This window comes from Sus scrofa, chromosome 6, assembly GCF_000003025.6.
Source record: "Sus scrofa isolate TJ Tabasco breed Duroc chromosome 6, Sscrofa11.1, whole genome shotgun sequence".
Lineage (NCBI taxonomy): Eukaryota > Metazoa > Chordata > Mammalia > Artiodactyla > Suidae > Sus > Sus scrofa.
In genome coordinates this window covers 125,834,597-126,122,954 of record NC_010448.4, presented here as the reverse complement: position 1 = coordinate 126,122,954, position 288,358 = coordinate 125,834,597, and the positions used below count along the sequence as shown (strand labels likewise).

General features: G+C 37.0%; 1 protein-coding gene and 2 pseudogenes across 2 annotated transcripts; 1 reads left to right on the top strand and 2 right to left on the bottom strand.

Moving 5' to 3' along the window:
• Positions 39,257 to 39,576, top strand: LOC106507640 (annotated as a pseudogene).
• PIK3C3 (phosphatidylinositol 3-kinase catalytic subunit type 3) lies at positions 84,202 to 232,357 on the bottom strand. 2 transcript variants are annotated; one of them, NM_001012956.2, is given in 25 exon segments: positions 84,202 to 84,415; positions 91,195 to 91,320; positions 96,374 to 96,464; positions 104,700 to 104,868; positions 128,429 to 128,503; positions 129,643 to 129,727; positions 133,786 to 133,850; positions 135,457 to 135,526; positions 136,238 to 136,366; positions 139,182 to 139,313; positions 144,406 to 144,522; positions 146,469 to 146,574; positions 155,385 to 155,452; positions 161,018 to 161,108; positions 163,253 to 163,407; positions 170,781 to 170,966; positions 178,982 to 179,074; positions 180,158 to 180,262; positions 182,991 to 183,062; positions 185,949 to 186,044; positions 188,097 to 188,183; positions 215,309 to 215,438; positions 223,016 to 223,159; positions 228,378 to 228,566; positions 232,096 to 232,235. In NM_001012956.2, coding segments are annotated over 25 exon segments (2,664 nt in total). In that variant the 5' UTR covers positions 232,164 to 232,235; the 3' UTR covers positions 84,202 to 84,400.
• On the bottom strand, positions 237,310 to 238,013 carry LOC110261443 (annotated as a pseudogene).

Below are 288,358 nucleotides of genomic sequence, written 5' to 3'. Positions count from 1 at the left end.
CTACAGTTCCAATTTGACACCTAGCCTGGGAATCTCCTTATGCCATGGGTCTGGCCGTAAGAAGACAAAAAAATAAAAAATAGAATCAAAGATAAAGTATAGCTGATTTACAATATTGTACCAATTTCTGCTGTATAGAAAGAACAGAGATATATATACATCTTAGTTCATCCCTCTCCTTCTCTCTTGACAACCACAAGTCTATCTCTATGTCTGTTTCTATTTCATAGATAAGTTCATTTTTGCTGTATTTTGAATTTCACATTGATATCGTATGATATTTGTCTTTTTCTTTCTGACTTAATTCACTTAGTATGATAATCTCAAATCTATTTTTAGATCCACTATGGACTAGAAATATTTCTACTTCAGAGAGTCCTCCAAAAGATTCCACTTTTACTAGAGGTTCCATGAACAGGGGAGTAATGTGGACAAGTACAGATATGGGACAATGCCAAGGATATTAATGGACTGGAAAATACAACAGCTGGCAGAGACTTGTATGAGATATGTTAGAAAGTGGCACAGGATGACACTGGCAGGCATGTCTGAGTCCACATGCCAAAAAGATTCATTGCTGGCTAAGGAGATTGTTGCAAAACAAAACACCATCCCCTGTGAATTTCATTCAAGCCACATAGCAACCTCACAAAGCTGGTATTTCACTTCTCCACATTTACAGATGTGGAAATTGAGGCTCAGAGATACTAGGTACCTTGCTCAAAATGAAGAGATCAAGCCAATGACAGAGCTAGTATTTGAACTCCTTCTTCCACACCTCACTCAATCCACTAGGTTTCTGAACATCTGAGAAACTGAAAGAAATGATTTTGAAACATAAAAAAGATGATAGTTGCATAATGAAAACTATAAGCCCTGGGTGGCATGTAAAGAGTCATCTACTTATCTGCTGCTTTAGGGAAAGTTTAAATTTGACATTCCAACAAAAAGTATTAAATCCTAAAAGACTGAGAAAATATTTCATACTCTTGCGTAGTAATGCTTTCTTGTTTTCTGTTGTTCTTATTGTTAGAGTTGTCTGATCATCAGTCTTACCGAAGTCCCTCTAGGACTGAAAGAATTCCTCCTACTTAACTGAATGATAAAACAAACACCTTCACTGCCATTTTTATTTATGGTATAATCAGCTTAACTCCCCAGAACATGTTATAGACTCACTGTCTTTTTAAAATGTGGACCATCTAAGCTTATGCTCAATAACACTCTAAATGTGTTTTTCCAAGCACTCTTCTCCTAATTATTAAGTTTGGGTGAGTTTCAAGGGGCATTTAATCCATCTCTGAGTCATTTACTTTGAGCTCATTCATAACATTCAGAAATCGACTGCAAGAAATATTTGCTTTTTAGGTAGTATCAGAGCCAACACATATCTTAAAATTTGGTCCATTGGGCCAAGATAAAATGAAAATGTCAGTTTTCAAGTGAATTTTTTAACTTTGAGGTTGAAAGAACAGGTTATGAGCAGACAATTACTTCTTAACTTTATTTTCTATGCTAAAATGAGCAGTCACTCCAAAACGCTTAGGAGCATAGGAAGAGACAAAGGAATAAGTGAATTTTGCTGGCTGCTAAAATACTCATGGCACCATCTCTTCTGTCCTGTATCTGTGTCCCTGGGTCAGTATTCACATTTTTGCCCTGAGGACAAACTGCCCATTTTTCCATGCAGTACCTTTCCAATGAACCTCTTAGAGGAAGTCTGCATTTGATAAAGAAAAGCCACGTCAGAAATAAATCATAATATTAAGTTACAGAGGAGCAAGTCTGAATACTGAACAGCTGATTCACTATGATAACACAATTTAGGCAGCTGTAAGTAAAATCCAGGTCAGCATCAGGAAGCCATACAGGGTGTTCCTTGCTGAACAGAGAGCTACAATGTAAATCAGAAATCAAATGATGAGTACATGCAAGATATTTTATCCCACCTGAAGATCAATCAATCTTCCTGGATATTTTTCTCTGTGATGTTGGCAGTGAGAAGTAAAAATTGGTGATCTCCCAATTGGGGTATGTTTTTGAAATAGGTGAGAAAAATCTAAAAGCCCTCAATAGAATGATGCAACAGCCAGGGCTGGATCTCAGTATATTTTTGATGTGGGGCAATTTGTAGCCTGAATTCCTGTTTTGTTTTCTTTGGATTGATGGACAAACACAAACTTTCTAAAGGGTCAGGGTGATCTTTTCATCCCAGGTTAAATTTTTCTGTTGGCTGTACAGCAAATTATCCAGTCTCCCAGTTTGATCCATCAAGTCCCACATAGCCTGGCCTCTCTTTACATCTCAGCTCTCCTCTAGCCATTCACCTTCAAGTAAACCAAGTTTTCCAGAACAGACTGTAATCTTTTCAGATTCTGCGGCACATTCAACTGGGAAATCATTTTGTGTCCTTCATTCCCCATAACTTTTTAGTAATCTAATCAGACTAGCTGGATGGAGGCCATGATTTAGGTATCTTCATACTTTCAACTCCAAGTAAAAGGCCCGAAACCCACTAGAAATTGCTAGATATATATTTTTAGTATGAGGAATAACAAACTGCCTGATATGACCTAGTAATCAAGACTTTGCACAGTATTCTCAGTCTGAGAAATCTAATACTACTTTCAAAGCTTTGAAAAAGAACCTACTTCATGACTCGCTTTATTAATATTCCTGCTACTTGGCTAGGGATATGGCCAAAATTTAAGAAACATCACTGCGAGTCTGAAAGGGAAAAGATAACACAAGCCTATAGCGGGAGGCTGGATGATGGCTTCTCAGATGCTGGCTGTATTTGATGTGAAGGGGAAGCTAAGAGAAGTGCCAATGCCTAGATTCCATAGTTACACTTATTTAAGAAATAGATTATGCTAAAGATCAAGCTCTAACTACTTCCTGTAAATGGGAGGAGCTATATTGTAATGACTCCTGAGGAATTTTACCTTTTTATCTTGGCAACCTATCCACAAATTGGCAAATATTCCTTGGTACTTACTATGTGTCTGTGTATAGGGCCAAATACCAAACTTTTTCCTACATTGGTTATCCTCCAAATTGTGGAACTACAGTTTTTTGTTTTGTTTTGTTTTGTTTTGTTTTGTTTTGTTTTGTTTCCACATCTGCAGCATACGGAATTTCCTGAGCCAAGGATTGACTCTTAGCCACGACTCTGATGTATACCACAGCCACAGCAATGCTGGATCCTTAACCCACTGTGCCACAGCAGGAATTCTGGAACTACAATTTTTCTTTTTTAGTAGAAACAGGAAACAATTATTTTTCACAAAGTACAAATTAAAGTACATACCAAATGGGGAGACTTTATATTCTGATGACAGTATGGAGAGTATCCTATGCAATCTGAAGAAAGTTGAAGATTTTGTGTTACAAGGCACATCAATATTCTCATCATTGTCCTCTATTGAAAGAGGAAAAATTAATTTTCTTTCCCAGCATCTTGTCTTCCTAAATCCTGCTGAACTTATGCAGCAGCAGTCCTCTTTGCAGAGATTTTATCATGGTGGGAGGGGAGCAATACCAGTACAGTGGCATTAATAACTATTAAAGAAATATAAGCTAAGAGCTCAGAGGGAAATCTGTTCTAACAAGCATCTCCTGAGAGGAAGTATCATTTGCTTAGAGAATTAAAACCCTCCTTTACCACTATTGCCTCTCTAGGTAGCCTGGTTGTGAGAAAACTTCCACAAAGAAGGCCATATGAGATAATTAGGACTTTCTCCAAATTAATGGTGGAATCTCTAGGCTTTGTCTTTCTGATAAGCAAAGGATGTTGTAGCCCAGTTCTATCTTGCAATAGGAGAATAAAATTGGCTTTCTCAAAAGTGTGCATCCCCAGGGACTTTGTGATGAATCAGCTATCATAGATCCTTTCTTTGACCTTATTAAGGACAGACACAGCAGATAATTTTAATAATGCAGCCTTCAATAGATCAAGAGTATTGCCTCCAAAGGCTGCATAGCTGAAAACACTATTTAATGTCATTTCTTTGGGGAGGGAGCTAGGGAAGTAGAGAGAAGGTAAAGCAATTTTACCAGAGCTTGGATGATAAATGCCGGCCTTAATTTTCCTTTTTCTTATCTGGCTCCTCACACTATGAATCAAATGCAGCACATCTAGCCTGACTAGTGGAACTATAACCATCCCACAATCAATGGATTTCTAATGAGAACAGCCAGCCTAGCCACCACAATAATCACTTTTTGGACAATCATTACAGAAGGAAATGTGAAAAGAGTTCATATCAGGTATTTCTCTAATCATCCCTAACCACCCCTAATTAGAGGGGGGTGGTATGTGTTCCAGAGATCTTTGATAAGTAGACAATATTGGAATTTTTTCAAATAGTTACATAATTAAGATGAATAGACTTCATGGACTGGGATACATGAAATAGCAGGGGCTGAGAACAACATGCAGATCTGAAGGGAGGTGTCTCTATCTTTTCTTGGTGCTGGATATGAAATTCAAATGCCCAGTTTAATGAACCTAACCAGAAACAAAGATCTGAAGAAGAAAAAGTGTATTTGTTCAAAATATCAACCCATAACTACAACTAAAGCAACAACAGAAAAATTACCCTACTTCCTTCCTAACAGCCAGAGAAAGAGCCAGAAAGAAACTGAAGCTGAGGTCCTTTTCAGCCAAGCACCCAAATTTCACAAGACTGGCTACAAATCCCCCTCGAAGCCTGCAGGGCTGTTCCTAGATTCTTCCACTGTAGTTCAGTCCTTTTTGAAGTAAGAATTCTGGTTTCCACTCAGCACTGAGAGAAGTAAAAGTCAGAGTGGGCGAGTGCTCTGTCTGAACTCTGCATAGACCACACCATGAAACAGAGGTGGCATTTGCCAAGTCACCTCTCTGAGCCCCAATTTCCTCATCACCAAAATGTGGCTGTGATAAGTACACGAGCTCCTCTTAAATCTGAAATTCATCTACAATGATCTGAGGAGTCTTGTAGTTGCTTGTAGTTCAATTTTCACTCTAAAGTTAATTCCCTTCACTATTGGCTATAGTAGAACACTTGGCAGGTCTGGCCCTGCTATCACTCCAAAGGAAGCCTTAAGCCAGAGGAGTACCAGCTATGTATTCAGAGAAGAAAAATCAGATAAACAGTAATCAGAATATTTTGGCTATTTCCAAATCTGTCATCCATATGATGGATGCCACATAAACATTCAGATAATTCACTGAAGGTTTTTATTTTTTGTCCTAATGTTTTGATATTGTAAAAATCAAATCAGGAATTCCCATCATGGTGCAGTGGTTAACAAATCCAACTAGGAACCATGAGGTTGCCGGTATGATCCCTGGCGTTGCCATGAGTTGTGATGTAGATCGCAGGCATGACTCGGATCTGGCGTTGCTGTGGTTCTGGTATAGGCTGGCAGCTGTAGCTCTGATTGGACCCCCAGCCTGGAAACCTCCATGTGCCATGGGTGTGGCCCTCAAAAGACCAAAAAAAAAATTTTAAATCAATTATGTTTCTAAATAAAAGCAAAAAAAAAAGTGAAATTAAAAAAAAAATCAATACAAATTATCCTTCCAGCTCTTGTTTCACTGCCTATTGCTCTTATTCAGGAATGAAATTAAGCACTCTAGTTGCTGTAAAATGTCATAAACAAGTGAGAACCAAGAGCATCACTAAGGCACTTGGAAAATGCCACTTTGAAAATGTCACTTCTTCCAGGTGTTTTATTTCTGTCCTGCATCCAAGAAATGGAGCCAAGAAAATGGAGCCAGATCTTGTGCCTTAGAAGAACCAGAAAATGTTTGAATGAGATAAGCCTTTGATTCAAAGGTCTTTGTGGATCTCTGCTTATGGACCAGGTCTAGGAGCTGTAAGCTGAAGGGTAGCAGAATATGCCAGCCCAAAATAGTCTACTTTGGAATATTGATTATTTTGACCTCTAGGCACTTGAAATGCAGGGACATGCATTCTGTGAACTCCCCTTATCTGCCTAAATGCACATCCTCCAAAAGAGACTCAATTTCATATATCCCCTTCCCAGGAGTTTTATCAACCAGGGAAGATTGACTTTTTTCATGGGAGAGTAGGCTAGAAGTTGACACCACACCCAGACACACTTTGCCACAAGCCAGCACACCTTCCATCTGTCCAAGGGAAAATTCATTAATCTTTCATAAAAATAACCTACTCTCCCCTAAGAGGCCTATGCCTCCCCCTCTTTTCTCTTTAAGATGATATTTAGGAGTTCAGTGGTTAACGAACCTGACTAGTATCCATGAGGATGCAGGTCTGATCCCTGGCCTTGCTCAGTTGGTTAACGATCTGGCATTTCTGTGAGCTGTGGTATAGGTTGCAGACGTGGCTCGGATACCTAGTTGCTGTGGCTGTGGTGTAAGCCAGACACTAGAGCTCTGATTTGACTTCTAGCCTGGGAACCTCCATATGCCGCAGGTGCGGCCCTAAAAAGACAAGAGACTAAAAAAAAAAAGAAGAAGAAGAAGAAGGATGATATTAATCTTGAATTCTAGAGCCAGCCCTTTGAGTTTCATTTTTCCTGGGTTTTTCCCACATATACATGAGGTTCACATACTAATGAACTTCCATTTGTTTGTCTGCTAAATCAGGACAGTTTTGAGACTGAAAAGGGTCTTTACTAATAATTATACTAGGTCAACAGGACAAATGAGGACTGAGTCAGGCAAACAGAACTATGGTCATCCTACTCCTATCCCATAATCTACCTGAAGGTTCTGAGTTAACTAAAAATCACCTACCTCTCCAAAGCATTTGGAGAGCCCCAACCAAAAATTTGAGGACTACAGCTGTATTGCACTCTTTGTTCTCAGCCTTCTCTCCTTCTTTCTTCTCTCTCTTTCCCTCCCTGATTCTTTTCTTCTATTTTCTTTTCTTCTTTTACCTTTCCTTCCCTTTTCCTTTCTCCCTCCCTTTCTCCTTCCTTCCTTCCCTGCTTCCCCCTCCTACAGATAAGTACTTATCACTAGTAGGTGCTAGTTCATGTGCAGAAGCTGAGTATAAATCAGAAATAATCCCTACATTCATGGGGTAGGTGGTCTGAAGGAATACAGACGTTAATAAAGTAATCAGATGAATTATGAAAAGGCTACGAGAGGAGGTTGGGGTGCAGAATGCTTAGGATTATGTTTATATATCACACAGTATCCAATTAACAGCCAATAGCAGGAGGCTGCTGCAAATAGTGAGTCATGATCATTATCAATGAAGGCACCATCTCTCTGCTGTTTTAATGCCAAATAGATGACTGAATGCTCTCTAAGAAAACTTCACTTTCCAAACTCATTTTCATTAACTTGAGTATTGTTCTCAAAGTTCCATCATTTGATCTTCAGTTTAAAATGATGCCGTAATTTCAGTCACTTTTATCCCCAGTGTAGCTAGGTGACTTGGAGACAACCAAGGTTAGGTTCTACCCCAGAAGCAAGCAAAGCAATTGTTTACTTCATAATGCAGTTGGGGAAATAAAAAGGTTTGGCTTAATCTTAATATCTTTCCTCCCTGGAAAGGAAGTACTCTATAAATATATGTATGTGAATGTTATTATCTTAATGGGAACTCACGAGAGAGCTAAACAAACCCCATAAAAAAAGAGAACAGAGATCCTACAAAACACCCCATCAGAGGCTTTCTCTCATTGCCAGGCTTGGTTCCTTGCTGCTTGTCAGGTCAGCCCTAAACCAAGCCTTAAAGTCCACTAAGGCATCTGTAATTTAGATTGTGCTACTTAAAATCTGAACAATTCTGACTCAGGCTGAAGCCTCCTTTTAAGTTATCTGTGAGGAGAATTTTGCTAAGTAAATTAATATTGCAAAGTAAACTGCTGGTGGCTGGAGTGAGCAACATTTAATAATATTTTAAGTGATTTTCAAGCACTTTAGCAGCACACATTTATGGACAAACAACGACAAAAATTAGAAATCATTATTTTATGTCATTTAAAACAAATTTCCTGTGAAAACTTGAAGAACATTTTGTTTAAATTTCTCTTCTAACTTAGAGTAGTAAGCCTGAAGTTACAAAAAGCATTTACATTTCTGATTTAGTGCTAATAGCTCTGCCTTGAAGTAACTCACAAAACGTTGGATGTGAGTGATTAACACAGTGTCCTAATCTGCTGTTGCCATGGAGATGTTTAATGATCTCTGCAGGAAATGTCATGACACTCATGTTTCTGCACAATGAGGAAACTCTTTTTTCACCCAGGACTTCAAGAGGGAAATAAGTCTTTCTCCAAAATGGATACTTCCATACTACCCAACCCCAAAACACCACAATTCATAAAGAATCTACTTTACCAGGAGTTCCCATCATGGCTCAGAAGTAACGAACCTGACTAGTATCTGTGAAGATGCGGGTTCAATCCCTGGCTTTGCTCAGTGGTTGAAGGATCCGGCATTGCTGTGAGCTGTGGTGTAGACCACAGATGCAGCTCAGAACCTGCACTGCTGTGGCTGTGGCATAGGCCGATAGCTGAAGCCGATAGCTGAAGCTCAGATTCTGCCTTAGCCTGGGTGCTTCTGTATGCCGCAGGTGAGGCCTTAAAAAACAAAAACAAAAACAAAACAAAAGAATCTACTTTACCAAGAGGACCCAGGTCACAACAATTGCAGGATCACAGAGCTGAGGGCAGCAATACTCAGAGACCACTGGAGAAGGAAAAAATCCTTCACCAAACTCAATTAATAGAAGTTCAGTATTTTAAAGCCTCATTTTGAGTGAGAGTATAAGCATAGATTCTGCTTAGTAATAGTGCCTTTGAATCAAGAGCCAGATGCACTAGAATTTACACAGAATACTATGGTGTACCTAGGGGGAAAAAAAAGTCTGAACTCAAACTTGTCCCTTAACTACACCCTAACTACGTTAGGATTATAACGAGTGCCTTTGGCTTTAACCAGGTGGTATATATTGCACATAGTCATTTTCCTACCCCCAACCCCCGCCATAGAAACAAAAAATTGTGTTGTCTTTTTGTCTTAGTTTAACAAAATAAAAGATCCCATTGCTTTAGTTGAACTAAGCAATTCCATGTTAACATTAGAGGCAAGATCCAGGGATGTGGATACGAAGGTAAGAAGACCTTTGACAAAGTGTTTTAACTGGCCTAATTTCTACTAGGATGTCCAAATGCTTTCAATAGGTCATAGTGCACTGGCATTGTAATCAATAATTTTCACAAAACCATCCTAAGAGAGAAAATACTAGAATTTTTTATTTCTATAATTTCTTTGTTAGTTTTATCATGTTCATAGTACAAAAGCAAAGTATGTTTTGTTATGAATAAATAATTGGGATGCATGTCAAAAAGTGTTTAGTGCTGGGGTGCGAGATTTAAAAAGCTTGGGGTGGGGGGACCCATGCTCTGTGCTAGAAGATCTTAAAAACAAGACTATGTTTTATTCTGCCTAAGTTTATAGAAAATAGATGACCATCCACTGAGATGATGAAAGTGAGAGAAGAAAAAGAATAAAGGGAAGGGCTCTTGCATAGTATCTCCATATCTAAAAGATGGGTTTAGATTTATAACCATGGGTTTATATGTGCATTTTTGTAAAGTACCTGTGCTTATTGTAGATGAAGTCCATCCTTTATTTTTCAACATCTAATTTTTTTAAGTGTTCTGAGGCGAGAATGCATGATAAAACGTAGAGCTTGTGAATTAACCAATTTGTAAAGATTTTTAAAAAAAATAATTGATATAAAAGTACATCTTGGACATGGATTTGGTAAACCATCTCTGAGTCAGGACTTGTTCATTATGTTAGAAGCAGAGGCACAGAAGGATATATAAAGGGAGGGATATATGCAGACATGTTCATATTTACATTTTGATGACAACCAATGATGTGCATGCATCTATTCTGGATCTACCATAAGAATACATTGTCGAATAATTCAATGGAAGCATATTACCTTGCTAATATTTTAATAGAATAGAGCAGATAATGAATTCTCTTAGAAGCATTAAATAAGAAAAGAAAAATAAAATAGTAGATGGTCAATTAAATATATGTTGAGTAAATGAATGAATTAATGAAATAATAAGTGGACATGGTTATGAATTTTGTATAAGCCTATTTTCATCAATTTAGCAGAAAATTTGAGCACCTGTTATTAAGGAACAAATTCATAGAGGAAAATCCTGTACAGAAGACACCTCATCAACCTCTTACCTATCACCAGACCACTTTGGAAAAGGCCCTGATGCCTTCTAAGAAATGCTGATCTGTGGAGTTCCTGTTGTAGTTCAGTGGGTTAGGAACCCAACTAGTATCCACGAGTATGTGAGTTTGATCCCTGGCCTCACTCAGTGGGTTAAGGATCCAGGGTTGCTGTAAGTTGCAGCATAGGATTCGGTGTTGCTATGGCTGTGGTGTAGGTCGGCAGCTGCAGCTCCAATTCAACCCATGGCCCAGGAACTTCCATATACCAAAGGTAAGGCCCTAAAAAGAAAGAAAGAAAGAGAGAGAGAGAGAGAGAGAGAAAGAGAGAGAGAAGGAAAGAAGGAAGGAAGGAAGGAAAGAAAGAAAGAAAAAAGAAAGAAAGAAAGAAAGAAAGAAAGAAAGAAAGAAAGAAAGAAAGAAAGAAAGAAAGAGAGAGAGAGAGAGAGAGAGAGAAAGAGAGAAAGAGAGAAAGAAAGAAAGAAAAAGATAATACCGGTCCTTCTCATTTGCAGAAGCACTACAGCACAGGGAGCCTTAAATCTTGTTGTACTGAGAAAGGAGGATGACTCAGTTTCAGCCCACGGAGAAGAAAGGAATTTGCCCGGAAAACATTATCCAATCCAAAGCATACTCCTATTCCCCTCCTGGCATAAACCTGGACTTTCCCACTCTACCTCCTTTTGGTTTTGTTGTGACACACCCACAAGCAATGGGAGAGGCTTTTCTGCTCCCTTCCCTACCGGTGAGAGACTCTCAGGAAGGACTGCTCTGCAGAGAAATAAAAGAGTGAGAACAATACTCATAAACTGACATAGAAAGATCAGCAATAAATATTGCATAATAATAGAAAGCAGAACACAGAATATTGTATATGGTCTAATGGGAAAATACACATGAAAAAGAAACACTGAAATGATAAACTAGAAGCCATTAAATGATCACATGAAATTGGTGAGGGGAAAATGAAAGCATAACTTTTCTATGTATATAATACATTGTTTTGACTTTTTAATTATACGGATATATTAATTTTTCCAGAAAATTAAATTAGAAAAAAAGCCTCAAATGGAAACAAATGCACCTAACTATATACCAAATTGAGAACAGTAAAAATATTTCATTCAAAGGACTTGAAAATACAATATTTTGATTGTGAGTACTTATGATATTGTAATACAGTATGAGATATTCTAAGGAAAAAAGAACCATATCAAAAAAAAAAAACTACATTGTTATAAAACTAGCATTGGTATTTTCTAACTTTTTAAAATATATATCAAGACAAGTTATTGATATTTTCTGAATCAAAATTTTCAGTGTAAAACAAAGAATATAAATTGTATATTCTATTTAATTTTTTTATATTATATATATATTATGTATTTTATATGGGGAAAGTGAAAACACTCTTATGTTAACATTTTATTTTATTTTATTTTATTTATTTATTATTTATTTATTTGTGCTTTTTAGGGCTGCACCCACAGCATATGGAGGTTCTTGGGCTAGAGGTCCAATCAGAGCTATAGCTGCCAGCCTACGCCACAGCCACAGCCGCTACAACATCAGATCTGAGTCATGTCTGTGACCTACACCACAGCTCATGGCAACCCCAGATCCTTAACCCACTGAGGGAGGCCCAGGGATTGAACCCGCAACCAAATGGTTCCTAGTCAGATCCATTTCCACCACACCAAAACGGGAACTCCATCTTATGTGGACATTTTAATTTAAATTATGAATATGAGCTCATGACTTTTTTTTTTTTTGTCTTTTTAGGGCCACACCTGCAGCATATGGAGGTTCCCAGGCTAGGGGGTCCAATCAGAGCTGTAGCCACCAGCCTACACCACAGCCATAACAAGGTAGGATCCAATCTATGTCAGCAACCTACACCAAAGCTCATGGAAATGCCAGATCCTTAACCCACTGAGAGAGGCCAGGAATCAAACCTGTGTCCTCATGGATGCTGGTCAGGTTTGTTAACCACTGAGCCATGATGGGAACTCTGCTCATGACTTTTTAAAAAAATATTTAAACACTCTAAAATCTTCCGAAAGCAATGTAATCTCAACAGCAATGAATGTCCCTTGTGCCCCGACTGTGGGCTCTATTACTTTTCTCCATGAAGGGAAACTAAGGCTGATTGGAGAAATGGATGATTCCAGTCTAAGAGAGAATGGGAGCAAGTTGAATATGGATTCTCTTGTGCCAGAAAGCAAAGGTGCTCGCAAAGATTAATGGGGTTGTGCCAAACATCCAGGAGTCAATGTGGAGATGCTATCACTGGTCAAAATTGAGACAATTTAGACCTCAAAAAGAATAATGAGTTTTTACTGAAATAGATTGAATCAATGAAAAATCAATGAGTACATAATGATACAATAAAAAAGTGGTAGAAATCTCATTCGTCACCATTTGAAATAAGTATTAACTTTCTTTGAAAATTGGAAAATAAAGGAAAAAGAATTGACCATTTATCTTCACTTTCTGGTAGAATCTGATTCAGGGTAATAAAATAGCCCACTTGGTGAGAGAAATCTCTTCTTTACATAGGAATATCAGCTAACAAATGAGGAAGTTGTGGTGGAATTTTAAAAACATTTTAGAAACTCTAATTAAATTAACTGCTTCAGGCAAAGATTATCAGTTGGCATCGAAACCAGTAGATAAATTTCTTGTATGATAACATATTCAAATAGTACAAAGTAATACTACACTAATTACTTTCTAGTCAAAAAAGATAAACATAATTCTGAGAAGGGGCTGAATTGCCCTAACTAAATTTAATCCAACGGCTAATCATTAATGATGGGTCAACCAAATAATATGAATTTTCTGGAACACTACAATATTATATACTAAAATCAACTAAACACCAAATATGTTTAACTTGAATACATTAAGGCTTTTGAAATAACCTCCAGTATATGGGAAATATGTGGGATATATGACATCACAACCCAGACAAATGTAGAAGGTAGTACATTCTACAGGGAAACTGTCCTGTTCTTTTTAACAAGTCAGTGTCAGAAACTAAAACATGGTTCTTTGAAAAGGTCAACAAAATTGATTAACTTTTAGCCAGACTCATCAAAGAAACAGAAAAGGGAGAGGACTTAAAAAATTAGAAATGAAAAAGGAGAAATTAGAACTGACGCCATAGAAATACAAAGGAGCATAAGAGCCTACAAGAAACTATATGCCAATAAAATGGAAAAACCAGAAGAAATGGACAAATTCTTAGAAAGGTACAACCTTCTCAGACTGAACCAGAAGGAAGCAGAAAATCTGAATAGACCAATCACAAGTACTGAAATTGAAACTGTGATAAAAAAAAACTTCCAAAAAACAAAAGTCCAGAACCAGATGGCTTCATTCTATCAAACATTTAGAGAAGAGTTAAAAGTTATCTTTCCGAAAATCTTCAAAAAAATTACAGAAGAAACACTCCCAGGCTCATTCTATGAGGTCACCATCACCCTGTTACCAAAACCAGACAAAGAGACCACCAAAAAAAAGAAAATTATAAGCCAGTATCATTGATGAACACAGATGCAAAAATCTGCAACAAAATATTAGCAAACTGAATACAATAGTACATTAAAAGGATCATACACCATGATCAAGAGGGATTTATACCAAGGATCTAAGGATTCTTCAATATATGCAAATCAATCAATGTTTTATACCATATCAATAAATCAAAGAATAAAAACCATATGATCATATCAATAGATGCTGAAAAGATTTGACAAAATTCAACACCCATTTTTGATAAAACTCTTCAGAAAGTGGGCATAGAGGGAATCTTCCTCAATATAAAAAAGGCCATAATGACAAACCCACCATTAATATCATTCTCAATGGTGAAAAGCTAAAAGAATTCCCACTAAGATCAGGAAGAAGACAAGGATGTCCACTGTCATCACTTTTATTCAACATAGTTTTTGAAGTCCTAGCTAAAGCAATCAGAGAAGAAAAAGAAATAAATGAATCTAAATTGGAAAATAAGAAGTAAAACTGTCACTGTTTGCAGATGACATGATACTTACTATACATAGAAAATGCTAAAGATGTTATGAGAAAACTACTAGAGCTGATCAATGAATGTGATAAACTTGCAGGATACAAAATTAATACACCAAAATCTATAATAGTTCTATACATTAACAAAGAAAGATCAGAAAAAGAAATTAAGGAAAAAAATTACATTTACCATCACACCAAAGAGAATCTACCCAAAGAGGCGGAAGACCTGTACTCTGAAAACTATAAGACACTGATGAAGGAAATTGAAGATGACACAAACAGATGGAAAGATATGCCATGTTCTTGGATTGAAAGAATCAATACAATTAAAATGACAGTACTACCCAAGGCAATCTATAGATTCAGTGCAATCCTTATTAAATTTCCATTAGCATTTTGCACAGAACTAAAACAAAAAAATTTTAAGTGTGTATGGAAACACAAAGCATCATGAATAGCCAAAGCATCTTAAGAAAGGAAAATGGAATTGTGGGTACCAGGCTTCCTGACTTCAGACTATGCCACAATGCCACAGTCATCAAAACAGTATGGTACTGGCATGAAAACAGAAACATAGATGAATGAAACAGCATTAAAAAGTCCAGAAATAAATCCACATACATATGGTCAATTATCAATGACAAAGGAGAAAAGACAATTAATCTATGACAGTGGCGAAAAGACAGCCTCTTCAACTAATGGTGCTGGGAAAACTAGACAGTTACATGTGACAGAATAAAATTATAACACTCTCTAACACCACACACAAAAATAAACTCAAAATGGATTAAAGACCTAAATATAAGGCTGGATACTATAAAACTCTTAAAGTAAAACATAGGCAGAACACGCTTTAACATAAATTGCAGCAATTATCCTTTTGGAGCCACCTCTTAGAATAATGAAAATAAAAACAAAATATACAAATGGGACCTAATTAAACTTACAAGCTTTTCAATAGCAAAGGAAAACATAAATAAAATGAAAAGACAACCCACAGAATGGGAGAAAATTTTTTAAAGAAAGATACCAAAAGGGATTACTCTCCAAAATATGCAAACATCCCATACAGTTTTATTTCAAAAATAAATAAATAAATAGATAAACAATCCAATTAAAAAATGGTCAGATCTAAACAGACATTTCTCCAAAGAAGACAGACCGATGGCTAAAAAGTACATGAAAAGATGCTCAACATCACTAATTATTAGAGAAATGAAGCTCAAAATTTCAATGAGATACTAACTCACATCAGCAAGAATGACCGTTATCAAAAACTCTACAAACAATAAATTCCTGTTGTGGCTCACGGGATTGGGAACCTAACATAGCATCTGTGAGGATGCAGGTTCAATCCCTGGCCTCACTAAGTGGATTAAGGATCTGGCATTTTTGCAAAATGTGGCTCAGATCCAGCATTGCTGTGGCTGTGGCACAGGCCAGGAGCTTTAGTTCAGATTTGACCCCTAGCCCAGGAACTTCCATATGCCACAGGTGCTGTCATAGATAGAAAGCAAAAACAAAATTAAACAAAACAAAAACAATAAATGCTGGAGATGGTAAGCAGAAGAGGGACATCTCCTAAACAGTGGTGTGAATGTAATCTGGTGCAACCAATATGAAGAACAGTATGGAGCATCCTTAAAAAATTAAATATAGAACTACCCAGAAATCCCACTCTTGGGTGTATATCCAGATAAAATCGTAATTTGAAAAGACACTTGCATCCTAATGTTTAACTGCAGCACTATTTACAATAGCCATGACATGGAAGCAACCTAAATGTTCATCAACAGAGGATTGGATAAAGAAGTTGTGCATATATACAATGGAATATTACTCAGCCATAAAAATGAATGAAATAATTCCATTTGCAGCAACATGGGTGGGCCTCAAGATTATCCTATTATGTGAAGTTAAGTCAGAGAAAGATAAATATCATATGAGGTCACAAATATGTGGAATCTAATTTTTAAAATTGATCAAAATAAATTATAAAACAGAAACAGACTCAAAGATTTCAGAAACAAACTTATGGTTACCAAAAGGGAAATGGGGGGATAAATTAGAAGGTTGGGATTGACATATGCACACTACTATGTATAAAATAAATAGGTAACTAGGACAGGGTAATCTACTTAATACTGTGCAATAACCTCTATGGGTAAAGAATCTGCAAAGGAATGCGTGTATGTATATGTATAACTGATTTACTTTGCTGTACACCTTAACAGGTCTGTAAGTCATCTATGCTCCAATAAAAGAAAAAAAAGACAAGGGTGCTCTGCTAGATTAAAGATACTAGTGGCAAAGGTGAGCTGGTAATGTTTCATACCCTTCAGATGAGGGCCAGATTTACAGGATTTACTGATTCCACTTTGCAAATGGAATCAAGGCAATTTTAAGCTACCTGTGTGACATCAAATAGCTCACAAACTTCTTTGTGTACAGTCATAGCCACCTGTGGCATGCCACTGCTTAGCAGATATTGCCTGGGTCAATGTGGTTCTAGATTAATCCTGGAGAAACCAACTCTAAAAGTTACTTGAATGTCATTTGGGAAAATATTTTGTCAGTTTACCAGTTAATAAAATGAAAAGGTAGACATTCATTGCTGAGATAGAAGCAGGTTACAGAATAGCATAAATCATGATCTCATTTTGGTATAAAACGCCATATATAGACATAGATGGATACGCAACAAGGTGCTAACAATGGCAACTTCTGAGTGATGAGAATGTGCTGGTGTGGGGTTTTTCTTCTCTAAAATTCAGCAATACACCTCTACTGGTGTGCTAACATTTAGCTGTAATGACAGAAAAATATTTTTAAAAGAGAGGATAAATGAAGCAAAAAGAACATTTTGGAGCAGGGAGGTATCATGATGGCTAGTGTTGAAGGAGTGGATGTGTTTTCTTTCATCCTTTTAGGAGCCCTTTTTGGCCACGAGTCCTGATTCAGGCATCTGAAAAAGGCACTGCCTGCATTTATAGACGTTCACAGATAAAATAGGAATGCCAAACTCATAAGCGTTCCCTTTCTTTCAAGTTTGCTATGGCTACTGCAGCCCAGTCTACTATGAATTCTCCCTTAGCTCCAGGCTGAAAGCACTTTCCAATCTGTTCACTCAGTCACTCACTCCTTCACTCTGCCCACTGTTCTTAATCCCTGGCTCCTTGGCAGGCATTGAGCTTGGAAATATGGATGCATGTGCCTTGGTAATTCACTTGGGATCCACTTTATTCCCTTTATTATTCTCCATTATGAGAGTGTTTTGAGGACAAAGGCCATCTCTCGTCCCTTAGTTTCTGTTGCAAAGTTCAGCACAGGACTATTTACATACTAGGTAGTCATAAAACAATTATTGACTACTAGATGGACCAACAATGTAATTGTAACTTCCAAAGGCAATAAATATACCAACCAGTACAGGACATTGGCTGGTTTTTGACCATGTATTTCCCTCAGTACAAAAATGTAGATAGATAGATAGATAGATAGATAGATAGATAGATAGATAGATAGATAGATTATATGTAGATTATAAGGATTATAGGTAGTGTTACATGTAGATTTAGGTATATATTCGAGCATTGTCTCTCAACATACACATATTTCTTTAGCTATGAATTATATACAACTTACATATCACCATGCTGCACAATACATCTAAATTTTTCTTATTCTTACATGATAAATTAATTTTATTTCTATACCCTCTGGAAAACACTGGACTAAACCCAGCATTCCTTCTGCCCTGTTTTCTCCTTTTTGCCCCCGTTCTCCAATTCATATAGACAAGTATAAATTTCTCATAAAAAGGAAGATATGGGAATCATGGCCACCCTCAGTTAAAGGCAATTTCCCCAGCCTCTTCCCTCTCTCTCCCCTACAACCAGAGGAAATATCACCGAATGGGCTTGCTCAAGTACATCCTATTCGCACACACACCTCTACCTTTTCAATCTGGAATGTAAGCCGGGTAAATATAGCTTAGTTAGTTATCCACTGCATAAGTAATACCAGCCACCACGTTGCAGCTTCTAAATGACTCCAGATGTGCTCTCTCCACGTTTCCAGAGAGAAAATAACTTTGAGCTAGTGTCATTTTAGTAGAGAGCTAACTCGGTGATTTCATCTGGATGAAATAAGGAAGAACTATCAGGACCTGCCTATTACCCATGCAGGTAAGATAGAAATAGAAACATCCTCTCCTTCAAATTGGACAGCCTCATGCTTTACACTCCAAGACTCCGGTTTAACATCAAGATGTCTCAGGCTTTAAATGAAATGTCAAATATAATTTGGTTCTGGATTCCTGAGATAGATGATTGCCCTTGGAGAAAACTTGATAACTCAGTGTTCTGGTGTCAAACGTGCATTTACCTGACAGGGCACTCTATAAAGCTGTTTACCCTCACTCTCCTGCCACCACATAAAAGCCTCAGCCAGCCTGATGAGCCAGGCTCCATTCCTTGCTTTGTTAGGCATGAGACTCCACAAAGAAAAAAAATTTTTTTTTCATCTTTTCTAGGGCCGCGGGTGCAGCATATGGAGGTTCCCAGGCTAGGGGTCTAATCAGAGCTGTGGCCGCCGGCCTATGCCAGAGCCACAGCAACACAGGATCCAAGCTGCACCTGTGACCTACACCACAGCTCACAGCAACACCAGATCCTTAACCCACTGAGTGAGGCAGGGATCGAACCTGCAACCTCATGGTTCCTAGTCGAATTTGTTAACCACTGAGCCATGATGGGAACTCCAAGAAAACTTTTATGTCCATGAGGCAAGGGCCTCTGTTCAGAGCCCTCCTTGAGAATCTAATCTGCACAGAATATGAAAGCCCAGTATTGAAATGCAGAGACTTTGAAAATCTTTGGACACAATTGGCCACTCCCATCACAACATAGCCCACAGAGCCTTCTTTCTGAATCCCTCATTTTACTGCCCCAAGCTTGGCATTATGTTTCTTCATTTGTGAGAGAATCAGACTCAGTACCAAAATCCAACTTTAAAAAAAATTAAAGAAAAAAATATATAGCAGCTTGCTTTTTTAAAGCAAAAGAAACTCACAGCTTAAACTTGGAAAGACTACAGGGCTAGTATTTGCTAAGCAGCTGTTGGACAGTGGAGATAGAGTAGTGAATGTGATCAAAAGATTGACAATCTGGTCAAAAGAGATTTTTGAAATCTTACATAGTGGATAAAGAAATCTGAATTATGAATATACATAAACATTTTGATGTAATTTGTTTGTAGCCAAAGGACTTTCTCACTGACACACAGCAGTGTCAGAAGTTCCAAACTTCAGCCAGTGTACTGAATCTGAAGATTGCCATAAATTGTTTTGGTGGTAGGAACAGTGAACCATCTTGTTAACAAACATACCAACTGCCCCAACTGAACATTTAAAGTGAGCCTGGTAGAGTTCCTATTGCGGCTCAGTGGAAGCAAATCTGATTAGCATCCATGAGAATGCAGGTATGATCCCTGGCCTCCCTCAGTGGGTGAAGGATCCAGTGTTGCCGTGAGCTGTGTGTGGTGTAGCTTGCAGATGAGGCTCAGATTCTGCACTTCTGTGGCTGTGGTATAGGCCAGCAGCTACAGCTCTGATTTGACCCCTGGCCTGGGAATCTCCATATGCTCCAGGTGAGGCCCTAAAAAGATAAAAAATAAATAAAAATACACAAATAAATAAAATGACCCTGGTGGTTCTGATCAGTTACCTGTGCCCTCAGACCAACAAGAGAAGTTGCTACAGTTTGAATTATGTCCCTCAAAAAACTTGCATAGAAGTCCTATCCCCAGTACCTCAGAATGTGACCTTATTTGGAAATAGAGTCTTTACAGAGATAATTAAGTTAACATGAGTGTGGACAAATCCTAACCTAAAACAAGCAGTGTCCTTATAAAAAGGGAAAATCTGTACACAAAAACAGACATGCACAGAGGGAAGATGATGTGAAGACATGGGGGAAAATGCCATGTGACATGGAGGATTACAGTGATGCATCTGCAAGCCAAGGAATGCCCAAGGCCATGGACATAGTCCTGAGTGAGGAGGGCAGTAGACATTAAGTTGCCGTGACTATTTAGATGAGTCCATGTCACTGAAAAGTAGTAGACCCAATAGCTTACATGCTTCTGTCGCTGCCCAAGACCCTCCCAAAATATTTACATGAACTTTAGTGGATGTTTCAGCTGATCTGCAGGGAGCCCTAATAAGACTAAGATCCAATTTCCTGCTGGCCTGGCAGGATAAGGGTTCAGAGACTTATTCAATCTGAATTAAAGTACATAAAGTCTAAAGGAACATATCTGGCACACTCAAATGATCTACATACTTAATTAATGTTATAATTTAAAATTATCTAGGTCAGTACATTGGGTATGATTTTTTTTTTCCTTCTGAATATCACTAGATTTAAAATGCATGGCATTACTGAGTATTGCCTCTTATGGTGGTAACTAACGGCTTAGCATGAGTTAATCTACCTGCTAGGTGGCTGTCACCTTGGAAACTGAGAAGCTGAGCCCCAAGGGATGGGGCAAGCTGGATTTATAGACTTAAATAACAATTCCAGATAACAAGAGAAGAAATAACATAGTTTGTGATTGATTGCCAAATGAGTTGCAAACAATATCTCCTCAAAAATAAGAGCTCTCTGCATTTCCTCAGTTTAGAGTTTTTAACAGCATTTTCATATACGGGCTTCACTGTCTTACTGAGGTGGTCAAAAATGGACTGTGGCCACTTTTGCCACTAATTGACCACTCTCTGTCACCCCTTTATAGGGGAACATAGAAGAGGAAGAGATTCAAGAAAACAAGATAACTGGATAGCTAAGAAAGATGTAGGAGGATAAAATTTTGAAGGTAAATGGGATAACCAGAGGGGCCCGGACAAGGTTTTTTCCTCCACCCAGAGCCCTGAGTCTTACACAGCCAGTCCATTCCCAGGCTCTGTCTCAAGGTCTTTCTCTAGCCAGCCCTCCTCCGCAAGTCTTTCCTGCCCAATGTAGGCCTTTGTTATTACATTTCTAGGCCTGGCACAAGCCTCTTAACTGCTTGTTCTTCCTGCCCCCCTCCCTTGGCTCCTTTTGATTAGTGAATGATATCACACAAGCCCCTACCTACAGCTTTTCAGTGGCCCCATGTCTCTAAGCTCTGGCTCCAGGTGGCCTCTGTAGTTCTGACCCTCCCCTCCCACTCAGACCTGACTTACAAACTTGCTGTGCTTCAGGTTCACCAGACTCTATCATCAGGCTTGTCCTTGTGCCCCTGCCTAGAGCTTCCTCCTCACTGTCCTTCCAGAGCTCCTCCTGGATGCCTATGGCCCTCCTGCCTCTTCCTCTTCTTGAAATGGTTTAGTGCCTGGTTCCATTAACAGTTATCAACATGTTTCAGAATATCTTTTATTTAATGGGATGCATCCTATTGTTCTAGAATCTAAGCTAAAACCAGGGAAAAAAGAGAGTATTCACACATTCTAAAGAGAAACTGAGACCACCAAGGCATCAGGCTATAAAAGAACTAAAGAAATGTGAAAGGAGTTTCAGGAAATAGAAAGTTCTTGACTTTTCTAAACCAAGGGGCTGGAGAAAGGGCTTGAAGAGCATTATTGGTAGATCCTGGATGTGGTGGCAAGAATGGGAGGCTGGAACCCCCTCTCCAGCAGAGTGTTACCCTTGCCACAGAAACTCACGTCTTGCAGCAGCCTGGGATCCGAATGAAGCACTGGGTGTGCTTTCTTGGGAGAGACTGAGTTGGGAACATATGTGGCCAGAAAGACTGAAACCTGCTTCCCACCTGGAGGACTCAGAGCATAGGGATGCCTAGAGCAGCCCAGGATGGCAGTGAGAGGGCAGAAGGCAGCATCAGAAAAGTGTTGGGCTTGCTGAGTGTGTGATATTTCCCTATGGACCAAGTCAGTGACTCAGAGGATGGCTGAGCAAGAGGCATCTTGATGAGATCCTGCCCAGGAGGGCTGGGATGCCTGTAGTTTAACCTCAGAGGCAGCCAGGGCCATTCAAAGAATATGACCCTTGTGTTAGAAAACTGCACTGCAGAAATCCCCATGTTGGAGGTGGGGTGGCGGTACTGGACAGCATGTCCTATGAACTACCTATAACATGCCTTCTATGGCATTTGGACACCTGCTACAGCCAAGCCCATGGATGCCCGCTTTACAAACCATCATCAATGTGATTGTTATCACCCTTATCCTTGCAATTTCTCATGCCTAACCTTTCCTTTCCTAGTCCCCACCTCCAACCCTGGAGGACCATTAAGCAGAACCAGGGAAGGTGACAGAGAAAGAACAGTCCCCCCCTGCCCCGCCCCAGTGACCAAGACACAAGTCAAACCTTCTCTGAGTGATTCATTCTCTGAGTGAATAAGGGAACTTTTAAATTAGATGTGATCTTGGACAGAAATAGGTTTTTGGATACCCAAAAGGGACTTTACATTGTCAAAAAGAAGTAAAAGGGATTTTACAGCTATGTAATCTGCCCAAGATGTCATCAGGAGGCAAGAAGGGAAATGAGATAAAGCATGCTGAAGGAAATGGTAAGATAATAACAAAGCTGTTTCTGTTTATACTCTACAAAGTTCAACCCAAGTAATAAATCCATTTCATTTTTTACATAAATATATATAAAAATTGTACATATGTATAAATGTGTGTATATATATATATACACACACATATATATGTATACACTCATAATATTTTAGTCTGTAGTTTCTTCAGAAAAGAAGCATACTCATTCCTTTTTATAACTTCAGCCCCTTGCACACTGCTTATGATGAGATGAACTGGAGGGCCAACTGGGTGGTGTATACAAATGTGCACTGTCTGGTGCATCCACTAGTGTCAGGCTGTCAAACACAGCAGCCAGGGACACACTTTGCTTTCTCTTCCCACAACAGTCACTTGCAATCAGCACTATGAATCCAGGTGGAATCCTAAGAAGGCATGGAGTCATTTCATCCTCCCAACTCTCCTTGTCTTCCAAAGGCCCACAGAGATGCGGTGATAAATCCTATGCCTGGGGACATGCACTCATATGTCACTCACCCCCTTTGTCTGAGGATTTCTACCTGTCAGCTGTGTCCAAATGACAAATGCATTCAATATGAAAATGGAACCTCCCAAGTCATCTTTTACAAAAATGACTTCGCTGCACAACCAGGTTTATGTGAAGTCCTAGCGATAAATGATATTTTGACAGTAGAACTTGAAAGCAAAGTGGGCAGAGAGGAGAAGGAAGCTTTGGAGTTTTTCCCTGAGTTAGCTAATTAAAGGTGTTGTTCAGGTTATCTATGGCTATGCAGCTAACTACTCCAAAATGCAGTAGTTTGAAATGACTATTTTATTTGGATGGCGCTTTTGTGGGTCAAGAATTTAAAAGAGGCTGGACTGGAAAATTGAGCTCTGACTCATGTAGCATCTACTGGGGTAGCTGAGGAAGAAGGATTCACATCCAATATGGTATCTGCTTACTGCTCCAAGGCCTGGGCAGGATGCCTGACAGCTGATTCTGGCCAATGCCAGGGAGCCCAGCTGTGGCTGTCAGCCAGAGAGCTGACCCTTGGTCTCTCCATGTGGTTTGGCCCTCTTGCAATAGGTGGCCAAGTTCCAGAGAAAGCATCCCAAGAGAAAGTATACCAAAAGACCCAGCAGATGCTGTTAGATTTCTTGTAACTAATTTCAGAAGTCCCATCATTTCCACCACATTCTTTGGATCAACCAGTCAAGTCACTAGGGGAGCTAAATTAGACTCCATCTCTCAGTGACAAGAATAACAAAGAATCAGGGGCCAATTTAACCTATCACTGGGATATTGAGATGTATTTCACATGAAGGAGGAATCCCCTTCATCTACTCCTTCCTTCACCTCGTCTCTATATGAACATAGCACAGAACAGACATGATAATGACATAAAAGCCAGGCCTTCCTTCTGCCCAGAGTAAACTCACTGTTCACACCTTGAGCAAGTCAATTAACCTCTCCTGTGTCTCAGAAAATGTTGGGTTTCCCCAGATTTCAGTGAAATCAGAGGTCACATGCTTGAGAATCAGGCAAGCTAAACCCAGCCCACAGGCTTACTCAGTGTGAACATTGTCTTAATATACATATACATACATAAATACGTAGGTATAAGTGTACACATGTACACACATACACACATATTGAAGCATATATTTACTTAATTGCCATATTTAAAATTTGGATGATGCCTTATAGATCTCAGAACATCTAGCAACCCTGGACATTCATTCTAACATGGCAAAAACTGCCTGGAACTGAGGGTCAGCTGCTGTCTTCAGAGGGGGCTGTCACTCTCTGGTGTGCACATGTCACTCGTGCGTGCCTCAGGCCAGGACCAAATAGGCATCAGAGTTTGCTTCTCGACAATATGGTGTAATGATTAAGAGCACACAATGCTGGCTTTAATGGCATGTATTCAAATTCCAGCTCTGCCATTTATAAGCTATGTGCCCTTAGGGAAGTTAACTTAACTTCTTCCTGCTTTAGTTTCATTGTCTGTCTAATAAAGATTATAACAGTGACTTGCCTCACAAGGTTTCCTGAGGATTAAATGAATTTACATATATTATATTAATATAATATGATAATTAATATATTAATAATATATAGAAGAGTGCTTAGTATATATTATCATCTTTACAATACCGTAATCATAGTAGGAATCAAATGAAAGGATTAATGTAAAATTACTTCAAAAATGTGTAGTCATTATACGCAAGTATTAGATTATTTTACTTTTATTACTTTTTATTACATTACTGCACAGATGATTTTTGATAGGTGATTTTTCTAGGTTTCTCTAGAATACTTTCAGAGTAAGAAACTTATCTCCATTTGTGATAATCTTATGATAATTCATTTCATAGTTAATAGTTTTATTTTTAGAAACTATTCTTTCTTAAATTTTTGGAAACTATTCTTAAATTAAATTTTAATTAAATTAAATGCATTTATTAAATTAAATTTATTTTAACTTTAAATTTAATCTTTAAATTTATTAAATTCTATTTCTTAAATTAAATTTTTAGAAACTATTCATTCTTAAATTAAGCCTATACAAAAATTTCTATAACATACCTCCACGTAACTGAATTTTCTCACCTCTGTGAATTTACATAGGACTTATTTTCTGTATATGTCCTTTGGCATTGATTTCTTATTTTCTTACTAAACTAATTTATTCTTTCTTCAAACATACATCATGTGTCAGGCATAGTACAGGGACCAAAAATGTAATACAGACTAGCGACCAGCTTATACACAAAAGAAGATTATACATCAGTGTTCTTGCTGACATGTATGTGAAATGCTAGATGCATTAGTGGTTTTGTTCTTTCCTGCACAAAAATAAAGTGATATTTTATTTCTCCCATTTATTAAGTGCTTCCACAAAGCTTAAGAATTGACTTTCAGAAGAATTCTGTGAAATAAACTTTATAATTCCAATTTCACAGATGAAGAGTCTGAGGTCTGTGCAGTACTCGCTCCAGGCACCCCCTCAGACCCAGCTCTAGTTCTAGAGAGAGGGTTAGGCCCAGAGTACGCTTGAAAAAGGGGTCCAATAGATGAATAAACTAGATCTGAGCCAATAAAGAGTTTGAGAAGTTCTGGCCAACACTGTTCCCAAAGCTGAGTAGCTAGTTCAGTTCAAAGAAAATGGAGCCTATTAGAAAATAATGCATCTACATTGAAAGAGTAAGAACAGAGGGCTCCAGAAGGAGCATTTCCAGGAAAACAGGGAAATTATGATCTGTCTGACATATTTGACTCTATAAAAGCTTGAAATAAGAAGCCATGGGGTGGAATATTACTCAGCCATAAATAAGAATGAAATAATGCCATTTGCAGGAACATGGATGGACCTAGAAATTATTATACTAAGTAAAGTAAGTCAAACAGAGAAAGGTAAATATCACATGAGATCACTTATATGTGGGATCTAAAAAAAATCCAAATGAACTTGTTTACAAAAAAGAAACATATGCACAGATTTCAAAAACAAAGTTATGGTTGTCAAGGGTGAAACTTAGGAGGGGAGGGATAAATTAGGAATTGGGGATTAATATATACACAGTACTACATATAAAATAATTAACAAGAAACTACATGTAGTACAGGGAACTCTATTCAATATTCTGTAAAAACCTATATGAGAAAGAAATCTGAAAAAGAAAGGATACATGTCTATGTATAACTGAATCATTTTACTGCACACCTGAAACACAACAATATAAATCAACTATATTACAATATAAAACAACAATTAAATCTTTAATTTAAGATTTAATTTAAATTTTTAATTTAAGATTTTGAAGTACATGGGAAGAATTAGCAACAAATATATAGAAAATAGACCAAAATAGATATACAAATAGTTACCAACCAGTATGGCATGAGGCAATTATTAAATCTGAAAAAGAAAGAAAAGAAAGGTGACTTATCTACAATATTTACAATACATAGCTCAGAAGTAAATGACAATCATATTGAATTAACTAAACACATTTACAAAACTATATTGGGAGAATAGAAAGAACAGAGGAAGAGAGTGGTTGAAGAATGCTAAATCTTTGCTCTAGTTACAAAATAATAATGACTGAAACAAATAAATCAATAAATAACAGTGTTAACATGTTATTTAGGATTACGAATTCGAGGTCGGGAAGAACAACTGGAAGGCACAGAGATAAGGATGAGGACATTATAAGTTTTTTAGAAATGACTTGACTTTTCTAACCTCATGCATGTTTTACTTTTATTCACAGTAGCCAAGTGGAAGAAACAACCCAAGCACCCATCAGTGGATGAATGGATAAACAAAATGTGTTACATACATACAACAGAAAATTATTCAGCCTTAAAAAGAAAAGAGATTCTGGCACATGTTATGACATGAATAAATCTTGAGGACGTTATGCTAAGTGAAACAGGTTGTCACAAAAAGACAAACACTATATGATTCCACTTATATGAGCCACATAGTAGAATTCATAGCAAAATTCATAGGAGCAGAAAGTAGCAGGGTAATTGCCAAAGAGCTGGGAATGAGGAGGAGGAGGAGGAATGGGGAATTTTTGTTTAATGGGTATATAGTTTCTGCTTTGCAAGATGAGAAGTGTTCTAGAGATTGATTGCACAACAATGTGAAAGTACGTAATGCCACTATACTGCATACCTTAAAATGGTTAAGATGGCAATGTTATCTGTACTGTACCACAATGAAAATGTTTCTTAAAATTAAGAAACAAAAATAAACAGAGACAATGTAGCCTGGTGATGATGTCATAACCAGATGATATACAAATAGTTACCAACCAGTATGGCATGGGAATAGAATAATCAGAATGGACACAGTTAAAAAGCGAAAAATTCAGCAACTGGCTGATTTCCACAATATTCAAATCCAAGGCTTGACCTTGATCTAGTTCACTGTCTCATGCTAAGAGTAAACAGTATAATCCTGGCAACCGAGCCTATAGTAGAAGTCAGGAGACACAGCACATAATATAACAGAAAGAGCACTGAACCTAAAATCAGAAGGCTCTGAGTCCAAGCTTTAGTTGCACACTGCTTAGTTGAGTGACTAACACTCAGGGCAAGGACTCAAGAAATAGTTATTGAATAAACCAAGAAAAAAAGATTGCTAAAAGAGGTCATAAATATGAAAGCATAGTATAATTTCTTTTATACTCTTTAAACATAAGGACTTTCAGTAAAATTACACTTTTATATGACTAAGATAGTATCTAGGTATGATTTAAGAGTCTTCATTAGGGCTCCTGAAATCACCCCATTCCCAAAATGAAGGTTCCTCTTAATGAAATTTATGTTTTGCAGCAAACCAGGAATTATGTTTCAAAGGAGAAATCAAAAATATTTTACAAGTGGAGTTCCCATTGTGGCACAGTGGAAACAAATCTGATTAGTATCCACAAGGATTCAGGTTCAATCCTAGGCCTCATTCAGTGGGTCAGAGATCCAGAGTTGCCATGAGCTGTGATGTAGGTCACAGATGAGGCTTATTGCCGTGGCTGTGGCATAGGCCAGCTGCTGTAGCCGCAATTCAACCCCTTGCCTGGGAACCTCCATATGCCGCAGGTATGGCCCTAAAAATAAAAAAAAAATTAAAAACATTAAAATTTTATTAACAATAAAAAGTGCCGGCAAAAATCACCCTGAACACAAAGAGGGTCAAAGCTACCCTTGACCTTCTGACCATATCTGGTCACTTTTGTGTGGACAGTCTGCTTGACAAGTGTATTTTCAAAAACTTTATAAATATAATTATTCTTTAGGGTTATAGAATAAACCTCTAAAAGAATAATTTAAGATGTTACTTGAGCTAACTTACACACTCAAAAACTCACAACCTTGTAAAATAGAAATATGACCACCGATAAGCTCCTTGACCTTGGTCTTGGTTATCATTTTTTGGATTTGACACCAAAAGCAAAGACAAAAGCAAAAATAAAAAAGTGCAATGACATCAAACTAAAAGCTTCTACAGGGCAAAGGAAACCATCAACATGAAAGGCAACCAACAGAATGTGATATTTGCAAAATATTTGCAAACCATGTATTGATAGGAGTTAATATCCAAAATATGTAAATAACTCATATAACTCAATAGCAAAAAAAAACTGAATTAAAAACAATCAAAGGATCGGAATATATATTTTTTCCAAAAAAGACATAAAGATGACTAACAGGTACATGAAAAAATGTTCAACATCATTAACTATTGGAGCAATGCAAACCCAAAACCACAATGAGACATCACTTCACACCCATTAGAATGGCTATTATTGAAAAGACAAGGAATAATAAGTGTTGGCAAGGATGTGGACAAAAGGAAACTCTTGCATGCTATTGATGAGAATATAGCCACTATGGAAAACATTATGGAAGCTTCTAAAAAAATGAAAAATAGAACTACTATATGATCCAGGAATTCCACTTTTGAGTATTCATTTGAAGGAAGTAAAAACACTAACTCTAAAAGATATATACACCCTCATGTTCATTGCAGTGTTATTTACAATAGGCAAGATATAGAAGCAACTTAAGTGTTCATCAATAGTATAATATATATATACATAATATTTTTAAGCCATAAAAAATGAGGAAATCCTGTCATTTCTGACAATATGGAGAGCAATATGCCAAGTGAAATAAGTCAGACTGAGAAAGACATTTGTCCATTTGATCTCACTATGTATCCAAAAACAAACAAACAAACAAAACAAACAAACAAAACAAATTCATAGATATAGAGAACAGATTGGTAATTGTCAGAGGCAGAGAGTGGGCCTAATAAGTGAAGGAAGTCAAAAGGTAAAAACTTCCAGTTATAAAATAAATGTCACGGGGATGTGATGTACAAGATGGTGACTATAGCTAACAATACTGTCTTACATATTCGAAAGTCATTAAAAGATTTTAAAAGTTCTCATCACAAGAAAAAAATCTGCATATGGTAACAGATGTAGGCTAGATTCATTGTGATGATCGTTTTGCAATGTATACAAATGTCAAATCATTATGTTGCACACCTGAAACTAAAATAATGTTGTATGACAATTATACCTCAATTAAAAAATGCAATGACCCTTACCCCCCAAAAAAAGATCACTGAGATTTTTCCCAGCTTGCTCCAGGTTGTTCAGATGCCAGCCCCTTAATTTCTAAATTACTCCTGGGTGTCGTTAGCTGAATTCACCCTCTAATGAAATAACATGTAAAGAGTGTATGAACAACAAGAAGGTGAGCACTAAATATTGAGTTCCCTAAAGCATAAGTCAGAAAAATAATACTGCCTAGAATAGTTAGCTTCAGCAGGATATAGCACTGAAGGGCACTACATAGGCTGAATAAGTTTTAAAGAAGAGGTCTTCAAAATTGGGAGGTGAGGGCAACAGAGACAGACTTTGAAGTGCATTCTTTGAAAACTCCAAGTAGACTCGGCTTTCTCTTTCTGCAGCCTCCTTTCAGGATAATAAATTGGAAAGACCACTGCCCTGATAAGTCCAGAATCTTGGAGTTAGTGGTTCCTTCAGTAGCTACCTGAGTGGGCCCAATGCAACACTTTCATCTTTGCAAACCTCAGCACTTGCATCTGTAAAAGAAGAGTGGTTAAGAGTCTCTCTCAGGACTCTTTTAGCTCTTTGAAGCAATTAAGTCTACCCCTATAGGAATACCCCTATAGTGTCTAAGAGTTTCATTATTAGTTAAACTTGGTGACAACTTCTTAGACACTGCTAAGTAGAGGGAAGAACAGGAGTGGGAGGTAAGGCCAAATGGTTCAGAAAGGATGCTTTTGGTATTTTAGGACATAAGCAGGGGCTGTCATTGACAATCATGATTATTGGTTGGTGACTATACATGCACTTTTGGGATCAAGGTGACTGGCAGATTGACATCCAGTTAAAGGAAAAGAGGGAAAAATAATCTACCCACAGTAGATGAGGCCCTGAGAAGAAGGGAGGGATTGGAGAAGCTGACAGACTATAAGAGCTCATAAAGATGTAGAGTAGTCAAAAGAGCTAAATCATTCATTCCTTTCTTCATTTGTTCTTCCAACAGATATTTATTTAGTCCTTCTGTGTGAAAATAATTTTTAAAATGCTGAAAACATGTTTCTATTTGAATTTGATTTACAGTTTAAAATATGGTTTTATAAGTTTCATCTGATATCAACTCTATGGGATATATTTGGCAGGTTATTATTCCTGCTTAAGAAGAAAGCCAAGCTCAGAGAGGTTAAGTTTAATGAATATCACAGTTAATTCACTGAAAAGTCAAGACTGAAATTCAAATTTTCTCATTCCTCCTCTTATGTTCTTCTTATTAAATCATGGATACAACCACCCACTCCTGCAAGTTCCTGCTTTTACATGGTCAGGTGGATGGCCTTAGGCCCCGCAAGGCCAATGGCCCTGTTGGGGCTGAAAGTGGCCACCCCATAGGATGCTTCAATGGCATACTGATTCCTTTGAATTAAAGTTACCCAAGAAACAGCCAACAAAAGAGGAATACTCTTCCTCTCCATCTCCCTGAAAACAGAAAATAAATCTCTCATGTGAAAGTTACCCTGCATCTGCAGGTAAAAGGATACCCTTATCACCAGAAAAGGGAATTAGGGCTGAAAATTTATAAACAAATCATGTTACTTCTACCAAAACAAAAAACAAAAAAACAAGTGGAATTCCCATTGTGGCACAGTGGAATCTGACTAGGAACCATGAGGTTGGGGGTTCGATCCCTGGCCTCGCTCAGTGGGTTAGGGATCTGGCATTGCCGTGAGCTGTGGTGTAGGTCAAAAACACGGCTCGGATCTAGCAGTTGCGGTGGCTGTAGTGTAGGCCGGTGACTACAGCTCTGATTAGACCCCTAGCCTGGGAACCTCCATATGCCATGGGTGCGGCCCTAAAGAGACCAAAAAAAAAAAAAAAAAAAATCATGTGACTTCTTTAATTTACTACACAAAAGCCAAACTCTGCTTAGATCTTCACTAAATGAAAACCTAAAACCTCAGTATCTTTGTCCTATCAATTCCTCACAAATGTATTATTTCTTTGTCCAAAAAAGTGTAAATGCTGCCGACTTTGGCCACGTCTTACATCCAATTTCTATGAGGCCTCTGGATGCATGAATTAAAATTGTTTATTTTTCCTCCTGTTAATGTCTGGTGTCAATTTTATTATTATTCTAGCCACAAGAACTCAATAGAAGTAGGGGAAAATTTCCCCTCCCTGATACCCCTTTTCCTTCATTCGGCTACTTGAGAATGAGGAACAAAATACAAGTACTATCAGAGTTTAAACTTTGCCCAATAGGAAGTTGGGATGTACATTTTCTTCCCAACAGGAAACATATGGTATCCCTGAACTATAAAAATGCTGATAAAGAAGCTGAAGGTGGGCTCCTGGTTCTGACATTAGTTTTATATTAACTTCTCTAGACCTCAGGCCTACATGTGCAAACAGGTGACAATATCTTCCCAATACAATGTAGAGTTTATTTTCTAGTATCAAAGTAACTAGAATATGAAGAAACTCCTTGAAAAGAAAAAGTAAGCCTATAACTGTGTGGTGTGGCTATTACGGTTGTTAAATGTATGGTTGCTAGAATAGATAATAGCCAATGCTGACTTGACATCAGGCTTGGAGAGCCAGAAAATTCTGAGGAGAGGGACTGGATACAATTCTTAAACAAAAGAACAAAATCCATAAGCAGCTCAATGCTTGGAAAATAAGGAACAGTTGGTCTCACAGCTTGGCCAGGCAGGAGGGTTGGCATAGATCCTCAAATAATCCTGCTGGTGAACCAAGTGGGACACACCAGGGGCTGGACATTAGCCTTCTCTGGATGGCAAGAAGCAGGGGAGATTGTGACCACCTGTTTTGTTCAGGATGTCATTGTAACTCCTGCAGATTTTCCTGCAAAGGCAACAGAGTCCAAATCAGGTCCTTCGCACAATCAGAAAGCAAAAAGCCTTTGTTTCCCCCATTTCTTCTTCAATCTGATCATTTCCTCATCTCACCTTCCAGTAGCCTCCAACAACTTCCACCATGATTCTTGTGGCCCTTGAAGCCAGTCTGTGGAGACAATGCCCGGTGGCCCAGATTCACTGAAATTACATTGCCCTTTCTTGTCCTGCTCTCAGCAAGTTCTCAGTTGGAAATCAGAGCAAATAAGTAGCTCACACTGAAGAGCCTGTGAAAGGTGACCAAAGTTCAAAGTAACTCCTCTCAGGAATACTAGCATGTTAATAATAGGCTCTTAAATAATTTTCCAAAAAGAAAGAAATAAAGAATGCCAAATGGATTATCAACAAGAAAATCAATGGCATTACAAGACAGATATCTTAAGGCTAAATAGTGGAAGAATTCTCTCCACTCTCCAACAAAAACCCTGCATTTCTTAGTACTGATAAAGTTCCCCTTAAAAAGTGAAATCTGGAGTTCCTGTGGTGGCGCAGTGGTTAACGAATCCGACTAGGAACCATGAGGTTGCGGGTTCGGTCCCTGGCCTTGCTCAGTGGGTTAACGATCTGGCGTTGCCGTGAGCTGTGGTGTAGGTTGCAGACTCGGCTCGGATCCCGCGTTGCTGTGGCTCTGGTGTAGGCCGGTGGCTACAGCTCTGATTCGACCCCTAGCCTGGGAACCTCCATATGCCGCAGGAGCGGCCCAAAGAAATAGCAAAAAGACAAAAAAAAATAATAATAATAATAATAATAATAAATAAAAAGTGAAATACTTGCACAACAACAAAAAAAACAAATATGGAACATATATAACAAAACATTAGATTTGTCAATTCCAAATGATGAGTACATAGAGGTTGTAATTCTCTGTTGTTGGGGTTTTTTCCATTGAAAAATAAGCAAAACAGGCTCTGGAAACATCAAATATGTGGTGTCTGTATATCAACTCCAGAGACGAGCTCTGATTGGTCTTGCTTGGATCATCTGTCTTCCTCTTAGCGTGTTGGGTTATATGATTGAGAGTTTCACTGTATGGCAGTCATGGTAATGTCCTGCTCTGATATATAATGTTAGTAAAACAAGGGGCTCTATGGTTGATGTCTGAGAAGGCTCAGCGTAGCTCTTGTAACAACTCTGAATGAGCATCTAGATTATTTATGTTTAAAAAATTCAAAACCAAGACCTGGTGTCTTTATCTCAACTCTTAGGGGCTTCACTGACCCTAAGAAATATAGATCCTGTTCTAAAGATTCTTCTTTTTTTTTTTTTTTTTTTGTCTTTTGTCTTTTTCTTGTTGTTGTTGTTGTTGTTGCTACTTCTTGGGCCGCGGCTCCCGCTGCATATGGAGGTTCCCAGGCTAGGGGTTGAATCGGAGCTGTAGCCACCGGCCTACGCCAGAGCCACAGCAACACGGGATCCGAGCCGCGTCTGTGACCTACACCACAGCTCACAGCAACGCCGGATCGTTAACCCACTGAGCAAGGGCAGGGACCGAACCCGCAACCTCATGGTTCCTAGTCGGATTCGTTAACCACTGCGCCACGATGGGAACTCCTAAATTTTTTTTCTTTTGTCTTTTTTTGTTGTTGTTGTTGTTGTTGCTATTTCTTTGTTCTAAAGATTCTTGAGGGCTTGAAACATGCCTAGTTGCTCTGGACCTTGGCAGTTGTTCAGCATCCTCTCCACAGAGTGAATAATACTTGTAAGACACCCAAAGATTCAGCCTGTAGGGGGCATGCATTTTCTTCTGCATACCTTACATCTCTTCCTTGGGTGAATCATTTCATCTCCATTCCATCTGGTTCTAGTCTGAATCAGTTCAGATCCTCCCAGAAGTAGACATCACGTTGGGATTGGAAAGCAAGAAATTTACTGGAGGAAACACCATGCAAAAATGATGAAGGAGAGATTGAAGGAGAGAGTAGAAATAGGGAGAAACTTCATTCAGCCCATGGTGCTGGCTTGACATCTATAAAAGGAGGAATGGAAGTAAAAATTGGGTAGTGCAATTTTGAGAGTCTCAGCCAGGCCAATGTGGGGTGGAGGGAGTGGTCCCTGAACTCATTAAAGCCCATTAGAGAAATCCCTCATCAGACAGAAATGAGGTCTGGTTTGAGGATTCCCACTGTGCTTGGTCATTGGCTGGGAGCAACTCAATGAAAATGTGCCCTGCTGTGATCCAAAGGTGTGGCAACTAGAGGCAGTCAATAAACACTGCTCCACACAGAAAGTTCTAGACAGGAGACATCAGAGCAGGACATCACCATGACTGTCATACAGTGAGACTCTCAATCATATAACCCAACACGCTAAGAGGAAGACAGATGATTCAAGCAAGACCAATCAGAGCTCATCTCTGGAGTTGATATACAGACACCAGAAGCTCTTTTTTCCCCCTGGAGAATCTAAAGTAGGTGAATACAGATTTGCCAACTTTCCTTGGCACATATGGGAAGCCAAACTGCATCAATGAGAAAATTAAATCAAACTGCAGAAGGAAGCAAGGTTCAAACTTGGGAGCCCTGAAGCCTGGCCCCATTAAATGTCTTCCTTTCCTTTTCCCTTTTTTTCTTCCCCCTTTTTTGCCATCCTGTGGCATATGGAGTTCCCAGGCCAGGGTTCATCAGAGCCACACTAGTGACCTAAGCCACAGCAAAATTCACAACTAAAGGCTGAGCAATCTTCACTCAAATGGACCGGAAACCTTAAAAAAGACATCCTACTCCAGAAGACAAAGAGGAAGCCACATCAAGAGGTAGGAGGGGTGATTTCACGATACAAACAACCCCATACCTCCTGGGTGGGAAGCCCCACAGACTGAAAACTAACTGGTTCACAGAGACTCACCTACAGGAGTGAGAGTTCTGAGCCCCACATCAAACCCTCACGTGTGGGGATCTGGCACTGGGAGAAAGAGCCCCTGGAGCATCTGGCATTGAAGGCTACTGGGGCTCCTGCACAGGAGCTCCACAGGACTGAGGGAAACAGAGATCCCATTCTTAAAAGGTGCACACAGACTTTCACGTGCACTGGGTCCTAGGGCAAAGCAAAGTCTCCATAGGAATCTGGGTCAAACCTGACTGCAGTTCTTGGAACACATCCTGGGAAAACAGGGGTGAATGTGGCTGTTGTGAGGGAAGGACATTGGAAGCAAAGCTCTCTGGAATATTTAGCAGCTGCCTTTCTCTGGAGGTGGCCATTTTGGGAAAATCTGGCCCTACCGTCAGTGCTGAGAAGCCCCAGGGCAAACAACAATCCAGGTGGGATCACAGCCCCACCCCTCAGTAAATAGGCTACCTAAAGACCCCTCAGGCACAGAGCTGCCTCTAATCCCATCCAGAGACAAAGCCCCACCCATCAGAGGGATTAGAATCAGCTTCACCTACCAGTGTGCAGGCATCAGTCCCTCCCATCAGGAAGCCTACAGCAAGCCTCCCCATACCGACTTCAGCCACAAGGGGGGCAGACACCAGAAGTAAGAGAGGCTACAACTCTACTATCTGAAAAAAGTCACCACACCAAAAACCTATCAAAATGAAAAGACAGAGAACTATAACTCATATGAGGAAGGAAAGAAAAACCCCAGAAAAATCACCTAAGTGATGAGGAGATTCTCAGCATCCAGGAAAAAGACTTTAGACTGTTGATGCTGAAGATGAGGCAAGACATTGCAACTAAACTGGAGGCAAAGATGGATAACTTACAGGAAACACTGACCAAAGAGATACAAGATATAAAACCTAATCAAGAAAAGATTAAAAAATGCAATAACTGAAATAAAAAATTCACTAGAAGCAGCTAACATCAAAATACAGGAGGCAGAAGAACTAATAAGCGAGGTGGAGGACAGATTAGTAGAAATTATGGATGCAGAACAGAAAAGAGAAAAAAGATTGAAAACAAATGAAGAGAGTCTCAGAGAACTCTGGGACAATGTTAAATGCAACCAACATCCGTATACTAGGGGTGCCAGAAGGAGAAGAGAGAGAGAAGGGGACAGAAAGAATATTCCAAGAGATAATAGCCAAAAATTTCCCTAACATGGGAAAGGAACCACCCACCCAAATCCATGAAGCCTAACGAGTACCATATAAAATAAACCCAAGGAGGAACACCCTGAGGTGCATATTAATCAAACTAACCAAAATTAAACACAAAGAGAAAATCTTGAAAGCAGCTAGGGAAATGAAACAAGTAACACACAAGGGAACCCCAATAAGGTTATTGGCAGATTTTTCAGCAGAAACTCTGCAAGCCAGAAGGGAGTGGCATGATATACTTAACATGATGAAAGGAAAAAACCTACAACCAAAATTACTCTACCCAGCAAGGCTCTCATTTAGATTTGAAGGAGATATAAAAACCTTCACAGACAAGCAAAAGCTGAGAGAATTCAGCAACACTAAACCAGTCTTACAGCAAATACTAAAGGAACTTCTCTAGGAAGAAAGGAAAAGATAGCAACAGGAAACAAAAATGCCACAAATGACAAGGCTCACCAGTAAAGGTATATATAGAGTAAAGATACGAAATCATCCATGCACAATTATACCACTAAAATCAGAAGTCATCAGAAGAGGTGGGTACAAATGCAGGACACTGGAGATGAACTTGCAATTAAGAGAACAACAACTTAAAACAATCTCATATACATGTAGACTCATATCAAAATTTCAGAATAACTGCAAACCAAAAATCTACAATTGATACACAAAGAAAAATCAACTCAAATACAACCCTAAAGATAGTCATCAAACCACAAGAGGAGAGAACAAGAGAAGAAAGGAAGAAAAAAGACCAACAAAAACAAATCCAAAGCAATTAATAAAATGGCAATAAGAACATACATATCAATAATTAGCTTAAATGGTAATGGACTGAACACCCCAACCAAAAGACACAGGCTGGCTGAATGGATACAAAAACAAGACCCATATATATGCTGTCTTCAAGAGACCCACTTCATTTCTAGGGACACCTACAAATTGAAAGTGAGAGGATGGAAGAAAATATTTCATGCAAATGGGGATCAAAAGAAAGCTGGAGTAGCAATACTCATATCAGACAAAATAGACTTTAAAATGAACAGTATTTTAAGGGACAAAGAAGGTCATTACATAATGATCAAAGAATCAATCCAAGAAGAAGATATAACAATTTTAAATATCTACACACCCAACCTAGGCTCACCACAATGTATAAGGCAACTGCTAACAACCTTGAAAGGACAAATCAACAATAACACAATCATAGTGGGGGACTTTAACACCCCACTTATAGCAATGGACAGATCAACCAGACAGAAAATCAATAAGGAAACACAGGCCCTGAATGATGCATTAAACCAGATAGACTTAACAGATATTTATAGGACATTCCATCCAAAAGCAACAGAATACACATTCTTCTCAAGTGCACATGGAACATTCTCTCAGATTGATCACATCCTGGTCTACAAATCCAACCTCAGTAACTTTAAGTATAATATGTAGGAGTTTCTGTTGTGGCTCAATGGTTAATGAAGCTGACTAGTATCCACTAGGACTCAGGTTGAACCCTGACCCCGCTCAGTGGCTTAAGGATCTAGTGAGAGGTGTGGTATAGGTCACAGATGCGGCTTGGATCCCATGTTGCTGTGGCTGTGGTGTAAGCCAGCAGCTACAGCTCTGATTCAACCCCTAGCCTGAGAAACTCCATATGCAGCTAGTGCAGCCTTAAAATGACAAAAGACAAAACAAAAAGTATAATATGTCATCTTACTTGTGTACCAAACATTGGTTAAACCCCTAAAGAAAAAGTGTTTTTTAAGAAGCCTAAGTTAGGAGTTCCCGTCGTGGCGCAGTGGTTAACGAATCCGACTAGGAACCATGAGGTTGCGGGTTCGGTCCCTGGCCTTGCTCAGTGGGTTAACAATCCGGCGTTGCCCTGAGCTGTGGTGTAGGTTGCAGACTCGGCTCGTATCCTGCTTTGCTGTGGCTCTGGTGTAGGCCAGTGACTACAGCTCCGATTCGACCCCTAGCCTGGGAACCTCTATATGCCGCGGGAGCGGCCCAAAGAAATAGCAAAAAAAAAGACCAAAAAAAAAAAAGAAGCCTAAGTTACCTTGTCTCTCCTAATCCTGGTGTTATGTAATTATCAAAACAAGAACAAGTTACCACTCTCTGAAACAAGACCCAAGTACAAAAGAAATAGTGCATGACTCCATCAACACAAGTCACTACTCCATTATGTCATCTGATGGGAATCCATTCCTTCCCTTCACAGCTTAGCACTGGAGAGGGAGTGAGAGGGATTCCAGACTGAGCCATGCCATCATAGAGAGCAGCACCAATCAGGAATAAAGATTGCTAGTTTTTATTATAAGCTGCTCTGATACACAATGGCCATCGGTTTTCTATAACACGATATGAAAAATTCATTAAACACTTTATCATTCAAAATATTAGTAGAAGAAAGTGAAATGCACTCTTTGGTCTTGGAGGTGAAGGCAAGATGACGAAGGGAACATCATCGTTTGAAAAGCATCGGAATAAGACGCACACGTTGTACTGCAGCTGTGGCTCTAAGGCCTACCATCTCCAGAAGTTGACCTGTGGCAAATCTGGCTACCCTGCCAAGAGAAAGAGAAAGTATAACTGGAGTGCAAAAGCTAAAAGACTAAATACCACAGGGACTGGTCAAATGAGGCATCTAAAAATAGTATGTATCTAAGATTCAGCCATAGATTCTGTGAAGGAATACCACCGAAACCCAAGAAGGTGGCTGTTATAGCATCCAAGTTCATATTAAGGATTTCAGCAGTCACACGATAAAAGTTCTGGCTTTTAAAAATAAATAAAATAAATAATAATAAAAGAATGTTGAATGCAAAATTACAGTATCCTTTCAATTAAGTAAAATTAATAGAAAAAAATATGAGTTAAAGATGACCATGTCTAGGTTTGGGGGCATGGGGTTTAAGACAACATGGCATGGACCAAAATGAAGGGGACTGTGACCAAAAGTCTAAGCAAGATGAGTGATGAGATAATGGAAAATGGTCTGAGGACAGATACTAAGCTCAGGGCCAATTATTGCAAGACAAAGGGGACTAGATGTAACAGACAGACCAAGGAAGGACTGGGGAGACCAAGAGAAGGTCAAATTCCTAGAAGGAGGATTCATGTTATAAGGAAAAATAGTTCAAGCTTCCAATACAATAAAAATTCTATGAAGAATTTTTTTCTTTTGTAAGGATGGAATAGAAGGCATTGTAAAATATGACAGTACTAAGAACTCCTGATTCTTTTACTAACCAGTTTGTTGACTCTAGACAAGACATTTCACCTTTCTGGGCCACAGTAATATAATAACAGGAATGGTCTATACAAGTTAACATATGTGTATGAATACCTTTTTGGGTTCAGGTATTTCATTCAGTGGTGAAAATAAACAAAAATCTAGATTTAGGGTAGTGATTTTTAAACATGTGATGAGTACTATGCTATTTTAGTTTGGTTCATCCTAATTTTTTAAATGCCGTCATTAAATTGATTTCATGCCTAACTAAAGGGTTGTGATCAATGGTTTGAAAAACATAATTCTAGAAGATAACCTCCAAGATTCTTTCAGCCTTTTAATTAATGATTCCATCACTCTTAAGATATCTGTAATTTCTCAAGCTTCACCAAGAAAATGATCATCTACCATGTTTAACATTAGGTCCCTTGTAATCAAGTAAACTGTTAAACCAACCTTCCAAATCCAGAAAAAAATGCACAAATGGAGTAGTCTTGGCCATGACACATTACATTACTTCTAACACATCCTATCTACTAACTTCCATGAGATTCCTGATGTTGAGTAGCTTCAAAATGTCTTTGCCCTTCTTCTCAAGTTGTATGCTTTTTTTTTTTTTTTTGCTGTCAGACAAAATCCACTTTCCCTCAATACTTTGACTTTACAGAACAAATCATTGTCCATGACAGAAGGTACATTCAAGTACAACATATTGACCAGGTATTTCCAGGAGGGCTCCGAAAGGAATTTCCTCACTTGTTATTTTGCCCCTGGTAGGCTAGGTTTTATCTAAGAACAGAGTGTTTGCACCAAAAGCACTCTTCCTACAAAGGAAAGTTATTTTTGAAATAGAGCTTATCACTAAAATTAAAAAGAATTTTTTTTTTAATGGGGAGTTCCTCTTATAGCTCAGCAGGTTAAGAACCCAATTAGTATCCATGAGGATGCAGATTCGATCCCTGGCCTTGCTCAGTGGCTTAAGGATATAGCTACAGTGTAGGTCACACACAGATGTATTCAGATCTCATGTTGCTATGGCTGTTGGCTGTGGCCAGCAGTTGCAGCTCTGATTCAACCCCTAGCCCGGTAACTTCATATGTCACAGGGACAGCACCAAGTCAAAAAAAAAAAAAAAAGAAAAAGAAAAAAAAGAAAGAAAAAGAAAAGTACTTTCTAATAAAGTAATGCTTTTTCTGTTTTTATGAAGAGAAAATTGGGCCAAAGGTGATCCTTCATTTTTGTGTCTAGTTAGTTGCTTATCAGTTTTCCAAGAGAAGAAGGAAATATCTAAAAGTAGAGAATGCAAGGAATTTTTCAAATGTGTGTTATTAGGAATGTAATTCTTGCTCAGGACCAAGATTCCATAACTCCTTCCCTTCCTTAATTAGCCAGTGAGGTCTGGTGGAAATGCCATAGAATCAGAAACAGGATGTAAGAATTTCAGTCTGGCCTCTCTTATGCTCAGGCTGATACAAATAATGACCAAAAATCTACCCTTCCCTCCAAGGAATTTACAAAATATGCAACATGAACTAATAACAGATCATAATTAGGTAGAGCAAAGGGTTTATGTAAAATTTTCCTAATAAATATGAAACCTCTACCACCTAGGAACACCACAAATGTCAGGTCCCTCTTGCCACACCAGTCACACAGGTAGCCTGTCAACTAACAGAGAAGTAGATGATGGTGGAGGCCAGCGAGATGTGAAAGCATCATTTTGATGGCTTGAGTTGATCCCAGGTGGGTGGGTGTGGTTTCTAGAATCCATGAGGAGGGGACTCTGGTGATTATCTCATTATAGAAATGGTGAAAAAAAATTCCATTTACGTAAAATATAATGGTTTGACTCCCACATTGGCTTTCTAACTCTGATCTTGGCCAGGTTCCATTTTGTATGAATCTAAGTCCCCTTATGTATTAAAAAAAAAGGCCAAAATTTCCTGCCCTACATATATAATCTCCATGTTTTATAAGAAAATACAGCTAAGGTAGAAGAATTTTATGAAATTTATATTGTCTTAGAAACAAAAATTAGTAGTATTCATTCCACAAACATGTATTAAAAGGCTGGGCTAGGGTCTGGGATTCTGAGTAGCCTAACAGCTTCCTTCCAACTCCTTGCAATGAAGTTAAATGGTAGGAGAGAGCTAGGTGAGGGTTCACAAAAAAAGTGATATAGAAAGAGCATGTGTAAAATAAAAGTAGCTCACCAAACACAGAATACAGCAGGGTTGAGGGAGGCACAACTAGAAGAGAGATTCAAGGGAAAAGGAGAAATAACATCAGCAAAGATCTGTTGTTTGTTGAGTTTGATCAGGTGTGTATGACTTGAACTGAGGAACCACGATAAATGTGATTAGGTTCTACCCCTCTAGATAGATAAGGTCAATGCCATGTGGTACATCTCATGGTACATCATGAGGGGGTGCTAGTGAGGAGCCAATCAATGCATAAAAATTAGCCAGGTGACTTGGGAGGTACTGATCACACCTTAGACCAGGAAACCAGCTTGCATGAGTGCAGGAGGATATGTGAAGTCATGTAGCATGCACGAAGAAAAAATTGCCAGTTTGGGGAGAAACAAAGAGCCTAGCCTATCTATTTTATATTAGCGGTGATGGAAAATAAAAAATGGCCTGTGCATGGCTTTCAGTAGACAGGTAATGAGCTTATTCTTTATTCTATGTTTGGTGGAGCACAGAATACTCTCCTGAGCATAGAAATAATAGTCTGCTATTAAATAGGAAGAATAATTCTGGCAGCAATGAGCTAGATATACAAAGGTAGAAAAGAACCAGAGGCAGAGAAGACTGGTTAGTAGGCTGCAAAAATACACCAGGCCCAAAATGACAATGGCCCAGACTAGAAGAGCGGCAGGGTAAAATCAGACATATCTCGGAGTTCCCATCATGGTGCAGTGGTTAACGAATCTGACTAGGAATCATAGGTTGCCGATTCGGTCCCTGCCCTTGCTCAGTGGGTTAACGATCCTGTGTTGCCGTGAGCTGTGGTGTAGGTTGCAGATGTGGTTATGATCCCATGTTGCTGTGGCTGTGGCGTAGGCCGGTGGCTATAGCTCCAATTGGACCCCTAGCCTGGGAACCTCCATATGCTGCGAGAGTGGCCCTAGAAAAGGCAAAAAGACAAAAAATTTAAAAATTAAAAATAAATAAAAATCAGACATATCTCATCTTTCAGATGTAGGTGGAGTTACTTTCATAGTATCAATTTAAGGTACTAACCAAGATGAATTTATTTCATTTCAAAATTATGATACCAGGCAATTTTCTGCTGTTAATTCTTCAGCATACTTTAAAAAGATCAGCAACAGAACTGGGGGCCCAATCCTGAGCTGGACCAATGAAGAAACTGAGGCTATAAAATAGAGAGGACTGTCCTATATCAACCAGTTTTGGCAGATTAAGGAGAACAGCTTCATTCTTGTGACTCTAGTGCACCTCTTGTCACATCATCCATCATCACCCAGAGAGACCAAGATTCAGAGTAAAGGCGTGTTCCTGACAGAGATGGTGGAAGCTCTCAGTTCTTGGCTGGTTGCTCAAAGTGAAAGGCACAATCCTTCATCCTTCATGTTCGGTCCTCCCACCTCACACATTCACTGACAAATGTTCACTGAGCCCTGCTAAGAAACAGTCCTGCTGCTTGATGCTGGAAATGCAGAGACAATAAATCCCAGGACTGTGACAGGTCTAAAATGAGTTTTTTATCAAGGTGGGCAGCACTTTGCTAAGGTGGATAGCATGGACCCACTGGCTAGTGGAGTATGGGAATTACTTTTGCTCTCTTTAAGTCTGGAATGCCATCCATGGCACCAATGCCCACTTCATGTGTTCACTGAGGTGGAAATATTGATTTGAATCTCAGTTTCCCTTTATAGCCTACCTCATTAACTTCTCATCCTAGAAGCCATGCCACGTCCCTGAAATCTTTAGCCGCTGACTGGGATATTGTTTGAACCAGACAGCCCACTGTGGGTCTGACTTCCAGGATCCCTTCAGAGATGCTCACTGCTGTGTCTCACCCATATCAGAATCTTGGATTCTATTTGAATTAAATCTCAATTTGCCATACATTTATATCTAAGAATTTTCACTATAGGCCTTGTCCTAAGGGGGTCAGCTTGGTCAGATCTCTAAGCCCTAATATGGTCTGATCCAAGGTACTCATCTTCACATTCTCTGAGCTGCAATCCCAGAAATGCCTTATAGCAAAACCACCTAAGACAGGACTAAAACAGCAAGTACGGAAGACAGCATTTCCTAGGAAACACAGAATAAAATGTGGTTCCCCCACGCTATAGCAACACAGTGCTAGGAAACAGAAGAACATAAACGGCAGGAGCTATACAGAGTGTTCAGCCCTGAGAAAAGCCAAATCAAGATATGTAGTTTGGACACTGCTTCATTTTACCCAAAGCATATTTAATCTGGGCTCAGCTGTCCCAGTTAAACTGTTTGGGTTATTTATATGGAAGTATTGAGTTGTCGTGTGTATTTTCCACCTACAGCCACCAGATTTATTTGTGTTCCAACCTATGACTATGGTTCTTAGAGCCAGATGTAAAGTAAAAGAGAAATAAACCATCCAGAACCATCAAACAGGGCTCCTCCCTCCTCTAATGAGCCACCACAGCCAAATAAATGATGCTTTCTGATAATGCACGGCATATTGCCGTAGCCATGGAAACACACTTAGCAACAAAGAAACCTTGACCTTTCCCCATCTGTTTAGAATCTTCACAATGACACATTAATTTCAACATGTGAAAACAAAAAAGGGGCATAAATGTTACATTTTCTGTAATTTCCAGGCAGCAACCATCCCAGGATACAATTCATGATACAGTTAGCTTAAGCCCAACACCCTGAGGTGGAACCTGGGTGACATTTTACTGGCATTAAGCAAGATGACTCAAATATAGGCTGCAGTTTACCTAGAGACTCCAGGAAGAGCTCCAAAGTTGGACCAGAGATGGACAGCTATAAGAACAAACACTAGCCTGGGTAAATATTCCCAAGAAACAATAATGGAGATCTCCAGAAACTAATATTCTGTGAGAACTAAAGCTTTCTCTCCATACAGCTATTGTTAGCAGCCGAAGACTGAAGACAATTGAAACAGATTCAGTGCAATTCTATTCAATCCAATAAACATTTAAGGAAGCTGTCTCTGTTTTCACTGACAGATAAAAACTGAGTATAGAAGAAATATACAACACAGGTTCTATCTCTAAAATAGAACTTTTTTATTATAAAAACTCAGTGAACAGCACAATAGATGTTGTAGAAGTAATAAGGGAATGTCTAGGCATAAGGTGTCATTTGAGCTAAATTTGAAGATATGAGAACATTTTTCAACGAGCTCAGTATCATATGAGTACAGAGATGAGTCAAAAATATCTTTAACATTTTAATGACGAACCAGCAGGATGGCAAAGCTAATTTGAAGGAGAAGTTGAGAAATTGATACGTGTCAGAGGAAAAAAAGAATAAAATTGCAAACTTAGATTGAAAACTGGTTAATGTCCTACAGAACAATAAAACCATAGCCCTTGGAGGTATCTTTTCAATCCAATACAAATCATTTGCAACATATAAATCTTCCATAATTTAGTATCCAATTTTATAGAATGTGAGCCCTAATCAAATAATACCTAATAAGTCAAATAAGGTTACTTTTCTTCAGAGTGTGAGATGACCCTGGGGTGGATTTGTTATAAAATATTCCAGTCTAGTTTTGAAAGGGTATGCAGGATTCTTTCTGCCTCATTTCCAAATTTTGGATAATTCTCCTTAACAAAGTCAGAATATAAGTAGAGAGAAACAATGGAAACAAACATCATTAAAACAGAAAGAGTTGTGATTACAGGGTCATCCACTCAATTGCACTATTTGTAGAGAAACAACACTCTCAGCTATGGACTGAATAAGGGAAAACATTTTCAAGCTGAAAAATATAGGATTGAGCATATAATCTTTACAGGATTAGAAATATGTTGAGAAAACATTTTTTTCCATTTGTTAAAATCTTTGTGGGTAAGTTTCAAACTGACTAGTATGTGGTAGGAAATTACTTTTGAGAATTACTGATCACATAGAGAAAAATAATCAAGCGCTACATACAAAAAAAAAAAAAAAAGAGCTTGACTTATTTGGTCCTGCTTCCCTTAGAGAAATATTAATTGCCCAATATTTACTATCTTTAATTAAGAGCTAGCTAACATATTCAATAGAACCAATATGTGCTGAAAATATATATGATCCTTAAATGTCATGTTTATGCAAAGTGGAATGGAAGAAAGGGACAGAAAGCTCTGAAAAGGGGTGAGAAATGACAAAGAGAGTGGAAACAAAAAACTTGAGTAAATTACCAGACAGGAACCAAAGAAACAAAACCAAAGGCTAAGAAGAACAGGGAAGGGGAGAGTTGAGACAGAGGAAATCAGGAAAAGTCCCAAACAAGGAGGAGTGACTTGGAGAAGAGATTTGCAAAGAGATGGGGATAAAGGAGCAAAGTAGGATGGTGCAGGCAAAGAGAAGACCGTTGAGAATTAAATCAAGTTGAAATCACCATTTGATGATTCACTTGCTCTGTGGATTTCTTCACTGCAGTGGTAAGTTCCTGACCATCATTCAGAGTTCTTTGTTACTCTATTCCTTAACCCAAGAGGGGAGAAATTGTACTCTGCTGCATGAGGGAATACCACACTCACTGCCTGGATGAACTCCAAGTGGAGTCCAAGACAGATTCTCTGAGATAAGCAGTTTCTGCTCCCAGTGAAACTTAGCAGCTGAGAAGAGGTGGCCACATGGCAGACATGGCCATGCTTTCACCCAACAATGTGACCTAAGCAAAGCCCCAGGCCCCTGGCCATCTTCTTCTGCAGCAATAGTAATGTGCCCGTGTATTGCAAATGAGGAATAATGGTTGAGTAAAATCATAGAAAAGAACAAGTTGCCAGGGTTTGGCAGCAGCTGGTCCCCAGGGCCCTAGGCAGTGCAGCTGCTATGGGGGTAGAGCAGGTTAGGGCCGTGCCCTCCAGGAGGCAGGATCCTCTGATGACTCTCACTCCAAAGCCCCCTCTATTCTCCTGCCTCCCTGATTAAACTTCCCATCTTCCCCTGGGTTCTAAGCACAACCGAAGAGGTTAATGCAAGTTAGAGCGTGGCTACTTGAAGTTTTCTGCTTTTAATTTCTGTTTAATGACAGATTGGCCAGGGCACTATCACATTGTCTTACTTAACAGCCTTTCCCAGACAATAACTTTGCTTAGAACCAACCTTGGCCCACAAACCCTACAATTAAGCTATTGTTTGTCCTCGCAAGCTTGACAGAAACAGGAGTTTGAAGAGGGCCAAGAGGAGCCCAGATTTATTAAAGTAATAAATAACCTGGAAGTCCCCACCAAGCTGCTGCCTTCCCCTTCTTATTTACTTCCTTTTTGTGCCCTCTGAGATGGGGGACTTAATTGCTTGGAAAGAAAGTTGCCTAAGAACTACATAGCACTCTTATCCCAGAAACAATAAAATAAAGCTGGGAGGCTCTAGGGCTATAGCTTAATAACAGCTCTGCTGCTGGTTGGGCTGGGCTTCCTGGCAAGCGCTCACTCACTCCATGTTTCTAGAAGAGCGACATTCACTCCCGCAATAAATGTGCGCAGTGAGGCAGATAGCCATCTTCGCTGGTCAGAGGGAGGCCCTCTAAGGTGAGGTTCTTATTCAACTTGCCATTTGTCCCACTTCCATTTTATTTTAAATTATAAACGTTTTTTAAAAAAATCATTTGGCAATTATTAACTGTAAAAATCCCTGGATGTTATTCTGTACTTAACATTTTTAAATGTCATTTTTTCTCATATATTCTGTCTCATTTGATCATGAATTTTTAAATTATTATCACATAATATATTTACATGATTTAGTAAAATTTAGCCAGAATTCATCTTTCTGGAATATTCTTGTATCCAAAGTATTAAATTATATAAAGCACTAGGTAAGCAAAGTATTTTTGTAAAAAGTCAAAATATATGTCATATCTACATATACATGTCCATACTCACTTCATTTTACATGCAATTCTCACAAATGTCTTTATGTGCTTTCTCAGTTCCCGATCTAGAAAACAGAGCCTTCCTGTAACTGAGGAGGGCCCTATGGGGCATTCTTGTTCTTAGGAAATTGGCCTCATTCAGCTTCCATAGCCTTTCCTGAGTTCCTAGGGACAGGTTTAGACAGTTGCTGATCAGGGAAGGAAAGGGATGCAAAAACAAGGGAGAAACAGTCAAGAAACGTTAGTACAGCCTTAGGATCCTGGTTCCCTCTTAAGGGATACACACAATGATGTAGGCATCTAATACACCTAAGAGAAAAGTTATATTCCTTATGCTTCTTTTAGAAATGAATACTTCAAAACTGAACAGCTTAGAGTCCTTACTTGTCCTTCTCCCTGTCTTAATTGCACCCTAAACACAATTACCCTTTAAGTTTAAGATTAGGCATAATTGCCTATTAAAGATTATTAGCACATGATGTTTTTCAGGAAATTTCCTAGTTTGTTCTAATCTCTTATCAATATCCCCTTTTTGCAAGTACTGCTATTTTAGGCAACAACCCAGAACGCCACCATCATGATCATGCCAAGATCTCCAGATATCAGGTTTGATGACTAAGAGTCCCCCAAAGAAAGAAGAATGCAGGTCTGCCCCAATCCTATTCCTAGCTGAAAACCTGTTTTTCTCCTTTTTGCTATAAAACTCCCCACAATTCTTCCCAATGGATGGCACAGGCTTTAAAGCATCCTTTGCTTTAAAAAAAAAAAAAAGTATCTTTTTTCTCTTTCACCCAAAACTCTGTCTCCACATTTCTATTTGGCACCAGTGGACAAAGGCTGAGTTTAGGCCACATTCTTATAGGTTCATTTTTAGAAATAAGACACTCGTCATCTTACTTCTTTGTCCAAATTGATGTTTTGAATTTACATAACAAAATTCACCATTTTAAAGTGAACGGTTTAGGTGATGGGGGAGGGATGGACTGGGGGTTTTGGATTGGCATATGCACACTGTGGTATACAGAATGATTGGCCAATAGGGACCTGCTGTATAGCACAGGGAAATCTACCCAATATTCTGTGATTATCTATATGGGAAAAGAATCTGAAAAAGAATGGGTGTTTGTATATGTATAACTGAATCACTTTGTTGTACAGCAGAAATTATCACAAAATTGTAAATCAACTATACTTCAATAAAACTTTAAAAAATAAAAAAAATTAAATAAAGTGAACCTATTCATAATGCTGTACAACAACCACTTCTATCTAGTTCCAGAACATTTTCATCATCCAAAATAAAATGCCATACATTAAGAAATTACTCCTCAATACTCTCTACCCCCAGCCCCTGGCAACCACCAATCTACTCTATATCTGTTTCTATGGATTTACTGATGGATTTACCAATGGATTTACTATGGATTTACCAAGATGTCTCTATGGATTTACTGATTCTATATATGTCACATAATATGTGACCTTTTGTGTCTGGCTTGTTTTACTTAGATTAATATTTATGAGGTTAATCTGAATTGCTGTGTATATCAGTACTTCTTTCCCTTTTAAGGGCTGAATAATATTCCACTGTATAGATATACAAAATTTTGTTTATCCATTGATGGCCATAGAATGTTTTCAGTTTTTTGACTACTGTGAAATAGTGTTGTTATGAATATTTGTGTTTAAGTATTTGTTTGAGCACCTGTTTTGAATTCTTTGGATTAAATTGATAGATCATATGGTAATATTACATTTAACTTTTTGAGGAACCAACAAGCTGCTTTCCATAATAGCTGAATGATTTTGCTTTCCCATCAGTAATGTGTGAGGATTTTTTTTTTTTTTTTTTTTTTTTTTTTTTTTTTTTTTTTTGTCTTTTTGCTATTTCTTGGGCCTCTCCTGCGGCATAGGTTCCCAGGCTAGGGGTCTAATCAGAGCTGTAGCCACCGGCCTACGCCAGAGCCACAGCAACGCGGGATCCGAGCCACATCTGCAACCTACACCACAGCTCACCGCAACGCTGGATCATTAACTCACTGAGCAAGCGCAGGGACTGAACCCGCAACCTCATGGTTCCTAGTCGGATTCGTTAACCACTGCACCACGACGGGAACTCCCCTGTGTGAGGACTTTAATTTCTTTAATTTTATTTCACACATTATTCTCTACATATGTGCATGTACTTTCCCAGGTCCTAGTCTAGAAATCAGTAATCCTTCTTGTAGGCTCACTACCAGGGGCTAGTCACTTCTCTTTCTACTTATCTTGTCCAAGTTAAGCTTGTTTCCAGAAATGCACCTAGTATCAGTGTATCCATTTACAGCAGCTCATAGTTTTACCCCAAAGCTGAAAACTTTCATTCTAACTTAGGCAAAGTTGCTGTGAGGAAACTTTGATTTTTTTGAAATGTCAAACTCTAAAAAATATATTTTCAGTTATGCAAAGTCCCCAAAGTTTTCTCATACCTACTCCGACCTGGATTCCAGATAGGTTCATTCAAGGCTACCATTATTATGCCCTTATGGAAAATTGTACTGGAAGGTATTGAAATGAAATGAAAACAAATTAAAATAAAGAAAACAAAGCTGATTAAAAATCAAGGTAATTACTGGAATTGCCTTGTGGCCTAGTGGTTAAGAATCTGGCATTGCCGCTTTTGTGGCTCCAGTTAGATCCCTGGTCCAGGAACTTCAGTATGCTATAGGCAAGACCCCTCCCCCCCAAAAAAAATCCAGGTAATTACCAGCAATAATTTAAAAGATAAAAAGGAAGAAAAGGAACAGAGTATATTATAGGTATAATAACACAAATAGAATTATTAATTTAATAAAAAGTTATAATATAAACTTTTATTAGAAGGATGGGGAGAAGAAACCAAGGAGTTGATGGTACAAGAGAGGTAAATTATCATTACCTTAAAAGGAAGGAAACAGATACTGTCTATGACTGAAGGTTCAAAAGATAGAAATGTACATGAATGTCTCAGTTACTTATTGATGTTTAAAAAAAATCACTCCAAAACTTCACAGTTTAAAACAACAGCCATCATTTTATTATCTCTCACATATGCAGAGTTCATTCTGCCATTGGTTGGGACCTCAGCCTAGGCTGTTGGCTAGAACTGCCACACATGGCCTCTATATATGCTTTGAATTTCTTTGTGACATGGTGGCCTTGAATTTCTTAAGTTGTATCTCAGAGATCCAAATGCCCCAGGAGGCTGAAGTTGTTTTTTATGGCCTAGGTACAGAAGTCACATAGTGTCACCTCCACCACGGTCACAGGAATGCTCTGATTCAAGGGGAGAAAATGTAGACACTACCTCTCATTGGGGGAATGTCAATGTTCCATTGCAATAAAAAAAATACATGAGTTGAAGATCTTATTAAGAACTTCTTGAAAAATATAATTTATCACATATATTATTACCAAAATGTTAATGCTAGAAGGAAACTAAGAGTCTTTAGCATTGACTGAGGCAAGCTTTGGAAACTATTTTATTTCTCAAAATAGTTGCATATGTCACTTCAAAGAAATTTTTAAGATTGTTTTAAAAAGTAAGATGCTGATACCCCTCTCTCAATGGATATATAAGCCCCTGGTGCTCCAGAAACATATAGTGCTTTATGTCACAGCCATCAGAGCTCTGTATCTCATTGATTACTCTGAATAGACAACACAGCTCAAATACCACAGACGTAAGTCAGCCTCAATTATTTGGACTGGTCTTCATATATGACAGTAAGGATTCTCCATTCAATAGCATGTATATCAACCACAAAATGCCCTGAGCCCCTAGTATGTGGATAACACTGTGTCAGGCATACAAAGAGTCAGTGATTAAATCCCATGACCAATATAAGTCTAGTTATAACAATTCCAAAAAGCTATCTTAGGAATGCTGTTCTTTGGGATATTTCCAAAAAAAAAAAAAAAATAGCAAACATTTGAATCCTTGAACCAAAGGAAACATAAATTGATACTCAAGAATCATTTCATTATTCAAATTTTTTTCTTTGTTGTTTTCCATTTTTTCAAACTATTTATTCTGAGATCATTGTGCCTCACCAGGGTAAAATATTGAGTGCAATGGCTGCAGTGGGAATTAGGAGAGTTTTGAGATGCCTACTTAAAGTCTGAAATCAAAGCCAATATAATTAGCGGTTTTTATCATGTCCTGCCAATATCTTTTTAGTCTATTAAGTAGAAACACCTAATTATAACTTGCAATTCCTTTCTTTTGGAATGTTTCCTTTCATCTTTGCTCCCCCCAACGCAGTTGGTATAAATTATAAGGCGTCAATGCATTTCAACATCTTCCAAGTTTACAGATGTTGCATATTAGAGGGAGGCCCCAAATGCCTATATTGTACCAAAAAGTCTAAAAAGCTTCACTCCCCAACTATGTTCATAAGGAATCACCCAGGGCAACTATCTCTGAATTAAGATCACAAAGTGCAAGTGGCTGCAATGCACTACATTGTTGAAACTGGAAGGGAATTGTGAAAGGTTGCAATGGAGAAAATATTTTCTTCTTTCTTATATAACCCTTGTTCAGAGACAGGGTGAAGATGTCCACACCCTCCCTTCTACATCATATCATGATATCAACATTTCTTGGAATTATATAAGTGAGATCTTTGCCTTCTTACAAGCTACTCCAGGGTTAGTGCAAAAGGAGTTGTGGTTTGAGGATCAGAAAACAAGAGTTCCATTTTCAAAAAAGGAAGAGGAAATATGAAAACATAGACACTCTTTATCCCTAAATGACCTCAGTACTATCATTTCATATAACACTAAGTCATCTGATCCCTTAGAGTCTGACATTCCTAAACTATGACACGCGAAGAATAATATCTTCCTTGGTTATTTGACTGCTTTATATTTAATACTGTCACCTGTGCTGCTCAATTCTCTCTACATCTAAACATTCTTCTAATAATAAAGTCTCTGCATCTATGAACATAAAATTAACAATTCTGAGTGTTGAATGCATGTGACTTTTGTATGGAAGAAATACATAAAACTAAAAGAATTTTTTCACAACAAGCCTATTCTTAAAGAATGACTAAAGTAACATCAAGTAGAAAGGAAGTGATAACAGAACAGAAAGAGACTTGAACTTAAGAAAGGAAGAAAAAAACAAAGGAATGGGTAAAAATAGGGGCAAATATAATACACTCTTCTTTCCCTTTTGAGTTTTTAAAAACTATATTTGATGGGATGAAGCAGAAATTATAACATCATCTGATGTGGTATTCAGTGTTAGTAGAGAAGATATTAAAGACATCTATGTTCTAAAATTGGGAAATATATAGGGACTTACATGAAAATAAAATTTTCACATTTCATTAAAAGCAATAAAATGTTGATACAAGTAAACTCTGATACATTACACATATATATTTTAATACCTAAAAAACCACTTTTAAAAAGTTACACTTAAAACACCAGCGATAAGTGAAAATGGAATTCTGAAAAAAAATTTCAAGTAACTTGCAAGAAGGAAAGGATTAAACAAAGGAACAAGAAACAGAATAAACAGAAAACAATAAGATAGCAATCTTAAGATCTAATATTTTAAATGCTATAGCTATATCCCAGATGTTCAAAAGAATAAGTAGTGATGTATAGCTGGAGTTCTAAGGGGAAGGACAGAAAAATATTTGAAGAAATAATGACTAAAACTTTTCAAAACTTGATGAGAACTATATACTCACAGATCCAAGGAGCTTAACAAATTCCAAGCGTAAGAACATGAAGAAAATTAAACCAAGGTATATCATAATCGAATTTTTCAAAAGTAGTAATAAAAAGAAAAATATTTTTTTTATTACTGGAAATAAATAACAGAGTGGTATCTAGAAATTCCCTCAGAAGCTTCTTATACATGTGGAAACCACAAGAAGGAAGACAAAAAAATGAATTCTTGTTCAAAATAGGCCTAGAAAAGAATGTCCTTTAAAGAGTATTAAAAGGCAAAACAGACTGGGGAGTGGGGGAATATTTGCAAAAGGACATATCTGGGAGTTCTCGTCGTGGCACAGTGGTTAACGAATCCGACTAGGAACCATGAGGTTGAGGGTTCGGTCCCTGCCCTTGCTCAGGGGGTTGATGATCCGGCTTTGCCGTGAGCTGTGGTGTAGGTTGCAGACGTGGCTCGGATCACGCGTTGCTGTGGCTCTGGTGTAGGCGGGTGGCTACAGCTCCGATTCGACCCCTAGCCTGGAAACCTCCATATGACGCAGGAGCGGCCCAAGAAATAGCAAAAAAAAAAAAAAAAAGACATATCTGATTAAAAAATAATAATAATAATATCCAAAATAAAGAACACTTAGAACTCAACAGTAAGAAAGCAGTTCAATTAAAAAGTGGGCAAAAGATCAGTACAGACACCTCACCCAAGAAGATAGCAGGTGACAAATAAAAATGAAAAGATGCCCAACTGCAAAATAAAACAAGAATAAGACTACATGCCTATTAATGGCTTGAGGATGAGGATGTGAAACATCAGGAATCAGCATTATTGCTGGTGGGAATGCAAAATGATACAGCCACTTGGGCAATTTCTTACAAAGCTAAATGTTCATAACCATGTACTCCAAAAACTGTGCTCCTAGGTATTTACCAGATGATTTGGAAACAAGTCCAAACACAAACTTACACATGAATTGTTATAGTAGTTTTATTCACAGTTGCCAAAAATTGATGAAGATGTACTTCAATAGCGAACGGATAAACAAATTGGTACATCCATGTAGTTGTTAATATTCAGCAATTTTAAGGAAAGAGCTATCAGCCACAAAAGAATAATGGAGAAATTTTAGATGCATATTGCTGAGGAAAAGAAGTCAGTGTGAAAAGACTAAGTACTCTTTGATTCCAATTACATGACATTCTGGAAAAGGCAAAATCATACAGGCAGTAAAATAAATAAATAAATAAATAAAACTGTGATTGTCAGGGGTTGGTGGCTGAAGGGGAGAGAAGTTTATAAGCAGAGGGTCCCAATATGGCATCATTTGTGCAAAATCCCAGGCTATTTAATTGCAGTTTCAACCTTCCCCAAAAATTGATGTTAATCAACCTGTTTGGAATTTTCTGGTCAGTACCAATGAGGTAATCTGTCCAGGGGTCCCTCTCCATTTCTCAGAGGAAGACAAAGCATGATAAAGTCTGTGCCAATTCCTTAATCCCCCAAAGATGTCCTGGCCTAAAATAATTCTTCCTTTTCTTTTGCTAATAGCTCCCCTGCCCCACCCCTCTTCCTGTGAAAACTTTCCATCTGTACAACACTACAGGGCACCCTTCTGGTTGCCCCCAAAATCATGAATCACCTAATAAAACCAATTAGATATTCAAATTACTCTCTTAAATTGTGTTGTTTGATGGAACACAGGGAATTAGAATGGTGAAATTATTCTGTATGATGCTATAATGCTGGATACATTTATGTACAACACAAAGAGGTAAGGAACTCTAAAGTATGGAGTTTAGTCTGCACTCTAGGAAAAACTGACAGAACAGTCCTTCGGAGAGTTAGATATTTTCAGAAGATTGTATGAGCCTAAATTCTTGCATCTCTTCACATCTAGAAAAGCACTAAAATCATTACATGGGAACAACTGTTCCTTGTGACTAGCAACAAGTCTCTGACAAAATGTGTGCTTGAGTGCATGTATCCCCTTCGCTAAAATCATATAACTCTGACCTTCCTGTGGAACTTCAAAGCCTCTTCAAGGAGATAGAACTCAAAGCCTTTGGCCAAGACAAGAATTGCCAGACCCTTATCATCACCCACCTCTCTCATTGTAATGCCATTCCCCACTTCCAGCAACCTGGCCTACTCCTTCCTGCCCCCTACCAGGAAAGGTATGTGACCCATTCCTCACCCCAACCCTATAGGGGCAATACACACTATCACATTTTTTCTTGGATATTCAAAAATTAGAATGCAGTTTCAAAATAATATTTCTCTTTGTTTCATATTCTCACTTACTATTCCCAAACCTTATCCAAATGGTATGATTTTCTTCTAACAGTATAGTTATCATTGATTATTCTCATTTCTATGCCCATGTTTTGTCTGGGATGCCAGACTTCTTTACTTATACCCATGTCAATCATGGATATAAATCATTTTAATCGGGTAAAACAAAGTTTTTTAAAAATTATCTACTCTTCAGAAATTTTGTAAAATGTGGCCTCCAAAATGCCAGCCCTCTACATAAAATGCAGCTATTCCAGGAATACTGTGTTTAGATCTACATCTTGATGCTAATCACACCAAATTATGGCTGAACAGAGAAGGGAGACCATAGAACTTTTAATGAGGCTTTCTCATTTCAGTTATTTAAGGGGTGAGGTGGGGAGGACTCTTCCAGGCTTTTGTATACTGAGAAAATAGCTAACTGCTGACAGCAGCCCCAAGCCTCTAGCTTAGTGGGCCACGCCATCTAGTGGAAAGACTATTTCTCGGTTCAGTTTTACTAGCAATTAGCCAAATAGTTTCAGTAAAGTCATTTAACTCTGCACTTGGTATCTCACGCATAAAATTGAGAATAACACCACCTGCTGTATTTAACCTCTCATCTACAGAGGTAAAAAAAAAAATGCAAAGTAACGTCTCTATTACTTCATAACTTCACTTGAAAGATGTAAGTTAATTTTTGCTCTAACAGAAAGTAGAATCCTCAAGGTCCCATGAATTTAGGTAAGTTTGGCTGAAACCTGTCGGTTTTACTTCCTTCTAGGATTGTGGCACATATTAACCTAACCAATGAAGCTGCAAATTTATGAAGGGACTGGTTACAGCCCAAAAACTTAGATGTTGCATGTAGCCCCACATGCCACTTATAAAGGAAAATTTTGGCCCAAGTTCTGATGCAATCACGGGTTAGTCTCAGAGGAAGCCATGAAGGGGGACTCATTCTCAATAAGAAAACAGCCAAAAGCAGGCTGAGACTTCACCTAGTTTGACAGTGAGGTCAGGCCAGGGCCTCTATCTCCCTTGATGTGCTCTGTCTGAGGCCCTCTAATTGATTTTTCTTGCCTCTGGGCCTCCTTTGTTTCCTCCTCACTCATTCATATTCAAAACCATGCCTGGAAGACTTGAACGGATATGCAAAGTGTTTCTTAAATGTAGACAATTGAAATATAATTGTTTCTTCCATGTGCTATTAATTATTTTACAGCTTTCTCCAAGTACTATTTGTATATAGAGTGACTTAAACAATGACTGTAAAATGTGAAGAGAATTTTCCCCCAGTTTTTCTGTCCCTGCTTCTCAATTCTTTTTCCCTTCTACAACTATTCCTCCCCTTCAAGTATATTTCCTTAAGGGAGAACCACATAAGACACCCTTTCTTTCTTTTCTTTCTTTCTTTCTTTCTTTCTTTCTTTCTTTCTTTCTTTCTTTCTTTCTTTTCTTTCTTCCTTCCTTCCTCTTTCTTTCTTTCCTTCTTTCTTTTTAAGTGAGATTGCAAAGAACCAGATTTTCAGTCTAATCCCCGCCACTAATCACCCATGTGACCCTGGTTAAACCACCTTAACACTTGGGCCTTGGTTTCATCTGTGGAATGGAAATAATATTCTGTAACTTATGAGAAGTATCAGCAACCTGACACATAGTTAGTGCTCAATGACAAGTACTTTTAAATATTTGGGAAGGGGGGAGTAACTTAAAAATGTACAGTCTGGTCAAGTTACTGGTAAGAGAGAAAGAGCTCAAGGCAGAAATCTATCAGTGAAAGTAGTTTGTATGTCTTAACCCCATACTCCTAATTTGTCCCTCCTGCCCCATTTATGGACTCTATTTTTAAGGATGTTTATATAGCACATAGCCTTAGAAGATCTCTTCTTCCAGAACCAAGGGCAGTTTTGTTTTCTACACAGTATAGTAAAGATAATGACTTCCTTTGAGGTCAAAGTTGAAAAGCCTTACTTGCAGCCCATTATACAATGAGAGGTTTCCCTAAATTGGGGAATTATAAGCCATGATGCATACCAGAATTTGTGTATCATCTACCTGTGATAGGGATGGAGTAGGCACAGGTAGCTGTAGAAATCCCAATAAAGGATCATAGACAGAGAGGGAAACATAGGGGATGTTGGGAGATCACTGTAAGTTAATAAATTGCTCAAAAAAGCCATCAGAATAAGACAGGTCTGCTTGACAAGTGGAGGTGCAAGAACTGCCTCAGGTCATTGGTTGGGGGATGGGATGAGGCCTGCATTCAGATTCAGACCAAGGTCAAGAGTTTGAGGAACACACTTCCAGCTGATTTGAATACAAACCTTATCAGATACTAAGAAGGAGCTACCACTGGAAGAAAAAAGAGGCAGTCCTTTCCAACCCCCCACTCCCCTTGTGTGATAAAACTGTAGCTGTGCCTGCCCGCTTGCATTTTCACAAGTGTCCTATCTCAATAAATCTATTTCTTGACTATCACTTTGTCTCTCACTGAATTCCTTTTGTGCAGAGGCATGAAGAACCTGAACCTCAGTGAGTCCAGATTCCAGACACCAGGTAAGTGATTCTAATTTAAAACCATGGGTTCAAGTCACAAACTGGCTTTAGTCTGGGTTCGAGTCCCAACACATGGGTACAAATCCCAATCTATGTTCTAGCTAGGTTCAGGCCATTAGTGCTGTCAGTTTCACCTGGGCTGCCCATGTTGCTTCAGGACTTGAGGACAAAGGGCAATGGACATGAACGTGAAGCTCATGCTGCTTGCTGTGCTGTGAGTAGTGATGTCCTTTTTCTCTGACCCAGAAGTCTTTTAGCTGTGCCCATGAAATCGGTTAACCAATGTGTTAGCTTGAAAGTAGGGAAAAAATTTTCAGACCCCTCACAGTTCATGATGTGATTGTTTCAGGTTGGGCATAATAGGCGGCCAAGAATGAGAACTCAATGAAATGGGGTTTAGGAAAACCTAAACTCCACAGAATCAACTATTTGATAACAGAAAAATTATTGCTTATCTCAATTAGACTAGTTCTCTTTTTTTTTTTTTTTTTTTCTTTTTAAGTCTGCACACATGGCATATGGAGGTTCCCAGACTAGGGGTCCAATAAGAGCTACAGCTGCTGGCCTATGCCAGAGTCACAGCAACACAAGATCCAAGCTGCATCTGTGACCTACACCACAGTTCATGGCAATGCTGGATACTTAACCCACTGAGTGAGGCCAGGGATCGAACCCACAACCTCATGGTTCCTGGTCGGATTTGTTTCTGCTGCACCACAACGGGAATTCCAAGACTAGTTATTTTTTTAACCCAAAGCCAACCTGTGTGTAAACATTTGTACGTGTAGCCTGAACTTATTTGAGTTTCCCTCATCCCCCAAAAGGAGAAAGTGCATGTGAGGTATTAAAAACAAGAAATATTGTTCCACTATAAGCCATGCATATCTCAAATTCTTCCATGATATTTCATCTTACAGAATGCAAAATTGGAGCTCAGAGATGTTAAATACTTTGCAAAGTTCACACAGCTAGCAAGAGCTGGATTAAGAACTGAATCACACAGCTTGCAGAGTGATTTCTGTCTGATTCCAAGTAGGTTTTGCTATTCCAGATGAGGTAGAACAGAGGGCCATCCTCAAGGACATTAGTAAGCTTCTCTAGCCAAAAGTTTCTCTTCCTCTTTGGTCCTGCTGCCTGCAACTGCATCATTAGAAAAGAGATGAAGAGTCATACCATAGTGGTGGAAAGCACATTGAATGTGATGAAATGAACCTCTACCTTAGGGCTGAGGCTTACTGTGGCTTTAAATGCCATAGTACTCTGAATGTCAGTTTTGTCATCTATACAGCATACACAATAAAATCTGTCCTTATCAAATAGGGCTCCAGAAACTGTGAAAGAAAAATCAAAATGAAATAATATATGCAAAAGCACATTTTCAACCAGATTTGCTTTTATTGTGGAAGTTCTTAAGGAACTCCAATTTTTAAATCTTGGATGTTTTAGGTCTTTGAGACTGTCCATTTAAAACTCAAGAGAAGGGAGGTGTATTTTAAATGATAACCAATGAACTGCAGGACCCAAGATAAACCTCTAAGGATTGGGATACTCTGTGGGCCTGCAGGTGGGCAGTGACAAAAGAGAAAAAGAGGTGGGAAGGTTCCTATTTCACTAATTAGCCTACATACAGCATTGACCCCAAAAAGTCATACATCCCAAGTGCAAGAGAAATATAGGACTGGGAATAAGTCAAATCCCCTGAGCTTTTCAGCTTCATTTCATTTATTAATTTATTTTCCAAATGCAAGCTGGAACACTAAATAATCTAAGAGCATCCATCTGGTAAATGATATGTAAATATCTTTATAAATATATAGTGTCATCTGTAATGTTGACAGGTCAGATAAAAGCAACAACTTCCACTTAAAACTCTAAATTCCAAATACTGGATGCAAATACAAAGATTTTATACACACACACACACACAAAATCTATTCCATTTTCAGCTCCACAGCTGGTTACAAATCACATGTATTATTCATAGACTCTCCAATTCCACCTTCACGTACAAACCAGACACAAATATTGGGAAAACTTCCAATACCAAGACTTGAATTTTGAAAGCCAATTAATTATCGGAATTGTCCAAAAGTACTCTGGAAAAGCACATAGGTGCATATCATGTCTGGATGTGTTCAGTAACAACAAACATCTTAACAAAATAAAAACTATAATGAAATAAATCTGGTCAAACATCTACCAGGCAAAAACCCAGGCTGCAGCTCCAGCCCTGGCCCACCTGTTGCTCTCCAACTACAGGCTCCATCAACAATTGTTTTTAGTTTCCTTAATAAATATTTGAGATGTGAAGCCGCCACAGGCAGTGGGAGGTCCCCTTAGGAAGACAGGGTGACTGCAGAGAGGTGGCCTTCATGAGTAACTGCCAAGGCAGCTCTCACAGGGTCCAAGCAGACCCTGAGCTGGTAGTCCTGTGACATGATGGATGGTGCACACTGACTTCCTGAAGGGAATGTGCCTGTGCAGAGAAGTCTTGATTTGCAGTTCCTTTGTTCTTGTGTTTTTGTGAGCTCTGACCTCCTACTCCCTCCTCCTTGTTTTCTTGCTTCCCCCTCCCTCAGGCTTTCCTTCACCACATAATTCTATAATGCCAAGAGAAAGTCAGAATAAAAAGAAAGAATAATCAGAGTCAAAAGACCAGAGGGCCCATGTCTGATCTGTCCTATGTGGCTGATGAGGCCATGGGCTCCAGAGTATCTGACGAGACATCAATGGAATCAATGTGGCTAAATTAAAATGTGCAGAACACCAAGTGTTTTACATGCAGCTATTGGGAGATAGGAGACAGAGCCGGCAGGATCTGATAGCATGCAAAGCAGGTCAGCAAGGCTCCTGAAGCTGGCAGACAGGGAGGTCAGCAGAAGCTGAAGGCAGGCCAGGCAGGCCAGTGAGCAGAAAGAACAATCAAGGAAGGTAGACAATGATTAAAGCAGGTAGACAAGACCCCATTGCTTACTAGTTCAGGTTGAAGGGCTCTTTTATCTGATTTTAAAGAATGTGCTAATCTTATAAAATTTGGAAAACAAAGGACTCCTAAAACATGGGAGGACTCTTAGTTCTGCATATTTGGCAGATTTCAGTTGCCTAAAAATACAGAGCCCACGATAGCAGCTCAAGGCTTAAAATGGACAACAACTGAACTGCTGACAGGTAGATACTGACTGGTTAATGAGCTGGCATCTTAATTTCTATTGGGCTTCATATTCCCTTTGAAATCTTAGCCAATTACTTACACAGCCTTGAGACATAAACTGGGATTTCAAAAATTCACGTAAGTTTACTGAGTAAAAGCTTCATTACTGTATGTATTTAACAAGGCAGTATATTCCATTAACTGTTTCTTCCAATCTAGCTGAATGCATTCTTTTAATATTTAACTGTCTGACTATTCAACATTTTCTCTTCTTGAAGCCTAGCTCAAAGAAATTTCAATAACCTTGTTTTTGAATTAGCTACTTCCTGTCCAGTTAATAAACCAAATGTACTTAAGATCCCCCACTCCAAGTCCCAAGTATCCTTCCTGTTGGAGACTAATCTTTGCTTTTTCTACCTCTGTTTCCACCCCCTGTCTCAAGCCCACAGGACTAGAGACATGAACTAGAGGGTTCATCCTCATGGCACTGTAATTATGATAATAGCTGATACTTACATGACAATTACTATGTGCCAGGATCGGCTGTAAGTGATTTATACACATTAACTCATTTAACCTTCACACAGCCCTATGAGGTTGGAGCTATTATTACATTCATTTTACTTGTCTAGAGTATCTCTAGCATGACCTCCTTGGGGAAGCGTAATCTAAGGAAAAAGGGAGAGATGAAACTCTTAGTTCAATGGCACTTACTCAGGACTGAAAGGAAGAAGAGATTCTGACCCCAGATGTATTTCTCACTCAGTTTCTCCTGGGGTCCAGCCCTTTATCTAAGCATTAAGGAGAAGGAACTACAGGTTAAAACGCTATGGGTCCTCTAGCAGTAAGGAGAATACTCAATGGCCTGGTGCCTGACTCTGGTCTAAGAAGCTTGGAGCACAAGAGATGGGCAGTGAACACCTTTGGAGAGAGAGTAAAAGAGAGTCACTGCTTTGTTGGGGCAAAGAATGCATATGAGTTTCTCATGGACCAGACCTGCTCTAAATGGGAGAGAGAGCTGGCCCAGAGCCATGTGAAATCCCACAAAAGAAATCAGGAAAGATATGGGTTTCCAGAGACAGAGTGTCTTTGAAGTAAATTGCCAACAAAGAAGGGCTGAGGGCAAGGCAACTGGATGGAGGAAGCCACTGGTGGTGTGGTCCCTAAGGAGGGGCCTCTGAGAAGGCACACATTTGAGCAAGAGACAGCCTTAAACACATAAAAGTCCACATATCACAAAGCTGTCTCAGGGCAGGGCCATTCCAGCAATGAATTCTCAGGCCCTCGATGTCTCTCCCTTTCCATTTTCCTACTTTCAAAGGGTCACAGACCTACTTTAGCAAGACAGGAGAGGAGAAGGGGTGGGCTAGATAAGAGAAGCTAGATAAGCTCCCTCCAACCACCTCCTTTACCAGTTACATCAGACTATCAGACTGTCATTGCAAAGATAGCACAACTGCAGAACCTTTGCCTTAGGAAGAGAGGGAGGGAAGGATGTAAGGGGAATGGAAGGAGGGAGAGGGGGAGGAAGAAAAAGAACACCCTACACTTCATCAGAGCCTTCACTCTGCAAAGCACAATGAAATAAGCAAAACCTTCCCAGAAACATAACCACCAGATTTAAGGTTCTGATGAGCATGAAGGAACAAAATTCTTAGAGCATCGTGAGGGGTTTCTGTGCCTTAGGGTGTAACAGGCAGCACTGGCAATAGATACAACCAACCATGCAACATGGAGAGGAATGAGCTGAAAGCCAAGGCTTCAGAACTTTATCTATTGAGACATAATGGGCACAGGAGAGTGTGAGAAATGGACAAGGGGAAATTCCTGATCTGCTTTAGAGAAGCAAGAAATAAGAATCCATGCTATCTGGGTTTTAATCACCCTGACAGCCAGCAAACAACAGCAGTTTGATCTGAACAAGTACTCAGAATACTCCTTTATTACGGAGTAAAACAGTCTCTGGGCAGCCAGCTGGGAACCTGAGCTGATGAATTCACTGAGTGGGGTGTGACCACAGGTGTCTCAGATAACAGTGCCTGAAGAGGGCAAAAGAGTTGGGCACCACAAGTACAAGGGCCTGCACTTAAGTTTGAGTCATGGAAAATAAAGCAAGGAGCAGTAGCTGGAGGAAGGGGAGTCTGGGTCCCATCAGGGTTACATAGATTCTAACCTTGTAAACTCACTACCTAGCAGGGCTTTTTGACTACATTACAATGTAATGCTAAGAAATGGTAGCATTTTCTCAATTAGTAGTCTGATATCACATACTTTTCACTTAAAATCTTTGAATTCGAATTCTGTTTTTCTCTTCAATTAAGCATTCCTGTGTTCTTCCTAACCCACGATTAGAGAAGTGACCCCAATGTGAACACTTTATGAAACTCCACCATTGACAGACAATCCATAGATTTTAAAACAAGGCTTACATAATCACCAATTTCAAGGGATATACATTCAGTGGCTGTTCATTCCAATGTTTTAAACTTTCAATATTCCTGTTTTTTTTTTAATTTTCCATAGAGAACTTTATTGCCAAGACTTCACTTCTTCCCATCACTGTTAGCTTGTTCAGATTTAGTCCCACAGAAACTGGTTGCTGCTAATTTGCCTTTTTTTCCCTACTTGAACTTTCTAAGAAGCAAGCTTAAAATAGGTCTTAGGGTTTTGTGGGGTTTTGCTGTTTTGTTTTGTTTTGTTTTTGTAAGATTTAGCAACATTAAGCAGATTATTTAGATTCCCAAGCCTCTGGTAACACTTGCTTTTTTGATCCCTTCCATCAGTCATATTCAAAGAGAAATACTTCCTCTCTTATAACCCAAGTAATTTTTTAAGTTCCTGGAGACATGGCAATTGATATCCGTTGTCCTAATGAATTCTTGGCAGATCCTATTTTCACTTTCATTGTTGCTTGTGTTTTTCAGTTCCTCAATCTAAATAACTTGTTTCACATTGTTGTTGTGTTTTGTATTTCCCTCAAATTTGAGAGCAAGGTGACAAAGACAGTGGCCTCTATTCAAGGATAACATCCACCTAAGTTATCACCTTTTCTTGTAGACGCTATGGTACTAACCTCTCATCAACATATTCAATTACCAACTCAACAATAGATGTTGAAATAGACTTTAAAAAGTAGCTATATATATATATTTATATATAATATTTATATATATAAATAATTTGTATAATTTTAATAATATATATTATATATAGAATTTTCATATAATTATATATATATAATTTTTTAAATTTGGCTTTTCAATAGTTTTACTTTATTAGCCCAGTGTAGTACATTTTTATTGGTACCTTTTCATTTAAGTTCCTTTCAAAATAATATCTGTTTTACTACTTAAAATACTGATGACATGGAGTTATGTGGTACAGCATATTAAAGATCTGAGGTCGCTACAGTGGTTTGGGGTTGCTGCTGTGGGATGTGTTTGATTCCTGGCCTGAGAACTTCCACATGCTGTGAGTGTGGCTTAAATAAATTAATTAAATAAATAAAATAATACTGGTAATGCAAAAAAGGTGCAACAGAAAAAATCCTACTCATTGCTTCCCCTTCCTTCTAAACGCCCAACACAGATGCTTCCTCCCAAGACCAGATCTCTGCTTGAGACATTTCCACTTCCATCCAGACATCCCTTTACCCTTCATCAACCCAGCCCTTCCTCCTTGCTATGTTGGTTGTGTTCAGTTTTCTTACTTTTTTATATTTTTTGATGCTTATGTCTCTCACCATTTTCTTATTGAAAACATAAGCATACATGATTACTACAAAAATATTACAAAATACAGGCAGACAAATTAACACAAAGAATAGCTATGATGCCCACACTCCGAGAGCCACCTGCCAATAATACACTGCTGTGTATCTCTTTTAGATCCTTCAATATTTACATGAATTATTTTTAAAAAATAGGATTATGCAAACATACCCATAAAACACATGGGTATGTTTTATGACCTACTCTATTTAAAAATCCATCTGTTGTTAGACAATTATATTACACCAACTTTTCTAAATTATAAATAGCATTTAATAAGAAAAAAACAAAAACAAAAACAAAAACAAAACACTGCACAAATTATGAGCAGAAAAAAAATGCTTAAAAATACTTTAAAATTTATCAAACTGCCCCCAAGGAGCACCACAATTAACAATACTATAAAATCCTAGCCAAAGAATTTCTTTTTCACCAAGCTGCATTTCAACCAAATTGCTTCCAGCCCAGATCACTTGGCTATGTCCCAGTGGGTCCTCACCTTCTCCAGGAGCCCTTCCTTAGAATTCCCAGTTGATATTGCCTCCCCTTCCATAGACCATGTGTCTTGAGTTTGGGATGTGGGTCTCTTCACATTCTAACTTGCTCTGTTGATTCTTTTTGTTTTTTCCTTTTCCCAGCTTAATTCCCCTATGTTAGGGTGCTTTGCAACTGGGAAGTGCTCAATAAATGAAAATAACTAAGGCTCATGTCCCAGTATTACTCATTATTCTTGGGATTTTCTTTCTTTTTTTTTTTTTAAGCTTCTGTCCTGACCCAGTTTCAATTCCCCTATATTGGGCATAGGTAATTGCATTAGTCAGGAGTCTTTCAGATAAAGGTGACAGAAAACCAATTCAAATTAGCTTAAGCAAAAAAGGAGTAATTTATTACATCATGTAACTGGGAAGATCAGGAAGACACTTTGGGCATAGATAAATCCAAGGGGTCAAACGATTATCTTGCTTTCTCTTTCTCTACATTTCTTTCTCATATTTTCTCTCTCTCTCTCCCTCTCTCCTTCCTTCTCTTCTTCCCTTTCATACATTTGTCCTTTATTTCCCCTCCTCCAGTCAGATTTCCTTCATGTCAAGAGATTGGGGGCTGGTGTTGGGCATAGAAGGTTGGAACTGCAGATCCACAGAGAGCTCTGGCTTCCATCAACCCAGCTGACCCCAAAGAAAAGTTCTCTTAGCTGTCTCTCCTAGTGACTGCACATAAAATCCCATATGTATGTGACATGTCTGAGTACCATTAGGGCTGGTGTCAGTCACATAGCCATCTTTATCACTGGGCATGCTGTGCACCATAATGGAAATATCCCCTAAATCTGCACAGAATAGGTACAAAGAAGTAAAGAACTTTATGTATGATTATTTGGAAGAGAAAAACATGACTAAAATTTGAGATGGTATCAAGTAGCCCCATTTCATACATTCTCCAGCCATTTTCATTATTTATTAAATTCAGAGACTGTAATCATCTTTGATTTCTAGCCAGGCTAGAATCTGAGAGTTTTAACTCAACACTTGCCATTTTAGAAAACCTCATAAAAAGAAAACAGTGCTTTAAAAATATTTTCTAACGATGAACATTCTACCCTGCATTCCATGTAGCACAGTGAAAAGCTCAATTCACATGTAAAAGAAGTTGAAGATCCATAGCTTAAGCAATATGAGCAAAATTATTTACCCTGGTATTTACTTTATTCTCAAGATTCAAGTTGCCTGTGATTTGAAAAAAATTAAATCCAGCTGATACAGTGAAGATAAGTTCTACATAAAGATCTATGAAATTACTTTAATATTATGATAAATTTCTTTCTTTCTTTCTTTCTTTCTTTCTTTCTTTCTTTCTTTCTTTCTTTCTTTCTCTCTCTATCTCTCTCTCTCTCTCTCTCCCTCCTTCTCTTTCTTTCTTTCTTCCTTTCTTTATTTCTTTCCTTCCTTCCTTCCTTCCTTCCTTCCTTCCTTCCTTCCTTCCTTTCTTTCTTTCTTTTTCTTTCTTTCTTTCATTTTTTTGCTATTTCTTGGGCCACTCCCGCGGCATATGGAGGTTCCCAGGCTAGGGGTCGAATCGGAGCTGTAGCCACTGGCCTATGCCAGAGCCACAGCAACGTGGGATCCGAGTCGTGTCTGCAACCTACACCGCAGCTCACGGCAATGCCGGATCGTTTAACCCACTGAGCAAGCAGGGACCGAAGCCTCAACCTCATGGTTCCTAGTTGGATTCGTTAATCGCGCCAGGAATCAGATCCAAGCTGCAGTTGTGACTTATGCTACAGCTGTGCCAACAGGTGATCCTTCAACCCACTGGTCTGGCCAAAGGGTCAAACCTGCATCCTGGCACTGAAGAGACGTAGCTGTTCCCGTTGCAGTAGGAACCCCCTAACATTCATTTTTAATCTCAACTAAGAAGAAATATGTAGAGTGGGACATCTGTGAGTTAACTGCAGGAAAATAATGAGAATGGGGAGGGTGAGAGAGTTGTCTTTTTTATTAAAAACTCCCTCACAAAGCGTAATATAAACATTCTTTTGAAGTCCAAAGGAAAATTAGGATACAGGCACAAGGGTAATATATATGTAAACACATTTACAACTTGTTTCCTTTTCATTAAAGCAAGCAGGAATGGGTTGCAAAATAAGGTCATTAAAAAAGTTGAATGGAGAATAAATTGCATTTGCTTTACTGTACACCTGCGACTAACACAACACTGTAAATCAACTATATTTCAATAAAAATTTTAAAAATATAAACACAGCCCAACAAATTGTTTAGTTAGATTCACTTAGTGACCACGATAGGTCACCACACAATTTTAAAAAACTGCATTTCCTTACTAAACTTGATTCTATAATATGTGCCAAGAAACTGGAATGGCAGCAACCTTGAACAGAGTTGATATTTGGTTGACATGCTGAAGGCTGGCTTCCCTGGTTGAACATTTTTAAGTGTATGGAGGCTGAAGTAACATTTTAAATGGTTAAGGGGGGGGCTTCTTGATCATTGAAGGCAGTTTCAGACTGTCCCATATTATGCCAACCTGAAAGAACCTTTGTTTCCACTTCTTCAACAACTTGTACAACCTTGAGGAGAGTTTGGAAATTTGCTCAAAAAATTCTTGAAATTAGGGAAAGTAGCTGCAGCAACAAGTTCCTGACACCAGATTTGGAAAATCTATCAATTCTCATTCTGCAAACTTCAGTGACATACATCCTATGACAAGACCATCATGTGTTTTGTCAATCCAAGGCATTCTCAGTTCACTGTCTTCCAGTAAAATGTCAAAGTCTGGAAGGCAAAGAAATCAAACAAATCAAACCAAATAATGAGAAAAACAGTAACTACAAAAGTAATACATATAATGAATATGGCCAAGTTTGATGTCAACACTACAAAAAATTACTACTTACCTTTAATTCCTAGTGATGAGTCATAAAGCATCTATTGACGCACAAACCACAAACTTAACCAACACAAGGAGTTATGCAAATGATATAATATAATTGATCACATGATGTACACCACTATACATTTTATCACGCTAGAAGTTCTGTGAGGGCCACTGCTGCGCATATCTTTTTTACTTGAACTTGTAGTGCTAGCACATTCCTAGCACAGAGTATGCAAGGACCAAAAAAAAATTCAAATGAATAAATGAATGGATTGGAAAAACATAGAACTAGAGTGGACCACAGAATAACAAAGTGTCCTTTTTCAGACATGGATTATAATAACTTTTCCAAAAAGAAAATCTTCAAGATTTTCTAAATTTTAAATGAGATTGCACAAAAATCTTGGTACAAACTTAGACATGCCCACCAGAAAATATTTCCAATGTGCAAATGGTGACACCAATTTTCTTTAGCTAAAGATGCTATTAATTGCTCTTTGTTTAGGCCACATTAGGTGTTACCATTAAGTAGATTTTGAGAGAACAGACCTCCATCTTTAGTAGCTTAAGGGGCCATCATTCTCACTGACTTCCATATGCAGACAGTCCATCCAATGCCCACCAGCTCTCTCAATTGAATAATTTTTACCTTTTTTCCCCCTTCAACTCTTTCTTAGCTATTCACCACTCCATCCTACATAGGCAGTATCAACATCAAAATTCCATTGTCCCTAAAATACTGATCTCAAATAGACCTCTCCATGACTGTTACCACCTGCCCTTCTAGCTCATTTTAAATCTCTTGGAGACCTCTAATACACTTGACTCCACAACTTTCACAATCTACCTATTCTCCTATCTTCACAGTCCTCTTCGAGGAGTTCAGATGACATGCCTCATCAATTCAAGGAGTTCCTTTAAAAATCCTGAATTCTCTAATTCTCTACCCTCGTGGCATTTATGAGACCAAAGCTCTGGAAAACCTCCAACAATCTGACTTTTCCATACTTACAGCTGAAATTTGTCAGAAGAAAAAGAGATATTATACAATCATCTTTACCTTATTCATGATCACGATCTTGAGGTGGATGATCAATACTGACAATTATTTACAGGAGTAATTGGCCTAGCCAGAGCAATCGGGCAAGACAAAGAAATTAAAGGCATCCAAATCAGAAAGGAAGAAGTATCATTACCTCTATTTGAAATGACATGACCGCCTACAGCCATATCACCCTGAATGTGCCTGATCTCATCTAAAATGACCTGACCTAATATAGAGAAAATCCTAAAGAGTCCATAAAATCAAAAACTAAAAACTGTTAGAACTAAGAAATTTTGAAAGTTGCAAGATACAAAATCAACACACAGAAATCAGTTGTCTTTCTATACACTATCAACAAAATATCTGGAAAATAAAACAATCTCATTCATATTAGCATAAAAAATTCATAGGAATAAATTTAAACACATAGGTGAAATTTCTCTAACCTGAATACTACAAGACATTGATGAAAGAAATTGAAGACACAGATAAATGGAAAGATATAACTTGTTCTTGGATAAAAGAGTTAATATCGTTAAAATACTCATGCTACCCAAAGTTATCTACAGATTCAATGTAATCCCTATCAAAATTCTGATGGCATTTTTACAGGAAAAAAAAAAAAGATGAAATTTCTAGGCACTATAAAAGACCTCAAATAGCTAAAGTAATCTTGAGAAAGAACAAAGCTGGAGGCATAATATTTCCAGATTTCAAAATGTATTACAAACTATAATAATGAAAACAGTGTGGTACTAGCATAAAACCAGATACTTATAAAATGGAATGAAATTGAGAGCCCAGAAATAAACCCATACATACATAGTCAACTAGTATTTGATAAGGGAGACAAGAATACTCAATGGATAAAAGTCTCTTCAATAAACAGTGTTGGGAAAACTGGGTATTCACATGCAAAAGAATGAAACTGATTTCTTATATTACACTACTCACAAAAATTAACTTCAAATGGGTTAAAGACTTAAACTTAAGGCCTGAAATTATAAAATTCTTAAAGGAAAACATAGAGGAAAATTTCCTTGAAATTTTTCTTGGCAATGATGTGTTGGATATAAGCAAAAGTGCCAGCAACAAAGGCAAAAGTAAATAAGTGAAGCTACATCAAACTAAAAAGCTTCTACACAGCAAAAGAAAAGCTTGAGAAAATTAAATGGCAACATATGGAATAGCAGGAAATATTTATAAATCACATGTCCAATAAGGAATTCATATCCAAAATGTATTTTTAAAAACTCATATAATTCAATAGCAAAAAAAAAAACCCACAAATAATCTGATTTTTAAAGTGAGCAAAGAATCTAAGACCTTTTTCTACATAAGATATTGAAATGGCCAATAGGTACATGAAATGAAGATGCTCAACATCACTAATCATGAGGGGAATGCAAATCAAAATGACAATGAGATAACATCTCACACCTGTTTGTTAGAATGGCTATTATCAAAAAGACAAGAGGTAAGTGTTGGTGAGGATGTGGAGAATAGGGAAACTTATACCTGTTGGTAGGACTATAAATTGGTATAACTACTATGGAAAACATTATGGAGTGTCCTTTAAAAATTAAAAATAGAACTACCATATGATCTATCAATTCCACTTCTGGATTTATGCACATGTCCAAAGCAAATGAAACAATTGTCATGTAGAAATATCTGCACCTCCATTTTTTGCTGCAGATTTATTATAGCCAGGAAATGGAAACAAAATGTGTCCACGGATGGATGGATGGATGAAGAAATATAATATGTCTCTCTCTCTCTCACACACACACACACACACACACACACACACACACACACACACACACCATGGAGTATTATTCAGCCCTAAAAAGCAGGGAATCTTGCCTTTGCAACAAAATGGATGGACCTTGAGGGCATTATGCTAAGTGAAATAAGTCACAGAAAGAAAAATACTGTATGATCTCAACTTATATGTGAACTCTACAAAAAATGAACTTATGGAAATAGTAAATTGGTGGTTGCCAGAGGCAGGGGAGTTGGTGAAAGTGTTCAAGGGATGCAAACTTCCAGTTTTAAGATTAATAAATTCTGAGAACGAACATGAAATCTATAGTGAAAATGCTGTATTGTGTTTTTGAAACACATTTTTTTTTTGCTAAGGGAGTAGATGTTAAAAGTTCTCAATACACACACACACAATTGTAATTACATGAGGGGAAGGATGTGTTAACTAACCTTATTGTGGTAATCATTTCACTTTATAATTTCTCTCTTCAAACCTCCTATACCTTTCCTCCACCATTCCTGTTGATTACCGCTCTGTTTTTGACACCCTCTTCTAATTGGCTTGTGTCATCACACACTAATACATTTCTCCTATTCCTTTGGCCATTCCATTGCAGTCTCCTTTGTCTGCTCCTCCTGCCCTGTCCAACCCCCAAACATAGAATTTTCTCACATGTCAATTTTGTGTACCAATCCTTTGTAATCTTTTTTTTTAACCATTATCTCCCTAGGTGATCTCACCAATTCTTTAATAACAATTTCATTGAAATGTAACTCACATACCATAATATTCTCAGAGTTGTACAACCATAACCACTACCTAATTTTGGCATATTTTCGTCATCTTCCAAAGAAATCCATACCCACTAAGCACTTGCTTCCCTTTCCCTCCTCCCCCCCATCTTAGCAACCACTAACCCATTTTCTATCTCTATAGACTTGGATATTTCATGTAAATGGAACCATACCATATGTGGTCTTTGTGCTTGATTTCTTTTATTTAGCATGTTCTCAAAGTTCATCCAATGTAATGTGTTGTAACTTCATTCCTCTTTACTGATGAATATTTTCCAATGTATCATATATCACAGTAGATTACTCAGTTATAGCTTTGTGGGTATTTGAGTTGTTTCTGCTTTTTGGCTACCATAAATAATTCTATGAATATCTTTGTACAAGTTTTTGTGTAGATATGTGTTCATTTCTCTTGGCTATATCTAGGAGTAGAATTGCTAGGTCATATGATAATTCTTTAACATTTTGAGAAATTGATGAACTGTTTTCCAAAGCAGGCTGAAAGATTTTACAATCACCAGCAAGGTGTAAGTGTTCCAACCTTCCTATATCCTCATCGACAATTGTTATCTCTGTCTTTTTTATTACAGTTATCCTGGTGGGTATGAAGTGGCAATCCCCCAATGATAGGAGGCAATTATTAGGTAATCTCCTAATAATAACTGAAAATGCCCATTTTTGTTTGAGTTGTATTTTTATTGTTAAATAGAAAGTGATCTTTATATACTTTAGATATAAGACCATCATCAAATACATGATTTGCAAATATTTTCACCTGTTCAGTGAGTTATCTTTTCACTTTATCATGGTGTACTTTCAAGCACGAAAGATTTTTCTTTTAATTTTGATAAAGTCCAATTTATCTATTTTCTTCTTTTGTCGTGTGTAAGTTTGGTATCATATCTAAAAAGTCACTACTTAACCCAAGCTCACACGGTTTAGCTTTTACATTGAGGTCTGTGATACATTTTGAATTAATTTTTGTGTATAGTGTGAGTTACAGTTATAACTTCATCATTTTTCATATGGCTATCCAGTTGTCACAGCATCATCTATTGAAAAGACTATCATTTCCCCACATCCCCACCCCATTGAATTTTTCTTGACACTCTTTTCAAAAATCAATTGACTATGATTATTTATTCTAGAATTCTCAATTATATTCCATTGATATCTATGTCGATCCTTATGCCAATACCACATTATCTTGATTACTGTAGCTTTGGAGTAAGTTTTGAAATTAGGAAGTTTGCATCCTCTAAATTTGTTCTTCTTTTTCAAGAATGTCTTGGGTGTTTTTGGTCACTTGCAGTTCATCAATTTTAATCCTTTAAATACCATCTTGTAAACAGATAATTCCCAAATTCTATTTCCCAAATCCTTTTCTGAAACTGTGTCTCCTATTGAAGCTATGTCAAAATGTCCAAATTATACAGAAAATTCATCCCTACAACACCCACCATCCCATTTCTTGTTCTGTTAGTTTCATTTAATTACTACATATGTCCCCATAATTCACCCCATTGCTCATACAGGAAACTGACAGTCAGTCTTCACTCCTTACTCTTCTTTACTCTCATAGTCAATCCATCAGCAAGTCGCATCTGTCCTTCCTCCAAACCCTACTGCAAATCTATTCACTTGTCCCCATATCCACTTTTAAAACCTTAATTCAGGAGTTCCCACTGTGGTGAAATGGGTGAAGAATCCAGCTGCTGTGGCTCCGGTTGCTGTGGAGGCGCAGGTTCCATCTGAGGCCTGGAGCAGTGGATTAAAGGATCTAGTACTTCTGCAGCTGTGACATAGGTTGTACCTGCAGCTCAGATTCACTCCCTGGCTCAGGAACTTCCATATGCCAAGGGTGCAGCCATAAAAACAAAACAAAACAAAACAAGACAAAACACTCCTTAATCCAGTCATCCTAATTGTCGCCTAGATTACTAATTGGTGTCTCTGATTTTTTTCCCCAAAGATCTATTTTCTACACAAACAAACTGATTATTTAATACCTGAAAGCAGATTATTTTCGGCCCCTTCTTTAAAGTTTTCACTGATGTACATTACACTTAAATGAAATTTCAAACCTTTCCCATGGCATATAAGCCCCTGCATGATTTGAGTCCATGTACTTTCTCCTGTCTTATCTTTTGATGTCGCCCCTTGCTCACAGGTTCTGGGACATACCAGCTTTCTTTTTGGTTCCCTCATCCTGGTTTGAGGTCCTTGCACATGCTGTCTCCTCTGATTAAAATTCTCCTCCTCACTGCAACTTCCTACTATTCCAGGGGTAGTTCCTTTGACCTATCTGCTCTTATTAGCTTCAGTATCTTCTCCTCAGACTACTTGTCTTTGATGACTATATATCTAAATTACATCTTTCTCATGTCCTCTTTCACTGCACACAGTTGTTTCTTCCAACACATTTATTACATTTTATAAGTATTCATTGTTTATATGCTTGGTAATTGTGTCTCACTAAATTGTAAGATCCATGCAGGTAGGAACCTTGTCTGTTCTTTCTACTACTGCAAACTTTTCAAGAGTAGATGGAACAATTTGCATGAGGATCTCAAAGGACTCTGAGTTAAAAAAAAAAAAAAAAAAGAAGAAGAAGAAGAAAAAAAAGCCCCTTATAGCAACCTCTTCTCTGAGACACAGAGATAAAGGAGTATTGTGGAACTGGAGTAGGTACAAGGACATGGAGGATAGCAAGGACCTCAAAGTAAAATATCCTTGAGGGAATCAGAAGTCTAGGCTGATGGCCTAGGATCAGTACAAGGTGTTGGCCGAAACAGTAAGGTATTTCAGGTACAGCTGTTGATCTTAGGAGAAAACGACTAAACCCAAAAGCATAATGAAATTAAAAGATCTGCAGATGAAACAAATGACAATGAGATATCACCTCATACCTGTTAGGATGGCTTTTATCAGAAAGACAAGAGATAGCAATTGCTGGTAGGGATATGGAGAAAAGGAAATGCTATTGGTGGGAATGTAAGTATGGTGGTTTCTCAAAAATCAAAAATTGAAGTACCATATGGTCCAGCAATCCCAATTCTGGGTATATACTTAACTAAATGAGTTAAAATCCAGTATCTCCAAGGGTTATCTGTACACCCATGTTCACTGCAGATTATATATAATAGCCAGGATATGGAAGCAACCTAAGTGTCTGTCAGTGGCTGAATGGATAAAGAAGATGTGAGATATATATGAAATATAAGGATGTTGATAGGTAGATAGATAGGTTGAAAGCTTACTATTTGTGACAACATATATGGACCCTAAAAGCTTTATGTTAAGTGAGATAAGTCAGACAGGGAAAAAGAAATGCTATATGTTATCACTTATATGTGGGATCTAAAAACTCTGACCTTGTAAAAACAGTGGGTGGAACAATAGTTATAAGAGGCTAGGGGATGGAGGAATTGGGGAGATGTTTAAGGGTACAAATTTTTAACTAGTAGATAGGTTCCGGAGAACTAATACATAAAATAGGGATTATAGTCAACAATATTTTATTATAAATTTCAAAGTTAGTAGGAGATTAATTGTAACTATTTTTAGCACAAAAAATAAATGATAAACATGCAACACAAAAGAGTTATTTAGCTAATTATATATATAGTGGCTAATGCTACTATAGTAATCATATTACAATATATAAATTTACCAAACCAACACACTGTATACCTTATATTCATACAATGTTATATTCAATTATATCTGAAGTAAAAATACAGTTGCAGGAAGAAGTCTCACAATGGACACTGCTGTGCACTAGATGGGCTTTAACCTTCATACTATCATTTGGACACCCCCACCCCCACCCCCGCACTCAGTTTCCTGACATTTCAAGACATGCAGAGTTTCTTGGCTGTTTCTAGAACAGCATTGTCTCTTTTCTGTGTTCAAAGTAAGTTCTGGTTCAAATAGTATAAGTGTGGCTTCTTAAAGCTGTCAGTGTCGCCACTTTAAATCATAGGTGTAACAGAATCGTCTCTTCTCTCTTTGAGTCTCACTGAACCCCATGCAATGAGGATCTACCAGAAAGCTGTGCTCCTGGGGCAATTTAAATAAAGATAGATTAGCAAGGAATGGCAGTAGACACACATATCACAGACATCTCCTCTGCCCCCTGCACAAGCTCCACTGCCCCATTTTTAACAAAACACTAACTCAAAGATAAAATTACTAAGGCATTTAACACAGCAACAGCAGACCATTAAACTAAGCTCAGGGCCTTGTGAATGTGGAGTGTGTGCAAATGCACAGTAGTGCTACACCTATGAAGCTGGCCCTGATCATCAGCATGTAACTGGCACTTATCAGGACTGGATGAGATCCCCCTGAGAGTCCAGATAAAAAGAACAATTGGTCCTGGCCATAAGCACTGTGTTGGTTCAACATTTAGAGGTTGATCAGAGGAGAAATAGCCCACAAAGACTGAGAAAGCAGGCAGGAAAGTAGGAGGACATGATTTGAAGAACTATCAGGTCATGATGCTCTAATTGCATTTTCTGGGACTCTTGTTCAGTGACAGACTAAATAGAATTACACTGAGGGTGTCAGGGGTTCATTACAAAGACCTGGTATAACTAACAGTACTGTGGGTGGGTGGGCAGAAGTGAGTCATTCAGTTGTAGTGGCCTTGGATATTAATGCTCTCATAGGGAAGTTCAATTAAAAAAAAAGAGAGAGAGAAACGTGTGTGGTTCCCCCCACCCCTTTTTTTTTTTGTCTTTTTTTAGGGCTGCACCTGAGGCATATGGAAGTTCCTAGGCTAGGGGTCAAATTGGAGCTGCACCTGCCAGCCTACACCACAGCCAGAGCAATGCAAGATCCAAGCCACGGCATCTGCTATTTATACAACTTGCGGCAACACCAGATCATTTAACCCACTGAGCAAGGCACAGGGATCAAACAATGATATCCCCATGGATACCAGTCAGATTCCTAACCTGCTGAGCCTCAACAGGAACTTCAGAAATTTTTTAAAAAATTTAATTAATTAATTAATTATTTTAGGGCCGCACCCATGGAATATGGAAGTTCCCAGGCTAGGGATCAAATTGGAGCTGTAGCTGCCAGTCTAGCCACAGCCACAGCAATGTGGGACCCGGGCCAAGAGAAATTTTTTTTATTAATGTATAATTAATTTACAGTGTTGTGTTGTAAATTAATTATATACACACGATTGATGTATATACACACACACACAGATATATAATTTTCTGATTTGTTTTAGGTTCTAAGATATTGAATATTCTTATACAGTAAAGCTTTGTTGCTTATCTATTTTATGTATAGTGATGTATCTGTTACTCTCATATTCCTAATTTAGCCCTCCTCCCACATTTCCTCTTTGGTAACCAAGTTTGTTTCCTATGTCTCTAAGTCAGTTTCTGTTTTGCAAATAGATTAATTTGTATTATTTTTTAGATTCCACATATAAGTGATATCATTAACTTACTTTGGTTAGTATGGATAATCTTGAGTCCAACCATGTTGTTGCAAATGGCATTACTTTACCCTTTTTTATGGTTGAATAAATACCACATCTTCTTTATCCATTCATCTGTTGATGGACACAAGTTGCTTGTGTCCCTGTTTTGGCTACTGTGAATAGTGTTGCTATGAATACTGAGGTGCATGTTATCTTTTTAATTTTCATCTTTTCCAGATATATGCCCAGGAGTGAGATTGCTGCATCACATGGTGGATCTATTTTTAGCTTTTTTAAGGACACTCTATCCTGTTCTCCATAGTGTCTGCATCAATTCCTATTCCCATCAGCAGTGTAAGAGGGTTCTCCCTTTTCAATACTCTCTCCAGCATTTGTAGACTTTTTGATGATGGTCATTCTGACAGGTGTGAGGTGACACCTCATTGTGGTTTTGATATGAATTGAGAATAAGTTCAAAACAGACTTTCGATTCACAGAGACATTCTTAGGAAAGTATAGGCTAGGTGCCTACACGTATGCCCAGAAGTTTTGAGGGCTAAGTCTGCTAGTTCTGTGATAGGACATATATGTGTCTTTTTTCCCTAAGGAAAGACAAACAAAACAGAACATGGCAGCAGATGGCAGCTGCTTTCAGCAGAATCCCCATCAAGCGGACTATTCTTAGCATATATTTTGGGATCAATACCAATTTCTCAACTGACCCCAAAAGAAGAGTTACATTAGTCCTAGAATACCATCTTGGCTTTTTTTTTTCCATAACTGGATTTGGTATCCTGCACCAAGTCGGGCAATCGTGAAGAAACAGGGTGTTTGTAGCCCCACACCTGGAAGGGGCTCTCTTGTTCTTCTGCAGTGGCTTGGCCTGGTCAATCTTTACCATCAGCCAAAGCCTGGGAATGTGCACTGTGTCATTTTCCCAGGACTTGGGAGAGCAGTGCCGGAAGAAGGGAGGTGTCAGCCAGGGGCTGGGAGGCCCATCACAGGGTGGTGACCATGGCACGGGTGAAGGTGGAGATGCTGGTGATGTCCAGGTGGGCAATGGTGGAAGAGGTGGCTTGTTCAGAAATTGCCAAGAAAGTGCCTCTTCAGGCTGCCACGAGCCACATGTGCTTGGCTCCCAAGAGATGGAAAGCCAGTCTTTCCTGGCCTCAGACGGTGAGTTGCTTCGGCTCTCTTATCTTAAAAATAGCATTACTGGCATATACCTTCTATGTCATAAAATGATCCTATGATTTTTAGTAAATGTAGTTATGTGACTATCACCAAAGTCCAATTTGGAACATTTCCATCATTGTGTAATTTTCCCTCAGTGATTCTTTCCAGTCAATTCCCACTTTCATCCCCAACCCCTAGCAACCTTTGATCTGCTTTCTGCTTCTGAAGATTCACTTTCTCTGATAAACTGAAACTTACAATACATGGCTTCTTTCACCTAGCATATTTTTGAGGTTCATGCACATTGTTACAGTGAAAGTAATTCTTTTTCAATGCTGAAACGTAAGTATCCCATTGTATGAAGATATCACATTTTGTTTAGCCATTCATCAGTTGATGGACATTTTTGAATTGTTCCACTTTGGGATTATTATGAATCATGCTGGGAACATTCTTATAGAGGTCTTTATGTGGATGTTGAACACAGATCTCTTTTTAGTAGATTTAAAAGAAAATGTTTGATCAAGAAACCAGCCTATTGAAAACTAAAATTAAAATTGGTGAAGAAAAAATATTAACAAAAAGAAATTGGTGAAGGAAGTTCTAATTAATGTTTTTATTAACTGGGAATAAACCATTTGTGCTAACAAAACAGAGATAAAGGGCATAATAAGATTTGTCCTGATAATCTCAAGGCAGGTAACAGAGATAATGATCTAAAGCTGAGAAGAACTGAAGAAATAGCTGAATTCTAGTTAAATTCTGTGGTTCATTCTGATGTGGGTTATTCTACCTATTTTGAGCTAATTTACACCCACATTCCCTCTATTTACACTCCAGTTTCAGAATGGCAAAATTGGGATGCTAGATTAACTTTTATTTTAGAAAAGTCAGACACTTTGTCTGGGGAGCTATCTGGTAAAATTAAACTAGAAAAGAACCAGAACTCCTAGTAGAAATGGCTGGCTCCTGAGCTGGGACAGATACCATAAATGAGCCTGGATCATCTTGTTGGGCCAAAAAGTAAAGGACTCAAAGACTATTCCAGCATGTCAGGGACACAGGAACCAAGATAAGTCGGTTGTGGGCAATTTTACCATAAAAATAAGTGATAATAGGAATGTATTATACTATAAAATAAAATAGAGTCCATGCTAATTTAAGTAAATGAATAATTAATGGAGAAAGGAAAGCTCTACCTAACAGTAGATCACTAATAAGTACAGAAAGAAGAATGGAATTTTTTTTTTTTTAAATCACCATTTGGCTTTCACCATAATAATACTAGATTGAGGTAATCTATACTAAAACTGGCAGGTAAAGATATGGTAAAGAAAAAGACATTTGCATAGTTTCAAAATATTTCCTCATAAAACACCTATAAACTGCTCATTACTTTATTAAATATAAGTTAACTTCAGAATGAAGAAAGCTGTAAAACACACCTTAACCAAGTAATAAAAGTTACCACCATGGGGAACAGGACAAACTGACATCATGTGCTTTCTGATGGGAGGCCCTGAGAAGTACACAGCATTATTTCTGAAGTATTCCTACCAAAAATGAACAAATCTTGAAGGAAAACTGGGCAAACTCAAACTGCGGGGTTTTCTACAAAGTAACTGTCTTATACTTAGAGGCTACTAATTCTATTTAAAACAAAACAAAACATAACAAAAACCCAAAAACTAGTCCACACTTTATTTAGATTTCTTTAGTTTTTTAGCTAATGTCCTTTTCCTGTGCCAGGATCCCATGCAGGTGGTATGCATTCTTTATGCTAAGCATTACCATATCAAATTATTCATTTGGGAGAACCAGTATATATTCTGTATTTAATTATAAAAATTCATGTTGTTTTTGAAATTTAAATGCCCCTCAAAAATCCTCTTAAAAGCCTCAATTTGGTTTTTTTTTTTTTTTTAAACTTCAGTGTTAAATCTATGTGCAGAAATATAAAGTACATTGTGACTGTGGATTAACAGTTGCATGGTTAAGATTTATTGTGCCTGTATGTTATAATAACTTCTTATTTAAAGGCAAGTACAAATATGTGGCATGATGACACAACTCAGTTTCTTAGAAATTTGTTTAATTTACTGACTACTGCCTGTACCTTTGGTAATCCTGTGCAAAAAAAACAAGAAAAGGAATAGGCTTTGTTTGGGGGATTCAAGTCTAATGGACTACATAAACATGCACACACTGGAGGTTATCATCACTATCTCAATGAGAAATGAAGGCCAGGAGACTTTGAAGGTCAAGACTGTGATCACTGGAATCTGAGTAACTCAACTTCGAATCCCAACTCTGCTCTCATTTTGTAGCCTTGCTTTGGGCAAATGTTTCAACTACCTTAAAAGTCTGGAAAATGGGGAGGCAATTTGATACCATTAGATTGTTATACAGAAAAGTAAGATAAGGCATATGAAGCAATTAGCACAATCCTGACTTGTAACAGTAAGCCCTTATAAATAATGTTGACTGTTATAATATTTACCCATTTGAAATACAAATGATCTGGGGAATGTCTTAACCTAGTATATGGAGAATAGCAAAAATCAGGTTGTGAACCACACTTCTTTCTGATGGCCCCATTCTCAGTGGCTGCCATCCACATTTTCTCTCCTCAACTCAGAAATCTCACTCTGAATACTATGGTATATGACCATGGTACTCACAAGTTTTAATTAAAGCACTGTGCACTCACAAACACTTTCTTCCAAACATTGGGCCTGAAACACTGTGAAACTTGCCAAAGAATCTGAATGGCAATGATAGTAAAGGAAAACACAGACTATGTTATAAAAACAATGGTATTTGAGGAAAATAGTAGAAACAAGGTGGTTGTTCTGAGGAACAGAAGTTGAAACTGATGAATCACTTTTCTTTCTGATGCAGGATCACCACCCACAGCCAAAATACTCTCAGCAAAACCAAAGCCACTGTCCATCCTCAGTCAACGGCTGTTTCCCTTCCCAAAAAGCTCTATCCACCTCATAATCCCTATCAAGTCTGCACTAAATTCAAGGTTACTAATGATCAATCCTCCTTACTACTTGCCAATGTTTGTCCTTATACAATTTCATGCCATTTGTTGACATGTGTCTACGATTGTTTTACTCACACAGCAGAGTGGAACTGTTGTGACCTAGATCACATGCTTTTCAAGGCTGAAAATATTTACTGTCTTGGCCCTTTACAGTTTTTCTGACTTTGCCCATCTCTGAAACAGAAGATGCAACTATAACAAAATATCCCAGTAGTGGGATATTTTTTAAAAATTCAGAAAGTTAAAGTGGTCACTTTCAACAGGGCCATTTTTAGAAAAATTTTTGGAGGAGGTACCCAGAGAAATAGGACTAAAAGAATAAGAATGAGGATGGGTTATGAACTACTAAGCAACAAAAAACAATGGAAATATGTGAAGCAAACAAACCAAAAAAAAAAGCAAGATAGAGGATAGAGTTTGCCAATTAGATTGGGCATAGATTCTCTTTAAGATAATTTGCAAAGGTCTTTCATCTTTATCATTTTTCTAATCTGCATGTATGTTTTATACAAATCACATTCCATATCCCTCTAAGAAATCTCTTAGTCATATGCCTGTTTTCCAGATAGTAACCCCACTCTAACAAAGCAAACTCACAGAAATGAATTGGGTGACAAATATAATCAATGACATTCTCTGAAACTTTGCCTTAAATTTAACTTTCTTAATCTTTTCTGCCCTTTGATATTTAATATTTCTTCAGCACTAAAAGAATGAGATATTGCTTATCTTCCAAAACAAAGTCACATGACTATGCAACACATTAATTTCTAAGGACTGTGTTGCTCTTCTCATTTGTGTATGTTCCTTTTCCATGAAGTCCTATGAGGCAAAAAAGCTAGATGGATTGGTAGGACTTCTGTTCTTAAAAGACCAAAAATTATTTTGCTTTAATCTGAAAGGATATATTACTTCAATAGGTCTAGGGGAGCTATTTTTAAAAGCTCTTGAACACTAAGTTTTCATTAAAAAAATTTATTGCAGAAAGACAACTTATGCTTACATGTAAAAATATCTCAGGCGCAATACAAAAAGTTGCGTGATATTACCTTTTGGCCAATTATTCACATAAGCTAAAATTTTATAACCTGCTTCGTGTACTTATAACCTAGGAGAAATATGAACTACAAAAAACAAAAAATGAACCAAACCAAAACAAAAAAAACACCAAAAAACAAAGGTCAAAAAACAGGTATTTGGAGTTCCCATCATGGCACAGTAGTTAACGAATCCGACTAGGAACCATGAGGTTGCGGGTTCGGTCCCTGGCCTTGCTCAGTGGGTTAACGATCCGGCATTGCCGCGAGCTGTGGTGTAGGTTGCAGACGTGGCTCGGATCCTGCGTTGCTGTGGCTCTGGTGTAGGCCGGTGGCTACAGCTCCGATTGGACCCCTAGCCTGGGAACCTCCATATACTGTGGGAGCGGCCCAAGAAATAGCAAAAAGACAAAAAAAAAGCTACAGCAACTTAGTGTGGTACTGGACAAAGAACAGACAAGTAGATCAATAGAACATAAAAAAGAACCCAGTACATTCAACTGAACTTTGACAAAAAAAAAAAAAAAAAACAAAAAAAACCAGGTATTTGTAAGTAAGAGACAATGACATCTTATTTGAAATATATACAATCCTCAGAGTGTAAAAGAATAGGCCATAACATGTAAAACTTTAGGATGGACCAAAAAAATAAAATAAAAAATCTAGGGGGAGAAGAGAAGGAAGAGAAAAAGAGGAGAGACAAAGCAAAAAACCCAAAACTGAGCCAATCTAGATTCAAATACTGCTCTCCTGATGTGAAGAGATGAAGAAAAGATGGATTCTTAAGGACTAAAATATTTTACTATTTCAACATTAAATTCCTCTAGAACTCTCATAATATATACATGGTTCTGGAACAAGCTTGTTACTTCTTAGCTTATTAACAATGTACACATTTGAAAATAAATAACAACATTTCAAAACAAACCCTTCAAGACTATATTTAAGCAATGATATGCAAGGAAGCAGAATTCAGGCACCATGTAACATTTAGGATATATGTTATCTTGAAGATTACAATGTTCTCTTCCTTGCTCGTTAGTCTAAATTCTTCATTCCACACAGCTTCTGAAGTTGTTTTCTTTAGCAGTTAAGCATCTTGATGAATCAAACTCAGTTTCATTTTCTCCAGTACTACAAAAATTAAAAACAAATAAACAAATAGAAAATAATTAGCTTCACTGTTCACAAAGAAAGTTACAGTCTACAGTACTAAAAACTGCTAAGAAAGAGACAAACGTAATTTTTTACCAAAAAAAAAAAAAAAATCAGGATACAAGTTATCAACATTTTTAGCTCCACATTTTATATCAGGTACCCTCACCATCTCAAAATAATGTGCAACAGCTAATGACAGTTGACCTAACTACCCACTCATTCTCTCAGTAAGAACAACTCTGATGATTTTGTTTGGGTGACTATACATTGAGTCATCCACACCTCATGTGCCCTCTGATTCAATCAAATATATGCTGGCTTTATCTTGGAGGAATTAACAAAAACACCTAAGTTTGTTTTCATGAACTTCACCTCGTTATTACTCTGAGAAAAAAACATGGAGGGAAAAAGAACCTTGCTGACAAACGTGTTTGTGTATGCATGTGCGCATGCATGTGTATGTGTATACAAATGTGAAAGATGCTGACATTTTAATCTAATACAATGTATAAGTGGCATTTCTAGAAAGAATATGTTAAGACTTACTTTTTTTTTTTTGCCATTTCTTAGGCCGCTGCCACGGCATATGGAGGTTCCCAGGCGAGGGGTCTAATTGGAGCTGTAGCCACTGGCCTACGCCAGAGCCACAGCAACGTGGGATGGGATCCAAGCCGGGTCTGAGACCTCCACCACAGCTCACGGCAATGCCGGATCGTTAACCCACTGAGCAAGGCTAGGGATCAAACACGCAACCTCATGGTTCCTAGTCGGATTCGTTAACTACTGCGCCACGACAGAAACTCCAAGATTTACTTTTAATAGAAATAAAAGGAACGTAATTTATAATTTTTTTTGGCCACACCCACTGCATATAGAAGTTCTTGGGCTGGGGACTGAACCAGTGCGTCAGCAACACAAGCAGAGACAACACTGGATCCTTAACCCGTTGTGCCACAGTGGGAACCTCTATAACTTATAATTTAAGAAGCTATTTAAATATTTTCTTAAAGGCAATATCAGAGAAAATAAACTTCTCAAATGGTCCTTGACACTTATATAAAATCATATACATTTATTTGGTGCCTACCATGTACCAGGAACATTTCAGATGAGAGACCCAAAGTTACTTTAAGACACAAACACACATCTGAAATTTGGGCAGATGGTTGGGGAACTCATTCCAGGCAAAGAGCAAAGGTGTACTGCTTGGGTAATGGAAGTTGGGTAGTGGAGATAATGGCTATAAGAGTTGTCATCAAGTAGCTCAGGGCAGCTTATCAGAGCTACAAAGAGGGTTTTTTTTAGAAGGTTGGTAGAAGACGATGAATGCTGAAAATGTAGATTAAGGCCAAACTCTGAAAGGTCCTTATATGTTAGGAAGTCTGAATATCCTGGAAACACTGAAAAATCTCATCAATGTATCCATACTTGTATATATGTACATATGTGAGAAAAATGCTGTGTCTGTGCCTGTGGTGGGAAAAACTTGTCTTATGTAGTAAAGCCAGTTTCAAATTTCAACTCCCTTCACACTTGAGGAATTTACATAAAAGTCTGATATAACAGAAGGGCTGGAAAACAATGGTTAGTTTAACAAACAATCTTACTCAAAGTAGATAATGAAGCAAATGGGCAAATCTTACCATTGGATTACATTCAAGAGTCTGAAACCTTTCCTAAGAGAAGATAAGGAAATTCAATTTGTACAAATGAAAAATAAACTGCAGGGAATTTTAGATGAAGTTACAGGGCATTCTGCTGACTCTTGCTATTACAATAACTAATCTTAAGACCTTAAAACATTTGCAATGTAGCAAGTGCCTATATTATATTTTAAAACATCGTGAGTTTTAATGCAGTTGTGCAGCAGTACTGGTTGCAGTGCAAAAGAGCAAATGCAGTCAAAAAAATTCGAGACTGGTTTGGTCAATGTGCAAAGTAAGTGTTATTCCATATTTATCACATTATCTGGGATTAATGACTCCTTTTTATGTCATACGCTATTGGCTGAGTTTTTTTTTTTTTCTTTGATGCTCATATAAAAGATTAAGGAGGAAAAATTAGAAGACTATCTTTTAAATTTACAAGTCTATTTTTAAAAACTCCCTACTTACCACAAAATTTACTTACATCTAATAAACTAAGCCATAGATATATATTGAAAAAAAACATTATTTAGAAACTACTGTCTATTTCTACAACCCAGGGTTTGAATTTGAACTTTTTCACCCATTAACTCTGAGACCTTGGACAAGTTATTTAAGCTATCTAAACCTCAGCTTTCTCATCTATAAAGCAAGCCTGGTGATACACCTACTTCACAGGTGTGCAGATTAAAGGAGATGCTTCAGAGAAAATACTTTACATAATTCCTGGCACATTTAAATGTTCAACAGGCTGTTATAATTGCTACCATTGTGGTTTCTTTGTTGTTGTTCTACTTATTCCTCCCAGGATAACTCAAATACATTGGGAATATATGTAGGGCACAAAATCATACAAAATAATTTTGCACAATACGCTGGTGTTGTATGTTATTTACTTAAGCCACTGGTCTGGGAATCAGATGATTCTTTAGAAATATTTATTATATACTTATTTTTTAATAAAAATATATTTATTTTTTAATTACAAAAACACTTGGTTTTAGAGCAGAAGAGTTTTTACTTGGCCTCAGAATTCAATATTTTTTGTTTTGCTCAATGAAATATTTTATACTGCTGTTCTTTATTCCTAATGGTATATTAGGAATATTATTAAATATTAGTAAATTAGGTCCATATAATGTAAACCCAAAATGATGCTCTACTGTCTTCTCCTTAGGGCATCTTTTGCATCTGTGCCTTCTCAAAGTAGATGAGAGAGCAGAGCAATTACAGTGGAAACATCCTACACTGGGTTTAAGTGCTAAGGTCAGAACATAAAGGTAAAACAGGAATACAAGTAAATAAAATTACTCAAGAAAAGCCCTTCAGATGGCAACACATTAGTGTCATTTCTCAAAGAGTCCAAAATAGGAAGCTTTTTCCCCCTGTACTGCTGCAAAAAACCTGTCTCTTAGAGCAACAGATGGAGCAGATAGCTTGTACTTAGAGACCATGTTGTAAAAAAAACCAAAAACCTTTCAATGTTGGCATCACATTCAGCATGGTAAAATGTCATGTTATGGGAGGCACTTGGGATCTGAAACACTTCTGAGGGAGTCCCTGATATATTTATTAGAAGATACATGCTCTTCAGGGGGCATGTCAGACATAATAAACACACTCTTTTCCTCCTTTGTTTTTTTTTTTTTTTTTAATCCTGAGTGTAACACTGTGTGTATATAGATGGATTCTCTTCAGTTAAGAGGCCTAAGATGGGACTGCATATTCATGTGACCCTTTGCCTGGACCTGTGTTCTCCCTCTTTAAACACAAGAGGGGTTAAGTAAAGATTCCTGCCAAATGGATGACAGTGATATGTTCTTAGTATCTTGAGCTGGAACTTAGGTAAAAATTTGTGAATCAAATCTGTTCTTACTTTTTTACATTCAGTGTGCAAAAAATACATCTCTCACCCTAATCTATAAAGATGCATTTAATTAGATTTAATATGTATTAAGATTAATGGAAACCTTAAGCAACCCAAACTAAGTGAGCTCTACCTTTCTGTGCAGACAAGATTAGAAAGCCCTTTAAAGATCATTTTAATCGGAAGAAGAGTTCTGATGATGCAATTTCAAAGACAATAACCCAAATGAAAGTGTTTTTCAGTGGAAAATTTGTGCCACTTATAGTTGTGTGTTTCTAGGCAACAAATATTGCAGTGTTTAATCTCTACCTTCCTGCAAATGGCATGATCATAATAAAATAAGCCTTTTCAGCATTTCAACATAATAGTTGTACCTGGCAATTTTTCACTCATTTTTAAGGATATGATTTCTTTTACGTAAAAACAACTATGATTTTTGATAACATGTATCTGTTTACCTCTATTTTAAAAAAACTGGGTTCCTTAATCCAGAGTGATTAATAGGAATGCACCAAAATTGGAATATTAATTAGCAATGTGTATCCCTATAATAAATACTATGAGTGACAAAAACCAGATATTGATCATCAGAATCTGAATGAGCATGTGATTTATTAGTATTAATACTTAGGGATGTGAGTTTCAAAAAGAAAATAATCTGGAGTTCCTGTCGTGGTGCAGTGGTTAACGAATCCGACTAGGAACCATGAGGTTGCGGGTTCGGTCCCTGGCCTTGCTCAGTGGGTTAACGATCCAGCGTTGCCGTGAGCTGTGGTGTAGGTTGCAGACGTGGCTCGGATCCCGCGTTGCTGTGGCTCTGGCGTAGGCCGGAGGCTACAGCTCCGATTCGACCCCTAGTCTGGGAACCTCCATATGCCGTGGGAGCGGCCCTAGAAATGGCAAAAAGACAAAAAAAAAAAAAAAAAAAAAAAAAAAGAAAATAATCTTCCTCAGAGATTAATTAAGAAACATCTATGCTTCTCTAATTATATAATCTGAAAGACTTATGTGAAGTTATGACCTTCTTTCGTACCGCTGGTACCCTTCAATGCCTAAGTTAAGTTCCAATTAAACTTATTATTTTTATGTTGCTCATATTCACACTATTTCAATTGTACAACTGTGTAAGTACAGGTGACATATTTTAAAAAACCTAAACAAAATAGCATGGCCATTTTCAAGTTAACTTCTTAGGATGAAGAATACAGGATTCTTATGAATCCACTAAGTTGAACACCTGAAACTTATATAAATTATAAAACAACTATACCTTATTAAAAATAAAAAGGAGATCCTGCTGAATAGCATTGAGAACTATGTCTAGATACTCATGTCGCAACAGAAGAAAGGGTGGGGGAAAAAACTGTAACTGCAATGTATACATCTAAGGATGACCTGACCCCCTTGCTGTACAGTGGGAAAATAATAAAAAATAAATAAATAAATAAAAAGGATATGGGATTCTGATAAAAAAAAGACCTGGGCTTTCTAAACTAGAAAAAAATCTAGCTTATCAGTGGCTGGATATAGGGTCAAAAATTTGGGTTCATGTGTTGGTTCTGTACCTTGTTAGACACATGAAGTTGGCTAGGTCATTATACCTCTCTGGGCTTTTTTTCCCTATAGCTCTAAAATAATCTGTGTGCTATATGCTGATCCATATCTACCATCAGCTACCCGAGTGATGGCAAGTCACGTAGCAGCTGAGTCAGAGTTTGCTCTCCTGAGAAGTGATTAGTTATGATTAATAACATGAGAAGCGGAACTTAAGTTGGCATTTGTAATAAAATATGACTTATATTGGTGTTTAGAGAGAAGAAACATTTTTTTGTTAAGTGAGAAAAAGTATAAGCTATCATTTACTGGAAAAAAAATTCCCTTATGTTCCTTAGCTATTTATTAAGTGTTTAAAGGCATCGTGCTACTAGGGTCAATGACAGACATCCCTGCCTTTAAGAACTGTGCATTTTAGAGTTATTAGGTAAGCATCCAAGTATCTAGAATAGAAAACAAAATGGAAGTGCATTGATAATAAAAGTACAAAGTACTATTAATATCCAGAGGAAGATGAATCAGAGTGGCATTAAGAATAGCTCTTAGGAGGATAGGTTCAATTTTGGCAAGTAGGAGTTTACTGAAGATTCATTACTAAGAAGATGGATAGTCCGGGCTGAAGAAATGGAACAGCAAAGTAGCCAGAGAAATGGAAGAGAACAACAATATTGAAAGAGAGTATCAGGAGGACAGCTGAGAAAAAAGTTTAGAACACAACATTCTGGAAGGCCTTGAGTTGCTACAGATTGGACATCACTTTTAGGCAATGAGGAAATATTTTTCACATTTAAATTAAAATAAGAAAACAAAGGAAAACATTATTTTGTGGAAATGTATTTGGTTGGAATATTTAGCAAAATAAAGACAAGAATGTTGAGGGATGAAAAAGACTAAAACAGAGCACAGTTATGAAGGGTTTTATTTATCTAGGGTAACTTACTGAAAAAAAAATCGGTTAAAATGTCAGTAGTGGGAAAATGGTTAAAGAAACTCACAATGCTTGGTGATATTCCAGATGCTGAATAAGGGAGAGGTCAACATAGACAAACTTTGAGTCTGGGTGATTAGTAAAACTATTATTAACTGAATGTGTAAAGTTAGAAGGAGTAGTGTGTGAGGATGTGGGGGAGGAAAGCAGCCTCATTTTTCTGTTTGCTAACCGCTTCCATCATCATTCTCTTTATGAAAGTCAAAACTAAAATAGGTTTTAAATCTGGGGTTTATCATCAAGACTAGTGTAAACTCTTCCCTCAAACATCTGTAGGAAAGAGGTTGCTAAGAGTAAGTGCAGAGATGGACCTTTTCTGTGCGTGGGATGTATTGCTTTTCTCAGCTTCTAATCTCCTTTCCTAGCACATTACCATTTACCAAAACCCAACAAGTGTCCCAGCCTTACTTGTCAAGACCTCTGCCACACTCGAGATCATTCTCAAGTTTATAGTCATCACTGACTCAAAGGACAAATATACCTGTGCTGATGCTTTACAATTTAGTCATTACTAAGAACATTTCAGTGGGGGTGTTTTAGAGTTACATCAAACACCTTCACATCAGAAGTCTGGTGAGGTGTCAAGAAGGAGAAAAATCAGAAAAGATGTCATTGGCAGGAAAAAGACGTGGTTCTGCAAGGATTCTAGGGTAGTTCAGGGAAGAGCTGAGATTAAATGCACTGCCCTCAGAGATCTTACCTGGGCGAACTTATGAATCTGTTCTACCACCGCAGCAAACAGAGCGTGGACACTTTCATCAATCAGACTCTGCATGTAATGGACTGCCTCTTCATCGGACAGGTCTAGACGAAATTTATCCTGAACCTACAAGGTCATAGTCTATTAAGTCTTTTGAATGAAGAAAAACAGACATATTTTGAAGAGACAAAAACAAACAGATAGACATATTAATATATCATGAGCTATCTCTATGCCAAAGAAATGATTCATAACCTATAAGGTGTTTTGAATACTATTTCTTGAATAAGGAACTTTTTTTTTTTTTTTTTTTTGCTACATGCTCTTTATATCACCCTATTTTGGCTGTAAATATTTTTCAGAAAAAAAAACTAACAAAGTGAATAGCAAATATAATTCTGTTAGACCTAGCATATTTAAAAAAGATAAAAATTGTTCTTTTAACTCAAAGATGTGCTTTATTTTTTGCATTTCAAAGTTAGAACATAATATAAAATTTATATAAGATTTGAATTGTGACATAATACTTACTAAGAATCTCTTCCACTTTATGAAGTGAATATAGCAAGGTGAGCCTATATTAATATTTTCTCTCACCTTCTCTGCCTACCTATGAATAGGACCTAGGTCAATCACTGGCAAAATAACCTAAACTACATTTTCTAAAACGTCCCCTTTCCAATAGAAGTTCCCTGTACTTTGCAAAGAGCTATTTCAATTGTCTTATAATTTCCAAATTCAGGAAAATTTTCATTACCTCATATTAAAAAATACAGTTGATTCTAAATTTCAATAAGTACTAGAAAAATCAGTAGAGGCATGTATCAGAATAGTCCCCTAAAACACAGAAGCCAATGTTACTGAATGACTACTTTGTGCAAAACACTGTGAAGAGCACGTTATATGAAGTATTTCACTCAACTCTCAAATGGCTCTGAGGTAGACAATATTTCTATCTATAAGACGCAGAAACTGAGACACTGAGAATTTATGAAGCTAACCCAGGGACCTTTAACTGATGATAAGTGGCTCGTACTTCCAGACAATCTCATACCACCACACTAATGATTATAGTTATTCCTTTCTCCTTTTATAAATGATCCATATATACTTCTGAAAAGGCAGGCTAGGAGAAAACTGGAACTTCCAAGTAGAGGTTCACAATTAGTATTTCCTTTTTTTTTTTTTTTTCTTTTTTTCCTGGCTGTGCTCGCAGCATGTGGAAGTTCCTGGGCCAGGGATAGAACACAAGCTGCTGCAGTGACAATGCCAGACCCTTAAACCACTGAGCTACAAAAGAACTCCAGTATTTCTTTTCAAGTGTGGAGTTTATTATAAAACTAGGAAGAAGAAAGGGCAGACAGCACTACAACCCATGGCCTCACTTAATGCTCTTTTATCTTCACTCCAACAGCCCTGCAGCCTGAGGTAGAGGAGGTAAAAGAGAGGCAGATATAAAAAGTGAAGGACAATTTGGTGGAAAGACATTAAAAATACACCTACAATCAGCTCTATTTCCCATTTCTGGATCCCAGTTAAAGACATACATGTTCCTTGAGTTTAATACATTACATTATTTGACTTCTACTTAGAGAGTCATGTCTGACTATTTTGGAACTAATTTTTTTTTTTAAGAATGTCAAAAAACTATAAGGCAGTAGAATTAAAAAAAAAAACCTTTCACCTAATTTTATCAAAACTTGCATACTTATATAAATGCTTAAATTGCAAACAGAAGCTATATATTTAGCATACAAAGAAAATATTATTTTACCAAATATGAAAACCTTCTCTTTTACAACAAAGAAAGTTAACTGCATATAAAAGGTTGATTTGGTATCATATACACTGAGTTGTGTTGGGCTACTTGTTATTGTCCCCAAAGTCACCTCTGTGACTTTGACCTTTCTAGAATTTCTTCCCTGATTTCCTGGTTATCCCTACCAGCAAGCTTCAAACTCTTGTGACCTTTAACACAGGGCTGCACTCAGTCTGGGGAGTGTCTCAAGAAAAAGCTACAAACTTGCAAATCTCAGCCTCTTCAGCTGTATGTCAAAGGTAGACAGATATACTTCCTTTGAAATATGGCAAGAATTACCAAAATGTGACACAGAGATACAAAGTGAGCAAATGTTTGAAAAATGGCACTAACAAACTTGCTCAATGCAGGGTGGCTACAAACCTTCAAAATTTGAAAGAAATGCAATTATCTGTAAAACACAACAAAGTGAACAACAATGAAAGTAGTTTCAAAAAAATTTTTAAATTGATATATGCATACTAAAATACATTATAGAAGCATTATACTGAATTATACTATATTATCCATTATACATTACAGTATATATTATACTGAACTTTGTTATAATCATGTAAATAATTTGAATCTGTACTTCCCTTTAAGATTTCAGCCTCGAATGTGCTGCATTTTCTCTAGCTGGCTTTCATTCATGAGGCCAATGCAAAAATTTCTAGGTAGTAAGACTTCAAAGTAGTTCCAGCAAATGTTAGTTCACAAAGTATAAAAACCTACTTTTACTTCTTAAAAAAGCCAAAATATGAAACATAAATTTTAGCCTATTGAAACATCACTTTTCAATATTAATATTATTTACAAGACAAGTTTGAGAGTTCCTGTCGTGGCTCAGTGGTAACGAACCCAACTAGGATTCATCAGGATGTGGGTTCAATCCATGGCCTCACTCAGTGGGTTAAGGATCCAGCATTGCCATGAGCTGTGGTATAGGTTGCAGATAGAGCTCAGCTCCTACTTTGCTGTGGCTGTGGCATAGGCTGGCAGCTATAGCTGATTCAATTCGATCCCTGGCCTGGGAACTTCCACATGCCTCAGGTGCAGCTCTAAAAAGAAAAAAAGAAAGAAAAAGGCAAGTTTATGTTTCAATTGGTTAAAAATAGCAGCAAGCAAAGAAATCTTTTATGGAACACTGGGGGGAAATATGGTAAAATACCTTTTGTTCCACGTTCATTCAATTGAAACTAGAATAAGCACCTAGGGAGCAATTAGTCTAAAGAAAAATGACAAATACGCATGCACTTTTTTTTCATAAAATGAGTCACTTCATGTTTTAAAAGATGATGCCATAAAGAAAGCTCAAACAATAAAATCATGACTGTCTAATAGAGAAGAGTTAAAACAAAAGATCTAAAAGAATAACAACTATACAACTTAACTGGCAGAAGAAATTGGAAGTGACAAATATTGTTAGAACTTTCATAAATGACTTCTGAATATGAGTGAAGTCAAGGAAGAATGAATACATAACAGAGATAAATGGGTTTAAAATAAACAGCAAGGAGTTCCCATCACGGCTCAGCAGTTGGTGAATCTAACCAGCGTCCATGAGGACACGGGTTGATTCCTGTCCTTGTTCAGTGGGTTAAGGATCCGGCATTGCCATGAGCTGTGACGTAGGTCACAGACACAGCTCGGATCCTGCATTTCTGTGGCTGTGGTGTAGACAGGTGGCTTCAGCTCCGATTAGACCCCTAGCCTGGGAACTGCCATATGCTGTGGGTGCAGCCCTAAAAAGAAAAAAATAAATAAACAAATGAATAAATAAATTAAATAAAATAAACAGCAAAAACAGATCCTAAAAACAGCAAAGCAAAAAAACCCAAAAAGCAAAAGACGAAGAAAAAAAAAAAAAAAAGACAACATTTGAAATCTGGTGCAGTTATGAATTTCAGCTAAGAAGTTTCATTAACCAATTATGTTTCTTGATAGATGACAAAAAAACAAAACAAAAACAAACAACTAAAAAACCCACACCCAAACCTAGGGTGATAATCCATTTCCTAACTACGTGGTGGGTGCAGTGGGGGGGGGGGGTAATTGAAATGGTGCTTGCTGGATAAAGTAACAAATAAAATCCTAAAGACCAAAATTTTCTTAAATGGTTAAACAATAAAAGACCTACATTAAATAAATATCCCTCTCATTGCTTGCAAAAGACTCACACAATAAGGTAAAAACCATTAGTCTCACTCATGTTTACAATGATGTTAATATTTTTGTACCTCCAAGACATGTACTACAATGAGGGTGGTGCCCTCATAAATGGGATTAGCGCTCTTATAAGGAAGAGACCCCGCAGAGCTTCCTGGTCACTTCCACCCTATGAAGATACAACAAATCTTCTACTCATACCAGGCCCTCACCTGACCATGCTGGCACCCTGATCTAGTACTTCGAACCTCTGGAAGCATCACAAATAATCTTCTGTTGTTTATAAGCCACTAGTCTCTTGTAGTTTTTTATACTAGTTTGTTATAGCTGCCCAAAGGACTATGACAATGTTTAATCCACACAGGGAACTTTCTAATAATGTTCAATCAATTACATCAGAACTTTGGGCTTATGGTGCTAATTATTATTTTCAACCATCAGGGGAATTCCATGTCTGAGAGTGTTACAATTTTAGTAAGTTTATATTTATATGAGTTAAAAGGCTACCTTGTCTTTCTTTGAAGTTCCGTATTAATAACCACACTGATATTTAAGATCATTTTACGACAGCTTTGTATAAAGTATATTACATACATTCCTCTCAATGAATCAGAGTCAGAGGTTAATTCAAATAAAAATCTTCAAATCCACTACCTTCCCTCCCATCTCTTGCTTCAATCAGGGTAAGGCAGTTTTGAATAACTGCTCATCTACGTGACTGTTTTCCTTTGTTCTTCTCTTTGCAGGTTAAGTTAAAAAGCAGGTCTCTACTCTCCTGACACAGTTAAGAAACCCATGTAACCAAGGGTATGAATGGGAAGGATAAAGAATGACTGTTTTCTACATACCATTAAAATATTTTGTTTCTGATTCTCAGCATGCTTAGGCTGAGAGTACCAGGAATCAGGTATCCTACCAGGAATATTAGAGAAGCTAAACTTTCCAGAACAAAGAGCAAGCTCTTTCTCATGATAGTAAAGTTTAGCTGTTGATATAGTGACCTATTCATGAAACTGCGGGTATGAACAAGGGAAGGGGATAAAAACTGCTGCAGAGGACTTGAAATTTGAAAGGCTGTTGTATTCTGGAATGTGGGGATAAAAAATAAGAGCCTAGGGATTGGGACAAGGGGAAATGAGTTGTTAAAACCCTAATATTTTTTACATATGACAAGTAGACTGAGAAAGATATCTGAGGGTGTATAAAATTTACCTTTTTCACAGTTTTATCTGGTTCAAGAGCAATATCTGGAATGTTTGCATCCACCATCAAGGAAAACAAGTTCAAAATAAGGTTAGAATACCTAAAGGAGAGTGGGAAGAAAATAATAGCAATGTGTTAGAGTTTTGCCATTCTTCTCATATTAAGAACACTCTTAGAAGTAGTAATGCTTAGATCTTTATAATGATTACTATTATTCCTATGGACAATAAATAGAATGTGAGCCTATTCACCAGCTGTATCAATGACAATCAAGCCTCGAAAACATAAGTTATTCTAGGGTCTTGATATAATGCCATCTCTAGGTCCCCCACTAGGGAACACACTTTTGGAGTAACCACCTAATAATTACAATTTTTAGAAAGTATATCCTTTTTAGAAGGGATCAAAATAGAATTTGCTTAATACCATTAATTAGCATTTTACTAAGCAATGAAGATCTATCTTTGCTCAATAATGACAAGAATTCATTATCTTAAGACCACCTCATGGAGTTCCCAGGGAGTGCAGCAGGATTAAGGATCTAGCGTTGCCGCTGCTGTGGCTCAGTTTGATTCCTGGCCCTGAACTTCCACATGCTGTGGGTGTGGCAAAAAAAAAAAAAAAAAAAAAAAAAGACTACCTTGGTGTGTCATGGGTAAAAGAATGAAAGTGAAATACTGATTCCTCTAATCACTTATAAGTATCCCTCAGGTACACTAATCCCACCAATTTAGAAACTATAGTGACTGGTCTGTATATAAGCAACCCTAAATGAAGGAGAAAATAGCTAGTACTCTCCTCCACTGAAAATGTGCAAGGTAGAGTTCCCTGGTCGCTCAGCAGGTTAAGGATCCGGCATGGTCACTACTGTAGTTCAGGTCACTGCTGCAGTGTGGGTTCAATTCCTAGACCTGGAGCTTCCACATGCCATGGATATGCCCCCCAAAATGTGCAAGATGTAGAAATAATACCATCTTTGGAGTATGCTAGCCCCTACAGGAACTAAAGGTTTATCCTCATCAACCCTCAAACTTTTCATTTTCCTCCAAACACGGAGAAAAAATGTTAATATTCCAAATGCTCATTTACAGAGGTAGAGCCATGTGCAGAAAGGTGAAAGTAAGTGTACACTGGGTGCAATCCACTTCCTGCTCCAGAACATTCTCCCCTTGGATGGTTATGCTGAGTGGTCCCATAGCACTACAATGATAAAAGGAGATGCAGGTTTGAGTTTGAGGATGGATAATGAGTAAAGAAAGCTTTGGTTTTAGGCAACAAAGGCTTTTAGCTGGTCTCAGTAAAAGAGTCAATACACGTGCCTTGCATTTTCTTCTCTAGGGGATGGAAGTCAGGATTTAGGAGATGCAGAACCTTTATTCCAGCTGTCTACTTATCCATAATGTAAAAAAGTACATAAAAATCATTTGATACTTGAATTGTAATGATAATGGAATTTGTAGACACAAATGACTATCCATATGAACCTCAAATTACCTATTTCATCATCATTTTTGAATTTTATATATCTCTGAAAATCAGGGACTATAATGAAAAAAATTTTCTATCCTGATGTAATCGTCTAAGCAAATGAGGCCCTAACTCCCTTTTACACTTTTTTTTTTTTAAAAAGTATGATTACAGTTGGAGTTCCTGTAGTGGCACAGTGGTTAACGGATCCGACTAGGAACCATGAGGTTGCGGGTTCAATCCCTGGCCTTGCTCAGTGGGTTAAGGATCCAGCGTTGCTGTGAACTGTGGTGTAGGTTGCAGACGCGGCTTGGATCCTGCACTGCTGTGGCTGTGACGTAGGCTGGTGGCTACAGCTCCGATTCAACCCCTAGCCTGGGAACCTCCATATGTCATGGGAGCAGCCCAAGAAATGGCAAAAAGAAAAAAAAAAAAAAAAAAAAAAAAAGTATGATCATAGCTCAATAGCTCTAACTTAGCTCTAAAAGTTACTGATTTCCTAGTGGAAATTTATAAAATGCACATCACAGATTATTTCACTTCTACTCACATGATAATTTTATTCACTTAACTAGCACACACATACTTACTGAATACTCACTCTACACAGTTCTGGGCACTAAAGGCAGTGAATTGAACAAGCGAGATCCCTCCAAGATTACATTCTGGAGGAAGGTAGATCTCACAATAAACTGACAAAGAAGAAAACTTCTTACCTGTTTGACTGACAAAACATTTTTAAAAATAAAGAAAAAATAGAGAAATGGGTCAAAGATTGATGGGTGGGGAAGAAAAGTCATTTTAAGGAGGTATGATTTTATTCTAATTGTACTAGGTACAAAGAGAGTTTAAAGAGTGTAGTGACATACTCACATACACATTTTCTAAAAGCTCACACTGGCCATCTTTTGGGGAGTAAGAATGGAGGAAGGGAAACTATTTCACAGATGTTCAGGTGGAAAAGAAGTAATATGGACATTATTAAGCTATATTTTGGAGAGGAAGTGGATGCCACTTGCTGATGGTTTCAATGAAATGGATAACAGAGGACAGAGGAACTGAATGTCAATAAGAATTTAGTTTACATGAGGTACTGAGGTTATTTATCAAAATTTTAAAAAATGAATGAAAGAAGAACAGGACTTTGGGCTGGGAATTAAGAATTCCACTTTAGACACATATTGAGTTTGAGATCCCTACTAGATGTTAAGTAGGCAGTTAGATGTATCTCAGAGCTGATGGTAATAGTTTGGGGTCATCATTATTTGGATCCTATTTAAAATCACAAATCCGGGTAAAAATGCTTAAGGAGAGAGTTTAGGGGAGAAAGTGAGCCCTAAAGCAAAAAAAAAAAAAAAAAAAAAAAAAAAAAAGAAAAAAAAGAAAAGAGGGGGAATAGGACATACCAAATATAAGAAAGGTTTTTAGGAACAAAGACATGGTCAACTGCATCAAAGCTTCTAAGAAGCCAAAGTGGCAACTAAACTTGGTACAGGTTAACTGTTTATTTTAATACTATTAGTTTCAATAGCAGAGTGAAACTGGAAGCCTTACTGGAGAAGGCTGAAGGAAGAAAGGAGGCAAGTTAGTGGAGATAGTGAGAACTTTTTAAAGCAGATGTACTATGATGGAGAATGAAGAAATGGGGCAGCAGTACAATATAAACAAGGCAGTAGTACTCACCTAGCTGTGACAACCAAAACCATCTCCAGACACTGTCAAATATGCTTTGGGGGGAGGCTGAGTGCAAAGCAGCCCTCGGTTTAGAACCATTGACTTAAAACCAACAATGAGAACACCATCATTATTGGATTTTGAATGGTAGCAAATAGCTGCTGCACATGAAGCAGTAAGGCAGGCAGTTCTGATTAGAGTTAGGGTTTAGCAAGTGACATTATAGGACTACATTAAAATATGTAAGATAGGGTTTAGAGGGAGAGGCAGTTAAGAGTGATTACAGTTTGGGGCTGTAAAATTCAGTAGGAGAAGGAGAAAAATGAGAAATAAGGTAGATTACATATGGTGTTAGGGTGATGAAACAGTAGGTATCAATGAAGTTTAAGGCTTGTAGGAATAGAAGAGCTGTAAGGATAGAAGGTGTTGGTCATAGAGTAGAAAGCTGGGGATCAATATTCTGAAGCTGTAAAATTCCTAGTATTGAAGAGAGAGAGTGGCAAGGTTGGCTCTACATGAGGAGGACAAGGCCGTGAGAGGTCAGGTCATGGCTGGACTATGCATGCAGCAGTCCTGAAGAAGACAGTGAAAGTTTTCAGTGAATGAGAATGACAGGAAACTAGGGAGTTAATGATCAGTGGTAGGTTGTTTATCTGATGCTATAATTTCATTGTGCGCATCTATGCTTTTCTTCTTTAAGAAGGCAAAGAAAGAAATGGTTTGGAAGCGCATTAGGGACCAAGGGCACCAAGCCTTTGTCTAAGCTCTGTGGTATGTAGGATATTGAAATAAAGAAGACAATCCGGGAGTTCCCGTCGTGGCGCAGTGGTTAACGAATCCGACTAGGAACCATGAGGTTGCAGGTTCGGTCCCTGCCCTTGCTCAGTGGGTTAACGATCCGGCGTTGCCGTGAGCTGTGGTGTAGGTTGCAGACGCGGCTCGGATCCCGCGTTGCTGGGGCTCTGGCGTAGGCCGGTGGCTGCAGCTCTGATTGGACCCCTAGCCTGGGAACCTCCATATGCCGTGGGAGCGGCCCAAGAAATAGCAACAACAACAACAACAACAACAACAACAACAAAAAAAAGACAAAAAGACAAAAAAAAAAAAAAAAAAAAAAAAAAAAAAAAAAAGAAGACAATCCACTGAGAAAGCTGTAAGTACTATGGTATCTGCAGAGTATAGCCAACCACTATACATTATGTTACGAAAAATGATGAAGGCTCAGTCATTCATATTCTGCTTTGTTGACTATACACAGTTTCCCTGAATCTTACCATGGGGGAATCTCTGCAATCTACGACAGGGTAACACAGGGAGAGGAATATAAGAATCAATTTTGAAAGGGATATTTCAGAGGTTCTCAAACTGGCTGTCCATTAAATTCACCTAGGAAGCTTCTTGACAAAAATCAATGCCTGGGCCAAATCCAAAACCAATTAAATCTGATGGGGCCTGAACTGTCTTGGTTCACCCTTCCCACTCAACTCCCCCTGCAAAGAACCTCAGGCAATTCTAATGGGCAGCCAGGATCTATGTTAAAATGTCTGCCTTTATGGAAGCATAATGTGTAACATAATTTTTGTAACATTTGTAAAAGGCAAATATTAATGTTTTCTGGATTACCATTTGGTTTAAATTTTAACCACTCATGTTTCTATTATTATGGCAAAGTGAAACAGAATGAAAATAAATATAAAATGGAATACTGTATAAGAAACTTAAACATCCAATTACTTTGTAGATAATCTGTCACTACCTTAACTGTATTAATCTTTTACATCTGTTGCCATTAACCTGCATCTTCTATTTAAGACAGAACCAGGGAGTTCCCATTGTGGTTCAGCGGAAATGAATCCGACTAGTGTCCGTGAGGATTTGGGTTCGATCCCTGGCCTCACTCAGTGGGTTAAGGATCTGGTATTGTTGTGGGATATGGTGTTGGTAGCAGCCGCAGCTTGGATCTGGTGTGGCTGTGGCGTAGGCCAGGAGCTGCGGATCTGATTCAACCCCTAGCCTGGGGACTTCCATATATGCCATGGGGGTGGCCCTAAAAAAAGAAAAAAAAAGACAGAACCAGTAACACAAAATAGAGAGTATATATTGGTCATTCAATATCCTATCCAGAAAAACAGATTTAAAAGTTACTAGAAATCTTTAAAACTATTATCAAAAGAAAATATGTGATCGAGGTTAAAAAAAAATGACAGGGTGGGAAAAGTGTGTAAAACCAGGTCTAGACAAAGATTTAAGGATGGATACACATTCAATTTTTAAAAAGGAGTGGGTTGAGCACAGTGAAAGAAAAGATACTTTCTCTTACTCATGTTTATGCCAACCACCATGCTACTCACTGGTCATACAAAGATGGCCTAAATTTTTCAGTAAAAACCTTCAATAAAAAGGAGTTCCCATCGTGGTTCAGTGGGAATGAATTTGACTAGTATCCATGAGGACACAGGTTCGATCCCTGGCCTCGATCAGTGGGTTAAGGATCCAGTGCTGCCGTGAGCTGCAGTGTGGGTCGAAGACATGGCTTAGATATGGCATTGCTGTGGTTGTGGTGTAGGCCAGTGGCTACAGCTCTGATTCAACCACTAGTCTGGGAAGCTCCATATGCTGTGGGTGCAGCCCTAAAAAGACAAAAAAAAGCACAAAACCAAAAAACAAAAAACCAACCCCCCAAAAAACCCCTTCAATAAAAAGAATAAAAACGCATTAACTCTATCAAGTGCTTACAGCATCTCTTTCCCCTACAGTCTATCCTTTTTGTATGCAACAAATATCAGAGTAGAATTCTACAAAAAGATTTACTTAGTAAGTGTACTACTTCCAGGACGGAAAACAATGAGGTTAATGATGAAAAGCAAGGTGATCAATAGATTTACTGCCGTTTGGTGGCTAGGAAAACATTCTCTAAGACAATGTAAAAACTGCTTGATACAGCAAATTTCAACATTTTTACTGAAAAGTTTAGGCCCTCTTTGTATCATCAGTCTAGCATAGTGCTCTGCATAAGAATTAATAGAAGTTACATTTGCCTTGAACACTTAGAATTTAAAATGTTTAGGCATTTACTGTTGACATAAGAGTCTTCAAAAAACAAAATTTCCATTTATTATTGCTATAGTAATGTATTTGGTTACATGAAAAACACATCAGAAAATGTGTTCTGATTTCTATACAACCTTTTTATAACTTGGTTCAAAGGGACCTCTCTGATAATATGATACAGTCTATTCAATGGATTTTTGTTGCAGAAACTGATCAGAAAGCAACAAAAACCATGAAAAGACCATGGTTGATCATGCCTAAAAACTCTAATGATAAGTGTGTCAAATAACATTACCTCCAAATGAGCTTTTAACTATCCAGTTCATTCGTATGCCCTAAGGGAAATTTTCTATACCATACTCTAAAATACAACGTTAAAAAATAAACATTGATCAAAATATTAGGGTCCAGGAGTTCCCGTCATGGCGCAGTGGTTAACAAATCCAACTAGGAACCATGAGGTTGTGGGTTCGATCCCTGCCCTTGCTCAGTGGGTTGAGGATCCGGCATTGCCATGAGCTGTGGTGTAGGTTGCAGATGCAGCTCGGATCCCGAGTTGCTGTGGCTTTGGCGTAGGCTGGCAGCTACAGCTCCGATTCGACCCCTAGCCTGGGAACCTCCATATGCTGCGGAAGCGGCCCAAGAAATGGCAAAAAAAAAAAAAAAAAAAATTAGGGTCCAGATAATCTTAACAGTGAAATTTGTGAAAGTGAAAAATGAAACAGTTTTCATGAATACAACATAAAGTGAGTTGGTTTATTATCTTTGTGATTCTTCTTAGTAATGGGGAAAGTTAACTTTGACTCCATATTAATACTCTGCCTCTATTTCTTCATTCTATTGAATTGTTTTGAATCCATTATCAATGACAGTTTATAAGGAACATTGTTTTCCTTCTGTTTTCAATAAGATAGAGCACCTTTGACATTTCTCTAGTTATCATTTCATATAATCTTGTCTACCTCCTTACTGATCACCATAGTTTCACCTAGCTTTCTATAGGTTTTGACTATTTTAAATTAAAAATCCCAGATATTAAAGTGGAATTTTCATCTCTGAAAGTACTTCTGCATCCATCAGGCACTGATCTTCTCATTATTCTTTTAGCATTTCTGGGAAGTAAAACTGAGCCACCCTACCACTGACAGTATAAGGCAGCTGTTTGTAAAATTTATGGTCAAGTTAGTGACATGTGGTAGAGAGTGAGTTAACAGTGAAGATCTATTAGGCCACTGCAAAGATGAAACCTGATTAACAGAGGACAGCCATTCACCCGGGGCTAGCAACATCAACATCATCTGGGAACAGGGCCTCATTCCAGATGTGAAGCAGGAATTTTCATATAAACACTGTAAGTTCTCATTTTATATATATATATTGAGTATCTAAACTGAGGCTACAAAGACAGAAAAGACAGAGCCCACATGCACAGGCAACTCACTGTCTACTGGTTACATATTCACCTGGAAGAACACATAGGTTGTCTCTTGAACTGGGATTTTTCTGGTGGACTAAGAATATTCAATTTGCATAGTTAGTTGAAAATGGAGTTAGAGTCAAATGTTCCATCAGTTTTGATTAATCATCAGAGACATGTCCTGAATTTAACAAATATGATTTTTAATTTATCTTTTTCCTGATGATACATAATTAGTCCTAAGTAAATTAGGATGAAGGAAGCAGAGATATAGTGGCCTTGGAGAAAAAGGAACAGAGAAAAATCAGTATTGTTTTTTAAAGCAGGATGACTGATGAGGTGCTTAAGAGACAAAAGCATATGTAACATTTATTCTTCAATCATTTAACAAATTTCAGAATGTTCCTCAAGAGTGCCAAAACTAAGACTGAAAAAGGTGCTATAAAGAGTAAAAATGATTTGATTAAACACTCTAAGTGAGCTAATGCTTCATTCTTGTGTAATGCCAGTTCCCCATGTGACAGGATTCAGCAGTCAGATAATTAGTAGAAAGAAAGAAATTGTCTTTTTCCTTTGATATCAGACTTTATCGTCATCAAACGTACATTAATAAATATTGTTGCCTGTGTCATTTTGAAAAAAAGAGTGATGTGATCTGAACAAATCTTTTTCTTGCTCTATGAAATGAACTTACCAAAATTCTCTATGTCAAGCAAATCAACTTACCTTCGAAGGTGGAGAAAAGCTGTGTAGCACTGTTTACGGAACTCTTGGTATTGTTCGCTCTGTGTGCCGCCCATTCCTTCTACCATTTCTTTATTCAGCTTCATTGGAGGAGGAAGAGGCTTTGGGTCCCTACCCAAAATATATCCAAAGTCTATGTGGAAGAGTTTGCCTGGATATTGACAAGAGATTCATTTGTTTCCAGAATTTTATCTTAAGGAACTGGGGAAATAGATATGTCGTAACAATTGGTAAAGCAGTGTCTCTTCGTAAAGAATATTAGTTCATTATGAAGTCTATTAAATTGTTTGATCCTCTAACCTCAGGCTTGGAAGTGGCCTTCAGAGCATACTTTAGTTCCTTTCAACTCACATTCATTCAGATGAAAATATACTTAAAAATCACTTCATGGTAATATTTCCTGAGATGAATCCTTCCTTTAATTTATCACTCTTCTCCCCACTTTCAAAAACATCCTCCAGGAGTTCCCGTCGTGGCTCAGTGGTTAACGAATCTGACTGAGAACCATGAGGTTGCAGGTTCAATCCCTGGCCTTGTTCAGTGGGTTGAGGATCCGGCATTGCCATGAGCTGTGGTGTAGGTCGCAGACGCAATTCGGATCTTGTGTTGCTTGGCTCTGGTGTAGGCCGTCGGCTACAGCTCCAATTCAACCCCTATCTTGGGAACCTCCATATGCTGTGGAAGCGGCTCAAGAAATGGCAAAAAGACAAAAACAAACAAACAAACAAAAAAAAACATCCTCCAAATTTCAAATTATATTGTTAGCTTCATTGGAGCCATTTCCAACTAATCTGTATCACTTAGTGGCTTTAGACTAAGAAACCAAGCACAGTATTCACCTCTGCCAAGGGCTGAATATGGCTGTAGTCCCATGAAGACCAACCCTTGAGCAGTCATCTAAACTCACAGGCCAGATATGTAAGGACGTGACTGCTCATTAACTTAGAGAATTATACATCACTGAATTCATAAAACATCTTGTGTTTTCAAGTAGGTATAAAGTAGGCATACAATGTAACACAAAAAGTAACCCCTTGGATTCTAAAATCTAAGCACCACTAAGGCAGGGATTTGTGCCTGTTTTGCTATATGCCCAGCCTCAGAATGGTTTCTAGTATACAGTAAGCACTCACTGTTGAATGAAGAAATGAATGAAGAAACTCCAAATTTTAGACAAAAGTGATATTAAATTTAAGTAAAATTCAAGATAGATACTGGCATTACTTCCCCACAAGAGTGAAGAAAGCTATACTTCAAGTTATTTGGAGTTGACAGAAGCACTGCTAAATTTGGGACATAGAGTTCATTATACAAAGAGAAATAAAAGCTTACAAATGAATGTTCATGACAACTAACCAGAGATTTAAACACTATCATCACATGGCTATAGAAAAAGTAGCCATTGTCCAGGAGGAAGAATTTTTCCTCTACCTTACTAGATTCTCTGGATGGTCTAAGAATTAAATTGACATGAGAAGATTAAGACGAGAAAATCAAAGTTTATTAACAAAGGTACATGGGAGAGACCCAGAAAAACTAAGTAACTCTCTGAATGGTTGAAATTCTTATCTTAAATACCATCTTCAGCTGAAGATAAATGAGGATGATGGGGTAGGGGTTTGGACTTCAAATGTGAGGAAGGCAACTGACATGAAGATGGAAAAGTGAATATTTGGGAAAGAAATGTTGGCTAGGCCTTGCAGAGACAATGGAACACAGAATGGACTCCAATCTCCAAGAATTTTTCTCCCCCACACCTGGCCTGTATTCTTTGCAGACGTTTCTGGTGATAGCTCTCTCCCTATGATAGGCCCTCTATCTAAAGTCCTCAGGCAGTTAGGGGTAAGGTCAAAGTTTCTGTCAGAGTTTTTTTGGCCTTGTTTTCATCTTGAAATCACATGCTAGAAACACTTTGGGGTGGCCAATTTTGTTCCCCCACACCACCACCAATGTAACTGTTGCACTGAAAACGAGTTTTCCATTTATCAAAATCATCTCCATATCTTCACTTTGAGCTGAAATCCATCAAGGCCCTGAAGAAAGAAGCTCTGACTTCCCTCTAGCTACCTAAAAGATGTCAGTAGAGGACCTGTTCCAGGAAGAGACCTATCACCAAAGATTAACTATAGTATGAACTCTGTACATAGATAGGGAGGAACCTAACAAAGTTTGTCAAAAATTCCCCTTGGCATCCCACCATTTCTGCATGGCCTAGCAAACATTTATTTACCAAACATCTGCTTTTCCAGCTCCATGACAAACACCTTCCTTCTCTTAGAGGTCCCAACCTACTACCTCCAACATCTTCCTTTGTCTTTAGCTGCAGATTTAAGGTGAGGTTTCAGCCACCTGGTGAGTTATTCGCTGGTTTCCTGGGTTTCTCCCACATACACATATTAATAAACTGCAGGTTTTCTCCTGTTAATCTGTCAATCATCTAGTCAATTTAATTCTCAGATCAGCCAGAAGAAACTAGAAGGAAGATGAAAATTTCTTTCTCAAGAGTCTCAAAGAAATTATTTTGACGGATATATCTAGTAGAGTAAATGACAAATGGAAGAGGTGAAATGAGAAAGAATTCTAATTAGATACAGAGAGCAAGAAATCTGTGGAGAAGTGAAAAGCGGCTGTCTGTTCATGCTTCCAAACAGCAAAGGCAGTGACAGGTTAAATAATTCCTCTAGGTCATACCAGGGCTCCTACATCAGCATGCATTTGGTTAGCAGTTATTATAGAGGCTCCTACCTCATCTAATTCTGTCAAAACACTTTGGTTGAGGTGTATAATGAAATTATTTGTTTACTCATCTTTCTCCCCAATGCTAAATTTTTAATGAACCATTAAGAGTCTTATAATAAAGAATCTTGGGAGTTCCTTGGTGGCTCAGTAGATTAAGGATCCAGCCATGTCACTTTGTCAATGCTGTGGCTTGGATTCAATCCCTGGCCTGGGAACTTTTGGATGCTGTGGGTGGGCAAAAAAAAAAAAAAAAAAAAGGGAAAAAGAAAAAAAGAAAAAAGAAAGAAAGAATCTTGTATTTATTGTTGTTATACTCCTGGATCCTACAATAATGCCTAGCATACCAGCATACAGGAACATACAATGTAGCTATTTTGCCTTTATTTAACTGATGACATCTCAATTCTGCATTTACAGTTTAGACAACTTTTAACAATATTTATTAATGTGAGAATTTGTCTTCTAGAAACCTAATAGTTCTCACAGAAGTTGTTATTTTTTTAAAAATTTTGACTCTTCATTTCCAAGAAGACCTACGATAAAATTAGTAAAGGCCAAGTCTGGATAATTTGAGTGGTTCCTTACTAAAAACTGTTCTGTCGTTTCTGTTTGATTGCAGGGATACTTTAATTGCTGCAGGCTAATGATAACAGAAGCAGAATGCCTTGAAAATTACATTTTAGCATCCTAAATAAATGGAAGTTATGATCTAGTTCAAGGAGAGAAAATTAGCATAAGAATATTCACATGGGACAGGACATTAACAGCACTCTGGACTGAAATATTTATCAGCAAGTGACAATTTAGTTGCAGTATTCCTTTGTCTGTCATATTAATGTTATTAGAATAAATCTTGCTACTTTGTAACATTACTTAATTTATAAATCTCTTTTTATTTAATAGTTATGTAAGAGCAGATGCACAGTAAGTTAATATCAGGCTTTATGTTGTACATATTTAAGGTTATAAAATGTAATATGTCAACGTGGGGTTTCATTTCTGTTTAAAACAGTTCTACATATTACTCATAATTGAAAAACACCTTTTCAGAATTCCAAAATAGGTTTCAGGGGTCTCTAAACACAATGAAATTAATATTTTTGGAAATTCACAGACTTCACCAATTTCCCAAGGGAAGTCCATGATTCCAAAAAGGATGAGAAACTGGTTTTGGAATAAATAACTTGACCATTTGGTTCTTACTGGGAAACCATTGTCTCCTAATTGTTTAAGTTTTAAAGGAGTATGCGATCATGGAATTTTCTATGATTTGGTGAAAAGCCTTGGACCAATTTCTGTTAAAGGTTTCATTGCCTTCAACTAAACATGTGTCCGCTTTTCAGCTAAGCACTTCATTTAGTGCTTTATCCTCATTCTGGAGTTCGCCTTTATCATCGATCTTGTTACACAAATATCACCCTCTAAAAAGGTAAAGAAATGAGAGGCTTATAATATCATTGGGACAGATAAACCCTCCTTGCTTTTATTTAACTATTTAAATAATGTTTTTTTATTAATATAATTCCTAATGACACCCACCACTTGAGCAGGGAAGCTATCTGAACAATATTCAGCTCAAAACTGCTACCGTGAATAAATAATGTATCAAAAGGTATCAACTGTCACACAGTTTATTTAATAGGCTCCACTCTTTTAATAGGAAACTTAGCCCCACTTCATTTCATAACAGGCATTACTGGAATTCCAATGTCAACTATGCATTACTGTCTGCAAATGAAGAGTGTATTTCTATCCTTCTTATAAGAAAATTCTCTAAGAACAAGAGTAATACTTAATTACAAGGCATAAAAGATTCATTTTCTAACTATGAAACTATTACTATGCTTTGCAAGTTCAAGGAGGAATGTATTTTGAAGAGAGTATTAATGTTTTAAGAAAATTCATGCCCATACACACCAAGGGGAAGGGCTTTTAAGTTAACACCTGTAAAAGAAATGTATAAGAATTTTTTTAAATGCACTTGATGAAATTAAAATGTTTAAAAAAATTACGGAGTGTGGTCTGACTCAAATCTATTACCTTAATTAGTCAAGAGGTAAAGTGTATATAAAAAATGTGGACTGTAGTTACCTGCTTTTTCCTGTCTTATAATACAAAGAAAATAAGAGGTGCTAATTAAATTTTCCTGTTATTTGCATAAGTGATATGATCATATTTTATTTTATTTTATTTTTTATTTTTTAATTTTTTTTTGTCTTTTTGCCATTTCTTGGGCCGCTCCTGCGGCATATGGAGGTTCCCGGGCTAGAGGTCGAATCGGAGCTGTAGCTGCCAGCCTACGCCAGAGCCACAGCAACGCAGGATCCGAGCCGCGTCTGTGACCTACACCACAGCTCACGGCAACGCCGGAACCTTGACCCACTGAGCAAGGGCAGGGACCGAACCCGCAACCTCATGGTTCCTAGTCGGATTCGTTAACCACTGCGCCACGACGGGAACTCCTGAACATATTTTAAAAATTGTATTTGAGGAGTTCCCATCGTAGCTCAGTAGTTAACAAACCCAACTAGCATCCATGAGGATGAGGTTTGATCCCTGGCCTTGCTCAGTGGGTTAAGGATCCAGCATTGCCATGAGCTGTGTAGTATGTTGCAGAGAAAGCTTGGATCCTGAGCTGCTGTGGCTGTGGCACAGGCCAGTGGCATCAGATCCAATTTGATCCCTAGCCTGGGAACCTCCATATGCCGCAGGTGTGGTCCAAAAAGAGAAAAGACAAAAAAAATTTTTAAAAACCCCTGTATTTGAAGACATTTGTAGTTCTTGGATTAAAAAAATAGATACTGCTGAAATTAATAGTATTTCATAGTAGACTTTTTAAAATTCCATTCTATCTAATAATTAAATGCAACCAATCTCTAAACTGTACTTATTCCATTTTTCATATCCCTGCTTAGTCCTTCTGCTTGACTCCTCCCTCTATAATCCAGACTCTTTTATTTATTTATTTATTTTTTATTTATTTATTTTTTTTGGTCTTTTGCCTTTTTAGGGCCACACCTGCAGCATATGGAGGTTCCCAGGCTAAGGGTCCAATCGGAGCTACAGCTGCTGGCCTAAGCCACAGCCTTAGCAATGCCAGATCCGAGCTGTGTTGTCAACCTACACCACAGCTCATGGCAACACCAGATCCTTAACCCACTGAGCAAGGCCAGGGATCGAACCTGCAATCTCACGGTTCCTGGTTGGATTTGTTTCTGCTGCGCCACAACAGCAACTCCCAGACTCTACTTTTTTGAAAATATCACACAATTCCCAAACTCAAAAATTCTTCCTGTCATTCTACTCCATAGTGTTTCGCACTCTTCAAATATTTTTTTTTTGTATACAACCTGATATTTTATTATTTTCTCATAAAATGACTTTATTTCTTAGGCAAATGCTATATCTTTCATGTTTCCCTACCACAAAACCTAGAAACAAAGAAGTGGTTAACAACTATTTATTGATACAACAGAACTTACATTCTAGAATGAAAAATGCTCCCTATACCCACACTCCCACTGCTCCCAACCCTTATTAAACTCCTAAGAAATACTTAGTTAGAGGCATTTTCACTTATACTTAAAAAAGAGGAGTTCCCGTCATGGCGCAGTGGTTAACGAATCCGACTAGGAACCATGACATTGCGGGTTCGGTCCCTGCCCTTGCTCAGTGGGTTAACAATCCGGCATTGCCGTAAGCTGTGGTGTAGGTTGCAGACGTGGCTTGGACCCAGCGTTGCTGTGGCTCTGGCGTAGGCCAGTGGCTACAGCTCCGATTAGACCCCTAGCCTGGGAACCGCCATATGCCGCGGGAGCAGCTCAAAGAAATAGCAAAAAGACAAAAAAAAAAAAATCCTAAAAAAAAAAAAAACATAGTAATGAGAAATACTTTTTAAAACTAGTTGAGTAACAAAGTACAATGAAACATACTAAGTATAGATTGGTATAGACATTCCAATCACCTGCTAAATATTTCACAAAATATATTATCACTTCACATTCAGCTATTAAGACGGTTGCTTATAAACAGGGATAAAATTAAGCTAATTAAGGGGGCAAAACCATGTCTACTCAGTATCTCTGACTATAGTCTATTTCCATTCAAGGAAAAAAAAAATTAAACATTATATATTTTCATTTTCCTAGTCATCAAAACCACAGTATTTTTTTCTCTGAAAGACTCTTTTCTTCTAGACAACTATTTTATTGCCTAAAGCAGAACAGTAACCCTTTGAAGATGAAAAACAATGGCCTTCAAAAAGCAATTCTAAACGATCTTGGTCTCAGGACTCTTTATGCTCTTAAAAATTATTGAGGATCCCCCATAAGTCTTGGTGGGCTTAACATTACTGATATTTATTGCATTTGAAATTAAAATTGAGACCTTAAAAATATTAATTAACTTAAAAATAACAAGTCAATAACATTTTTTTTTTTTGCTTTTTTTTTTAAGGGCTACACCTGAGATATATGGAAGTTCCCAGGCTAGAGGTCCAATCGGAACTGTAGCTGCCAGCCTATGCCACAGTCACAGAAACGCCAGATCTGAGCTGTGTCTGTGACCTACACTACGGTTCACAGCAACCCACTGAGCGAGGCCAGGGATCGAACCCGAATCCATGGATACTAGCTGGGTTCACCACCGCTGAGCCATGATGGGAACTCCAGAAGTCAGTAACATTTTAATATAACTTTTTATGAATAATGACTGTTTTCTAAAACAAAATACAATTTAACGAGAAGAGTGGCACTGCCTTACATGTCTGCCTTTTTCATGTCTGGCTTAATGGGAGAAGCTGGATTCTCACATTTGCTGCTTTTTACAATCAATTATGATTTATTGTTTTGACTAAGTATAAGAACCAAAGCTCTGAACAGATATGGACTTTGAAAGACAGAAAAAATCTTAATAACCTTTTCAGAGAATTACTGTAAACAATTTTTTTGCCCCTTTTCTGTTTGTTCATCCGTGTTTTCCTTTGACCTTAATCATAAGGATGAGGACCTAAGGCAACATTTAACTTAGCTTCTGATTTCTGCTTTTCTAAATATATACAACACCTTACCTAACCTGTTGATTCCTTTTCTGGATCAAAAGGAATGAGAATGAAGAATTAAATAGTTAAAGAATAACTGACTCTATCCCTAGCTTCCCCTTAGTAAATCTGCAGGTGAACCCCTTAGGCACAGGCAGACTATATGAGCAAAAGAACATTCAATTTCAGGCAGATCAGGTGAGCAAGACAGCATCCCTAGGAAGATCACAAAAAGTAAGCAGGTCTGCCTGCAATGGAAAAACGATGAAAAATCTGACTTCCTGCCTTAAAAATTAACTGAGATTGTTTCCCCCTTTTCCCTTTAAAAATTGTCATAGCTGAGCAGAATCTTCAAAGTTGGTCTCTGGATAAGATTCCACCTTCTCTCCAGATTGCCAGCTTTTCTGAAAAAAATCATCTTTCTTCTCTACTGAAGCTTGCCCCTCAATTTACTGGCTGTTGAGTAGCGAGTGGCCAAACCTGCATCTAGTTACATTACAGAGTTTTCTTCACTATTAAACAAATTCTTAGGCCCTACCATACCTACTGAATCAGAAACTGAGCCCGGAGCCCAGCAGTCTGTAAGTTAAATGGCTCTCCAGGTGACTGATACACTCAGAAGCTTGAGGACTTCTGATCTACTTAATACTGACTAATACAACTCTTGGTTTCAGTGAGGTCATCGTGCAGGAGACAGTGGCAAGATAAATCACATAAATGAATTAAAACTCATTTAGACTAATGGTTATAGTTTCCCTGTGTTGTTCAACCCCATTAAGCTAAAATCTGAGGTGCTCCCATTGTGGCTCAGTGGGTTAAGAACCTAACATAGTGTCTGTGAGGATATGGGTTTGATCCCTGATCTTGCTCAGTGCATTAACGATCTAGCATTGCCACAAGCACAGATTCAGCTCAGATCCAGCACTGCTGTGGCACAGGCCGGCAGGCAGCTGATGCAGCTCAGATTTCACCCCTAGCCCCAGGAACTATCATGTGCCTCAGGTGAAGCCCTAAACAAACAAACAAACAAACAACAAATATTTTTTGTTCTAGGGGTTACTATAAAAACAATTCCCTTCTCATCAGCTATACACGCGTGGCGCGTGGAAGTTCCTGCGCTAGGGATCAAACCTGGACTGCACCACAAGGATCCTTAAACCACTGTGGCACAAGGGAACTTTCTAAAAACAATTTTTAAATAATTTATCAAACTTTGAATGCTTTACAATACATTAAAGTGTAACCCTCTCCCCAAATTACTCATTTCAAAGCAAAACAGTATCTAACTAGCATTAAGGAATATCTCACCTGATAAAACTTACATTAAAAAATTTACTATACATTAGAATACAGTTTTTACTTCAGTGACTGAATTGAAGCCTTCCTTTCCACATAAAAGGTGAGCCAAAAGGAAATAGATTTATTTCCCTCCATAGTCTGACTTCAAATTTCTCTAACCAGCCTATATATTACCTGCAAAAGCACTGCAGTGCTTATTTCAGCTTCTGGGTATTTTACTGAAATATGTGCTTTTCTCCATTTGCATCCCATACACATCCAACACATTCTTCATGACCCCGTCTTAAGTTACTCTCTCCATGAAGTAACTTCCAACTCCTTAGGTACAAAGAGGTAGCCTTTTATCATTTTTTATTGCTTCTAACGAGAAGAAACAATGTCCTTCACAAACTTAAAAAAAAAAAAAAAGTACGCTTTACGAAAACTATTAACAATTTTTAGGATAACAAAAATGTTGCCTGCCATATCAGTAAACAAAGGATGTTGCAGCCATCAAGCCACTTCAAGCCACTATAGCTGCTCCCACAGACTGTGAGCCCTGAGGGAAATTAGGATGGAGACAAAGGGGCTGCCCTCTGCCAAGCCCTCAGTCACTGAAGCCACCCCCAACAGTGCACTCTGATGGGACTCAGTTTGGGAAAGAACAGGATAGTGGCCCTAGGTAAATAAGGTGCATATATCCAAGGAATGATTTCAATGAGTCCAGACTCCTGCATCTTCTCATACATAGAAAAGTGCTAAATTCATTATCTTGAGATATACAGTTTTCTTTCATTAATGGTAAACTTTTAATGCTCCAACTACCTGGTATTTGTTGCAAAAACCCCTGTATATCCTGCTCCTCCCTTACCTCTTTGGAGCAGTCTCTCAGAACTGAGGTTTAAGTCCTCAGTTTTGTCCACCAAATAAAACATAATTCTCAACTTTTTTTTTTTTTCTCTTTTCTTTTTAGGGCTGCACCTGAAGCATATGGAAGTTCCCAGGCTAAGGGTGGAATTGGAGCTGTAGCTGCTGGCTTATGCCACATCCACAGCCATGTCAGATCTGAGCTGTATCTGGGACCTACAACACAGCCTGTAGCAATGCTGGCTGGATCCTTAACCTACTGAGTGAGGCCAGGGATCAAACCAACATCCTCACAGACATTATGTCAGGTTCTTAACCTGCTGAGTCACAACAGGAACTTCTCAACTTTTAGGCTGTAGATTTTTTTCAGTCAACAATAGGTTTCAGTAAACATAAAAAAGACTGACTTCCTGATTCTGAATATTTAAGAAACTTTAAAATGATCAGATTTTAAATAATGTCTAAAAAGAAAACTATTCAGATAAAGACAAGTCCTCATTTAAAAAAAAAAAAAAAAATGGAGTTCCTACTGTAATGCAGTGGGGTAACAATCTGTATTGTCTCTCCAGGGATGCAGGGTTGATTCCCAGCCCAACACAATGGGTAAAGGATCTGTCATTGTCAAAGCTTTGGTGTAGGTTGCATCTGTGGATCAGATTCAATCCCTAGCCCAGGAACTTCTACATGCTGCAGGTGCAGTCCAAAAAAAAAAAGTCCTCACTATTTAAACATCTTAAAAATGATCAATAAAGACTAAAAAAAATATCTATAGATAAAAAGGGAAGGTCTTAGGTGCTTAGTTCTCTTTTGCACATAGCAAGTGAGAAACACAAATCAAATTGGAAAAGATAGTATGTCCATAGTCTATATGATTAATAAGTTTTCACAGGAAACAGATTTTTCTGAAACCCCAAAGACAGACAAGATGAAAACATCTGGTTCATTTATTTATTCTGAAAGCACTTGCTGGGTGCCTATTGTGCACAAAACGTTTTACACTTTTTTCTCTCATGTTCCAGAGAATAAATAAGCATATTAGGAATATAAGTTTATAGTTTTAGATTTTACAGTGTATTTAATCCCCCAATCTGAATAAACTAAATACAAATAGCTGAGAAAGTATCACCATTCAAATAGTAACTAAGTTCTTCCCATGTAAGATTTTGAGTATCATGAACAACCATTACATGCCCTGATGAAAAATTTTAAAATCATATTTATTTAAAAAATATTACAATTTGCCTAAAACACAGAAAGGAAGGGGATGGATAAAGATGGCAGAGGAGTAAGAGGTCGCACTCACCTTCTCCCACAAACACATCAAAAAAACACATCTGCATATAAAATGACTCGCACGGAACATCTACTGTTGTACACCATCTTATCTACACCTCCAAAAGGGGCAAGAAACCCTTGACATAACTGGGTAGAACAAAAGAAAGAGAGAGAGAAAAGGAATCAGGACGGGACTAGCATTCCTGAGAGGGAGCTGTGTAGGAGAAAAGGAACCCACACCCTGGGAAGCCACCTAACCTACTGGGAGATCAGCCAAGACAGAGGGACCTCAAAGTCTCCGAGAAAAGCGCAGCAGCTGAACTGAGGACAAAGTAGAGTGAGAGCAGCACGACCATTTGCACCACTGCCCCAGATACCACAGCCTGAGATACTTTGGTGGGTGGTGGGTGTTGAGGCTTAGGCTCTGGAGGTCATTCCTGGGAAGAGGACTAGGGTTAGCTGTGTTGGGACAGCCTGAGGGGCTAAAGAGCAGTGTGTCATGGGAGGAGATGTGGTGTGTTATGGGCTGGGGAGTGAAATGCCATGGCAAAGGGAATCCAGGAGAAGGTCTGGGCCCGCAAGAGAAGCAAGGTGGAAGGAGAGAGGAGGAGGGGTGGACCGCCATAGGAATCTCCCTGCGCACACGTGCGCACAGGCTCAGAGGATGGGGTGCTTCCAGCACAGGCTACCGGTGGGGAGAAGCCACTTGCACAGGCTACGGGAGACCAGGTCCTTCTGGTTCAGGCTATGGTGGCCAGGAACCTCTTGTGTGGGCTAAGGGAAGCATGGCACTAAGTTCAACATGGTGCTTCTTGAGTGATCTACAGGCAGCAGGAACGGACCATGGCGGTCATGGGGGACTGTGAGTGGGCTCCACCTGTGACCCCAGTCACCTCAGGGATCGGCCAAAAAAAAAAAAGAGGGCACTGCAACCAAGCAGCACATGTTGTTGCTCTCAACCTCCTGAGAACACACCCGCCCTGCAGCTGCCAATGCCAAATACTCTGGGCAGCGCACAGATGCTTGATCACTGTCCTTTCCCAAGACTCTACAAATAGGAGCAGCTGGTACAGCACCTCCTGCATGGTGCTTCTTGCATGATCTGCAGGTGGTGGGGGCAAACCACTGCAGTTATTTTTGACTCCAGAGGTGGGCGTGGCCCACCACCACTAGGGGTCCGTGAACAAGCACCACTTGTTGCCCCAATCACCTCAAGGGTACCACAGAGGAGGGCACTGTGATGGAATACCACCTGTTTGTTGCTCTCCCACCCTGGGAGCACAATGGCCCTGTTACTGCCACTGCCAAATGCTCTGGGCAGTGCCCGCACAGTTGATCTCTGTCACTTCCCAGGATCCTGCAACTAGGAGTAGCCTGTGCTGCACCTCCTGTGTGGGCTAAGTGAGATGGGATGATTCTTGAATGGTCTGCAGGTGGCGGGGGCAAACCACTGCAGTTATCGCTGACTCCAGAGACAGTCATGGTCCACTACCACTAAGGGTCCCTGAACAGGCACCACTTGCGGCTCCAGTCACCTCCGAGGAGGGCATTGCAATCAAAAACTACCTGTGGTTGCTCTCACTTCCCTGGGAACTCACACATCCTTCTGCTGCCACTGCAAAATTCTCTGGGCACCTTGTAAAGCTGCCTAAGCCTCATTACCATTTCCCAGGGCCCTACAACTAGGAGTGGCCTGTACCACCCTCCTGTAGGTCCTTGCTGCTGTTGAGAGCCCAGCAGCCAGGAACTGACTACTAGCCCTACCCACTGCCTCCTTCTCCCTGAAAACACACTCAGTACCCTGGGGATAACGGCCTGCTCACATTGAAGAAAGAGATAGCAAATAATCAAACTTCCACACCAAAAATAAAAAGTAACCCCACATAAAATACAAAGGGGCTCTCTTGTGTAGAAGTAGCCCTCCAAGGCTACAGTTTGGCTTCCCTAAACTCACAGAAAAAGAAGAACATTAGCAAGATATGGAAGCTCAGGAACCATTCCCAGTTAAAAGAACAGAATTCACATGAAGCAGCAAACAATGAAAGAGACCTCTGTAGTCTGATAGACACTGAGTTCAAAAGGAAGGTAGTGAAAATACTGAAGGAATTAAGACTGAATATCAAGAATTAAGAGCAGATGTGAACAGTAGTGCAGATTCCTTTAGAAAGGAACTAGAAAATATAAGGAAGAACATAAAAAATTATAAAAATTCATTTGCAAAGACACAAATTGAGCTAAAGGCACTAAACAGCAGAATGAATAATGTAGAGGAACAAATTAATGACTTGGAAGATAGAATAATGGAAATAACCGAATCAGGACAGCAGACAGAAAACCAAATGAAAAAACATGAAAGCAATATAAGAGATCTATGGGATAATATAAAGCAGACCAGTCAACACATAATAGGAATTACAGAAGAAGAAGAAAAAGAAAAGGGAATTGAAAATATACTTAATAAATTATATTTTGAAAGCTGAAAACTTTCCAAATCTAAAGGGAACTTTAGAAAAGGTAAACAAAATTGACAAACAAATTGATATCAAGATATAGGAAGCACAGAGGGCCCCAAACAAGTTGAACCCAAATAGGCCCACACCAAGATATATTATAATACAAATGGCAAAAGTTAAAGATAAAAAGAAGATTCTAAAGGCAGCAAGAGAAAAGCAAAGTGTTAATTATAAGGGAACCCACATAAAGCTATCAGCTGATTTCTCTGCAGAAACACTACAGGACAGACGGGAGTGGTAAGATATATTTAAAGTTCTGAAAGGAAAAACCTAGCAACCTAGAATACTCTATCCAGCAAGAATATCATTTAAAATAGAAGGAGTAAAGAATTTCTCCAACAAACAAAAGCTAAGAGTACAGCAATACTAAACCCATTCTGAAAGAAATACTGAAAGCCTCCTCTAAATTGAAAAAAAAGAAGAAATAGGATAGAGGAAATCACAATTGAAAAGCAGTCACTTAAATAAGTCAGCATAGAGATCTAAACATGAAAATGTTAAAAAAAAGACATCAAAATCATACAATGTGGGGAAGGAAAGTCAGAAATATAGATTCTTTTTTTTTTTTTAATTTTAATAATGTGTTTAAGCCTACATGAGTATCAGGCTAAAGAAAGCACATACAGGAAGGGGTTAATATACAAAAACAGGGCAGCCACAAATCAAAACCAACACTACATTCCCAAAAACTAAAAATAAAAGTACTCAAGCATAAAATAAATGGAAACCATCCAACCAAAAAAGAAAAGGAAGACAGGAGAAACATAGAATCACCTGGAAAACAAGGTTTAAAATGGCAATAAATACATATCTATCAATAATTACCTTAAATGTCAATGGGCTGAATGCTCCAATCAAAAGACACAGAGTAGCAGATTGGATAAAAAAGCAAAAACCTACAATCTGCTCTCTACCAGAGACTCACCTTAGGAGAAAGAAAACATACAGGTTGAAGTGAGGGGATGGGAAAAGATGTTTCATGTCAATGGACAAGACAGGAAAGCAGGTGTTGCAATACTCGCATCAGACAAAATAGACTTTAAAACAAAGGGCATAAAGAAAAAGGACACTACTTAATGATTAAAGGATCCATTCAAGAAGAGGATATTACAATCACCAATATATACGCTCCTGACATAGAAGCACCCAGATACTGACAACAAATACTAACATACATAAAAGGAGAAACTGATGGGAGTACAATCATAGTAGGACACTTTAACACCCCACTCATATCAATGGACAGATCCTCTAGACAGAAAATCAAAAGTCAATAGAGATAATAAAAGACAAAACAGAAAAGTTTTAGGACATTACATCCAAAAAAATCAGAATATACATTCTTCTCTAGTGCACATGGAACATTCTAAAGGATTGATCACATACTGGGGCATGAAGCTAACCTCAACAAATTTAAGAGTATAGAAGTCATATCAGGTAGCTTTTCTGATCACAATTGCATGAAACTAGAAATCAACCACAGGAAAAAAAAAATGAGAAAAAACAAACTACATGGAGACTAAACAACATGCTACTAAAGAAACCAATGGGTCAATGAGGAAATCAAGAAGGAAATTTAAAAATACCTCAAGACAAATGATAATGAAGACACAACCACTCAAAATCGATGGGGTGCTGCAAAAGCAGTGCTCGGAGGGAAATTCATAGCAATACAGGCCTTCCTCAAAAAAGAAGAAAAATCTCAAACTGACAACTTAACCTACCACCTAAATTAATTAGAAAAAGAACAACAACAACAACAACAACAAAAACTAAAGTCAGCAGAAGAAAGTAAATCATAAAGATCAGAGAGGAAACCAATAAAATAGAGATTCCAAAAACAACAGAAAAAAATCAAAAAAGCAAGAGCTGGTTCTTTGAAAAGGTAAACAAAATTGACAAACCTCAAGCCAGACTCACCAAGAAGAGGAAAGAAAAAACCCAAATAAACAAAATAAGGAATGAAAAAGGAGAAATCACAGAGGATATTGCAGAAATACAAAAAACCAAAAGAGAATACTATGAACAACTGTATGCCAACAAATTTGACAACCTAGAAAAAATGGACAACTTTCTAGAGACTTACCGTCTGCCAAAACCGAATCAAGAAGAAACAGATCAACTGAACAGACGGATCACTAGAAATGGAATTGAATATGTCACAAAAACACTCCCTACATATAAAAGTCCAGGAGCAGATGGCTTCACAGGTGAACTCTACCAAACATACAAAGAGGAACTGATCCCCACCTTCCTTAAAGTTTTCCAAAAGTTTGAAGAAGAAGGAACACTCCCAAAGCCATTCTATGATACCATCATCACCCTAATTCCAAAATGAGACAAAGATACCACCGAAAAAGAAAAACTATAGGCCAATTATCTTTGACAAATTATGGATGCAAAAATTCTCAAAATTTTAGCCAAGCGAATCCAACAACATATCAAAAAGATCATACACCACGACCACATGGGATTCATCCCATGTTCACAAGGATGGTTCAACATACGCAAATCAATCAACATTATACACCACATTAACAAAAAAAGAAGTCAAAACCCACATGATCATCTCAATAGATGCAGAGAAAGAATCTGACAAAGTCCCACATCCATTCATGACAAAAACTCTTAGCAAAGTGGGTAAAGAGGGAACATACCTTAACATAATTAAAGCCATTAATGACAAACCCAGAGCCAATAATACTCGATGGAGAAAAGCTGAAAGCCTTCCCACTAAAATCTGGAACAAGAAAAGGCTGCCCACGTGCACCACTTTTATTCAGCATAGTGTTGGAAGTCCTAGCCACAGCAATCAGACAAACAAAAGAAATAAGAGAAGAGGTAAAATTTTCACTGCATGCAGATCACAAGATATAGAAAACCCTAAGGACTCAACCCCAAAACTACCTGAACTGATCAACAAATTCAGCAAAGTAGCAGGATATAAGATTAATATTCAGAAATCAGTCGCATTTCTATATACTAACAATGAAATATTAGAATAGGAATACAAAAATACAATACCTTTTAAAATTACATTCCCCCAAAATCAAATACCTGAGAAAACACCTGACCAAGGAGGTAAAAGACTTATACACTGAGAACTATAAAACATTAATCAAGGAAATTAAACAAGATGTAAGAAATGGAAAGCTATTCCATGCTCTTGGGTTGTAAAAATTAATATTGTAAAAAAAGCAATCCTACAGATTCAATTCAATCCCTATCAAATTACCCATGACATTTTTCAAATAACTAGAAGAAACAATCCAAAAATTTACATGGAACCACAAAAGACCCAGAATTGCCAAAGCAATTCTGAGGACAAAAACCAAGCAGGAGGCATATTTCTCCCAGACTTTAGGCAATATTACAAAGCCAGAGTCATCAAGACGATGTTGTACGTGTACCAAAACAGACATACAGACCAATGGAACAGAATAGAGAACCCAGAAATAAATCCAGACACCTACAGTCGACAAAGGAGGAAAGAATATAAAATGGGGAAAAGACAGTATTTTCAGCAAGCACTACTGGGAAATCTGGACAGTCACATATAAATCAATTAAACTAGAACACACCCTCACACCATGTATGAAAATAAATTCAAAATGGCTTAAAGAGTTAACTGTAAGACAAGACAGCATTAAACTCCTATAAGAAAACATAGGCAAAGCATTCTCTGATATGACCTTACAAATGTTTCCTCAGGTCAGTCTCCCAAAGCAACAGAAATAAAAGCAAAATAAACCAGTGGAATCTAATCAAATTGACAAGCTTTTGCACAGCAAAGGAAATCACAAAGAAAACAAAAAGACAACTTACAGAATGGGAGAAAATAGTCTCAAATGATGCAACTGACAAGGGCTTAATCTCTAAAATATGCAAGCAACTTATACAACTCAACAGCAAAAAAGCCAACAACCCAATTGAAAAATGGGCAAAAGACCTGAAGAGACATTTCTCCAAAGAATATATACAGATGGCCAACAAGCACATGAAAAAATGCTCAATATCCCTGATAATTAGAGAAAAATCAAATCAAAACTGCCATGAGGTACCACCTCACACCAGTCAGATTGGCCATCATTAATAAGTCCACAAATAACAAATGCTGGAAAGGGTGTTCAGAAAGGGGAACCCTCCTGCACTGTTGGTGGGAATGTAAGCTGGTACAACCACTATGGAGATCAGTATGGAGGTACCTTAGAAAACTATATATAGAGGAGTTCCCGTCGTGGCGCAGTGGTTAACGAATCTGACTAGGAACCATGAGGTTGCGGGTTCGGTCCCTGCCCTTGCTCAGTGGGTTAACGATCCGGCGTTGCCGTGAGCTGTGGTGTAGGTTGCAGACGCAGCTCGGATCCCGCGTTGCTGTGGCTCTGGCGTAGGCCAGTGGCTACAGCTCCGATTCAACCTCTGGCTGGGAACCTCCATATGCCGCGGGAGCGGCCCAAGAAATAGCAACAACAACAACAACAAACAACAAATGACAAAAGACAAAAAAAAAAAAAAAACAACTATATATAGAAATACCATATGACCCTGCAATCCCACTCTTGGGCATATATCCAGACAAAACTTTCCTTGAAAAAGACACATGCACCTGCATATACATTCTAGCACTATTCACAATAGCCAAGACATGGAAACAACCCAAATGTCCATCAACAGATGATTGGATTAGGAAGATGTGGTATACATACACAATGGAATACTACTCAGCCATTAAAACAAACAAAATAATGCCATTTGCAGTAATATGGAGAGAACTAGAAACTCTCATACTAAGAGAAGTAAGTCAGACAGAAAGACAAATACCCTATGGTATCACTTATATCTGGAATCTGATATACAGCACAAATGAAACTTTCCACAGAAAAGAAAATCATTGACATGGAAAACAGACTTGTGGTTGCTAAGGGGGTGGGGGAGGGGAAGGAGTGGGATGGATTAGGAATTTGGGGTTAATAGACGCAAACTATTGCCTTTGGAATGAATAAGCAATGAGATCCTGCTGTATTGCACTGGGAACTATGTCTCATCACTTATGATGGAGCATGATAATATGAGAAAAAAGAATGTATACATGTATGAGTAACTGGGTCACCTTGTTATACAGTAGAAAATTGATAGAATACCATAAATAAACAGAAAAAATAAATATCATTATAAATGAAAAAAATAAAACACAGAAAGGATAATATTAAATCACTGAGTAAAGTGACTCTTTCTCTCATAAATCTTTCTATTCTACTGAAATAATATGTCACTCAAGAGAATTTAGAGGGCAGTAACTTATAGAAGTTTAGATTTAGAATGGAAATTTTTTTTGAAATATACTATTTTGTTATCTCTAAAATTATGATTCCAAATAACAAATATATAAGCTTAAAAAGGAAGGCATTCTTATTTCCTGGTGGTAAAATAAACAAACAAAACCGCAACAGTCAGCCCTTAAGGAATTTTTACGATGTGCTCAGTACCACACGATTTCACCATATTAAGTCATTCCACCCTCACATTGCCAGAGAAGTTCTATTATTATTCACACATTCAGAAGGAGATACTGACTTACAGAACCTAGTAAGTAACACACAGGGGGTATAGCATAATATGTTTTGGAAGCAGGAAAACCTGGATTCAGACCAATTCTGCATGGCCTTGAACAATTTATCTAACTTTTTTTTGCCTCACTTCCTTGTACATATAGTTAGGATCCGATGTGATAAGAAATTAAACTATGTAAAATGCCTGGTGAAGCTATATGATTATTTCCCCTCTTATTTTCATTTTTCCAATAAATATTACCCTTAAAAAAAGAGAAAAAGAAGAGACTGAAACACAGATATATCAGATAACTTACTCTGTCACCCAATGGTGGAGGGACAATTTAAGCCCAAATAATTTGATTTTAGAGCCTGACATATTAATTCCTATGTGAGACTGTTCCTCAGAATTAAAAAGGGAAGTGAATCAACTGAACATAAAATTGAAGAATGATAAAGATCAGGATAGGAGATGTATTGAAAAAATGTGCAGTTAGTATAAAAATGACTATTTCTTTGCTCTAAGCTTTCTGAGAAAAGGCTCAAAGGGTACTTATTCCTCTGAAATGCCAGGACGGACAAAAAAGCTACCCCTTCTCTACTATTTATATAAATGGATAACCCCAGGTTTAACAAGGCCATCTTTAGGACCTGCAAAGAACCTTTGATTTGCTACAGACACCCTGCTTCTATTTTGGGGAATATTTTTCAGTTATTTACATATTAATTTTATAGGTTAATTATATTACAAAGTCTCTATACCATAAACAAACAACATGTTTTTCAGTTCTACTGGTCCTTTTTTTCCCCTCTCAAATTCTCAAAAATAAAACACAAAACTTTCTCCAAAGAGTTGACATTAAACTCAAGTCATATTTCATTTGAATCCTGCCACAAATGAATTACCCTGAATAAACTTCTTAAAGCTTCTTCAAAGGACAGCAACTCTGAAAAAAATTCACATTTTTTCCAATCTCATATCACAGCTTAAATTGTGTAGTTTCTTGCCCAATTAATATTAATTAGTGCATTAGTAAGTGAAGTATCATTTAACTCAAATATGCTTGAAAAAAACATTTTAATTGACCGCATGATGATACACTGACACAAAGGAATTTCCAGACTTTTACATTTGTGGTGGATACACAACGCCCTCTGGTGCACAAGCTGAGGAAACTCCAGCCAAGCTAAAAGTATCACACCTGCTAAAGCATGGGCCAAAAAAAAAAAAAAAAAAAAAAAAAAAAAAAAAAAAAAAAAAAAAAAAAAAAAAATTCTGGGAAATCTAAATTTCAGACTGATAATTTTACATTCTTGCACATTACCACTGCACAGATTTTGAAATTCTCTATATGCAGTAAAACAGTTTCCTCTACACATTCCTTAAGTTCTTAGTCTGACACTTTTCTGTCACAACTATGTTTATAGGCAAAACAGTGCATTCACGGAGAATTCCTCAAAAACCAACTGAAGTGAAATCTGGGTGTCTCCTTCCTCTATTTTCCACTCCTCAAACCAGGTAACTGAGCACAAATAAATCAGTATAACTCTGATTATAATTCTAATTCCATCTAAATCTACCCAATCTGGTGGATGAGAATAGAAGATAAAAGATATTTTATTTTGAATAATGGAAGAAATGCTATTTATCATTTTAAAAAATGCCCGATCAACACTAAGAGACTGGGAGCTATATAAGAGAATCTAAAGTTCTAAATTTTTAATATGTATGTATTGAAGGCACAATGGATTCAAAATAAACAATGGAAGATGCTTCATGACATTCAAGGCATTTTTTTAAGTACAAGCATTGAAATCTATTTCCTGCAATGAAACACATTCAAGATTCACTTTAAATATATAATAGTTTTCTACACTATACAAAGTCCAACTACAACATATGTAATTAATATAACTTGAAACTGCTCTGAAATAGGGATTGTTAGTAAAAAATGACTGTGACCCAAGAAATTTTAAAATAAATCACTAAAAATTTCTAGAAATTGAGGAATATATTATACTTCCATTTGTCTTGATATAACTGGTCTTTCCTTAAATTATCCAGTTTTATTCAAACTAAACCTGAAAATTGGAAACATTTGTCCTAGTGAGGAAGATTTAAAATGTAAGCATATGATATAAAGGATGGAATAATTAAAAAGCAGGTACGAAAAAATAACACAAAGAGAATGTGCCTCTTATCTACCACATTTTAGGTTAAGATTTTGTTCTTCAAAAAAAATCTGGAGTACCCTCTAGTGGAAAACTGGTGACAAAGGGCTTAAAACCTGTTTGTGAAATTTTACAATTCAATTTCCATAAAACAACTATCTCTGACCTGGGACAGAAAAGTATTAGGTAGATCTTTCTTCCCAAATCTTACTCTTAAAGTATCCACATCAATACATGCTGACACACAGAAGATACAGCATTTCTCAAAGTCCAACAGAAAAAAGTCTATTATTATATTAATTTCCAAAAGAGATAAATAAGATCTGTGAACATTATAGATGTAATGCTACTCTATACATTAAAGAATTCTATTGTGATTATAAGTGATCAAAATATAAAAACAAATGGAATTACTTTGGTAGTTTGATTCTTGTAGTTAAAAGATTCAAATGAAAAAGAGCTGAGAAAACAGCACAGGAAAACTTTTTCCAAATTGTAATTCTCTTCAAACACAGCATAATGTTTTATAAATATCCTTTGCTAAATTAGTATATTTGGCAAGAACCTCCACAACAATTGTTTACATTCCTTAGTCTTGGTTATTAAAGGGATTTCCTGGCCTTGATGCAGATGTGGTTCCACATACAAATTCTACCAGATAATTTTGCACACTAATAACTTTAAACCGAATACATGAAATTCCAGACTACATGAGTTAATACAGTTATCATATTAATAATTAGTCAGGCTATATATACCCAATGTACTATGTCAAATTCTTCGTATCAAAATTTGGAGGAATACTAACAAAATAGATAATGTCCTTACCTGAGGGACTGTGTTAAGGGTACTTTAAAATCTATTTTCTATGGAGGGTTGAAGAAACTTTAATTATTTGGCAGAGGGAAGAAAAGGCTACACAGAAGAGCAGAAATATTCGTTCATTAATAACAATGACTTATCAAAAACATTAGTTAGGTGTTATTCAAGGCTCTGGAGGCATGGCAAACAGGATGGACAAGGTCCCTGTTCTCATGGAACCTACATCCTGAGGGAGATGGTGATGATAGTTAGTAAGCTCCCTGAGGGCCAAAATTTTTTGTCTGCTCTGTTCATTTTGTTATCCTCAGCACCTAGAATAGGACCTATAAAATAGCAGGTGCTCAATAAATATTTGGTGAATTAAACTTCAGATAGTGATAAGTGCTATAAAGAAAAAGAAAACAGAATAATAAATAGAGAGTATAGGAGAGGGGTGGGGTGACAAGTACATGTTATTTCAGATCAGAGAGTTAGAAAAGACTACTCTAAAAAGATGCCATTTGAACTCAGACTTACCAATCAAAGTTGGACTTGCAAAGTTCTGACCAGAGAGATTCCCAAGAAAAAGAAACAGAAAGGGCACTTGCCCAAAACAGAATTGGTTTTACATTCAGACATTCAAACTGGTCAGAGTGGGCAAGCCACAACAGCTAGAGTTAAGAGTTCAGATTTTATTCAAACAGTTTGGGTAAAAGATACTGGTACCTTCAAATGGGGTCACAGAAGTAGAAATGAAAGGGAGGGGGTAATTGCATGACCTATTTTGTAGGTGAGCTGTAGGTATGATTTACTAATAGGTTCAATATGTGAGATGAAGCTAATGGGACTAAAAAATGACTTCCAAGTCTGGGGCTTGAACAATGGAGTGGATGTTGTTATTTACTGAGATGGGAAAAAGAAGTGAGGGGCTGATTATAAGGTAGGTAATGGAGGAAGGGACCAACTGACCACATATTTAGGATTTCAAGCTGGATATCTGTTTGAAGCTAATGAAGTGGACTGAAGTAGAGTAAGTTTGGAAGCTGTCTACACACACAAATGGTGTTTAAAGGCATAGGACCAAAGAGTTAGGAAGGAGAAGGAGAATGATTATTCCATGTAACTCCAAGAGGAAAAGACAAAGAATTAAAGATAGAGGCTAATGAGAGTTAAGTTTGATAAGAGAAGGAATATTTTAACATTCCAACTAGAGCTATATAGTAAGAGAATGGACTGCTTGCATACATTATGCCCTTTTCATTATAGGAGGCATTTCAAGAAGTAAGACTAGATGACCATCTGTAGGTTTTCTACTACAGTAAGTACTATATCTACTTAGATGTCCTTTGTACCATATAAAAGGAATTTTAAGACATGATTTATCTTCACTTATGCAACTTACTTTCTTACTAAGTAGACTCCAGGATAAAAATCACTGACAAATAAAATATATATCTACTAGGAGCCATTATTTGTTACCTGTTTTCGTCAGCAAAAGATTATCCAGGTGCCTGTCCCCAACTCCAAGAATATATGTAATCACGCAATATCCAGCTGCATTAACAGTTCAGAAACAAAAAACAGAAAGAGAAGAATTATGAAAAACACATGCAAACCAGGTTATACATAAAACTGAATACAAAAGCATGACTCTACTTACTTACTTCCGGGAAGGGACCATAAGTACTAATATAAAATACAATGAGAGGCACCTCCTAACATAGCACTGTCATCTTAGCTCTTGAGATTTACTGAAAACATAATTATTCCTGATAGACATTCTATAGTCTACTTCACTGCAGCTACTCGAACTCAGGGAAAACCTAGGGGAAAATTACAACTTCTAGGAAGAAATGACCTGTGATTTTAGAACAGTTAAGAGATTACAAAGATACATCTATTAAAGACTAAAGAGAATTTACACTGTATTCCTACTATTATGTCAAAATATTAATGAACTCTTTCATCACATTTTATACTTTTTTTTTTTTTTTTTTTTTTTTTTTTTTGCCATTTCCTGGGCCGCTCCCATGGCATATGGAGGTTCCCAGGCTAGGGGTCTAATTGGAGCTGTAGCTGCCAGCCTATGCCAGAGCCACAGCAACACAGGATCCGAGCTGCATCTGCGACCTACACTACAGCTCACGGCAACGCCAGGTCGTTAACCCACAGAGCAAGGACAGGGATCAAACCCGCAACCTCATGGTTCCTAGTTGGATTCGTTAACCACTGCGCCACGACGGGAACTCCTTTATATCTTTTTTTATACAGCACTTACAACTTCAATGGTCTGAATGTGTTCCCTCGAAATTCACATGTTGAAATCCTAATGCTCAAGATGATGGTATAAAATAATTATAGACCTCATGCATGTGTTTAGCAACTTTTAAAAGAGGGCCCACAGAGCTCCCTAGCCTTCCCACCAGGTGGAGAACAGTAACAAGTCTTTGACCCAAAGAAGGCACTCACCTAACCCTGCTGGCACCTTATGTCAGATTTCCAGCCTTCAGAACTGTGAGAAATTTCTGTTGTTTAAAGCCACCCAGTCTCTGGTATTCTGTCATTGTAGCCCAAAAGGATTAAGAAAAAAAATCTAAACATGTTCTAAACGTGTATGAGTAGGGTAATAGCAGGATGGCTTGCTTTCCTTTACTCCAACTTATCAATGAAAAGTAGTAACTTGAAAAACTTACCACAGCTTTTAACATAAGTATCCATAACTTCAGCACTGATTCCATTCGGACCATTCTCACTTGGTGCATATTTTCTAAAAAAATTCTGAACAGATAATTATTTACATAATTATAAAATCAATACAATTCTTAAAAAAATAGGCATTTCAAAATTATAAACAATGACTAACAGGAATCTGATCTAAAAATTTGTCAATAATTATAAAATGTGGACTTTAGGAAGCACAGTCCTCAAGAATCAGTCTTATTACTATGCTTACAGACAAACAAATAAATAAATAAAAAGCTGCTACTTATCTATCCCATAGGTAAAACATGGTTTTTAAAATTACCATTTCAGTATAGCTACTGAAACGCTGTTACCATTAACAAGCTCAATAAAATTATTATTATTCTTTTTTGTCTTTTGTCTTTTTAGGGCCACACCTGCGGCATATGGAGGTTCCCAGGCTAGGGGTCCAATCACAGCTGTAGATGCCAGCCTACACCATAGCCACAGCAATGCAGATCTGAGCCTCATCTGTGACCTACACCACAGCTTATGGCAACACCGGATCCTTAACCCACTAAGTGAGGCCAGGGATTGAACCCACAACCTCATGGTTCCTAGTCGGATTTGTTTCTGCTGTGCCACAATGGGAACTCCTCAATAAAATTATTTTAAATTTTTTTATTTTTTATTTTTTGTCTTTTTGCCTTTTCTAGGGTCACTTCCTGTGGCGTATGGAGGTTCCTAGGCTAGGGGTCCAATCGGAACTGTAGCCACCAGCCTATGCCAGAGCCACAGCAACGCGGGATCCGAGCCGCGTCTGTGACCTACACCACAGCTCATGGCAATGCCGGATCCTCAACCCACTAAGCAAGGCCAGGGATCGAACCCGCAACCTCATGGTTCCTAGTTGGATTCGTTAACCACTGCACCACAACGGGAACTCCAAAATGATTTAAAAATTTTTAAAATAATTAGAATGCAATGGTAAGAGTTTTCTGATTCAGAAGAAATTGCTAGAAAGATAAATATATAAGTTGCATACTGAACTAAAGAATTACAGGGGCACAATAAAACCACCAGAGTGTCCAAAGAGTCTGAAAGCACTGAGAAAATTGTACATTTAATTTTTTTTAGATTACCAACTGGACCTATTTCCTTATAACTAGATGTTAAAGAAAAATACAGGAAGTATATTATTTGAAAACACAACTACCATACTACAAAAAAAAATAAGTGTTTGACAATGAGTCTATATCTAGAATATATGAAGAACTCCCATAAATCAATAAGGAAATGACAAACAGCACAATAGGAAAATGGGTAGAAGATATGATTAAGCACTTTACAGAAGAAATAAATTGCCTATACATATATTTAAGTGCTCAACCTTGTGGATAATCAGCAAAATGAAAACTAAATGATAAAATACCAAAATTTAGATGTTTGACAATATCAGTATTAAGCAAAGGTGTATAGCAATGACAAATAGTTGTTTCCAAAAACAACTACTTTGGAAAACAATTTTTAATTATGTACTAAAGTTGAAGATGAGATAAACTATGACTCAGGGAAACTATTTACGCAGATCACACGTGGAACTAAGTATCAGTACACAAACTATCACTGTTTGTATTTTACAAAATCATAATTACACAAAGCAACACAGTAAGTGGTAACTTTATTAAACAATCACTTCAATTACAGCCTATGTTAAAGCTCTACATACATTTCAGGTCATCTTCAGAACAACTCTAGAGCTAGGTACTATTAATTATAACTCAATTTTTTTTTTTTTTTTTTTTTTTTTTTTTTGCTTTTTAGGTCTGCACCCACAGCATATGGAGGTTCCCAGGCTAGGGGTCCAAACAGAGCTACAGCTGCTGGCCTAAACCACAGCCACAGCAACGCAGAATCCGAGCCTCATCTGCAACCTACACCACAGCTCACAGCAACACCGGATTCTTAATCCACTGAGCAAGGCCAGAGATTGAACCCACAACCTCATGGTTCCTAGTCAGATTCGTTTCCACTGTGCCATGATAGGAACTCCAATTATTACTCAAATTTTATAGATTAAAAAAACAACAACTGGGGAGTTCCCGTCGTGGCGCAGTGGTTAACGAATCCGACTAGGAACCATGAGGTTGCGGGTTCGGTCCCTGCCCTTGCTCAGTGGGTTGACGATCCGGCATTGCCGTGAGCTGTGGTGTAGGTTGCAGACGCGGCTCGGATCCCGCGTTGCTGTGGCTCTGGCGTAGGCCGGCAGCTACAGCTCCGATTCGACCCCTAGCCTGGGAACCTCCATATGCCGCGGGGAGCGGCCCAAGAAATAGCAACAACAACAACAACAACAACAAAAAAAAACACAAAAAAAACAAAAACAACAACTGAGACTTGAAAGTATGTTAGGGGGTCCCCTAGACCTCTTATAGGTTTGATGTGTTAAATGGAGTCACAGACTCAACTTATGGTTATATCACAAGTAAGGTACAGCAAAAGTATACATAACAAGATGAGCATGGGAATACACAGGCAAAGCCTGTGAAATCCATGCACAATCCTCCTTGCTCTCTTCTATGAGGTGATACATCGAGCACACTTACTACTTTTCTTCAATAGGGAACAATTTAAAAAGGCTTAATACGGATGCAACATTACTAATCAGGAAAGCCCACTAGAGACTCAACACTCAAGGTTTTTAACGGGGGCTGGTCATATAAGCACCATCCATAGTCTGTCTAATCCAATAACTATCAAAATCATAGAAGCAAAGCAGGTTCATTGCTATAAATCATATTATTTGTACAAACAGTCTAGGTAAGTGGACCACCCTTATCAGTTAAGTGCCAAGTTCCCACTAAAGGTCAGATACAACCCAAAGGCTAACCTTGCAAGGTCTTTCTAATAATAGCCTTAGGCCTGCTATGCTCTTTACTGCATGAAAGGTTAAGCAGTCACTCAAAAGACGGCTGGAAAGTTGCATAGCCAACTCTGAACTAAGGCAGTTTGACGCTTTGAGCCTGAGCTTTCAACCACCAAAGATGAACTGTACCCCAAACCAAAAAGAACCAAACACTTGCTGTGCTAAGAAACCAGAGTAGGAGTTCCCGTCGTGGCGCAGTGGTTAACGAATCCGACTAGGAACCATGAGGTTGCGGGTTCGGTCCCTGCCCTTGCTCAGTGGGTTAATGATCCGGCGTTGCCGTGAGCTGTGGTGTAGGTTGCAGACGCGGTTCGGATCCCACGTTGCTGTGGCTCTGGCGTAGGCCGGTGGCTACAGCTCCGATTCAACCCCTAGCCTGGGAACCTCCATATGCCGCGGGAGCGGCCCAAGAAATAGCAACAACAACAACAACAACAAAAAAAACAAAAGACAAAAAAAAAAAAAAAAAGAAACCAGAGTAATGCTTTTCTGCAAATCTAAACTCCACACTGAATTACTGGGACACTCTAAACTGAGAAAGACAAAAATGCATCATAGTAAATATCCTCTATCAAGCATTCTCTGTATTATTTTTCACCTGGGGCATATCAATTTTTCTGTGTGAATTACATACATTTTTCTTAGGGAGAACAGGAAAATTATATATAAAAGATAAAAATAAACTATTAAGATGCAATAAGAATTTTGTATTAAACATTATTTCATGGGGTCTTTTAAAAATGAGTTACAGTCCCAGAAACTACTTGCCTTTTCTCATATTAAAGGAGAGTGATGAGTTTGGAAGAGAGGATAAGGCTTAGAAAAAATTACGCAAAACATGTATGAGCGAGAATATCACTTAAAGCACTGTTATGAATACAAAATCAGAACTAAAATATTCATTGATGGCTAAATAAATTATAATATTTCCATATTCTGGAATATAATATAATCTTAAACTTCAACAAATTTAAATTTGTGCGCCAATTAACCCCTGATATTAGATGCCAGGCATTGTTTAAGGAATTAAACATCTATGTGTACTACCACGGGAGCATTTCCACCTGTTAGTATTGTTTACTTCTCAAGAAAGGAAGACAATCTCAGGGAAGAAGGGTGATTAAAAGAGACTTTCATTTTTAACTTTATACACTTTTTATAAAGATTTAACTTTTTATACCAAGAATATATTCATGAAATTTATAAACCTTTAAAATAAATACTGTACCTGAATGCTTCCTTCTGTATCAAGAACTTCAGCAACAGGAACTGATTGGATAAACTGCATGAAGCCTACACAGAAAGAGATGCAATGCATTAAGCATAACTATTGGTTAAACAATAAAAAATACAGATTCTACTGAGAACAATCTTTGTTTGCAAATGTATACACCACACGACTAAAAGCTTATAGAGCTCTATAAACATTACATTTAGTACATAACTGGCATTGACATCACAGGAAATATAAGGAAACTTTTTTAAAAAATTAAGCTGACAATCTGAATGTCACTCAGCCAATTTCTATTATTATACACAAGGAACACAAAGTAATAGGCTAGGCTTCTTAATTCTGTCCTAAAATTTTCTTCTTTCTATAGTTTTATAACATATGTCAATTAAAAGCATTTTAAATTTAAAATCAGTTTAAGAAATCCAGACACTCTCGTTGTGGCTCAGTGAGTTAAGAGTGGCTGTGGCATAGGCCCCAGCTGCAGCTCCAATTTGACCCCTAGTCTGGGAACTTCCATATGCTGCATGTGTGGCTGAAAAAAAAAAAAAGAAAAAAAGAAAGAAAGAAAAAAAAAAGAGGAGTCTGGAATTGTGGAATAGCAATCATCTAACCCTAAAATTACATTCATTGGCTTTCTTTGTGTAATATTCCATCTTCTGCCATTCCCTGGAAATGAAACGAGAGGGAGGTATAAGTCCCTAAAATTGCCAAAAAGAGGGGGAAGAGGACAGAAGACAAGAGAACAAAGAAAAAAAAAAAGTAAGTCTGGTAAGTATGGGTCCAAGAAAGGAAGTATAAAGCTATAAATCCATGAAAAAAAAATCAAAGTTGAATTAGGGAAACTATTTCAGGATCATAAACAACCATAATCTGGGTTTAGTAAGCCTTACATTATAATTATTTGCATGCAAATTAGGAGACTGCATATTTCTTTCAATAAGAAATGTCTCATTTATTCCTATATCACAAATACTGAACAGTCTGCATTAATGCACTTAACAGATATTTACAGTTTTTCTATTATGTACATGAACTTTGACAGGTAAGCAAAAATATAGCCTTGACCCCTCCTTCAAAGATCTCACAAATTTACAAGTTTTATTAGGATAAACACTGTGAATGAAAGGGTACTATTAAAGGAAATGGTATAGGGAGACCTATGTTACAAGAGGGATCAGAGGACAACAATGTTTTAAAGTATAGTAAAGGTTAATAAGAAAAGCTTTAGAAAAAAGGATGTTAAAAATAATGATCATAGAAGGCTGAAAAGAGCATAGTACATTTGAGAAAAATGGAAAGTGGCTGGTATGGCTAAGCCAAAGAAGAAGAGGGAGAATGTCAAAAAGAGAGGTGCGAGAGACAGATGCAGATGTATATCACAGCATACAAGAACTTGTAAGCTAAGCTAAGGCAAAGAAAGCTAGTAAATCAAATTATGTAGAATCATAAAAGAACACATTTGACTTTTAACAAGATCATTCTCAGAGGAAAATGAGAAGATGAATTAAACCATCAAAAAGTTTTGGGAGTGGCCAGACTGAAATGAGTTCAATCTCTGACATTCTTAATAATTTTTAATTAAAAAAGGAAAAACAGACTCATTAGACACTGAAATAAATTTAGTGTCTAAATTTTAAATTTAGACACATTATAAAATAAACTTACCATGTTTTGTACTAGTGGCTAATACTTTATAGGGTGTCAACTTTAAATCCAGATTTTCTTTCCGCAACAGCTTAAGATCAAAACATATATTGGCCAAATGTAAAGATTATTATGAAACAGCTTTGTAGGCAAGTATTATAGCAATTTAATATAATATATTTAGAAGGTAAACTTAAATTAAGATTTAAGTTAATTAATTTAACTTTTTGCAGGCAAATATTACAGGAGTTTAATACCACAGAGCTTCAGAAGGTAAACTTTAAGATCTACTTATCAATTAGGTAATTTACCTTTAATCATCAAAATAAATGGATTAAGCACTTTATATGGTGATACACCAATTTTTTTCTATCTTTTTCCAAATCACTGTCAGTTTTCAATGAACAGAAAGGGTTCTTCTTGAGGATTTATGTAGGCCTTTCTGGTCATAAAGGAAATGAGGATAAATATGTTGCTTTAAAAGTCAGGGACAGAAATGGAATTTTAAAAAGAAGATTTAATGACTAAAAGGAAGAAAATTACTAAATCCAACTCTAAGAGAACTTAACTAGGGAAACTGTTTATAAAAAGGAACACATGCAGTTTCATTTTACACTCATCATAAGAGACATCCTGCAGTGTACAAACAACTAAATTTGTTCAGGATCAAGTGGAGACTGTTCAGCTTTCCAGGGTTGTACCTGGATATTACAAATAGTTCTGTGTCCATGTACAGCATAACCACTAAACCAAAGATTCTAAAATGAAAAAATGTTCCCTACCAACATAAAGTTATGTTCACCTTGTCCATGAGTGAAATGATTTGGAGAATAAGTTGATCTTGGCGTAAATCATCCCCATGTTTAAATATAACTGGGTATTTGCCTCCATCTTCTGTCTTAAAGAATAACTGTGCAGGCATAAGGGCACTCTGGGAATAAAAACATTGTTTTTGAATTATATAAGATGGAAATGTGAAGAAATTTATAATAAAGAAATCAGCCTGAAAAAGAAAACAAATTATAATAACCTTATTTTATACAGGCCATGAGAAATAATAGCACAAAAAGTATCAGGGAGAGGGATGAATAGACATGTGAAAAAGCAAATAGAGTAAAATGTTATAACAGAATAGAAGTAGTAGGTCTATCATTGTTTACTGTGAAAGTCTTCCAACCTTGCTATATATTTGAAAACTCTTCTATACAATCTTGGGGGAAATGGCATCAAAGATGCTTCAAAGAATATACGTTTCTAACTTATAACCTCTAGTAGACTGAAACTCTAAGTCATAAATCTGCAGTATCCTTTATCACCTGAGGCAAAAATATATTTTATAAATTACCTTGTATCTTAGCTCACAAAAGTTCAAGAACAACTGGAAGGGATCTTCCTAAAGATGAATGATAGCAAGAGGCTATTTGTTGTAATTTCTCTTTTCAGATTCAGATCTGATTGTGAAATTTAGATTTCTTCTGAAATCTAATCCCAGCAATTGACAGGAAAACTAAGCACTAATCCCAGTGCCTTAAGGGGTTAATTCCCCATGGAGATCTAGCTTTGGTTCTTAAGCTAAGGTCTACAAAATACTGTTTAAAAATACCAAAAACTGGTTCTAGAACCTTTTCAGCTCCAAGGAGCTCATAAAAAGATAATTCATTGATGTCCCCTACAACTGTGTGCAGACATTTCATTGTATGTACAAGGTTACTTTCTATAGTGTCCAATCCATCACTTTCATTGGATACTTAAAGGTATCCATGACCCCAAAATGGTTAAGAATTGCTATGCTAGTTATGTAGTAAATGTCCCAAATCATTAAACCTTAACTCCAACTCAGAATTTTCAAAAATGTCCACATACTTAATAAGGTCTGGAAGAAAAAAATTGGGACTGAATGTTACAATTAAAAAGATGTCCCATGATATTCTTTTGACCAGTTACTTTGTGTATATAAGACATAATTATAAAATTAATTAAGGAAAAAAATGAGTCTAGAATCCACTTAACAAAAATATCATAGATTTTATATCCTACTCCTATAACTCCTGATCTATGTCTTAAATATTCTTCTTCATCTGTTTGAAAAAAAGATAAAACTAACTTTTTGAGTCACTGTTCTTCTTTTTTTTTTTTTTTTTTGTCTTTTTGCTATTTCTTTGGGCCGCTCCCGTGGCATATGGAGGTTCCCAGGTTAGGGGTCGAATCGGAGCTGTAGCCACTGGCCTACGCCAGAGCAACGCAGGATCCGAGCCATGTCTGCAACCTACACCACAGATCACGGCAACGCTGGATCGTTAACCCACTGAGCAAGGGCAGGGACCGAACCCGCAACCTCATGGTTCCTAGTCGGATTCGTTAACCACTGCGCCACGACGGGAACTCCCTGAGTCACTGTTCTTAATTAGTCTTTAGGGAATGAAAATATTAGAAGGAGGTATTATCTGGGAGTTCTAGCACAAAGGAACATCAGTTGTTATAAACCCTATCTATGCAAAGTTCTTTATTATATTTTAGCATCCAGTGGACTGCAAACATGAACTAAGAATTATCTGCATTTAATCTCCTGTACCAGCATTTTTCAAATTGAAAGTTAAAATTCAATAATGAGTTTTAAAACCAATTAAATAGGTTGCAAACAACATTTAAAAATTAATGCAATAGAATAATTTTTAAAATAACAGAAACTATCGGAGCCTATAACATGCAGTAAGGGTAAGTACTATTTTATGAAACTCATGTTTCAGTTGTGCAAGCTGGACTGCCATAGGTTGTCTTAATACAACCTTTAAAAAAACATCTGAACTATGTCTTACTGTATTTACCTACCTTTTTATAAACCCAAGTTGTTCTATGAGCCCCTTCTTATCTGATACAAAATAATATCCCAAAGCAACTTCTGGCTTTCCACCCTTAGAATCAGAAGACCTAAAACACCATGTCTACAGAGACCTTTCGATATGATGCCCAGCAGATAATGATGTATCACAAATAATGACACTCAGCCCATCGGCAGGCTTAGAGAAGGCAGCTGTCCCCCGTTCTTTCTAACTGTCAAAGTGGTGGCCAGCCAAAAGAAGGCCTGGCATGCTATTAAGGACTAAAGAGAGAATAAAAGAAAAAAATTAAGTCATAGGAACAGATATCAGATTGAGAAATTTTGAAAGATTAACCGGGACTCTCATGTAACCCTAAGAAATTGTGAATTGAATGCCTAAGTTTGCAATTTAACTTTTTTTTTTAAATAAAAGTTTACATGGAAAAAAGCAGGTGTGGCTCTGATTAATAGTTCAAAGAATTAAAGATTAAAAAACAACCCAGAGGTATAAAAATATTTTATACATTTCATATAAAAATGCCTATTGGTAATGCAAAAAGATTTTAAATATATTGATAATTAAAAGGTATCTTTTTTTAGGAGTTCCTGTTGTGGCTCAGCAGTTAATGAACCTGACTAGTATCCATGAGGTTGTGGGTTCATCCCTGGCCTTGCTCCTTGGGTCAGGGATCTGGCATTGCCGTGAGCTGTGGTGTAGATCACAGACAAGTCTAGGATCCTGTGTTGCTGTGGCTGTGGTGTAGGCTGGCAGCTACAGCTCCAACTTGACCCCTAGCCTGGGAACCTCCATTTGCTGCAGGTGTGACCCTAAAAAGACAAAAGACAAAAGACAAAAAAAAAAAAGGTATCTTTTTTTGAGGTAGTGTCTCTGGTCTAATCATATACATTAAAGATCCACTATAATTACCTTGAATAATGTAGCTGTTTCTGGGATTATTCCTCTAATTTTCACCTGGGGTTCTAAAGGCAATGGGATAAGTTCCACATCTGACAAGTTCATCTTTTCATTGTCTCCAAGCAATGCCTGTAGTCTCTCATTCTAGGAGAACAAGTTTGAAAGTATTAAGTGAAAATGGAAAAGCGGTTTTTAAAATATATAGAAAAGACATAAAGACTGATTCTATTAACTTCACTATTATATTTATTATTTTAGGGGTACACCTGTGGCATGTGGAAATTCCTGGGCCAGAGACTGAATCCAAGCTACAGCTGGTACCTACACTGTAGCTGCGGCAACACTAGATCCTTTAACCCACCATGCTGGGCCTGGGATCAATCCCATGCCTCTGCAGCAACCTGAGCCACTCTTAACTCACTGCGAAAGAGGGGGAACTTCAATTACCTTTAAAATATCTGCAACACACCATAAAATATGCAAAATAACATAATATAATAGAGATAGTATGTGTGAGAGGCAAGCACTTATAATCCACCTGACAAAAGCAGCAACATGCTTTAAGAGGAGCAACTCCTTGACCTATGAAAAGCTGGACTTTCACAAGGTTAAGGAACACTGCTCTTGCTGCAACTGAGAATCAGGAATATATTCAAGTTGGACATAAAGATTCAATTTCCATTTTCAAAGGATCTGTGAAGTCACAAAGAGAAACTATAATTTCATTTGAAGCTTAGTTTTACATTACCAAATATTAATTAAGAATTCCACTAGCTGCTCCACTGCATGTTTTGGGTTTAGAAAGTAAACTCAATTCACTTGGAGGATTTTACTGTTCAGTAACTCTTATCTGATCAAACTTCTTCTAAGATATCATTTTTTTTTTATTAGTTCACACCCATACTGCACTGAACCAAGATTACAGAAACAGAAATTCAAGTCATGATGAAACGGCTTTGTCATTTAGCAGCATCTATAGTGTTTAAACCAAGCCCATCTATTCAATTTCAAATGGACAAACTTTATCCTTTGAAAGCTGTGAATGAAGAGTGTTGCAATTTTTTTTAAAGGTGAGCTTGCTCTTAAAGCAAGAAAATTGGATCAAATATGCTAATTCTCAAATGTTCCCACATCAGGGCCTTTGTGCTTCTTATTCCTCTGGCTTCATCAGGGCCCTTGTACTTGTTCTTTTGTTGTCTTCTCTAGATATTCACATAGCTTGCTCCCACACTTGCTTCAGGCTTTTGTCCAGTTATCAACTCTCAGTGAGGCCTTCCTGACCACTCATTCCATTGAGAAGTGAAACACAGCCTTAATACTCAAACTTGGCACTTCAAAGTCTCTTTTTCTATTCTGTTTTCCTCCACAGCTTACAACCTTATCTGGGACACTATATATTTTACTTATTTTGTTAACTTTCTCCTCCAACAGGAACGTTACATTCTAAGGGTAGGAATTTTTATATTTACCACTATATCCCCAGAACCTAGAAAAAGTGCTTGGCACATAGCAGGCATGTAATACATTTTTATAGAATAAATAAATATTATAACCTAAAGAAGTACAATGTGAAAAGAGACTAGTTACATTCAAAATGAAAGCTTTAGGAGTTCTCTTGTGGCACATCAGGTTAAGTATCCCTCGTTGTCACTGCAGTGGCTTGAATCACTGCTGTGGCATGGGCTTGATCCCTGGCCCAGGAACTTCCACATGTCTCAACTGCAGCAAAAAAAAAAGCTTTATTATTATTATTTTTTAAGTCTAGAATCAATGCATTTTTATTAGAACTCAAATATTTAGATTCAGAGACCTCAATCAAGAAAGTTTTCCCTAAATGAGATCAGTAAAGGAAAGAAGGTAGCAATAATATTATCATCTGTTTTACCATGGGATACTTAACTCACAGATCCCCTTTTACATATCTCACACTGTGGCATTCACAAGGCTGTGTCTTTCCCAACTGCATTATGAGGGACAGAAAAAAACTACATATGATTTTAAATTATTAGCTGTAGTCATTTCATTATTCCTTAGAGTAACACAAATGATGGAGACAGCCATCTTGGCATTTCTCTGTTATGCCAGGGCTTGTTTCTAGTAAAACTGTGTAAATAAATTTTGTCTTTTATGATATCATGAAAAAAAAAATTAAAGGATGTTTAGCCAGTGTTGACAATTTGGGACTGACTTAAAACATAGGGTATGTAGGAAAAAAAAATTTTGGAGGACTATAAGTTATCTCTCAAGTAGGTAGCTAGTCATCCTCCAAAACAGTGAAAACTGATATGTAGCCAGAGGCTGAAGTGTGTGGTGAACAGAAGAACATGTCACACAAGAACAAACTGTGTTGGTTTAAATATATGCCCCAAACTGACAGTGACAAGAACAGTCATTCCTTCTGTTAGTGGGCGTTTAGGATCACACTGCTTCACATACAGACACCTCTGGAGATGGGCTCTAGGAGAAATAACAGTAGGAATATAGTTTTTGTTTTTGCTTTTGTCTTTTTGCCTTTTCTAGGGCTGCTCCTGTAGCACATGGAGAATCCCAGGCTAGGGGTCTAACTGGAGCTGCAGCTGCCGGCCACAGCCACAGCCACAGCAATGCCAGATCTGAGCCGTGTCTGTGACCTACACCACAGCTCACAGCAACACCAGATCCTTAACCCACTGAGCAAGGCCAGGAATCAAACCCGCAACCTCATGTTTCCTAGTCAGATTCGTTAACCACTGAGCCACGATGGGAACTCCAGGAACACAGTTATTTAACCATGGCTTGTGATTGTTCTAAAAACAAAGAAAATGTCAACTCAATAAAAATGTATTTTTCTTCAGCCTATTTCCTGTTTCCTAACCTTGTTAACATTTCCTTGCACACATCTCTGCTAGGATTTCTTATTAGACCTGATTGCTTGCCTTTAAATTCCTGACTCCAGTTTCCTCTCATAGCTCTGAAGAACAGTAAAATGTGTCACTAAGAAAGATCTTCCAATTATGAGATTAGTAAAGAGAAGATATCAAATGAATCCTTAATATCATTTGGGCTAAAAATCAGGAAAAATGACATATGAAGAACAGATACTCATCTATTCTCATCAAATAGACACCTCACCCTGTTGAGGGCAAGATCAATGTACCTGCCATGAGAAGAGACTGCCAGATGCTATCACAGTTCTGCAATTATGGGCATGTTACTCTGGATCTTCTTTTTCTCAGAAGAATTCTACTCTAAATAATTCCTAGAGGTTCTTTCCATGTCAAAAAGATTTTAAGGGAGTTCTTGTTGTGGCTCAGTAGTAACGAACCTGACTAGTATCCATGAGGATGTGGGTTCGATCACTGGCCCTGATCAGTGAGTTAAGGATCCAGTGTGAGCTGAGGTGTAGGTTGCTCAAATCCAGCATTGTTGTGGCTGTGGCTGTAGTTCAGGCTGGCAGCTGTAGCTCTGATTCAACTCCTAGCCTGGGAACTCCATATGCTACTGGTGCGGCCCTAAAAAAAAAAAAAAAAAAAAAAAAATTTAAGATGTTAAGACCCTAAAATGAGAGCCAGAAGAGCACTGTACATATAAATATGGACTCAGAAAGCCTGGGTACAAATTCCAACTCCAACAGTTACTACCTGAGGACATATGGCAAATTATTTAAGCTCCCATTACCTACTTTTCCTTACAATGGGATAATAATAGTAATTAACTTACAAGGGTGCTGTGAGAATAAAATCAATATATAAAAATTTATAAAGGAACATCAATACATAATCAGTACTTCTAACCGTTCCTATTACTAATAACAGGCATACCTCATTTTTATTGTACTTCACTTCAGTGTACTTTGCAAGCATTACATTTTACAAATTGAAGGTTTGCGGCAACCCTGTATGAAGCAAGACCATCAGTGCCAATTTTCCAAGAGCATTTGCTCACTTTGTGACTGCATGTCACATTTTGGTAATTTTAGCAATATTTCAAACTTTCTCATTATACTTGTTATGATGAGCTGTGATCAGTGATCTTTGATGTTGCTATTAAATTGATCTGAGGTATCACGAACCATGCCCATATAAAATAGCTAATCTAATAAAATGTGAATGTCTTAACTGTTCCACTGAAGAACATGTGATCAAACCCATGCCACAGCAGTGATTCAAGCCACTGTAGTGACAACGAGGGATACTTAACCTGATGTGCCACAAGAGAACTCCTAAAGCTTTCATTCTGAATGTAACTAGTCTCTTTTCACATTGTACTTCTTTAGGTTATAATATTTATTTATTCTATAAAAATGTATTACATGCCTGCTATGTGCCAAGCACTTTTTCTAGGTTCTGGGGATATAGTGGTGAATATAAAAATTCCTACCCTTAGAATGTAACGTTCCTGTTGGAGGTTCAAGACTTCGGTGGAGGAAGTAACTAGCAAGAAAGCTAGACTTGGAAGTGGAGCCTAAAGATGTAACTAAATTGCTGCAAACGCAATAAAACAAATGAAAAGTTGCTTCTTACAGATGAGCAAAGAAAGTAGTTTCTTGAGATGGAATCTACTTCTGGTGAGGGTGCTGTAAATATCGTTGAAATGACAAACAGATGATTTAGAATATTATACCAAGTTAGTTGATAAAGCAGTGGCAGGGTTTGAGAGAAGTGACTGCAATTTTGAAAGAAGTTCTACTGTGGGTAAAATACTATCACAGAGCACTGCACGCCACAATGAAAACAAATCATTAATGAAAAGAAGAGTAAATTGATGTGGCAAACTTCATTGCTGTCTTATTTAAGAAATTGGCACAGTCACCCGAACCTCCAGGAATGATCACCCTGATTAGTGAGGAGCCATCGACACCGAAGCAAGACCCTCCACCAACAGAAAGATTATGACTTTCTGAAGGCTCAGATAATGGTGAGCATATCTTAGCAATAAAGTTTTTTTAACTAAGCTATATAGACTACTTTTTAAGACATAATGCCACTGCAGACTTGACAAACTGCAGTATAGTATAAACCTAAATTTTATATGCACTGAGAAACCAAAAAACCGAAGCAACTCGCTTTACTGTGATATTTGCTTTATTGCAATGGTCTGTCTGGAACTGAATTCACAATATCCCCGAGGTATGCCTGTAATTACATGATAAGAACTTCATAAAATATATCAACTAAGGAATTAGTACCAAAACTCAGTATTTTATGATACCAAGACATTATTAGTCATAAACAGGGTGCAATGCTCACAGGTTTACCTTTTTCTTACGATTCCCACTTTCACGTTGAACTGCCTTCATTAGGTGCACCAGTCGATCTACAAATGTCTGCTGTGCAGCCAGCAACGAACGCATAACTCTGACAGATTTATCACCCTGAAGGAGGAATTCAAAAGAAAGAAAAATTAATTCTAGAATAATGATCAGGACTTCCTCAATACCATGGGTGACCTTTACTTATTCTTCTAATAGCTAAACACTTCAATACCAAGTAAAATTGAAAAAAAATTATCTTATTCACAGATAATGAGGAATCTGCTATTTTAAACATGGCAAATTCTTCCACAGCTGAAAATTACCTGAGTCTTCAGCAAATAACAGCCTATCAAAAATTGCACTTTTTTTCTACATGCAACCTTGTGACAAGAACGAATTCATACACCCAAAATATATTCCCCTCAATGATTCAATACATATCTGGAAGCCTGGAATTCTCATCATGGCTCAGCAGAAATGAATCTGACTAGCATCCATGAGGATGGAGGTTTGATCCCTGGCCTCACTCAGTGGGTTAAGGATCCAGTGTTGCTGTGAGCTGTGGTGTAGGTTGCAAACATGGCTTGGATCCTGCATAGCTGTGGCTGTGGTGTAAGCCAACAGCTATAGCTCCAATTGGACCTGTAGCCTGGGAACTTCCAGATGCCGCAAGTGCAGCCCTAAAAAAAAAATATCTGGAAGCCTATCACATCCTCGAAATGTGCTGGGCATATGACAGAAATAATACTATCTTCAAGGAACTAAATATACACTTTTAAAAGCAAACCTCTCAAATTGCAATTATAGTATGCTTACTTAGTAAAACAGAAGCTATAAAAACTAAATGCTATAAAGTCTAATGTAGTAATTCTTAGTTCATAAAATACTATAAAATAACATTTTTAATTTCCCCAATTACATTGATGAAGGAAGCTGAGCAAATACTATTTATCCTTATTTCAAAGATGAAAATTTATATTCAAAGAAACTGATATTTTCTCACAGGATGACAAAGGCTATAAATGACAGAATTGAGATTAGAGGACAGGACCAACTGCTTATTTGCCAATCAGTTAAATACAGAGAATCTCTGAGCTCTAAGAACTATACCAAAGTTTAGTTTTAGAGTTCAAAAAGATGAGATTTAAATTTTTAAGAAAACTTAAATGAAACACGACACAGCAGATAAAGATGCTCTGAAGTAAAAACATTTCTGCAGCAAATCACATTAATGCTGTGACAGCTTTTCATTGTCCCTACTCCCTCTGCTGGTTGAACTGTGACATTGCCTTAAGAATCACAGGAATACCTGGTGAAAAATGGCTTATGTATCTGTAGAAACTGTAAAAGCAAAAGTACAAGTTATATAAAAGTATCTATAATATGACCATTGCCAGGTTTCCATAAATGTAACTAGTCATTTTTTTTTCTTTTTAGGGCTGCACAAGAAGCATATGGAAGGTCCCAGGCTAGGGGCTGAATCGGAGCTACAGCTGCTGGACCACAACACAGCCACAGCATTGCGGGATCTGGGCCACCCCTGAGACTTACACCATAGCTCATGGGAATGCGGGATCCTTAACCCTCTGAGCAAGTCCAGGGACTAAACCCGAGTCCTCATGGATACTACTAGGGTTTGTTACCACCATGTCACAACAGGAACTGCTATTTCTCCTTTATTTGCCTAAGTGATGAGTTTTTTGTTTCAGGTCTAGGTGTATTTTATTATACCAGGGGTCAAAAACTTTCTGGAAAGGGCCAAGGAATAAATACTTTATGTATTGCTGGCCACAGAGTTTCCATTCAAGCTACTGAATAACCACTGCTGTACAAAAGTGTTCCTAAACAATCTGAAGACAAATGAACATGACTAAGTTCCAATAAAATTTTACTTGCTGAAATGTGAATTATACATAAATATCATGTGTCACAATGTATTATTCTTCTTCTGACTTTTGCCAATCATTTAAAATTAATAAAACCTTAGCTCATAGGGCATGGTGAAAGAGGCAAGAGGCCATATCTGGCCCAAGCAGTGTCTGCCAATCCCTACATTAAGGGTTTACCTTCAACAATGCTTGGCTGAATCGTCTCATTACATTCAAGTACATCTCATGGGTCTTTGGATCTCTCTGCTGAGTATCTTGATCTTCACATTCTACTATCACATACCTTAAAAATATGTTAAGTCATTCATATAAATGTGAAATTAAACTCATATTCATTCTGTAAATATTTATGCCTTTCCATTAAAACAAATAAATTCATATTTGCAAAAATAATTAAGGGGAGTAACAAAACATTTTATCATCACTCCTTTAAAAGTTGAAAATTAAGGAACAACATATATAACCATTTATAAAAGGTAAATTAATAACAGTAATGTCTTAATATGTACAATATCCTAGATTTTCTAAAAATGGCATCAAAATGAGCATTTTCTCCTAATGCTTCATGAGGTACGTAGAGCATTAACATCTTCAGAAATCATATAAACTCACAAATCTACCAGGTAATTCATGAACAAAAATATTTTCAAAATCCACATAATAATTTTGTTATTACATAAGCCTGTCTTATTCTGAAAATTAAAGTTTTTTCTCATTAACGTATCTCTGAAAAATAAAAATCTTAATTTTTGTATTCCCATCCAATTTCACCATTTATCAACATTCCATTTATAACCCTCAATTTCTCCATCATAAAACTATGGTTTTAGCTAGCTAAATTTTTAAAAAATATGAACATATTCTTAAACCTGAACTACTTATACAATGCATATAATCACATAATAATCTGGCTTAGATCTTAGAGGTTATCTAATCTGTGTTTCCAACTGTTTTGATTAGAACAAGCCAGACTAAGAAACGCATTTTATGTCACAACTCATTACACACAGCCACATGTGTACACACAGAAGCATAAAACTGAAAAAAAAATGTTCACAAAGCAATACTCTATGAATATTTTAATACTTGTTACTCTGTTCTATTTAAACAACAAATGTTAGATTGCAAGCCTTTAAAATTGATTTCAAGGGATCATGATTTGTAGTTTGAAACTTGCTTGTTTCATCAATAGCAAAACTTAGAGGTTGCTATATGTTGTCCATGGTGGCACAATTAGTTGACTGAAGAGCTGAAATCAGAACCTTGGACTCTGGACTCCCTAGGCCAGAAGAATTCTTTCTCTTCTACCAAGCTTTAAAAAGCTTACTGTTTCATCTTTAAAAACACAATGAAACTTTTCAACCCCCTTAATTGATAGTTAAATTTCAAGTCACTGGGTTTATTTTTCTCTTTTATACTATTTTCAGGAAGGAAAATATTTAACCATCTAGAAGGTAAACTTCATGAGACCAGAGAGCTTACTTGTCTGTTTTGTTTGCACTATACCCTCAGCACTTCCATGCCTGGCTCATAATATTCAATCTATTGATTGAATGAATGACTCTATATTCTTACGAATTTATTTATGTCAATGTTGATAATTCTCAAAATATGAATATACATTCTTTTTTCATATCTAAGCCCTAATTTTATATTTCATTATGTGGCTGGCTTTTACATTCATCTGCCCGAATTTTCAAGCAGCAGATTTCCTTTTCAAGACATTGCTTGTCATTTTTAACTGAACATGTTTAAAACTGACATCAGACTAAAAGAGTTATTCTTCTAACTTAGCTGAAAGTACTATCAAATATTACATACATTCAGGCTAGAAATTCTCATATGGCAGGGTTTTCAAATTCAAGCTTTCTCAAAAGTCAGGCTGAAAACATAAATGTTTGAATCACTTGACTATATGAAAAAAGAAGTGAGGTTGTAACCCAACCAAAGAACATAGGCTCTACCTAAAACTATCACCAGCACTGTCTTTGATTTGTGGTCTGTGTATCTAGAGCCAAACTTAGTTCACATTCCCCCACTTCAAATATCTATTCTTAATTATTCACTAGAGTTCCCATCTTGGCTCGGTGGTTAACGAATCTGACTAGGAACCATGAGGTTGGGGGTTCAATCCCTGGCCTCGCTCAGTGGGTTAAGGATCTGGCATTGCTGTGAGCTGTGGTGTAGGTCGCAGACACGGCTCAGATCCCCCATTGCTGTGGCTGTGGCATAAGCCAGCGGCTACAGCTCCAATTAGACCCCTAGCCTGGGAACCTCCATATGCCGTGGCAGCAGCCTTAGAAAAGGCAAAAAGACAAAAACAAAAAAACAAAAAAAAATTATTCACTGGACTCTATTGCTTTTTCTTACAAAATGCTTCTTATAATATTTCTGTATTACTAGCCAGTCCATTTGGAATCAACCAGATAACAGCTTTTATCTGATGTCTCCAACTCCAAAAACAAACCCTTTATTGATCAATATAATCATCCTAAATTTTCTTCTTTAAGCTACCTTCATCTTCTCCCACATATATCGACAAAGACATTAATAGCTTCCTAAACAGTTTCTGTGGCCCAGAGCTTCTGGTTCAAACTACCACTATGCCCAATTTACGCACTCACACTCCAGTTAGATCCACTCTCTAACTACCCTTCATATATACCCTCTTTGTGCTTCTGATCATGTTTCAGTACTGTCCAGAAACACCTTTCCATCTCCATCTCTCCTTATTCTATCCACCTTCAAATATAGGTGAAACTCCATCTCTTCAGGAAGTCTCTGCAAACCCTTCTCTGACTTCCTAGAATAGGCAGCCTCCCACACAACCTGTGTGATAAACATTAACTTGCTCATCACTGTTTCACATGTTTACTCATAGCTCCCTTCAGAGTTATGAAAAAACTGACATTAGATTCCATATCTTAAAAATCTTTAGTAGTCCTTGACACTAGTAATACAGTCTCATACCTAGAAAATATTTTAAAAGTTGATAAAAGTTAGGAGCCATCTCCTCTTGACTTCCCAGTGTGACGCTATACCATGATAAAAAACAGGTGTTCTGGAAGTCCTCAGAATTTTCTGTAAAGTGGTACGAGGCACTAAACCAACATATTATGTTCTCAATAAGAGTTCTAAATCAAAAATTCAAGAAAGGAGTTCCAGTCATGGCTCAGCGGTAACGAACTTGACTAATATCCATGAGGATGTGGGTTTGACCCTTGGCCTCGCTCAGTGGGTTAAGAATCTGGTGTTGCCGTGAGCTGTGGTACACATTACAGATGTGGCTTGGATCTGGCATTGCTGTGGTTATGGCACAGGCCAGCAGCTGCAGCTCAATTCGACCACTGGAACCTCCATGTGCTGCAAGTGTGACCCTAAAGAGAAAAAAAAAATCAAGAAAGCATTCTTGAATCTTGAATCAAGAAAGCCTTATAGCCACAGGACACATATGGCTAGTTAAAATAAAATTTGTTAAACAAAATTTAAAATTCAGCTTTTCACACGATTCATATTTTAAGTGCTCAGTACCTGTGTGTATAGCATGATGATTTCCATCACTGGAGAAAGATTCATCAGATAGCTCTGTTCTAGATGAATAAGCTAAGGACAGTTAAGATAAACTCATATTTCCTATTCAAGATATTCCAGGATGTTAGGTTATTTTAGGAAACAACCTAGATTGTCAGACAGTGATTCTAAACTATAAAACTGTCATTACAGTTCTATTCAAATCTAATCCATATCCTTCTAACTCTTAAAAGTCCTTGATGGTCTCCATTACCTCAGAATACACATTGTCTTTTCCTGTGTTTACCCAGCAAACTCCTTTCTAAAGGAGCAATACAGATGACCACAATATACAGGCTCCATTGCTTTGTTCAGTAAACACAATGGCTACAGCTGTGTGATAAAGGTCACACATCAAACATTTCTCAAAATTATTCAAGCCAAAGTTCTGATGCAAAGAAAGTCCATCTAAAATAAAAATGACAGTGTTATCTCCAAAATGAAGGATAAATTCAGATCAAGACTAAAGGACCTAGATTTGAGTCATTTCTGAATTCTCAGTTCACAGTAGTAAGTAGGTTTTACAAAGCACTCTAAGGTATTTCCTTGAAACCTGTCATTTTCAAGTAGAAATACAGACAAACCTGCCTGGGTACCCACTATATAATGACATCAGCCTACCTGTTTCCTGGCAATTTCATTTTGTGAGGTAAATAACCTTTATTACTTTGAAAGGCCTTAAAAGTTATAGGAAAACATGTCAAAGCACCCAAAGTTTACTTTCAATTTCAACATACTGGAATGGCTATTAAAAAAAAAAAAACCTGGAACGATTTATAGATCCTGACGTCCAACATTTTACAGATTGGAGACTATAACTCCCCTCTGTGGTTTAAAAGGTTGACACTATTCATTTTAAAAGGATTGTCTTACCACTATAGATCCCTAAGGATTCAGCTTTGGCAGAAATACTGTTTAAATCAATGGTAAGAGAACAAGTGAAAAAGGAAATTCGATATGCTCAAAAGGAAATAGCACAATCACTGAAAATTTGTATTTTAATACATTTGTTATAATAGTGTAAGATAAGACTAAGAGACATATAAATTGTTACATATGATTAATATTTCTATACTGATCTGTCCACATTCAAAAGGAAGGGAATGATCACTTTAAGTCAACTATTTGAAATTACTTCTCATACTTTCACTGTACAATCATAGAAGTTGTGCCTATCAAAACAGCAGTCCACATCAATAGCTTTTTCTCCCCATAAGTATTTCTGAATATGTAATATGCAGACTGTAAATATGGGAAAAACAATTACTCCTCAGAGAATGAACAGACACAGCACATTCCATTACTTCAATGAATCAGAGACATGGTGGGAAAACACAAATCAAGTCTAAGTTTGATGGACTGCTTATGAGACTGGGAGCTAGGGCTGTATTTTGTCTATTATCTATGGAGAAAACAAAGTGTTCTTTCTGAACAGAAACTGTTGCCTCTTGGAGTTTGTTCATCTAACAGGTTTCCTACTGTTCAGTACTTTCAGAATAGTTCAAAAACTCTTCCTACTTGAAGTAAGATATCAAAGATTCTATCTCGACTAATTTCAAATTTTACAGTGAAATCTGGTCAATAGTAAAGTCCAAAGTATACATAATATTAAACACCACATACTCAGTATATGTACACACAACTCTTGTAATAGTGATTAGACTATAAATTCTGAGCCAAAACAAATGTTCCATGAATATTACAAGGAAATAAAAATATCTATAAAAGAACTTTTAGTAAGTAATTTTAAGATAGATATAAAAATCTTAATTTTAAATACCTGAAGCTTGTAAGTACTTATATTTAAAAAGATAATTTTTCCTTCAAATTATTCACCTAGATTTTTATGAGGAAATTTTTGTCACAACAACAGTGAGTAAGATATACACTTAAGAATTCATATTGGAAAAAATTCAACCTGAGTATAGGTTATCACTTATACAAGTTTTATTTTTTTATTTATTTATTTATTTTTTTTTGTCTTTTGTCTTTTTGTTGTTGTTGTTGCTATTTCTTGGGCCGCTCCCGCGGCATATGGAGGTTCCCAGGCTAGGGGTCTAATTGGAGCTATAGCCACCGGCCTACGCCAGAGCCACAGCAACTCGGGATCCGAGCCACGTCTGCAACCTACACCACAGCTCACGGCAACGCCAGATCATTAACCCACTGAGCAAGGGCAGGGACCGAACCCGCAACCTCATGGTTCCTAGTCGGATTCGTTAACCACTGCGCCACGACGGGAACTCCCTTATACAAGTTTTAATCAGTCCCTCATTCATAAAGTGACTCTGTGGAGTATGGATTCTGCTTGTTGCTTTCACCAATGAACACTGAGTTGAGATGATTCTGTAAGTATGCTTTTAGCACTAGTTCAGAAGTTTAATACGTAATGTTTTTTCTTAAATCAGTTAATAACATTTTTCTCTCCATTATGAAGTTTAATAGGTAATGTTTTTTCCTTAAATCAGTTAATAACATTTTTCTCTCCTCATTATGAAGTCTATTGGATCCACGGGTAATTTTTTTTTTTAAGTTCCCAGGCTAGGGTATGCCACAGCCACAGTAACACCAGATCCAAGCTGCACCTGCGACCTACACCACAGCTCATAGCAACACCGGATCCTTACCCCACTAAGCAAGGCCAGGGACTGAACCCACATCCTCATGGATACTAGTCAGGTTCATTACTGCTTAGCCACCACAGGAACTCTGGAATCATGGGTAAATTAAAGTGTACTTTGAATATGCAAGCAGTTTCAATTTTATAAAATCTAAAAACTGTTTTCTAATTAAGGAGCCATTGAAAAATGACACTCCGAGAATTCCTGTTGTGGCTCAGCAGGTTACGAACTTGATAATTGGTGTCCATGATGATGCAGGTTTGATCCCTGGCCTCGCTCAGTGGGTTAAGTGCTGCAAGCTGTGGCATAGTTTGTAGATGTTGCTGTTGCTGTGGTGTAGGCTGATAGTTACAGCTCTGATTCGACCCCTAGCCTGGGAACTTCCGTATGCTGTAGGTGTGGCCATAAAAAGAAAAAAAAAAAAAAGAGGAAGAGAGAGAAAGAAAGAAGGAAAGGAAAGGAAGAGAGGAAAGTGGGAGAGAAGAAGAGCAGGAGAAAGGAAGGAAGATGATACTCTCGTATTTCTCGGGATTTTCCAACTGGCTTCTTGGGGTAGGTTCTGGATACCTTAACTATAAGAAAAATTACTTTTTTGTTGGCCATAAAAGACTTTTTCCATTTTCCTTGCTAGAAATAGTTGAAATAAATTTTTTAGGTACACAAAAGTTAGCATACAGTCACATGTGAAGAGTTTTTTTTCATCTTTTACCCTTTGCTCTGTCAGTACTTCTAACCGGGATACGGATAAAAGACTGCATGAATAAAGAGACCTGTGATATGACAATAAAATAGGAAATTGGAGGAGTTCCCATCGTGGCGCAGTGGTTAACAAATCTGACTGGGAACCACGAGGTCTCGGGTTTGATCCCTGGCCTTGCTCAGTGGGTCATGGATCCGGCGTTGCTGTGAGCTGTGGTGTAGGTCGCAGACATGGCTCGGATCCCGCATTGCTGTGGCTCTGGTGTGGGCCGGCGGCTACAGCTCCGATTCGACCCCTAGCCTGGGAAACTCCATATGCTGTGGGAGCGGCCCAAGAAATGGCAAAAATACAAAAAAAAAAAAAAAAAAAAAGAAATTGGAGATTTTCCTTCTGAATTATATTCTGTCAATGTGGGTAATATTATGAAATACATTTTCTAAAATCTACTGCTTTTATGGTTCCATGTCAGAATTCATGGAATTCTATGGAAGAGAGTGGAAAAAAGTAACAGCTCTTGTTTTATTAAAGAGCAAAGAAAAGTAAAAAAAACAAACAGAATTCAGATTAGAATATGGAGAACATTGGGAAGCAAGAGGTTATATTAAAACGATATAGGATTCGACCCCTAGCCTGGGAACCTCCATGTGCTGTGGGAGCAGCCCAAAGAAATAGCAAAAAGACAAAAAAAAAAAAAAAAAAAAAAAAAAAAAAAAAAAAAAAAAACCGATATAGGAGCAATTTGGTAATATGAGGATTTCTAAGTAAACTTTTCAAGTAAAATGGTGATTAGCAACTAGCCAAAACATTTTGTGGGTATTTTCAAAGACATACTGAAAGTTTTTGAGATAGAAATGTAGTTTTATGAATACTATATTAAATTACTAAAGTGAAAGCAAATAACTCTTTTTCTTCCTGCTACTTAGGCCAAAAGAGGTTAAAAAAAAAAATCACAGGTTCTAAAGGAGGGGAAAATGACTGACTTAGTTAAGATTGTTTATAGTGGTTTTTCTTCAGTGGAAATCATAAAGCTAAAACTAAAATACCTGTTACGTAAATAACGGACACATGTGTTTATTAAAAAGGCCTTTGATTGATTTACCTATTTCTTGGCCTCGAGGAAATTATCTAGGATGACACTATGGAGAATTGGAAAATGAAGTTAAAGCTTGACTTGATCTGCAGGATAGTTTCTCCAAACTCAGTCTAAAACAATAGAGTACTTGGTTTAATTTCCTCATGGAAAGCAAAATGCCTCATTATTCTTCAAAAGCAATTATCTTTCCGAATTGATATCTATTAATTTGTATTGTTAAACAGAGTAAACCGAGCAATAAGATTAGATGAGAGATCATTTCACAGTTTAAAAAATACCACATTTCTCAAGCAGTTTAAAAAAATGTTCTCTCAAATCTGCAGGAAGCTTCAGGTAGAGCTTACCCGGCTGGCTCTGACCTTTGTTTGCTCTCCTAGGCTTTATTCTCTAGAGTTTAATCCTAGTGATTAAACCAAATATTGTTCTTTATACTTTAGTCTATGACAGACAAAAGGAGTCATGCTTCATATTAACTGTGTCTCGGGAAGTCAGTTAACCTTTCTATGCCTTCGTTTCTTTCTTTCCTTCAACTCACTCAGAAAATCTGCTCTCATATAAAATAGAGATACTCACACTTGCCCTATTTAATTTCACAAAGAAAAATAAAAAAGGTCATTGAAAATACTCAGTAAATGACAAAATGCTAGATAAACAATTAATCCTAGTTTAGGTTTTACCAATCTCAGTTACATTATGCCTCTGCTTCAGTTTCCTCACCTGTAAGATAAGTAACTACAAATTCTAACTTTCTATTTTTGCATGATTCCAATGTTTTAGTAAATAATGTGAAAAAATACATAGTCCTAAAGGATAATGCAGTATCCATACTTATGCTACTTAAATAGCATAAAAGGCAAATAGATATCAAACTGAAAAAACTCATTACCTTACCCAGTTTTATCTTAGATCCTGGAAAGTTAGTGAAGGCAGAGAAACAGTGGTGTTAACAGGCATTTCTGTGAGCACAGTTGCAAAGGAATACAGTTAGATATATATACTGCATCTGGGCTTTTGATTACTGCTTATACCTTATTTTAAACTGTTTACAGTATAGGAAAAATAGTTCAAAACAGTGATGAGAAAATACACAAAAAAATTATTTCACATACCAGTATAAATAATTAGCCAGTGTTGAGTTTTTGCAGGCTCTTGATATCAGGAAGGTACACAGATCTTGCTGAAAGAAATGTATATAAATTTTTATCACCATCTGCTATTAACAAAGGGGAAAAAAGAGTCTACATTTGCCTATCAGTCACCTACATATCTATGCAACAGACTGAATTTTCATGCATTAGTCTATCCCTCTATTACTCCATCCTTCCTTCCGATACTTATTTTAAACCAGGCAATATGTAAGAGGCTAAGGACGGCAGGGTTCGCAGAGTTCCTTGCCCTACTGAAAAGCTAACAGTTGGTGGAGGAGAGATGCCTTAAAGAATGTCATAGAAATAATTTAGATTGAGAGGTCAGAATAGGCAGCAATAAAGATGTTATATTAAGGAAAGACCAAAATAATAGTATGTACAAAGGCCCTGAACCTGACTGTTCAAGGAATTGTAAAAAGGCTCAATGTAGCTGAAATATAGTGAACACTAAAGTAAAGAAAGGAGGGTAAAAGGTAGGCAAAGATCAACTTGTACAAGACCTTTAAGGTCACAGTACTGAGTATGGATTTTATTTTCAAAGCAATCGATACTTGACAAAAGATCTTAAGCAGGAGAGTGAGATGGTCTGCTTTACATTTTCTGAAAAAGACTCCAGTTTCTCTGAGAAGTATAGACCTGAGATCGGTTAGGATGCTATTATAATAGTCTAGGAGAGTGAACGGTGAAAGTGGAAATGGAGAGAAGTAGACAAATTATTAAAATATTTGGGAAGGATAACTAATAGAACTTGCTGATGACAGGAAGGAAAGAAAATTGACAATCACTCCCAAGTTTATGGATTGAGCAAATGGGTTGATTTGTTACAACACAGATGGAAATTTCAAGTAAGGATCAGGAAAGAGTGCAGGGAGAGATTTATATTTTGGAATATTAAATTTGAAATGCCTGTCAGATATACAACGAAGATCAAGTAGGTATTTGGATATATGAATCTAAAACTCAGATGAGAGAAATGTTCTAGAAATATAAATTTGAGTTTATTGGTACAGCCTAGGGCAAGAATATAAATTGAGAAAAGAAGAGCACCCTAAGGAACAATAAGATGTCAAGCAGCGGAGAAAGTGCTGACAAAGGAGACTGAGAAGGAACAGCCAGAGAAGTGAAGAGGAAAACAAGGGATGCATGGTATCATCCAAACCATGAAAAGAGCCAGTTTTTTGAGAAGGGAGTCATTTACTTTGCTGAATAATGCTGGGAAGAACTTGAAAGCATGGACAACCACAAACATTAAAGTCATTTGCGACTTTAGCAAAATAAGTTTTGATATAATGATGGGAAGCAAAAGCCAGAATGTTGTGGATTAAAGACTGGAAAGAAAAGAAGGAGAATCAGGATGTATAAGTAACTCCTCTGAGAAGCTTGATCACAAAGGGACGTAAGAAAATAAGGTGCTATTTTGAGGGATGTGGTAGTAAAGGAGAATGTTTTGTTTTGTCTTTCCTTCTGAATTTTTAAATACATATCTGAATATTTGGAAAAGAAGAGAACATATCTTTTAAAGGAGTTATATTTCTTCAATGTAAGAAAACAGAAGTAAAGTATGGGGACAGATTCATCTGTAAATCTGGTGATGGAAAACTGAGGCCCTTCTTAGCTAATAGCTTCTATTTATTTCCATTAAGTATGAGGCATAATTGTGAGCTAGAGACAGGAGGCAAGGTGTGAAGAATAATAGAAAAGGTATGAAAGAGCTGCTGCAGAGTGGGGAAAGCAACCCATCTAGAGAAATATAAGAAGGCAGTCAGTAGGGAGTGCCCGCCTGACCTCTGTGGTCATGAACTTACAGCAATACTAGCCTGCTAAACTAGGTGATTTCTTCAGCAACATTCAAGCATAGAGAAATCAGGTAATTAATTAGGCTTATCAAGGTGTGAGATTTTGTAAAAGAAATCAAAAGTATTAGTAAAAAATGATGAAAATTATCAGCCCTGGGATAAAAGCTACATTCAGAGGAAAACAAATATTGAAGGGCATTGTTAAACAAAGAAAGGGGTAGAGATCAATGGATTAGACTTTTCAATGCAGGAGAAGTACTTAAAAACTAAATTAGAACAATAATAAGAGGCTGTTATTGCAAAGTAAATATGTCAGTGCTTTTAGAGGCAATGAGAATCTTAGCTCCAATTTTAGAGCTAAAATTTTTTCCCTGCATTTTAAATGTGTAGCATTTAAAAACCCAATAATGAAACACCCCAATCAGAAAGCCATAATATAAGACTGAATCCCTGAGTTTAATAGGTGGAATCTAGGCATAAAGTTTACATTTGACTACATGAGGATATTATACTTTATAAAAGTATATAATAGTGATGTATATAGTTAAAGAGAAAATACATGTACTTCATTTGACACTTTTTTCATTAAAAAATTATTTACAGAGTTCCCGCAATTGCTCAGTGGTAATCAACCCAACTAATATCCATGAAGATATGGGTTCTATCCCTGTCCCTGCTCAGTGAATTAAGGATCCAGCATTGCCACAAGCTGAGATATAGGTCACAGATGCTGCTTAGATCCCATGCTGTTCTGGCTGTGGCACAAGCTGGCACCTGCAGCTCTAATTCGACCCCTTGCCTGGGAACTTCCATATGCTGGGGGTGCGGCCCTAAAAAGCCAAAAAAAAAAAAAAAATTACAGAGCATAAAAAGGGGAGAGCTAAATTTAAAAACATTTGTGAAAGAGGAAATACGTAAATTTTTAAACTCGTCTGAATAAGCAATATTTTAAAATTTTAAAACAGGCAAAAAGAAAACAATCCGATATTGAAGGCATAGATATAAGAAGAAATGATGAAAAAGGATACAGTTAAGTACATCTATATAGTTAATGATTATATACAACAATATTATCTAGTTTGAAGGTTAAATAAGATAGAGCTAAATTACTGGGTAAAAATTATATACAAGTAAAGAAGTATACTGTGTTGGAGGAGGGTAATCTGATTATGTCAGATTTAAAGTTAAGGAAGATGTTAAAATATATATAATTCAGGAAAGGGATTGATAAGGACAATGTAACTTCTAAGATGGGGGTACAGATGGAGGGTGGAGAGGGAATCCAGTCAAATACAGACACGAAAAGAATACATACATACACACAAACACACACATGCACACATATATAAAGAATAAAAAGTACCACATAAAATGATGAAATAAATCTAAAATAGCTCTGATCACAATAAAAGCAAAGGGAGTCAAAGTTTTAGTTAAAAGGCAACAATGTTGAACTGGATCAACAAACAAAATCTACTTATATGATGTTTCTAAGTTACAAACCTAAAATATAAGGCCACAGAAACACTGAAAGGAAAGAACTGAAAAGTATCCCTGTGAATTCTCAAATGGACAAAGCTCCATTAGTATCAAACAGATTTAAAGGCTTAAAAAGCATGAATAGATTATAAAGAGAGTTAATAGAAGTATGCAATTTACTTCAATGCGTCTAATAAAATAGCTTCGAAATGCTTAAAGCAAACACCAACAGTAAAGATAAGGAGAAACTGATGGGGGGGGCTACCCTAATTTTTTTTAACACATCAAGCAGAAAAAAAAACTAAGCAAAGGTACTAAAGTTTCCGACAATGCAATGAATAAGCTTGCTCTAGTGACTTATGTACAATGATGTATCCCAACAATTGGAGAATAGACCTTCTTTTCAAGAACTCATGGACTTTATTTAAAAAATAAATAAATAAATAAGACACTATCAAGAATCCAGGAGTAGACTGGAATGCTGTCTTCCGCAGTGATCAGAAGAGAGGTAAGTCATCGTGGGTAGATATCACCTTGATATTATTAAACACTTATTTAGGGATGTATTAAAGGTGATGACTGCTGGTACAGTACTATCACTCCTGGGGTCAGGGAAAAGGAAACAGCACTCAAATGATCCCCATAGTTTTCACAAAGAAGGCATAGATATAAGAAGAAATGATGGATTATCAGAAACTATTAAGGAACTATTCAGCTGAGAAAATATAAAATGTCTTAATCACTGAGTAACAATAGACAGGTTCATCAGGCAAAACAAAAACATCAGAAATATATAAAAACAATTTTACTTTTAACCTAAAAGTTTTCAGTAACAGGTAGTGTATAAAACTATATTCTGAACATAACTTTCAAAATCCAATCACTTCACACAATCTTCAATGTAAACTACCCTAGTTCAGGCAATCACCAACTCTCACCTGGATTATTTCAGCAGCTTCCAAATAAAGTTTGTTTGACTTGGCCTACAGACCCTGTGTGACATATCTCCTGCTCTTTCTTTGAGTCGTCCACCACGCTGCCTTCTGCTCACTCCCCAGAGCCAGGCATGCAGGTCTCAGACACCAAAGTTCTGGTCATAGCGCCTCTATACTTGTCCCCTCTGCCTAGAGTGTTCTTCCCCCAGATCACCACATGGTTGCTATCTCACCTGCTTCATCTCTATAAAAGACGGTGCTTTTCCAGGGAGACCTTTCCTGATCAATCTTACCAATATTGCGACCACCTGACCCCATTCCGATATTCTCTATCACTCTTCTTCAATTTATTTTTCTCCATAGAAAGCAGATACTATTATCTCTTCTACTATATATAAATATTACTATCATCAGCCCAAACACTAGAAAGTATTCCATGAAGATAAAGATTGTGACTGTTTTATTCTCTGCTACATCATCCCCATCACCTAGAACAGTTTCTGGTACATATTAAGAGATCAAAAATATGTGTGAATGAATTGATTAGTGAACCAATAAGTAATTCCTTAGCTTTGAAAGGGCAAAACAATTAAACTGGAGCTGAACGGGTTCCTTAAAGGAATCCCCTAAGGATTCCATGAACCCGTAATTTAAAATTTTTTTCAATATTTTTTATTCTATCAAGAGGTAGGATATGCAAGCTTTAACAGTTAATAGTGAAAACAAAAAGTCATTCAGTTATCAATAGGTAGCTCCTAAAATTTGACTAAAAGCAATAATATATACATTTAAGAAATCAATTGAACTTTCTAATATCAAGCATGTATTATTTATTTTCAACATTACTGGTATGAAAAATTCTTTTCAAATTAGAAGACTTAGAAAAATCAACAATATATTCTAGATCAGTTTCTGCAAATGCACTCCTAAATGCACTTTTCAGAGTAGCACTAGCCAAATAGACCTGTTTTACCTCAAAAATTAGTCTGCTTAGCTAAAAGGATTTAATTCAGCTAAAAACAGCTGCTTATTGTATTATATCCATATCAAAGTCATAAATTTCTACAATGTAATCACAGATGCCAACAATAACAGTAGCACTCATAAATGTTAACAATAAATATTCTGAGTTTCCTTAATAAAATATTTAAGCCCAGTTATTTTCACACTGCATGTAAATCCATTAGATCCAATAAAATGCCTTGAATTGAAGATGGCACTTTTTACTACGAGGAAAAGTTATAAACATGTATCACAAAACCAAGTTATTTAATAAAGTTGTAATATTTAGTTTATTAATCAAAATCAATGGTTTTAAGACCAACATAAAATGTTTATCTGGTAGAATCTCTCCTATAGAAAATTTGAAAAGCTTTATACTCACTTCCAGACTTTCACCATCTGAACTTTCTTTTGTTTTAGATGCAGGAGGAGGGGAAGACACTGGAGGAAGAGGGCTGGTTATAATTTGGGAGCTGAAAAAAATAACAGGAGGTATCACTGATATTAAAATATTCTTTCCATAAGAGAAGATACACAGTTTTTATTTTTTAGCACACTTCATCTGAAATGTGTGTGGTTAAAGCATCACTTCCTAGAGTATGTTCTGTGTAGCACTAGAGAGTCACATTATGTTACAGAAAAAAAGGCTATGTAGTCAAAGAATATGGGTAATAGCCTCTTTGAGATATATATTCAACTTTGCATGCATTAAAGTTTCTGATAAATACTATGCATATATTTTAAAAGCACATTTTACTTTAAGCCAGTATTTTCCAAACTTATTTGGCCACAAGACAACTCCTACTTTAAAATAAATAAATAAACAAACAAACCAAAAAAAAAAAAAATACAAATTAGTGACTGGAAGACCATAATTTCAGAAATACTGGGTTATAGTTTACATTCTGTCATAAAATCTTAAATAGACCGCCAATAAAAAAATCTAGGTGGCAAAAGTAAGGATGAAGGTAAATAAGCATGACTAGGAGTTCCCGTAGTGGTGCAGTGGTTAACGAATCTGACTAGAAACCATGAGGTTGCGGGTCAGTCCCCGCCCTTGCTCAGTGGATTGACGATCCGGCGTTGCCGTGAGCTGTGGTGTAGGTTGCAGACGCGGCTTGGATCCAGAGTTGCTGTAGCTCTGGCATAGGCCGGTGGCTACAACTCCGATTCGACCCCTAGCCTGGGAACCTCCATATGCCACGGGAGCAGCCCAAGAAATAGCAAAAAAAAAAAAAAAAAAATCATGACTAGAGACTAAAGGCCTCCAAAGCACAGTGTAAGAAAATGTAAGGGTCTCTTCTCATAAAAAATAGAAAAACATAAAGCAGCCTTAAGGAAAAAAATGTTTTTTCCTATGTCTCAGTTCTCCTCCAAATAAAAAACAGAAGCTAAAAACAGCATTATCATCAGGAAAATTTCAGGGAGTTCTCGTCATGTCTCAGTGGGTTATGAACCTGACTAGTATCCATGTGGATTTGGGTTCGATCCCTGGACTTGCTTAGTGGGTTAAGGATCCAGCATTGCCATGAGCTGTGGTATAGGGTATAGACATGGCTTGGATACGCATTGCTGTGGCTGTGGCATAGGCCAGCAGCTGCATCTCCAATTCAACCCCTAGCCTGGAAGCTTCTTTATGCCATGGGTGTGACCCTAAAAAGCAAGAAAAAAAAAAAAATTCTGAAATATAATCTTGTGATAATTAAAACTGCCCTAATTCAGATAATCTGAATTCTAGACCTCATTCTGTAATTAACAAATCTCATGACTCCGCAAAACAATTTTATATCACTAAGCCTCAGATTTCTCACCCAAAGGTTACCATTCATCTCGAATTTTAAGATTTCGTGAAAAGCAAAATGGCAAAGTAGAAAGAAGATGGGCTTTGGAGTCAAGTCTACCTAATTTGCAAGATAAAAGACTTAGGGCAATTTACTAACTTCTCCTTAAATCCTTCATATCTATATTAGGGATATGAATAACTGCCTCAAAGGATTCCTACAACAAGTTTAATGTGTGTGGACCATCTCCTGGTATCTGCTACAGAAGGGGGCATTCTTAATTGTTATTACTGTTGAAAGCTAACATTCAGCTAACATGTTGTTTTAACTACTATAGAAGCAAAAGCCAGTCAATAAAAATATATATCTTTAATAAAATATTTGAGTCCACTAACATGGCTTGTCCTTTATTTTATTTTTGCATGAATTAATAACACTAACACTTACCAAGTACCACGTGTCACTTTTCTAAATGCGTATGTGTATTAACTCATTTATTTACTCTTTCAACAACCCTTAAAGATCAGTTACTCTTGCTATTTCCCCAATTTTTGAGCTAAGAAACTGGGGCCACACAGAGAATATTTAACTTACACAAATTTACACAGCTAGTAAGTGGCAGAAGGAAGATTTTAGCTAAGGTATTCTGACTCTATAGCTGCAAAACACTGCCCTGCAATATACTAGTTTGTGTTCTGAGAGTGCATATGCCACATTCATTGGTGAAACTTCAAACTTAGTACCAACTAGGGTTTGGTACATCTGGAGAAAAAGAAAAGACTGAAAAGGTGGAAAACCATCAGATTTGAAAATTAGTCCACCTTAAATTTCCATACCTATCTATTTCTGCAGAACCTATTCCAGAATTTGACACACTCTCTGACACTGAACCCTGACTTTCCTTCTTGGTAGGTTCTAATCCATTCTTTATGTCATCAAAATTTTCATATTTGAGAGCTTGGACGAGCTGTAATAGGTACATCAACAAATCCTGGAAAATAAACAAAAAATAAGCTAACATTAGAAAAAAATGCAATATGACTACAGCAAGTAATGTCTAATTATTCCCAAATATAAAGCTAACAATTTACTTTTATCTACCACTTATCAGCCATGTTACTTTGGGCAGTTCACTAAGTTTCTTTCTTTTTAGGGCCACATCCACAGCATATGGAAGTTCCCAGGCTAGGGGTCAAATTGGAGCTACAGCTGCTGGCTTATGCCACAGCCACAGCAATACTGTGTATCTGAGGCATGTCTGCAACCTACACCATAGCTCACAGCAATGCCAGATCCTTAACCCACTGAGTGAGGCCAGGGATCGAACCTGCATCCTCATGGATGCTAGTCCAATTCGTTTCCGCTGAGCTATGACGGGAACTACAGTTTCTTAAACTCTTGGTACCTCCTTGGGTCTTCATCTTTAAAATGGTCAATCACATAAACTTTAAGAGACTGAGTTGTGATGATTTAATCAATTAATGGAAGAAAGTTACAAAATAGTCTCTGGCAGAGTAAGTGATTAGTAAATGTCTTATTTAAATTTAAAGTGGTATCCCCCAAACAAGACAAAAAACAGAAAAAAAGACTGAGATGGTTCATATAAAACTAAAAAATTAATCAAGGACCCTTTATTTAGCAATAGATCATATATAATGGCATTTTAGGTCTAAGATTACATAAGAAACTCTAAATTTTCAAGTTTTCAAAAGAGCTTCTGTTTCATAATCTTTTCTGACTGGCATTTTTAAAAATACAGCATTCTCCTCCACACTCCCCCAACCAAAGCTAAAGCTTTAGAGAATTTGAATTGTTTCTTAAATAGAAATTACAATAAAACAGGTATTTTAACATTCTTGATTAAATGATATGTTTAATTTCTTGCTAATTACCAGTAATGGCTTGAAGAAAACAAATTCCTAAACCTAAATTTCTCATACCAACAATCAATGAGATAATTCATACTAAAAAGTCTCAACAAAGTACAGTTTACTTTTTTTGAGTTTTACCTTAATGTTTTACTCTTTAGGTTTTTAGACTCTTTAGGTTTAATGTTTAGAATGGAAACATTTCCTGTTTTACTCTATAAATGTAGTTCTTAGCCATCCCCAATGACTATTAAGAAAACTCCAAAAATTTTGCTGTTAAAAATTAAGGCACCTGTTTTCTTCCAGTCCCAATTGCCACTCGAGCCCTCAACACTCATAATTAGATAATTTTGAGACTTTGTGACTATTGGTTCAATTTTAGTCACCTTTTTAAGACCAGAAACAAGGTTAAATCCCTAGCAAATATTTCATGGACCACTTTTTCCTTTCATATTTGTAACAATTATAGCATTTCTAATTATATACTTATCTACTCTTTGTCATTTCTGCTTTATTATAAACTCCTTAAGGACAACCTATTTTCCTTTACTTAATACCAAAAAATATTCTTTTCATAATTTTTTCCTTATACTGACATAGTCAACATTTTTTTATAACTGCCCAAATACTGACAAAAAGCAACACACATGATTTTACCACTAAAAATGATTTTTTTCATAAAAAAACTAAAAGATTAACTGGCTTTTTTTTTTTTTTTGGTCTTTTTGTCTTTTTTAGGGCTGCGCTTGAGGCATATGGAGGTTCCCAGGCTAGGGGTCCAATTGGGGCTGTAGCCACTGGCCTACACCACAGCCACATGGGATCTGAGCTGCGTCTGCACCTACACCACAGCTCATGGCAACGTTGGCTCCTTAACCCACTGAGCAAGGCCAGGGATTGAACCTGCATCCTCACAGATGCTAGTCTGGTTAGTTAACCACTGAGCCATGACGGGAACTCCTTTTGTTTTTTATAATTCTTACTTAAATATGATAGTATCAGTGGACAGGGAAATCAACTATAAAGGCTTCTATAGTGTTCTGTTTCTAAAAACAAAGTTTTAATTGGATCAATAAACATTTGATTTTCTATTATTTTGAGATTTATGGCATCTAATGATATAGGTATGCTTACATGTTTATTCTAAGGAAAAAAATTACATAACAGAAAATTGATTAATCAAGTCTCCTTCTTAGGAAGTATAAGTAATTCAGTTTCACTGCTAGTCTTCATTACCAGGAATGCTTGGGAAATGCTGCTGAATGTGTCACCTGGGTGTTTTCCCAATTATAGAAGACTTATTACAGCATGAAATCAAAAAGGCTGCACTGTTATTAAATTTCCCAGGAAGGGGAAATTTAGAAGAAAACTTGTCTTTTTAAGTCACTCATCACCATCTGACTGTGTTGGTCATCTGGTATTCTGTGTTCAAACTACACTTTCCTTCATTTGTGTGAAAATTACAAAATTATAACTTTTGCAAGTCTGTTTATTCATTATACAGATACATCTTGAAAAAAACATAAAATTCCTCCAAGCATGAAGGACATAAGCATACAAGTAGAACAAAACAAACAATCAGATTTCTATCTCAGGCAATACAGTAAAAATTTCCCAATAGCTATGAGCTACTATATAGATAGTGATCATCCTTTTTCTCAAGAACAAGTTAATTCTAATGCTTCAGAGTACAAATGCAACATTCCATGTCAAAATCATTCCTATTTCTTATTGAATTAAGAGTAACTCTTCATATAGGCATTTATAGTTAGAAAGAAAAGGATTCTGACCTTGCTTCTCAGACAGTTACATTTATGCCATACTTCTGTTAAAGCAAAATATTATATTAAAAGAGAAATATTTTCTACTTTTCCTGTACTTTTCATTCTCCTTGTTCTGTCCACTTGAAATGTAAACTCATGTCCAAACTGAAAATCCTACAGTTCCTTCAATATCTACCTCAAATAGCACTTCTTCCTCAAATTCTAACAGGGACTCTCTCCCCTTTTGTGCCACATGGCAATAAGAAATACAGTTTTAAAAATTCCAGAACAGGAGTTCCCTGGTGGTCCACTGGTTAGGACTCGGTGCTTTCAAGGCTGCGGCCAGGATTCAATCCCTGATCTGGGAACAAAGATCTTACATTAAACCGCTGCACACAGAGCCCCCTTCTCCCCCCACCCCCATCCCTCCATCCCCCAAATATCCTAAACACAACATTAAACAAATCAAATTCAGGAAGATACTAAGATTTATTTTACAAATATATGGCTGATATATATTCAGCATACATTCATATATAGTATATATTATACACCAATGTATATAATTGGTATATATTATATACCAATATAGTATATATTAACATTTATTTTATAAATATATGGCTGATATATATTCAGCATACGTTTCATATATAGTATATATTATATACCAATGTTTTTCAGGTAGCATACTGCTATACCTACAGATTATAGGGACCCACCTAACATCTCGCAGAACTAGTAAGAGTAATCGCTAAAGTAACTAGAATAAATAAAACAAAAACCATAGTTTTCCATTATACTTATAAACAGAAATAAGAGATAATAGGGGTGAGGTAATTTATAACAGTAATTAACTGTCACAGAATAAACAGAATTTTTTCAAATGTGAAAAAAATCTTATAAAATTGTGACCTGAACAAAAAAGTCACATATCTCCAGAAAAAAAGATTTAGCATCATAAAGATGTTAATTTTTCCCTAATATATAAATTTAATGTAATTACACTCAAGATTCTGGTAGAGATTTAAGAAAATGACAAAATTATTCTAAAATCCTTAGAAAGAATAAACGTACAAAAATTATAAAGTATTAAAAAAGAAGAAAGGGGATTTATCTAATCGCGTTTAAAGTTATGAAGCAACTGCAATTTTTTAAAAGTATTATACAAGCACAAAAATGGAGGATTCATAAGGATTATCAGCAAAATATAAAAGGCATATAGTATTTGTCTTTATAATTCCAATGTAAGCTACTGACTCAAGAATACGGAAAAATATATACACATTTCTGTTCACCAAAATACATTTATGGCAAAAGATTAGAAATAACACAACTGCCTACCAAAAGAGGTTGACTGGTTAAATAAATTCTAAACTTTTAGTAAAAAATTACGTTATTGTTTAAAAAGAATAAGGTAGATCTATTGATGTCCATAAAGTCTAAAAGCAGTGTTTTTCTACAGACTGAATGTGCCTTTGACATCATTTGCCTTGATATTAATTTGCCTATGTTTCCAGACTTAATAAATACCAAATATATGTGATGATGATAAGAAAATGTCCAAGATTATGCTGTTGAGTGTATAAGGCAAGTTTTTAACAATAAGTATAGGATAGTCCTATTTATATTAATTTTTAAAGAGCTGTATATACACATACATGCATATATATGCTTGCAATTTGCATAGAATATATTAAAAGATGTATGAGTGGCTACCTTTCTGGGGATAAAAAATGGTTGGAGGAGTAGAGATATTAAATGAGTATTACTTTCTATATCACTGTTTCTTTTACAATTAAAAATCATAGCAAAAAAAAAAAAAAAGATGGTGATAATATGGTAAATGATGTGGGAGCAGGAAAGAAACAGACAAAAATGCCATTTGCTTCCTGGAATGGTTAAAAGAGGTTTCCCAGAGATGGTGAGGACTGTGCTGCAGCCTGAAGGATGAACAGGGTGAACACTCCTCTAGGATGATGAAGTAATATATATAGAGAGGCATGGGTACTAGTGGGACTAAGGTATATTGAAAAAAATTAGACAACCTGTCCAAATATTAAAATACAGTATTTCTCATTCAAGTTCTCCAACTGTCCAAGATGTGGATATTTAGACAAAGTAGTCTTTGATGTATCTTTTCATGCTATGATTATATGATTACACAATATATTATTATATACTATATTATCTGTTACAATACCAAAAAACAGTTGAAGTTTATAATATCATAAATATTATACTCCACAGATAAAGCAAACACGAGGAGACTTTTTTTTTCCTAGGGCCGCACCCATGGCATATGGAGGTTCCCAGGCTAGGGGTCCAATCGGAGTTGTGGCCATCAGCCTAAGCCAGAGCTACAGCAACAAAGGCTCCGAGCCGCATCTTCAACCTACACCACAGCTCATGGCAACGCCAGATCCTTAACCCAATGAGCAAGGCCAGGGATTGAACCCGCAACCACATGATCCCTAGTCAGATTCGTTAACCACTGTGCCACGAGGGGAACTCCAAGGAGACAATTTAAACTGATTAGGAAAGTTCCTGCTGTGGCTCAGCAGTAACAAACCCAACTAGTATCCAATCCCTGGCCCTGCTCAATGGGTTGGGGATCTGGCATTGCTGTGAGCTGTGGAATAAGTCGCAGACCTGCTCAGATCCTGCATTGCTGTGACTGTGGCATAGGCTGGCAGCTACATCTCCAATTCAACCCCTAGCTTGGGAACTTCCATATGCCTTGGCTGCAGCCTTAAAAAAAAAAAAATGAAAAAAATAAATAAATAAACCAATTAGAAAACATGAATGATTTTAGTATGAAACATAAATTTACAATCTTTCTGCATATCTATATGAATATAGTCTTCAAAATTTTGCTCCACATAATTTTTCCTTCATAATTATGAAGTGATATTTGCAGCTATTATTACTGTTTTTTTTTTTTTTTTTTTGAATAGGAAACTGAGGTGAGACTAATATATGTTCCCAAAGATATATGGGTACACAGGGTCAGAGAAAAGACAAAATTCAAATTTTAATATATATCTAAAGAATCAGTGCAACTGAATTAAAAGTACTTTTTTCTTAAGCTTAAGTGTATACAATTCATTACTAAAGTAAGTTCAGAGAAAGGGAAAATCAAGAGATAATGACCACAACATTATTTATGCTTTATCTCTAAAACCTCAGAAAAAAAAAAAAAAAAAACCATAAAAAAGGATTTGCTTTTTAGGATGCATGCACTATTTCTGTTTATCCTTTATCTCATAACAAAAATTACAAAATGGTAGAGAAATAGTTCAATACTTGCATGAGTAATAATAACTCCAAAGACAATCAAATGCTTGGCCTCTAAACTTGTGAGGGAATTAAAATTACACAATCAAATATCATGATTTACAATTTTCTATTTAAATTCTGAACCCGCAATGACAGAAGCTGTCTTGACTACAGCCCAGAGGCCTTTATCTAAACTCTGACTCATGTCAAACATAGAGACTTAATAACTTAAGTGAAATTTCTAAAATATTTCATTATTTTAAATAAATATTATAATACATTGTTTTTACTTGTGATACAGTAAAACAAAGATGGAGAAGATAATATGCTGAATCACAATGCTAAGAATTGCTATTTGATAGGAAGGTAAAAAATCCTATCCCCCAAAAATACACTATCTGAGATTTTCCTCAAAATAATCTAGTAGAGGGTAGGGAACGGAGAGGAGAGAATAACTGATGTTAGAGATGAAACAAAACAGACTGAGTTGGCAAGCGCTGAAGACAGGTACATTACAGGTAAGCTTTCACTATACTGTTTCCTTTAGTGTTTAAATTTTAGCATAATTAAATATGTATACAACTATCAATCTCAATAAATGCTGAATATTGCTTCTTGAAATTCAAATACCACTAGGAATTCAAAATAAAATTTTTTTAAAAAAGATCTCTTGTAACAGTTTTTCTACGGGGTAACACACTCCTATGTATATCAAGGCTTGAAAAGAGTCATCTCGTATCCCATAAGCGATAAAGGGTGCATAAAATATTAGGTTAAATTTGAGAACACATTTCCCCATAAAAATAAATAAGTAAAAAATTAGTAGATCCATCTACCTTATTAGGACTTACTAAAATTCCAAACCCAGCAATGCTTTGGGTCAACAGTGTTCTACTTTCCCTGCTAACCTTATATATATATAAACAGCCACAATAAAGTTTGTAGTCTTTCTAGAGGATTTAAAACCACCTTCCAAAAATCTACACATATACACATAATTGTCAGCAGCTTAAAGTTTAAAAGAAGAGTTAGGAAAATAAGATGACCATGCAACTCTAAGCTTTAAAGGACCCAAGGGCTTTTCAAGGCTACAATTAAATGTGGCTTGTTGTAGACTGACTGATAGAGGGGATCTGAATTATTCCCAAGCTGACACTACATTAAACCATTTTTCATTAGAATTCCTTTTTCCAGACAGAGCAATATAAGCTCTGCTGCCAGGTAAATGTCCTGGGAGAGACTGTCCTATCACGTAACAGATCAAGAAGTAAATTTTCATTTCACAGAGGAGTCCTTGGAGGAATATTTTAATTTTACTTCTGAAAATACACATAGTATATCCTCTTCCTTTCTAAAAATTTCTTTCTCTCTCTCTCTCACACACACACAGAGTCTATAATCAGGCTCTAATTTAAAATTACCCAGCTGAAGAGGAGTAATGAATAATAATGCACCTCATCATCTGCCTGCCGTAATCGGGCAACTGCATAACGTCTCACTGTTGGATTGGTGTAATGGGATGATAATAGCTCCAAGGAATCCTCTACATCCATTGGCTTCCATTTTCCCAGAAGTTCCAATGCCTGTTTGGCCTCCTGAGGTAGATCCCAATTAACGCATTTCAAGAACTTTGTCAAAGCCTAAAATAAGAAAAGAATTAAAAATTTGAAACAATATCTTATTCTGAAATAGGGAAGGTCAGGGGTGACTAGCCAGAGTTCAACCTGGTCCTGATGACAGTCACAAAGTCAATAACATACTCCTTGTATAAACATTAAACAAAGTTATACATGCAATCTTAGAAAAATACTGCAGATCAGGAAAAAAAAAAATGTTTCCTGTAAACTTACATTTTTTTTCAAGTCAAACCACTACAGAGTACCATGAATTTCTAAATTTTCTTCAGTTCTTCCTTTCATTTTCGTCATTTTAAAATACCGCAGGAAACAGTTGAGGTGTGCCTCACAAACTCTAAGATGCCTTAAAGAAAACCTTTATTTTAATCAGCATGTGAGACATAAAATATTGCAGCTGATGAATGAAAGAGTCCAAAGCCAAGAAGGGTAGAACTCCACTAACTCCACTCTTGAAATACCTACCTGGTCACTGGTTTTCCTAGATACTCATATGAGAGTCACTGGTTTTCCTAGATACTCATATATGAGGACTCAAACTAAGGTGAATATATGTGTGTTTCTTACTGAAAGAAGTAATTACTGAAAATGACAATAATAATTAAAAAAAAAAACCTCCACAGAAACAAACATAAAAATAGATAAACACAGAAAGGCTAGCAAATATTCTATGATTCAGTTGGTTGTCTGCAGAACCTTTCCAGAGCCTCACTTCTTTAGACAGGTAGTCTTCTTTAGACAAACAATCTTCATAAGACTGTCAGAGAAGTAAACTACCTTGGTGGCATACATAATAAATGCTCTTTAAAGTACAGTGTATGCCTGTTTTCCATAATAAAGCAGTCCCTATTGTCAGATCTCCCTACTGGCAACACTCCTCTGGCTATTTTCTTCTTTCTCCCCTCTATAAATTTATCTCATGAACAAAGATAACTTCAAATTTTTAAATTCCTACTCTGCCCGACACAAAAATCTTTTCATTAGTAATCAAGTTCTCAAGAAAATACTCACCTGGACAACAAAACACAATACTTGTTAGTAAGATATAAAATAAATCTTCATTTCCATCTGTAATTTACTCTTGATTTGACTAAATTAAGGGAAAAGGCACTATGGAGATTATCTAGTCCAGTGTTCAAATTTGTACATAACCTCAATGAAGTAGCTTGCCCATCTCCTCAAAATGGTGGGTAAGCTAGACCTAGAACCCACATCCATTGACTCTCAGCTCAAACTTGTTCCACCATATGGCTCCTCATTACCATTAAGGCACTACCATCTCCTAATTGACTATGCTATGCCCCTTGGAGCTATTACTCTACCAATACTTACCTCCTAAATCCATTCCCAATTCCTGTCAATTATTTTCTGGCACTATTTCCTGTCATTCCCCTCAGACTGATTCCCACTATACCACACATCTAGAATTTGGCACAGCCTTCTAGCTGAAAGCCTTAATCCCTCTTTCTTTTCTAATCATTTCACAAACTGTCAGATGCCCAAGTGAGAAGTGATTTTAATGGCACAACCTCCCATTGTTGGCAGAAATTTAATTTATAACATCTTTGCCAAAAAGAAATCCAGTATTTACGTAAGTAATTCCAATGACTAATTTCCAAAGTATCCATTGTATTTATAGACAGTAAAGCCATTTTTGTTGTTTTTAAACTATAATGAACGAAGATTAAAGTTCCTTCATGTAATTTCTGCCCGTTGGTCAGTTTAACTGTCTGGAAAGAATGAGAGTAAATTTAAACCCCTACCACGTGGATAGTCTTTCCAATGTGTGAAGATAACTCCAATATTATTTAAATATGATTTCCGCTAGATAATAAGGTCAGTCTAGTTTATAAAAGACAAATATGAAAAGCAAACAAAAAACCTTGGTTTCTTTCTCAAAACATTCCTTGATACCTCTCACCATAATCCAAACCTCTAATTCACATTAAACTCTCATTGCCCCCATGCTTCAAAAAAGTTAACCTATTTTATACATGACTAACTCCTGTCTACAAGAAGTTCCTTCCTTATGCTCTTCACCCAAACAGCAGTGTCATCTTCTTTACGGCCACCTTGTCAAAATCTCAACTTTTCCAAGAAGTTTTCAGCAACTTTCAGCTCTTTCTTTAGCAGTTGCCTCAATTTTACTACCTTCACTTAAATGAGGCTGTCCTAACTACCAAATGCTTTTCTGGGCATTCTTACCTCTACCACTGGAGTCTGCATTCCACAAGGACAGCTAACCATTTCTTCCACACCTCTGGCACTCCATTTAGAACCATGTTCGCTCTCCAGATAAGAACACAGACTGCTCTTCTAACTTATTCTATGCATTTATTTTTCACTTCTACAATGTAAATCTAGATTAGATATGGAAACAAAGCAATACTTCTTAAATAACTACAGTGAAAGCTTTTCCAATGCACAGTACAGTAGCAGACTTAATAGAAATGTGCAGGTTACGTACTCATTATAAGCAAATTTGGTAGCATGCTTATGTATTCAAATCAATAACTGAAACAATCTTCCAGATTCTCAGATTTATAGATCTACTAGGAAAATTTATGGAGTACACTGCTGCAATGAAACTTAAGGCACTGTACAAAATTTCACCATTTTATAATGTTAAATGTTACAAATGTAAACAAGGAGATAGTAGAATGAAGGGGGAAACAAGGAGAAGAGGAATGAGAAAGGAAGCATAAGAATTTGAAAACAGCAATAATAATGAAGACATTTAATCTCAGGTCCTTTAAAGCTGCTTTATAGATCTGTGTAAAATAAAGGTAAAGATTCAAACATATTTTATCCCTAGAGCTTCCACAGGTAACTGGAGAGTAGAGGCTTTAGAAAGGGAAAGTGTGTTTGGGTTCAAATCCCAATTTCTGGCTCCAACAATTATTCTTGAGTCACATGGAGCATATTATGTAACTTTTAAGTGATCTATTTTATAAGGTTGTGGTAAAGATTTAGTAAGTTAATGAATGTAAATTTTAAAACTGTGTGCATATATAGATATACAGTATGTATATATTTAATATATACACATATACATATGTACAAAGTACTTGATATATGTAAATTATTTCAATATCTGATACTACTGTTATTTTATTTTTTTTGTTGAGTCCAGCATCAAATGTTAACATTATTGCATGCATTACCATGTTTTATATTAATAGCAATAAATATATTGTTAACCTCCTTTATGATATTATAATCACCTCATTGTTATTTCCTACTTTTAGAATCATGATCACATTTCAGAGCTGAAGACACTGTATTTATCATATGTATTTCTAATGTAATTAATTAATTAATTAATTAATTAAATTTTTGCTTTTTTTTAGAGCTGCACCTGGGGCACGTGGAAGTTCCCAGGCTGGGGTCAAATCAGAGCCGTAGCTGCTGGCCTACACCACAGCCACAGCAATGCCAGATCCAAGCCAAGTCTGAGACCTACACCACAGCTCACGGCAACATAGGATCCTCAACCCACTGAGCAAGGCAGGGATTCAATCCGCATCCTCATAGGTCCTGGTCAGGTTTGCTATTGATGAGCCATGACAGCAACTCCCATATTTCTAATTTTAACTTCAACCAACTTAATTATTAGAAATTTCTACTTTGTTGCTAATGGAAAACCTGTCCCTCTACTCAAGACACTCCTGACACCAAATATGTGGGTTTTCCACAAAAACCAATTCCCTAAGTCTCTGCAGACACTAAATGTCCTATAATTTAACTGAATTCTGACACTCAGTGCAGACTGCTGAGGTTAAGGAATGAGTTTCACAAGACTGCTTCCCATTTCAGATGTCAATGGCAAACACTGGGTCCTCAGGTACCCATAATACTTTGGTTCAACTTGGCTACCTACCAGAGGTTCCCAGGACCCTTCCTTAGGCTCAATAATTTGCTATAATAATTCAATTCAGAGAAATAGTTTACTTATTATTGCTGGCTTATTATAAAATATATAAATGAATAACCAGGGGAAGAGGGACATTAAGAGAGGTGTGAGAGGGTCCCAAGCATAGGAGCTTCTGTTCCCCATAGTTAGGAATGCACTACCTTCCTGGCATGTGGATGCATTCACCAACCAAGAAGCTCTATGAACTCCAATGTTATAGGTTTATAGAGATTCCATTATGAAGGCATGTTTTAATAAATCATTACCTATTCTTGGATTATCAATTCAATCCCCAAACCCCTCTCTCATCTCACCCGCCCCTCCCCAAAGGTCGGTAGTGGGGCTGAAAATTTCCAACCCTCTAATGAGAGATTTGGTTCTGGTAATCAGCTCCAACCTCCATCAGCATAAATACAGGTGTAGTTGAAAGAGACTTATGAAAAACAAAAGATCCTCCTCCCATCCCTACCACTCATGAAATTCCTATGGTTTTAGAAACTCTGTGCCAGGAACCAGATATGAAGACCAAATATATTATTTCTTACTATATCCTCATATCACAGCTATTCTCCTAATATGTTTAATTCAAAACATTCAAAAGTGAAAATATCTCCTCACTTTGCTCCTCTCAACCTGTCATATTTCCTTATTTCAGGCACTCAGGCCTAATTATCTGGGAATTGCCTCCAAGTCACTTTGTATATTATCCTCTCCTTCCTTTGCCCTCCAATATAGCTCTCAAAATCCATGCATGAACTTCAGAATTATGTCTTTTTTTTTCATTCTCAGCTCTACTCCAATCCGCCTGGTTCAACTCTCTTAATACATCACTCGTTAAAATACTTTCTCTTGCATTAGTGGTTTCCTACTGCCAGTGAGATTCACCTCTAAACCACAGAATTCAAAGCTCATTAAAACTTGACTCCATCTCTTCTATTTAAAGAACATTCGGAGTTCCCGTCATAGCTCAGCGGAAATGAATCTGACTAGTATCCACGAGGATGCAGGTTTGATCCCTGGCCTTAATCAATTGGTTAAGGATCCATCATTGCCGTGAGCTATGGTGTAGGTTACAGATGTGGCTCAGATCCTGTGTTGCTGTGGCTGTGGTGTAGGCCAGCAGCTGTAGTTCTGATTTGACCCCTAGCCTGGGAACTTCCATATGCCACAGGTGTGGCCGTAAAAAGACAAAAAAAATTTTTAAAAATTAAAAATAAGGAACATTCATACAAACTATTCTTTCTCCTGAACCTAACACTTTGCCTTACTAATGCTTTTCTTTTCCATGAAAAATGATCATCAAACAAAAATGACCATCAAAGTTTATTCAAACTTTAAGCCCAATCTTAGCTCTGCAAAACCTCACACAAATCCCAGCACACTGATCTTGCTCTCCTTCACATCTCTATTATAGCCGTTACCTAACTGCTTACTGGTAAAACAGTGATCCTTTACAATCATGACTCTAGAAAGAGTAATATTGTTTTTTCGTTCCCGAAGCATAATTGAAAGGCACTAATGTAATGGTTATTTTTATTTTGTGGCTGCACCTGCTGCACGCAGAAGTTCCCAGGCCAGGCATCGAACTCATACCACAGCAGTGACAATACCAGATCCTTAACCCATGGATCCATGAGGAAACTCCATTTTAAATAAACATTTTATGAGAAGAAAGATCACTTCACATGTAAAAGCTGAATTTAAAAAGTTACAATATTCACATTTGGGGTTCCACAAAAATTAGTCTCTTCCTACATGCTATGGACAACAAATTTTAAAATACTTCATAAATTTAACTGATTTTGTTAGATAAACTTATTACTATGAATTTTTCATGTACATTAAGTCTAGACAAGAGGCTTTTTATCCAAAATACTTAAGACAGGTCATTTAAAACAAAATAAGTAGAAAGACCAAATGTAATTAAAAAATAAATCAAAGGTATAACTTTGTAAGAACCAATTTCCACCAATTTGCTTTCTAAGCATTGCTTTCTCTTCAGGAAATCTTTTCAGCCTTAGGGCTCAAACGTCAAATAACCTAAATCACAGTTCCCAAGAAACTGGTCCTGAATAACTTTATTTTATAAATAATTTAAAGGGCAAGGGTACGAGAGTATTTATTTTGTACAAAACCCATTTTGAGTTGTTCTAAAGATACAAATGTGGCTATGTGAATAATTCCTTTGGTCATTTCAAGAACAATATATATCTGGTTTACTGAAAAGCACTTCCTCAACATTAAAAAATATCCTTCACTCTACTCAGTGATCATAACAATCCTATAACTTCTGAGAATTGAAGTTTCATCACCTACCTTTCAAAACCTTGAAATCAACTAGTTAAATGAAACTTGTCACAAACTTTATATTACAAGCATTTTATTTTTTTTCTGCACATATCTAGAAGTAACTGAATTTCAGCAGGAAGTGACTACTTGCTTAAACAAACAATTTTTCTTGGAAGCCTTTCTATCTAAGTGAGCTGTACTCTGTAAATTTATTCTACACTTCTTGAACCTATACATTCTAACAGGTTTAATTCAATATCTTGCTATGTATTTTTAGACAACACTGCTGCATTCAAGGTGCAATTTTTGCGACTAAGGTTATTCTTCATTTAACAGAGTATCATGATACTAACTCAATCTTATTATAAAACACAAAAATGACAGACCTATGCTTCTGCTGATGAATATTTCCTTTTTCTGCAGTGATAAAGAGAATAACACCCAAAAGCAATAGCAAATTTAAAATTCCTCTCTCATTCTTGTTGTAGATATAAAAGAGAATGAATGTGATTCATTTACAAAGAATTTCCCAAGGCATCAATAAAAGATAAAGAGGAAAAGCTGAAGAGTTAAAATGAGCTATAACTGGATTTTTATCTTTACTTTAGAAACTAAAGGAAATACAATTATTTCAGAAAAAATGTTATTAACAAAGTAGCTAAAGACAACCTCATGAGATAGCATACTCATTCATTCTCACATAATTATAGAACAGGTTTCAGACAGATATTAATTTCCCTATGCTTCTCTGGCCCACAAAGCATTTCAGAATTCTTACTAAGGCATGCATAGTGCTGCAAATATTTTCTGTACAATCCTCTTTTCTATGATTTCACTTACTACCTTCTCTTCTAACTCATAAATGTGAGCCTATCAAGTGGCAGCTTTGATTCTGCATTGGTTCCACAACCTAAGTCTCAGGTTTTCCCCATCTGTAGAACATTAACATTAATATCTACATTTTGGGGTTGTTGTGGGATTTCAAAGAGCCCTGGCACATAGTGGTTGTTTAATAAAGGCTGGTTATTGTTATAATACCTTAACAGTCTTTGAACCTAACTCTAAGAAGTTATTATTTTATGAACTAGAAGAATTTACTATCATCTAATCAATTCATTACATATGAAGAAACTAAAGCAGTCAAAAAATTTCTTAGTGAAAATAAACAGAAATAAATAGTAAGATTCAAAACTAAGTCTCCAGACTCAAGTCTAGTACTCAAGTCTAGAAAATCCCAATTTTCTTTCTCAAGAAACTTTACCTAATCCATGGTTTCATTATGGAAAGCAACTGTCTAGTTCTGACCTAGCATCTATCCTGTGTGTCAAGCTGGTTGCCATTCCATCAACTCAATCTATCATTTCAAATTACATTTCTCCTATGTTCTCTCTAGCCACATCTCCTCCAGAATTCTATAGTTCTTTTAATAACATAAATCTTTTGCTAGCCACACAGGCTCAAAGAGGTAAGAAGAATGAAGATACAAGTGAATTACCATTTACTCTGCACCAGTTATGCACTAAGTTCTCAACAAAGTTTACTCATCTGTGTTATCTCACTTGTGAAAGAGGCTTGTCATAATTGGAAAAATGAGGAAACAAAGCCTCTCTGATTCAACCCATTCAGACATTATCTATGCATGTGTCTTTATAAGTACATCTTTGTCATTTTTTTTAAGAACGGAGTAATATATATTGCTCTATAACTTTCTTCAATTTTACAATAAGTCTGTATTCCTACAGCAATTTTGCTTCATTTTTCTCATTAGCGACAAAGTTTGTAGATAGATTTGATATTTGAAAATAGTCAAGAAACTCACTTTTTCTTGATTAGTAAGATAATATCTAAACTTCCATACAAGATCTTGTTCTTCATATGTAAGTTGCTTGGTTGGTGGATAACTCACAATAATCTACAACAAAGAAAAAAAAAGAACTATTTTGTTAAATAAAAAAAAAAATGTCCCATATATTTCCATTCCATTGAAAAATTTTCATTCATTTAAATATACCTATAATCAAACTATTATAGAAGCAAGGAGAATGGACATGCAGCCAAATAAGACTTAAATGTGCTACACTTAATCAGTTCAAAAAGGGGAGAAAATAATAAAAAAAAAAGTCACATTCCACATTTATAAAAGTATGTAATTACACAGCTAATTTACTTCAATCCAAAACACAGCAAACCTAAATAACAAAAGCCAGGCCCCTTGCCCCCCCCTATTTACTGGGTGTAAACAGGTTTAAGGAAGTATTGTACAACACAGGGGATAAAGCCAATATTTTGTAATAGCTATAAATGTAAAGTAACCTCTAAGGACTAAAATTTTTTTTTTGGGTGGGGTCTTTTTGCCATTTCTAGGACCGCTCCCGCAGCATATGGAGGTTCCCAGGCTAGGGGTCGAATTGGACCTGTAGCCACCAGCCTACGCCAGAGCCACAGCAACACGGGATCCAAGCCGTGTCTGCAACCTATACCACAGCTCCTGGCAATGCTGGATCCTTAACCCACTAAGCAAGGCCAGGGATCAAACCCGCAACCTCATGGTTCCTAGTCGGATTCGTTAAGTCCCACTGAGCCATGACGTGAACTCCAAAGGACTAAAATTTTTTAAATGAGAAAAAGAAAACCCAGTTGCCCCCCCCCAAAAAAGGACAACAACAACAAATAAAAAACTTTTTTCTTGTTAAGTTGAAACACATAATAAGGTCTGTCTCAGGTAATGTACTTTAGGGACAGTTTTTAGAAGTATTGAGAAAGCATCAAGAAAGCATATACTATTTGTAACTCCGTCTCTAAGGCTCACGTATTCACTAAAAGCCCCAAAAGGATGTAAAACTATAGTAACATGAAATTGCTGAAATTACATAGGGTTCATTAACCTGGAAAAAGCATGTACCTGAATCACTTTTAAGTGATGTGCTATCACATCAGTTGCAACCAAAATAGGCACTTAACTATTTTTATGTTAACATTTTATAAATTCTCTTACATTCAGTTGATCTCTCGTGGCAGCATTAGGTTTGAGATCATGGTCAGAAGGTCCACTTCTTAAACTCCGAGCAAGTTTGTGGTGTTTGCTCTCGACTAAATTCTCCTATAAATCATTTAAAAATATTAACCAACAATGTAAATTTCACCAACAGGCAGTGTCAATAACTACTTAGAAAAGTAAATAGTTACTTATTTACTATTTTATAATATTTAAATTATAATATTTCATATTTTTATAATTTATAAAAGTTTATGACATTTAATTTTATTCTTATTATAACTATAGTTTCCTATAGTTGTATCTTTCAAAAGCAGATCACCATGTGAAGATAAGGAAAGTAGGCAGGCATGCCTTATGCTTCACCAATGCACATGTACATGCCACTCCAGCTTCTTGTTTTAATTCTCCACTGTATTCAAGGTTTTTATATCCTCAACCCACTCAAATGTGACCTCCACTCCAAAATCTCCCTTGGAAACCTAGACTAAAGCATTCCTTCTTGCTATGAGCTACTTGTGACTTTGTGATATCATTGTACTATCACCTTAGAGTTTAATTGCCAGTGGTAGTTGAGGGTGGAACAATGAGCAAAATGCATTTGGCAATGGCTGTTTTGACTATGGCCAAAGTCATTCATTTTGAATATACTGTCTTTGCTTAAGAGACTTTATTTTATTAATTTTTGCATGTGTGAATTGTCCATTCATGTTTTTTCCCTAATTTTCAATTGGCTTTTTGGTCCTTTGTTCTTCAGTTTTTAAGAGTTCTTTACATATTAGATATTCAGCCTTTTGTCTGCGATGTATGTCACAAATAGTTTCTCACAGTTTGCCAACTGTCTTTTGACTGTAACTGTTTTTGCCATGCTATTCTTTATATCATAGCCAAATTTATCACTCATTTCTTTTATTGACTCTGGAGTCTGACTTAGCATAAAGTCTTTCTCTACGCTGAGAAAAAATTACTAGTAAAGTTTCATTTTATTATTTAAATCCATGATTCATTTGGAGTTTTACTTTATGTACAGTGTGAGGTATGGATTTGATTTAATGTTATCTTTTTCCAAATGGCTAATCAGTTCTCCAACACTATGTTCCAGTGATGAAAACACCACCATTATCAATTTCCATATGTACTTGCCCTATTTCTGGGCTTTTTAATTGGTTCTACCAGTCTGTTTATGTAAGTACATGTACAGGCGCTATACTTATAAAGTCTGTTTATTGTATGATATAGTGATATACTAGGTTGGTGGCACTCAATGTTTCTTTGTTAAAATATATTCCTCTATTTAGTTAATACTAGTGGCTACAAACTAAAATTTTTTGGCATAGGGGATGAGGAGGGTAGTTTGCTTCTTTTAAAAATTTTGTTTTGTTTTGTGCTTGCTTGTATTTACAACTAAAAAAAATTAACAGAGGTCCTAGATCTTTGTTTTTGTTTTGTTTTGTTTTATGGCCACACCCAGGGTATACGGAAATTCCTGGGCCAGGAACTGAATCCAAGCCACACCTGTGACCTACGCAGCAGCTGCAGCAATGCCATACCCTTTAACGCACTGTGCCAGACCAGGGATCGAATCCAAACCTCTGCAGTGACCCAAGCCACTGTAGTCATATTCTTAAGCCACTGCACCATGCCAGGAACTACTGGTCTTTGTTTTTTTTAATTACAGCATCTATAATGTTAAACCTATAATTACTGCTGAACATTTCCTTCAGTAAAAAAATACACTAAATATACAGATATCTCATTTATCTAACATTTTGGTAGGAGTTACACAAAAGTCATATGGTTCTAATATGACAAAATTTGTATACTCTTAACCATTTAGAAGATAAACATACAGTACATCCACTCATGTGTTTCAAATATCCAGAATGTAAAAAGTAATTTGATTATGTAATAAATTCAGTGTCAATTTTAGATCTATTATTTATATTTTGTTATACTACACATAGGGGCTGTGAAGGTACTTAGGAGTTTGTTTCTAAAGGATCCCCAAGTTACCTTTTTATTCTAACTTTTTATTCTCTTTTTTCCCCTATTTTGTTCTTTGATATTAGCCCATCAGCCATTACTTCCTGCACCTGTATTTACCTCAGTCATCATGTTTCCATCTTCCAATGTACTACTTTTAATCTACTTTGTTCTGATTAGGAGAGTAATCTAAGTAGAAATGTATAAAGAATAAAATGGTTCAGAGTGATGTAAACGAGCTGTATGAATATTTATTGTGCTGTTTCAAGGATTTTTTTGTCTGGAACTTTCTAAATCTAAAGTCACCTAATTAAACCTCTGCTGCAAAGTAAGAATTACTCCTGTTTCTTATTTCCAAGAGAGCTATCATCTCAAAAATTCAATAGGCAGCATCTCAAAATTATCTAAGACATTATAATCCAAATTGGATAGTTCTAATAGCTATAACAATCTTCCCGATTCTTCAATAAAATCAGACTCCCTAAAATTTTCATCCATTAATTCTAGTGTTACCTCCTGGTATAAATAAATTCTCCTTCCGTATGATGACAACCTTTCAAATACTCGTTTCCCTAAGTCCTAACTTCAAGACTACATTCCATAGCTCTTTCAATAATTCAAATAAAATGGGTCCCCAATACTATACTATCCTGATATTTTAAGGAGTTCGTATTTCTTGCAAAGATTCCATCTGAACCTTATTCTACATAGCTGAAATGAATTTATGAATCACTCTTAAATAACCAAGGTAGTTACAGACACACTTTTTAAAAAGAAAGTGTGTGATGTGGCTCTAAGTCATAATCATTCTGGAGAAAACACTTTGATAAGAAAACTGACAATGACTCACCATAGACATTTGAGGGTCAGGAACTTTCACTATCTCAAAGCTTGTTAAAATGGGAGATGACTCGTCACCATCCTGGATTACAGCATAACAAGTTAAAAATTAGTAAATGAAATTTAACCAAATTTTAAGAAACAATTCATGATAATGTGAACTCTAATGTATTTTAATTCTCTTTAATGAACATTGTTCCTCCCTTTAAAAAATTATCTTTTTTCAACGATATTTTAAAATGCATATGCATTTTTTACTTTTAGTTAGTGATAAAATAAGTATGTTGAAAAAACAAAATCTGATAATAAAAAAATCTGTAGTATGGTTTTGAGAGATATGAGGCCTGGAAATTAGTAGTTTTTGTCTGTTTGTTTTTTAATTTTGTTTACAATGACAAGGTCAAAGTAATATGCGCTAATTTCCAAACCTAAAACAAGAAACCACAGAATATAATTAAAATATGACACAATGGATGTGTTGCATCATTTGCAAAAACTACTAAGTGGATTTTGCTAATTTTTCAAATTATCACAATTGTGTTCCACTCAGAAAAGTAGAATTTTCAATAAGTGGTTAGTATTACTCAAAGTTATACAGGGCTAGAAACTCAGCAGCATTGCTTCTCAGAGGGCACTTACTTAACATAATGCAATTCTGAATTAGAAACATCAATCCATCACTTAAGAAACAAAGCTGTCTTATTTTGTTGATATTATCATTTTTTGAAGAATTTTGGCTTTTATTTTTATCCAATTCGGCCAAGAAAGGTGATTCAGCATAATAAATGTCACTGCATAAATCCTGGAAAAGGCTAAACTAATTAAGGTCAAAATTCATTTCCTCACAGTTGTACACCTAACATCAAGTTTCTCTGTCAATTTCCAAATGCTAATATATTTTCAATTTTAGATACTTGCAGCAAAATCAGGAGAGACTGAAGGAGGGGAAGTATTGTGACTTTACTTTAGGTTTAGTAATTGAGTCTTAGAGAAAAAGTACAAATTCCCACAGTCATTGTTTAATAGGCTGGTTCTCAGGCACAATACCAGAAAACACATTTATCAGCCCAACAGTGACAAGTAATCTTCACTAAGGCTATCTGTCACGAAAGACAGGTGACAAGAAAGTCTATTTCCATTAGATTCAATACACTGGCCTACCAATCTTTACACTAAGTGGAAATATGACAGGGTAGGTAGACAGGCATTAATTTATGGACAATTTTCAAGAATTAATTAGAAAGGGCCAAGAACCTTTTCAAAAATACTTCAAATTCTTCTAATTTCTATTCTGTTATTATTTCATCTATTATCAAAACTGTCTTTCAAATGATCCTTCACATCTCCAATGTTTCAAAGTACCATCTCCATTAGCATGCTTTTGTAATATAAAATCTATGGGGGAGGAAATACTGCTTTTAATGAAATTACATATAGTAGAGCTGTAAAATGTGATTTTATTAAAAGGTACTAGTAACAAAACAATTCACCCACCCACATTTCTTTTCAATACAGTATTTCTAGTGAATTAACAACATTAGTCTATATTCCTATCTTTTTTTCCTCAGAGTATCATTTAAAAAATAAAACTTGAAACAAGATAAATTTTCCTAATCTTTTACTTTAGGAATGGGTGCAAACTAGAGGGTAAAAAATATATACCTTGAAAAGTACCAGAAAAATGATCGCAAATTAACTATATAAATCCTAAACCTCCATTATGAATACATCTTTTAAACAGTAATTTAACAGTTATAAAATATACATATATTTTTAAAAATTACTCTTTTGGGAGTTCCCGTCGTGGTGCAGTGGAACCGAATCTGACTAGGAACCATGAAGGTATGGGTTCGATCCCTGGCCTCGCTCAGTGGGTTAAGGATCCAACATTTCCATGAGCTGTGGTGTTGGTCACAGACGCGGCTCAGATCTGGCATTGCTATGGCTTTGGTGCAGGCTGGCAACAACAGCTCCGATTAGACTCCTAGCCTGGGAATCTCCAAAGGCTGCAGGTGCAGCCCTCAAGAAACAAAAGACCAAAAAAAAAAAAAAAAAAAATCACTCTTTGTTAACATATAACACTAATGTGTAAATGTAACTTAAAAGTGTTGCTTCTAATAAACAAATAAACTGCATATAGCTTAGCTATACAGTAGAGGAAATATTACTCCATTATACTGTGTGTTGAAAGTTTGTCCTCATTCACACTGATTCTGATTCACGCTATCCTAATAAGCATTGTCTCAGTACTTCCACAGCAAAAAAAGGTACCTGGTTTATGTGGTTTTGGAACTATGCATACAATTACACTGTTGTAATGAAATGAAGACCCTTCAATAAGCATTTACGACACAGCTATTTTTCAAGGAGCTAAGTAGATATCAAATATATGACAACTTTCTTTTGGTAATGAACAGACCAGAGCAAATTCATTACTGCATATTTGTTTCCACTCAGTCCAGTGATAACATGGCTTGCTTAATTCTGCATATATTATATAAATAAATGAAGTTTATGAAGTCTTTCATAAACATATTTATATTGGGCCACATATATAATTTTAACACATTATATATTCACACAAAAAACCAAACATACCCTTGACATTCAGTAGCCTACCACTTAAAAAATACGATCCCCTCTTTATTTTTCAAATACTAATTGTTACTGAAGGTATTGCTTTAATGTCTTACTTGCCAATTTACAGAACAATTAATCAAAAAGTTTTTAATCTGTTGCATATTTACTGAATTCTGTAACCCAGAACAGCATTACATGAATGATCGGCTTTTGTAATCTTGTTGTAGCTATATGATTTGATTTGTAGATATATAAACAGCTGTTGCTGACAGCTGTCTGCTGCTATCCTGCAGCCAAATAACTCATCTCAGCAGGAACAACAGTAATTTTTTTTAATATTTCCCCTCCCCTCTACTTTAGAGACCATAAACAGTTTCAAGGAAAATACCTTTTCATAATAAACAATACCATATTCTTTATCATCACACTTGACACATCGAAACTCAACCATCAAGTACATGAAATTAGAACTTCGTTTTTCACTCTAAAAAAAAAAAAAAAGATTTATATGAAAAATGATTTGAATTCGTCAACATCAGTTTGTATCATTATTCCCAACTCAGTAATACACAGAATCTAGCAAACATAAATTAAAATGTAACAAATTTTATTTCATTATTATAAATGGTTTATTCAATACTACTATTTCATTTATCCAGGAGTGTTTACTACTCACTTGTAACTCCCTCCTCAAATTTAATGACATTTTTGGTTTATTCAGTAAGTATGAATTTGACCACGTAAAACTTGAAAGGTTTTTTTGTATATATTTGCAAAAGGGTGATCAGTCCTGACTCAAAACAGTTTGAAAAATGACTTTAAAGCCCTATGTATATAATCATAAAGATCTAAGGATGTCACTTAAATTGTTCAGCTTTATGAAGCATATTACATAGTCTATTATGATAATGGTAATAGTCTCCTATCTTTTAAAGAGTACAGATAGAGACAGTGAAAAAAGCTGAACAAAGTATGCTCTAATGTTAGCTTTTCTGTATCTAGGGGTATCTAAGTTGAAGAATAGAAAAATTAAAAAGAAAAAAGTATGCATTTTGATTAAGCTGTTTTTGGAATATGACATTATAAAAATTCAAAAAAGTAATTTTTTCTTTCAGTTTCAGTATATGAGAATGTATTATAAATTTAGAAAAGATGCCCAGGATTCATACCGAATATATATGTTGTTAAACACCACTAATTTGTTTTTTTGTGTATGTGTGTTTTGTTTTTGTTTTTGTTTTGCTTTTATGGTTGCACCCGTGGCATGTCCAAGTTGTCAGGCCAGGGACTGAATAAAGCTGCAGCCACAACCTATGCCACAGTGGCAGCAACACGGGATCCCTTAACCCACTGTGCTGGGCTGGGGATCAAACCCATGCCTCTATAGTGATCTGAGCCAATGCAGTCAGATTCTTAACCCACTGCACCACAGCTGGAACTCCCCTAACCTGTTCTCTAAAAATGAATGCTAGAATTTAACTTTTCCAGGTGTTTGCTATAAATTACAAATGTCTACCTGCTGAAAACTGTTTAGAAACCATAAATTAACTGTGCCATGTGGTGATCACTATAAACTAGGCATTTCACAAAATAGCTATTCCTCTTTCTAAAATTATTAATATATAACTGTTATTTCTACTCTCTAGACATAGAATGTTAGGCCAAACATCTAGTATTTTAGTGCTAACATACAAAAAAAATTTTTATATTCTATCTTTTGTAAAGAGTTCCACTGAAACCATCTTGCAATTAACCATATTCTGGACCAATACACAAGACCAAGAAGCAAACAAATCACTTGAGCCATTAACCTCATTAAGTTTGCAGAGTCCTATATGTACTACAGAAGACAAAGAGAATCGTAACTGGGGAGAGGAACTGCTAACGATGACTTAAGGTAACTGAAATGAAGAGGCAGCACTGTGTTGACAGATTTACCCAATCAAGTTGAACATAAATTGCCAGGTGGAAAAAAAGACCATGCAAGTGAGAAATCAAGCTTAACATGGGCTTACTTAAATGATATTTAGTACACTTATGACATCCAATTCCTAGTTCATAGTTTAACATAACACTAAAATATAAAAAAGGCAAATATTCCAAGTTTCCTCTTATTAGCAGAGAACTCACAACTAGAGATTATTCTCAATACTCCCACATTTAAGAGATACCTGGCAAAAAATAACTCTTCTTAAAAACTCTTGATTTGGGAGTTCCCTTTGTGGCTCAGCAACAAATCTGACTAGTATCCATGAGGATGCAGGTTTAATCCCTAGCCTCGCTCACTGGCTTAAGGATCCGGTGTTGCCATGAGTTGCTATGTAGGTTGCAGACATGGCTTGGATCTGGCATTGCTGTGGCTATGACATAGGCTAGCAACTACAGCTCCCATTGACCTCTAGCCTGGGAACTTCCACAAGCTGTGGGTATGGCCCTAAAAAGACAAAAAATAAATAAATAAATAAATAAATAAAAACCTCTTGATTTACAATTCTGGAGAAAATATATTGAAATAAAAAAGAGCGATACAACCCACCTCATTTATCATTTCTATTTCTCTAAAGGTCAGTCTGTCCAGCCAATCTACTTTCACCATGTGACCTTGTCGATGAGCCTTGGTGAGCTGCAAAAAAAATATATAATGGAGAAAATTTTAAGAAAGATCTCACAGAAAGGAGAATAAAGAATGGTAACGATCATCAACATGATACTGGTGGTACTAACTAAAGCAACAAGACAAGGGAAAGGAAATAAACTGTATACAGATTGGGAAAAAAAGAAATAACACTTTTATTCAAAGGTCACATGATCATTTATGTGGAAAATATTTTAAAGTAGACAAATAAGCTCCTGGAACTAATAAGCAATTATAGCAAGATGGATACAAGGTTCGCATGTAAAAGTAAATCTCTGTCCTATATACCAGGAATAAATAAGTAAAATTTAAAATTAAAAATACATTCACATTAGCACCCCTCAAAAATGAAATTGGTATAATCTAACAAAATATGTATGAGATCTCTATGAGGAAAACTAAAAAACACTGATGAATAAAAAGAAAGAATTAAATAAATGGACAGATATTCCATTAAGGATAAGAAGACGCAATACTGTCAAGATGTCAGTACTTCTCATCTACTTATCTATAGAGTCAATGCAAGCTCAGTCAAAAAAAAAAAAAAATCCAGCAAGTTACTCTGTAAATATAAAAAAACTGATTCTAAAGCATATATGGAAAGGCAAAAGATCCAAACAGCCAACACAGTACTGAAGAACTAAACTGGAAGATATTCATTACCCAACTTTAAGAATTAATATACAGCTAACATAATCAAGACAGTATGGTATTGGCAAAAGAATAGTTAAACAGATCAATGGAACAGAATAGAAAGTCCAGAAACAGACACATAATTAGAGTCATCTGACTTGTGACAAAGCAGAGCAATAAAATGGAGCAAAGAGCCTTTACAACAAATGTTGCTGAACCAACTGGACATGCACATGAAAACAAATACACACAGACCTTATATTCTTCACAAAAATTAACTCAAAATGAATCACAGACCTAAACATAAATTACAAAACTATAAAACTCCTAAAAGATAACAGGAGAAAAACAAGATGACCATGGATATGGCGACAACTTTTTAGATGCACCACCAAAGGCACAATCCACAAAAGAAATCTGTTCTGTGAAAGACATCAGACAAATCAAGAATTTTCTAGTCATTTTCACTAGGCTCCAGAATTCATGTTTGCTGCTAATATATATTTCTTCCTATATAGTATATTCCTAGCTTCTCTATTTGAATACTAAAAGATGACCATTTTTCAACCTTACAAATATCAACTAAAGGATGTATGGTCAAGGATGGCAGTACCATAAATGAGTAAAGACATTTTGGAGGACAAGTGTAAATTATCTTAGATACATTGTGCATCATCATTTGCAAACATAAAAAAATGTACATGTCTATCAAAAGTGGAAACTGTTAAGTAAACTATGGTACACACACTATGAAATACTATCATGAAAAAGAAAGAAAAACCAATACACTGTGATAGAAAAGACCATTATGATTCTGTTGAATGAAAAAGCAACTGTGGAATGAAAGGTACCATTTATGCTATGACTATTCTGCACCAGACAATCAGACTGAAAGCAGAATTTCTAGATATTTCTCTGCTTGAATTAGTTCTATGATTTCTATAGCAATTGAGTTCAAAATGTCCCCTAGCCACTTGTACTATTTATCTGATACTATGTAACAAAGCACCCAAAACTTAGTACCTTAAAATAATATTCATTTTTATTATTGTACATTATTCTTAGGGATGTCAAGAAGACATTTCTTGAGGCACAGCTGGATATTTTATTTTCTATTAGTCTAACAGTCTCTCATAAGGCTACTGTCATCTGGTTAGCAGGAGCTAGAATGTCCAAGATAGCTTCACTCACATTGCTAATGCCTTTGTGGGAAAGGGTAGGCTCAGCTGGAAAACTAGGGTAATGTGGCCTCTGTCTTTTCTGAAGGAACTCTCAGTGCTGCTCCCTTTCTACGTAGTCTTTCAACATAGTCACTCCAACAAGGTAGCTGGACTTCTTACATAGTGGCTCATTATTCCCAAAGTGCAAAAACAGAAGCTTTTACAGTGTCCTAAAGTTGAACTCTGGAACAGGCATAACACTGCTTCAGTTGCATAATATTAGTTAAAATGAGTCACAGAGCTAGTGCAGATCCAACACAGAAGGGTGAGTATGGGGAGTTCCCATTGTGGATCAGAGGTTAGCCAACCCAACTAGCATCCCATGAGGACGCAGGTTCAATTCCTGGCCTCGCTCAGTGGGTTAAGGATCCAGCGCTGCCGTGAGCTGTGGTGGTGTAGGTCGCAGACACAGCTCGGATCCTGCATTGCTGTGGCTCTGGCATAGGCCAGCGGCTACAGTTCCAATGGACCCCTAGCCTGGGAACCTCTATATGCCGTGGGTGCGGCCCTAAGACAACAAAAAAGACCAAAAAAAAAAATAATAATACATCTGGTTAGTATTGTTACTAACTTTCAAAAAAAAAAAAAAGAAGGGTGGGTATCAGAAGCTATGTTTCACTGAGGGTCATCTTTGGAGACTAGCTAGCACAGCATTTACTAGACAATCTAAGCAGATAATACAATTGATGGCTCAATTGCAAAGAACAGGGAGAGTGAATCAGAAGATGGCAAAGCCATCTCTTGACTTTAGGCAGAGGTAAAGCACAGCATTAGCTATCACAATCCCTAAATGATTAGGCCCTGCCTTCCTCTCCAAAGTAAGCTCCTGCAACTCTCCAACTGACATGCTACATTCCAGCCAACCATTTTGGTTCTTCAAACCATAAGGCCTTTTTCTTTTAAGACTCTAGGCAGATGAAATAATTAAATGGTAAATGAAAAATTTTACTAAAATTTCTATAAAATTTAAGAAACTACAAAGCACTATGCTTGTTTTAAGTAGCTGTTATTAGCCCATAATCCATGTCACTTCATCTCTATAGGTGCTGATGATTATATAGACAGACTTGGCTGGTTTTCACCAATCCAAAGGAGCTTCTAGCTGTCACCACTTTGGTAACATCTAAAGAAAAAGAGGCCCAACAATGAACCTGAGCAATTTATATTTCATTTTGGATATGAAATGTCAGTGACCTAGATCTCTCAAATGAGGAAATCTACATTCTGTCTGTTAAACACCAGGGTAAAAGAAGTACAATCTGTTTCAAATTTCTTGTGAAGAAATAATCCTCACTAGGGAACCCATACTGGAAAGCACCTAGGTCAAGACATCAGTAAAAGACTCATTCCTTTTAAGAAACATAATTTCTACAGAATACACAAGAAGTCATAGAGCTCAGAAGAGAAGCCCACTGTCACAGAAATACTATCATAATTATTGAGTTCTAACTTCTCTAAGAATTAAACAGCAAGGACTTTCAAAAGCTATTTAAATACAAGAATCTCTAAGAACCAAATAACAACATGCCTAGGAAACTGTTTGGAGTACTAATCATGCATCATCAGATTTAATGAGAGGAAAGAAATATGTACTTGAAGATGTCCTCAGATTAGTATGTGTTCAATATAACTATCAAAGACAAAAATAAAGGTAGGCCAACTTGTTACATTGTATTATAGACTAGGAACAGCAAAGAAAACAAATGTCAAACCAGAGAGCGATTCCTAGGAAAAGGGAGACTTTCATGATTACAACTGACAAGTCATTGCTCTTTATTCACATCTGCCCTATTATACCCTAAGCTTCCTGAGTGCTAGAGCTATGAATGGTTGACAAAACCTAGCATATATTCATTCAATGAATATTTGTATGTATTGACAGGACTTCTAATGTTGAAAGCAGACAGAATGGAAAACAAATGTTTACATGCACCAGAACTCTGCTCAAGAGCTTTGGGGAACTGGTGAGGGCAAGGGGAAGTGGGTGGCACTCAAAAGAAAGCTGTAGAAAAGAATGATTTATGCCTTTAGTCATCATTTCATAGAATTTAGATACTTTCAATATAAGAATATATTACTTAGTTTGCTATTATAAGTTACTAACTATCTGTGGAGATAAGCACAGAATGTTGAACAAAAAAAGCAATTTGCCTGCTCTCCCAGAACTTAAGGTAGGAACAGTCAAGCCATTTAAATGGCAATGCCTATATGACTATATACAAACTGAAACAGTAATATGAAAGTCATGAAAAGGGTGATATGACAGAAGATAACAGAGGGTCTTGTATAGGCCTCTCAGGCAGGAATCAGCTTTCTTGAGGTTCACCACGATCTAGATTTAGTAGACACCACACTTAGAGCCCAAAGGAAGAAAGGAAAGATTAAGAAGAACTGAAAACTGTTTACCTATTTCAAATCTGCCTAGGAATGTATAGGGAAGTAAATGGACAGAGACAGAAAGACTTAAAGGGAAACTGGAAAGAAATGATACATGGCCCAAATTCTGGTTTTGTTGTCTTATCAAAAGATGGTATAATTGCTTACAGAATTTAGTATCTAGTTATGAAAACAAGATGAACACATAAAACAGAATAGAACTGATAAAATAAAAAAAAAGAATTCAAAAAGATGTATACTGAACTTTGATTCTGATTTTAAGCACCCACACATACTTTATATCTATGTTTGATAATTTGGAAATACAGCATATGAGCAAATATCAAACAAGCCATATAAAAACAACTTAAAAGAACAATTTTCACTTTTTATTTTCAAGCTAGTAGAACATTTAAGGCTTTAACAACAGCCGTGAACTGCAAATACTTTGAACAGCCAACCACAGAAAATTGATGAAATGAATTATGGCATTTCCACAATATGCAAAAACCCTACAGTCCTTACAAATCATGTTATGAAAGTATCTCAGATGACCTGGAACAGGTTTGAGACACTATTAAATGTAAAGGCAGGATTCATTGAAAAACATGGAAACAATATGATACCAGTTTAAAAATAAATACATATAGATGCATATATAACACACATTTATTTATTTGCTTACTCACTAAAAGCTTATCAACTAAAATACTAATGACAACCATTAAGGGTAGAGGACTGGAAGAGATTTTACAGTCTTTGTACTTTAACAACATTCTATGCCATTGAAGATGTGTATTTATCATAATATGAATAAGTTATTTTAAAACTAATTTTTTTTTTTTTTATAGGGCCGCTAACACGGCATATGGAGGTTCCCAGGCTCGGGGTCTAATCGGAGCTGTAGCCGCTGGCCTATGCCAGAGCCACAGCAACACCAGATCTGAGCTGCATCTGTGACCTACACCACAGCTCACGGCAACGCCGGATCATTAACCCACTGAGCAAGGCCAGGGATCGAACCCGCAACCTCATGGTTCCTAATCGGATTTGTTAACCACTGCGCCATGACAGGAACCCCCTAAATTTATTTTTAAAACAATTAATAATTGAGAAAACTCTGTTAGGCAAACCACAAAAGATTAGCATTTATCAAGATGACACTAAAAAAATAGTTTATTTTTACTTCATAGTAAACTCAAAGAATAAAGACCCATCTCATTAATTTAATTCAAACAAGTGAAATAAAAACCAAGTAATATAACTGTTGTCTCTCAAATTATTTCTTCCAAAGGCCTTTCAACTAAGTCCAACTAAAGACTGATACAAATTAAATGACGGTACTACTTTTAAATACGTGGTTAATAAAAACTCCTCTATAGAAAATTTTATAGGCTTTTGGTTTCAAACTTTACTCAGGTCAAGAAACCTTAAGAGGGGAGTTATAAGATAAATGGACTCTCCAAAAATAAGTAGCTATAAACAGGTAATGCTTGCACCCAGATACCCATATGCTTTCTTGGGGAATCTAAAGAGAAAAACTGACAAAACTGTATTTTTCCTTCCTTTTTTAGCCTCTGACACTTGAAAAAAATAAACAAAAAGCCCAATGTGCTCTTGTCCTCAGATAGAATACTTTGATTCACAGTCTATGAAATTTCTCTCTTCATACATTTACTGGTGTAATGGTCAATAAAATCATTTAGTACTACTATATATGACTAATTTTTTTTCCAGCATGATTATAGAGGGTTGTGCTTATTCAACTACCTTCTATTTTGTTCCTCTAAATTCCCTCTAGTTAAAGGTCCAACGTAACTCTTTTAACTCTAATACTTCCCTAAGCCTAGACTAGAACTGAGCTAAATTAATAAGCACCAGTTACACAGAACGCCATTATAGGTCGGCTACTCTATTTGCAGTATGGCTCACTCATAGATTTCTATTATTAAACAGTATAATTCTTCAATAAAAATAGACAATGGGTGCTATCTCTGTCAAATCAAATACCAGCTATGCAGTAATTTGTAGTTGAGACAAAATACAGTTGTGTTTAAGAATTCACTTGAACTAATGAGATTAAAAAAAGAAGTTGTATCTGTATGTTACAATCTGTATATACATCTATATACTTAATTCTTAAAAGCACAGGAGTTTCTTCTACCTTCCTGATTATTGAAGTCTTAGCCACAAATCTACAATTTTATCTTGAAATTTTACAGGTGTATCTTATTCAGGAAGAGTGGTATTTGCCTCATAAAGCTTTCACTCACTTTAACTTCTCAGAGATTAATCTAGTCCTAAAAGCATTTTATTGTCTACTCCTCTGGCAGAAACTATAGCTGTAAAGACATACAATACATTTACAGAACATAAATCAATATTCTTTTAGAGAGCAGTCTTTCACCGGCAAAAATTAATTTAGTCTACTTGCTACCACTGATTTCAAGACAAATCTAAAAGTTTAACAGTCTTTAGACAACAGTAAGCAAATCAAAGTGACTGATAAGATTCTACCATGTATCATTATTAATAAATTTGTAAGAGAGTCCCAAACACTTCTTTTATGATACAAAGGAAAGGCAACATAGAATCAAATCAAATGTTACATTTCTAAAAAGTTATACATATTATTAACACAAAAACCTGTAACTAACAAGTATTATGATGATGTCAATGGTGCCACTAAACACGTTTCACAGCCTTGATTAATTTCACCAGCTTTCGTCATAATATAGGCATTTATTATTGTCATTAACAAAACACCTGAGGAAGGTAAATAAAATGAGACTCTTCTGACCAGATCAAATTTTATAGCCAGGATTCTATTTTTTTACTTTTAAAATAACAAAAATTCCTGGAGTTCCCATCGTGACTCAGCGGTTAACAAACCCGACTAGGATCTATAAGGACGCAGGTTCTATTCCTGGCCTTGCTCAGTGGGTTAAGGATCCAGCATTGCCATGACCTGTGGGTAGGTCACAGACATGGCTTGGATCCCACGTTGCTGTGGCTGTGGCATAGGCCAGCAGCTACACCTTCGACTGGACCCCTAGTCTGGGAACCTCCATATGACCCTAAAAAGACTAATTAATTAATTAAAATGAAGTAAAATAACAAAAATTCCTCCATTAACACTTTTTTTTTTCCCCACTATAACTGCAGCATACAGGTTCAAACAAACCCTAACCATAGCAATAACCTATGCCACAGTGACAAGCCTTAACCAAGGGGCTGGAGCCTTAACCTCCTAAGCCACTAGGGAGCTACCAATTAACACTTTTTGATCAGTTTTCCTTCCTCTAAAATGTAGACATTTAAAAAACATTTTTTGTTTGTTTCTTGTCATTAAAGTATACTGTTACATACAAAATATGTAAAGGAGGTTATGCATTTTTTTTTTGAGAATATGAAATTATTCCTTCTGTACTCAATACGAAATGGTCAAGCCTCAAATGCTCATTTTACATTGTGGATAAAATGTAAAGATAATAGGGGTTCTCTTGTGGTGCATCAGGTTAAAGATCTGGCATTGTCACAGCAGTGGCTTGGTTGCTACTGGCACAGGTTCAATCCCTGGCCCAGGAATGGGCAAGGCCAAAATAAATGTAAATCTAATAGAGATATACCCAGATAAAACCCTGTACCCATTTTGTATGTACATTTATTCAGAGGTGGCTTGTATAACTATGGGTACGTGAGTCACATCCCTACATTGCTACACCCAATCTACTAATGCACTGCAAATTCTGTTCACACTAAACAACAGTTTACAAAAATTATCAAGCTACTTCAGCTATAATCTTTATTTACATGGAAAAAAGATACTTTCTGAAAATTGAAATATACTTGATTTACAATGTTGTGTGAGTTTTAGGTATAAAGCAAAGTGATTCAGTTTAATATATACATACATATATACATATATTCTTTTTCAGATTCTTTTCCATTAGAGCTTATTATAAGATATTGAATACACTTCCCTGTGCTATACAGTAGGTCCTTGTTATCTATTTCATATATAGTAGTGTGTATCTGTTAATCCTAAAATTCTAATTAATCCCTTTTCCCAATCTTTCCCTTTTGGTAACTATAAGTTTGTTTGCTGTATCTGTGAGTCTGTTTCTGCTTTGTAAATAAGTTCATGATTATATCAGTTTTTACATTCTACATATAAGTGATAGCATGTCATTTGTCTTTGACTTACTTCACTTACCATGATAATCTCTAGGTCCATCGATGTTGCTGAAAATGGCAATATTACAGTTTTATTTATGGCTGAGTAATATTCCATTACATACACACACACACACACACACACACACACACACACACACACACGATCTATGTTATTGATATATATTACATCCTCTTTAAATACTCATCTATTAACGATGGACATTTAAGTTGCTTCCATGTCTTGGTTATTGCAAATAGTATTACTGTGAACACTGGGGTGCATGTATCTTTTGAATTAAAGTTTTCATCTTTTCCAGGTATTTGCCCTAGAGTCAGATTGCTGGATCATATGGTCCATAAAATCTATTTTTAGATTTTCAAGGAACCTCCATATTGTTCTCCATAGTGGCTTCACCATTTACATTCCCACCAACAGTGTAGGAGGGTTCCCTTTTCTCCATACCCTCTCCAGCATTTTTATTTGTAGTTTTTTTCTTTTTCTTTTTTTTTTTTTTTTTTTTTGTCTTTTTGCCATTTCTTGGGCCGCTCCCACGGCATATGGAGGTTCCCAGACTAGGGGTCTAATCGGAGCTGCAGCTGCTGGCCTATGCCAGAGCCACAGCAACATGGGATCTGAGCCACATCTGCGACCTATACCACAGATCACGGCAATGCTGGATCCTTAACCCACTGAGCAAGGCCAGGGATCGAACTCGCAACCTCATGGGTCCTAGTCGGATTCGTTAACCACTGTGCCATAACAGGAACTCCTTTTTTTTTTTTTTTTTTTTTTTTTTTTTTGTAGATTTTTTGATGATGGCCATTCTGACTCATGTGAGGTGATACCTCAATGTAGTTTTGACTTGCATTTCTCTAATAATTAGCAATGCTGAGCCTCTTTTCATGTGCCTGTTGGCTATCTGTACGTCTTCTTTAGAGAAATGTCTATATAGGTCTTCAGCCCATTTTTTGATTGGATTTTTGTTGTTGTTTTTGTTGAGCTGTATGAACTGTTTGTATATTTTGAAAATTAAGCCCTTGTCAGTAGCATTTTTTGCAAATATTTTCTCCACTCTTCATTTTGTTTATGGTTTCCTTTGCTGTGCAAAAGTTTACATTTTGTTTATGGTTTCCTTTGCTGTGCAAAAGTTTATAAGTTTGATTAGGTCTCATTTGTTGATTTTTGCTTTTACTTCTTTTGCCTTGAGAGACTGAAAACATTATTACGGTTTATGTTAAGATGTTTTGCCCAAATCCTCTCCTAAAAGTTTTATGGTGTTGGGGAGATGGGATTAAGATGGATGAACAGAAGGAATGGAGCTCAACTTCTCCCATAAAAACAACAAAATTACAACCAAATGATGGACAACCTTCAAACAAAGGGACGGGAAACTTTCAAAAGGATATCCTACTCCAGAAGACAAAGAGGAGGCCACATCAAGAGGTAGGAGGGGTGATTATGTGATATAAGCAACTCTGTATCCCCTGGGTGGGAAACCCACAGACTGGAAAGTAACTGTTTCACAGAAACTCACCTACAGGAGTGAGAGTTCTGAGCCCCAAATCAAACTCCCATGTGTGGGGATCTGGCACTGGAAGAAAGAGCCCCCAGAGCATCTGGCATTGAAGGCCAGTGGGGCTTGTGTGCAGGAGCTCCATAGGACTGGGGGAAACGGAGACCCCATTCTTAAAAGGTGCACACAGACTTTCATGTGCACTGGGTCCCAGGGCAAAGCCAAGGCCCCATGGAAATCTGGGTCAGATCTGACTGTAGTTATTGAAGGATCTCCAGGGAAAACAGAGGGTGACTGTGGCTCGCTGCAGGGGAATGACATTGGAGGCAAAGCTCTCGGGAATATTCAGCAGCATGTGTTTCTCTGGAGGTGGCCATTTTGGGAAAATATGGCCCCAACCATCAGTGCTGACAGGCCCCAGGCCAAACAATAACCCAGGTGGGATCACAGCCCCACCCATCAGTAAACAGGCTTACTAAAGACCCCCAGACACACAGCTGCCTCTAATCTCACCCAGAGACAAAGCCCCACCCACCAGAGGGGGAGTAATCACTGCCACCTACCAGTGGGCAGGCACCAGTCCCTCCCATCAGGAAGCCTACAGCAAGCCGCCATATCAACTTCAGCCACAAGGGAGGCAGGTACCAGACTAAGAGAGGCTATAACTCTACTGTATGCAAAGAGGACACCACACCAAAAGCGTATAAAAGTGAAAAGACAGAGAACTAAAACTCAGATAAGGGAGAAAGAAAAAACCCCAGAAAAACAACTAAGTGATCAGGAGATTCTCAGCCTCCAGGAAAAAGACTTTAGACTGTAGATGCTGAAGATGATGCAAAACACTGGAAATAAACTGGAGGCAAAGATGGATAATTTGCAGGAAACACTGAGCAAAGAAATACAGTATTTAAAATTTAAGCTAACACAGATGCAAAATACAGTCACTGAAATAAAAAATTCATTAGAAGCAGCCAACAGAAGAATACAGGAGACAGAAGAATGAATAAACGAGGTGGAGGACAGACTAGTGGAAATCACTGATGCAGAACAGAAAAGAGAAAAAAGATTGAAGAGAAATGAAGAGAGTCTCAGAGAACTCCAGGGCAATGTTAAACACACCAACATCCATATTATAGGGATGGCAGAAGGAGAAGAGAGAGAGAACACCATGATACACATGTTAATCAAACTGACCAAAATCGAAGACAAAGAGAAAATATTGAAAGCAGCTAGGGAAAAGAAACAAATAACATACAAGGGAACCCTGACAAGGTTAATGGCAGATTCTTCAGCAGAAACTCTGCAGGCCAGAAGGGACTGGCACAATATACTTAATGTGATGAAAGGAAAGAACCTCCAACCACAATTACTTTATCCAGCAAGGCTCTCATTCAGATTTGAAGGGGAAATCAAAACCTTCACAGATAAGCAAAAGCTAAGAGAATTCAGCAACACTAAACCAGCTTTACCACAAATACTAAAAGAAGTTATCTAGGCAGAAAAGAAAAGGCTGCAATCAGAAACAAAAATACCACAAATGACAAGGCTCATCAGTAAAGGCATATATACAGTAAAGATAGGAAATCATCCACACACAATTATGCTACCAAAATTAGAAATCATGAGAAGAGGAGGGTACAAATTCAGGACACTGGAGATGCAATTAACTGACTAAGAACTTAAAACAGACTCCTATATCAAAACTTCAGAATAAATGAAAACCAAAAAGCCACAACTGATACACAAATTAGAAAATTCACCTCAAATACAATATTAAAGATAGCCATCAAACCACAAGAGGAGAGAACAAGTGAAGAAGGGAAGAAAAAAGAGCAACAAAAACAATCCAAAACAGGTAATAAAATGGCAATAAGAACATACATAGCAATAATTACCTTAAATGGTAATGGACTAAACACCCCAACCAAAAGACATAGACTGGCTGAATAGATACAAAAACAAGACCCATATACATGCTGTCTTCAAGAGACCCAATTCACTTCTAGGGACACATACAAATTGAAAGAGAGAGGATGGAAGAAAATATTCCATCCAAATGGGAATCAAAAGAAAGCTGGAGTAGCAATACTCATATCAGACAAAATAGACTTTAAAATGAAGAATATTTTAAGGGACAAAGAAGGTCATTACATAATGATCAAAGGATCAATCCAAGAAGAAGATATAACATTTTTAAATATCTATGCACGCAACACAGGTTCACCACAATATATGAAGCAACTGCTAACAACCTTAAAAGGACAAATAGAACAATAATACAATAATAGTGGGGACTTTAACACCCCACTTAACAGCAATGGACAGATCAACCAAATAGAAAATCAAGAAGGAAACAGAGGCCCTGAATGAAGCATTAGACCAGATGGACTTAATAGATATTTTTACGACAGTCTACCCAAAAACAACAGAATGCATATTCTTCTCAAGTGCACATGGAACATTCTCTAAGATTGATCATATCCTGGGCTACAAATCAAGCCTCAGTAACTTTAAGGAAAATGAAATCATATCAAGTATCTTTTCTGACCACAATGCTATATGAGTGAAATCAATAAGAAAAAAAATCTGCAAAAAACACAAACACGTGCTCAACAACATGCTACTAAACAACAAATGGATCACTGAAGATATCAAAGAGGAAATTAACAAATACGCAGAAAAAAAGACAACAAAGATACAACACTCCAAAACTTATGGGATGCAGCAAAAGATGTTCTAAGAAGACAGTTTATATCAATATAAGCCTACTTCAGGAAACAAGAAAAAATTCAAAGAAACAACATAACTTTACATCTAAAGCAGCTAGAGAGAGAACAGACAAGACCTAAGGTTAGTAGAAGGAAAGAAATCATAAAGATCAGAGCAGAAATCAATGAAATAGAAAGGAGGAAAACCACAGAAAAGGTCAATGAAATGAAAAGCTGCTTCTTTGAAAAGATCCACAAAATCGATAACCCCTTAGCCAGACTTATCAAGAAAAAAAAAAGAGTGAGAACTCAAATCAATAAAATTAGAAATGAAAAAGGAGAGGTCACAATGGACATCACAGAAATACAAAGGATCCTCAGAGACTACTATATGCAACTATACGCTAATAATACAGAAAAACTTAGAAGGGACAAATTCTTAGAAAAATACAATCTTCCAAGACTAAACCTAGAAGAAATTGAAAAGATGAACAGACCAACCACAAATACTGAAAATGAAACTGTGATCAAAAAACTTCCAACAAACAAAAGTCCAGGACCAGATGGCTTCACAGGCGAATTCTATCAAACATTTACAGACGATCCTTCTGAAACTATTCCAAAAAAATTGCAGAGCAAGGAACACTCCCAAACTCATTCTATGAGGCCACCACCATCACCCTGATACTAAAACCAGAAAAGGGTATCACTAAAAAAGAAAATACAGGCCAATTTCACTGATGAACACAGACGCAAAACAAAAATCCTCCACAAAATACTAGCAAACTAAATCCAAAGTCTGTTAAAAGGATTGTACATCATGATCAAGTGGGATTTATCCCATGGAAGCAAGGATTCTTCAATATCCACAAATCAATCAGTGTGATACACCACATTAACAAACTGAAGAATAAAAACCATATGATCCTCTCAATAGACGTGGAAAAAGCCTTTGACAAAAACCAACACACATTTCTAATAAAAACCCTTCAGAAAGGGGGCATAAAGGGAACCTACCTCAACATAACAAAGGCCATATATGACAAACCCACAGCGAACATCATTCTCAATTGTGAAAAGCTGAAAGAATTCCCGCTGAGATCAGGAACAAGACAGGGTGTCTGCTCGTGCCACTACTATTCTATTCAACATAGTTTTGGAAGTCCTAGGCAAAGCAATCAGAGAAGTAAAAGAAATAAAAGGAATCCAAATTGGAAAGGAAGAAGTAAAACTATCACTATTTGCAGATGACATGATACTATACTTAAGAGAATCCTAAAGACTCTACCAGAAAACTGTTAGAGCTCATCAATGAATTTGGCAAAGTTGCAGGATACAAAATTAATACACAGAAATAGGCATTTCTATATACTAACAACGAAAGACTAGAAAGAGAAATTAGGAAAGCAATCCCGTTGACCATCACATCCAAAAGAATAAACCTACCTAAAGAGACCAAAGATATGTACTCTGAAAACCATAAGACACTGATGAAAGAAAACAAAGATGACACAAATAGATGGAAAGACATACCATGCTCTTGGATTGGAAGAGTCAATATTATCAAAATGACTATACTACCTAAGGCAATCTACAGATTCAATGCAATCCCTATCAAATTACCAAGGACATTTTTCACAGAACTAAAAAATATTTTAAAGTTTGTTTGGAAGCACAAAAGACCCAGAATAGCCAAAGACATCCTGAAAAAATAAAAGTGGAGCTGGAATAATCAGTCTCCCTGACTTCAGATTATACTACAAAGCAACAGTCATCAAAACCATAAGGTACTGGCACAAAGAGAGAACTATACATCAGTGGAAGAGGACAGAAAACCCAGAATTAAACCCACACATCTACAGTCAACTAATCTATGACAAAGGAGGCAAGAATACACAATGGAGAAAAGACAGCCCCTTCAATAAGTGGTGCTGGGAAAACTGGATGGCCACATGTAAAAGAATGAAACTAGAATACTCCCTAACACCATACACAAAAATAAACTGAAAATGGATTAAAGACCTAGATATAAGACCAGATACTATTAAAAACTCTTGGAGGAAAACATAGGCCAAACACTCTCTGACATAAATGACAGCAACATCTTCTCAGATCCACCTCTTAGAGTAATGACAATAAAATCGAAAATAAACAAATGGGACTTAATTAAACTTAAAAGTTTCTGCACAGCAAAGGAAAACCTAAACAAAACAAAAAGACAACCCACAGAGTGGGAGAACATATTTGCAAAGGAAATGAATAACAAGGGATTAATATCCAAAATTTATAAGCATCTTCTGCAGCTCAATACCAAAAAAAACAAACAACCCCATCAAAAAATGAGAAGAATATCTAAACAGACAATTCTGCAAAGAAGACATATGGATGGCCAAAAAAACACATGAAAAGATGTTCAACATCACTCATTATTAGCAAAATGCAAATCAAAACAACTATGAGGTACCACGTGACACCACCCAGAATAGCCATAATCAAAAAGTCTACAAACAGTAAGTGCTGGAGAGGGTGTGGAGAAAAAGGAACCCTAGTACACTGTTGGTGGGAATGTAAACTGGTGCAACCACTGTGGAAAACAGTATGGAGAGTCCTCAGAAAACTAAACAAAGAATTACCATGTGATCTAGCAATTCCACTCCTGGGCATCTACCCAGAGAAAACCATGACTCGCAAAGACACACGTACTCCAATGTTCATTGCAGCACTACATATAATAGCCAAAACATGGAAACAACCTAAACGTCCAATGACAGAGGAGTGGATAAAGAAGATGTGGTACATATACACAATGAAGTATTACTCAGCCATTAAAAGGAAAGAAATAATGGCATTTGCAGCAACATGGATGGACCTAGAAATTATCATGCTAACTGAAGTCAGTCAGACAATGAGATACCAACATCAAATGCTATCACTTACATGTGGAATCTAAAAAAGGACACAATGAATTTCTTTGCAGAACAGATACTGAGTCACAGACTTTGGAAAACTTATGGTTTTCAAATTAGATAGGTTGGGGGTGGAGGATGCACTGAGGATTTGGGATGGAAATGCTATAAAATTTGGTTATGATGATTGTTGTACACCTATAAACGTAATAAAATTCATTGAGTAAAAAAAAAAAAAAGAAAAGCTTTATGGTGTCATGGACTATATAAAGTCCTTAAGCATTTTTGAGTTTATTTTTGTGTATGGGGTGAGGGAATGTAGTAATTTCATTGATTTACATGTGGCTAAAAGGACACATTTTTTAATGTAAAGAGATCTAATCAAGCATAGACATTACAAAGAATACCAACTTTCCCCAAAAAAATCCTAACATAAAATTGAAAGTATCTCTAGGAATTTAGTGTTATATTCTGAAAACAGTAAATTATATAGTTATGATGGGGACAGATCATTTATTGGTCCTACTAAATAATTTATTTTATTAAACTGGTTTTATCCAGAACATCAGTTTATTCATGAAAATGATTTCATATAGCTACTTCAAGGTAAAAATGTATTTAGAATCCAAAAAAAAATGTATACTTAATCAACTTGCACTACTATAAAGAAAACAGTCTCTGAGATGATGATAGTGATGATGATGATGATGATGACACTGCTATAATTCCTACAATTAACATAAAGAATGGAGTCCAACTGACCACATTTTATCAATGAAAAATTTCCACAAATACAGGAATAATGGGTTAATCAGTGTGCCACTGTGACAGCAATAAATGAGGACTTCTGACTGCCAGTCTTTCTACCCAGTTATAATGTACCTCATTACTATTTAAATCTTTCATCAGTTTTGTTCTATTAATTTTTAAAAGCATAAAATAAAAGGTAATGCCTTTAATTTTCAAAACACCTCCCCTGAATGTACCACATTCCTCACTTTTCTAGTATCTAACTATAAATACCATTATGTGGGTACTGGTTTTAAAAGTCTGGAGTTCCCATGATGGCTTAGTGGGTTAAGAATCCTACTAGTATCCATGAGGATGTGGGTTCAATCCCTAGACTGGCTCAGTGAGTTAAAGGATCTGGTGGAGGTCGTAGACATGGCTCAGATCTGGCACGGCTCAGATCTGGCATCACTGTGGCTGTGGCATAGGCCGGCAGCTACAGCTCCAATTCAACCCCTAGCCTGAGAATTTCCATATGCCTCAGATGTGAACCAAAAAAACAAACAAACAAAACAACTTAAGAAAATAAATCTACACAAAAGATCATTTTTATAGTTTTGGATTTGTATTCTTGGATTTGTAACCAAGAATGATACCTAGTCTATAACAAAATCCATTTCTTATATCTCATTTTAAAAATCAAAATATTTGCCAACCTTTGTTTTCCAATGTCTTCTCTCTAAGTACCTCTAACATCATAATATCAAGAGCAGATAAGCAAATAACATTGGGTTTGATTGCCAGTTTCAGTAATGTGAAAGACTAAGATAAACTGAAAATCCTCCCACAACAAAGCTAAAAATGTGAAGTAGCAGTAAAATATGTACAACAGTTTAGGAAGGTAAGCCCTGAAAAAGATGAGCCTGTGATCTAAAATTACAATCCAATAAAAGCTAAAGTTAATAATCATAATAAATATCTAGAATATATACATCAGGAGTTCCCATCGTGGCGCAGTGGTTAACGAATCCGACTAGGAACCATGAGGTTGCGGCTTTCGATCCCTGCCCTTGCTCAGTGGGTTAACGATCCGGCGTTGCCCTGAGCTGTGGTGTAGGTTGCAGACGCGGCTTGGATCCCGCGTTGCTGTGGCTCTGGCGTAGGCTGGCAGCTACAGCTCCAATTAGACCCCTAGCCTGGGAACCTCTATATGCCGTGGGAGCGGCCCAAGAAATGGCAAAAAAAAAGACAAAAAAAAAAACAAAAATTGAATACATACACCAGAAATTCAGATAATGTAATACTGAAAATAAAATATTTTAGGAGTTCTCTGGTGTCACAGTAGGTTAAGGATCCAGCACTGCCACTGCTGTGGTGCAGCTTCAATCCCTAACCCTGGAACTTCTGCATGCCACAGGCATAGCCAAAAAAAAAAAAAAAAGCTTCAAAATAAAATACTGAAAAAACATAAAACATAAATCAAGGAATCAAAATGCAAAAAATAACAAGATATTATTTACTACTATAGCTATATAAAGTGAGCCTTAATATTGGTTAGAGTAATTCTTCCCCCATTATTCCCCTTTCTTCAAACTCAAGTGGTTTAATAAGCTGGATGGAGCTACAAAACCTGCTGAAATCAAATGAACATGATAGCAAAACTATAAAAGGAAATTGAAAGAAAGGAAAATTATAGACAATTTTCAATTGTAAATAAAGATAGGATTTTCAGCAGGAAACAAGCAAACTGAATCAAGCCATTAATATCTATTAGTATAATCCATTACGTTATTAGGTATTTCAAGACTGTTATGTTAACCATTTCCTGCACATTAAATTAAAGAGAAAAATAACATATGGTCAAAAGCATCCCCCAGGAGTTCCCATCGTAGTTTACTGGATCCATGAGGACACAGGTTGGATCCCTAGCCTCAATCAGTGGGTCAAGGATCCAGGTTTGCCATGAGCCGTGGTGTAGGAGCAGATGCAGCTCAGATCCCGCGTTACTGTGGCTGTGGCGTAGGCCAGCAGCTACAGCTCCGACTGGACCCCTAGCCTGGGAAAGTCCCTGTGCCGTGGGGCGGCCCTAAAAAGACAAAAAAAAAAAAAAAAAAAAAAAGACTTCCCAAAAATTTTTTGGTAAGTTTCAACAAATATTCATCATATGAAGTTTTGTAAAATAAACTAGCACTTTCTTAAGCCCTTAAGTTCAGCTGAAATCATCTCTTGATAGAGTATCACAAATGATGATTTCATATATGTTTTTAGATACAAGATTAATAAACAGAAATTAGTTATTATTTTAAAATTCCTATTATTCTCTTTTTATGATCTAAAAATATAATCTTTAAAAGATACTTATACTAGCAACAAAAACTACATGAAATTTAGAAATAAACCAAACAGAAAAGGTGTAGCTCTTCATCTTGGAAATCTGACAATTTTACTCCTAGATTTCTACACTAAAGAAACTCATTTATGGCCATAAGGAGATACATACAAGTATATTCATTTCAGCCCTGATAATAACAGAACAAAAAAATGAGCTTATTGAGAAAATATGTAATAAACTGACTTGCTTGCACACTGGGATACTATGCCACAGTTTAAATGAAAGCATTTGAACTACACAGACTAACACGGATAAATCTCAAAAATAGCATTAACTTTTTGTTGATGTTTTGAGGGTTTTTGTTTTTTTTACATTTTACTGGAATATAGCTGACTTAAAACATTGTATTAGTTTTAGGTGCACAGCAAAGCGAATCAGTTTATACATATATCCATTCTCTTTTCCCAGATAGGTTATTATAGAATATTGAGTAGATTTCCCTGTGCTATACAGTAGGTCCCTGTTAGTTATCAATTTTATAAATAGTAGTGTGTATACGTTAATCTAATCTTACTAAAAGTAGCATTAACTTTAAAAAGGCAAATTGAAATGAAAGAATGAAGTCTACAAATATCTGCGATTTTTTAAAATCTCTTTTAAAAAATGTTAAATAAGGTAAAATGCTAATATATGTCCAGTTTTGCCAGTGAATACATAGATGTCTACTGCATTATTCTGCATATTTTTTTGTTTTATAATAAAGGCAAAAAATTTTAAACATATACATTCATAATTTTAAAATCCAGACATTTAACTTTCTAGGACTGGGAAAACTGAATGAATCTATAGTCAACGAATGCCTTCTAATTACCTCTTTTTACCAGTCTTAGAGTTCAATTACCACTTAGGCAAGTTACCTGGTTAACTCTCCTACACCAAAGAGCACTTTGATAAAGATGAAAGTCAACTAACTCAATTAGGTTCCCTAACACAGAACTAATTCTTCAATAAGCTTTTAGTGGGAGGGAAGGAAGAAAATAAATGAAGGTAAGGAGGAAAGGCAGCTGGGAGAGTAAAAATATGAGTATAATATTATCCTTAAGGATTCTTCCTTACAAATGTCAGACAATTCTTTTCATAACCCCTTCTTAAGTTCAACTGAAATCATCTGAGAATCACTGTCTCTCTTGGACTTTCTCTTGTAGATTCTTGCACTGATGAAATGTCTTGCCTTTCTCCAAATTTGTGGAGAACTGTTTTTTTAAACAACTAAGACCAACCTATAACTTGGTCCATTATTTCATTCCTTGACTATAGTTTCAATCCCCAATATGTGACAACTCTAGCTTTTTCCTAAGTTCCTGTTATTCCTCTTTCACCAACTGGTTGTTCTACAGTGTTTATAATTAGTCCTAAAGTAGCTGTGTCTTTTTTCCCTTAAGCTTCTGAAAAATTATACTGTAATCAAGCAGTAATTTGACCAAAAAAAAAGTATGCTGAATAAATCAACTGCATCATTTTTTTGTGATCACACCAAGAACTATCAGCCATTTCCTCTCCAAGGTTCAAAAATGTTTCCACAGTTTTATCATTATCTCTTGTTGTCTTTGATGCTTAGAAAAGTGGTCTCACATGTTTCTGTACCCTGACATTCCTATCACATTGTTTCTTTGAACAACATATATATTCTTTTCAACATTCATGTTTCCTTGCCTCCTAAACCTTACTCCTTTGAAATCTATGGGTGAAAAAAATCTTAAGAGTAACTGTCCTCCATTGCTTTTAATTTACGCATTGGTAATGTAACAGAGAAGAACAAATCTGCCTTCATATTGGATCTACTCCTCTAGCTCTAATCTTTTGCTCTGCTGCAAGTGCTTAGTCAAGCTGGCTCTGCATATTTGTAAAAGAAGGTTGCCTATAGCCTGAAATATACATAATAGACTATTCTCAAGGCTCTGCCTTGAGATAAAATATTCAAAGGATTTAACATATTGTGAGACAATACTGAGCACTAATAAATATTACCTGTTACTTTATCTTATTTGCCGTCGTTTGAATAGTGATTGGACTTGTAACATTGTTTTTTAACTCATGAAATGTACACTGTCTTTAACCTCATAAAAAAGGAAGTTTAGACAAATTAAGTGATTTATTGTAACTTTTCAAGTAAACAGTAGGTTTTAGAACAAAGACCTAAAGTCATCCTTTACATAGATGTCTTTCCAAAGATAAGTATCAGTCATGTATTTAAGATTCAGTGATTGTGAAGAATTTCCTTGCATAGAGAATGCTGTTCTTATTAAGAAGATTAAGACTGGAAAATAGGAGAGTATGAAGCAAAACAATGCATATTCCTTAGGTCCTCGAGTATGGCTAAAGGATGCTGCCTGGTAACTCGGTAAACAGTGAGTGAGCACCCATTACATATCTGTGCCATGAATGAACCAGTGTTATACAAACAACAGTTATGGCTTCAGTTGTTGTTACTGTTACTGAGTCCAACATCTAACATTTAGTAGTGCTCAGTATTGCCCCACAATATGTTAAATCCTTTAAATATTTTATCTCATTTATATTTAGCCTTCATAGTAACTCAAAAAAGTATATATAACCATTATTCCTATTTACAGATGAGGAATACATGGCTTAGTAAAGGCTAAGTAGCTAATTCAAGATTACCACTAAAGAAGACACAACTGGAATCTGAATGAGAAATGGTTTTCAAAGTCATGATTTTAACCACATATCCATTTTAGTTCATGCTAAAGGGTTTGAGAGCTATTACAGCATTTTATACATGCAAGGTTATTATTCTAACCCTTATTATTATTCATAATGGCAATAATCATAATAGCCTCAACCTAATAATAGACTTCTTTTAATCTTCAACATTTAGAAGTGTGCCTTCAACATAGCAAGTGATAATGATGGAGATAAAGCAGCTCTGTCCACATACTTAAAATAAAAATCTCAGGGAACCCCTCTACTTCATTTTTCAAAACAAGTACCCATTCAATCCAGTGCATTCAATGTAAAATATTTTCTTTCAAGGGAAAGTGTTTTAAATTATTTTAAAATAATTTAAAATAAATAGCCTCAATCTTATTTCACAAAATTATATAACCAGAAAATTTCCTGTTACTCTAATCTCAATTGTAATAGATTATTTTGTGATCATGATAATTCCTTAATATTTAAAACTGTGTAGCCAGCATACCCAAGAAACCCTGTAACTAGAAAGATAAAGTAAGGTGAGAAAGTCCTTTTAGGGTTTTCCCAAACTGAGAGATACTATTACAAAACTTTCTAGCTCTTTCAGGCTCCTTCATGGCTCACTAAGAAGTTAACAACCTCTAAAGCTAATTTAATTTCCAACTTGCCTTGATAAACTGTCCTGGGTAGCAGATACAAGTAATATGGTTACCAGAATGATAATATGGTTACCCATACAAATTAGTAAATTGGTATGCTAGACCAGTGTTATATAATACAACTTTTGGCAAAAACAGAAATATTCCATATCTACACTGTCTACAAGGTAGCCACTAGCCACATGTGGCTATTTGAGCACTTGAAATGTGATTATGGTAACAGAGCAACAGAATTTAACTTTAACTAAAATTGCCACAAGTGAATTGTAGCTATTAGACTGTACAGCTCTAGATTATTCATAACTCTTTGAGTTGATTGTCATGAACCTATTTTCAAGATACTTACTATTCCTGGATGAACTAAAAAAAAAAAAAAAAAAAAAAAAATCCACTTCTATTGCTATAAATCTAAGTCTGGATCCTGGACCCAGAGTGACACCATGTAGGCACTCTGAGGGTCTGCCTGAAACATCACCACATCTTACCACTACTTTTCTGTAGTAATGCTCACCTATATACTCTGCCTAACAGTTCCAACCTATCTGTGTCACACACATCACAAAGCATTTTTCATCTAGTTGTTACTTTTTCTTTGCCTCCTCTTAATCAAATTGACAGAAACTAAAGCACATTCCAAAGGCATCAAGCAGAGGTGCAAAAATGAAAAGGAGACAGTGGAGAAGCATGCTTTTGCACTAACCTTTCCTGTCTAAAGACATGGGTTCGAATATAAATCAAACACTAAAGCCTGGTAGTCACATCCAAAACCCCAGGTGGACATGCATCTTAGCCATAAAATGCTTACAATATGACAAGCTGAAAAATGGAGCAGATGGGAACAATAGGCAAATTTGCTCAAGTAAGGCTCACAATCACTAAAGGCCAGGTCATGGACAAAGTGTAATAAACGCCCAAGAGATCTGGCCTTTGATTATTTTCACAAAGAAATTCAAACATAAAGACACTATAATAATAAAAATTAATTCAAGAAATTTAGAGATGGGAAAAAAAAGAAATTTAGAGATGGGAAAGAAGACAATGAGTAAGATGAAGGAAAAAAGTATATTTTGATACATTCATTTTCTTCTTGTTCCCAAGCCGAAGAAATGCAAATTTTAAAAAATAAGAACTAAATTGAAGACTATTCAGTTTTGTTTCCTTTTCTCACACTCAATTTTTCCTCAAAGGAAAACTAAATATGTTCACAAAATGATGTAAAATCATTTTTTCAGATTTGACCCAAAAAAATGTTAAACCTAGAAATCAGGTTTTTAAACTTCACTTATTCATACTGCAGTTTTTTTTTTGTTGTTGTTGTTGGTGTTTTGTTTTTTGTCTTTTTGCCTTTTCTAGGGCCACTCCCGCGGCATATGGAGATTCCCAGGCTAGGGGTCTAATTGGAGCTGTAGCCACCTGCCTGCGCCAGAGCCACAGCAACTCGGGATCTGTGCAGCATCTGCGACCTACACCACAGCTCATGGCAACGCCGGATCCTTAGCCCACTGAGCAAGGCCAGGGATTCAACCTGCAACCTCATAATTCCCAAACGGGATTTGTTAACCACTGAGACACGACGGGAACTCCTCATACTGCAGCTGTAATTCAACTTTCAAAGCTGAATGATAAGTCAGAATAATAATATTTAGTCCATCTTGAGTTTGAGGTTCTTAATAATTATCTAACATCAGTTTCTTCATAGGCCATTTAAATAGTTCATCTTCATTTCGCCTCCCTCTTGTACTATTATCACTATCCCCAGGCAGCCAAGACTAAAGCAGTTCTTTAACTGAATAAACTTTCTCACACCATAGTTTGGAAAATGTCACTATGCTATTTATTTTGGCTCCTGGGTACAATGTATAATAACTACACTTTGTAATTAAGATTAAAATACACCTTTTTTACTCTTAAGACACCCTCTCAACAATTAGAAACAATTACAGTAAATTCACAGGCTGGAAAATCAAAGTGCAACAAGAAACCACTCAGTCCTAACCATTTAACCTCCTTTATTCGAATGCTCATTTCTTTTCTTAAAATGATTATGTGAGAAATAGAAGTATCTATTCCTTTTATGGAAATGGAAACATGAACACAGACAATCCTTACCAGATTTTACCAGATTTTAAATGTATATTGTACCAAAGACCATTTCAAAATATCTTGAGAAAAAGAATGACATCTAACTGAACACACTTTTAAATATGGAACCAGAAAAAAACAGGAGGAGAGAAGAAGGGAAATAGAGAGCTACTGTGGCACAATTTTAAGAACAAAACTAATACCAAAGTATAATTTTAAATTCAGAACATATCAAGTGTCAAAACATACTCTCCCTGGTAAGTTTAGAAGTTCAGACCATAAAAAAAAAAATAGAAAATTATACTTTTTCTGGTATAAGGCAAGTGAAATACTCAGGCAGCCAGTATGAAAAGTATAACTAATGAGGCAAGCACTAATCAAATAAGAACAACAACGAAAACAAAAAACAAAATCTAAGAGCATAATCAGATCACTCTCATTAGGGAAGTCCTGAAAATGCTTTACTCTAAACATACCTACTACAGAAGAAAAGGAATGACATGAATAACAGAATCACAATTGCCCACTGATGACTGAACATTTTATTTTCACTAAGGTGGTAACTACAATAAAATCCATGTAATTTAAAAAATGCGGAGTTCCCATCGTGGCGCAGTGGTTAACGAATCCGACTAGGAACCATGAGGTTGCGGCTTCGGTCCCTGCCCTTGCTCAGTGGGTTAACGATTGGGCGTTGCTGTGAGCTGTGGTGTAGGTTGCAGATGCGGCTCGGATCCCATGTTGCTGTGGCTCTGGCGTAGGCTGGTGGCTACAGCTCAGATTCGACCCCTAGCCTGGGAACCTCCACATGCTGCGGGAGTGGCCCAAGAAATAGCAAAAAGACAAAAAAAAAAAAAAAAAAAAAAGCCTATTATTTGCTATTTCAGTACTGGTAGAATCATAGAATATGAACAGGCACACAGGACCTCAGAACTCATCCATTCTAAATTTCTTGTTTTACAGGCTTAGAAATTATTTTCCCAGAATATATGGAATGGCCAAATATCTCCTTCTTACTATAGTGCTCTTCCCACTGAAAAGTGCTTCCAAGTGCCCAAGTTTCCAATTTCTTCAAGCCAAAGAATTTATAAAACACATCCAATCTTCAATAGCAGCAAGGATATAACAGATTCTGAAAACTCAAAAAGCATGACCAACTGCTGTATAGAGAAGAATGAAATATCTTAGCCCAAGTGCCCAAAAATTTAAAAAGCTTCCTCCAAAGTGAGAGCAGTTCCTTTAAAAACACTACAAACATGATGCCTTTTTCCTGTTAAAAAAATTACTGTTTCTATTTAGTCTCTGGGGAACATGAGTTAAACACTAATGCACAGCAAGCTCTTAAGTCTCCACTGCACTCAGAAGCAAAAAGTAGAATTCTATTAGGGACAAAACTTTGAAAGGAGTTCATCTCCAATTTGTATCAGAAAGACATTAATTTTTATCCTTGTTTTAAAGATTTAGAAACAAATGCATAAAAACTCACTTGAAAACGGTTAGCCACTCTGGGCAATACAGTCATCAAATGAAGTTTAATAATGGTCTCTTGAAAAAGTAGGTCCCAACTTGCCATCCTCTCCAACATAAAGAATTTAGACTGATTCATGATTGTTACCAAATTAACAAAAATGTTAAGAAGGCTTCTTCATCATTTAACTCTGTATATGCTTAGTCACTAGTTCTAAAGTTGCAAAAGTACACTGGTAATCAAATGAATAAATATGAACCCTTACAACTCCTTAGGGGCTATTGTTGCAACCATAATAAAGATAATCATTTCAAGTAACTTCTTTTTCTCCTACCATAAAATTCAAAAGATAAAAATGAGAAATCTATCTATAACATTATGCTGCATTAAAAAGTCCAGTTCAAACAAATTCCAATGCTGCATATACTGCTGTTGGACAAATGTCAATCAGGTGTTACAAGATTTATTTTTGAACCTTGCATCAAAAAAAAGGGGGGGGGATCAGAAACATGTGAATAGAAGCCTAAATAATTTGTTTAATACAAGAGAACCAAAGTGGATGAACTGCACAACTATACAGCTTTATATTTCTTGATTCTGCCTATTCCCCCTCAAATTTAGAATTTCATTATTGTATGAATCATAATATTCATTCTCAAAATGAATGCTGTTCTTAAAAAAACAATTTAAGATTTTCCTACATTTAAGATGGAAGCTTCACAAGAACAGCAGCCTATAAACGAGCTGATTCTGATAAAACTTCTATTTATTTGAGGTTTATAAAAGTCACAGAGGGTAGTTCCAGTGAAAGTTTATCACTAAGATAAATTAAAGAGAAGCTAGACATGAAAAGCTTTAGTTTTCCAATATCACATGTAAGATTATAAACAAATCTTAGAATGAGCAGCTAAACTGAAAATTAAAGCTGGCAATAGTCATTTGGATAAAAATGAAATTATGACATTATTTTTCCATAAAAAAGCAATACAAAAAAAAAAAAACACACAAAGAACAGATGACAAAACAAATATATGTTGAAGCACAAAGTCTAGTCAATCCAAGTAGTTATTCTTTATAATTAAGATTTTTTCCTATGTAGGTTGAGGCAACAAGTTGTAAAATACTTGGCATCAAAACTTTCTCCAGGAGCTCCCGTTGTGGCTCAGTGGTAAGGAACCCGACCAGTATCCATGAGGATGCAAAGTTCAATCCGTGGACTTGCTCAGTGGGTTAAGGATTTGGCATTGCCATGAGATGTGGGGCAGGTCACAGACATGGTTCAGAGCCCATGCTGCTGTGGCATAAGCCAGCAGCTACAGCTCCAATTTGACCCCTAACCTGGGAACTTCAATATGCTGCAGGTTTGGCCCTAACAAGGGAAAAAAAAAAAAAAAAAAAAAAAAAAAACACAAAGAACTGTACATTTTTTTCAAGGGTAAACTTTATGGTAGGTGAATTATACTTCAATAAAATTATTAAAAAGCTAAATTTAAATTAAAAAGTAACCTGACAGAATTCATAATAATGTCAACTTCTAATACAACACAAATCATTCAGAGCTTTTCACCTGATCCAATAGTTTCTTTTTTTACCTTGGCAAGACGGCTCATCTGATCTTCTGAGAGAGTACTGCTTGTTCTGCCAGGAGTTTTTGTGGGTTCTGATCCGTCTGCTTCCACATTAGGCCAGACTTTCAAGTCATGCATCCCTTGGCGAAACATGCTAGGCAAAGAAAGAATGTTCAGGGCAGAATTAAATTGATGTAGTTCATTAAAAGAAATTTTAGATATCTGAACAGAGAGAATTCTACTCAAGGAAATCCATTACTCTCTTGCCAAGATTTAAGTCTCCAATGGGCTGTGAAGCAATTTTTAACCAAGAAACTAAAATCCATGAAAAACTGTTTTTCACATGTCATTCTTTTCTCTTCCAAGCAGTCAGAACTATTACACAGATTCTAAAGGTAGAGTGGATAAAGAGAAAGATCAGTGATAGACCATATACACTTGAGCACTTCAGTGGAGATCTTAAAAATAAAAGCCAAATCTCTACCCAATGAGAGAATGTCACATTTACAATAACTGACACCAAAATTTTCATAATTATATACCTTTCTACTTTAAGTAAGTAACAACTCAGCATAATAAATGGTAGAGTTAAACTGCTGGAGCTTGGATCTCAGCTGTGTCATCTATTACCTACAAAACTTTTGGTAAACTACTTAAACTTCTCTTGTGCCTCAGTTTCCTCATCTATAAAATGAGATTATAAAGAATAACTCTTATAGAGTTGTTAGAAAAATTAAATAAACTAGTACAAGTAAAATGTACTTAGAATAGTGCATGCCACATTACAAGTATTCAATAAATGTTAGCTATTATTTTCCTTTTCACTTGGGTACAGGTTTATTTTTCTATCTTCTTTTCCATAAGAGAGGGCATGTCTAAAAAGGAACATAATAGTGGATTCAATCAGAAAAAATTTGCATGTCTACAAATCAGAAATGTAATATATGATCAGAATTCAACCTGAGCTAAGTGATTCTGCTCAAAAGTGAAAGACTACATGAACCTTAATTGCCATGATTCCATTCCCGTCAAAAAGCTACCAAGAAGATCCAGAGTAAAGGTTAAATAAACTCATAAAGGAGCTTTAGACGACTATATTTTTAAAATATGCTATCAAATTTCTCAGTTTCATCTTTTTGAAGGGGATTAAAGATGGTCTTTTGTTAGTATGTTCTCGGTTTTTAAAGTGTTAACAAGGCCTTTCAAACAACATCAAGGAGTTCCCATCATGGCTTAGCGGTAAACAAACCCAACTAGTATCCATGAGGATGCGGGTTTGATCCCTGGCCTCGTTCAGTGGGTTCAGGATCCGGAGTGGCCATGAGCTGTGGTGTACATCACAGACATGGCTCAGATTCCGTGTTGCTGCAGCTCTGGCGTAGGCCAGCGGCTATAGCTCCAATTGGACCCCTAGCCTGGGACCCTTCATATGCCACAGGTGCAGCGCTAAAAAGACAAAAAGACAAAAATAAATAAATATCAAGTCTACTCAAACAGCATCCTCCCAAAGCTGAAAGGACAAGATGTCAGTTGCAATGGAAGGAATAAGACTAAAAGTGTGTGCTGGTGATTAGGCCAGTTCAAAGCATCTTGAATAGTCCCACATTAAATAACTTTTTTAAGTTAGGTACATTTTGGATAAATTGGTACATTTTTCTCATCTTAAAAAACACTATACTTAACTGTAAAAGGTCTACATAAAGTTTTAAACCATTATCATCATGTTCTAATTAATGGAAAATTTCTTAGCAGATTTTCCTGAGGTAATAAAGAGGATTTTCCCTGAATATTACATAACATATGTTAAGTAATAATGCTGTAAACATTCATATTGGGAACTATGAAAGAGAGCTACAAGCTCATGAGCACTATAAGACTAAGGATCATATGTGTTAAGGTCTGTGAGGTTGGCAATAAACAAGTAATATCCAGCAAATTTTACCTTATAGGCACAGTACAAAATGTACTGACTGGTTGTGAACAATCAAAATGCTTGATATTTATCTGTCATATTAAAGATTTTTTAAAAAGTTATATTTAAAAAAGCTTTTATAAATTTCATTTTCTTTCCCTTTCAACTGAGATACAGATTCAACATCAAGCAGACCTGCTTAATCTCTAAGAAACTGGATACAGTAAGGTATTAATACCACTTTCAACGAATATCCTTAAATGAATCTTCAGAAATAGCAGAAAGCCTCCTTTCCTTCTCTCCACTTCTTTATCCCCAAGTGAACAGTTTGGCTGAACTTAACTAAATCAAAAATAAGTACATTTGGCAGGAAGTCAGTTTACTAAATGATTTAGGTGCTTTGGGATGGATGGGGGAGATTTAAAGACAGAGGACATGGAGGGCAGGGATGATGCCAAGTGACTCAAAAGATCAAGTGAACACATTACTTTCTTTTGACACTAATGGAACCTTTGCAAAAAGTTACACAGCCTCCGGGTGGCAAGCCAGAAGATGCTCAGAGCATCAAGTCCACTTGAGAAATTAAGTTAAACAGGCAAGACAAAATAGTATAGCAGGTTCTCCCTCTGACACCAGCAGAGGCCTCAGAAACATCTGCTGTTGATGCTCCAGTTCCCATGGCTACGTCACCACAACAGCAGCAACTGCCCTGACTTCGGAATCCACATTTGGAAAAAACATCTGCAAGAGAAATCTGCAGCTTGCCTATGATCCTTTACTAATTCAACCCTAATGATCAATCCATTCTTTAGCTACTTGGGATCTCATAAGCTAGACTTACAAATTGAGGACAATTAGTTATTCTAGCCATATCCAAACAGACCTGTCTTTCAGTTATTAATTATACTATTTTCCAAAGAGGACTGCTTCACACTGAATCAGGTATACAAAATAGATATTAGCAAATAGCAAGAGTCAGCAGTCACAGGATTCTTCATACTATAGTACTAGAATACTATTATAATAACTATTAGACACCATGAGGACCACTTTTTAAAAACTACTAAGTCCATACCAGGACTATTTAAGGAACAAGGTGAGGTACAACTGCAATTATGTCATTGCCTAAGAAACATGTGACAAAATAAAGGTCAAAAGCACTATTTCCCCAAGTCATGAAAACTGCAGTAGCACATGACATAATTTTTAATGGTAGGTAGAAAACAATGTGCACAGATCTCCTGCTAAGGGTACCCAGAGGATGCACATTACTCTCTCTCCCTGAATGTAACACCATACAAAGAAGCAGCTTTGACCCAGCAGTACAAGTGGGTGTTTGTACTGAATATCATATCCTTCCACAAGCCAGAGATGCAAAGGAAGCCCAGTATCCTGTGAAGGAATGGTGGGGCTTATGCCTACTGCAACCCAGTTTCCCTTCAAGGAAAGGCCCCAGGACATAGAGAGAAAATGGAGTTTTTTAATTTCACAGGGCTTTTCAGATTTCTTTTTCCTGAGGTGAAGGCTACTACAAGCCTCAGCCTAAAAGGAAGAGTGAGTGATCTATCTTTTTTGCATTCCTTTACCTCTGTGCAAAGTATTAAAATCTAATGTTATCTTTTGGCTAACTGTCCCACAATCATATAGGAGTTGGACTGCTTAGCAAAGAAAATGTTGATGTAAAACCTTATTTTTAAATTTAGCTGACAGTGAGCTAAGTAGACCCTTATATCTGACTAGACACAAACAGAACCATGCTAATTAAAGGACTTTTTTTTTTTTTGCAGATATTGTATGTATATTTCAGAAATCAAATAGATTTACTATCCTTTGTATTTCATTAGGGGTTTTTTGTTTGTTTCAATTTAAGAACTTTAATTATGTAGTTATTATCATTGTACGTATTTTTATCATTAGCCACCAATGTTTAATGTATTTTCCATATACAGCAGAGATACTAAGTTTTTGCTTTAAACTAAATGGAAGTTTAAAGAAAGTGAGCTGGTTTAATAAAAATATTAAGTTGAAAAAAGTATATAATTAGTAGAGACATGCAGGAATTCTGAAGGTAGTAAGCTAATGACTCATATTTGAGAAACCTTGGTCTAAGCAAGGTAATTTCATAAGAATCAGTTAAATATGTTTCATTTGTATCTGAGAGTTGATGTGTTCAGGACATGGAAGAATAGCATGAACTATTTTTCAGGTTAGAGTTAAAGAGATAACAGATGGCTCTCCAAGATTCAAAGTCTTAATTTACTTACTAACAGCAAAAGTAACTGAAGTTTAACTAAAACTTATTGCTACTACTACCTTTACTGAAATCACTGGGGTTTGATCACTTCTTAAAGCAGAACAGTACTTTCAAGCACATTTTCAACATAGTTTCGATGGAAAATAAAGAAATTTTTCTTTACTGGTATATACATAGAAATACAGGAGTTCCAGTCGTGGCGCAGTGGTTAACGAATCCGACTAGGAACCATGAGGTTGCGGGTTCGATCCCTGCCCTTGCTCAGTGGGTTAACGATCCAGCGTTGCCGTGAGCTGTGGTGTAGGTCACAGACGCGGCTCGGATCCCGCGTTGCTGTGGCTCTGGCGTAGGCTGGCAGCTACAGCTACGATTCGACCCCTAGCCAGGGAACCTCCATATGCCGTGGGAAGAGGCCCAAGAAATGGCAAAAAGCCAAAAAAAAAAAAAAGAAATACAAATAAAGTGAGCACCAGGGGATAGAATAAAGGAAGAAATTTTGAAAAGAATCACATGTATAAGTCACATAAAGAGACTACTATGAAAAGGTTAATGTGTTTTTTCTCAAAATGTGGTCCATAGGCAACCTTCCACTGAATCTCTCGGAAGCTTATTAAAAATATTGATGCTTGGTCCCCACCAGCCTTAGTGAATCAGTAGGAATGCCGAAGGGTGTTTGTCTAGTGAGTTTACCAGATGATTCTTATACACACATTGATTACTATCGATTTAATGTTCTTTTTAAAAACTCAGCAAAAGTCAGGTATAACAGTATCACAAATGTCAATCTCAGACTGTATTTGGTGTTAAACAGGTTATTTCACTGTATTTCTGCGGAAATGAACTATTGCTTCACACCTAGAGTCTAGAGTACCTACTGAAACTATATCCTAAGGTCAACTAAAATGTATATGAGTGCTAAAAGAGATGTTTTCATGAGGGAACCTCCCACTGATATTTCTAAAGGTAAACTATTTATGAAGAGGCCAGGAGGAAAACTCAAGAGATCTATCTGGCTGTTTCTCAAGAACATTTAACCACTAAGACTATAGTAAGTGTAATAGTTGCAGTGCTTTTTTTCCTCTATGGCAAGCAAATTCTACCATGGTAGAGAAAGGAAAAAGGAAAAAACACTCCAGAAAAGGAACAATACTGATTTTGTAATGTCCATTCTACTGTAACATGACATTTTGTCACAAATCATGCTTAAAACTGGAAGACACAATGCTTCAGATATATCTAAATTATTGTTCCTGCATGAAGTTCAATAATAAATATCTTTTTAAACTAAAATACCTAATCAAGCTATTCTAAATGGAATTACATCTAGATTTTATTCACGAGTTGAAGCTTTTGAGACATACTGAATAGCAAAATTCATTAGTATAAGGGTCTCAATTCTCTCTGTAACTCACATGTATATTTCAATAGTTTCCCAACAAAATAACAATGAGCTTTTTTTAATGACCTTTTTTCAAACTGGGGAAATGTTAAAATTTATTGGATAAAACATAGAGAATATCCAGAGAAATTCTAAAAGGAATACTAATAAGGAAGACAACCCCCCTCTAATATTAAAACATTTCATAATTAATAGTATCCAAAACTAGTAAGAATAGTTCAGAAATAATGATACCTACTATTTACCAAGCTCATTAAATGCCTTTAGTAAATTTTCATCAAAAATTCCTCTGTGAGGTAAATACAATTATTTCATTTTTACAGATAAGGAAACTGAGGCATAAAGAGATTAAATAACTTGCCCCAGTTAACATATATAAGCAAAAGAGCCAGGCAATCAATTTAGTTTTATAACCTGCCTTCCTAACTACCAGCAGTTTCTAAAGAACTGATAAATTCAACATAATTTAAGACCCATGAATTTCAAGTAAAGAAGCAAGTTAATGAATATATCATAACTCAAAGGAAAATGTCAAACAGGAAAAACTATATTTGTAATATGTTACACACAATGGGTTAATTTCATCAATCTACAAAGACCCCTTATCACATTAATAAGAAAATTGAGGGAGTTCCCATTTTGGCTCAGTGGTAATGAACCTGACTAGTATCCATGAGGATGAGGGTTCGATCCCTGGCCCCACTCAATGGGTTAAGGATCTGGTATTGTCGTGAGCTGTGGTGTAGGTCACAGACGCAGCTTGGATCTGGCGTTCCTATGGCTGTGTATAGGACAGCAGCTGTAGCTAGGATTCGAACCTTAGCTTAGGAACTTCCATATGCCATGAGTGCGGCCCTAAAAAAAGAAAAAGAAAAGAAAATGACAACTTAAAAAAAAAAGCAAAGAATTTTATGGTATGTGAATTATATCTAATTGTTTTAATGGGCAAAGGATATCAAAAAGCAGTTCACAGAAATGTATCCACAAACAGTAAAGAAAAATATCAAAATCTTCATTCATCTAATGCGAAAATTAGTTTTAGAGATAATATTTTTCAATTTAAAAATGGGCAAAAATTAAGAAGTTCGATAATACCTAGATTATGTTCTCTACCATTTCATACTGAAAGGAACTACAACTTCTGAGATTCCATGTCTAGGGCAGAAAAATGCCCAATGAGCCTGGAATAGTTTGTCTATCAGAAAGTAAAGACACTACCCATAACTACTGGAGTATACTGTCAAAGGTACAATGGGATTGGGAGTTCCCTGGTGGCACAGCAGGTTGTTGTCATTGCTGTGGCTTGAGTCACAGCTGTGGTGTGGGTTCAGGCCCTGGCCTGGGAACCTCCACATTCCACAGTCAAGGCCAGGAAAAGAAAAAAAGTAAAAAATCTGGGATTAACTTGAAGGCACTCCTAATGGCCAAAAACAGGAGTTTTTGAGAATTATAAAGAATAAAAACAGCAATGGATTGAAATATTATAAAACTTTCTAAACGTTCATGATAAAACTTAAAAAAAAAAAACAAAACCTTTGCAAATTACCAAGGCATCATCAACTCATTCTTAAAATTGTTAAAGGAGAAAAAAGTTCCACATTTATCTGCCTTTTCTATATGAACTGTATACCAAGGTAATTCAATACATGGTAAAAGACCAAGCTCTTTAGAGAAATATTACAATTAATAAACATAGAAAGAATAGAATATCAACAAATTTCTTAAGATGAAGACTGATCTCTCTGTTTAAAAGGGCCAGAGAAAAAAGTCTTCAGGACTTTTTTTTTTAGAATAAACTTCTAGTATCTGTAGATTTTTAAAAACAGAATTAACTTTTCTATTATAATCATTACCATTACAGCAAAGTAGTGCTCTTTATGCTTGTTTGTTGTCCTTTCTGTCACTATTACGACAAAGCAGCAAAACAAAAAAAATATGCTAATCTTTTTTTCCCTAAAAATAAAGATCTAGTTTCCAGTAACTATTTCCTACTAGAAATCTCATTACCAATATGTACCAAATTAAGTCTCAAGAACTAAAGAATTATATGTACCAAATATGTTCTACTTCCTAGCATAGAGAACCAGACCAGGCATAAACTATTAAAGACAAAAAGAAAAGAGCAAGCAAGCTACAAATATTCCCATAGAAGAATAGAATGTTTACCCGTATTTTCCAAACAATGAAACTGTTGTTCCACCCACAGGCACTGCCTTTCCTGGTCCATACACATCCCATATAGTCAGGGCCACTTGGGCATTCCTGGGCAGGTCAGGGTATTTCACAGGCAGTTTCAGCCATTCATTCCAGCTATGGAAATAAAGATAACATAAACCTAAATCTAAGGAAATAAGGTCAACATAAACATACGTATATAACTCTCTTTTAAATTAACAAACTACACAGAAGGTTTGGCCAAAGGAGATGTCCCAAAGATTAAATTAATAGTACAAAAAATAATGTAACACTTACCTCAATTTTGCTCTAGGCAACTTCAATTTCAAATTCAGCATACCTTATTTTATTTCACTTCACTGTATCAGGCTTGCAATGTTACAAATTGAGGTTTATGGCAACCTTGCATCTAGCAAGTGATCAGCACCATTTTTCCAATAGCATTTGCTCATGTCAGGTCTCTGTGCCACATTCTGGTAATTCTTAAAATATTTCAGACTTTTTCTTTATTATTATATTTGTCATGGTGATCTGTTTTCCATAATCTTTGATGTTACTGCTATGACTTGCTGAAGGCTCAGATGATAGGATTTTTTAGCAATAAAGTAATATTTAATTAAGGTATGAACATTGTGCTTTTAAAAGTAATGCTATTGCACACTTAATAGACTATAGTGAGTATAAATATAACTTGAATATGCATTGGAAAACAAAATTTTGACTTGCTTTATGAAATATTTGCTTTATTGTGGTGATCTAGAACCAAACCTGCAATATTTCTGAGGTATGCCTACAGAACATATAAACAAAATTTTTGAAAAACAAAGCTCATGAAAAATAGTACTGGTAAATCCTTCAATCAAGAAATTCAAACAATAAGGATTTACTGTATATAACAGGGAACTGTATTCAAAATCTTATAATTAACTATAATGGAAAATAATTTCTTAAAAAGGAATATAGGAGTTCCCACTATGGCACAGAGGGTTAAGGATATGACTGCAGCTGCCCAGGTCAGTGCAGAAGGGCAGGTTTGATCCCTAGCCTAGCACAGTGGGTTAAGGAACTGGCATTGCTACAGCTCCAGCTGGATTTAATCCCTGGCCTGGGAACTTACATATGCTGCAGGTACAGCAGAGAAAGAAAAAAAAAGAATACAGATATAGATATAGATATATAGATATATATATATACACATGTATAGATATAGACATATATATGTATAACAGAATCACTTTGCTATACACCTGAAACTAACACAATATTGTAAATGAACTATAATTCAATTAAAAAAAAAGTATCACTAAGACACAGGAGTATGATAATGGCAATAAAAATCTGGGAAACACTTAAACCTGTTAAAATCAAACTTGTTTTGAACCAAATTATGCTCTTTTTTTTTGATAAGCATTCTCTAGAACAGTTATTTATCAAGAAAATAAAAAAATAAGAATTACTCATATTATACTCAAAAGGCTACTGAGTATAATACAGTCCTATAATGTCCAAGAGTTAAGCACCTCAATAAAGTAGAAAAAAACCACAAAAATCTTTGTAACATGAAAAAGCTCTGGACAGACATAATACAATTTTTTACATGAGTTTTTTTTTGGTTACTCAAGTTATTTCATTGATACTAATAATGAATGCTTAGCTATTGGTTTTAAAACGCTTTCAAAGCACATTTGTATAAGCGACTTCACTAAGGAATAGCAGTTTTTTTTTTTTTTTTGCTATTTCTTGGGCCGCTCCTGAGGCATATGGAGGTTCCCAGGCTAGGGGTCGAATCGGAGCTGTAGCCACCGGCCTACGCCAGAGCCACTGCAACGCGGGATCCGAGCCGCGTCTGCAACCTACACCACAGCTCACGGCAACGCCAGATCGTTAACCCACTGAGCAAGGGCAGGGACCGAACCCGCAACCTCGTGGTTCCTAGTCTGATTCGTTAACCACTGCGCCACGACGGGAACTCCCAAGGAATAGCAGTTTTTAATAACAGTAATATGACAGCACAGCTCTCTTATTGTTTTTATTCTCTACAAATTTTCTTCTGCACTCAAAAACTTCACCCTGCATTTATCTGATTGTTTCAACTTCCTTAAACAACAGATGGCTTTTACAATCCAGAAGAAAACTGTACAAACAGCACACAAATTAATACCCAGCAGACAAACAGAATTGTTTCTGTTTACTTGAAATTATTCTGTTTGCTCAAAATTATTCTCAAAGTGTATATCCCAGTCTGGGTCAAATACACCTGCATCAGTTAGAAATTGAATAAAATATTCAAAAATTTCAAGAACCAAATATTTACACCCACCATATAAATTCAATGACCTACAGGAAAATTAGAGATGGCTAACAATTTAAAGGAGAATCTAAACGTCATTAAATCCATTTCTTCTATGAAGTTCTTAAAAAAAAGTTTTAAAAAGCCATTCTCCACTACAGATAAGCTTGAGGAACTTAATGAATTTTATTTAATTACTATCCACATGGTAGGCCACACTGAAAAGATAAATACCAAGCAGTGTCACCTTACACTGCTTAACAATGAACAAACTACAGAGATTAGCTAACACAGGCTAAAGCAAGCACAGGTTCCCTCACCATGGGCTCTCTTACGATAGGACAGAATAGAACAGGATATGAAAGAATACACTTAGATGATTTTGAATAAGTTCCTCATTATTCAAACTTTCAAAACTCACTATCAGAAACTCAGAAATCTGAGTGTTCCTGTTGTGGCTCAGCAGGTTATAAACCCGACTACTATCCACGAGGATGCAAATTCAATCCCTATCCTTGCACAGTGGGTTAAGGACCCAGCATTGCCATGAGCTCTGGTGTAGGTTGCAGATACAGCTTGGATCCTGCCTTGCAGTGGCATAAGCCAACAGATGCAGCTCCAATTCGACCCCAAGCCTGGGAACTTTCATTTGCCGCAAGTGCGGCTCTAAAAAAAATAGCAAAAAAAAAAAAACCCTCAAAAATCAGATTTAGATAATTTGGAATATCATACTACCCAAAAGTACTTTCTAAACTAAGGAAATGCAAAATTTAGATAGCAAGAGATCTTTCACAGTATAATTTATTTTCTCCACAGTTTATAGAATCTTCTTTTAAGTAAGTGCATATAGAAAATAATGGCTGTATGAAGTTTGCCCTTATTTATTTATTTATGTATTGATTTGGCTGTGCCTGTGGCATGTAGAAGTTCCCAGGTCAGGGATCAAACCCATGCCACAGCAGTGACAATGCCCAGTCCTTAACCTGCTGAGCCACCAGGGAATTCCTGACCTTATTTATTTTAGGAATCCAATTTTTGTTTTGATGATTTGGTGAAAAATTCAACTCTTAAAAACTAAAGAGCAGAATGTACAAAATCTGAAAATGTTTCCCCTAAGCCCAAAGAGTATATTTCAAAGACAAAAGCCTATCCTCATATTATTTGCTCAATATGAGGTTATTTTCTCAATCTATATTCTACATAATTTTAAAAAAAGCCATTCTAATTATTTGAGTATTTTATTACTTTCACAATTTTAAAAATATAAATTAAAACCTCAAACTTTGAGACAGCAAATATGAAAGTGTTTATATATTTGAAAATATATAATACATAAACAATTCAGAGTGGAGTTGGTAAATGAGAAGAAGAGGAGAAAGATGTCAATCTCCTTATAATTCGGAATTTTCTTTTGCTTTAATTTCCTTTATTGCCAAGGCATGGAACAAATTTCCTGCAAAAAAAGTGGAATTCACCATAAATGCTGACTTTCTGACCTAAATCTATGGTTCTAAAACTTTTTTATTGGAGGGGGCACAAACCACCTCAAAAAGTTTAATAAAAACTTTGAGCTCTATCCCTGTAAAAATGGACAAGATAGAAACATCTACATGCAATTTCAGGACTTCGTAGATTTCTTAATTCCAGTTTAAGAACCTCTGATACAACTGAGGAGTTTTGGTGGGTTTTTTTAGGTAATGATGATACTGTAGCTATGTTAAAGAGATACAGAAATATTTCAGTAAAGATGATACACTATTTGGAATTTGCTTCAAAATAACAGTAGGTATAGATGACACAAGATGATTTGCCTTGAGTTAGTAATTATTAAAACTAGGTATTGAGGCCCTGGAAGTTCATTTATACTATTCTACTTTTACAGGTTTGAAATTTTTCAGAACAAGCATACATACATATATATATATTCCTGTGTGCTTACCTAACCACAGAAAAAACTACTAAAGAAACTACACCATTGAAATATTTGGTGTCAATGTAGGCAGATCACCAGAGGCTTCTGATCTCATTGCAAAACTTTTTCCCAGTCAGCTGGGCTACACCTGGTAAACAAAAGGTTGTATCCTCAAAAGCACAGCCTGGGAGTCCATGTGGCCACACCCTGTCTTCCATGAAAACTGCAGACATAATTTCCTTCCTTGAGAGGCATAAAACTTGTGTATCCTGTACCAAGCCTACCAGGCTACTGAATAATACTCATGGATCAAACATTAAAACTGTACCACATGATCTATCAAATAAGAAGTATCAAAAGATATTAGAGGACCCACAATGCTACTCCGAAAAATAAGAACTTTGTGTTCATTACATTTACCTCGAGTCCCAACAGTGGTTTGCTAATGTGCCATGCTCAATAAATCAAGAACTTAACAAAAGAAGAGAGAAAAAAAGTTTTACAATTAAGGTAACCAGAAGGTCAACAGATATCGCTCTAAAGAACTGAGCTCCCACCACACATCAGCTTAGACAAGATTACCAACTATCCAGAAGTATTTCTGTGTTTCAAGGGCACAGAATGGTAGAAAATTTAAAGATGTGGTTTGGGTCATTTTGTCCATCAGTCAAGTTCTTCTAAAAATGTCAGTATACTCAATAAAAACAAATTCCACCTCATTGCAATTATAAAACTTCTATGTACAACACTTTATTCTATTTGAATAGGCTCCGGCTTTAAACTATTTGATCAATGCTTACAGGCATTAAACAAAGAATTTTTAAAAATTCCTCTGTAATCCTTTGGAGTTCCTGCTAAGGTACAGTGGGTTAAGAATTCAACTGCAGTGGCTCAAGTTGCTGTGGAGGTATGGGTTCCATCCCTGACCCAGCCCAACAGGTTAAAGGATCTGGAGTTGCCACACCTGTAGCAGCTGTGGCTCAGATTCAATCCCTGGCCTGGGCACTTCCATTTGCTGTGAGTACAACCATAAAAAAAAAAAAAAAAAAAAAAATTCCTCTGTAATCCCTACTAAATAATACTTTCAACATCCATAAAGAAAAAGGAAAACAGAAAGTCCTGAACCCCTCATGTGCAAGAAAACAACTTACTTCCATCTTGTGCTAAATGCCTTATACGAAGTTCTTACTGGCAAGGCCAGAGGCTTTCCTTCTGCAAAAACTTGGCAAGTGACATAGAGGTCAGAACATGTTTCTTGGTATAGTCCTGAAAACTTCAACATTGGGTCTTCTAGAACAGCTTTATAACTCTTTTGTTCTCTCTTCCCTTCCAAACTTCCTCTGTAAGCATAAAAATAATAATGTTTAGGCACATTTTTTAAGAACATACACAACTAATAGTAAGAAGAGCTTATGGTTATGTTACAGTAAACTTATGCTACGTGAACATTTTCCTACAGATGAAATTAAAGTCACTTTTTCATTTACTGAAGGTCTCTTAAAATCCCAATATACCTAAAATAAGTCCTATCTTCATCAAACTATTTCTCTATTTTAGGCTTCTTAATTTTAAACCCTGTCACCAACTCCTGGATTTACTTTCTAGATATCACAAGCTTTCAAGCATTAGTTTATTAATTTCAAGCTGTCCACTTATTCCTGTACTCTTTCAACATTTACTGTACTAGGCATAGAGGTCTAGAAATGAAAGATGAGATAAACAATATAATATTATAAGAAAATAATAAGTCCTTGCTCTGGGGAGAAAACTTACTTTTAACTACATTATCTTTTTGTATGCTTTCAAGTTTTTTTTTTTTTTTTTGTCTTTTGTCTTTTTGTCTTTTGTTGTTGTTGTTGTTGCTATTTCTTGGGCCGCTCCCTCGGCATATGGAGGTTCCCAGGCTAGGGGTCCAATCAGAGCTGTAGCCGCCAGCCTACGCCAGAGCCACAGCAACTCGGGATCCGAGCCGCGTCTGCAACCTACACCACAGCTCACGGCAACGCAGGATCGTTAACCCACTGAGCAAGGGCAGGGACCGAACCCGCAACCTCATGGTTCCTAGTCGGATTCGTTAACCACTGCGCCATGACGGGAACTCCGCTTTCAAGTTTTTTTTAACTATGTAGATGTATTATCTGATCATTTAAGAAATACAGTGTTTTAAGTAATAAAAGATATGTATAACATTATAAAAGAGGTCTGAACATTGCTTGGACATCAAGATTACATCACTTATTGTGCCAGGAATTTTATGTACGCTTTCTTACCTTTTTTTTTTTTTTACTTTTCATATTATTATTTTATAAATTATGAAGCAGAAACTAGAGATCAAGCTTATTATTCAGGATCACAAAGGAAGTAACAGAGCTGAGAACAAAAACCAGGACAGAGGAAGCCAGAGCCAGTGTTCTTCCCACTACATAAAGATAAATCAAAAAGTCTCAGGAGCACCTAACATGGCTCGGGGGCAGGGGCTTGTAATCTAGATAGATGCCTGAAATGAGCCTGAGCAATATATGCGAGATGAGAGACAAAGGGGCAGAGAGTCATCATAGAATAAAAAAAAAAGCACATACAAAGGTAAAAGGCAAGATGATGTGTCTGGGGAACTACAAGTTGGTACTGCTAAAGCATAAAGCTCATGTGGGGAAGAAGCTAGAGATGAGAATGAAATTTAGGAGGGCAATGAAACTAACTAGCCACCAAATTCGGTACAGTGCCTTACACAAAATGAATGAACATTCAAAAACCTGTTAAGTGAACAATCTTAAGTGAAAGCAATTTGTTTGTGTGTCTGACACTTTGACAGGAGTATAAGAATGTAATGAAGAGGGGCTAAAAGCAAGATCGGTTGGAAGACTTGCAGTGAAAGTTTAAAAAGGAAAAAGGGAGACTAAGACTAGGGCAGTGGGGCTAAAAGGGAGGCATGGATCAGAGATGTTGAGCATATAGATTCATGACAACTTTCAAACGATTAAACAGGGAAGGTGAAAGAGAAGCGTCTGCATGATTCATTTTCTGTCTTAACCAATTTGATGAATGATGCTAACAATTACCAAAACAGGGTGAGAGGAGATTAAATTTAGAAGGGCAGGTTAATGATATGCTCAATTTTGGACAAGTTGCTTTTAAAGTGCTTTGGGACATCCAAAGTGACCATGACTTGTGGACAGTTAGATATTCAATTACGGCACTAAGAAAACAGACATCAAGGTGCAAGTTGTTATTAAAAAGGCCTGGGGAGTTCCCGTCGTGGCGCAGTGGTTAACGAATCCGACTAGGAACCATGAGGTCGCGGGTTCGGTCCCTGCACTTGCTCAGTGGGTTAACGATCCGGCATTGCCGTGAGCTGTGGTGTAGGTTGCAGACGCGGCTCGGATCCTGTGTTGCTGTAGCTCTGGCGTAGGCCGGTGGCTACAGCTCCGATTCAACCCCTAGCCTGGGAACCTCCATATGCCGTGGGAGCGGCCCAAGAAATAGCAAAAAGACAAAAAAAAAAAAAAAAAAAAAAAAAGGCCTGGAGAGAATAAATAAAGTGTTAAAATTTACTATTCTCTGATTATGATTCTAAACTGATACCTCCTGCCCTCCCCAAAACCACTCTCAGAAGCTATAAGATGGTTAGTACTGCATGTTGCCAAACTTCTGATTTATGCTTTATCTTTGCCTCAAAATATTCAATGTGTCTGCTAATAATGGATCAGTTCTTAAAATTTTTTCTTCTTTCATTTTAATGTTCAAAAGTTTCTAAAAAATATATTCATACGTCCAGGAAAGACTAAGAGGAACAAGACTGAAGGAAAGTCCTTTACCAGATGATGGCAATACAGATCCTGTACAAGCATCTAGTGGTGTATGCTGTAAAAATTACCTTAAGTGGGTGTGTAGAGTACTATACAAAAGAACAGTTTAGTTGTTGACCACCACCATAAAATGAATAGTAAAGGACTTGTCAGAGTTTGAAGTAACTTCTGAAAACAAAGGGAAATAATCATTCAAAGGAACACCTGATGACTGAGAAAATGTATTTACTACAGATATAAAGCCCTTTGCCTGAGGCACATTTGTTGAGTACTGACTAAAACACATTATGAATGATGTGGGGATTAGTAATTCATGATTACACATGAAAGTGCAACTATAAGACTGCCTTAAAATGGACATAATTTCCAATTTCCTACCTGTTCCCCAACTCAATTCCGTTATTCTTATCTCAAGATGACATGCCCTGGACCTTCACTTCAACAATAGTACTCTAAGATTTTTCTGCAAGGGTCTCTTGTCATCTATTCTGATCCCCTTGCAAATGGAACCTTCATCTTTGACTCACTCCCAACTTTCCTGGCTAAACAATGCCAGACTTTCTTAAGATTCAACCGAAGCTTCTATCACTCCCTGTGCTTTTAGTACCACATCCATGTGCTCATCTTATTCTCAACTACCTCATCTGCCCATGTCTACCTCTCCATAAATTCTGCAGTCTCCATTCCACCTTCCGAACTCGCTTTAAAATAAGATCTTCCAATTACTAACTGTGGGACGACAACTTTACCAAGACTTGATTTATCTGTAAAATGAGACAGTAATAATCCCACAAAAGGTTGCTGCAAGCAGCAAAACGCTTCTAAGAAGTAAAACCCCTTTGGGACTTAATGGACTTAATCCTTCCGCTGTCCTCCTCACTGAGACCGCGTCCTGAATACTCGCACAAGGTAGCTCTCCAAGCTGCAGTTCACCTCGCTCTTCCCTGGCTCTAGCCCTCTCGGCGGCCCCTCAGGCTAAGAATCATTTCCTCTCCCCAACCACAGGCCCCTGCCTCCCCTCTGAGCCTCCGCAATCCCAGCTCCTGTCTCCAGATTCTCTCACATCTTAAGCTGCACGTTGATATCCAGGTCACAACTGTAGATGTAGTGAAACTTCTCCGCTTCCCCCATGGCATCCCCGGGCTACAGCAACACCTAAGGCGGGAAGAAAGGCGCTGGGAAGACTCTGACACTGAACCGGCAGGCTCCCACAACACAGGCGCTTCCGGTTCCGCCTCTCTGCCCTGGCGCCGCCAATCTCTGCCGGGAAGCAAGGCGCTGGGAAGACTCCGAGACCGAACCTGCAGGCTCCCCACAACACAGGCGCTTCCGGTTCCGCCTCTCTGCCAATCCCGGCCAATCCCCATGCGGCGGAACTCCCCGCCCCGCCCAAGCGTCCCTCCTGCACATGTGCAAAAGGAGCCCACCATCTTGCCTGAATGTAAATAGAAATGCGGAAATACAGCCTATTTGGTTACGTTCCAAATTCTCCGTTTTCTTCCAGTGCTAACCGGTGATTTTGGTTGGTTTGGTTTTGTTTTTAAGAAAATAAAAAACTGACTTCTGAACCTGATCTGTTTTTTTGATCAACCCAAAAGGAAATTCAGTTCAGAAAGTGTTGTAACAACTTTCACTGTCTGGAGGTTAACCAGGGAACAATTAGAATTTGGGGCTTCCTTTGTGGCTCAGCGGGTTAGGGATCAGGGATTGTCACTCTAGTGGCTCGGGCACAGGTTTGATCCCTGGCACAGGAACTTAACATATGCTGCAGGAGCGGGCAGGAAAAAAAAAAAAAAAAAAAAAAAAAAAAGCAAACAAAAAAACGCTTATCAAGTGTCTACCCTTTACAAAAATTGTAAATTTAATCACGTATTTGCTATCTCAAGCAAAGATTCCCTCTTTCTATTTTGAAAAGTGGAGAAAGGACTAGACGAAGAACAAAGAGATTTGGGTTCCGTTTTTGGCACTAATATATATACGCTACTTTAAGCAAAGTACTTCGGTGCTTGTATTCACTGGGTACATACAAGTCTATATACCTTTCAAGACCTAACGCTTGTTAGAACCTAGAAATGTACAGTAACCACTCTAGAACTCTGATTTCTGACCTCTAAACTCCTACACTGTTTCTTGATTTTATTTAATAGTATCTAAAATTGTAATGTTTATTTCCAACTACATCCAAAACTTGGCAAGAATAGTGTGCAATACAGTTCTTTATCTGCTCCCTTGGTGCCTTATTGTTGAGTCTAATAATTCCGATTCATTATTATGGGTGATAATTGAATACATCTTTATTTTCTATGTGTTTATTTTTAGGTGCCACATTGTAAGAGGGACATTGTTAAAGTATGTTTAAATTACAGTAATTGGGGGTGGAAGGGAGCTTTCAAGAAAAGATTGAAAGGCTTCTAATTGTTTTACCTGGAAACGCAAAAAATGACTAATGCATAATATTTTGTCTAAAATAAATTCTCAAAAGTATTTGTGGAAGCAGCACTGGGGAGAATAATATGATAGTTATTCTCCTATAATTTACAGTTCCAACAAAAGAAAGCAGACTTAATTTGTTCCTAATTAAGTGGTTGGAACTTAAGAGTAAATGAAATTTCAGTAAACAATGAGAATCAAACTTTCTACTCATCAGAGCTCCCAACAGTAAAACAAATAGTACAAGTGCCCTGTCTACAGAATAATTCCAGCAGTGGATGTTGGGCCTGGTGTGAAACAGGTTTCTCTCACTTGAATCTAATATTGACAATTTGCAAAGAACTAAATTTTCTTATCCCAGTACTGACTTAATTTTATTATAATATTATTTAATGTATAAACCTAAGTAAAACTCCGTATGTGTGTGTATATATATCCATACTTGAATATTTCTTATAATTTTTTTTTTTTTTTTATCTTTTTGCCTTTTCTAGGGCCACTCCCGCAGCATATGGAGGTTCCCAGGCTAGGGGTCTAATTGGAGCTGTAGCCACCGGCCTATGCCAGAGCCACAGCAACACCAGATCTGAACCATGTCTGTGACCTACACCACAGCTCACGGCAACACCGGATCCTTAACCCACTAAGCAAGCCTGCAACCTCATGGTTCCTAGTCAGATGCAGTAACCACTGAGCCACAAAGGGAACTCCTCTTATAAATTATTTAAAAACTAAATTTACAAATTAATATAAAAACTTCAATTTAACAACCTTAATAAAATGCAGAGCTTTTCGCTGAAACTCTGTTGACTACAACGTATATATGGCATTGACTATCCTTATAGGACTGATTTCTTTGAAATTCAGCCCATCTGTATTGCTGTATGTAACATGGCAATTCAATTATCTTGCCTCATTTTCAATTCAAATTACTATGAAATTTTCATTAGTATAAGTACCATGATGGAATTTGGCCTTTACTTGGCTCCTAAAGCAGTTTTTATCTTAAGTCTATCTCTATTCTTTTCTCATTAACTCATAACAGTTAAAGGCCTGATATAGTCACAAACCCAACACAGATAAAGGCATAAAAATGAATATCAATGCTTAGTTCTAAGATATTCATTCATAGAATCCAGTGTACACCTGTATTAACTTCAAAAAGGTAATCATCAAGAAAAAAAAACATTAAAAATATATTATGGTGGAGTTCCCACAGTGGTACAATGGGATCAGTGGTGTCTCTAGAGTACTGGGATGCAGATTCTATCCCAAGCCTGGCACAGTGGGTTAAGGATCTGGTGTTGCAACAGCTGTGGTGCAGGTTTTAACTGCAGATCAGATCTGATCCCTGGTCCAGGAACTCCATATGCCATGGGTGGCCAAAAAAAGAAAAAGAAATATATTATGGAGGGCTCTTAAGAAGACTGGACCGAAATGGACTGAAATTATCAAAGATATTAATTCAATAAAAAAACCTAATGTGCCAGTAAGGAGGATTATGGTAGGTCACAGAAGCATGGTAAAAGTCACAGAAACCAAAACTGGCAGTGCCTTCCATGGACCAGCCCTCGATCAGGAAGATGTTGGTTAGTAGGCATCTTATTCTGAAGAGAAAGAAATAATGTTTTCTTTCCCATATAATCTTTCACAACTCATAAATATAACACACACTTATAATTATAGAACACAATTTGCACTGCAGAAACCCAGGTTCCACATATTGCTGCATGCAGGAAAATGACTTATTTGCATAGGTGTTTTCTTTGTATGACAGGCTACTTCACTAACAATTTGGTCCTATATTTAATTTACCTTTGGAGTTTCAGTTTTTATCCTGTGTTTCCTTTGCCATCTTGTTTCAATTTTGTGTTTAATTATTCAGATAATTTTAATGTTGGTTGAGAAATTTGTTGGTAACGGTTAGATCCCTCAAGTTGTCCATGACTCATATAGTGATAATCAGGTTTGTTTTTGACAGTTTCTATCACCCAATTTATTCTCTTCAGCTTGTAATAAAAAAATTGCACAAATAGCTTTAAAAGGAAACCATCTATTAGACTTCCATCAAGATAAAATGACCTGATGTGAGATTAAAATAATCTCATAACTGCTTTTCATCCAATTAAAAAAAAAAACCTTTACAAGTTTTCTAATAACTCCAGAAGTTTTTGAACCTAATCATATGGTACAACAAACAACATTATCAGGAAACTTGGGAAAAAAATTCTACCTCATAAGTCAAGACTTATGGCCATTTGTCAAGTGACAATATTGAAGAAGATGGGCTTAAGTATATCTCGTAGAGATCATGGAGCAGGAACCCATGAGCCCTGAGTGGTTCCATTCAAAAAGGTAAATTCTATCAGTTATAACAGAGAAAGAATCAAAAGAATGCATTTACTGAAAAATCAGAAAAGTAGGAGTTCCTGTTGTGGCTTAGTGGAAACAGATATGACTGGCATCCATGAGGACTAGGGTTCGATCCCCTGGCCTCGCTCAGTGGGTTAAAGATCTGACATTGTTGTGCATTGTGATGTAGGTCACAGATGTGGCTTAGATCTTGTGTTGCTGTGGCTGTTGCATAGGCCAGCAGCTATAGCTCCGATTCAACCCCTAGCCTGGGAACCTTCATATACCATGGGTGTGACCCTAAAAAAAAAAAAAGAATATTTTGTGTGTGTGCTCCTTCTACTATGTAATAGAAGCACTTCCTCTCTTAGTGACACAAGTGAGAAAAAAATCCTGATGGATCCTGATAGTTGAATGATGTCACTATCAAGAATCCCAGCTATAAAAGAGGAATGGGACCATAGCTGTTGTGATCTGTGTGCACAGGTTGGAAAAATAATTTTCCAGCATTCTCATTCCTTAGCATAGGAATGTTAAGAGAAAGAAGAGTTTATTGAGATAAGAGAAACTGCTAGCACAGTGGGAGACTTCCTGATGATCAGGGAGGGACAACCCGAGTGCATGATTGTGTCTGTTTATATAGCCCAGGGAGAGGAGATGTCTTAGAATACACTTGATGACCTACTGATTGGTTGGGGAGAGAGGAGTCTTGGGGATGTATAAGGCCCCAAAGGGATGGGGTGAGGAGTGGGCCATATACCTTTTCTAGCAGAGGGTAGGAAGGAATTGGCCAGGTCACTCAAAGTAGGGAAGGGGGTATTACAATGGCAGGAGTGATAAGGGTCTGGTAATTTCTGTCTTGCCCAGAGGCTTTGTTTTTTTTTTTTTTTTTTTTTTTTTTTTGTCTTTTTGCTATTTCTTTGGGGCCGCTCCCACGGCATATGGAGGTTCCCAGGCTAGGGGTCTAATCGGGGCTGTAGCCACTGGCCCACGCCAGAGCCACAGCAACGCAGGATCCGAGCCGCGTCTGCAACCTACAACATAGCTCACGGCAACGCAGGATCGTTAACCCACTGAGCAAGGGCAGGGACCGAACCCGCAACCTCATGGTTCCTAGTCGGATTGGTTAACCACTGCGCCACGACGGGAACTCCCAGAGGCGTTGATTTCTATCTCATTGGAGAGGACTCAAAATCCCACAGTATCTCTCCTAGGAAGCATGATCAGGTCATACTCAAGGAACAAAGTTGTGGGTTGAGCTATTGTGCTTCCTCAACCCTTCACTCAGTAAGAATAATGATCTCTAGTACTTAGACCTTGGAAAGGAGAGCTAAAATACTGTGGGAAATATCTCTTTGTTATTTATATTTTCTTTTCTTTCTTTTTTTTTTTTCTTCCCTTTTTCTTTTCTTTCTTTCTTTCCTTTTTTTTTTTTTTTTTTTTTTTTGTTGTTGTTGTTAGCTGACATCTTCATAGCTTTGGGGAAGGGAGTGGTTCAGGAGCTCTTGCTGGGGTGGGCCTGCTTCCTCTTCATCATCACAGGTTTCTCACTGCACAGGATGGCACTGGCTCTGCAAATAGCAGTTATTTACAAATCGTGGTGGTACTTGTTCTTTCAGATCATGTGCCAGGTGCTGCTGAGAGTGGCTGGGGCACTCTTATTGATGGTAGACTGCAAGTACAAAAAAATTAAAATAAACTGGCTTTTGCTGCCCGGATCTCCACTTCATCACTACCACAACACCCTTGTAGTCAGCTGTGGGCTCCACGCCCACAGTGTTGTGGTGAATGACCCCCTTGTAGCAGAATGAGTTGTGGGCCTCCAGGTTATTGGTTTTGGTGCTATACGTCTACTTGTTCCTCTTTTTTTTTTTTTGTCTTTTTTTTTTTGCTATTTCTTGGGCCACTCCCGCGGCATATGGAGGTTCCCAGGCTAGGGGTCGAATCGGAGCTGTAGCCACTGGCCTACAATAGAGCCACAGCAACGCCAGATCCGAGCCGTGTCTGCGACATACACCCCAGCTCACGGCAACACCGGATCATTAACCCACTGAGCAAGCGCAGGGACCAAACCCGCAACCTCATGGTTCCTAGTCGGATTCATTGACCACTGCGCCACGACGGGAACTCCTACTTGTTCCTCTTGACCAAGAAGCTGGAGTAGTTCCACACCACCATGCATTGCTGATGCACAGACATGGCAGCAGCTCCTCTCCTTGTGGTGGGCAGAGACAGAAAAGAGTTGTATTTTTGGAGTGAAGATTATAAAAGATTTTTAAAAGTCTAAGCCTCTTCAACTCTAGGCTTTTACAAAATATTCCACACCTTGAGAGTGTCTCCATCTTTCTCCAGTCCTCTTGCCAAAGAAACTGTGAGATCTTTGTATTGCAAGCCTAAGATCATTCCCTCAGAGAAACCTCCTCTGATCTCATCTTCCTCCCAACACTAAAGTCACCTCACTCAAAAATTTATTTTTCCTCTGTTCTTCTTCCTTAGAATTTTCAAGAGTTTCTTTCATTATTATTTGGTCAGTTGCTGTCTTTCCCACTAGACTACAGGCCCTGCGAGGGAAGGATGTGTGTCAATTTTATTTATCACTGTACCCTACTTTAGTTCCCGGCACAGAGCAGATGCTGAATAAGGAAAGTAAGAAAAAACTAACATTTGAAAATCTGCTATCTGCCAGATAGCATGTTAGGCCAGGTAATGTATATTATTTTATTTAATTATTTCAACAAAATAATGAGATAGAAGATGCTGTTACCCTATTTTACCAAAAAGTAACTATAATGTAGGCTAGATGATTTATATATGATTAATAGCTAATAGATGGCAGAGCCAGGTGTGTCTGACTTCAAAACACATCATATTTTTGCCAAACTATGAGGGAATACTCAAGAATAATTCCTAAACTTACTATTTGCAACAGAAAAAAATTATTAATGGCAGTATCTTTAGCATCCTCAGTGTTATATAGCACTGTCATTGATCCCTCTGCCTCTCTATAGATTATATTCTCAGGTAAACATCTTTACTCTTTAAAGATTAACTCCATGGAGCGAGAGGATTTTGGTCCACTCAGCATCTTTGCAGGTCATCCATTTATCTAAAAAATATTTACTGAGTGCTTAAAATGTGCCATTCATATCTTACTAGACTGTGGCTTCTCCAGTCTCATTAGAGGAAAAACAGTGAACCTTATCTGCATCTGGTGCCACACCTGGTACCCATCAGTGTGTTTCCTATGTCATCAAGCAACCTGTTCTATAATCATAGGTCATAAAGAGCTTTATATAATTTGTTCTAGAAATATTGTGGGATGATAATTACTTCAGACATTTCTGAGAACTGTTAGAAAACCCATTTCAATGAGTGCATCTTCAGCCCACATTATGTTTGATCTGCGGTGCTGGTCTTTGTTCATTCTTTCCTTGTTCATGCTTCTCCATGCTCCACAGGACAGAGATGCTGCTGTAATTTTTAGCACTTCTTATTGCCTTGCTTGTATGCATTTGTGTTTGTGCATGAATATTTAATCACAGAAAGGCTGTTGACCCCACACTCAGACTTGCGTCTCTGAGACAAAAGGAAGAGAAGCAATCAGAGGCTGAGTCCATAGACAGTAATTAGTGACACAAGTAATTCCTCAAGGTCTCTGGAGTCATTTTAATCACTTTGTCACCTAACTAGAGTCTGTAAATGCACAAGGAGAGAGTGGCAGAGACCCTAAAAAGGAGGAAAGTCCCTCCCTGTATTGTATGAATTTACCTTTTAAAGAGAAACTAAACAAAAAGTTTATGTAAACACTAAAAGAAATGCTGGAATGAAAAAGAGAGAGAGGGAAAGCAGAACTGCTGGCTTGAGAGTCTGCTTGAATTTGAGCTGTGAATTACTGTAAGATTTCCAAAAGTTAATGCTCTTTTCAGAAGGAGAAGAATACTAAAGTTGGAGTTGGAATTTGTTGAGGGAACAGAGAAAGACTCAAAGGAGACAATGTGAGAACTAAAACTCTCCCACCTTTTCAGAGAAACCGAAGTCTACCTATGCTGCAAAGGTGAAACTCTATTTTTCTGACTATTGGCTGAGGTTAGTAAGAGGACTCAACCACTGGTTGATCTGGGAGCTGGACCTGCTCAATCAGAGGTTCTTCACCCTTCCTCTATCCTTGGAATTCACACTCTGCTCACTGTCCCCACATTGGGAGCCAAGTTCAAAGATGCAGTCTTGAGAGAACAATGTATTGTTGAGACCATCTGGACAGTGAACATGACTGAAACCCATTGGGCCTCTCTGCAAACTCAAAATCCTGGCAAATAGGGTGGGATCATCTTGACTTTCAGGGCTCCAGTTCCCTTCTTCTTAATGGCACCACATTCTAAACTGAGAAGCTGCCTCTTTCTTCTTTGGTCTCTCCTTGCTCTTTTTGGATGGAGCCAGTTTCAGATTGTACTCAGAAGCTTTCAAGTTTGCAAACCAACAAAGACAAGATAACACAGAGGTGCTATTCTAAACCAAGCCTCTTTACAGGTGTAAAGAGGAAACAGAGTCTCTCCAGGACTTCATGGACTGTTTAGAATTTGAGCTCAGTTTTACTTTTTTTTGTGAAATTGATATCCTCTATTTGTTTCTCAATGTTTGTTTGAACTTAAGAATTCTGAATGATATCCTTTCTCTTATTCTACATTCAGATTTTGCCTTTATCTTCAGCCAGCAGTGATAGAATTGATTCTTGTTATTCTTGGTAATTATGTAGAGAGGCCCTAATGGGTTTCAGTCACATTCATTGTCCAGATGGTCTCAACAACACATTGCTCTCTCAAGGCTGCATTCTTGAACTCAGCTCTGGCATCAAGCTGCCGCATGCTGCAGAAAAAAAAAATTATAATGTACTGAAATAGTGAATATGGAAAGACTGCTCATAGTGGAGATAAAGGATTATGTTCCTGTGAGCCTCTGGTCACAACATTTTTATGAAACAATGAATATATAATATTTTATCTATGTTTCTATTTATAGACACCTTATTTAATATACATTTGTTAACACTGAATGTCGCGAGACATGTTTCTACAATATTTTCTTAGCCTCTTTGCTGAAAACTCCATCTTGTCCTACTTTACTTACCCCATATTCCTGCTTGAAAAACAGTCCCAGTGCTGGTAAATGACTTAAACTTAAGAACAAAGACCAAAAGGCATAAATTATTCATAGGGTCACCTGAATGAAGACATAATGTGTTGGTCTAGACAAGCCGGACCTGTGCAGATTGGCCCACCATTTGCACAGTATGATAGGTCCTCTTAAGGATAAGAAGAGGAGGAACCTCATGGCCCCAAGTGGTTTATGATAGGTTGTTAGCAGAATATGCATTAGCAAAGAGAACCAAGGTGCAAACCTAGGCATGCAAGGTTGCTCCAGATAGGCAAGCCATCTGCAGAAGCAAGATGGTAATTCTCTAGAATGCTCTGCATAGATAGCTGATGCCAAGCTTCCTCAATGCTAATGATTGTTAAATGCCTAAAAGTCAGAATAAAAGCTTAATCAGCAACCGGCTATGTGATTTTTAAAATAACAAAAAAACCTCTATCCTGCACCTACAACCCCCTCCTCACATGAAATAATCCTCAAGGGCACAATAAAAGCAGTGTGGTTTCTTCAGGCAGCGCTCTTGGTCCCTGAGAACCTGAGTCCCCTGGTTTCCACCTTTACTTAAGATAAATGTCTCTGTGTCTTGTTTTTGTTAACTTTTTTCCTTAAGTTTCACAGCACCCATTCTTCAGCTCCAACCTGCTGAGCTGGTCTTGGCAATTGAACTCATGGCCAATAGCACTATAACTCATGCCCAAATGAAGATTACCTAATACATGTATTTTCTCCATGAGGCAAGTCACATTCTTCTTGCACTTAGGAGTGCTACATGGCACTTAAGCACTGTACCTGGAGGCCATTTTGAACAGTGAAATCACCAACAAAAAGCACATACAAAAAAAAACCCCGAGATAAACCAACAAAAACTACAGCATGGCACTAAATAGACTGCAAAAAGATGATTGTTTACAGAAAAAGAGCTGAAACAAGAAGTCAGAGCATTGCCTTTTCTGACCTCAACTGGGTACAATGGGTAACTCAAATTTTTCACTGCTCCATGCATGTCCATCAATGGCTGCAAGTATTGATTTGGGGAATACAAATAAATTTTAGCAAACTGGTGAATTTGCAAAGACAGAATCTGTGAATAATGAGAAGCGACTGATTTGCTCTCAGAAGAGAACAAAGAGCTTCTCTACATTAGTGTGCATATGATCCTCCTAATGAATGTTAAGTTTCAGGAGGTGTGGGCAGTGGGACCTGAGAGACTTCATTTCCTATGAGTGAGTCTGAATCTGTCTTGAGTGGTACTGATCTGCACCATTCATTCCTGTTCATTTAGAGACACAAATTAAGCCCTATAGAAATGAAAGAAAATTGCCAAGGTCATAAAGTTGGAACTTGGATACAGTGTTTGAGAAGACTTCATAAAGGAGATTGACCTCTTATGCTAACAGGCACAAAATTAAATTTATGGTTGGGCTTCCCAGGAATTTATGATCTCCTTTGGCTTCTCTCTGCTTCCCCTCTCTTTTCCCAAATCTTTTGGCACTTCTTAAAGGCCACCTCTGTGCTGTGATGGTCTTCTTAGTAGTTCTTATAAAGAGTGAAATCTTTCTTAATAGGGTTTCTAATAAGCCTAGATAAGAATTTATTCTATTCTTTCCATTATGCCTACACTTTACTATATATTACAATGAGTTTGTTACTCCCCTGCATAAAACTTTTTAATGGCTCATCACGTCTGATGGAATAAAAATCAGATCTCCTATTGCTGTATCTTCTTATTTCAGCCTCCTTTTGGTATGTTGTTTTCTACCACTTCCTAAGATGGACTATCTGCTTAGATTCCAGCCAACTGAAGTCTTCTGTGAAACCCATGTTTCCCCACATATCTGTTGCTTACACCATGTCTTCTCTCTAAAAATCACCTTTCCCCTCTGTGAAATAAAAATCATATTTTATGGCAAGACAGGAAAAATTTAAACATAAAAAAAATTTCTTTGCCCTTTGGCCTCTTCTTTCTCCTCTACTGTACATTGTGTATGTCCATTACACATCAACCAGACCTTCGGTCAGCAGAAATACCTGCTTAACCATAAAAAGCAATAATCTTCCAGCATCAACAAGACAACTCCTTAAAGGGTAACATCCATTCCTGATCTTGTAAGGCATAGTGACATACCACTTTGTACTTGCAGATGCAGAATGTGTAAACTGTTAAAAATATGTCATTATTGAGGGTACATTAGTACAGCCCTCTGTCTCAAAAAATCTGTATATAACTGTGCTCTTCTAATGGGCAGAACAGTTCTGAAACTTTTTGAGAGGCTGCTCTTGGGTTATAATCCTCAATTTGGCTCCCTTTCTTTTTTATATTGAGTGATGATTTTTTTTTTTTTTGTCCTGCAGCATGTGGAGATTCCCAGGCTAGGGGTCAAATCAGAGCTGTAGCTGCTGGCCTATGCCACAGCCACAGCAATGCCAGATCTAAGCTGCGTCTGTGACCTACACCACAGCTCACGGAAATGCCAGATACTTAACCCACTGATCAAAAAGGCCAGGGGTTGAGCCTGCAACCTCATGATTCCTAGTTGGATTTGCTTCCACTGTACCACAATGGAAACAAAAGTGTGATTTTTTTGACAACACCTCATTGCCCTACTTACTTAAAGAAACAACTTTATCCCATTTTCAGGCACAAATTTTCCTAACTCCTAGTTATATTTGAAACTCCTACACTTATTGACATGCATATGTAAGCATATTTGTTCTCTTGTAGAGGTAGCCCAGCGCCCAAATTAATTTATCTTTGTATTTTCCATAGCACAATAGCGTGCAAATTTATTATTGCATCTGTCATTCAATAATTCTTCAACAAATATTTACTGAGCATCTGCCATGGGCCAGGGATAGCCCTGGAGAGAAAATAGACATAGGCAGTTATAGCTTCTGCTTTCTCCAAGGTACACTCTCATAGAGAAGGCAGAAAACTGAATAACTACTGTCAATCCTCATTATTCATGGGGTCTATACTTATGAATTTACCTATTCACTAAAATTTATTTGTAACCCCAAAATTAATACTCATGGCACTTTCATGGTCATTCACAGACATATGCAGAGTGGCAAAAACCTGAGTCATCCAAAGTGCATGCTTCTAGTTGAGGTCAAACAAAGCAATGCTCTGCCTTCAGCTCTCATAACTGTAAACAGTTGTCCTTTTTGCAATCTATTTAGTGTCACATTATTTTGTATATTTGTGTCTCATATTGGTGACTTCACTGTTTAAAATGGCCCCTCAGAGTTCCCTGGTAGCTCAGTGTGTTAAAGATCCGGTATTGCCACTCCTATGGCTTGAGTCACTGTGGCACAGGTTCAATCCCTGTCCTGGGAAATTCTGAAGTGGTGGCTATGGCAAAAGAAAAAAAAAAAAAAAAAAAAAGGCCCCCAAACGTAGTACTGAAGTGCTGTCCTAGTTCTAAGCATAAAAACTTGTGATGTGCCTTATGGAGGAAATACTTGAAGTTCCATTCAGGCATGAGTTAGAGTGCTGTTTGTCATGACCTCAGTATTGGTGAATCAATGATATATATTAAATAAGGTGCCTTTAAACAGGAACACATATAAAACAAGATTATATACCGTTTGATGAAAATGCAGTGACTGGTGGCTCATAGGAAAGTAACCCTGTATTTCCCCTAGGAGCAATGGTTCACTATTGACTAGTTCAGTGTTCATAACTATGGAATGTAACTACCACAAATAACCATATTTGACTGTAGTTATTTATGAGAAATATGAAAGGTGATATGTTTCCTTACATTTATGAGAAGCATTTGAGAAAAGGAAGGCTTTGCCGAAGAAGAAAGGATGAAGCAGAGATCTGAAAGATGAGTAGATGTTGGCCAGGTGACTAGGGAGAAACACAGATAGGAAGAAGGAAGACAAGTGTTCTGCACATAAGAAACAGACTGTGCTTCCTCAAAAGAGAATGACTTGAAAGAAATGCACAACAAAGTATTCGTTTGTGGTATGCTGTAACAAAGTACCATAAACTGGGTGTGATTAATAACAGACATTTTTTGTCTTATAGTTCTGGAAGCTGGAAGTCCAAGATAAGCTTATAGGCAGAGTTGGCTCCTTCTGAGGTCTATGGGGGAGAATCCCTTTCATGTCTATCCCCTCCATCTGGTGGTTTGCTGGAAGTAGTCTTGGTCCCTCAGCTTGCGGAAGCATCACTCTGAACTCTGTCTTTGTCTTCACATGGTGTTCTCCCTCTGTTTATGTCTGTGTCCAAAATTCTGGCCCCCACCAATGTTTTCTTGGCCCCATCCATGGCAAATGGAAGTTCCAGGGTCAGGGATCAAACCCACACCACAGCAGTGACCTGAGCCACAGCAGTGACAACACTGGGGATCCTCAACCTGCTGAGCCACCAGAAACTCCTAAAATTTCCTCTTTTTTATAAGGACGCCAGTTTTCTTGACTTAGGACCCATCCTATTTCAGCATGAGCTCATTGTAAATAATTACATATGCAATAAACTTATTTCTAAATAAGGTCACATTTTAAGTTATTGGAGGTTGACACTTGATCATAATAATTTTGAGGGGGAACAATTTAACCAATAACAACAAGGAAAGGAAATGAAAGTGGGTGAAAGATAAAGACCTGGTAAAGAACACTAAAAAGTTCAGACTTCACTGTAAGGCAATGTAGGAAAAAACAATTCTGTGCTTCAACAAAGATCTATGAATTTCTACTAACATTCCTCCGGGGTACATGATTCTAGTCTTTCATGCTATTTTACCATTTTGGAAATTGAAGACAACTAATAGCAATGCAAAATAATTCCTTCACCAACTTTGGAAACATTTCTTAATTTTTATATTCATGTCAATATTCTTGGTCTAAAAATATTAGGAGTATTTATTCTTTGAATTCTCTTTTGAACTGATTATGACATCTGCCTGGTTCCCTCCTTGGTTAATGAGTGGAGTGAAATTGTTAGCGTGTCTTCATCTTTATATCTGTATGAAAGTCATCTTTTTACCCTTTTCTGACATTATATTTTACAGTAATTTAAAGCCCTCAATGGATAATACATCAATAAATGAACAACTGCATGAATAAGTCAGGTTGCCTAGTAGGTAAACTCTCATGAGGCAAGATTGTCTAGTTTTAATAACCAGATTGAGAATGACAGTGTTGAACTTTATCTTGATTCCCGTGTTCCTGTAAAACAGGAATAGTTAAGAAAACCCATACCCTCCATGACCCAGGAAAATGGCTTTCTATCAAGATCTCCCTTCCTTCCTGTGCCTTAGGTAAAACTTGCTAATAAACCTTTTTTCTTTATGACAAGACCAGACAGACCCTCCATATTTCTACTCTTTGTCTCATAAATGATTAACTGTTTGTCCTCCCCAAATTAGCTAGACACAGAAAAAAATATTCCTGTTCAGCTGACTAACTGAAAATTCCCCTGATTATAAAAACAATCCAAGCTGTAATATCACCCTACCTATAATTTTTGTCTACTTCTCCCTACAAAAATCTAAAATGAAACCATTCTGCTGAGAAACTCTGATCTTCAGACATGGAATGTTCTCCCTATATTAGTAGCCTGAAAAAAAGTAATTTCTCTCCCAGATTCCAAGTATCTCCAAACATCGCTAAAATTGGAATGAAATCTAGAATTTAATAGACAGTTTCTAAGTTCAGTGAAATTATCATTTCCTCTGCAAGCTTATTTCCAGTGTCAACTCTATTTGTCCTTTCTCTTTCCATTCCATAGCTGGAGCCTCAACCTGTTTTTGAATCTATTGTTTAAACATACTATTGTTAGGACAATAGTAAGAGGGCTGGCTTCTCTCTGTACTACATTCCTCTGATAAATATTTTACAACTTCTATTAGATTTGACTAATTATAATTAAATTAAATTAAATTATGTATATAATTTAAAGAATAAAAAGTTAGATGAAGATGGAAGAAAAATTCTAGAGGCAAAATTATATAAAACGCAATTTTGTTTTGAATGGTGTTTGGTGTGAGAAGTTATTTAGTATGATATGATCATACTAAATCATTAGATCATTAGATGATATGCATTTTCAGTATTTGTATTCCCAGTTGACTTTAGGATTACTGAAAGTGTTTTTTTAGGGCAATGCATAGACGCTAAGGATTCCTCTTTTCTACAGAGAGGGCATCCTTTTGAAATGCAAGTTTTTCTTAATACTGATTAAATAGTTCTGTGTGAGGAAGTTCCTGTTGAGGCTTAGTGGGCTAAGGATCCAACATTGCTGTAGCTGCAGCTTGGATTCCATCCCTGACCTGGGAATTTCCATATGCCCCAGTGGTGGCCAAAAAAGAAAGGAAAGTTTTGTGTGACTTAGAAACTTTCTATGGTTTGTTGATTTTTTTCCCCTTAGCATCACAAATCTCAGCTCAAAAGGAAAAAGATATCCCCTCTTTTATTTGATTTGAATCAGATGATCTTCATATTATGGGTGAGGTGACCAGTATTAATGAAACAGCATACTGTATTTACAAGTCAGTATTACTATACAGAAAATATAAGCCTTATATATTCAGTACATGTGTGGAACACCTAGAATATGAAAGGTTCATTGTTCTGCCTATTGGTAGTTTTTAATGTAGTATTTGACTTTCTTTGTTATTGTTTCACACATTCGCTTTTTCATCCCACATTGATCATCATGGAATATAACCTTGATTTTCTTCTATTCATCAAAGGTCCCAGAACAGTGCCAAATATTGGCACTGTGAACTAAGGTTTGGCACTTACACCTTCAGCCTCTACATGGATTAAATCATGAGCTACTGCAGCTGCTAACCCTCAGCAACACTTGAGCAGAGCTCAAGGTGAAAATCGGGAGTGAAGCACTCTGTCCTCTGGGAAAACTGGAAGAACATGTCCTCAGATAGTCAGATATTTTTAGGAGAAGATTTTATGTGCCCAATTCTTGCATCTCCTCATATCTAGAAAAACACTAAAATCCTTCATAGTGATGTCTGGTCCTTGTGACTAGTAGTAACCTTCAGGAGATCAGCAACAAACTTTTGTAAAATATATGTATGGCTATATGCCCCTCCCCTTCACCTTTATCATATCCTGATAGTCCCCCTCTCCTCTTTGGGTAATATATCAAAGCTATCTGAAATACTGCAGCCCAGGCTCTAGTTAAGGATGAAACAAAGAAGGTCACAGTCATCTACAAATGCAGTCACCTCCAAGAATGAGAGCTGGTGAGTCCTGCAGGCTGTGAAAACTCAGGATACTGGCCCTGATAGTGGAGGTTATATCAAAGAAATGATTTCATTGAGCTCAGGTCTTTTTTTTTCCCCTGTTACCTGCTGTCTATTGCAAAAACTCCTATATACCCTAGCTCTTCTCCTCTGTGTGGTTTCTCAGAACTACCTGAGTTGCTTGTAGGGCTTAAGTCCCAGTTTTCTCCCCAATAAAACTTAACTCTCAATTTTCAAGTTGTGAATTTTTTTAAAGCTGACAGCCCTCCAAAAAAAAAAAAAAAAAAAAAAAGAAAAGAAAAGAAAAAGTGCTGATGTTAGACTGATTATCTTTTGAAATTCTAGGTGGCAGTGAGCATTTGTAAATCTCCATTTTGTATTGATATATAAATATTTTAATACTGAGACAAATAGTAAACTAAACAATGGTTGGAGCATTTTATTTGAGGCAACTTAGATGAAAGTTTCTTTAAAAGTGAATCAATAAATTCAGTTTTGCTATCATCCCCAGGGAATAGCAATGATTAAAAAGAAAAAAGCTGGAGCTCCCGTTGTGGCTCAGTGGTTGGCGAATCTGACTAGGAACCATGAGGTTTCGCATTTGATTCCTGGGCTTGCTCAGTGGGTTAAAGATCCCGAGTTGCCTTAAGCTGTGGTGTGGGTTGCAGACGCGGTTGGATCCCGCGTTGCTGTGGCTCTAGCATAGGCTGGCCAATTGGAACCCTGGCCTGGGAACCTCCATGTGCTGAGGGTGCGGCCCTAGAGAAAGCCAAAAAAAAAAAAAAAGAAAAAAAAAACCCAGCAAGAATCTTCATTTATGTTTTGCCTTGTGTAAGAAGGGGTGGTAAAGCTCCATTCTGAAAGTTCAGTAGATCATTAGGTGAGTAAAGAGAGATTTAGAGAAAAGGGGGAGGGGAGAAAGCACAATATCAACAAACACAAGGCTGATCCCTGCCTTACCCAATTTCATGCCTGAGGAGACTGGCAGGGCCCCTGATGTGATTTGAACCTTACTTAGAGTGAATTAATAAACTCTTTTGTCTTTTTCATTTCCTTCCCACACTCCATCAATCAGAGGCACAGAGGCAGTCTCCATCATTAGGAAACTGGGCTACTTCCTGATGCAAATCTGTATTTTAACAAAGAGAGAAAAGGGGTAGGAGACAGAGATGCCTGGGGCCGGGTCATTCTCTGACCCCAGGCAGTCGTTCTTCCCCACCAAGCAGTCCCAGGGCCCAGCCCACACTAAAACAAACCCATCTGCCCCATCAGCTGTTATCTTGCCTCCCGCCTTTTGAAGAAAAGGCTTTCTCCTGTGCCTGCTTAATGAGCATGGCCTGCCACTCTCAGGCTGGCTTCTACAGCGTGAAGAGCCCTCTGAACACCCATTGAGCTTTTCTCTCTGTTTTGCACTTCAAGAATTTAGGAAGCTTCAGGGGAAATAAGGATTCAGGAGTTTCTTTCTCTCCCCCCGCCCCATTGTGATGAGCATTTGCTTTCCTTACAGGATGTGTTGAAGCTACTTGAAAGCTCACTTCAAGGCTTTCAGAGCACAGGGCACTCAGAGGCACAGACATGTGGTCTGCTGATCTGGGCTGAAGCACAAAGAGATCCTTAGCATCACTGGCCATGAGCGCAGCCACTTGGCATCCTTCTCTTGGGTCACCCAGCCCAGCCAGGTAAATGGGAGTGGGTGAAGATAGAGAGGGAGAGAATAAGAAGAACCCCAAATGGTTGTGCAATCCTCAGCCTTAGTTGCCATACCCTCCCCTCTAGTATTCTCAGCTCCTCTCATCAGGCCTGCCAAGGCCCTCTACTAGCAGATTCCATCCCCCCAAAGTCTGAGATGTTCTGCACAGGATAGGAAAAACCTACAGTGTTCCAGCCCTTAGCCTTGACTCTCTCACTCCTCTTCATCCCCACAGCTATCCAAAACACACATACCTTCTCCAGTCCAGTGAGGAGGCTGATCTAGAAGTGCAGCTTCTTGCATTACTGCCTCAGTGTACAGTTGGGCCAAATTTGAATATTAGAATCTAGTTGGAGAGGAGAGTAGTGGATGGGAGCTCAGGTCCTCAATAAATAAGAGCAGAAGCCTGGCCCTTAGATGGACAAGTAGGGGAGTAGAGGTGATAGACACTCAGGGCAGGAACTTGGAAAGAGCTAGGGGTTTATAGCAGGGCCACATTCTTTTCTTTTCTTTTCTTTTTTTTCTTTTCTTTTCTTTTTTCTTTTGGGCTGCACCTGTGACATAAGGAATGTCCCAGGCTAGGGGCTGAATTGAACCAGAGCTGCAGCTGCTGGCCTACACCATAGCCACAGCAATGCCAGATCTGAGTCATGTCTACAACCTACACCACAGTTCATGGCAATGGCAGATCCTTAACCCTCTGAGCGAGGTCAGGGATTGAACTCGTATCCTCTTGGATACTAATCTGGTTTGTTACCACTCAGCCACAATGGGAACTCCCCCACTTTATTTTTGGCTTCACTTGTGCACTGTGGAAATTCCTGGGCCTGGGATGGAAACTTAGCCTTAGTGACAATGCCAAATCCTTATCCCTCAAGCTACCAGGGAACTCCATCATATTATTTTCTTTCCTAGGCTGTAGAGATATTAGCCTCTTTCTTCATTAAAAAAATACCAAAACATACATTTTAACTACTGTGTTAATGAGATGTATATAATTCAGGTGATGTATTTATTTTTTCTTCTTATTTTAAAAGAAATCAAAATATTTGCCTAGTTCTCTAGAAGCAAAACTGTGATTGCTGTTCCCAATAGATAAATCCATCTGTGTTTAAAGAGGAAAGAAGGAGAAATGTTTGGAGGCAGAGTGAGGATCAAGAGCATATCTGATCCACCTCCTGGCCCTGAAATATGTGGTGTATAAGAGGCAAAAAGAAACAACAGCTTCTGTTTGAAAGGAATCATGTTATCCTCAAGGACAAATAACTTACGCATAGGTACAGAGGCAAAAGAATTTTCAGAAATGAGGCTGCGACCATCTGATCACAGAAGACTGTTCCAGAAGACCCAGGGAAATGATTCAGAGAGGAGAAGGGATGGAATTGAGTCAGATTAGAGGTAGTGTGGCTGAATGGGAATAATGAATAAAGTGTATTTTTGATGGGAGTGCAATCTGTATGGGAGGCAAGATATGCCTGGTGTGGTCCTTAGTTGTTCAGAAGCAGGTGGGTGGTCCTTGATAATTCACTCTGGGAGTTCAGCTCACCTGATTACTAACTTTAAACTCAGAGGGATTGTCTCCTCCTGCTGTGATGATCTGTAAAATGACGTAGAGGGTACAGACTATATTCAAAGCACTTTCTATGTTCATTTCATTCAATTCTTACAACAACCCATTTTACAGAGGAGAGATCAGAGAAATAGGGGCCATACCTCAACAATGACTCTGTGTCATGTGTATGTATAAATATATGTACAGGTATCCCTTGCTTTTCTTAAATTGGCTCTAGGCCACTTTGCTTTCACAAAAGACCTACATTAGTATTTGTTTTCAATAACCAAAAGAAATCCAAAGAGGATTTTTACTTTTATGAAAAAAAGGGGAAAAAATTCAAATAGCTAGTGTTCAGTGTTTGTTTTGCGGCACTTATTATAGAGGCAGCTCCCACCTAGAGCATTAAGAGGGGTACCGCCAAGCTCCTTCTCTAGGTACCATACCCAGCATCTCAGCATCTAGCTGCCGTAGCTTTGAGCTGTGTCTATCAGCATCTGTGCCTTATCTCAATTTATTTGGCACATCTGTTAGCAAGATGTGCCCTAAGGTAATTGCTTCTTTGCTTTATGTCATTTAGGTTTACAAAAGCTTTCAGGGAAACATTCTGTTTTTGGAGAGCAGGGAAAGCCTGTATATGATGCATATAAACAGAAGTGTATATAACTACAGAAGTATACATATACAGAAATATTTCATACTGAGATATATACATACACACAAACATATATATATACACACACACATATATGCACACACACACGTGTATAAATATATATATGTCCCTGGTGTGGTTTTAAGTGTAATTTGAAAAGTGAGATCCCCTGATTAGTATCTTATGGTTCATTGATGTATAGGAGAATGCTTTTATTCTCAGGCTGTATGTCCTTTATGTGTCTGTGCTTCCCATAATGTAATTGTCCTGGATTCCAGCTTCCTAGAAGGCAGGAAACATCTAAGGCAATCTCAATATATATAAATGCTAAATAGTGTTTTGATGACAGTGAAAAGATAGATTTTTCAGTTTCCTATATTGAAAATAGCTGTAGTCACAGCTAGTTATCACAATGGGGAGAGAGTCAGAGAACTTCCTATGTTCATTCAACAAATGTGTGAGGAGCTTGTTAGGAGTCTAGCTCCTGGGGCTAGACTTGCCCTCCTAGTTGCTGACCCTGGATAAGTTATTTAATTCCTTTAAGCCTCTGTTTATCTATGTAAAATTACTTAGCATAATTTCTGGGAGGCCATAGTTGCTCAATAGATAATAATTATTATTACTGTTGAATGCTTACTCTGTGCCAAATACTTCGCAAGATCTTAGAGATTCAAGGATACTCTTAAGGAGTTCATAATCAAGCAGGAGGCAGTGAAACAAAGAATTATCCCTCTTCCCAACACACAAACAAATACACAAAGTTGAACATGCTATGATAGGGGTATGCCCAGTGGACTTTGAAAATATAGTGACAGTAACTAAATACCAAAAGGAACCAGAGAACTTGGTTGTGTGTGTGTTTGGTGGGGGGGGGGGGTTGTAATTCTGAGAATATCTTTTATAACCTGAGCTGCTTAAGATTCCCTGTTCAGTCTCACACCAACTGGGAAGGCAGAGTGGAGTAAAACTGGTGTCTGCCATCTATATTCTTTTCTGGATGAGCAAAGCAGCATAGAGGAGAAAGTAACACCCCAGAAACTTGATGCTTCTACCCTGTTCCCCCTCTGTTTGTGCTCCTCCCCTCCCTCCTTTCTATCATCTTCATCCTGTGAGAGTTTGGTCAGGAGGTCTAAGGTGGAGGGCAACACAAGGAAATATTTTCTATGTGGTCCTTTTTTCTTTTGTTTTTTTCTTCCCTCCTGCTGCTGCTGCTTCTTTTTAAAGTTTATTTTTGCTAAATGAGCAGGAAGAACCCCAAACTTACTGTTTCTCAGAATCAACAGTAAAGAACCCAGCACTGCTGATAATGTTTGGAGTTTTTCTCTCTCTGGGATTATAGGCCTTTTCATAATGCTGATACATGGTTTTTAGCTATGTTAGTTCTGTAATGTTAGTTCTGAATGTTTTCACAATATTCCCCTGGTAGTTAGTAGCAGGGAAAGATTTATTTTAACGGGGGAAAAAAAGAGATCATTATTTCAGCCCCAGAGTCACAAGTTAAGAAAGGAAACTTGGAAAGTGTAATTGTGATTCTCTCAGCTCAAACTTCTAACCACCTCAGGTTTTGCCCAAGCTCCATTTATTTATCATTTCAATTGCAGAAAAGATCTGTTGCTCAAAGAGCCATATTGTGTCTATTTTCTAAAGGAAGAAAAGGCAATTTAAGGCAATTTAATCTTTAAACTCTTTTATGTGAATATTTTTTCTATCATTGAGCATTTTAGGAAATGAAGAACTCTATAACTGGTTTGTTTTCATCCTCAAAACATCTGAACTCAGGGAATTTGTTTTTCATCTTTTGTGATATTCCTTATACTCCTTTCTATTGAAGCTTAATTATTATGCTTTACATGATAAACAGATTCACTTCTTTTAAAAATCATGTGATTCTTGTAAGCCAAAGGTTTTTATAAATTCCACTAATTACCATGCTACCTATGGCTATTCTCAAACAAATTGTGTTCAACAATGTTTTTCCTACATGTCACTCAAGAAAAATTAGCATATTCTTCTCATGATACCATGAAGATCTAAAATGGAAAAAACTGTGTTTAAGTATATTTTAAAGTTGTTGTTTTCCATTTCAAATGTAATCTTCACACTGCATTAGGAAAATCAGGTATGTCAGGTAAGAGCACTCATCACTAATTCTACACAATTACAGAGACTACTGAAAATATCATGCGCTCTATTAAAGCATTTAATCACAAAGATGTAAATATGTACTAGAAACATTGCTCTCACTTTCCATATAACTGTGTACATTTTATATGCTTTTATAGCATAGTGCAAAGTTCAAAACTAGAATCTTGACTGTTTATTTCTCTCCCTTTACTGAGCAGACCAAAATATTGGCATTAAACTTATGAGAAGAAATTCCCCTTCAAAATAAAGATTGAAGGAAAGAAAAACTATCCTAAAGAAACAGTCAAAATTATATAAACATTTGTTTAAAAATTATACTTTGCAACACACTTTGAATTATCAAAAAATAAAAACGATCTAAAGGTTGGACAAAACAGGATTATTCAAATAAGTTCAGAATTACCCCTGAGTTGGAAAACTCTGTTGCCATTAAAATAAATTTACCCAGTAGTTTTAGTATTATAAGAAAATTGTCGATGGAGTTCCTGTCTTGGCTCAGTGGTTAATGAACCCGGCTAGGAGCCATGAGGTTGCAGGTTCGATCCCTAGCCTTGCTCAGTGGGTTAAGGATCCAGAGTTGCTGTGGCTGTGGTGTAGGCCATCGGCTACAGCTCTGATTAGACCCCTAGCCTGGGAACCTCCATATGCCACGAGTGTGGCCCTAGAAATGACAAAAAGACAAACACAAAAACAAAAAACAAAACAAAAATGGTTGAGATACAGTGTTAGATGGAAAAAAAGAGAATTTAATGTGTACTATGATAAATCTAATTAATGCATTTAAGCAAACACACACATAAAAGGACTGGAAAAGAATATTCCAAAATTTTTAAAGAATTAAGATTAAAGTATCTTTAGTTTCTTCTTTAAACTTTTCTATATCTCATGATTTTCATATTAAACATGTACTATTTTCTAAAAAAATTAAAAATCAGCTTTTTAAAAATTAAAAAAAGATTTTAATATCAGATTTGGAGATAAGCTCAGAAATTTGATCAGTGACTATTTTTTAAAATATTATAATATACACTTCACAATTCATCAGAGAGTGTTTTTATGTTAACCTGCCTGGTTGTCTTAGTAAAATGTCTCTATTTTAGTTAGCATGAAAATAAAGAATGGTTGTATTAAAATACATTGAAAATAGATGGTAGTGGGATGAAGCTTCTGATTCATTATGTGGTAATGACTAAGGACTATGACTATATGTGATAGTCATGTATACATATGTATGTATGTGTGTATGCATATCTATATACATATATATGTATGTATGTATGTATTAATACACACACACACACACACACACACACACACACACACACATATATAGGCCATGACATGCAATAGCTTGATGTGGGATCTCAGTTGCCACATCAGGGACTGAAACCAGGATGCAGTGATGAACACACTGAATCCTAACCACTAGACCACAAGGCAGCTCCTCTAAAATTTCAGATCATATGATATTCATTCATTCATTCATTTAAAGTGTTTTTGCTTAGGAAGCTTGCTGGTTGGACTAGCCCCCACCTGTGAATCTGGGGAGTGTCTTAGTTGCATGAATTAAAGTAACCCCAAACTTTTGGTTCTAATCAAAATAGAGGTCAACTAAAAAATATTGGACATAACAGAACGAGTGAACATAAGGAGAGTCTGAAGGGTAGAAAGAAGTAAATGGACTGCCTAGGGACTTCAGCAACACAGGACAGTTATTTCCCTGGGTTTCCTTATTGCCTCCCATATATCCTTGGATTGGATCCATATCTCCTCTTTTATAAGGAGAAAACTCAACTAAAAAATTAATCAAAGAAATAGTAACTGAAATTTTTCCAAATATGGTGAAAGACTTAAATACCTGAGTGAAATATCAAATACAATAAATCCAAAGAATCACACTCCCTTTTCTTTCTTTTGGATGCTTGTTTTATAAGAAAATCTTTTGTGTTTTCTTAGTCTAATAAATATTTATTGAACATTTACTATATTCGGTTTTATATACTGTAAAAATTTAGGTAACACAAAGGGGAAAAAGGCAAATTATCTTCACTAGGGTTTCAGAGGTAAGTGGGGGACACAAACATTGATATGACTATGTGATAAAAGATGTCAGTAGAATTTGTGACAGAAGGAGTGATGGCTTACATTACTGTAGGTTTGGGAGAATATATGTTTATTTGAAAACATAAGTGCTAAATAGCAGAAAAGACTACTTAAATCAGTTTGCTGATATTTAGTGACAGATATTATCCTGGAATAGGAAAATTATTCACATCAGTAAATAATTAAGTCTTGGCTTTATGAAAAGATCAGCTTCCTATAGGTAACTTTGTGTAAGGCTGCTAGCATTCAGCAACCCCTGAACAGTTGTACCCAGGTTCAGAATCTGGTGTCTTCCCTTATAATATATACCCATCCACAGAAAAGGAATACAGCTGCAGAGGGCAAGATCCTTCTCTTGGAGTCCAGCCTTAAGGTGGGACCAGTGCTCTTCAGCCAATTACATTGCTTCACAGGATGTCATGGGAAATGGGGAGACCACACATGTGCAAACCCTCTGCCTTTGGTGTTCAGCCTGAGCTAAATGATGATTTCTAGTGTTCCTCAAAATCCTGCCTGTTAAATTTTTTTTTTTTTTTTTTTTTTTTTGGCTGTGTCTGTGACATGTGGAAGTTCCCAGGCCTGAGACTGAACCTGAACCACAGTAGTGGCAACACCAAATCCTTAACTGCTAGGCCACTAGGAAGCTCCCTATTAAATGTTTTTTAAAGAAATCAAAATCTTATGAAGAAACAATTTCAGACTGCCTAATTCCTTTGCTCAAGGATTCCATACCGAATCTGAAAAAAAGGACAGACTGAACTTCTTTGCAGAACAGATGCTCACTCACAGACATTGAAAAACTTATGGTCTCCAGAGGAGACAGTTTGGGGGGTGGGGGGGATGTGCTTGGGTTGTGGGATGGAAATCCTGTGAAATTGGATTGTGATGATCATTATACAACTACAGATGTGATAAATTCATTGAATTAAAAAAAAAAAGAAGAAAGAAAAAAAAGATTCCACATCAAGAGTGGCAGAATTATGATTTCAAAGCAGATCTTAAACTATTAGGCTAGGACCCTCTCCACCTTGTCAAACTATCATTTCTTGCAGGATTGAATCAAAAAAGGATATAAATTCCAAATGGGAAAAAAATGAGAAAATGTATTATTCATAGCTTGAGAAGTTAAACATAAAACTCTTTTGACCTAAATGTTTAAGGATAGGGGAAATTCTCATTATTGACCAAGTAGAAAGCATTAATGTTTCATTTACTGATGTTATGACACCTGTGTATATTTATCTTTATTTATTTATTTTTTTTGTCTTTTTGCCTTTTCCAGGGACACTACTGCAGCATATGGAGGTTCCCAGGCTAGGGGTCTAATCGGAGCTGTAGCTGCTGGCCTGTGCCACAGCCACAGCAATGTGGGATCCAAGCCACATCTGCAACCTACACCACAGCTCACGGCAACACCGGATCCTTAACCCACTGAGCAAGGCCAGAGATAGAACCCGCAACCTCATGGATCCTAGTTGGATTCGTTAACCACTGAGCCACGACAGGAACTCCTATCTTTAAATTTTGAGGACTGACTTGATGGCCTCCATTTAAAAAAATACATTTAACTGAGTAAGAAATGTAGTGTCCATTCAGTGTTCAAATCCTAGAATATCCAACAAGAAATAATCACTACTGCTGATATCACTTAACTGAATTGTCCTTCATATTTACTTTTGTTTGAAATCAACAATTAATTTTACTAGAATACATGCTCATCTGTATGTTTCTTGATCTCCTCTGTATCTGATCTATGTTTATTTTGATCTAGTCTGCTCATTAAAGCTAAGTAATTTTCCCAAAATAGCTTTTATCATATTATTTACCTTTTCATTGTTGTATAAGCTATCATGTGTTAATTTTTCTACTTTTTGTAGTGAGAAACTTCTGGGTGCCAGTCCAGCTCACAAGGCCATGTCCCTTGTGGAAAACCCTTGATTCCCAAGGTGAGTTCCCAGCATCCTTCTAAATGTAATGTGATCCTCCCTTTGGTCTATAGCTGATTAGGTCAGTGTGGGATCTGACTTTAGCAGCACCCAAAGGTCACTTCTTCTGGGATGTGATATTGGAATCTAGAAATTACCTGTTTTGGAGTTCCTTTTGTGGCTCAGCAGAAATGATCTGACTAGTATTCATGAGGATGTGGGCTTGATCCCTGGCCTTGCTCAGTGGGTTAAGGATCTAGCATTGCCATGAGTGGTGGTGTAGGTCACAGATGTTTCTTGGATCTGGTATGCTGTGGCTGTGGTGTAGGCCAGCGGCTATAGCTCTGATTTAGCCCCTAGCTGGGGAACCTCCATATGCTGTGGGTGTGGCCCTAAAAAGACAAAAAAAAAAAAAAAATTACCAGTCTGTATCTGTAACTTGTAAATAGAAGCTGAGAAAGCTTGTCTGAAGAAGAGAGAAGAATGAAAAACATAAAACAAACAAAAAAAAAAGTAGAGATGAGATGTTCAGAGAAAGTACTTCTACCAGCTTTCCCAGATTTGGTTCTCAATTTTTTCTGAGCATTGGAAGCGTTCTTGAATTTGGGTTCCTTTGAACTCCTCCATATCATTTAAATAATTTCCCTATTTGGATTAAGCTAGCTCAAATCAGTGGGCTACTTGCAGTTCAAGTGTCTTATCAGGTAATGCGTTGGGTTTCAAAGGCTTTGTTAAATCTGGCCCTTCTCTATAGGGCCAGTTTTATTCCCCAATATTTTCTTTACATTTGTCATTCTCCTCTTTTATTCATGTGGACCTTAATATCTCTCCATTTGCTCAAGTTGCATATCCTCACCTCAAATGCTTTCTTTCTTTCCAGATAACAATCCATCTTGACAAAACTGAAGGTGAATGCCCAGTTCATACAGATTTGCTCCATCTTTGGGCTTCTGGCTTACATTAGCCAAGATTGGTAGGTTATGTTATAGCAACAAATTACCTCAAAATTATAATCATTTAACAAATCTTCATTGCTTGTTCATGCTGCATTTCTAATAAAGGTCATCCGGTATTTCTCTTCCATGCAATCAGGGACAAATATCTGACAAAAAAATACCTGCACCAATTGAAACACATAGTAACCTTAATTACAGAAATTAAATTTGTTCCTTCCAAGTAATTTTTGGGATATAATATCCCATTTATTTAGAAATAAAACTTTATAATTAGCCCTATAGCATATCTGTAGACCAAGAAAAAAAAGCAAACATGAATACTGAGGTTCAAATACCTTTTATAATACTCCAGCACTTAATCTTATTTTCCAGCCATGATGAGGCAAAGCTATTAAAGTTTTATTTTTAATTATCTAATACTGTAATGTTGGGAAGACAAAAGGAAGAAAATAGGTAGTTGGTGGCCAGTTTGGGAGAAAATTTTCTCTGCAGATAATTTTTTTTCTTTTTGTAAAATTAGAAGCCAGGATCCCTTCAAAGATGAAAAATGGTACATGAATAAAAAATAGTCCTGTTTGGTCAACATGACGCAGCCAGAGGAATTTATTTAATTAACTACTTAAGTTGTATCTTTAAGTATTAAGAAGCTAATACTATGATAATTAATCCCTGTTCTTCTGCTCATATCTCAGAAGGAACTAAGTCAACATAAGAACCTTTTGCCTCCTTTGTGTCCCCTCATTCTCTAAACCTCTCCCCTTACCATCTTTAGGGAGATTTTATCATCATTAGTGAGAAGAGGAAGGAGCTGGGAAAAGAGGTCTTGGTCATAGAATGGAGCTTCTGGGAGTAGCATTATCTCTACATTATGAGGATAAAGTTCTGGTATCTAGCTCAATTCCCCATGCTCTCCCTGGGACTGAAAAATGGGAATTCATCCATTCTTTAACACTGAGTTTACCATAAGCAATCCATCCCATAGGAAAGAATAGCTATGAACTCAAGAAGTTTCCACCTATCAGTTAAGCAGGGATGAATTTGACTTATGGGAGTGCAGAGCAATTGTCTATCTCTCTCTCTCTTTTTTTTTTTTTTTTGGTCTTTTTAGGTCTGCCAGATCCTAACCCACTGTGCAAGGCCAGGGAGCAAACCTGCATCCTCATGGATGCTAGTCAGATTCCTTTTCACTGAGCCACGATGGGAACTCCTTTTTTTTTTTTAATTGTCTTTTATTTTCATTTTGTCTCTATAAAAAAGCCCTCCCATGGAATTCCAGTTGTGGCTTGGTGGGTTAAGAACCCAACCCAGTGTTTATGAGAATGCAGGTTCAGATCCCCAGCCTTGTTCAGTGGGTTAAAGATCCAGCATTGCCACGAGCTGTGGTGTAGGTTGCAGATGCGGCTCAGATCCAGTGTTGCTCTGCTGTGGCATAGGCCTCAACTACAGCTCCAATTCGACCTCTAGCCTGGGAACTTCTCTATGGTGCAGGTGCAGCCATAAAAAGGAAAAAATAAAAGAGCCCTCCTCCATCACCCCCCGCAAAAAAGACTGATATGAAAAAATTTATTGAGTTGAAACATGGGAGAAGGCTAGGGAGAAGTGAAATAACCCCTCTGTTAGTCTACGAAAAGCCTTCACAGAAGGGCATTCTACAATGATAGAAGCGACTATTGACAGCCTGGGAGGATAGGACACACAAAACCAGTGCAGAAACAGACAGTGTATATTATAGGGAAAACACAGTCATAACACTGTTCCCATTTCATGAAAGAAAGGGGATATGCTCACTATTCTCTGCTTCAGAAGTCAGGGAAATAAAACATTTTTGAGATATTTCTGTTCAATGTGATTAAGGGAAACACGTAATGGAGCTAGGCTGCAGATAAATTTTAGCTATTTTGTAACATTTATCTATATGGAATTATTCCTTCCTTAATGATGACAGGTGAATGCAGTATCACTGAATTTTGATTTCCACAAAGAATTTCCCTCAAATCTGATGAGAAAGAGAATATACTTTGTATTTAGAACTAAAACCCGAGGCAAACAAACAAACAAAAAATCAGTATTTGGTAACAGAAGTCTTATGTTAATTATTGAATAAAACTGGAAGAAATCTCATAAAATTCTATGAACAACCTCATGCCTCCAGATTAAAAAAAAAATCTAAAGGCATTAAGTTAGTAATACATTCTCTTCTGAAACCTCGCTGCAAACCTCCTGCATATTTTCTCAGAGCTTTCTGAGGAAATTCTAAAAATTGTAATAATTTTGATAATCAAGATTTTTTTTTTGTCTTTGTGTTTTTAGGCCCGCATCCACAGCATAAGGAGGTTCCCAGGCTAGGGGTCAAATTGGAGCTGTAGCTGCCAGTCTACACATGGAATCTGAGCTGGGTCTGTGAACTACACCACAGCTCGTGGCAACACCAGATCCTTAACCCCCTGAGCGAGGCCAGGGATCAAACCTGTGTCCTCATGGATGCTAGTCAGATTCATTTCCACTGAGCCATGACAGGAACTCCAAGATATTCTTTAAAACACAATTCTTCCTCTTAAATGTTTAAATAACAGCTTTATTTATATATAAATCACATACCACAACATTTATCCTTTAAGGAATACACTTCAGTGGTTTTCAGTATATTCAAAGTTGTGCATTCCTTACCACTCTCTAGTTTTAATATGTTTTAATCACTTTGTAGAGAAATCCGGTACCCAACAGAAGTCACTACTCATTTCCCCCTCCCTTATCCCATTGATATCACTAATCCACTTACTGGATCTATGGATTTGCCTATCCTGGACATTTCATGTAAATCGAATCATATAACAATATTATAATCATATTAATATCATATGTCTGTATATATGTGTCTGTCTTCTTTCACCCAACGTAATGTTTCCAAGATTTATCCATGTTGTAGCATGACTTTTTTAAGGCCAAATAACATTTCATTGTGAGGCTATACCAAATTTATTTATTGACTCATCAATTCATAGACATTTGAATTGTTTCCTCTCTTTGACTATTATGAATAGTGCTATGAATATTTGTGTGCAAGTTTTCTGTGGACATATGTTTTCAATTCTTTTTTGTATATCAAAGTACATAATTGCTGAGTAATATAACTTACGTTTAACTTTTTGAGGACCTACCGAACTGTTTTACAAAGTGGCTGCACCAATTTACATTCCCACCAGTAATGCATGAGAGTTCCCACTTTTCCATATCCTTGCTACATGATATTGCCCATCATTTTGATTATAGAGATCCTGGTGGGCACAGAGTGGTATCTCTGCAGTTTTAATTTTCATTAATCTACTGACTAATAATATTGAACATTTTTTGTGTGTTTATTTTTCCTTTGTATATCATTTGTATGTTTGTATATGGAGAAACATCTATTCAAGTCCTGTGCCCATTTTAAAATTTGGGTTATTGTCTTTTTATTGTTGAGTTATAAGAATTCTTTCTATAGGGATTGTATTGAATTTATTGATTGCTTTGGGTAGTGTGGCCATTTTTACAATATTAATTTTTCCAACCCAGGAGCATGGAACATCTTTCCATTTCTTTACATTTTCTTTACATTTTCTTTAATTCCATTGATTAATGTTTTATTGTTCTCAGCGTATAAGTCCTTTACCTCCTTGGTCAGGTGTATTCCCAGGTATTTGATTTTTAGGGGTGCAATTTTAAAAGGTATTGTGTTTTCGTATTCCTTTTCTAATATTTCATTGTTAGTATACAGAAATGCAACTGATTTCTGAATGTTAATCTTATATCCTGCTATTTTGATGAATTCATTGATCAGTTCAAGTAGTTTTGGGATTGAGTCCTTAGGGTTTTCTATATATAGTATCATGTTATCTGCATATAGTGACAGTTTTACCTCTTCTCTTCCTATTTGGATACCTTTTATTTCTTTTGTTTGTCTCATTGCTGTGGCTAGGACTTTCAGTACTATGTCGAATAACAGTGGTGAGAGAAGACATACTTGTCTTGTTCCAAATTATACTGGGAAGCCTTTAAGCTTTTCTCCATTGAGTATTATATTTGCTGTGGATTTGTCATAAATGGCTTAGATTATGTTAAGGTATATTCCCTCTATACCCACTTTGGTAAGAGTTTTTATCATGAATGGATGTTGGCCTTCATCAAGTGCTTTTTCTGCATCTATTGAGATAATCATGTGGTTTTTGACTTTTTTTTTGTTAATGTGGTGTATGATGTTGATTGATTTGCATATGTTGAACCGTCTTTGTGCACCTGGGATGAGTCCCACCTGGTTGTGGAGTATGATCTTTTTTATATGTTGTTGGATTTGGATGGCTAAAATTTTGTTGAGAATTTTTGCGTCTATATTCATCAAAGACGTTGGCCTATAGTTTTCTTTTTTGGTGGTATCTTTGTCTGGTTTTGGAATTAAGGTGATGATAGTGTTCACAGAACTAGAACAAACAATCCGAAAATTCATATGGGACCACAAAAGACCCAGAATTGCCAAAGAAATTCTGAAGAACAAAAACCAAGTAGGAGGCATAACTCTCCCAGACTTCAGGCAGTATTACAAAGCCACAGTCATCAAGACAGTGTGCTACTGGTACCAAAACAGACATATAAACCAATGGAACAGAATAGAGAACCCAGAAATAAACCCAAACATGTATGGTCAATAAATCTTTGACAAAGGAGGCAAGAATATAAAATGGTAAAAAGACAGTCTTTTCAGCAAGCACTACTGGGAAATCTGGACAGCTGCATGTTAATCAATGAAACTATAACACACCCTCACACCATGCATGAAAATAAACTCAAAAAGGCTTAAAAACTTAAATATAAGATAAGACGCCATCAAACTCCTGGAAGAGAACATAGGCAAAATATCCTCTGACCTCAACCTTATGAATATTTTCTCAGGTCAGTCTCCCAAAGCAACAGAAATAAGAGCAAAAATAAACCAAGGGGACCTAATCAAACTGACAATCTTTTGCACAGCAAAGGAAACAAACAAACAAAAAAAACCCAAAAAAACACAACTTACAGAATTGGAGAAAATAGTCTCAAATGGCTTAATCTCTAGAATATACAAGCAACTTATACAACTCAACAGCAAAAAAGCCAACAACCCAATGGAAAAATGGGCAAAAGACCTGAATAGATGTTTTTCCAAGGAAGATGTACAGATGGCCAACAAGCACATGAAACAATGCTCAGCATCCCTGATTATTAGAGAAATACAAATCAAAACTACCATGAGATACCACCTCACACCAGTCAGAATGGCCATCGTTAATAAGTCTACAAATAACAAGTGCTGTAGGGGGTGTGGAGAAAAGGGAACCCTCCTGCACTGTTGGTGGGAATGTAAGCTGGTACAGCCACTATGGAGAACAGTGTGGCGGTACCTTAGAAATCTATACATAGAACTACCATATGACCCAGCAATCCCACTCTTGAGCATATATCCAGACAAAACTTTCCTTAAGAAAGACACATGCACCTGCATGTTTATTGCAGCATTATTCACAATAACCAAGACATGGAAACAATCCAAATGTCCATCAACAGATGATTGGATTAGGAAGATGCTGTATATATACACAATGGAATACTACTCAGCCATAAAAAGAATGAAATAATGCCATTTGCAGCAACATGGATGGCGCTAGAGACCCTTGCACTGAGTGAAGTAAGTCAGAAAGAGAAAGACAAATACCATATGATATCACTTATATCTGGAATCTGATATACAGCACAAACGAACCTTTCCACAGAAAAGAAAATCATGGACTTGGAGAGTAGACTTGTGGTTGCCAAGGGGGAGGGCAAGGAGTGGGATGGTTGGAGAGCTTGGGGTTAATAGATACAAACTATTGCCTATGGAATGGATTAGCAATGAGATCCTGCTGTGTAGCACTGGGAACTATGTCTAGTCACTTGTGATGGAGCATGATAATGTGTGAAAATAGAATATGTACATATATGTGTAACCGGGTCACCATGCAGTACAGTAGAAAAAAGTTGTATTGGGGTAATAACTATTAAAAATAATAAAAAATATATAAAAAGCCTTCTTTCTTTCTTTCTTTCTTTGGCCATGCCCACGGGATGCTGAACTTCTGGGGCCAGGGATTGAACGTGAGACTCAGCTGTGACCTGAGCCACAGCAGTGACAACACTGGATCCTTAACCCAGGGATCTCCTATTTAACCAGGGAACTCCTATTTGTTATTGATACAAGTCTTTTGTTAGACCTATGATTTGAAAACATTTTCTCCCATTCCATAGGTTGTATTTTCATCTTCTTGATGGAATTCTTTGAAAAGTAAAAGTTTTTCATTTGATGAAATACAGTTTATCTATTTTTCTTTTGTCTTTTGTGCTTTTGGTATAATATCTCAGAAAATACTGCCTAATCCAAGGTGACAAAGAATTGTATTTTTTTTCCCTTAGAGTTTTAGCTCTGATATCTAGGTCTATTTTATTTTGAGTTAATTTAGGTGTACAGTGTGAAGTACTGGTCCAACTAAATCATTTGCCTGTGGATAGCCAATTGTCCTGGTACTATTTGTTGAAAATATTATTATTTCCCCATTGCATGGTCTAGTAATCAAAACAGTATGGTAATGGCATGAAAATAGAAATATAGATCAGCTGAACAGGATAGAAAGCCCAGAAATAAATTCAAGCGCCTATGTTCAGGAGGCAAGAATATACAGTGGAGGAGAGACAGACTCTTCAATAAGTGGCACTAAGAAAACTGGGCAGCTACATGTAAAAGGATGAAATTAGACCATTCTTTAACACTATATACAAAAATAAATGGATTAAAGACTCAAACATAAAACTCCTAGAGGAAAACATAAGCAGAACACTCTTTGACATAAATAGCAGCAATATCTTTGATCCACCTCCCAAAATAATGACCACAAAGACAAAAATAAACCAATGGGACCTAATTAAACACAAAAGCTTTTGCACAGCAAAAGAAACCATAAACAAAACAAAAAGACAACCTACAGAATGGGAGAAAAATCTTTGCAGATGATGCAAACAACAAGGACTTAATCTCCAAAATATACAAACAACTCATACAACTAAACAACAAGAAAACAACTCAATTAAAAAATGGGCAGATGATCTAAACAGACATTTCTCCAAAGAAGACATATGGATGGGCAGTAGGCATGTGAAAATATGCTCAACATCACTAATTATTTGAGAAATGCAAATCAAAACTACAACAAGGTACACTGGTCAGAATGGCCATCATTAACAAGTCAACAAATAACAAATGCTGGAGAGAATGTGGAGAAAATGGAACGCTCCTATACTCTTGGTAGGAATTAAATTGGTACAACCACTATGGAGAACAGTACAGAGGTTCCTCAGAAAATTAAATTTAGAACTGTCATAACTTCCAGCAATCGCACTCCTGGGCACATATATGGACAAAACTATCCTTCAAAAAGATTCATGCACCCCTATGTTCATTTCAGCACTAGTCACAACGGCCAAGACATGAAAACCACCTAAATGTCCATCAACAGATGAATGGACTAGGAAGATGTGGCACATATATACAATGGAAAATCACTAAGTCATTAAAAAAAACTCAAAACAATGCCATGTGCAACAATATGGATATAACTAGAGATTCTCATACTAAATGAAATAAGTGAGAACAAAAAAGGCAAATACCTTATGATATCACTTATATGTGGAATATAAAATATGTCACAAATGAACCTGTTTACAGAACAGAAACAGACTCACAGACATAGAGAACAGACTTGTGGTTGTCAGGGTGGAGGCAGGAGGGAGGGGGATGGACTAGGAGTTTGGGCTTAGTAGATGTGAACTATTACATTTAGAATGGATAAGCCATGAGATCCCACCATATCTATAGCACATGTGACTATCCCCTGTGTTCATCCTGGGATAGAACATGATGGAAGATAATACAAGAAATATAACATATAACTATATATGTATGACTGGGTCACTTTGCTGTGCACCAAAAATTGCACAACTTTATAAATCAACTACACTTTAATAAAAAAAATAAAATCAATCTACCATAACTGTAAGGGTTTATTTCTCAACTCATATATATTCTATCAATCCATATGTTTATCTTTATGACAGTACCACACACACTATCTTGGCTACTGTAGCTTTCTAGTATTTCTCCTTAAATTTAAACTGATTTGCCCTTTCTATGCCAGAAAGAAAAACTTGACTGGCCTGCCCTATCATTTTAAATCCTTCTTATCACATTTTGAATTATGGGATATCTTAGCTGGAAGAGAACTTGGTGATTAGCTGGTCCAGTTACTTCATTTTACAGATGGCAACTCTAAGCCCCTGAGATTTGTCTACATAATGTGATTATATGGGCCTTTCTGCATACATAGTACCAAGTTCAAGAAATCTTATCCATTTGTTATATTTGTTTCAGATTTTTTGAAAGAAATCAAATATGGCAGACTCTACTCCTAACCTTTTGAATCTAGTGTATACCATTTCATATTTTTGTATTTTTCCAGAAATAAGATAAAGTAATTTAATTTTTTTTATTCAGTAACATGCTTTTCTCGTTTTAGCATTATTTTTTAAAGTTTATTCATGTAGATATATGTAGCTTTGATTCATTCATTTTAAATGGTCTATTATATTTCATTTAATGAAAAGATCATTTTTATGTATCCCGTCTCCTATTGAGAGATATTTAGATTTTCTCCTTTTACTTTTCTATGACAAGTAATGTTTGTACATTTGTCCTCATGCTCAGATGTGAGCATGTCTCTAGCTGAGCAATGCCACTGGAGAACAGCATAGGACCTGCAACTTTTTAACTAGATGTTGCAAATGATTCTCCAGTGTTTCTCATAGCTGTTGTTTTCACATCCTCAATTGTATTTGATATTGTCACATTTTAAAATTTTTGTCAATCCAATGTGTGCATAACAGCATCTCTATTTAATTTGCATTTCCCTGATCACTAGTAAAATTGAACATTTTTTCATATGTTTATTAGCCATTTGTTTTCTCCTCTTCCATTACATGCCTAAAAGATATGTTTCAGAATACTGCTTCTTTTTTTTTTCCCTACAGCATGGAATTGCTGTTTTGTATTTAGCCTGGAGTGAAATATGACTCCCCAAAGATTTGTCTCTTCCTACTGCTGCTGCTATATGCTCCTGCCACTGCTGCCGCAACAAACACTTCTACTATTGCTATTTACTGAGTGGCTACTCTGTGCCTAGAATATTCGCTATTCTAATTCTCACTAGAAATTTGAGACATACTATAATTTCCATTTTAAAGATAAGAAAACTGAAGTTGAAAGAGTCTAATTGATGTAGGTAAAGCTATATATCTAAGAAGGGCAGGAGTTTTATTTAAATCCAAATTCATTTTCTTAGACCATACTTTTTCCCCCTAAGATTTTTCTTCTGTCTATTTCACTTTCTTCCTTTATTTTCTCTGAATGTATAATCTTGTCCCTATTGATTTTTGTAACTATTTTTGTTTTTTTTGCTTTTTAGGGCTGCAACCATGGCATATGGAAGTTCCCAGGCTGGGAGTTGAATTGGAGCTGCAGCTGCTGACCTACACCATAGCCACAGCAATGTGGGATCTGAGCCATGTCTGTGATCTACACCACAGCTCATGGCAACATTTGATCCTTAACCTACTGAGTGAGGCCAGGGATCAAACCCTCATCCTCATGGATACTAGTCAGATTCTTTTCCACTGAGCCACAATGGGAACTCCAGTGATTTTTGCACTATTTTAAAGACAATTTTCCTAATTTATCAGGGACGTTTTAAAGTTTCTGTCTTCTAATACTTACTTTGTGATACACTGAAGTTTCTTAATTACAGTTTTGATTTTTTTAAAGTTATTGTTTTCAAAAATAGATTGAGTAGAATGGATGCCAAAAAGATCCACTTGGACTACCATTTGAAATAGTTAATTGAAGAGTGAATCATTATTATCCAGCTCCATTTCAAATAATCCCAGGAAACAGTGATGGGGACCATTCCATGTTTTCTCAAGTGCTAATAATAATTGTATCAGCCTTGAATGCCTTACTGAAAGCATGTGACATTTATCCTTTGTCTATGTCATCTATGCTTTATTACAGAAGGAACCCAAACCAGTATAAACTAGGATGCTATTCTGGAAAACATGTTGATGCTTGACTATTTTACACATGAAATAATTGCTGCTTGATTGATGACATTTGATCATGGTGGTGAGATTGTTCTGATATTTCAGGTGCTGATGACAATCTGGCATCATCTAGTAGAGATTATTCTGAGGGAAAAGCCATATTTAAAATTTATTGAGTATCTACTGTCTACTAGGCACTGAAATAGGTACTTTATATGCATCGTATCATTTAATACTCCCCAGACCCTTATTGGATTTTTGATGCAGTTTTACAAATGAGGAAATTGAAGCCTAAGAAATTAAGCAATATGCCCAATGCCACCAAATTTGTAACTGGTGGGCCTTTGGTCAATCACACATTTTACTTAGTTGATTTGTATGTTAAGCAATTGCCAATCAGGTCAAATTCTTATGCCTGATTACCTTCTTGCCTTTGACAGAAGAAATAGGAAAAGTAAGTACTGAAGGCAGGGAGAAGGGAAATGCTCAAGTCTTACATGAGGCATCTGAATGTGGGCTCCTGGGAAGGTACCAGACTTCAAGAGAAATGCTGGTACCTGGCAGTCAGGGAAGTGAAGAGTAGCCATCAGTAGCTTATTTAAAGTTTTGTGTGTGATCAGATTTGCTGTTACCTTTAGTTGTTGGAGGTGAGTAAAGTAGAGAATAAAGGCCTGTAATATGTGAAATGAAATGAAATGAAAATAAGTAGATATCTATCTATCTATCTATCTATCTATCTATCTATTCATTTACTATTAATTCACCAGAGACTTTATTTATAATAACTGGTCTTCACCAAGAGCAGCATAGTGGTCCATAAACAATTGTTTCCAGGCTCACTTATGGGAAGCCATCTTCTGACCCACATTGCTTTGCAATGGGTTATGATTGTGGTACAAATGTATTAAATCATTATTAGCATCACCATTTTTACTAAAGGTGAAATATGATAGAGAGGATTCATGCTTGTCAACAAGGCTACTTAGCACTTCATTGTTTTCCTTTTCCAATGTGCTTTTGCAAATATTAACCAGACAAATGATTCTACTGTGATGTGAATAGAAGTCACACAGCTGTAACTCCATGGACTGTGTGAATGTGTTCCCTGCAATGTCAATTAATTTTGCTTCCTGAAGCATATTCTTTCATGTATAGTTTCTTCCATGCTGTGTTCTGCCTGGAATGATTAGAGGCCTGCTAAAGTGGATAAAAATAACAAATTAAAAACAGAAAAAACAACAAAACATAATAGCTTTTCAGGAGTGAGGCCAGAACTTGGAGTCTGTTTTCTTTCCATTTTCTATGTTTTAATTTATAGTGTAAATTAATCGCATTTCTCCCACCCCTTGATAAGAATGGTCTTTTGCACTCTATTAACCCCAGGTTCTAGAGAGAGGCAATTTCCTAACAGGTGAATTAACACTAGATAACATTACCTCAAATGCCAAGTCATTTAATGTGTAATTGAAAAAAAAATTTAGGAGGGAGTAAGGTAGTGTCTTGACTTTTTTTTTTTCTTTAACATTATAAAGAATCTTTACAAACTAACTATAGACTCCCTACCTCTGGAGAGTGATTTGCCTATTAACAAGCACAAGAACAACTCCTACTACCAGTACATGAAGAAATAGCCCCCAATTTCCAATTACTTTTGCTGCTGACAGTTCACTGGACTGTTAAGACGCATTCAGCACCATTGTGTGGATGTGGTGAAGCCAGGCAGCCGTGTGCGCCTCTCTTTTTGATTATACAGTAATTAGACTGTTCCACTAATGGAAGGAGGGAAAAAAGTTTCTAGAGAAAATGACATCCAGTGAAGCTCGCTTTGAAAAAAATCACTGGCACAAAAGAATAAAGAGTAACCTTTTTGTCATGAACCTTGTGAAAGACTTTATGCGTTAACTAAGCTGCATTAAAAATGAAAAGTTGGAATCTCAAATTAGCTCAGTCATAATTGTATGTTTGCTTGCAAATAATAAAGCAAATAGGTGATTCAGACAAGCTCATTAGTCAATAATAAGGCCTTTCAAAGATGTACACAAGAGACTTTCCGGATGCAGACAAGCATCACTAAGAATTCTGGATTCTGTGTTTCTGCTCCATGAATTCATTGAAGATCCCTTGACAGTACTGGAAGAGTGGGAGCTAGCCCTTTTGTCCTTGAACTGGCTTCACCTGAGAGCTCAGCTATTCCTGTAGGTTATTAATGTATTAGTCACCCTATAAAAGTTCCCTTGATTTATTTTTCTAGCAAAGAATTTAATTCCTTCTCCTCTTAAAATTAAAAACTCAATTTCGTCTCTCTGCTCTTTCAGTCTTGCCCCAACACCCATGGTCTTCTCTTTCCCTTTTCTCTTTTTCTTCCCGTGTTTTTTCTCATTCAACTTTGTATTTTTAGTATTTTGTGTGAATGTGACATTTTCCTCTTTACCTATAGAATTTTCCCATTCTATCTCCCCAGTGTGAATTGAAAATGGCAGTTCTTTATTCAGCACACTGCAAATGACTGGCACTCTATTGCAGGTACGAATATAACCAAATGTCTCCCTTTTTGGTCTTATAAATTCTTAGAAGCTTGGATGCCCTTTGTAGTTTCTCCTTTTTTTTTTTCCTTCTGTTAACAGACATAATAAAAAGAGTTTGGAGATGGAAAATCTTGAAATTGTCAGTTAAATGCCTTGCTCTGATGGAAGATAATTTTTTTAAAAAATCTGGGTTTTCATTTATTACTGGCTTATGCCTGATTTATATCTGATTAAATATCTGCATAATGGTCCTCTGGTTCTGTTTCTCTTTCATTTGGCAATTAACAAACACTGTATTTTTAGCAGATTTCCATGGTGACCATATTTTTTTTTTTTTTTAAATCAGGGTCTAGAATTTGACAAAAGATTTTTGTGCCAATTCTGCCATTGGGAAGCACATTGTTACATTTAGATTGTGAGCTAGTGACAGATCTGAATGCTGGAATCTCTCTTTGTTTAGGGGATGACAGGACATTTAAAATGAGAATTCATGACGGTTTTCAGCGTGGGATTGTGGTATGCACAAAATTATGTACAATTTTTAACATGCTAGTTATATCTTCATTATGTCTCTCTCAAAAGAGTATATTTGAAAGAAAATGAATGAGAGTGACATTGTTCATGGTAGAGGTTTTTTTTTTTTTTTTTTTTTTTTTTTGGCCTTTTTGTCTTTTCTAGGGCCACACCCATGGCATATGGAGGTTCTCAGGCTAGGGGTCCAGTAGGAACTGTTTCCACCAGCCTACTCCAGAGCCACAGCAATGCCAGATCCGAGCCGTGTCTGCGACCTACACCACAGCTCGGGGCAACACCGGATCCTTAACCCACTGAGTGAGGCCAGGGATCGAACCCATAACCTCATAGTTCCTAGTCGGATTCGTTAACCACTGAGCCACGATGGGAACTCCATTCATGGTAGAGTTTTAAAGATACTGTTTTATTAGAAATTACATTTTAAAGTATTTCTCCTATTATATGTAATTATTTATATTGCATGCTAAACTTGATCTTAGAGTACTTCACAGCTGTTATGAACAAATGAATATGTCATGACACCTTGATTGAGAACTGGTGATTTAAGATATGGTCTCCTGTGTCAAGGAACATAATGTAGTTGGAAATAATTTGTGATTCTCTAGCTATTATTGCCAATGGAGAAAAAGACAAAAAAAGACAAAATGGCAATTTAAAAGGACCCATTTCAAATATAAGATTTTTCATTTTGCCAGTCTTGACTACTTCTGCCATCCATATTATTACTGTCATTGACATCATTAGTGTAATCACTGCCATCATCAGACCTCGTGACTCTGTGAATCACGCACACACACAAAAGGAAAAGGACACCATGTGCCTTTGGTCTTGAAGGCCTTTGTTGTCCAGCATTTAAAAAAAACAACCCCCCACCCCCGCCACAAAACCCCACACCAAAAAAAAAAAAAAAAAAAGAAAGAAAAATATTTCAACAAGTACTTGGAAAAAATATATATTTCATTTCTGGCTTCCACCACAGCATATGGAGTTCCTGGGCCAGGTATCAGATCTGAGCCTCAGTCATGACCTAAGCTGCATGTGTGGCAAAGCCAGAGCCTTAACACACTGTGCTAGGCGGAGATTGAACTTGAATCCCAGTGTTCCCAAGATGCCACCAATCCTGTTGCACCACAGCAGGAACTCGGAAAATGTATTTTTAAATTGGTTAAGTTACTCTTTAATGTTCCTGGACTTCTCTACCGTAGGTTTTCTATGGCATACTCCATCCACTATTAAGACATGAAACATATAAACTAACATTGGAAAAGCAGAGTTTCAACAACAAGTAAAATAGAACTGCGTCTTTTTATGAAATATTGGTATGACTTAGATTTTTTAAATAGAAGAATGATTTAATTGAAACATGCTTTTACATGAATTGGACCGCTCAATTTTAAATTAGTCTTGCAGCAAGTTGTCTATTAAATAGGACACATTCTTTGGCAATAGAAATAATTGCTTCCTAACCTCTGTAATGTATTTTTCATAATTTTTTAATTTTTTTCTTATGTTGGATTTTCTTAAAATTTGACATCCATTCAATATGCAACTTTTCTTGCTTCATTATATATAGAGAGTATATGTAACAAAACACATATACTTCAGAAATGTTCTGATTTTAGTTCTCAGAATTGTTGAGGCATCTTACAATACTTGTAATCCAGAATAGAGGTGTACATATGTGAATTTATTTACGATCTCAGATATGGAAGGTTGATTTTTTTAAAAACCTTCTTCAGTTTATAGAACACCATAGTTCATGTAAGAAGACTTTCATCACTATACCCTTCTCCTATAATTATGCCCTTCTTTCATGCCCACTTTATTCTGTTTAATATACATGTTTATTTGTGTCTGTTTTTGTAAGATGCATGCTTTATTTATCTGTATTTTTAACATCTATAAACGGTTTTGAGGTAACACTCTGTTTTGCAGTTTCTTAAACTTTTTCACTAAGCCCTATGTGTTAAAGATATGCTCATTTTGCTGTGAATAAGGGTTGGATATTTAAAACTTAGGACACAGCAGGCAAGGAAGCAGCCTTGACTTCTATTACAGAGGAATAGAAATCTTAGGACTGGAATACAGAAGCAGGTGTGCATCAGAAACCCAGACTGATACATAAAGCATCCAAAATGTTATTCTAGCATATGTGTAAGTGCCCAAATATGAAGTGCACCATAATTACTGGTAAGATTTCAGAGGAGAAGGAAATCAGTAAGGAGTGGAGAAATAAAAGAAATCTAGAAATTAAAGGACCTAAGATTTGAAAATTCAATGGAAAAGAGTTTTATATGTTGGATGTGGGGTGGAGGTGGCGGGGGAACGGAGTGGCAATAGAACGATGAGAGAGAAGGAAGGCCTAAACTTGTAGGCTGCATGATACAGGGCAGTGGGAAACAATGTAAATGATTCCTTATAGCTCTGTAGTAAGATTGGGAAAGTTCTGGACTTGTTCTGTCTCCTTTGTTCACATCCACTTTTTACTACTTGCCCGCCCTCTTTCCTACTGTTATTGAGAGCCTCCCTTATGTGGCTGGGGAAATGGTGGCAAAAGCCCTAGTCTTCATTCTCTGTATAAATGGTGATACAATAAAAGGATGTGTTCCCACCAAGAGTCTGTTTATATCTAAATTCATGGATAGACTATTCTTGGTTCCCCTTGGATGTCTTATCCTTGGACCGATTGCTGAAGACATGGGAATGTAGTACCACAATTGATCAGGACTTTACCACATGCCCAGGTCAGAGAGGAGAGGCAAGCATTTCCCCAAGATGAACAGTCCCACAGGAAACATGAAGATGGAGAAAGGAAAGATGGAGCTAGACAGAGAAGAGTAACAAATATCCATTGAAGATTTCCATGTGATCCTCACAATAGTTCCATGAGGCAGGTAGGGCAAGGATTCCCATTCTCATCAATACATGAGGACACAGTAGCCAGCCCAAAGTCAAATAATTTTTCTCTTGGCCTTTTAGGACTGCACCCATGTCATATGGAGGTTCCCAGGCCAGGGGTCTGATTGGAACCACAGCTGCCAGCCTACATCACAGCCATAGCCACACCAGAACCGAGCTGCGTCTGCAACTTACACCACAGCTCATGGCAACACTGGATCCTTAACCCACTGAATGAGGCCAGGAATGGAACCTGAGTCTTAATGGATCCTGGTCAGATTCATTTCTGCTGAGCCACAATGGGACTCCCAAAGTCAAATAAATTATAAGTGGTCAAGCAAGATACCTGATCATGGTCTGCTAAAGATTATAGAGTAGGAAAATGAAATGATCAAAGTGATATTTAAAAAAGATTAACAACAAAGATAAGCTCTAATAGTTTGGCATTTTATTTTTGAACAAAATTTCTCTCCAATCTTTAAGTTTGCTCTGTATTTTTATAACCTGTGAATCATATGACAGTTCTTCAAGGGTAAAATTCAGAAAATCAATGCCAAAGCTTTTCATTATTCAGAAAAAAAGTATATATCTAGATCTTAAGCATTCTTTCTCTCTTATTCACACTCACAGACACAATCCTATTATGTTCATTGAAAGTTTATTGTGTCCCAGGCACCTCCTAAATACCTTATACATGTTAGCTCATTTAACCCTCATACAATGACCTTATGATGCAGGCTCCACTCTTATTGACATTTTATTAAGTCACAAAAAGGGTTAATACTTTGTCCAAATTCATGTAAATAGTAGGTGGTAGAGGCAAAATTCATATACAGCCTGATTGCCAAAATAGATATTCTTACCCACCAAAACCTACAGATAAATAACATATTCATATGCAGGAAAAATATCTGCATATATTTTACTATATATGTATATTTCACATAATTTATTCGTAGTTGTTAATGCTAGACAATTTGTAATCAATTTAAAACACGTTTATTTCATTGGAATGCATAAAATTCCTTAATTTAGTATTCCACTGTTTATGAGAATAAATGGACACAGGTAAGTCTGGACCAACATAAATTTCTTCCTAAATATATAAAGACCAAATTAGTCATGCAGGAAAATTTCAGATGTCAAATAGTCTAATATTTACAAATGTGTTGCCCTACATACCGTTCTGTGACTTTGTTACCTAAGCACCTCTACCAGGACTGAAACCTCACTAAATGTATTTTTCATGTTTCATTCTGAATGTAATTGTTCTTGAGTTATAATATAAAAGACTAGCACTTAGCAGCTGGAAAAATAAGATTTTGATGGTAGCCAAGATTTGGGAAAGAAATTCTAAAACAAAACCTGTCAATATTCAGCTGACAAAGGCTACTCCTGCTTGTTTCAGGGGAAGATTTTCAATCTGTCTGCAACTAGCTGCCAAAACTTTTAGATGAATAGGGAGGAATACAGTCAATCACCCAGATGTTCCACCTGCAGGAGGCCATGCACCCAGCTATTTAGAAACAACCAGGTGCCCAGAGCATGAGGCAACACATCTGGAAGGTATGTGTGTGTTTGTGAGTGTGTGTGCGTGTGTGTGTGCATGTGTGTTTGTATGAAATTTTTGGGGAGACATATTGATGTTATGTTGAAACAATTACTAACCTCTCTTATACCCAACTCTGAGATAAAGTGTACATGATATAGTTTAGGCAAATGTTTATTACAGTTCATACTACATATTGGTCTTATTGACAAAATGTAGATAATTCTATCTTAGCATATGTACGAATGCTCAACTCTATTTGGATATCTCATATTGAATATTTCATCTCAGTTATGGTTAATTAAACAATATATCCATCTCTAGCTTTTCTTGGCTTTCCCCAGCTCAATCCTAACTTCTAACACTTTATCAAGTTCGTCTAGTCCTAAATGAATTTAAATGACTAATAAGTAAAGATAAGAAAACATGCCCCACCTCCCTAGTAACTCAAGATATGTGAATTAAAATAACAAGGTACACTGTAGGAATTTTAAAAAGTGGGAACGTACGGTCAGAATGCATTTTAAATTTAGCTCAAGGTGTGAATGATACAGATCTGAGATTTTTTTTCTTTTTCTTTTTTCTTTTTTTTTTTTTAGGGCTGCACTCGCAGCATATGGAAGTTCCCAGACCAGGGGTCCAATTCGAGCTACAGTTGCCGGCCTACACCGCAGCCGCAGCAACATCAGATCTGAGCTGCATCTATGACCTATACCACAGCTCACAGCAACGCTGGATCCTTAACCCACTGAGCAAGGCCGGGGATTGAATCTGCATCCTCTTGGTTCCTAGTCGGATTTGTTTCCACTGGGCAATGATAGGAACTCCCAGATCTGCAATTTTGAAAAACATGACAAATTATAGTAGTTTAGTACATACAAATATAATATTGGGAATATTGCGAAATATTTAAAGTTGGTATTGTTTCTAATTTTGGATTCATTGGGCTATCAGAGTCTTAGTCTTGGATAGAGGCAGTGAGTAGTTTATGAACCGAAACATGGGATCAGAGAAAGAGAAAGGTGTACTACAAAACTTGGGGCATCAAGGGAGGATTGAGGCATGTCGATTTGGCCTAGAGTATAATCTTAAATGTATTCACTTCACACTGCAGAGGCTGGTGATATGGTCTGTGACGGGGCCCAGATATAGGGCTGCATTCAGCAGTTCAGCAGCTGAAATACTGTAGCTTCTTGGACAAGTCTCTATACACTATGACTGAGGTCTAGATATCAGCATTTCTGCCCACCACCCCGGAAGTGTTTGTAATGAACTTAAAGTTTATTGTCTGGAATTCACTTGGAAAAATAATGTTATCCTTTGGGAAAATACTTTGATAAGATTCAGAGAGAAAGGTGAGATCCTAACTGAATCTGCAGGACCCCAAACCACAAATGAAATAACTACTTTGTTCTGAGTTAGAAATAGAAACTAAGAGAAGTGACATAAGAAGCAGGAAGGAGAGAAGAGCCAGGGAGAAGACACAGGGCTAAGGCACCACAGGTGGAGTGGCAGGTTGAAATGAATCCCTGGGGTGGATTAAGAATGGAGATAGTAAGGCTATATGAAAGGCTAACATTCATTTTGAGGTTGTTTGCAATTCTATAAAGTAGGCTTTACTTCTCCTTCCCCCAAATCACTGATACACCTGATGGGATTTTCAGCGGGAACCAGTCCATACCTTGACTGATGTGTAGAAGGCAGAGTGTGTACTTGAGAAGCTGAGAAGCAAGACCGCTAAGCAAGAGGTTAGGACATATCTCTCCCTATGCTCCCATATTTCCAAGAATTTATTGAAAATCTGTTAAGGGTTTTGGATTTCTATAGGACATTGGATGGTATTTGAGCCAATCAGATAAGTTCTAGATAAAGATTCTAAAGAGCAAGGGGCCAAGAACTGACATCAGGGCTACTTTGTAGGGCTGGAGCTCGATCCCCTTCTTGTTAAAATAATAAATGATTTTTCTCCTTTAAGAAATAGATTTAATGCAACAGCTGAACAGTGATAAATTGTCTGACAAACTAGTGTGGACCATCTGGCTGTCATGAATAGTCTTAAATAAATCGAACAAAAAAGTGAAAATCTAAGAAGACAGTAGGTTCCCTCTTAAGAGAATGTGCAGGATTTGAAAAACATGCTGTGGTTTTCATAGGCTTATTCATTGCAATGTGGAACATCGACTAGTCATAGGTGATTATGACACCACGACTAGTTCTAGACAGTCAAAGCAAAAATAGGATTAGAAAAAAATTTACAGAACTCAGAATACCAGAGAAACTCTCTAGGTAACTAATTAATTGCTCTGTTTCTATAAATGTGTGCTCTGGGACTCAGGCTTTATTTGACATTAATGGAAACAGTGATATGAGAAAACAATAGCTTCTAATGACTTCTTTTTCTTATAAGTCCACATCTAAAAGTATCCACTTGCTTACTTATTCATTCTGAAGTATTCGCCGAATATGTGTCAGATATTGTGACACAATGCTGAGGATATACAGATAAATAAAATGTGGTCCCTATCTTTGGGAACATATAGTCTAAAGAAAGGATAGCAGGTAGACAGTTTTAACGGAATCGCAAGTCATGGGGCTTGGGCAAAGTTTTAGTGGAAGCATGGTAGTGGGAGGTACTGACTCTGCCTGGGGAAGATGGAAAAGACTTCAAAGAGGAAGTTACTTATGATAAAAGCCCGACGACCAGAATCAGAGGGTATCTTCTAGGAAATAAAACAGATTTCTTGAGCTAAAAGGAATCCCAGACACATAGAAGGCCTAATTTTATTAATGGACATTATTTTTCTCCTCATTCTTCCTACCACAGAAAAATGTAATCAATTTATATGAAGTCACATATCCTAATAATCATATTTACCATTAATGTGTTGCATATTATATTAGTTAATGTAAGTTAAGCTAAGCTGTTACAATAAATAGGCTTCAAATTTAGTGACTTAACAGAAAGAGGACAAATACTATATGATGTCACTTATATGTGGAATCTAAAATACGGCACAAATGAACCTATCTACACAACAGAAACAGACTCACAGACATAGAGAACAGACCTGTGGTTGCCAAGAGGAGGGAGGGAGAGGGATGGACTGGGAGTTTGGGGTTAATAGATGCACACTATTACATTTAGAATGAATAGGCAATAAAAGTCCTGCTGTATAGCACAGGAAACTATATCCAATCTCCTGGGATAGACCATGATGGAAGATAATATAAAAATAATGTATACTATATATGACTGAGTCACTTTGCTGTACAGCAGAAATTGGCACAATATTGTAAACCAACTATACTTTAATTAAAAAAAAATAGTGACTAAAGGAACAGTTTGTTTCTTGCTCTTAACTCCAGGGCAGAAATTACAGGTCAGAAGGAAGCTCTTCTCTGCACAGAGTAAGGGAACCAGGCTGCTTTGGCTACGGCTCGGTTATATCCTTCAATTTTTTGTCCACAGTATAGTTAAGGTGAGTCATCATGTCCAGGTTCAAGAGTAGAAGCAGGGAAAGCACCCTGCTGCCCTAAATCCCCTGAGAGAATTATATTCTTTCTACTCACATTCAGTTGTCTAGAAAATAGTCTCAAGACTGCATCTAACTGCAAAGTCATGTGCCTAGGAGGGAGAGACTAAGTTTGGTAGCCAGAAGGATTATTTACCATAGATATAAAATGAAAATTGATAAAAAATTTAAATAGTCTAGATCATCCTATACAGGTATAGACCTATAAGGTAAAAATTCTCAGTATAGTATGTAAATTCCTTCACTTAGACTAAAAAACTGATTTGCAGAAGTTCAGAATAGGAAAGTCAAATTAATTTCATATACACAAAAGAGCTGGAGATTTTACTTGAAGATTAACTCAATACGAGCCCACAGTTTGATGTGGTTCCTAAAAAATAAACACAATAACAAAGAAGCCAGTACAATTGTAGACTGCATCAGTACAAGTATACAGGGAGGAAATGAATTCTGATTCAGAAATACTTAATTTAGGAGTTCCCATTGTGGCTTAGTTTTATCCATGAGGATGCAGGTTCTGTCCCTGACCTCACTCAATGGGTTAAGGATCTGGCATTTCCTTGAACTGTGGTGTAGGTCACAGACATGGCTTAGATCTGTGGCTGTGGCATAGACTGGCGGATACAGCTGTGATTCGACCCCTAGCCTGGGAACCTCCATATGGCGTGGGTGTGGCCCTAAAAAGACCAAAGCCAAAAAAAAAAAAAATTAATTTAGAATCTTTTAATAGTGTTCTGGTGTTATTTTAAAGAGTCTCATGAGTGAACAGTGTGAAGGATAATAAGGTGACAGGGCTCTGGAAACTATGTTATTTGAAGATGAGTTCTGAAGAAAGGAGGTTCTGTCCTAGAGAAGAAATAGCATGAGGGAAGGTTTTGTGTTGAGGGAGTAAAAAGGGGATAGGAAGTGGGGGAAAGTATGTATTAAAGTGACTTTTAAATGCAGAGAAATTTAAAGTTTAAAGGCTTGAAATTTAGCCATATGGAAAAAAAAGTATATCCATTCTCTTCTGCATCATGAAATCAAATAAGGAACATTTTGACTTAATATGACAGAGATCTGGATAATAATTGAAACTAACCAAGAATGTTGGAATAGAGAACTATTGAGATTCACATCACTGAAAGTGATTGATCAGAAGCTGAATGACCTTCAAGCTTTCTAGAGAGGATTTTCTTTTAGAATGGGCTAGATGATGCTTAAAATATTTTCTAATTCTACAATTTACTACATCTCGCATTATTACTATGGATCTTGAGGATGATTCAAGCCAAAGTAAAATTGCTGTTGAGATGTAGACTCAAGGCCACCACTGCTGGCCAAGAAACATAGACAGTGTGGCCAATTTATAGACATTCCCTTTCCCACTGGAAAAGCACTTTTGAAATCATTTAACTAGCAGCTTTTTTTCATGAGACACCATTTTGCTTGATTTTGAACACTGACAAACAAATTATGGTTATTCAGACTTGAGAATTTGGCAGACATTTTCTGAAAATGAACAATGTGTATCTGTCACTTCAAGAAAACATGGGTAATATTTATTGCCAATGAAAACATTTGAGCTTTTAAATGAAAATTTGTAGTATGGACCTTTTATATCTTCCACATGACCATGATAGCTTCTAATACTTAAGTAAATTTCTAATGAGGTCCGTGTGATTTTTTTAAAATCATATAATGAAATGTGTCAATATTTTGTTGATTTATATAACTCAGTGAGCCAGTGTTTTCTAAATGATTAATATGTTATAAAATCTTCAAGGATATCCTCAAAGTATACAATAAACCAGTGACTTATTACATAAAATAGTACAAAAATCATTGATAGAATTTGGACTCTACATGGTAACTAACTTTAAAGAAATGACCATTTGTTGAGTTTTGGTGTAGTATAAAAGAAGTATATTTAAAATTATCTAAAGCTGCTATTAATATAATCCTCCCTCTTTCACCTACCTGTTTAAGGCCAACTTTTCTTTATGGACTATAATTAAAAATCACACATTGCTGTATTAAAGGCAGAAGCATTTATAAGAATTTAGCTGTCTTCTACTAGAACAGATATTAAAAAGATTTATAGGAGTTCTTGTTGTGACTCAGCATAAATGAGCCCATTATCCATGAGGATGCAGGTTCGATCCCTGGCCTCGCTCAGTGGGTTAAGGATCCAGTGTTGCCAATGAACTGTGGTGCAGGCCGCAGATGTGGCTCAGATCTGGCATTGCTGTGGCTGTGGTATAGGCCAGCAGCTACAGCTCTGATTTGACCCCTAGCCTGGGAACTTCCATATGTTGCAAGTGCAGCCCTTAAAAGACAAAGGAAAAAAAAGATTTACAAAAATGGAAAAAAATACCATTCATCTCTCTAAATTATTTTGCTTTGGAAAATATGGTTACTTTTTATATAAATACATTACTTATGTAAATATGTAATAGACATCACTGTTCCTGTAAATTAATTAATACATATTTTAAAACATTTTAATTTCTAAAACAGTATTTTTAAAAGATTCTTTCATTTGCTCTACCTCATCTAATACTTTCAATAACTATGAATATGGGCAATATTATCATATTTTTCTTTTCATCTTTTAAAGTTTTATTGAAGTATAGTTGATTTACAATGTTGTTATAATTTCTGTGGTACAACAGTGATTCAGTTATACATGTACACACCTCCATAATTTTTCAGATTCTTTCCTATATAGATTATTCTAGAATATTGGATAGAGTTCCCTGTGCTATATAGTAGGTCCCTGTTGGCCAGTCATTCTGTATGCCACAGTGTGAACATGCCAGTCTAAAACCCCTATTATATTTTACTTTTAATAAAAGGAAGAAAGTAGAGGGTCAGAGAAGTTATGGAACATGCTCAAGGTCATATAGTAAATTATAATTTCAATTTAGATTCTTTAGCTATAGATAGAGTTTGTGCTTTCTTTTTAAAAATGTCAGATCAACCCAGAGAAAGAAGAAATGACAGTGGCTGAAGAGGCACCTGGGACAGCTGCCCTAAGGGGGAAACTTAAGGAAATCATTACACTGAACTTGCAACACTTAAGAGGTGTAATTAGAAAACAATTTGATTTATTCCTCCAGTGCCCATTAAACACTTGCTGCAGGACTAGTATTTTCTTTTACCTTAAAACTAGATGTGGTCTAGGACTCTTGGTAAACCTGAAGTTATACAAGTGGTTGCAGCTTAGCTATTAGTGTGTCTAGTATAATAAATGAAAAAGTAAAACTTCTCTTGAAATTATAGCTTTTCTGCCTTCCTGCCCCCAAATTAGGTCTTACAAAGAGTGAAGTAGCCATAGATCTTTTTTCTTCACCTAGTGCTACTGCACTTTGTTTATTTTCCTTAATATGAGTTGTAATGGTGGGTTGGGGTTGGGGAGGGAAAGAAAGAAAGTCAGTGGCAGAAAGAAAGCTCTTCCTAGACTGGAAGCAGCACTGCGTTCTGGGTTTTCTAAACCAAATGCTGATTCTTTCTTACATGGAGGGTGTTTCTGTGGTTCTTGAGAGCCACACATCTTCCTCCTCCTCCCAATGTGTGTTCCTCAAAATAGCTAATTGCATTTTTCCCAACTGGTCACCTGACTTCCAGGCATTTCATGGTACACAGTCTGCTTCCTTTTGCTTGAGTCCTTCACAATGCTTTTCACATAAAATGGCCCTCTAAATGGGGATCCAACACAATCTCATATCGCTCTAAACATCTGTTGGTTCAGGGAGTTCCCATAGTGGCTCAGCAGAAATGAGCCTGAGTAGGATCCATGAGGATGAAGGTTGGATCCCTGGACTTTCTCAGTGGGTTAAGGATTCGGGACTGCCATGAGCTGTGGTATAGGTCACAGACGCGGCTCAGATCCTGTGTTGCTGTGGCTGTGGTGTAGGCCAGTAGCAACAGGTCTGATTGGACACCTAACCTGGGAACCTCCATATATGCTGTGGGTGCAGCCCTAAAAAAAAAATCTCTTGGTTCATATTTTTTCTACAGGAAGCTTTGCATTTGTGACCCCTTTGTATTCGGTGAGGGTACAGTAGTTTTACAGTAACTTCATGGTGCTTTATCCAACTGTCCTTACTTTATATTTATTTATGTTGAGTCAGACAGTTCATAATATCCTCCAAATTTTAGAATATGCATTTCAAGCTCTTTAAAGAGATCCCACTAAAATACCTCTTTGTAGACTTCAGTTTAAGGGGAGATACTTCTTAGCCTTAATCTTGGTGTGTGTGTTGGAGGGAGTGTTAGTTGTGTTCAAAGTGTAACACCTCATCTGGTCTCCAATTCTTGATGAGAGTGAGAGGTTAAGAATGATAAAACCCAGTTTCAGAGAATCCTTTTAAAATTCTACAGAGGGGCTTTCAAGTCACTGTGAAATGTAGCATCTTTGGGGGCTTTGAAGAGGATTGATTGCTAAAATGGCCATTTTTCTTCAGTTCTCCTTGTATCCACACCCTGTGTGAAGGGGACCATTTCTTTGTAATCTGAACTGACCTTGTGACTTGCTTTGATGAACTGATTGCAGTGGGAATGACAGAAAGCTTGTTCCTAGCCTGGGCCTCAAGAAGTATTGAGTGGTTCTGTTCTCTCTGGGTACCTTATACCAATATGTGAACAAAACCAGGCTAGCCTACTGGAAGATGGGAGAGCACAAGGAGACGAAACCAGTGTCCAAGCTGTGACTATCTTAGATCAGCCTACCATCAGCCAATGAATTAAATAATTAACTGTTTTTATACACTATACTCACAGCATTTATGGCACCAAATATATATTTTCCCCCTACATCAATTAATTTTGTAGCTCTCTGGATGCCAACTGGATATCCCACAATTCCATTATGACATGAAATACCTCTAGTTAGTGCAGACCCCACAGTTTAAGAAATCAGTCCCATAAGACTGCCTCCCCCATTTCAGACACCAGTTACTTTTGACCAGCTGGTTATAAATGTGGATTTCCTATAACCCTCTCCTTGGGTTTGATAATTTGTTTTAAGGGCTCACAGAATGCAAGGAAACACTAACTTACATACTGATTTATTTTAAAGATGTATATGAATGGCTAGATGAAGAGTTACATAGGGTAAGTTCTGGAAGAGTCCTGAGTGGAGGAGCTTCTTTCCCCATGGAATTGGGCTGTGCCAACCTCCCAGCACAAGGATGTGTTCCTCAACCTGGTAGCTCTCCAAACCTGATAGTTCAGGGGTTTTTATAGAGATATTTCATCATGTAGGCATTATTAAATTTCCAGCCCCTCTCCCATTCCTGGAGGAAAGGGGGTGGGGTTGAAAGTTTCAAGCTTCTAATCATGGTTTGGTCTTTCTGGTAACCAGCCTCCATCATGAAGCTCTCCAGGAGTCCATCAAGAATTGTCTCCTTAGGCACAGTGTAAATGAATCTGACTAGGAACCGTGAGGTTGAGGGTTCAATCCCTGGCCTCACTCAGTGGGTTAAGGGTCTGGTGTTGCTGTGTAGGTTGCAGACACGGCTTGGATCTGGTGTTGCTTTGGCTGTAGCTCTGATTAGATCTCTAGACTGGGAACCTCCATATGCTGCAAGTGTAGCCCTAAAAAGCAAAGCAAAACAAAACAAAACAAAAACAAACAAACCAAAAAAAAACAAAGAAGAATTTTCTCCTTAGGGCAAACATCTCTTCTGTCACTCAGTATATTTCAAGGGGTTTAAGAATGCTGTGTCAGAACCAATTTCAAAGACAAAATATTAGAACAAAAGATGCTCCCAGCACTCCTATCATTCAGATAATTTAAAGGGTTTTTGGAACTCTGTGTCAGGAACCAGAAACAGAAACCAAATATGTAGATCTTACTACGTCACATGAACATACAGGTGAGAGAGCTGGACAAAGAATAGCAGAGCTGCCTACATGATCCACCACTGACCACAGATACATGAGTAAGCCAAGCTGAGACTAGCTGATTTGTAGATTTGTGAAAAATAATCAATGCTTTTAATTTGAAGCCACTAAGTTTTGGGGTGATTTGCTATGCAACAATAACTAATTGATGCAGATATCAGTGCCAAAGAAGTCTAAAATAGTCTTATTTTGATATCCTATTACACCAGTAGGATGAATAGGATTGAATAAGCAGGGGAGAGGAAGACTGAGGACAAGGGACAATTATAAGAAAATAAAGAATGGGAGTTCTCTTTGTGGCTCAGTGGTTAAAGAACAAGACTAGTATCCATGAGGACATGGGTTCCATCCCTGGCCTTGCTTAGTGGGTTAAGGATCCAGCATTGCCACGAGCTGTGGTGTAGGTCACAGGTGCAGCTCGGATCCTGTGTTGTTGTGGCTGTGGTGTAGGCCAGCAGGGATCAAACCTGTGCCACAGCTGTAACCAGAGCCATAGCAGTGATAACACCAGATCCTTAACCCACTGAGATAGCAGGAAACTCTAGCAATATGGGCCTGAACTGCACAGGTCCACTTACACATGGCTTTTTTTCCCAACACTTGGATTTTTTTCTAATAGTAGATAGGACAGTACTATATGATCAGTGGTTGGTTGAATCTTACAGTGTGGAACTGCATATATGGAGGAACTGCATATATAAGTTATACATGAATTTTCCACTGCTTGGAAAGTTGGCGCCCCTAACTGCCAAGGGTCAACTGTATTTATCAGAAGTCAGTGGATAGGGTAATGCAAAGATAAAACTTTACATATGGGGACAGAAGGAGAATCTCAGAAAGGAGTCTGAGTCTGAGGCAGACTGTAGAGATTTTGATTTTGGGGTGTGAGCTTTCATTGTCATCCTATAGCAGTGGAGAACCACTGAAAGGGATGACTGTAATTTGCTTTATCCCCATTTCCTACTTTTCTCTTTCATTCTAGCCATCACTCATTCCTAAAGCATTTACTAAGGTATAGAGTGAATAGAAGTACCTCTATTTTATTACACAGGGTACTGACAGTGATAAAAAAAAATTCTCAGTGTGTTTCCTAATTTTATGGCTTGGAGCACACTTTGGCAGAAGAAGAGCCAGTATACTTCTATCTCGACAAAAGAGAAACAGATGGAAGAAATAATTTCTAAAAAAAATTACAAATACCAAGAAAAAAATTCTGTTTAAGTGAAAAAGATAAAAACATGTTTGGTTATTCATGAAATGCTGTAAATCTTTCCTTCTTTCTTGAAGGCATGTGAATTCACTAGCCACTGGATGGCACTTGTGTATAGCATTTGAAACTGAGTTCTGCAAAAGTGAGCATTTCCATAGTCTGGTCAGAGTAGAATCAGAGTTTTTGCTCCTAGGCAGCCTGTTTCTCCCCCCACCCTGAGTTAAGAGGAGTGTTGAAGAGAGGGCCTAAATCTCTGTTATGCTTTTTTGACTTATAAAGAAAAATGAACATGGCAGAAGGTTTCCTGATTAGATCAGGAGGAAAAGGATGATGCATTCTTGTTGGATGAATCAGGAAAGATGATGTTCTGTCATTCTTTAGATATAGACCTGAAATACTAACTTTAAATTTATGGTTGCGGGTAGGAGTTTTCTGTTTACCCAGTCAGTAGATTTGGGTGAAGCATGAATAATGTGTCTTCCAATTGGTTACTTTATCACACAGACAATTATAGAAGATATAATAACTCTTATGCTTTTGGGTAAAAAAAAAAAAATGGATCTCACAAGTCTCCTTATCAGGTCATCATAGTTTGATTCATCTTTATGAGAGCTGGCTGCCTGGTTGTTCACTGCTGCCTCCAACTCATCTGGACATTTTCAGATGATGTGAAGAGTGACAGCAACTGTGGCCAATGTCAACAACTGTATCTAGATCAGTGTAGGAAACACCTTCAGAAAAAAAGAGGAGGGGTAGCAAATAAGCAAACAACCAAAAAATACTTTTAATAATGAAAGACATCTCAATGGAAGGCCAGCGAAATTGAC

Excerpts from the sequence above, each read along its gene's own strand:
- PIK3C3 (XM_021093598.1), bottom strand. The coding sequence starts at position 232,163 with ATGGGGGAAGCGGAGAAGTTTCACTACATCTACAGTTGTGACCTGGAT. Across the intron at positions 163,408-170,780 it reads TACGGCAGGCAGATGATGAG|GATTTGTTGATGTACCTATT; the intron begins GTGCATTATTAT and ends TTTATTTTCCAG. Across the intron at positions 128,504-129,642 it reads TACTTATGTTAAAAGCTGTG|CTGGATATTGCGTGATTACA; the intron begins GTAAGTTTTTCA and ends CTGTTAATGCAG.